We start from the raw sequence: 246,050 nt of genomic DNA, 5'->3' as shown, positions 1-246,050 counted from the left end.
GTGTAAAATCTGCATCAATGATAAACTTCTCTCTTCAGCATAATATATTCAAAGTTGGCGCAGGTGTGTTATTACACATTATGACAAAGTTGCCTTCCCATATAAGCGCAACAAGGGAAATATGATACATGCAGATAGAGAGAGTTCACGATCTTGGCGTCTGAGAGAGAGAGAGGGGGGGAGTTTATCACGTTATATTGTTTTCAATGAAAGAATATCTCTTTAGTAGAAGGCACAATGGGGAGAAGAAACCGCGGGAAATCTTTTCTGTTCCTAGCGACTTCATCTCAGTTTACAGGTATAAAAACCTTCGAGGAGGCAAATACTCACAAACAAAGAAAACTGGTAGCAGGTGGACTCAAGGAATCAAAATCGTAAAAAATGGTTGGTTAGTTGTTGTTTTTTTATTCTTCTGTCTTTATATCTCGCTGTTTTTCTCTTTCTCCTTGACGCCAAGATGGCAAACGGCAATGTATATTTCTCGCAAGCTAAAATGTATACTTGGCATGTTTTTATTGGTGATAAGAGCCGCAAAGGAGCAATTATAACCGGAAGGCATCCTCTTCATGGAGGCTTCGTGATGTTGTAGTCAACACCAAGGACAGTGAACTATCAGCTTATATATACTTCTTTCGTTTGTTGTTCTCTAGTTTGTAAGGACCTGTTCAAACACGACCATCTGTACACAAGTTGTTTTTGTGTATCAGTGACACCATCCTCCTGAGGTTGATAACTGTAGAAGTTAATGGTCATATACATGTGCATGTATGTATGTATGTATATGTATATATATATATATATATATGTATATATATATATATATATATATACATACATATATATATATATATATATGTATATATATATACATATATATATACACACACACACACATATATAAACATATATAAGGTAGTCCAGGTGTTGGCAAGATAAAAAGATAAGTAACAAAGCTGCAACAAAGTTCATGCTGTATTCACCAACGGTTTATTTCTTCACACAAATTTTCGAGCGTCTCGCCGGTATAGGTATAGGTATAAATATATATATATATATATATATATATATATATATATATATATATACCTATATTAGAGAGAGAGATCGAAAGAGAAAGAGAAAAAGGAAAAGATTAACATAAAAAAATGAGCATGATTCTCCCCTGCTTCCTGCCTTGTGTAAAGGAACTCTTTTGAAATGCGGTTCTTTTTGTAAGAGTACGGGGTGTCGATAATGATGAAAATCGATTTCTCGCGAGATGCCGTCAAGATGACGTCATAATCATATTCACATCAAACAAGACAAATGATAGTCTAGCATACATCGTTCTAGTCGGCGTAAGTGTCGATGCATCAACTCTTTAGTGCGTTGTACTACAGCAGGGAAAGGTTTCCGGTGATTGAATCACAGATTTCTTACGATACGAAAGTTGTTTTGTATGATTATGATACTTATACAATAAGTGTAAAATAACAATATACAGAAAGACAAAAGACTTGGTAGGTTTAATGTCAGGAAAACTCGTCTAAAGATGATACAGTTTTCTTTTGTTGAGCTGCCCCCTTGTCAGTGGCTGTGAAATGTGTGTGTGTGTGTGTTTTTTTTTTCTTTTTGATAAGTGACTTCGAAAACTAGTACTTCAATGTTGTAAGTTGTTGTAAGGGCAAATTAGACATCATACGGAATGCCAACACAACAATAGCAATGCCGTATAAACGTATACTTAGAAAGTAAAAAAAACACCTCTTGTCTTAAAATGTGCTCAAATGACCAAAAACATACATATGCATATAGATATAGATACGATGCAAGAGATATGATGTATTATCATCATTTTCATGCAATTTCATTTTCTATATTTTTCAATGAGGAGTAGATAACTGTAGCAAAACGCTATTACATAACTTGGATGTACAATGAACTCAAATAATTATACAACAAGATGATCGACTCATCCGGATCTAAATGATTTAGATGATATTTCCAAAATATCTTCTAAGAAGCTGAACGATGAAGCAGTCAGATTAAGGTATATGGGATGTGATCTCTTTTCTACCTCCCTCTTGTTTTCTCTCTCTCCGTCATTCTCTCACATTCTACACCTCTGCAATCTATCTCTCTCCCTCCTTCTTCTCCCCTTTCACCCTCTGTTTCTGTCTCTCTCTCTATCTCTCTCTATCTCTCTATCTCTCTCTCTCTCCCTCAATCTCTCTGTCTTTCTTTTTCACTCTCTCTCTCTAGCACTTAATCTGCCTTTCCGGTAAGATTGATTGAACATTAGCCTGATGATCATTACACGGGCGGGAATGGAGTTGGTTTGGGTATAGCTTGCCATAGTTGGATAGTCTGCTCACTTGTGGAATGGCGATGAGGTATGGCTAACAAGCTCGTTTGGCTCTCATGAACGGTACACGGTATAGGCAGGTAACCTAGAGAAGGGGGAGAGAGAGGGAGAGAGAGACCTGGGATTCCGGAGAGGACGTAGGAAGCTGTTGTCACCAGCCGCCGTGATCCAGCGTCGGTTTGCAGTTAATATCCGGCTCAGCGGAGTGCGTCCCGCGGGAGGCTTAAAGTTCATGTTTTATTGCCTTCCTGGGCCAATAATTGCACAGAGCACGATGCATTCTCCCGATGGGATGTTTGGCTTCATGCTTCATACGGGCTGCGACGGCGAACAAAAGGAATAGAGCAAAATCATTACTCCCTTTTTCATATTTTAATCTCTTCTGACTTTTTTGGGGGCGGCCCATTCCTCTATGTAGGTAGTTATCGCAGTGCATCATGGGATGTCCCAAGAAGCAATACGCACATTGCACTTTTTATGGGTGACGACCTTCATGGTTGAAAAGATCATGGCGCATTTGATTCACTCTCTTGAGGCAATGTCCACAACAACAGATTCTATTTAGATGTTCTTACATCACTGGTTTTGCCAAATTCGTGAGAGTTAAACTGGGGTGAGAGTTTTTCAAGTCGTCTGGAATAAACACATGAAGAAGAGTGAAATAATATTGGAAAAAGCATTCACTTCTCATTTGACATAACAGCTAATTTGATACTTACATTGAGAGCTACTATTCTGAGACGAGGTTCAGATTAATCAGTTCAAACTGCGTGGGGGTTTCAAAATAAAAGTACTGTCAATGACGTCACGGTGAGCGCACCAACAGTGCAGACGAGGAACATTAAAAATGGAAATCATCATTTTATGGACAATTTATCCTCGAGAACAAGAACTTGTGAAGAGACATGTTTAATGAAGAGATGGGGTCATTTAGCCTTAATGGTCCTGCTGAAAGGCCAAACAAGTTTTCTGTAATGGCTAATAGAATTTAACGACGGCATTTTTGAAATGTCTTTCTCTGGATACAGACAAGCTCACTGTTTTTAAAGGTCGGATGAAGAGATAAAATCATAACAAAAAACAATAGACACGAGACTATTCTGAAAGAATATACACAGTTGGATCATGTTTATATTTCTGGTTACCTAACGACCACCTTCCCTTTGTCTCTATTTCCATGTTTTTTTCTAATGGCTGACGGTGAAATGTGTGATTTCCACGACGGAGGTTTTGTGACTGGGAGGTGTTATTTGCAATCAAATCTTGTTGTTCTTTTAACAGATCCTCTCACAGCAAGGGACTTACGTGTGAAATCTTTAGTCAAGAAGATTTTTGACAAATGTAATTACAGTCGTGGTAGAGCTTAATTTTTCCTTTTTTTACCAAAATTTCCAATTGATCTATGACGTCATTCTAAGTCACAAAAAGCTTGAAACAAGCAATTAAGAATTTAAATGTTGAATAGGTGTCCGAATGCAAAATTGCATGTATCAGCGTCCATGAAAGGGACTATACAGTATTGGTTGAGGTGAGGATTCAGGTTTATAACATTTATTGGTGAGATAATGAGAAATCTCTTATGAAATATGAAAGAGCATGTCATTTCAAGAAGGATTCAATGTTTATTTGACGAAAATTGGTCTTGAAATGGCTGAGATATCCAAAAAAGCGATCCTAATAAAGTTGACAGGATACGACTTTTATTAGGATCTCTTTGTTTTACCTTGTTTTTAGATAGCTCAGTCATTTCAAAACCAATTTTCATCAAATAAACTTTTGATTCCCCTTAGAATTGTATGCTCTTTAACATTTCATAGAGTGGTTTCTATATATCTTGCAAAACGTTATAAGCTGAATTCTCACCTTAACTAGTACTGTACAGTCCCTTTAAAGAAGAAAATTTCTGCTCAAGTTGCTTATTGCAGATCTCTTCCTGCTGGGATATCTGAAAATTGAATTCGAGTCATTGAATTCATGTCCAAAAAGGTACAAATTCTAAGAGACTAACATGGAAAACAATGCATGAAACTGCTTTGTCCGCCAAATATAAAAATATTATCGTGATGAACTGTTTTCAGTGTACACTGTAATCACTGCAGACACAACATCACATATCTGTAAGCGGGTAAGTTATAAAGTTGTTTTGAAGGAACATATCTTCACGGGGATGTCGCATCTGATAATATTCTAAACTTTGCGTTCCTTCATAGGCAGTAAGAATCCTGGCGATGTTTGGTTATATAAATAGCCATACGGGAAAATCAAATCAAATCAAACGAGCAATGATATCGTGGTATAGAAGAATGCCTCGTCCAATGCACAGACTTCATGGGCAAAGCACTTTTTGCTGGCGCCCTCATCGCCCGGACACAGCAAGGTTCCTCTCCACAGTTTTCTGAGCAAACCTAACAGGAGAGAGAGGGAGGGTAAGAGAGAAAGAGAGGAAGAAAGAGTGGATGCACGAGTGATAGAAGAGAAAAAAAAAGCATTATGCCGACGCGCTAACGGCTTTCGGCGGAGACTCCCCGCATCTTGCCCGCCAAGCAACCGAGTGAGAGGCTGCAACTGGCGACAAGAATTAGGTTCTATTGGCAATAGACAGGACGATAGAATCGGATTGTGAATCGTAGCGTAATTGCTCAAATCAAGAAGGATTTCAGCCGCTTTGTAAGCTGATAGAAACTATTAGAGATTAGAGACTTAAACATTGGTTCTTGTGTTGAGTCGTGCGTTATGTGTGTGTATGTGTGACGCGAACAGTTTTCTTTGCCGGCAAAGACGCGTCTTGACGAACTGAATTAGCGCCCTGACGAGGACGGCTCAGCCATGGATTGTGGCGCTGAGGGTCCGGGACATATCGCTGGAAAAGGAAGACACTCCAAGATGAAACTGATAAATTGGACTTTCCTCGTCTTTTCATCCGTCGGCCTTCTGCTGGGAAATTTACCGAGCGGTAAGTGTCTTTACGAAAGGTGACTTTTTTTACTTGCCTCAAAATTCTTGTCACGTGAAAGTTTGTCATAGCTCTTAATGTTCTTAATTCAATGTATTGGCATGGCCGTCTAGTTTTTTTGTTTGTTCGCAACAGTATAATGCAATATAGCATTTTGGCCTCAAGGTGGAATACAATGTGTTTATTCAGTTTTCTAAAAGAAAAAAAAAATAGAGACTGTGAAACAACAAATCACAACAACGCACATATTGCGACGCCAGAATCTGTAGATTTGCGCGGTCCACCGTCTGTCTACTCAAAGTATTATCGTATAACGCCGGGAAAGAAGGAACATGCGTCAGGCAATAAAGCCAAACGGCAGCTCGGCCGATTGTGCGATATTACCGCCAGAGTATGTATACGACGTCGCATAACCAAAGTCTCTAAGCGTTGAGTGAATGTTCATCTTGTGAATAAGAATAATCAAATACCACCTTAATGAATAATGCACATAATTTAAACAAGACTTCACGCTATCCGTGATTGTACGGAGATGTTACCACTCCGGAAAGTAGCCGCGCTGCACAAATCCATTCAATCGCATTTGGAAGCAACCATGTACATCGGCAGTGACGCGGAATGGCGCAGGGTGAATTATTATCAGATCGGTGTTGCAGGTACATTGGCAAAATCTTGCCAGAATCAAACCTAACACTTTGCCAAAGTGAAATCTCTTTAATTTCCTCTAAATTCTTTCTTTCTCTTTCTCCACCCCTTCTCTCTCTCTCTCTCTCTCTCTCTCTCTCTCTCTCTCTCTCATATCTCTCTATTATTTTATGTTAACCTTAACCATTACTGCGTGTATGACGTGTGTTGGTCTTAGTCTTACATAGGCCCTATTATGTGAACATGGATAAGATTGTGTGTGGGTGTGAGTGTGTAAGTGACTTGTTATATTCTGAATAAAACACTCCATAGATATCAAAAAGAATAATAAAAGTTTACAATCTACAGGTATGTAATCATGTTTGATATTCCTATAAATATGCGTGTGTGAATATATGTACATAATATGTAGTCAGTGATAGTACTTTGGAAAAACAACAACAAAGAAATAAAGGCAACATATATTTGAGCTGAATCGGACTAAAAGTCTTTGGTTCAAATGAATGTATAACCAGTAGAAGATCAAACATTTCATCCATCTTGCAAGATCAGCGAAAGTCACGTGTCTTGTGACTTCGTTTTTCATTTGTTAACTTCCTCTTGTCTTTTAATCTCTACAGTTTTTTCCTTCCTTTCTCATTTTTATGTAAAATTCTTTTTCTCCTTCATTCTCTCTACCTCCACTGTTCATTTTTTTTTTGTTTCCTTGTCTTCTCTTCAAGCAATATTGACAGTCGGGTCACAGCCATTTTAGCTCCGAGGGAGACAGATGTTTCTAACAGATCCTAGGGGCGCAGAGTAATTACTTTGTAATTATGGGCCCCTTGCAGACTGCGTGGCGTGTATTAATCTATGTGGGAATTAAACACAAGTTCCTTGAAAAGCACAGACACAGTGGTGTGTGTAGGTGCCCATGTGTGTGCCTGTCTGGAATTATTATTATGATTTAATAAACATATACGTGCCTGAGCTGAAATTAAACACTCAAACACTGATGTGAATTAGTTTGAGTTTCCCCATTATTCCTCCTTTGCACAGACCATCAGTATTAATTTTCTAAAGCGTCTTTTTTCACATCTATTTAAGATTACACCTTTTTTTTTCTCCATGAAAAAGAACCAAATATTTGTGCAGGAAAACCTCTGCCCCGAGGAATAGTCGCCTTTTGACGAATGAGTGATTTCTTTTTTCCCCGGTGATATAACTTCAACAGTTAAGTTCAATGATCATGGCTGACCCTCCACCCCCCCCCCCCCCCCACGTTCCTTAAACTTAAATTCTTCCATTTACACTGGCTTTGAAGATCTGCACATTGGGAATGCCTGTAGTCACTTCCCAGCCATTCTCCAACAGCCGCAGTAGATGAAGCACGGACGGCGTATATATTAATATGACCAAAAAGCAGAACTGCTACACCCTGCAAGGAACCCCATGACACCAAAGCATTCTTAAAACCCCTTCCCGCCAGCTCCCACCCCCCCCCCCATGCTGCTCATCTTACCCCCCCCCCCCCCCCCAATCTCCCTTATCGGTTACGACAACATCACGATAGTCACCTGTCCGCGGTCAAATATCGATCGATTCCCAGTAACCAATATCATGTGTCTCATATCACAGAGTGGGAGGTCGACGAGGAATGCGGGGGAGGGGGGGGGGAGGGGGGAGGGGGGGAGGGGGAGAGAAATTCGAGAAGTTTTTCTTTTTCTCCCTTGCGTGTTGCACGATCCTTGGTTACTGTCCTGTTGTGCAGTGACTTTCTGTCACCGTCCTCCATTTTTATAGAAATCTCTTTCCACAGTCACAATTTCGATAAATTTCACCAGTAGAATATAACGATGCCTTCAACAACCAGAGTTTGTGAGTTTCATAATGCCCACCAAGTCAGAAATATTATTGCACCATTCTTGGTGACGAAAATTGATTTTCTTTCTACTTAATTTCTCAATTTGAGTGCGATACTGACGACATTCGTAGTTCATAAAGTGTGAGGTAAACTAAACTGAATACAAAGCATCACCATTGCACTGTTCTCTATCTCTCTTTATCTCACACACTCAATCCATTTCCCTATTCGTCAGTCCCTTTATTTTAACTCTTTTTTTTTTCTCTCATTCTCTTCTGCTAATAAAAAAAAAAACACCACCAACCTAATTGTGTCTGTGATAATTCATAACGCTGACGCGAGTTCTTTCGTGTAAAAGTTTAACGGAATCTCATAGGTCTACAAGACGATATACATAATGCTAAGAGAAGATTAGATTTGCTTTCAAAGCGCGCCAACACAGAGACCGCCAGACAAGAAAAGAGAACACACACTCCTAAAGAGCGGGATGTACAGGCAGACGACAGCTATTTTGACGAGCTCATGTTCAAGCCGGGCGAAGTTATCACAGCTTTTCCACATTAAACTTTTTTTCCCTGCTTGCATTTTGTCGCCAAACACGACGATGTCTCACGAGCTTTAAGTCCACTTGACGTCACTTTTTATGCCTTTTTTTCATCTTTGTCGTTGCCATAGTCGAGGCTCTTTCAAGCAAAGTCCCCTCTCGACACATAAACACACATAAATACGCACATTCACATTCCCACAATCACACACACACACACACACACACACATACACACACACACACACACATCTACATACACACACACGCACACACACAAGGCAGAATGGCGCTGCGTTCCAAATCCGCAAAGTCTGCCCTAATTGAATGGTTATCCCTTTATTTGCTTTTACACAGCTTTATTGCATCACTGTGCTTCAGTTCAAGTACGTATTTATTTACCTCACATGGACTCGCCGGTCTGCCTCCTCCGATCTAAGTTCTGTGGGGAAACATTCCTCTAAGTTCATGTATGGCAGGTTCACTGCAAAAAGTCCGGTGTTAAATATGAACACCGAACTGGAATTAAATTTCATGTGCTCATTTGTGGTATAGATTAACACCTCCGGGTGTCACTTCAAAATATAAAATTGCTTTTTTTTTTTTTTTTTTTTGCTTAGTGACTGTTCCTCTTGTTGATTTTGAACTTCAACAAGACGATCAAGAATTTTCCGATAAAGTAATTGATTTTTGAAAAAAAAGAAGGTGTGAACACATTACACCATGGCCTCATATTGACACTGGATGGGTGTTATACCATTGATATCAACATCAGCAATATCAAATCAACACCATGCAATGTCATTGTTGAATTAACACCAGCGCAGTGTCAAAAATATCACCAGCTACAGTGTCAACTTAACACCACGAAGTGTCAGGTGAACACTTTTCAACACCATCACAACATGCTTTCTACACCTGTGGATGTGTTCCTCTACTGACACTTGATCGGTGTAAGATTTACCATACATGGTGTTAAATCTAACACCGATGTTTTTGCAGTGTATGAAATTGCCATTCTGTGTTTCATCTATAGAAAACTGGAACTCTCAAATAGGCCTGCCTTGATTTGAAATCACGATGCCATTAAAATACGCATGGCATTAAACATACTTCTTGGACTGGGGCGAGGATAAAGAAGACATTAATACATCGTACATTATCATTTTGTTAACGTCAATCAACCAAAATCAAAGAACCCCTATTAACAATGAAAGATATAACAACACAATAGGAATTACAATATCATTAAAATAATACATTGCCCTGGACAAGACTCATAAGAGAACATGTTGGGCGAATGAGAATTACACGTACTGAAAAGACATACAGGAATTCTTGATAAATTTTGTAATATAAAGTTATATATTCATACACTGACATTATTGCAATAAGCAAAGATAGGGGAACATCATTTTTCATATTACACATGACCTTTATATGTAAGCAGAACCTGCCATATAGTATTAGAGTCCATTATGTTGTACATAGTTGCCTCCCACATACTTATTTCCTATATTCATTTATGTTAAAGTGCTCCATGTTAAACTCTTGATATGTTATTTCTGTGAGAGCTACAGAAGATTATTCACTAACTCTTCCTATACATTTATGCATAACTACATTTATTGTATGTTTTCATTCACATACTAAAGTAAAAATGCAGAAATCAAATCAAGTCGACTCATATCACCTTTTGCAGTGCTAGCGAAGGATATTATCCAGGGATTACATTTTGTGTTACTCATGTAAATTCAGCCAAATAAAGCAAAGTGTAGGCGTACTAAATAAAGCGTGAAATCACTGAATATCATTTGTTAAAACACCATTGTAAAGTGATTGCTGGATATTGTGGTTGTTTTTATTTTTAGATTGAAAACTTGTCAAAACATGTTAGACTGGACAAGCCTACAAATCAAATCTGTTACTATTTGAATTTAGACTGACTGTTTGAAAGAAATTGTATCGATGAGACGACTCATATATTACGTTAAAAAGTTGATCATTTTGTATCATAATTACGTTTTAATCCCCCTCCCTTACCTGTTTTGCTCCCTTAGTATACCCCTTTTGCTTTGATTGTTCGGTGTCCCTAGCCCTCCCCTGACTATTCTTGTTGTGTGTAGTCCTTATATGTGATTGCTTTCCCTGTCTGTTTCTTATTTTGCCTCTAACGAAGATTCTGCTAGGATCGAAAGCTCGGGCCTCTTCTGACTCCATTTTACTTTGGCTCTCCACTATTGGATAAGCAGTTTTCAGCAGTTTGTTTGTTTGTTTGTTTTTTTCGCTACAACGAAGTAAATATTATTATAACAGAATTTGGGAAATATCATGTGTGCTCTGTTACATGATTAAGGGTACGTTTGTCAGAATCTTGTTACTAGAACCAGACATCTTTGGTAATTCTACAAGTTTGCTGGCCTTAAATGGGCTCTGAACACGAAGGCCTTTCTGCTGATTCTTTTGGCTAACCAGTTACACTGCAAACCGAATCCCACGTACCACACAGAAAAAAAAATGCGTTTGTAAAATACTACAGCAAGATAATTTTCAGATAATATTAAGAACTGCCGGGAAAAACAAAAACAAAAACAAATGCGCTTTAAACAAAGCAGCAACTGACAATTATTTTAGCTTAATGTCAAGGCATTAATTGTACAGATACCGGAATACAAAATTGTTTTATACAAGGAACGAATTGAGGTAGGTTTTGGTTTAGGCGCGTGTCTAGGCTGCAACCCGTTAAGAAGAACACAGTATATAAGATAATCGTTGACAAAACTGCACCTGTTAATGCACCGGTGTGTTTCCTAATTGAAGGAAAGAAAAAGAAAAGGGAAAAGAAACATTTAGAAGTCTTAGGCCAACGACAAGAACTGTACATTGCTGACACGCCATTCGAGACGTTACTATCCAATTGCCCACGTCGTGGTAGCGCTTTTCATGATCGGCAAACAAATCGGAGGAGTTGTTGATTCTTTTGCCTAATAAGAAAAAAAGGAGGAGAGAAAGGAGTACGAAGGGCGGGAAACTCTTTCTCTCTCTCCTCCTCCTCCTCCTCCTCCTACTCTCCCTCCCTCTACTTAGTACTGTAGTCTCTCTCCCTCTCTCTCTCTCTCTCTCTCTCTCTCTCTCTCTCTCTCTCTCTCTCTCTGTCTCTGTCTCTGTCTCCGAGAAGCCTTGATAAGAGAACATGGGGATTGTATGAACACAGCTGGATAAACACGATCGATCCAAACTCAGCCGCGTGACATGCTTTGGATCGATTTATGTTCACGATCAGAATCACGAGTGCTCGCTCCTTTTTCTCTATCTTCAGTTTTCTTGTCGTCTCGTTAGAAAACAAAGCAGAATGGCCTTGAGTGAGTAAGCACTTTCTGATCTTGTTTTTTTTTTCTCCAACTCTGTGTTATTCCGCCTTGTCGCTGTGCCGCCCATATTGTTCCTCTCACTTGTACCAGTGTACTTGTCTGTACTTTCAATATTTAGTTTATCTTCTGTTTGGTGCTATGCCGCGATCTCAAGCGGCACTCATCAGAGGAACGAAGAACAGGTGGTGTCGAATGTAAATCCAACAGCAGATCAAATGATGACGTAAACAAATCAGTTTTCAGCTGGCGCTGTGGTAGATAGTGCAAAAGTGACGGTTGTAGTATCAGTTCACTATAGATAAATTTGTCATGTTATACGTTCCTCGACTTGGCCAACAAATCTGTGCGTGACGATTTGAATGCGAAGGAAACAAGAATGTGTATCTACTAACTTGATTAAAGGAATGGTAGAGTTTCGGTTGAGATGGGGCTTCAGGTTTCCAAACTTTGAATTTCTCTTAGAACTGTATGCTTTCTTAACATTTCATAAAGTGGTTTCTAATCATCTCGCAAAAAGTTAAAAACTGAATCCTCACCTAAACCAATACTATACCATCCTTTTAATCATTGCAAATCTTTGGCACCGTTGGGTTTTCGTGGAACCAGCGAAGACAAAGTTAAAAGTACATCGCGTTCATTGTATCAAATAGAAACTGGTACTCTGACGTAATCTTGTCTCTTTGACTTCTCTTAAAAAGGCCTGACGTCACAAAGTTCCCAGTGTAGAAAAATCATAGCTACATAGTCCCACATTAACTAGAGTATCTGATAGTGTTAACATATCAAGTTTTGCAAGGGTTTACAATAAAAACAAACGGTAACTGTCACATAAAAACGAAACAAAAACAAACATTAAAGGAATCTCTTAGCGACCAGATTTATTCAGTACTTGTTGTTCTACAGTCTGACAGTGTTAGATTTAAACATTATTAATCAAAGGTTTAACAGCATGGTTGGCACTTGTTCATAGCTCTCTGGATGGTGAATGTATATCTGTTCCATGTATTTTGTGTTAAGAAAGTATTCACTAATTGAACAAAGTGATATTACTTGTTGATTTGAATAGAAATTGAAAACTCCTGCTGAATATAAAAGTAATGACACCCTTATATATCAAGAACGTTATACCTATTTTTTTGTTATGATTATAATCATAACAACAATTATCATTCTACTCATCTGCATTGCCAAAATAGTGTGTTCCGTCCAGAATTGACACGTTTAGAATCCAACTCGAAGCATTTGGAGCAAAACTCTCTGACATCTAATTAATTACACCTCCATTCCATCGCAGCTCTATACGCCATGACCCTGAGCCAGCACGAGAGAGAGAGAGGAAAATTGAAATGTGTATCGCCTTCCAATCTTGTCAGACCCCGAGAAGATTTATAACCTTCGCGTCACCGGGACCATTACGACAGACAAATAAATGAGCGGACAGTCGAATGCCATCGCTTGCCTCGACGAAGTAAATCTATCGAGGGCTTACAAGCACAGCCAGGACAGTCTAGTCAGACATCTCCAATCCATTAATTAGGATTTCCTTTCAGCATCTGTGCTATTCATATCTCTGCCGGAGCCGAACAACGTTGTGTCTTGTCTAAAACGTACAAAGGCATTTTAGTAAGTAAGGCTTAAGTAAGACCTCTGTCCCAAAGTTAGTTGTTCTTTTCGGTGTTAAGGTATTGTTCCGCCTTGATGTGACATTAACAAGAACAATTTTGAAGAAAAAAAAGTAATCAAATGTCTGCAACCTCACTGAAAGTGACTAACTAATTCACTTAACTTTCTTATCAAAAAACAAATTGAAATACAAAATGATCAAGTTTTGATGTCATTTTCAAGTCTTGGGTTTATTTCTCATTGGGGATACTAACTTTATGACAATATAGAACAGATATTCTTATAGGAGACAATACGTCCTTTCCACAGAATAAACGTGAAAAGACAGTGACTTGTAGTTTTAACAGGCAATGTCTCCGCATCCTTTTGTCATTATCTATTTATTGCCGCACAATGATGAACACTCCATTCCTTGCTGATATTCTCGTATTTTAAAGATGGCATCTACGTAATACGTCACACTCAGATCAAGAGCACCCTCCCAATCCCCCTTGCCAGTAACCATATTGGGCAAGGAGAGTCGGTTCGGGTATTAAGCATTTTTTTTTAATCTACTCCCAACCAAAAGCACTTTCTAATTCAAATGTATAAAAGTCAATTTAAATTAGGATCCTACGCCGAATTTGAATTGACAAAATGTAAGTTACTACTTTAGGGACTGGTAGCACACAAGTATCCCATCCTGTAAGATTTCTCCGGTTTCGTGACGACGGTTTTGTCTGAAAACAGGCTTGGAGCAAAAGCTGATTCATCTCGATAAGAGATTCTTGGAAATGTATTTACAAGGCGTGGGCCTGCATTTCGGCGTTTTAGTCAAGCATTTTGGATTTGCTACATTCTGAAGATTCCTGACTGTTGACTGGGTAGCCTAAAGGAAAGAATTTCTGCAGTCTGTCTGAATCTACCACATCCCAATGTCAATTCTTTAGAGTATTTCCTTCCAAGAAGAGGACGGGTGGTATTCCGATGTAATTATAATGGCTGGAAAAAAAGGGGGAAACACTCTAAATGATGTTCTTCCATCGGCTGGGAGCATTGCGGGAAACCCGTTCTAGTTCGACAACATCTTCTTGCGTGCCTAAACTGGAGCTCTTGGTGCCTAGTCCGTGACCAGTGGTGACGGACCCCGGAGTGCCCCCTGCTACGGGAGAAGATGATACGCCCACGACCTGAGAGGTTTTGTTCCCTTACCCGCTGTGCTGGCACGCGAGAACGGCCGTATGAAAATACTCCAGCGGCGGTGCCCCGCGCGTGTAATCCATCCCAAAAGAATGCGTAAGCTTGACATCAGGGTCCACATTCCCCTCCCCAGCCGACCTCCCATCCCCCCCCCCCATTCCTCCCCCACCATCCCCACCCCCTGGATCCTCTCTTGATTAGCCTGTGGTCAGTCCGCTACCACGAAATTAATTTCAAGGTCGAGTCAAGGGCGCACGACTCCAGTGTTTCCTGGCATGATATTATAATGGATATAATATAACGACACATTGATGATACGTAGTTGAAAAGTCTATGGAAAGTCTTCACCCTCAATACCCATCATACGTTCTCCCTGTCATACCCCACCCTGATCCCAAACACCACTGCTTCCTTAGTCTTTTCTTTTGCGAGCTCCGGTCCAATGTATCCCATGTCATTATGCCATCACAAAATAAATCGGATGTTGACATTCCATGTTGATTATCCTGTTTCATGATCAAATTCTACCCGTTTGGCCGATCTCTATGTTTTCTTGTCCTAAACGATAAAAAAGCAACAAGAACATGATTGTAATGCTGTAATAACGAGCTTATCAAAATTGTGGCTCATTTTGAATTCAAGATAACGATATGCATGGGAGTTTGGAAACGATGTTATCTTGGGACTCTCAAAGAATACAGTATAGACTTACTTGACCCGATCATGCCGATATCACAGAAAAGGCGCGTATGGGTTTTGTTTGTTAGTTTGTTTGTTTGTTCGTTTTCAATACGTAAAAAAAAAACACTATCCGCCTCAGGGCTGTTTATCGATGGGTCCGTATATGAGCTTACAGCATATAAAACAACAAAATTAGATACAAAACGAAAGATAACATTCACAGCAATTACCCTCGAAAGACCATATTGGCAAAGAAAAGAGTTCCGTCCTTACTTCAATACGTGCAAAAATCAAAGCCGAGATTGCTTCGTGATTGTAACGCAGCGTCTCACTGGAACAGCAACAAACCATAAATCAATGCACAGATGAACAATATTCTCAGTTTTAGATAATTCAAATTGTATCCTTCTACACATTGCATGGTACCGGAGTCTCTGATTCTGTGTTGATATGAAGCTATTGAAAGAAACCCGCTATGTGTCTTTCATAATGTAGAAATCTGTGATTTAACAAACTTAATATCTTCCTTAGATGGTAGGGTTAGAGTCACCAATTTAGTAAACTGTTCATTAGTTTGGTCAAATTGGTTTGTAGATCTGTTGATGATGAGAGAATAATTCTTTGAATTTTTGTATGCTGGAATATCATCACATGCATTTGGACATCTTCAAGCAGCTAGTCAACAAAGTTTTGACAACTTCTGAAATTGATCCACCACACTGTTTATCAGTGCCCTTAAAGGACAAGTTCACGAAAACATATGAGTGGATTGTGTTAATGCAGCAATATTATTAGAACACATCGGTGAAGTTTGGGGTAAAGCTGACAATCCCTTCAAAACTAAAGAATTTTAAAAGTTTCGGTGCCACCATCTATACATAACAAGACTACAACAGTCTATGACGTCACGGCAGGACAACGATATAAAAAAGTATAAGGAGAATTCATAAAACTTCATTCTTTAAATGAAAAGTACAAATTCCCTCGACACAAGTCATGTCAATTGCATGTTGTGGGTATTGTTTCCCCCAGCTTTCTGAAAGAGGTAAGTCAAGTGCTCTTTCAGGTAGACTTTGGTTTATATTGCTTTCTATCGTTGTCCTGCTGTGACGTCACGAGCTGTTGTAGTCTTCTTATCCATTGATGGCTGCATCAAAACTAAAAAAAAAAATACTTATAACTTTTCAACGGAAAATCCGATTTTCCTCACACCTAACCAATGCTCTCTATGTAGACTGGTAAGAAACGCTAGCATGGAATGTCCGTCTGCAGTTCTTCAAGAGTCGACCTACTTTACCCTCCTGGAAGACTTATTCTTGATTAAAATCTCTAACCCACCCGGTCCGGTGCATTCCCGGCCGTAATCGTCTTCCCTCAATCCGCTTCTGTTATCCTAATTCGAATATCTTCCTCGCATCTGGAAAGTATGTTGGTTTCTATATCACTTTTTTTTTTGCTTTGCCACATAATCCGGACTGAGCACCGACATGGGAAATCACTGGCACCAGGTTTGCGCATGAATTGAGCTTTCTGAGCGCCAAATGTTTGATTGATGGGTAAAATGGAAGAAATTGGCGGGCCCCGAAACTCTTTAAAAGTACGTTAGGGGATGAAAGAAATCAGTATCCTAATGTTTTATGAGGAAAATGTACTTCTTCTTTTTTTTGTTTATTATATTTCTCTTCAGCTGTCCATTGGAGGAAATATAAAAAAGCAAGAGCTAGTGATGAGATTGCCGTCGACATAACAGATACAGTTCGTGACTATAATCTGTCAATTTATTATCTGAGCATATTAGTATAGCTTCTGAAAAACGGCAATAATGAAGAATATCGTAAACGAACGATCCGTTCATATTCACATAAATATACATGTTTGGGGGCACAAACACACACATACACACACACACACACATATATATACAAACAAACAGACAAACAATTATACATCAAGTTTCTCGTCTCGATTCAACGTGTATTTAAACTACAGGCACTGCGTTAGTTTTTCAACGAAGAAGGAAAAAATCAAAACAGCAATCATGTTAAGGAAGCCCAAGGAACAAAGAGAAAGAAAGTCACCCCCCCCCCCCCCCCTCAGTCACGTGACAGCTCATCATCAGACCAAACCAAACTCTAAGTACAGGGTGACTGGTTGAGAACGTTCACCGTCATATCACCATGCAGACAGGTTTTCGTTTCTCATTTTAGTAAATCCGCCCTAAATCCAGCCGTCTTCAATTACGCACCAAATCCACCCCTCCCCCCCCCCCTTCTCTAACTCCCCATGCACCATCCTCACAGTTTGATGGAGATTGATCGCTTGACTTGTGATATGATTTCTCAGGTTATTTCAGGAATGCAAATATCATCGCTGGGGATATACTGAATGAAGACGGGATGGGATGAAGATATTTTCGGTGACCGACGATATTTTAGACGACAGGTCAAAGGCGGGTCAAGCTTGAGTTTCGATGTAATCATCTTGGCTCTTACTCGTTCTTTTTTCCTCAACTTGTTTATTTCCAGTCGCAGCGAATTGCAGCTCTCGACGCAGACACGATAAAAAGGAGGCGTTTCACAGTGCAAGCCGACGAATAAAATGCAATCACAGCACAGGTCATTGGCTTGAACAGATGTTGAGGCCAAAATTGGGTCAGATATCACTTTTAATCAAGTTACATATTATCGGCAGGCGCTGGCGGCATTGCGCTCCGCTGATTTCTTTTCGCCGGGCCAGTGCCCCGTCAGGCTAGCGGTGATTGCTGATGAATAGCAGTCGAGTGAGTGCTACTATGCAGCGGTCAACTGGCTTGCGGCCCTTTTCTGTGTCATTATTAAACATCATGCTTCTTCTTCATGGTCAGAGAGGTGTGTCGAAATCCTCTGGTCATTTAATAGCAATATTATTGGGTCGCATTGAAATACAGCAACATTCATAGAAGGTCTAGGTCACTATGCTCATGACAGACTATTAAATCAGGGGATTCGATCCTAGAGTGATGTAAACCCATGAAAAAGACTGCAAAGGTCAAAGTAAGATGCGCCACCATGTGCACATTTTACTTTGATGTATTGCAGAATAATATGAAACTAAACGCACAAAGATGTTGAAGTTTCATATTAGAAGTGGATATAAGACCAAACAAACGACAATGATTTTATATAAAGGGTCATTGTTACCTGTGTTTCTGCATTTTATACTGGGGACAGTAAGACAATGAAAATACATACAAACCAAGTAGAGATTAAGGGCTCTCGAAGATTCAACACTTGAAATTGACATAATGTCATTGCAACTGACGTCACTGTGTCAGTAAATATGGCAAACTATTCCCATAACTTTCTTCGTTAATACCCAACTTTTACCATTCAACGTGTTGTATTTGTTTTTCGTCTATTTCGTTCGCAAAGTTAAGTTAGAAAATACATTGCGGCGTTGCACTTCACTCTCCGACTGTAAGATGAACTATAAATCATACGTTTTGGTACTAGACAAACACGTGTCTGACGTCATTGGGCCACACTGGACACAGAATAAACAATAACACCATCACCATCAAAGGTCAATTTTTCAACTTTTCACTCATTTTGACGTCGAGTTTTCAGGGATTGTTACCGCTCTCAAGCCAAACTCATTTAGATCTACAGTTTCTATATTACCTCAATATCTTGCTTTCTTGTTTCCGTATAAAGAGTTAGTAAAAACAGCCAAAGAATTCTTTGAGTGGTTTTTGTTGTCATGTGAAGCTGATTCTACATTTCTTGTGTGTTATTAATTCGAGCAACTTCTATTTTCCTCTTCTTTTTCTAAATCACTTGTCGAGCTGCAAAAGTAACCCTTGAACCTTTTATTTGCAATATCAGTAAAAGTACTGGCGTGCAGCGATTGTTTTCTTCGTTAGGACAAGACTTATATAACAAGACTTATATAAAGACATAGTCTTTTAAGTTATTTGATATTGTCCTTTGAACTATTTGTCACCAATCTCCGTATGAGCCATACATAGACAATGATCTTATAATCAATAAAAGACGAACTACTTTACCAATGACATACTGGGGACGTTAAGCTGTAAAGATTATCTTTTTTTTTCATCCTCAAATTGGCAACTCTAAATTTCATATCATATTTTACAGCTGAGGGAGATCAGATAAAACTGGTTGAATTCATTAAATTATGCGCAAAATCAGTAAGAGTGTTTGAAAATATGCCAATTTGACAAAGATGCACGTTTTTTTTTTTTAAATCTTTGTACCAACTAAAGAATCAGCTACAAATTTAGCGATTTAGAGGCTTTGAAAATTGCACGACAGAAACAATGAATTTACAGTGGTCGCCAAAAGGGTTGAGTAAAAGAGAGTATCTTTACTGTCTTCTATGAATTGCCAACAATTAAATGCATTGTAAGAATCGTGATTTAAAAAAAAGACCCAAACCACTTAATATTATATGTATACATAATGTATAAATTGTGAGCATCTATGCAGTTCAGGAGGAACATCTTGTAACTCTTGTTTGGCAATCTTTGTAGCTCTATTTACATTTCGGTAAAAGACATTAAAAAGTTTCTGGCACATGATGAAATGAAAAAGAAAATAAAAAAATGGTGTCATAGAAACCTTGCACATGTCTTCTCTACTTCCGTTAATTTACTCTGTTGTATTTCAGAATTTTTCAAGTTTGTCTTTTAACCGTAATTACATTCTCAGCTTAGAGAGCTGTTTCTTTCTTAATTGGTTTCTTAATAATAGTAAACTCCTGTCATCTTCAAACCTTTTATATACGGATGTGTTATTTAAATGGAAAACATTATTTACTCGTCAACAAGATTTTAGTACCAGTGAAGTAATAAAAAAAGAATCATTGCATGTTGTTGTTTTTTTATTCCGTGTTTATATCTTTGTTGTTGGAATTTGCAATACGTGAGGCTTCGTTCCTATGTCTCGCTCCCGACAACTCTGTAACAATATTCGTTCACTGATTAGAACGCTACTCCCTGTTTGCAGTCAATCATGTAATGTAGGACTCGGTGGAATTGGAAGGACTATCACGTGACTGTGGTGATCACAAAATTTTAGGTGACACAATTCGGTCAGCGATGGAAAAAAAGTCGATGAGTTGTTTTTACCACGATGAAAGTCACGTTTCGGTGTCCATCATTCAGTCGGTTAGATAGCGATACGTGTAATCGAATTAAGTGGACGAGCGAATTGAATCATTTTCAGCCTATGTGTATGGTGTTCTGCATTGTCATGTATTATTCCTTTCAGGCCTAACAAAGCATGCTTCATTCGATTATTACCATGTGAATGGACCATTGTATTTCTTGGCACGCTTCACATTTCTAAAATGGATTTCTATTCTGGGGTGTGCTGTAAAATACATTGCTCTTTTAAGTGATATCATTGCTTCTATTTACAGAAGATGAAGGAGGATCATTCGTCAGTGCAATTATCGTATAACTTCCTCGTTCCCTCAACCCATGTAGGTAAAACATGACCATTTTATACAAAAGAAGAGACGCGTTTTCTAAAATGACCTAGAACACGTAAAACTAGACATCTATCTGTTGAAACGCAGAATTATTCTACAACGAACAGGACAAAAACTTGTTGCTTTTATCAGTATTCAAAGGAAACAAGATATGAACAAACTATCAGTTTGTTGTGATACTATGAAACATTTTATTTGAGGTAAAATTATGAACAATGGGGATGTTAATCATGAATAAACAGGCAGAGCAATGCATTCATGGGCCAAAAAGAGAGATATTTGTTGGAGCAAAATTATAAAAGGACGCTACGCGCTCTGTATAACGACCTTCTACCATTCTACCATTCTCTTGAAAGAGCTTAAACAAAATAATAAGCAAGTTCTCACAAAGGTTGAATAGAACGTATCCATTATAACACTTTGGGGCAATTCATTACCAGACATTGATAAAAATAGAACAGAAATAAATATACGTCAATTTAAACCAGCCCAGTTCTACAAAACAAATTACTAGATTCAACGTTATTCTTACTATCTTTTAGACTTTTGATTGGTAACATCGTTACTACCGACCATCGAGCAGCAAGTTCAAGCACACCTTACTAGATCTTTACGACTTATCCATTATCAATCAAAGATAAAAATTAATACACCGTCTTCAAGTAATCAGTACAGATCAACTTTTCCTACTCTGACTTCATCGTAAAAGAAAAAAATGTTACGTTGCTACTTCATTGAATATCACGACACATATGGAATGTTCTGGGTGTTTCAAGATAACTGAAACAAGTACACCAGCGGGATGTTGCAATATTTTACCATATACTGCAAGTGAATATAAATTGTGTTTACCTATTGAATTTATTCACAGTGTTTCAGGTTTGTAAACATTATGATTGGCGAGCGAAGAAACAAACATTGTACGTTCCATGACGTACTTTCCCAAAACTTATGAAATAGGGGGGGGGGGGGGTATACTCCAGTCGTAGTATAACTTGATAGCAGCGTAATATGGCTGAATTTGAATTACCGAAGTTGTACTGAATGATTGACTTTGTATGGAAATTACCATACCCACAGCTTTCTTTTTTTCTTTGAATGTGCTCAACGTTCAACCGTTTGGAACTCGCGACGTAGACTCGATAAATTCGTGTCCTTGAAATTTAATTGAGCAGTATTCCGGCCGAGCTCATTTATCTTTCCAGGGGACAACATTTCTCCAAGTTCTCGTCTCTAATATATCAGAAATACGATTAGCCAGGCGCCGATGTTCCATCAACTAATCAACTTTTCTAGGTTGTGCGTGCTCATTGTTACCATAACCCCTTTCGATACATGAATAACTATGCTCGCCTCATTTCGTCCTGTGCAAGTCTCATGTAGAATGCCTCATGATGGCGGATTGATAGTAACGTGCGTGAGACAAGCGCGCTGCACTCCGCATGGGACGATACATCGTTACATTTTAATCGAGAGACGGGTTAGTATTGGTAGAAAGAAATGTAGTATGGAACTCGTTTCGCTTTCGTCTTTTAGTTTCGTTTCGTTTCGTTCATTTATTCAAACAAGGCAGCAAGATTCAGCCAAAGGCTGTTTTCAACATGTCCGTGCACGAACAAAAACATTTTGAAATATCTAGGGTGCGTGTGTTTGCCCAGTACAATAAAAGTATCTCCCTCCACACATAGTACCACACAGCTATCTGATGTATGAAATAGTATTCAATTTACAAGTTCATACAAAATACGTTAACATGGTATCCAGGTCTCCACCCAAACATCATGATAAAACTGAAAGTAGAGAAAGACAGGGTGATCCAGTGTATAAAAATGTCTGAAAAGCATACACACCCACAACAGCAACAAAATCTCCAACTGTCATCCTCTGTATTTTTCTGTTAATCCCTTCCTTGTTTAGATAGTCTGATAGTTCATTTCTTCTTCTAGGCCTATCTTCATCCGCAGTCTCCTTCTTTTGTTACAAGACAATACAAACTGATGTGATGGTTTAACCCATCGAATCTAGAGATAAGCTGCAGAATTTATCATGCTTTCGTTATTAAATTGGCAACTCTGAATTCCACTGCATATGTCATAATGGAGAGAGGATTATCAAACCTAGTTTAAATAGTTAAATTTGCAATGACAATAAATTAAGCAATGCGATAATACGTTACATGAAGCATGCTACTATTTTAAAATTATTTTGTCATAATAAAAACGTACGCATTGTAGCAAAATGAAAATGAATGAATGAATGGCAGGAAGGAAAACTAAAAGGAGGAGGGATTGAGAATCACCTGTTCAAGTACATAGTAACCATGGTAATACTCAAACAACAACAACAACAAGACGAATAGTGTAGTCTAATTTTCGTGAATAAATGTCAGATATTATTTTTGTAAACATTCGGCAACTTGTTTGTAGGCCTATGCGCATAATTCTTAAAACCGTTATCACACGTATGCAAAGAATATAGGGCCTACCATATCAATAGGCAGTTCAAGGCAAACTCCTAAATGCAAAACACAAACGCAGAAGGAACGTGACACAATGAATTTAAGGCTTTAATTGATATAATTGTTTTCCTTCGGTTGTAGCATTAATATAAACGCCGTGCTGTCTAGTGGCAGATGCCGATACATCATAACCAGGTTAGCGGTGTCTGCATTAACGCCTGTATGCACTTCACGTCAAGCGTATGTTATTCAGCTGCGTTATGAAAAGTCATCTACAGTTCACCGAAACCAAGTAGAAAAAAAAACCGTAATAATTATGTAAACGGCGTTAATATTTAGCCTCTGAGAAGTGGAATATAATTTATGCGAAAGTACACACACTACTTGATTACTTGAAAACACACTTGATTGCAATAATTATATAATATAGTATTCCTTGACTTACATTTTGATAAAGCAGAATAGATTGAGGTAAGGTCTATGGAATTATCATGTCATGTCGTCATTACCGTTTCTACAGAAGAGAACGATGAAGCAATAATTGTCGCCTAAACCCTCATAACTAGGTTGGAAGCGATTTGAAGTATACAAATTCATGTATTATCACTTATTTCATCAAATCATGAAGGAGCTTGACCAGGATTACATACATGTACATCAAGACATCTCATTGCAGCCCAAGCCCATGGATTCTTAAGCTGCTGAGGCATGTAAGGGGGTTGATCGCATTAAAAACATTTTAAAATGATGGGTTTACACTAGGATCATATTCAAATCCATCCAATGTCTTTTGTAGTTCACCACGTATTCAAAAATATGACATTATTTTTATGTGCTCCTTTACCACGAACGAAGGACCCTCTGCACGGATGAATTTATAAGTTCTTAAAATCGATTATTCATGGGACTGTTCGACACTACAGTACATCATGCGTGTCCATTACCAACACAGGCTGAAAATATCTTATTGATTCAGGATACTTAAATATGACATCGCTGTGCATAGATACACACACGACTCTTTACAAACAATCCGGAATGTACTACACGACCTCTTCTTAGAATAGTCTGCCTCGGCAAAATAGATTCTTTGGCGGGAAAAAGAAAGTTCAGCCACCGGAGACGCCAGACATGCAAATAATGGCAAAAATCAAGGCACCCTTCGATTTTTAGAAGTATCGATAAGTTGTCAGTGCAAAGAAAAAAAAAATGCTCTTATTATAGAGAAAGAGAGAGAGAGAGACCGTGAACTAGAAACATAAAGAAGAGATAGAGATATAGGAGAGAGACGGAGGGGGGAAAGTGCATTATTTTTGTCGAGAAAGGGATGGCGGCACTGCCGGGATATTTGTTGTTGGATCTATAGCAAAAATAGCTGAATGATGACTGAGAAGAAGTTGGTTTGCTCATGTGCATTCAAAGTGTCTGCTTGTGTTCTGGGTTTCCGTGAGGAAAGGGCAACGTGGCCTCCCTCCCGCTTTAAGCAACATTACGTTCGCTTGAAGGTCATCGTGATTTTTTGCATCATTAGCACGAAATATGAGCCACTTTACGCAGCATTGAAGGAAGTAGGAGTTCATTTACACGGAGATATCCACTCAGAATTAATGTACACTCGCATGATGTGATATTACAGGTAGATATTTAGTCAACATGATGTCCGGACGCTCCTTTACGAACATGTTCATAGAGACCTCTTTTTGTCAACGCAGTTTAGATATCAAATACACTGCACTTTGAAATTCACCAGCCAGTTTCTCTGAACAAAATACAATTAAGAGATCAAGAAGACAAGTTTTTACCTCTAGGTTTTAACTTAAAGAGTATAAATACCTTATATACCCCCATCCAAAAACACATGTTAGAGACGGAGAAAGAAATAGAATAACCAGTGATAACAGAGACATTTTAATTGAAAAATTCATCGTAGTGATATAAGTGGTGCTAGTTCTCTTCGTAATCTGCTTTATGTGTTTGTTGTTGTTGTTGTTGCTCGTTTCGCCTGTACTTTGGTATTGTTGAATGATGGATTCATCTTAAGTCTGTAAGTCTTGTTTGGAAAGAGACTTGCTTATTTGAGATGTTTGACTGACATGCTGTGATACTTCAATATGTTGTTTTTTTTCACAATGACTACTTAACCAATCAAAGCAAAGGATAAAATTCAAATTGTGAAAAGCTACGTTAAAATGGCGATAAATTTAGTTACTGTTAGAAAGAGCTATATATAGCAGCAACATGAGCCGTGGTCCTCCAGAGTGTGGTGTGCCCTCTTCCAATCGAGTCGCTCAGTATTGGAATGAAATAAGTGGAGGCATTTTAACCTTTCAGGCAATCAACCCCCTATATTTCTACCATTAGCGTGGAATTCTCTACAGGTTCGGCTGGGGTAACTCCTGTCAGGTCCACCTTTAGCTTCTTTCGTCACAGAGTGCCTGTTAGCTGAGGTCAATCCGGTATACTGTATAAGGCAAGGTTTGTTGGTAAATCTCATGCAGGAATAACCCTCGCCAAAAAAAAAAAAATCACTTTTCTTGCTTTTTTTTTCTTCCTACATTTGACTTTTACACCCTCCCAAAATTGCCTTAGAATTACAGTTATCGAATGTCAATATTTTATATTTTAGATTTCTTCCAACTTTTCTCGTTTTGTGAAAAAAGTCCCTTTTTATGATGCGGCATGCATGTCTATAGTTTTTATTTTTCAGATTATGTCAATACTATTTTTTTAGTTTGAAAGAACACATTGATAGTGGATCGAGTCACTGCCCACTGTTCATCTCGCAAAGGTGAGGAGACATCGAGCTTGTAAAATTGTTTGTAGCTCAACAAATTAATCCATGAAAAATTTTAAACTATTTATCAACTGGTCCCCGCAAGGGGAAAGACCAAACACAATGAGTAAGAAAATTCACTCGATCGAATCGCTATTTAGTTTATATTTGGACAATCAGAAATCCCTAATAGGATTTTATTCAATTTCTATCGTACGAGAAATACTATGATCGTTCGCTGTCTAAATCTATATTCTGTTGACTTTGATATACACCTTGCATACAGGGAGTGTGTGCTTTTAATTTTCGGAGCGAACAAACAAACAACTCTTTTCAAAATTGAAGACTTGATCATATTCCACGAGTTTACGGCAATTCTACCCCTACCCCCCTCCCATTCAAAGAAAAAAAATATATATATATCAAACAGATAAACAAATATTGTGTTTTAATGGGATCAGGTTGTCTTACGGTCAGTGGATCAAAAACAAAAAAAAAAAGAAATTGTCTCTGGAAATGTGGTGACAAAGCCACAGAAATATTAACAAAAGTGCAAGTGCTTCATTGTGTCGGACGTCCGCCATGTCGTGTCAAGTGCGCGTACAACAACTCGAGCCATTAGTTTTAACGGCAGCCATTATGCTGTGGCATACATTATGTACGCACTAGATGGTGTGTCTTTATTCATTATTCCCTGTCGTTTCTTGAACGTGTCCATTATTCCGTAAACCCTCTCGACGGCCATCTTGTTGGGGGTTTCAATTATGGACGCACTCACGTGCGCGGCATCACTTTCCCTTGCGGTAGAAGCCGATCTCCTAAAATTGTTTTCATCCACACGCTAATTTAGATGTTGCATGCTGATGCTTGGATTTGGCATTAACCCCTCGAATCCTAAGGGAAATTGCTACAGACAATATCATATTCTTGTTATTAAACTGGCGCCACTTACTTTTACTATATAATTATCTTCACTGGAGAAAGATTGGGGGCAACATTTTAATTTCATTCATCAGAAAATCGAAAAGGCTACAAAATAAGTCAGTTTTCAAAAAGGAATAGGAACTTGTTATAAAGTACTGTTTTGAAGAATTTTGAAAATTCTACAACAGACACAACTACAATACGCAACAAAGTATACAAATCAAAATATACATATATGTTGCTCGTTCTTATCTTACGAACGACTGAAAAATGGAAATATGTACGTATGTATGTATGTAGACGAAACTGCAGAAATGTTGTTTGTGAGATCTTAAGGGTTAAAAAAGCAAGAGTGACGCAGGAGGTGAAGAGAGTACACGAGCATGGGAATCCATCTTGCAAAAAAACGAACGAAGCCCCCATCTAAGACCAATGACCGGGTGAAGTCTTCAAGACGCGACCGGCTTGCGTAAACAGAGGTCCTCTGTCAATCTTTACGGTGCAGAGAGAGAAGGGGGAGATAGATAGATAGATAGATAGATAGATAGATAGATAGATAGATAGATAGATAGACGGAGAGAGAGGCGTTACCCTGGTGTCCTTTTCAAAAAAGCAAACACGAAGCGGCTTAACATAACGAGGGGCTTTTGATCACGCAAAGGTCATGACAATAGGTTGCCTCCTTCCTGGGTACAAACTGGCGATCCACGGTTTGTTAGAATGGCAATCTAAGCCAGATGTGAAGATATTCCAGGGCCTATATGGTTTCAAGGTATATGATATACATGGAGGGATACATAGACACACACGCACACACACAGACACACAGACACACAGACACACAGACACAAATACACAGACACATATGATTATATATATATATATATATATATATATATATATATATATATATATATAATCATATGTATATAAGTATATATATATATGTATTTATAAAGTACATGATTCAACAGTTCAACAGTTATGTGGACAGAGAGAGAAAAAAAGAAAAAACGGTGAAGAATGTACAAAGTTTATTAACAAGTGAACCCACTTGATTTCAACATTCCTTTCTATGGTGTGGAAAAGGGCCAAAGATAAGGAAGAAAATTTAATGATTTCACATGATTACAATGACATTACTGCCTTGGCCTCCAACCCTAATTACTGTAACAGCGCTCAATCGATCGGTGTACCTAGCCCCTTCAGGACAAGATTTTTCCCCCTAGGGCCGAGTTTTGGACCATCGCACATTGCTCATTGACTTTGTGTCACTATGTCCTTGAATTTCACGCTCTGCTGAGAGTGTGTGTGGGCTGTAGTGGTTTTTCCGAGGGATTGAACACCCGCCATTTCAGATTCTTGACGCGTTGAGGTTGTGGTTAGGTGGCTTGTCGTCTGCTGGATTTGTCATGGGTGTTCCTCCTGAGGTGATGAGGGGGAGTGAATCTCGTCAAGTATTTCTCAGTCGCAATTAACAAACAGCGAATTAAAGGAATACCTTCAAATCAAGTAACCAACATCTTAGCGTTGTGTGTTTGTAATTGGTTTTGCTTTTTTCATGGCCGTGTAGCACAATGAACCCCATGGTTATACATAGAAACTAGGTTCATTGTCCTTTCCTGGAGGCGGAGCGTGATATACAAGGATTGAAAAGAATTTGTGTACAACGTATCAATCAAAGCATCATTTATCAATCAATACTTGACTAGACAGCGTTTGCTTCCTCTAGGCATCATAGAATTAATACCCACGAATGCATTCCGGCATCCCTTATTATAGCCTTTGCGCACTTATTTTGCAACATTTTTTTTTTTTTCGAAACACTGATCAGTGATTTGTTGAGAAATTACAGATTATGTTATGGCTTTAGCTGGAAACAAAGAGACATTTCAATCAATACGTTGAGGGAAGTCTTGCTGCAATTTGTGTTTCATGATAAACTCCTATTAGAAAGTCAAAGTAGTACATGAAAGGATAGACAGATCGATCAATAAGAGAGCGCACTACCGCACGAGGCCCGATCTTGTGTGTGATGTGAAATCTTGATCAATAATCCAGGGTGAATGTCCTCTTCGGTGCATGTGCAGGACTAAAAATGACGAAGAATTTCAAGAAGAAGAATATTTCATTTCCACCTTAGTTAGCACAATCTTATAGCCAAGAATGAGAGTGTCTTCCATACTTATGTTTATTGTAGTAATAATTCTTTCTTCAGTTAACATGCTTGTGGCAAATTGGGGGAACTGCTCTGCACCGAGTACTTTTCCGGTTTTTATGTAAAAACGATAGGAGTAATGCGAAATAGGGTGTACTTCAAAGTGGAAACGTAAACAGCCGTTAAAGAACAACAACAACAACAGCAACAACAACAACAACAACAACACTTCGTGAAATTCGAGAAAGTTCGAGATTTCACGCCCAAAACAGCGGTGCATCAAAGATGTTCAGTGTATGGCATTGGAACAAAGTGATCTGAAATGATATCACAGAGCAAACAACCTTGAGACCAATCCGAATGTGCAGTTCTTTTGGTGGTAATCGATCGAGTCAAGGAGAACCCTAGGTCGGTCTCTTTCTTGACAAAATCAAAGAGTGACAAGACTCAAGAAAGCACAGCAGCACAAATTAAAGGTATAATTTACCATTTGCAGATGAAACAAAAACCCAACATTAGTGCTTTAAAATAGTTCTAAAATGTGAGTTAGGGATAGAAACAACCACTGTAAAGATTTGAATCCGTGTAATCAATGTTAAGTATTGTTAAATACACAAAATGTGAACAATAGTTATGATAAGAATGCTTCCAGACTAAACCGTATACAGTTATGGTTTATCGAGAAAAATGCTTATATCTCCTCACATTTTAGGCTTTATTGCAAAAATTGTATATGGTAGGATGTTTTGTGATACAACAGACCTACACATATGCATCAAGTGTGATATCTTGAACATTTTTGAAATCACCGCTCCCAAAGGTAAACTGGACCTTTAAACCAAACCAAATGAAAACAAGACAAAACAACTTAAAACAAGGAAAAGGTGAGCGTCCCGATCAAAAGGTCAGTGTATAGATTCCAAGTCACAAGGTATAGTATGAGCTGAGATGGTATGATACGTTTGGCGGCGACCGACTTATACCTCTGAGAGCAAGTCTAATGAAGAAAGCAACAGGCATCTGTCTTGCATTCAACACGGAGAGCCCGCCACGTATACAGTAATCGATCGAGCACTCGTAAAAGTCTCTCTCTATCTCTCTACCTCTCTTTCTATCTCTATCTCTCCGTCTTTCTCCTTTGCTCTCCCAGGAAGCAGCTAGTCGATTGATCAAGGTGCCAAACCAGGAACTTACGGCCGGAGGTGGATCCGGACTCCATGAATAGTAATAACTCGTCTCTCCCCCAGCTTCTGTCCTACCTTATATCCAGGGTGAAATCAGAATCTGCTGCGGTTCCTTTTCAAGATTTTCTTTCCCTTCTTCTTCTTCTTCCTCTTCTTTATCATCATCATCATCTCATCTTGTGAGAGAGGGAGACAGAGAGAAAGGAAGAGGAACAAAATAACATTTTCCTTATGCTGCTAATGGATAGTGCTTTCATTCAAAAAGCTTCGTAAGTTGACGGTGTTGAATAATGTTATTGTCGGAATTATGCTGTTTCTTAAAACAACTCATGCCGTCAATAAAAGGTGGAAATAATCTTCATGCTCCTTTGGCCTACGTTTGTTCCTTGTGGAAATAATGGAGACTAATCCAGGGGGAGAAGTTGAACCGATTTAGAGAACTTTGTTTACAGTGCTCTTTCACTCGTTTCCATCGAGGCATACATTTACGACGAGTGATTTTTAGCGCCTGAAGTTGTAGCGGTACGCGCTCGGTGACCACATGATAGCATCAGCAACGTTTTCTGCAGTGATATAGAACTGGCATAGTGACCTCAGAATGAAACCCCAGCACTTTAGTGGCAAAAAAAAAGTAAGGTCGGTCTCCGTGTCATCGTACTTAGTCAAGGTTTTCATGTTAAGTACGTTCACAGAATATCATATCATCTATAATATAGATAATGAGTTAAGTCCATTCGTGCTTATTTGATGTTTTTGCTATTTAACTTGATAAAAACAAACACAATGACAACAGTGTATTAGCTATATCTTTCCAATCACAACTTCAAGAATATTCTTTAATTGATACACCTCAAGTGAGTTATCATTGGAAATGTATTATTTTTTCTCTGTCTGATCATGGACTTACTTTTAAATGTTTACAAATGGTGGTTGACCTAATTCGCGATTCAACTCGTTATACATGATAATATACGGAGCGGATGAGATGATTGATAACAGCAACATCTGTCGCATTACAGTCTCTTTATTTTTTATACTGACTTATATACAGAGTTTAGATGTGCTATATCTCTCTTCGAAGTGATAATCAGACAGTGATGACAAGAATGTTACTTATGCCCAGGAGCTTCGGATGTCCCATATGGGAGGTGCATGAATAATGAAGTAACACCCTGGAGGCAGACCTACTTTATCGAAGCTCTAGGTGTCTACCACCTCATCCCCCCTCATCTCCCACCCTCCAGCCCTCCCAATCACCCACATCGCCCACCAACCAACATCAACCTCACTGCCCTACCCCCATGCCTCCTCTACTTTTCTACTTCATCTTTGTCTACATCACAAATTGATAACATCGTACTACTATCCCCTCTCGAGAGAGAATCTCGAATGCAAATCCATTGTCTTTTCCGAGGATCTTGCGCCAAACCTCGTGCCCGCGAATCCGCCGGAAAAAAAAATCTCGTGTTTACAGACGCTTCCTCTCCGCTATCGTCATATTACTCCGGCTGATAAATGATTGAACAAGCCGATAAGCAATGTTTAGATCAATCACGTTGCGCCTCCTACATCCAAATCGACCTCAAAAAGGACGCAAATCTCTCCCAGGGAACCACAAGGTTATAAGGTTAACCAGAAAATAACGGAATTAATTCATCGCGTCTGTCAGAAATACGGGCGTCGGTCATTAATACAGTGGTACTAAAAATGACTGCCTCTGCATCGCTTATTCAGTGCTATCATGTTCAGTCTTCGTACACGTGTTCCAGAGCCGTATGAGTTTTCTTTCTAATTCTAAATCCAATGTGCTTTTTTTTCTGATTGACAAATTTTATTTGAATTGCCACAAAAACAACCGAACTTTTTTTTTTGTCTCCGACTTGAATCCATTTTTGGAGATATCACCAAACTTGAAACGCATTAAATCTGACATTTCTTCGTAGACTGGAGCTCGAGTTCCTTTTATTGCTTGACCCTACTTGCACTTTGCATCTTCAGCTTTGGATTGAAGGTTACCAGAGAGGAGTCTCAAGGTGCCCTTTTCTTTTAAATAAAGGATAAAAACAAGCGCCAAAAAACAAACGTTGTGTCTTCTACGAAGTTGAAAACATCTCGGATGACTGTCTGTCAGTATCAATCAGCACCTCTTCCTATGAAAAAAATGTCATCAACATATTTCAGTTTCTATCACTTGAAATCGACTTATTACTTCTTTCATCCTGTCATAATGATATTTTCCACGCTGGTCAGTGATGATTTTCTAAAATAAATGACTGTATTGACTTGGAAATAAAACGATTTCATCTGTTTATGACTGAAATCGAAAAGATGATTTCTGAGAATGTTAATGACGGGTTGATATGGTGCCCATTTCAAGGCAATCATGGAAATATCTGCATCATGCTTATTCGAAATCAATCTACGAAAAAGGACTATGTTTATCCAACAATAATAACGATAATTTTTATTTCTACTACCATTTTTGGTAAGTGGTCTTCTTTTCTTTCATATTTACAAGGGAACATTGCTATATGAGATTCGATGTCGAGAGTTAATGTCAGGTAACGCGCATCTGTCATTTATTTCAGTGTCTAGCCATTTCAAGAGAAGGGATCATAATAAAGAATTACATCAGGCGTTTTGGGGGACGTTATTTTTTTCCACGCAATTCCACTGGCAGAAATAAAGCTCGATCAGTCTACCTCCTGTCCCGTCCCGTCCCACCCCCCCTCCCTTCCCCCGTACTCCCCCACCTCCCTCCGGCCATTCACGAAGATGGTTCTGCAGTAATTGTTGACACAAGTAGAAACCCTATCCGGTATTGACAATGCAAATGAAGTGGAAGTGATACCTTTCAGATGTTTTTACAATCGATACTCGTATGATTCACCTAAGAGGCACACAGATGTAAAAATGTGTCAATTCTAGCAACGTCGAGTGTGTCATTCGAGTACAAAAACTTGATTCATACACACACACGCGCGCGCACACACACACACACATACACACACACATACATACATACATACAAACATATATATATATATATATATATATATATATATATATATATATATGTATATATATATATATATATATATATATATATATATATATATATATATATATATATAAACATGATGAGAATTCACGTTATGGCTCCAATATAACGAAGAATCAAGAAACAAACTTGTAATGCATTTTTTTTGCCAATAAAGAATGAGTTTATTCGACTCGAATTTTCGGTGGCCTCCCCTTTCTTCAGGAAAAGAGGGTGGAGGCCATCGAAAATTCGAAAATTCTTTGTTATATATATATATATATATATATATATATATATTATAGGTGTGTAAAGGGAGACAGAGAAGTAAGTACTGATGGAAAGATTTTTTAATGTACCGACTTTCTTTAAATTGTTCTCTATAATCACTTTCAATGTAGGTATAAGTAACCGATACTGACCTGCTAACCCATGCACGGAAAAAGATCGAAGCTTTCAGTCTTTCCCCCACTTAATTAAAACTGCAATAAAAATTAAAAGGCAAACTGATTTTCTTAGAATTCTTTCTTTCTTTCTAATCAAAGTCTTACACTGATGTACTACTTCAGCACACTATCGGCCACAAGCAGAGTTCAGTATAATCATCTTACAGTGGTCTTACACATGAGCTGTCGTGCACTAAGCAAGACGAAGCAACTTTTGTTTGAGAAATAAAACAGTCACAGTAAATGGCGATTGTACGTAGGCAAAATGGGAAGTAATAGGGGCACTCCACTTTCAGGTTGGAGACTGATTAAACCATAAGTTTGGAGAAGGGGGGAAGTCAATGACATTTTCAGTGCGCCTGCCGACTTTCGATATATTACTTTTCCCGCTCTGCTGTGCAATACCCACGGAACACCCACTTCAGCCGTCTGCTCTGATGAATTTCCAAGACGTATGCAAATTGACAGTTGGGACCAGCAAATGCCATCCCCGCCAAGCTTAGGTTGCCTCGGCGACTTTCGGCTGTCTATTGCCTTGCGCAATTTCTCACTTTATTGATAGAAACTTCTTGATATTCAAAAGACGATGGTGGATGGACTGTACGGTGTAAGCTTGTCGCGGTTTTCTGCTGTCGAGGCCCATTTGTGTTTCCCTTGTTTTGTAGCTGGTCTTGTCATAGCCTTAACACTTATACTACATGCGGGAGAAAAATGTCGTTCTCCGAAAAGGGAGAATTTCCAAAGAGTAAAGTGTAATCAATGTAAGTTAATTGTCTCCGTCGAAACATAAGGTACAAGTAGGACTACATGATTATAGATAATTGATACTCGTATCATGTTATGTGCTTGAAAATCATTAATACATTAACCCAAATATGTCTTTGGAGAAACAGTAGAAATGATTTTGACCAAAAGATATTTGGGTAATAGAACAAGTTAGGCTAAAGTTCATACCCAAAAAATTGATGTATAATGTTTGTATGCATTTGATTCCCATTTTTTTTTTGATGCTGTAAAAATATCAACGAAGAAATGACATCCACTTTAGTAATTTCATCACATTGCAAATTAACTTCATTAAAGAAACTACTATGATTTTTCATGACAGACACCTGAACAGATATGCAGCCAAAATATGTTTGATTTACCAACACTTTTAATTTTGTATAATAGCTTTAATTTCCATATGATATATATATATATATATATATATATATATATATATATATATATATATATATGTATGTATATGTACATTTCCTGTATATTTATGTCTCTCTTTATGTTTGTTTGTTTGTTTGTATGTATGTACGTATATCACTCTTATTTTCTCACTATTTACATATCCATATATTTGTCCATGGCTATAAATCTCTCTCACTATCTATCTGTTCATCTATACATCTTTGGCTCTCTGGTTACACAAGATATCACGAGGGTGTGTGGTAGAAGACGAAGAAAGGAGTAGGAAAAAGTTCAAGTTCAAGTTCAAGTTTGCATAACATTTATTTTCCATCTTTTTTTCATCTTTTTGTGATTGTGATTGCGTTACAGCTTTTGTAATTGACTTTTGTAATTCTGGTTTTATGTATAATAGTATACCAATCATATGCTTTGTATTACTGCGTTGTGGAGGGGGATACATCTTACAAGCAGTGCTTTATTAGCATTCCTTCCCACTTCCAGCCTCTTCATATACCCAACATGATTCTCGAAATCATAGATTGTGTTTATTGGACATTGCATGGTAATTTATTCACTTATTTTCTGTAAGAATTTGTATCAACATGATGCTTCTGTTGGAAGTGAAAACTGAATGAATGAATGAATGAGTGAATGAATGAATGAATGAATGAATGAATGAATGAATGAATGAATGAATGAAGAACTAATATACGAACGAACGAACAAACGAATGAATGCATGCATGAAGAACTGATATACGAACGAAAGAACGAATGAATGAATGAATGAATGAACGAATGATGAATGAATGAAGAAAGGAAGGAAGGAACTAACATACGAACGAACGAATGAATGAATGAAAGAATGAATAAATGAATGAAAAAAAATCTTTGACTCTGTCCTGCATGCGAAGTGAAAACGACTTTGAAGGCACGACAATGGCGATGCAAATTCCGATTTATTCATTAATGATTCATGAAGTCTTTTACTGTTTACACCGTCCCTTTGCTGACGGGAAGGTTTGAGTGCTGGAGTTGATAGGGATCAAGTAGATCTTAGAAGTACTGCGGGAGAATCTAAAAGAGCTTTACGTGATGTCTAAGATAACGCACGACTGCATCAAATCTACAGAAGAGCTTCTCCTAAGTAGATGGATGGTTTGACAATACTCTAGTTGAGCCGTCCATCTTTAATGCGCGTCTTTGAATAGCATCTTGCCTGCGTATCATCATGTTGACGCAATGTGGGGTGTAATTGCGTTATTTCTGTGTTTGAAGGTCCATTTAGCAGGGTGGAAGGCAACCTTGAGATATTCAAAATCAATTAGGCTAACGATAATTGAATTCAAATGCAATTTAGACGCACCGATAATTAGATTTCGCCAGTCTCTATGTAGCCCTGACAGCCGTGTAAGACGCTTGACATGGTGTTGTACCAGCTCGGCGGGGGCTCTGGGATGTATAAAGGAAAGAAGTTTTAAGAATCTTCTCCTCACGTAATATTATGGAGAACCATGCAGCTTCATTGTGTATGCCTCCGATACAATTCCTTGACAACTTTTGCGCTTGTACATTAGAGACGCCTTTTTTCACGGAATTTGGAGAATGTTGAAGTATATACAACATACAACAAAAGAGCAATTCTGAGTGCTTGACGTCATTGAAATTGGTGTCTTAAGCCACACGCTGCTAAGTCATTTACAATGTACGTAAGTACGGGTCTTTTGGATGGTATGTGGGGTAGTAGTATCGTCTGTGAGGAAAAGTGAGCGATATGAGCAGTGCTGAGAGACGATCCGATTCAGTTCAATTCGATTCAATTCAATTCAATTCAATTCAATTCAATTCAATTCAATTCAATTCAATTCAAGTCAATTTAATCCAATTCAATTCAATTCAATTCAATTCAATTCAATTCAATTCAACTCAATTCAAATTTATTCTCATTTTTCGTCAGAAACATACATATCTCTTTCTTTTGTAACAGAAAATAGGGTAAACAAGTCAATGTGAAATGTACAGAATGTAGAACAATAGTGAAAATTTTTAGTAATTATACATTGTAATAAATACTGAACTGATCAAACTGAAGTATATACTTGGTAAACAATATGCAATGTGCGAAAAAAATGGAGGTACCCACTGAAAAGACAACGGTTGTAGAACAACGTGGGCTCCTCTGGGAAAGAAGATTAATAGAAAATAGGTTGAAACAAAGAAATAAAAGACCACTAAAAAGACAGAGTAATAAGCACACACACAAACACACACACACACACACACACACAATGAAACAAGACAGAAACAACATGAACGACTACAGTAATGACTAGAGGAAAGACTGACATGATAAGACAAATGACACAACAGAACAGACAACAACATCTAACAGAGACAATTACAATAACTGATTCCATTGTATCGAATGCTCATAGATACGACATGACCTTTTTTTTCCTGACAGTATACAAAGCGCCAAGTATGACATTGTAATGATATGACCCCCCCATCTCCTGACACCATGTCTTAGTGCCCATTGATCATCATTGAACACAGGGCGCAGGGCCTAACACGAAGTGGAACGTCCGAATAACTCGGTAGCCCCCGTCAGAGTTAATGTGTCTGCTGCCTTAGGCTCCATCGTCGTGCGCAGAATGACAGGGGGGCATGATCTATATGTCTATAGCGAATATTCCCTGTGGAGATCAGTGGAAAGTATAGGGATGACGTTAAATTGGCAACCCATTACGAATGTCACTTGAATGTTGTCTACGTATACATTCTTATGCACGTATGGACTAACACGGGGTATACAATGTAGATTCTCCTTCGAACATCTTTAAAGAAATCACACAATTGAAACTGGCAGAAGTTTAGTGTTCATGATGGCTTCACTAGGCCTCTCGGGAGAACGTTCATCCATGGAGGCTCGACCATGTCAGACAGTATCATATATCTTCTCCTCAACTACTGAGAAGAGTTCATGAAGTAGCTGGCTTTAGTGCGAAATCATGTTGGCTTGGGCAGGTACGTGAAACCCCGAAAGATTTAAAGTTTGCAATCCGCGCAAGGATCAGGTCCTGGCATGGTTGTTCTGCATAACTGTTCTCACCAATAATACTGGTTTGGCTTTGACATTTACTTTTGAATACAGTCAAAACCAAAACCTTTGTGTGAATATAAAGCAAGTTATCGCAAGGGTCATAGGTCAAGCGCAAGGTAGTAATCATGATAACAGGGTTCGCCCTAAAATTCTTCTCTTAATTGGAGAATGTTGTGTTGTATTCTTTTAATAATGGCACCGGAATGATTGGCGGATATTCGGTATATATAGCAAGAGTTTTAATTGGCGACTTGTGTATCTGTTAAAGTTAGAGCCAACCTACAGTGATTAGTCAATCTTGACACTGTAAACAGGGTTTCGAGTTAGATTTCTTAGTTATCTACTCTTTAGCGGAGATGGGATGTCATGGATGGGGGGGGGGGAATATATCAATGCATACGGGCTAGACCTAGTGTTCACGAATCTGCATGTAAGATTTATTCTCTGCTCGCACTATGCAATATATAGAACAAATAGAGTCGTTTTGAGACCAGCCATAACACTTACCGATGTGGCAAAGCTCTTGCGAGACTGCTTCCAAACATTCTTTCAAACGGGATGAAAATCCTCTTCGTCACCATTTTGACTGCTTAGCTCTCTCAAGACGATATCTCTTTCTAAGAACGAGAGAGAGAAAAAAAATTATCGGTATTGCGACATCCGACTTCGCGCCCGACCGAATATGCAGCCAACCCCCGTCCCAAGCCCCAGTGGTGATGCGAACTTGTGGGATGTATATTGCCTGGGGCAGAATTATCAGATTAATTTTGGACCAGTGCAATATCTTATATTCGGGTAATTCGGAAATGCAATTTAATTTACATTTGATTGAACGATATTGGGTTGAGATAGGCGACTGGCCTCAAGAGGACCAGTCGGCTGGCTACAGCTGAAAAGTCATTTTCGAACGAAGAGAGGAGAGAGTAAGATTGTTAAAAGATATAAGCCAAGAATATGTACATAATATTGATAAATGGAAGATCTCGCAATAACATATTCGATATTCGATATTGTACAATGTTCTCTTTGATAGCAACACTTAAAGTTGTAACAAGTGTATGGTTTACGTGCCTACTGATGATTGTTTTTAGAAGATTTAAAAAAAAAAATCTCCTCACTCCCTGGAGAGCGTATAAGCCTTCATTGATATTAAAATTGCAAAGGCGTGATTAGGGCTATTTACGCTTAAAGTACAATAATGCACTGCAGTAATGTGTACATTGGACTAGAGCGAATCTGTTGCCATGGACAGTTAAGCGTTACATCTTTGATATGATTATCAAGTGTTTGGGGATTTTTTTTCCAGACTTTCTAATGCATCTCTTTCTTCTCATTTTACTTACTTTCTCCTTGTTCTTTTCTCCAAGGAAGCGCATTTCGTGAGAAAGACACACTAATAGATGCGGTACTTTCCTTAAAGACAGCTACCAAATTAGATACTTTTATCTAGAATGACTGAGAAGATTCATTGTAATGGCAGCAAGATTGTATTTGTACTCATTATCGGGTTTCTTACAATTTGCTCTTCAGCTCGACATGTTTTGGTGTCACATGCAATGAATACGCAAAGCCTGACGAAGTAAAATCTACAGACATCATGCCTTGAAAGCGCTCTTAGTTTGAAAGACGAGCAATGAAACGATCAGCAGGAGAGAGATGCGTGTATTGTGAGTTCTGGTTCTGCGATGAAGATGACTCATTATACATTACTTGCATTCATTGATGGGATATTGATTAACGTGCATTACTTTCTACTTTCATCAAAAAGCCATTCTGCACTGCGATGACTATAACACAACTTCTGCTGTAATTTCGTCTGAAGACATTGTTACATTTGTCCCTACTTTCTCTCTCTGTTTTTTCAAGACACAATATCATAGCTCACAAGTTTAGAGACAAGGATTAAAGCATCACTCGTCTTAACTTTTCTCGTGTTCATTCCAAACGCAAACAATCCAAGATTGAATTGGTACCCTGGTCTGACAGATGCATTAAACTATCAAATATTTGAATGTCGATCCATTTAAGTCTCATGCATTTTGTCTCTTTAAAAATGAATGAAGTGCCTGACCAACTGAGGAAAAAGAAAATTCATTTATACCCATTAGTAAATCAGGACCTTACTCCGAACTGGCCTATTAAAATGACTGCCTTTGACAGGGAGTTATGCATTATAGGATACTTTGCGCCCTGTAAGTACCCTTATGGGGGTGGGGGGGGGGGGGGGGAGGGGGCGATGCCCCTTCCCACCCAACATGGATTTTTTGCTTCGCGAAGTTACTGCTAGACTCGTCCGGTATCAATTCAATCTTTAAATTTTTAGTAAAGAGTGATTTGATTCTCTTCAAATGTTTCCTAACACAACAAAATTTAATTTCATGTATATGCAGTCATCTGGTGGAGATTGGCGCGTAGGATTCTTGCTACATTTGCCACGGATCGGGGGGGGGGGCGAAAATAAAACTAAAAAGCGATCAGAACTTAATTACGTTCAGGGCTCACTTATCTATATCTTGCCAAGAGCATCCACAAAAGTGAATATTGTATCATGACATCACTGACCTATGACCCTGGCTCTCTCTGATATTGTCCTTTGTTGGAGCCCAGAATTTACTTTCCAAAACACACTGAAATACGCCATACGCTTAACGAACAGACAAGACAGTGTAGACATGGGTCTATGCTGTGGAGACAGAGAGAAAAACTAATGGTAATTTCATGATAATACACTGACTGACAGGCATTCAAAACGATGGTCCTTTTTTTTTTATATCGATCACTTTCTCTAACCACCTGCTTTAATGCTGTGAATTCGCCTGTTCCTTTTCATGGACGAGAACCTTATGAATGTAACGCAACCTGCGCGTAGCACTCGTTGTATTGACAACGCGAAGATCTTTGCAATTTCCACGCCACTGTGGGTTACTCTACACATCAACCAGCTGTTTTGCTTCATTTGTTGTTGTTGTTGTTTTCGCATGACGCATCTTTGCGTTAGCATCGGGCGATATTCGATGTTGGGGGAAAAATCAGTGCCCAACATCCGCCAACGCCTGCAATCGATCAGAATTCACCAGACACAAGGCACAGACGACACTGTACCCATCGATGATCGACTTTCCGGTGTTATGAGCTATTGATTCTGTATGAATGGAGAGATCGACTTACATTACTTATTGTACATACACGGTCAGGCACCTGCGATGTAGTTGATTCGAAGTTGACCCTCATTAATGGCGTTGACTGCTAGATTGAGTTTGCCTATGCTGCTCTACGAAGCAGAGTTTTAGTGCTATATCAATTTTTGTTTCGCTTGTCTGAGATTTTGCAAACTGCTTGACTAGTATATTGAAGTCATTATTTTACTTATATGTAGGCCTAATCATTACATCATTGTCTATTCTTCCTGTGTAGTGATTGATGCCTTAGTGCTGCTATGATGTAAAGATTGGTCTTGATCAATCGTTTGAAACCTGCTTTCATTTTGGATTTCGTAGAGATGTTCGTTCCTCCTTTTTTTTCTCTCATTTTTTTCACTTTCTGCGGCGACTCATCACACATACCTTACCATGATCGAAATAGAGATCAGTCCTAAAAAGATACGTGGTACGTTTGGCGTGTTTTCTGAAAACTTGTCACCTTACCTTACCTCAGATTTCACGTTGAAGTACGATGACGCGCCCTCCCCCCCCCCCCCCCCCCCCCCCATTCCCAAGCATGTTCGACGCGATACGAATCGGTTGGCACGGCATTATACGAACCGTGTAGATTCGGTTATCCGAGCTGCCGATCACACTGATTTATCTCGTCTTCACGGTTCGCCTAAGAGGGCTCACTTTCGCTCCTAATGGGTAAGGTTATCTGCGTAGCCAAGAGGAAGGCGCGCTCGGTTTCTGGTTTGGGAAAAAAGGACTGTTTGTCAGAGTGGTAACGTAAGAAGCACGCGAGAAGAGTTGGTAGATACTCCGGTGAGCGTGTTTCAGCTAGATCGAGGAATGATAGCTGCTCCAAAATACTCGGCAATCATGTTGTTGTAAGACCACGACTGTACCTGGTTTCCGAAAACATGTCTCGAAGTTATCTAAGCAACAATGCATATTTTACCGAGATAATGTTGCGATGTAATTAATGCCGTAATGGGTAATGAAGCCATCATCTTGTGCTCACGGTGATCACCCTTTATACTACAGATCTTTCTTAAAAAAACAAAAGGCAGGTTTTGTAGCTCCCCGTATTATGATTAAATCTGCACGTAAGTGCACCTTCACTCTGAAAAAAAAAAGAAGAAGAAAAAGAAGAAAGTGACTTTCTGGATTCAATACGCAGCTAATTGCCTTTAGAGACGATGACATTCCAGTTATTCTAAAATTTTCACATCAGGGTGAACCCCCTGCGTATTAACAACTCTTTGCAAGGCTTTGAACTTCCAATATAGTTTGCGACCTTCGCTTAAATGACAATAAGTGCGTGAATCATAAAGAGCGGAGTGCCGGGTGCTTTCAAAGACGGTTTTTGTGAGGGGGGTAAACACATCAAAATCTCCACCATCCCTTTTTTGCTTCGGCCCTTCACTTCAGTGCGCGACGTCATTTTCTCAAATAGAACGTGAAGCCCCGAGTTGAGAAGTCAAACATGGAAACGTTAGAGCGCCCGCTACTATCGAATTAGTGTGTCAACATAACTTGGCCAGAAACATTGTCGAATGCAAACTTGAGAGGAAACGCAGAAAAAAAATGTATGGCGCAGAAAGCATGGTCCAGGAACGGGGAAAAAAAATGAAAAGTGCAGAAAACCCCCCGAAGAGTATTCCTTATTCAGAAGGTCATCTTCTTTCTATACATGCCAAGGTTGAAATATAAATGATATTTTTGTATTTCTTTTCCCATGTGTCCAATAGAAACTCAATAGAAATCTATCAGAGATTCCCTGTTTCTTATTTTGCTATATTATCTGTTCTTTTCTACGCAATTGAGGTAAATATTAAGCAATGAATTGCTCCAAACTGAGACTCCTGTTCAGAGGCGTATTGCTAACGATCCAAGATTAAAGATTCGAGGTCTTAATCTCCCGATCCAGAGTAAACAAACCATTAGTTTAAAAAAGAAGAAGAAGAAGAAGAAGAAGAAGAAGAAGAAGAAGAAGAAGAAGAAAATTTTACATTTTACCTGGCACTTGTGGTGTTTTCCTGGTCTTTCTATGGAGGAAGAATCATATAGCAATAAGGAAAATCATTAATAATATTTCATTGGTGGGACGCCATGGTAGTATGTGCGACAACATCGTATCATTTGTTTTCAATGATATGTTTATAATCTCTTTGATGAGTAACCAGTTCACCATGGGCATATTTCACAACATAGTGTGGAGAAAGAATTCATCCCTTGGGTCGTGATAAAGCTGCAACATTGCTTAAATATACTATTTCAAGTGGGTTTCCAATGTGTTCATATCTTCGGTTGCATTATGAAAATAAGAATAAATAGAAATGACACTGTATGTAGCAGGCATTTGTACTCTCTAAATTTGTTTTAATGTTAAAACAGTCATACTCTCAGATTAACTTCACCAAAATAAAAAGTATTACAGTTTTTTTTTTCTTTTTTTTTACTACTCGTTAAACAAAAATGCAACTCCATCTTCAAAAATCAGATCATTCACTCGAGGAATTATACGGCGTATTATAAGACAATGAAAATTGCCTTCTGTTCCAGTGATCTCGAATGAAGCAATTGTGGTTTCGTGGTTTCAATTAGCTGAGCGTTTTCACTTCACTTTGCTACACTGTCACCGAAATCTATCCGAAGCCATAGTACTTTGCCATCGCCGAGGAGAAACGGACATTTTGTTTCTCTCCTTTTTTTCATTGTCATCGTGAAATACACTTTTCAAAGAGTAACTCTACCTCGAAACCTTCACCAGATTACGAACCGGGCATCCAATCGCACCCCTGAAAGGTCCTAGAAAACATCACGGGTAAGAGAATATGTTCTCCCAAATATGCATTATTCTCCAGAGAGAATACAGGCACATTATCTACCGAAGCTAGAGTTTAACTAGAAGTTTTCTTGAGGAGCAGTGTTCGGTCGATCTCAAAGGGGGAAAAACTCTTTTTGGCGGCTCTAAATGCGGTGGTCTTAATGTCACTGGCCAAGCAGAAAAGTCTAAAAAGGTCAGGAAGATGCCTTACATCGTCTCGGGTGTCATAAACACCGATTCTTTTGGGGTGAAACCCAACTCTAGACGACAAATCTCGGCAGAGCAGCGGAAGTTGGAGAAGAGGAGCTCTTCCGATCAAGAATGTTTTTCAATAAGTCAAGAGAGACTGGTGACTGAAGGCAGATAGAGAATTTGATTCCATGCACAGACAAAAAAAAAAAGATGATTCCAGATGATGGTAACATGCGTCATACTAACATCACACATTCATATGTACATCCATAAATACATGCATACATCATACATTCATCAAAAATACATCATACCTAATCATGCTTATATCATTATTGTACATAGCAGAACTTATTATCAAGTGTATTTGGGAAAATACGGGGGAATACTGTAGAAAGTATCCAAGAATTCTGATTCGCATGCAAGCCCGTGTAAAAAGCTACTTTCACCAATTCAAGCCACTACTATTACAAACTGTAATACAGTTGAACCTCTCTTATCCGGCCTCCCTTTATCCGGATCTCTCTATTATACGGACGCAATCTCGCCGTGATTTTCCTTTTTTTTTATAATTACGGGAGGAAAGGGGGATTCCCAACTCAATCTAACAATGGCGACCTACAGTCGACTTTGCCGAGTATGGTTTATTTTCAAGATCTACTTGATACATTTCTTAATAATTATTTACGTAAATCATCCCAAGAATTTATGAAAGAAAATGATTTCATTCTTGCAAACACGAACCTCTATTTTGGGGTCTGTTACTGAGTGTAACAATGAAAAGGTTGCAGTATACACATTACTACATGTAGTACTACAGTGGGCTACATCAGTACATGTGTATGTATATGTACATGTATAAAGCATTGAGTCTCCCGTATCCGGCCAAATCCCTTATCCGGATGAGCCCCGGTCCCGACTTGTCCGGATACGAGAGGTTTAACTGTACTACTACTTTGACTATACTCCTCCTCCTCCTACTACTACTACTACTAATATTACTACTACTGCTACTACATAATAATTTGTACTGCTACTACTGCTGCTGATGCTACTACTACTACTACTACTAATACTTCTACTACTACTACTACTACTACTACTACTACTACTTCTACTACTACTATACACTACTACTACTACTACTACTATTACTACTACTATTACTATTACTACTACTACTCTTACTATTGCTATTACTATTACTGTTACTATTACTATTACTATTACTATTACTATTACTATTACTATTACTATTACTATTACTATTACTATTACTATTACTATTACTATTACTATTACTATTACTATTACTATTACTTCTAGTACTGCTTCTTCTGCTTCTAAATAATCCGGAACCATCCGGATTATTGAAATCAAATAACTGCAGCTGTTGTCGCAGATACACGTAAATGACAAAGATCTTTAAAAGTATGGTTGAAATCACATTTCAACTACAGAAGGTGCGTCAGAAAGATGTTTGTGAATAGTAACGAAACAAAATCTGGTTTTTGAAGATGAACAGAATAGATATGTAAAGATGCTATCCGTCGCTTTTCATTATCTCATTTCTACACCCTGTACCTCGCCATTCAGTCGTGATATCCATTGACCTACATAGCGGTAAATATTCCTGACAAAAAGGCTGTGAATGAGATTTGTCACCTGATGGTCTCCCGGTCCTGTTTACCCTCAATCCATGTCCCTCTCATCCTCTCAGTAAAAGGAAGGAGTAACTGGAGCGTGTAGTGAGGACTTTGTTTCTCTTCGAGGTTAATGATGATGATGATGCTACACATCGAGGACAGTCCTCCATTGCCCATTACTTACCCTCCTCTCTCTCTTTTTTTTTTTTTTGGTCCAATTGACCAATCTCAGTCGCGGCCTCATCTGTCTCTCCCCCGCCCCATCTCTCTTTTTTTCTCTTCTTTACCTATTTATCTATCTAAAACATATGTGTCTTATTTGTACGCCTCTGTATGTAAGAATACATGCATACAAACACACGCACACGCATATACACAAATACTTTCTAGCAACTTTTTGAAAAATATGTGACATACCTTGTGGGAGCCGGCGTCTTTGATTTCTTTTTTTTAACAGATAAATGGCACTAAACAAAGGATGTTCATAATCATCATCATCCTCATCATCCTCATCATAATTATCATCATCATCATCATCAATATCATCACATGATAATATTTGATATATTACATGGATATACGTGTCTCTGTTATTTGAAAATACATCATCATCCTTTTTTATATATTTGCCTTCATTTCTATCTCTTTCTGTCTCCCTATAATTGCCAACCCGCTTCATATTACCTTTAGTAGCTTTTCTTTTCTCCATCTCCCCCATCTCTCTCCCATGTTGTCCTTATCTCTTCTTGTTATTAGTCTCCTCCTTCACTTTCTCTCTCCTTCCATCCTTTTCCTTCTCTCACTAGTTTTCTATCGCTATATTTCTCACATCTCTTTTTTTCATCGCTAAGGAGGGGGACCCTTCAGAAAAGCAAGAGACAACAATTACACTTGGCGATTTGCGGGTCTCCTCTACCCGGGTGGCCCTGGGCTATTCCTCCTCTAAACATTCGGCTCTCGAGAGTGAGATCTCGGCCCCTGTAACCAGCTACTCGTCCCTAGGCAGGGGACGCGTCTCCTTCTCTGAAGGCTCGACGTAGTCTGTGAATTCAGACTGTGATTCATCTCCTCATTGTCCTCTACATGTCCTTGACATCTATCGCCTGTTTGATAACCATGTGTTTATGAAATGGCACGCATACCTTTCTTTGATATAGTCTGTGTTTCTTTGATGTACGCCCTATTTTACGTCAGACCCTGCTTACCCTATATAGTCGATGATCACACTGTGCCACAAGTGTACTGTTGTGTGATAGCACGATAAACAACAGAACCTGAAAGGAAAATCGCATATGAGAAATTCTCATCTTGTCATTGGTAAAATTCCAATCAAAGACTTTGATAAACTGAAGGCTACTATCACAGATGGATACTTCTTCGGGGGAATGTAGGAGTGCGGGAGAGCTTGACTTCCCGCATGCTGTGGTTGAACTTTAAAGTCTAACATGGCGGCTGGATCGCCGTTACGGGGCGACGACACCACACGCACGCAAAGTGTCAGCTTCTGAATGTTCATGCATTCTTGTTTTTTCAGGCACGGCAAGATAAAAAGCACCCAAAAGGTTACATGCTAGTATGTATAGTGGCTACATAATATCTTTGAGAGCACCTTAGTGGTTTGTTGTTCTTTTTATTTCGTGGTGGGGTAGTTGGAAGGAACACCTTCATTATTGGTGAGGTATATGACCTGTCTGAGGGTGTCACAAGTGTCTCATTGGATCGTGCACCAGGTGCGAAGTGATGATTACCGTGGGGGAGGGCTGGGGGAGAGATGGCGAGGAGGCGAGCGGGAGTATGCTGAGGATCAAAGCAGCTGTGACAGCAGACGACACGAACATAGTACATGCGTGGAATATGCATTTCGCCGCCGTGTCCTCACATTAAAGGTAGAAGCACTTTCTGTATCATTATCATTTAGACGGCCATGTTGCAAGTCAATTTGTAAGCTGAGGGTGATACTGGAATTATGCCGAGGGTAGGATCGACTGAGTGCAGGGCGCTGTTAGAGTTTCTTCTCTCGTTATTATTAATGTGTAGTTATATTGATTAAAAAAGAATGTTTTTTGTCAAAGTGACAAATACCATATGTGGTGACAAATATGTTTATATATCTAACATACATACATACATACATACATTCATTCATGCATACATACATCTACATACACACACATACACGCACAAACACACACGCATACACACATACATATACATACATAATAGTATGTCGCTGCTGGGGCTCACCCCTCTGTGAGACGCCATCGTCTTCACATGAGAATATGGCTGCCTCAAAACAAAGTGATTTGACAGACGGGATATTTCTTCATCATTCCGACGAGGGGAAAGGCATCATTCCTCATGCTTAGATAGTATGTTTAATACACAGAAGCTGCAATGTTCGTGCTCGAAGTTCAGCAAGAGAAACACAATAAAGAGAGGAAAAAATCGAGCCTACGTCGAACGATGAGAGCTCAAGATGTGACATTGGCTTGCATCAAAGCTTGCCTTACTGGTGTTGTAAGCGTCGCGAAAGTCAAGCGATATTTCAGATTACTCACTCCATCCCAATGGAGCGGTGGCCCACAGCAGGGACATTTTGAAGCCATCTCCGAAGGATAAAAATAGAGAAACTATCTCCATCTCTACATTGAAAATGACGCCAACGTGACAAGTTTCAAAGTTCATTTTTTTTATATTAAATCATTTTCCTAGAATGCTCTTTATCCCCAATGGGAACTCATTGACTTTCGGGCAAATTTCTGGCAGAGTAGATTATTAACGTTTCCAACCTGTAAATGACTTCCTGTATTTCTACACTTGACAGAGAGAGACGATTAACCCTTATGTGCCGAGACACTTCTTTGTAACTTGCCACGCTTCTTCATCAGCATTCAATTTATTCTTCCAAACTTGAGCTAACATTAAGTTGGCCATCATCCCCACTCAGGCGTAAAAATGTGCCACAATCCAAACGTGAGGCCATGTTCGCGCGCCCCTTTATTTTTTGTTAAAAACAGAAGAAATGGAAAAAAATGACAGGGGGCACGTGCCCCCTTTAATTGTTTATTTTAAAGAAACCATCTTTTCCAGCGCCCCCCACCCCCCTTGCAGAATTCCTAGATCCGGCCCTAAAGAGATTAGGTACTTTGTATTCATCGGCAGGTAGTTTCCAGACCTCTTTGTGCTAGCCAGGGAAGAATGCATTCCAGTGAATGTCTCAAGTAAAGCACAATAAGGGTTGAAAGTGTAATGGACGCTGCCTACAAAACGTGTTATCAGAACTTGTTATCAACAACAAGTTACGATAGTTGTTATAAGCTACTGAAATCCTTGCATCTGATTGGCTGAGAGCAAATTTGTCATAGAAATGTGGCAGTTGTTACTGATAACAAGTATCATGAAATGGGACCTAGCTCTCTTGTTGCAAAGAACGTTTTAAACGCGTGCAGTATAAGTTCTGCATGAAGATTTTGCCTCTGTTTTCAATTCGTATCTCAAGATCTCGCGGGGAGCGGGTTAAGAGCACAGCAGTCTCCCATCGTTGCCATGGATACGAAGGTATTTACAACATATCTCCTCTTCCCCTCCTCACCCAGTCCCCTTTATGTAGAATGACAAAAAGATGACAAAATATACTCCTAGCAAGCAGTTATTCGTTCTATTAGGAAGGGAAAAGTTGATATAATATAGGCTACACATTGTTGACTGAGCTGTATAAAAAAAACTAGAATAGCCACCCTATATCTGAAGAAATTGTATAGAAAATAAGGTAAAGGTGAGACAAGAGACAGGATGGCGAAATTTAAGAAAAACATCGAAGATGGAATGTTCCAAGGAGAATCACCATCATGCCATAATAATCATTCTCAGTTCGCAAATATATTTAGTAAACGGAGAAAACAAGTATCTTCTTTTTTCCATGCGTTACACGGAATTCTCCACTGAAGGCAAAGAATACAAAACTGAGAATTATTAAGTCGGACATGCATGTGTTGCGCATGATTATGTCCGATTAATGATTACATGAAACAGGGTCTGGAAATTGTAGAATAAGGTTCATCTGTGTCAGCTACCACGTATACTCAAGTAGGCGACCGAGAACTTGTCAAAATTGAAATATCTGCGAGGCAAAATCGAAGTGACTCTTTTCACATGACAAGACTTTCACTACGGGCATTCTATCCCCTCCCTTCTCTCACTCTCTCCTCCCCCCACCCCCCCCCCCCCCTCTCTCTCTCTCTCTCCCTCTCTCTATCATTTACTTTCGCATATGCTTACGGTAATGTTGAAGTGAAAACAAGAATAATGCTAATGAGGATCCAAGATTGATGGGGAGTTTTACCTTTAATTGATAATCATGTTACCGCGATCAACCAAAGTTTATAGTTTTATGAGTGTAAGAATGCATATGCCATATATTTTGCGAGTCTGATTTTTTTTCGCGAATTAAGACTTCCCGACAGTTTCGCGAGTGGTTAAATTCGCGACTGTAGAGTACAAGTAATGGGTGAATACATGTATGCTTACAAGTCACAATCATGTCGAGATCAGAGTTAATATTTTTGCGTGTTATTAAGTTCACGAATAGCACCCGACTAGCGAAATCCGCGCAAAAATAAAATCTCGCAAAAGTAGGAAACGACTTTCTGACAGGCAGCATTCACATGCAGCAGAAATGTTGACTTACGAACAAGCGAAAGGGAGGACGTCTTTCTAAGTTTAAGAAGATAACATTAAATTATAACAGAATAAGAGCAGCTTAATAATTATATCTACAGTCTAGAAATGGTAACGCAAGGTATTTTTAGTGGGCCTGGATGAGGATTATAGCGACGTCGTCTCAGATTTCAGGATTTAGAAAGGCTGTCAAATTCTGTATTAGTATTGTTGGTGCTCTGTTAGGGTTGTTGTTTTCTTTTCCTTTGTGTTTTTGAGGTTCTTTTTTTCTCCTGAAAGTACAAGGTGAACCGGGATAGGACAAATTTCGATAATATTATTTGCAGGGATCTTACATTTTACCGAGGAGGTTCTTTTATACCTCCTTGAATTGATTATGTACAGTGAACGATGCACTCTCCTTAAAGTGATCATTTTGGTAAGACAAAAGAGGACACTAAGTGTCTTATATTTTCTCTCTCCTTTCTCCTTTTCCCTCAAAATGAAAAGGCTGATTTTCTCCAGTGTCGGCAGCATGCCTTTTATCATCTACCTCGGACACATCCTCTTATTCCTTACCCTCCTGCCTCCATCCATCAGAGAGAAGAATATTGGGTCAGTGTAAAGGAGTTAATGTGCCCGGTGATTTCGTTGGGAGAGTCATTAAATCCGGCTATCCCAAGGCACGGCCCTGAGGAACAAGTGCCATTAACGATGAAGCAAAACAGCTCAGGACGATAAAGTAGGCCCACTTCACGGCTGTCCTTTCTTTTCCATCAGGACTACGAAGGGCATCCCCCCTCTCAATGCTATTACCGTCTTACTGGGGCTTATCAAATTACCAGATACCACTAAAGCCGTGATATAAGCAAATTCAACCCCCTTCTGGTCCCGAGACCTTTTTCCCACGCGGTAAAAACCTGGTACACAGTTCAGCACAAATCGCATCTACAGCCGCTTATATAGTCTGGAAACATCATGTGCTTGTCATTGACACTGTATTAGTGAAATACTCACGATGAGAGTCAACAGAAAAAAAAAATCACGTGACTATTTTATTCTTGCAACTCTCATATTATCTCTGAATAATACATTGTCCTTTTTAAGACGTTCCCAATGGGATGGTGCCATCATGTCAACGCCCTTTTAGAACCCAAAGCGGCCACTGCCCCTAAAAAATTTTGCTGTCGCATGAAGATGTGAACAGAGAGAAATTGCCCAGATTGCGACGAAAATCGAGGCTTTGAGTGGAATTAATTTCCCTTTAAACTTTCTTGTGTCACCAAACGGAGCATTGAACTCGACGCCTCTGGCGAATGTTACGGTATGAGTCTCAGACGTGAAGCACAATAATATTCATTATTTGCAACGAATTTAAGATTGTGCTGTTGTTTTAATTTCGGTCATTATTTTGATACCTTAATAACATTTGTTTTACTTTTTTCAGACTCTCCTCCTCCCTTCGATATCATCTATCCTTCTCCAAACAATTCAATCGATAGACTTACATGGCTACGACACAGCTTCCATAATAAAGGGAATGCGTGATCAATATGATTACATCTGGACATCCCTCCGCCTAATCTCCAGGGGTATTTGATATTTCAATCACGCCTACCCCTTGAGGGAAAGCAAAAACAAAACTAGGTTCAATAGTCTCTCTCAGACACAGACAGATACGCACTCTCCCCTCTTTCCCTCTCTCCCCCTCTCTCTCTCTCTCTCTCTCTCTCACTCTCTCTCCCTTCGCTCCATCCGCTCTCCCCTCTATCATGTTTGCTTTACATTCTCTCTCTTCTTTTCTCACTCTTTTTCCTCTCCTTATATCTATCTATCTCTATCTTTCTATATTCATCTATCTATATATCCAAAATACATCAATCTCTGTCTATCTCTGTGTATCTCTATCTATCTATCTATCTATCTATCTATCTATCTATCTATGATATGTAATACATAATTGAAAGATATATATATTATACATATCTTTCAATTCATCCATCTATATATCTCATACATCTCTATCTATCTATCTATCCTGTCAATCTATCTATCTATCTATCTATCTATCTATCTATCTGTCTGTCAATCTATCTATCTATCTATCTATCTATCTATCTATCTATCTATGTATCTATCTATCATCTATCTATCGTGTGTACTTTAAAGTTGTCACGCTTGCTTCGTCAGGTATACACAGTATAGCATTACCATAGAGAGAGAGAGAGAGAAAATGGTGGGTTAGTCTACTCTTTTGCAGTACGAGTATTTTCTAGGATATGAATTCTTGCTCTTTACGACGAAAATATTTCCAAGTTGATATGTTCTTCTGGATGGAAGTGGCAAAAGGGGGACATCTAGAGCTGTTGATAAGTCACTTTTGGAAGAGCGAATACTCACAAAGAAGAGACTACCCTGAATACGTACGACAAATTTGGTGTTGTTAGTATGATCTTCATAATTAGTTCATAATCAATTCACGTTTTTCTTGCTTTCAACTCTGTTAAAAGAATTTATTTTTGGCGGTTATTCAATTACGGATCGCTCCTGCAAATTTCATAAAAATCGAAATAGCTTATCACATTGTAATAGTTATCGCGTGAAAAGTTATTTAGATTTTTATGAAATTTGCAGAAGAGATGTACGTATCGGAATAGGCGATTGTTATTCATTTTTGTGGTGTTTAAAATCGTGATCCGAATTTAGGGTTATTTTAAAAGGCGCGTGCGCATTTCTATGACGTCAGCATCTCTATAGATAGCCTTGACGGAAGTCTGCGTCCTCTTAGTGTTTGTAATTGTGATGTTATCGATTATCATTATCATTTTGTTGTTATTGTAACTATTAGAAAATAATCATTATCTTTTCACAAATATACTTACCACCACTGTTTTAGCTGGCATCATACTTTTTGTCATTACTACCATCAATGTCATCAGTATCATTATTATTGTAATCACCATTTTCCATATGAGCGACATTGCTTTCCCAAAATTAAGTCATTTCAATATTTTGAAAGATCTTTACTTTATTAAGAGAAGCACTAAAATGCTCGATTTTAATGCAGTTCACATGATTATATTTCAGAATTGGACTTGTGTCTGTAAAACAGGTTCGCCTGACCTTTCTGGTTGCCTAATCCCTGTTTGCGTGTACACGAAAGACCTCTTTTAAGTTCTCTCGTTATCCATCATTAGGTTAATACTTGTATGTTTCATCGGCGTCTCATGCGCCACGAGAAGTTTGGGCGAAGAGATAAACAGGGTGAAGAGACTCTCTCAACCACAGAGGAGAAGCAGAGAGAGGCCGGGTTAGAAACATACACAGATAGATTTATACAGAGAGAGAGAGGGGGGGGGGGGGGGGAGTGGGGAGAGAGAGAAGGAATATGCTTGTATGTATGTCTGTATTATTACAATTTAGTATAATCAGCCAATATGTTTATGTGAAAGATATGGACATCATGGATAGAGAAACAAAGAAAGGTAGAGGAACAGAGATGAAGAGAGGGAAATAATATTACACACACACACAGACAGACACACACAAACATGTAATCATATATTTAGTTATATACATATATTATGTATATCATATGTCATGCATACATACTAGTAATGTGTATATATATATATATATATATATATATATATATATATATATATATATATATGAAGGGAGAGAGGGAGACGAAGAGATGAAGAATTAGAGAGGTATATAGAGGATGAGAGGGAGAGAAAGGGGGAGAGATGGAGAGAAAGAGAAGAAAGGTAGCTCGCCGGATATGGTGCATGGAAGATGAGTAGGGGACGATAGATAGCTGGGCGAGTATTCCGCTCCATTTCCGCACTTGATCCGGTTGGTTGAAAGACCCGCGACAGATCACTGTGAATGACTTATGCATGCGTTTCCCGTGGCCCGCTCCAAACCCACTCCCTTCCAGTGGAGACGGCGTGGCAGGCGACATGGGCATAGAAGAACTGGTATCGGTGTCCGAATTCAATCTGGTTCCTGGCCGATGTATCGGGATGTAACCCGTGGAAGGTCCCTTAAAGGAGGAGATCTCCCACGGCGAATATGATTTTTGAATAAACCCATCATGATCATAAGATCGGTATCTCAGAAGCGAAGACTCTGAGGAACGATTAAGAATTGAGCCAAAAATCACTATAGACCTCTAAAACACATACATACTCACGGTTTCATCATACCACAACTTTTTGAAGAAGTTTATTGAACCCCTCAAGCACACATACACATCGACAGCCAAACTCGCACATTCTCTTCGTCCCATATGCGTTATTGGCAGTCTTAACTTCATGCATATAATACTTCTGAACTTCATACGCACACACACTCACATTCACAGTGTCTCACCCTTTCATCCTTTATACCATATCGTACATAATGTCTAAACAATGAAAACAAAGCACCACTTCGACACCCCATCAACCCCCCCCCCCCCTCACACACACACACATACACAGACAAGCGTCCATACATACTCTTAGTATTCATCTCTGGTATCATCCCGAAGATTTTGTCCTTTTTTCAGGGGTAGTCATTAATGTCTCGCACTTTGAATACTGAATGCAGATGACAACGAAGTGAAGGAATGTGCGATCAAGAACGCTTTTCACGTTACGCAAACAGATGGTGGCAAAACCAAATTGGCTTCCCTTTTCCGAGAGAAATAAAAGGTCTGCTTTGAAGGCAATAAAGGGACACATCAGGAAAGAGAGAAACGGCATTCTACATTCTTTAATCAAATGAAGAAACTCCGTCCGTGCGGTTCTCTCGCCTGTTGATTACATCAATATGAACTGTTTGTCAGTCGTGTCACGTGACTCTTTAAATATTGGCGAGGGGGACAACTGGCGAAAGCGAAGGCGCGAAAAAATGACATGAAGAAAAGCTAGCCAACATTCTATTTGCATCAGAGACGCCCCAATTTTGTTCAATATTGGATTTCCTCACAGCCGTACTGTCGTGCAGGTTTGTGCCGTTTGTGGAGCAGGAGCAGTGTTACGCCGAGCCCCATTGTCGTTTGTGATTCGAAGAGCTGGGTCAAGTTGTCCGTGAACCGAATAACACTTGGTCGAGATGTTAACCGGCTGCATCTTTACAGGCCGAGCTGTGTGCATGTCTGGAAAGATCATCATCATCATCATCTTCTTCTTCTTCTTCTTCTTCTTCTTCTTCTTCTTCTTCTTCTTCTTCTTTTTCTTTTCTTCTTCTTCTTCTTTTTTTTTTCTTCTTCTTCTTCTTCTTCTTTTTTTTTTTTCTTCTTCTTCTTCTTCTTCTTCTTCTTCTTCTTCTTCTTCTTCTTCTTCTTCTTCTTCTAGTTCCTCTCTCCTACTACTACTACTACTACTACTACTACTACTACTACTACTACTACTACTACTACTACTACTACTACTACCACTACTACTACTACTACCAGTACTTCTGCTTGTGGCATTAATTGATGATATGAGATTTACAGCCCTCACATTTCTGTTTAATGTGAGTCAGATGATATGATGTTGTCTGGCATTGAAGGCTATTATCTTGGGTCTGTGAGAGTCTTTGGTATTCGTCTGCTTTTAATAGCGTTCATTATCTTTATTTCTGAATTCCGTATCGTCAAGTACATACACATCACTCATCAAGCCCGCTGCAGACTGGTGTCCTATCTCATTAATGATCCACTATTAGTTTCGGCTTATTTTTTATTTCATCACAGCACCTGCGTCAGCCTTAGTCTGCTCTCCAGCAAGTCTTTGCCCGGTATAAGGTACAAGCACTCATACTATTCACATACGGAAGCTGCAAAACGCAACTCATATACAAATTCAGAAATCTGACATTAAGATGCAGCTCTTCCCGAATTCACGGAATATTTTTTCATTATATCATTGTAGTCATTGAATGCGAACTCTCAAGACTAACATCACTAAGATATAAAGTCAATGTGTTAGAAACAATAAGAATGCCATGCAAACGTCATGTGTGTGTGTGTGTGTGTGTCTGTCTGTCTGTCTGTCTGTCTGTCTGTGTGGCTGCGTGCATGATATAAAATATTAGCGTATACGGTGTATTCAATAAAACAATTTAGCGCAGTTTATTGTGAGCCATCGAAACCGAAGCGCAGAAATGAAGCATGATGACATTCTTCCTGATCTACTAGTAGGCCTATACGTTATTCCTGCGGTGTCTTTGTCTGGATTTCTAGGCCGTTTCGTCAAATCCAAAATATTTAAGTGTTAAAGATGGGATTATGATGACGCAGTGCCTATACTGCCGATACTATTGCTATTTCGAAAGGATTTTCAGATTTCTGTGCTAGTTTGGTGAAATGGTTGATTCAGAAAACGTTGAGATGATTATCTCCGCAATGAAATTGAGAAGTTTGTGTTTGCATTCATAATTCGTTCCATCTCTGTTATTTCTTGGACTTCAAAAGCCCAGTAGGTTTGAAATCTCTCTTGAAGGTCTTTTTTTTTTTGGGGGGGGGGCGAATGGGGGAGGAAGTAGGATCTACCGATGGCCTCTTTGATAAAATTTTTAAAATCAAATTTACACCACTCAAAAAATCAGGGCACGCATCAGTTTAATTGCAAGTTTTATATAGATATGTCTACATCCTTGTGACAAACTCTTCGTCGCCATTTGGTTGTGTTACTCTCGCGTGTCATTAAGAATTTGTTTTCATAACATTTCGTTGGTGAGAACCGCAGACTAGCAGCGCGCTTTGGATGTGCACTATATTATCATCTATGAAAAATCTTCAAATATTCTACGGATTTGATCCATACGGGAATTATCGATTGCTCATACCTGTAACGTAGGGTAGAAGGCGAGGTGCGTTGTGACGTGAATTACCCGTATTCACAATCACACCTCTGCTGGAGCACGCCAATATTGACGCAGACGACCAGTTAGCCGCGCCATCTTCTGCGAACGCCATTTCTTCCTGTCACCTTTTTAAAAGTTTCTTTTTTTATGTGTGTGTGTGTGTGTGTGTGTGTGTGTGTGTGTGTGTGTGTGTGTGTGTGTGTGTGTGTGTGTGTGTGTGTGTGTGTGTGTGTGTGTGCGCGTGTGTTGCTGGGGACTTTTTTGAGGAGCGGATGTAGCGCTATATTGTCTTTTTCATCTATGTTAGTAGAACATTTCTGAAGCGTTATAATTTGGTTTCAGGACATGCTGTTTCAAAGGAAAGTATCGTTTAAATCACTTTTCATACTCAACTGTGTCCGAATTATATCGGGGTTTTACGCAAAAGGGAGAATATTAACATAATACTACCTCCGAATAAGGCGATTATTGTGGAGACTATGGACGGCATTCACCTTTAGTGCACAACTTCTCATCTTTCATGATACAATCGAAATATCTCCTGGAGTACATTCACCTTCTTTTACGAACATCTTTTCTTATATCAATGTAAATTGAAAGTAGAAGCTAAAAGGAGCGGAATGTTGCCTAAACTCGATGGAAGTGTGTCATCTGTAATATTTTGAAAGGAAATAAAAGAAACATGATCAAAACAAGCCTAGTTGTTTTCCGAGGAGGATAGCCGTGACAAAGTTTCGAGAGTCGAGATGACACGCTTAAAGGTTGTCTCATCCTTTTCGCACTTTTCAATCAATTTCCACCAAACATTTTCATAAGAATCTATGTAGTATTAGAAGACTCTGAACTATATCTTACTCGTTTCTTTGTTTGTTATCTTTTATTGGATATGGCAATTCCCACTCCAAATCGCCATGCATCTATATGCAGAAAATGTCATTTTTCTTCAAAAATCAACCAAATATACAACCGATAATTGCTTAACCTCTCTCTGAAGTCAGAATATCGAGTGTGAAGTTTCACTGAATCTAATTTATATTGGATCCTAATCGTAGGTGTACAGAGAGAGATGATTCGATTAACTTCATTGTGATAGAAATAAGACCAAAGTGATATTTAATCTTACTTTGCATTCATATTGTGATCCTTTATAACACCTGCCTGAAGATATTTACCGCGCTGCATAGTAAGTAAGGGTCATCTATTTTCCGTTCATGCTATACTATCATATCAAAGATTATCATCAAGTCAATTAAAGGAAAAAAAATAACTTCTTAAGAGAGCACGCAAACAAAGACTTCTACCTGTAAATTGTCGTGATAATAAGTGGCATTTAACAGGGAAATCAGTCTATTTACGACGAAAATCGTGTTTAGGCTTCAAGATAATAATTCTTCGCCATTTTGAAAAGAGGGTAGACCTTTAGCAAAGAGGAAGAGAGAGAGAAAGAGAAGGGGAGAGGGAAAGGTGCTAATGGAAACTGGCTTAAACTGGATTATTAAGGCAAGCAGAGCAAGGAAATTTGGTTTCATCTGAAATAATCTTGCCCTCCAGGAAAGAAAAGTGAGCCTCGGCATTTGCGAAGAAAGAGAGAACGAGAGAGATGGTGGTACAGAGAGAGGGAGATATGGAGTGAGAGGGAGAGAGAGAGAGGGAGAGAAAGGAAGAGACAGAGGGGAGAGATACGAGGAGAGAGAGGGAAGATAAGAGTAGAAAATAATATAATCCAATAAAACTCGACTGCCCAAATAATTGACACAACCCGCGCATTAAGGTTGTTGCTCACCTAACAAACACCAGAGGCCCAATGGGGGAAGAATCCGATGGTCATTATTCGTGTTTAGCTTGAAGTCATAATACCTGTACAGGAAGGAATACGTTGGGTGTGTCATGCGTCTTCTTTCCACCTAAAACACTCAGCGAAAACAAATTCAATTGCAGGGGTGCGAATTTTAAACTAACACTCGATTCCACGGAGGCACTTGCATGTTGGCTTGCAGTAGCTTGCTGGCTAGTCTTTTGCAGAGAGAGCATCAAGTGGGAAAGTAGTTTGTTTCAAAAACATTTGTTAATATTGTTTATATACATGTACAATATACTTACATGGAATTCTCAAAAGTGAGAAAATATGAGATTCTAGAATCATTGAGATAACTAAAGTTCGCTGTGCCTTTGCTTCCATAACACAACCTTGTCCCCTTTCGCTATTGTACCGAACTTTAGATGGCGTTATTAAGACAGTTCTAACAAGTGGTTGTAATGAAATGGTTCGTACCATTTCACATTACACTGCATTATTTATAATATGATATACCTGTGTCATGTTGGAAGTTTTTGAGATTATCTGACGAACTTTTGTTTTTCACGTATTTCGTTGATCTTGGTTCAAATTTATGCCTTGCTGTGGCAATAAGAAGATAGGGTAAAGAAAAAAAATTGTTATAGATATATGTAATGGTTTCTTGCATTCGATCAATTATCTCTGTTATTTACAGGAAAATACTTACAATGTTTCTCATTCAAATATTTTGTACATGACTACTGCACTTTGCTATCGCTTATGCTTATCTATTTTGTGTAATGTTATGTCATCATTTTAAATCACTACACATGTTCCTCTTTGTCCTTTTTGCCTTTGAAATTTTTATTCAATTTGTATATGATTAAATGCAGAATTTAAACAAATAAACAAACAAGCATACAATATTGTTTTCCCCAGATTTCCCTTTCTCCCTCTCTCTCTCCCTCCCTCTCCATCTCTGTCTGTCTGTCTGCCTGTCTGTCTCTCTATTAATCTCAAACGCAAAACTTATTTATACAGAACAGCATAATTATGTTTGTTATGTTTGTTGAAAGAATTTATTAATGTAACTTTGTCAGATGTATTGGCAACTCTGACCCCTTATGTACGTATAAGAAAAAGATGTTTAGAGTAAAATATAGTATTTGGTAAATTGCAATTTTGTTGTTATAATTTGTTCTGTGGTATAATTTGTTTGTAAAGCGCATTGAAATTGTTTTCAAGTCTGAAATGCGCCGTATAAGAATTTGCTATTCTTATTCATTATCCATTTCCTGTCTACCCTTTTTACGGGGGGGGGGGGGGCAATATCGAATTCGTCGAAACTTTACAAACCTGAATGAAAGAGAAATGCGAAATAACGGATGACGTCAGTTAGTCAATAAGTAACAAACTTGGGACGGAGCCATCTCCACACGGCAAGGATTGCACGGCACTTACATTTTGAGCGAGCAACATTTCTGAACACTCCGAAAAAAAAAAGATGTGTCGTCTGGATACAAACGTTTGATTTTCATACATTATGCATAGTCTCATTTGACTAATTCCCCTCTTACAGTATTGTAAGAGTCAATCGTCGCGTCGCCATCTGAATCGCCGTCAAATCTTCCGTAGCACATTTGCGGCGACACAAGATTAAGGTTAGCACCTTTTTAGTCGACAAAAGTTCGTTATGTTCTATCCCCCCCCCCCCCCCCCCCCCCCCCCCCGCTAGCAGTAACTGGTGGAGAAACAGAGTGACTTCGGTGTTTGTCGAGTTAGTTGTGACATTTGCATTGGAATTCATGAAACAAAAGTTTATTTTCTGCGATCGGCAACGCAAAGGGCTTAGTTTTATGTATCTATATTTCGACTTTGTAGTTAAATGCTGTGCTTTCACGTAGTCACTGAGTTTATTTTCCCGGAGGTTAGTTAAAATAAGGCTACATTGCCTTCGCATTAACCATTTCGCCTTTTTATCAGCCACCTTGTTCTGCCATATATGTTCATGCTGTTGGCACATTTCTATGCATGCATGCTTTATCAATTGAAAATAAATGAATAAACTTACACCAATACTATGCTCGTGTTCACCTATCCCAGTCCATTTTGACGTGACATTGATCAAAACATTTTCTTGCTTTTGTTTTTATCAACGCGAAATGTCGCTTCTTCTATTTTTTCAAGAAGGAATATTTATGTATATATATCTTTTTTTTTTAATTCAGCTAATGTACATATCACGACCTTCCCCCATACAACAAGGTTATTCCCGAATTAAAAATAAAAAGAAGAGTAGCATACAGTAAGCATCACCTTGATCACGTGACCAATTCATTTTTTCAACATCCGATGATTTACCGACCCTCTGGCTGTTAGTGTGCCTTGTGAATCATCTTCTGATGCTGTCAAGAAACTAGTGACGTCATTTCACTTTTACTTGAAAATAGAACTTTCCTGAATAACAAATTTCTCGCATCTAACACTAAAATTGAAGGTTATATGCTCAAACGTTATAGCCATCAGATAAAGATGACCCTCTCGGTAAACTGGAATGCAATGTTGTCCCCCCCCCCCCTCCATTTCAAGGTCAATGATGATTTCCCATACCACATTCAAAACATTAATAACTATTGTATAACGTGAGCATGGTGAGGAGAAAGAAATCGATGTTCTGTAATACCACTTTTGCAAAGTTTCAAGCAATGTCATTTTATGGAGATGTACTCTGCAAGCTAGCCTCGTTCCTCTGTGTGTGTGTGTGTGTGTGTGTGTGTGTGTGTGTGTGTGTGTGCGTTTGCGTGTGTGTGGCCCTTGTGTGTATCTCTATTTATGCATGTGTGTGTGTGCATGTGTTGCATGTGTGTATGTGTGTCTCAGTGTGTGTCTGTGTGTTAGGACACAGTAGGATGGTCTATCGTAAGACAAGCCGGATGTAGGCTGACAACGCTTTTACTTCATTTAGAATTCCTGTCCCGTAGATGCGGAGAGCCGCCATCTCCGCTAAACGTGGATCAACAAAATGAAGGCTTCGAGTGTTGTTAGTGTTCGTACTTATGGTGGCGGGAGGGGGAGAGAAGAGTTTGAGTGAGAGAAGAAAAAGTTGAGGAAAATAAGAAGAAGTGCCTCTGACAGTTTCCCTGAAATCAGACCGATGAAATTCTCCCTCTTTACAAAGGTGGATCAATTCCTATAAATAGTCAGATCTAAATTCACCTTTTACTGCGACTTCACTATTTTGAATGTATCTTATGTAAGATGAATATGTTTGGACATTTTTTTATTTTTTTTTGGGGGGGGGGGAGCTCGTGTGTGTGTGTGTGTCACACATCTGTGATAACAGCGAGCTTCAGCTCTGCGACGCGAACGCTAAGACGACGCAACCTCCCGGGTTGAACAATTGAAACAGCTGCCTTGCGCATGTGCAGAACACCATTTTTAGCCTATGTAACGTCGTCTTTAGAGTTCGCGTCGCAGATCTAAAACTCGCTAATGGTGAAAATGATACTCGTAGATACAATCTAGTAGAATGCATGAGATGGTGTACATTTAACATTGTTTGTCTCCCTCTACCGTTACAGGCTGCCATGGATCGAAGGAAGAAGAGAAGTTGCTAGAAGATCTTGTGATCGAGGCTTACGAGTCCAACGTTCGCCCGGTTCGTAACGAGTCCGAGGCATTAACCGTCTACATGGGACTGTCCATATCACAGATCATAGACGTGGTACGTATTGAAGAGTACGCAATGTGCAAGAAATCCCTAGCCTATAGCTGGCCCATAGGTATAATATGACATGAAAAGATAGGGGAAAATGCTACGCCGAATGACAGTTATCCGGCCCATGTCTTTCTCTTTCTCATTTCAATCAATATGGTTAATTGTGTTTGTAGCCATTAGTCACTGCTCGCCATGCAGGCCTCCGCTTACCTTGTATGTATCTGCACGTTTTTGATTCTATACTGTAGCACCATTTTTTAAACCTAGTATTTCAAGTTCTTACAATGGCAATATTATGTCATATTATTCTTGTCAGAATAAAATACACCAAACCTAAAGAGATAGTATAGTATGGGAAGAGGTAAAAAATCAGCTTTTAACATTTTGTGAAATCTTGGAAAGCACTTAATGAAATGCTATGAAGCATACAATTCAAAGAGGAGTTCAAAGTTTATTATTTTTGAAGAAAATTGGCTTTGAAATGGCTGAGATATCCAAAAACAAAGTAAAACAAAGCCATTCTAATAAAAGGTCGGCTCACCTGTTACTAGGACCGCTTTGTTTTGGATATCTCAGCCATTTCAAAACCAATTTTCATCAAATAAACTGGGAATTTTTTTCTAGAATTGCACGTTTTTCATATTTCATTAGAGGTTTTTCATTATCAGAAAAGAAATCATCAAAAAATGCTGAAAACTTGAAGCCCCATCTCAACCGAAACTATACCATCCCTTTAAATCAAATAAAATGAATATCATGTTCAACAACATACGCAAATGAGCCGAAAATGTGATAACTCGGGATAACTTATTATCCAGAGAGAATCCATCTATGATCGTGAAATTCTCAGCAAGTTGTTTGCAGACGATCTCTGAAATACCGCAGACCGTTTTGTCAGGAAATAACTGCCTCCGAAGGCACCAAGCCGAGGAGAGCTGCTTCATTAATTCCAACTTCAAACCGGCATCCTCCAATCAGGAAAACCGCTCTCCCCTCCAAAGCATGGCTCTAAAGACACTCAGAAAGATTGATCAGTGGCTCTCGAGCAAATCCGACTTCAAATCAAGACTGAGTGTTTAAAGAGGATCGAGGACCAGGAGAAGAAAGAAGGGGGTGGGAAACACCAAGAGACCTATGAACAGTTTGAAAAAAAAAAGGGGGGAGACGAAATCATGAACAAATACCACTTAGGCACGAACCCTTAATGACTACCAGAGATTTCTGGGAACAAAAACAACGTCAGTGGCGACCTAATGCTTATGAGAAAGGCAGACTTTCCATCCACCATTATGCAGCATTCCTGGCCCAGGGGTGTTTCATTGGACCCCCTCGAGACATCGATCAAAATCTTGTTACAAAAATCACTGTTTCGAAAGATGAAATGACCTGTTTGCCTTCTTCTAGTCATCATGTGTTTCATATAGATAGATTGGTTATGAACAAATACATGGATGGATAGATAAATAGATATAGATAGAGAGCTATTTTATGATTTCTGATTTGAATAACGGTTCCACAAATACACAGCCCCGCTGATCAACGAGTGGGGATTGTTCGTGGAGCACACGTGAGGTAAATATGGATGTACAGTGTAGGCGTACTAGTCATGTCATCTTGAACTCCCCGCGAAGGGAGTCGTATAGTACTTTCCCTTGTATTCCTTGGGGATGTTTGTCGTGTGTGGATTTTTTTATTGCATATATCATTCTTTATTTGAGACCAAAGTGTCCCTCACCGTTCTTTATTACGCTGACATTTCGAATCAATCGCTTGGTGAGAATTTTCGCGCAGTTCAAATGAAACAATATCGTTTGCAGCTGTAATCTACAAAATACTCCTCAACCTATACTTGTGAAAAGGTGACCAACTTCGCGCGCCAAAACTGTGTCCAATAACACTGTAACGATTTCGTTTTCTCTTATTTGTATTGGACTTTGGCCTCTCTCATTCTCTATCCCTCTCTCTCTGTCTCTCTCTCTCTCTCTCTCTCTCTCTCTCTCTCTCTCTCTCTCTCTCTGTCTGTCTCTCTGGATTTCTTCTACTTATTCTCCTCCTATGACCACTGCTTCAGCCAGTCATGGAATGCATGCAGGATAAGAAGAGCATTACTGCGTCATATTGTTGCTATATCTACATTTTGATAATATAATAGTATTGTCTTTAAATCGTTCTTTATGTACTTCTTTGACTCGGATTTGAGGCTTACTCATGTTTCTTTAATCTGTCATCATCGGTGGGGAAAATGTCACGCTGGTGAGGTTACGTGTGTTAAAGGGATCGCATACTTTAAGTTGAGACCTATAACTTCAGGTTTTTAACTTTTTTGGTGAGATAACGAGAAACTTCTGATGGAATATGAAAGAGCATGTAATCCCAAGAGGGATTCAACGTTTATTTGATGAAAATTGGTCTTGAAATGGCTGAGATATCCAAAACAGATCAATCCTAATAAAAGGTAGGACCCACCCTTTCTTAGGATCTCTTTGTTTTACCTTATTTTGGATGTTTCAGCCATTCCAAAATCGATTTTCATTTAATTAACTTTGAATTCTTCTTAGAATGGTATGTTCTATACTATTTCATAAGCGGTTTCTTGGTATCTCGCAAAAAGTTAAAAGTCCAATCCTTATTTCCACCAATACTATACCATTTAATTTCCTTTAAGATAGCTTCGACTCAGTGCAGTTCCATTATGAATGCATCACGTAAGGTACCCGGACACCTAAGGTACACACTCAAGCATGCATGCGGGAAAGCATGATCAGTATCACAAGGGCTTGTGGACACACTTTCTCAACGTCATTGGCATTCGTAACAACCGTCAACTTGAGGCAATGTTAACAGTGGGACAGATTTATGGGTGACCCGATGCTTTAGACATTGTCGTACGTGTATCCTTCCCCGCCCGCAACCCTTTCGCAGACGGAATGCAGAAGTATCTGCGGCAAAAGAGAGTTGGTAGGACGTGTACGTGTCAGCAAGCATGTTTGCCATCCGCTGTGCGTTCCCGCCTTCGCTCGCACTCTCGCGGTTAACTCTCGAAAGAATCCAAGTGATTACGTTTTGACAGTTTCAATTCACGCGATGATAATGATGCTGTTTATTTCTTTTTTTTTCTTTCATCTGTAGTCTAAACAATGTGCCTTCGAATAGTCTTCATAAAAGTAAACATTTCGTTCGACCAGACCATGAAGGCACGAAGAGAGGGAACAGCTAGAACTCTTAGAGCTCGAGAGGTGCCATGTTTCATGGTAACCGCCCGCTATTTATCTGTTAAGTGACTGTTATTGACAGGATTGAGACACGGGGATGCTGAGGCATCCTAACTTGATTCCACTCCACCAATCGGGCTAATTAAGATGCTCTTGGCAGCTGCGCGGTATCGTGTTATAAACAAATGCGCGTCATTTTGACAATATTCGATACAATGAACATATACATTACGCGACGAGGACTATCGCGCGCGTACGACACGCAGGCTGGCCGGTTATCTCGCTGTATCATCCTCTGTATAATGTTTGGCCGCGTGTCTCTGATACCGCATCTGTTTGGAGGGATGTGGTTATCATATCAAATAAACAACTGTCTGCCGGGATATTCTTCCCCTTCGGTTAGGTTAGAGCGGATAACTGTCCAAACTAAAGCCGTCTGATCAAAGTAATGCCATTGACATGTCGCCTTCAGTTTTTAAGGATACAAAAACTGAAACAAGGTAAGACACAAAACTAAAGTCAACATAAAGTCAGTGAGTTTACTATACGGAGCAAAATTGTCATCTTTTATATTATTTTGTTCAAAGGAATCGGTAGTATCGTCGAATGAGATTTCGTTGTGACGAAATAATAATCTCTCCATTTCCTCTTCCCACCTTCCTTCTGAGGTACCCACATAATTACAAGCATAGTAATTTGATTGGTTACCTCCATTTTTCGCAGAACATGTTAATAAGTGTGCCTGTACAATCAATGTCTCGTCTTGTACTGATCATAGACATGATAGATATGGACATACTGTGATTTTTACTTCTGTGTATCATTCGAATGCATTTCCAATTTTACTAATTACTTTGCTTATTTTGTTGAGAAGAAAATGAAATAAAGTTGAATTGAATTAAATTGAATTAAACTGAATTGAATTGAATTGAACTGAATACATTTATATTCTGTTACAACCTCTCTTTTATTTGCGGGTCACTCTTCAACAGTATAGGTAAGGCCGCCCTCTATCCAGACAGTATCACATGGCTCGACGCTCAATCGCGAGCAGCTACTTCTATCGAAATAAAATCGAACAGTTCTTGGAAGCTTCAAGACCATCTGTGATGTCCAAGGAATGAGACCATGACCTAAGTGGGCTCAAATGACCACAAGAAGCCCTATGTGTGGTCTATTTAGCAGAGGGTCAGATTATACGGGGGGTCGATCGTAATAATCTACGATGGATAAGGAAAGTAAGGCGGAACGAAAATTTTGTCAGCTGATCAGAAGTTCCAGCTTTATGATTAGACGGAAAACATCAAGGTATCGATATCAAGACGCGTGTATGCTGGAAAGCCCTATGGATCGTAATCAAATCGCCATAAATCGAATGTTGTATCCACTGTAAGCAGAAGCAGAATCTAAAACTTGTCGATTCATGCCAGAATCGCACAGCTAGCGATATATTTTTTTTTCAATGCCTTCATTCCAGCAAGGGGGAAAATCTGTATTCCATTGAATATGCACCAGCAAGACCGAGTTGCTTTGGTTTTTGGCGCGACCGCATGATTGAACGCAAAAGTTATTTCATCATGATCGAAGAGAAAATGAAAGGACAAAAAAAGAGGGAAGTCTCCGTGGAACCTGTCGCGCTCGAAATGATTTCCGGCGCGATTGCGGCTACAACGATGCGGCTCCTGCCAGACCAACTTTCAGTTCGAGTTTGATAACCTATTGATTCAGCCTGGATCAACAAGGGGCCGGGCGTCATCAGCGGCGGAACGGTCGGAAGGCACTGAGCGCCGACCCCGTGGGGGCGGCCCCAATCGCCACACCTGCTCGGCTCGCGGCACGGAGCGTCGGCGCGAGTTCGCCTCGATTCGGCGACGTGCAGAGATCGATATTACCTTATTACAGGGCCGCGAATCAGGTCATGTAATTACTAGTACGCTAGATGCTAGCAGACATCACACTACCAAGCGACTGTGCATGTGTGTGGGAAGTTTGCTGTTTCCATTACGTTTGGTATTCAGACTCAGGAATCTGGGGTTTTAAAGGTTTTAAAGGGGAAATCCCCTTAAATTATGGTTGTTGTTTTAGCCACTCCACGCAGATTCATCTAATTTCTAAATCCATCTCTAGGACAATAATCACATGATCACATGAGATTTTTAAAAGAAAAGAAGAAAGTCGGTTGACACACATCAACATTTTGGAATAGTTGCTAATTGCCCCTACGACTGTTGTTACCTATACAAACAAAGAACGCGCACTGCCTGGCGGCTAAGCCGAGGTGTTTTACCAGATTTCAGTGTTTACTGTAATCAAGCGAATCTCAGTTCATGATTTTGTGATGATAACATAAGTTAAGCACCACATTTATCAGTGACTTCTTGCAATCAGTCTTTTAAGCTGTCGGAAGGAATCTTAATATCGTAGTTGTATATTTCAGAGTCAATCTGAAGTCCTTTAAATACATCAATTCAAAACGCGATTTTCCTCTGACACTTAAGGTTTCTTTAGCATAGTTTTAGATTGGGAAAAAATGGCGTAGTCCTTCTCGGTTTCAGTATAGCCAGTTAAGGCAATGACTGCAGGGCTAAGAACTAAGCAATGAAAGCTCCTCTGTCTTTTAAGTAAGTTGCATAAGCCCCCCCCCCCCCCCCTCAAAAAAAAAAATAGCACGTTGTCACAATTTCTTGGCAAGGGAAACGACTGACCGAGAGAGAATCAAACCTTCATGATGATAGAAAAGGGGAAAATGAGTTCGTTAATACTCAAACATTATGACTACCAAAGAAGTTTCGAGAAGATCCTGTATCCGTATAGTTTTAGAGACACTGTTTATCACCATGGTGCTTCGATTTCGGAATAACGAAGCTTATTTTATTTTCAAATCAACGAATCTTCCAAATAACAATTTTCCCCATTATTCGGATAAACAAGCGCTCGTAATGATAACGAATCTTATCTACTTTTCGGATTGACGAACATTCAGATTGATACAGTATGAACCAAATTATTGTGTTACAGTATGAACCAAATCAACGAACATTTATCTTATAGGTACATGTATACAGAATTTGTGTGTTCCGGAATAACCAACCTTTCGTAATTACGAACATCACCCTTTTTTCATAATTAAAAGTAATCACAACCATGTGGTGGGCCTACCTCAAATGTTTTGAAGTTTAACTGTTGCTAAACAGTTAAAGGGACTGTACAGTACTGGTTGAGGTAGGGATTCATGTTTTAAGCATTCCTATAAGTGAGATAATGAAAAGCCTCTTACGAAATATGAAAGAGCATGTAATTTTAAGAAGGATTCAACGTTTATCTGATGAAAATTGGTTTTCAAATGGCTGAGATATCCAAAAAAGTGCTAATAATAAAAGGCAACATGCCCCAACTTTATTAGTATCTCTTCGTTTCACTTTGTTTTTGGATATCTCAGCCATTTCAAAACCGATTTTCATCGAATAAACTTTTGATACCCCTTAGATCTGCATGCTCTTTGACATATCATAGAGTGGTTTCTGAATATCTCACAAAACGTTAAAAGCTAAATCTTCACCTCGACCAGAACTGTACACACCCTTTAAAGGGATGGTATAGTTTTGGTTGAGATGGGGATCCAGATTGAACTTTCTGGGAAATAATTACACGCAAACTACATAAAGAAATAATAAAGATGCTAAGAGGATTTGAATATAATCTTATATATATATATATTACATAAAATGATGCGACCCACCTTTTAGAATCAGTTTGGTTGTTTCGCTTTGTCTTTGGATATCAAACAAACAGTACTTTGAATTACTATTGGAATGGTATGCTCTTATGAATATATTCCACATAAGTGGTTTGTAAAACATAAATCCCCATCTCAAGCAAAACTATACCATCCCTTTAAAGTCAGATGACTCGTGTTATGATCAAAGGAAGAAGGCAATCTTCCAAGACACTGCATTGCGGCGGGGCTGTGCTCTACTACTCGCCATTGCTCACTATCCCATTACTGGTCACTTCAAAACGTCTTGATTTCAAGATCCTGAAAGTGCGTAACGCTGGAGATGTTTTCCTTCTATTCATAGCCGCCATTTTTCATTCCACTGTCTCTTCCAAAGCCATCGTACTACCCAAAACGACAGTATAAACTGACCCTCTTGTAAAGAAGGTCATGCGTATTATCTTAAGGGCCTCTTATGGTCATTTGAGTTCACTTCCGTCATGGCCTCATTCCTTGGACTTCACAAACTGGTCTTGAGCATAAAATTAAGTGTGAAGAGGGTATTCTGTTGTGTTGTGATGTCTCGTTGCCAAATCCATCGGACGTGCGTTTGTCAAGGGCACTTCGAGGCAAATCAGTTGCTTGTCGCTTGTCTGTTTAGAACAGGATACGTTATTTATCGGAAGGTTTAGATCACACAGAGTTGGATCTGACAAACTGTGAGACAGAAATTGTTAAATACTCACACTCTTTGCGTTGTATATAGGCTAAAGACAATAGTGTATCCACCAGCCATGTTGGGTTTTTTTTTTTTAAGATTCATGTTCTGTGGAATTGATAGTACATAGGCCCATTTTTTATGCACTGTTTTGACATCAATGTTAGTTTCATAATGACTCTCTAAATGTTGGTTTTAAGCACTTTAAAAACACGCAGCATCCATATACTCCCTAGTTAATAATCTTAATTCAGTTGAATTGATTCGGGTTTTTTTTTTTGTGGCCAATAAGGGAGATTGATGCTTGTACGCAAGCAAAACCGACCGACCGACAGATCGACGGAGGGCGGGGAGTTAAAAGCTCAGTCGGTAGCGCGTCTGCCTCACGATCCTAAGGACCCCGGTTCAATTCGCGGGTCGCACTGGGCAATGTTGTGTGTAATCATAAAATCCCCTCTAGTAAGAGGCAAAAACGCTCTGTCCCTCGGAAAGAACATGAAATGGAGGTTCCGTGAGAGAGAGAGAGTCACAACTCATGCTCGTAAAAGATCCCGCCTCATTTATTCATCGCAAAGAGCAGGGTGTTTAACCCGGTGAAGTGATCCCGCCTCACATCCAACTGGACCCCATGGAAGACCAGCTAAATATTGCAGCTGAATATGGGCTATCCTGCCATCTTCTCAGATGGAAATGAAACAAACCGACAAACAACGAAGATACAATAAAGTGCTTTGCCTAGAGGTACAAGCACTGCAGCCAGGGGACTTGAACCAGGGACCTCATGATTGACAGCCCATATAGTCATATCCACTGAGCCAAACCAGCTACTCGTGATCCTCCTCTGACAGGTTTGTCTGACATTTGCATTTGGCTATTCTGCGAACACGCATCGGGAATAGAGTGTCTAAAGAAACAATGGATCACGTGACCACGTCTCTCTCTCTCTTTCTTATAGGGAGATTGAGGCAATGTTACGTTTACAAAGCCACTTGCTCCGACAGGTCAGATTACACACACACACACACACACACACACACACACACACACACACGCACAGAGAGACACACACACACTGGCAAGCTTTCTCTCTGTGACGTGTCCCGTTCCTTGCGACACCTTCCTGGAGGGAAATATTGGATTGTGCTGTCTGGAAGGAAACACGAGTGCCAGGTATTCGGTTGCTAACAATCTATACTCGCTGACGCACAAAATGCGAGTCCTTCTTCTCAACAAACTTTCTCTTTGTGACTAGTGCATGCAACGAGGAGCCACGGCATCTCGTCCATCTGTTGACTCGCCTGCTAATATTAAGGACAAATTCGGCCGCCGCTATCTCAACGGAAGGTGACGATAATCAAACATTCACTGCTTGGCGAAAGGAATGAGTGAATGTTCTGAACCAGCACGGAGCTGGGAAGCGAATATGCCGAAAGAAATTCGAAATGTTTGCACACCATTTATACTGCAGTGATTACTTTTTTTTATTTTTTTATATGAGGACATGAATCACTTCAATAACAATCACGCAATGGTGAAATGGATATCATTTATAAGACAAGAAAAAAAAATGAGAGGATTCATGCAGACTTATAGAAAGCTTGGATTACGTTGCCGGTATTACTCTCATTCACTGATTCTGGGGATATTGTAAAAGCATTTGGGCTAACGAATTAAGTGCTCATAAGCATTATGGAACTTATATATGAAAAAATGTCGCGCAATAACACCGAATGTGCAGTCATAAACGTTTTCATAACATTTAGCATAACTAGGTCAGGTCTCAGTTTCAGTCTCTCCTGCGTGCTTGGCAAGTAGGCCATAATATAACTAAAAGTTCATTTCGACCGTATTGAATATTGCTGCAAAGGGAAGCTTTTCTTGTTATTATAACCATTTCTTTTGGGGGTCTTAGTTCCAGTACAATGTTTGTCAACCTTTAGCAAAGCTGTCGTTGGTGACGCTATGCCATCAAAGTTGACAACGAATGAGCACTGATCTTCCATATTGCTGCATATAACAGGCCTGCGTTGTACTAAAATTTGCATGCCCTACTTATTTCGTAGAACTGCATAATTGATGATCTCGTTTAAAATACAGTTAGTGTGCTTTTGAATATCGCTTATTTTCTACCTTGTATAAATTGTAATCATCTTATACCTTGTTTTAAGTTCGTTTCATAGTAAAGATACGTTTTAATATTTCAGAATCGTACAAGTAATGTAGTAATACAAGTTTTATAATATTCTCTGCTGCAGCCTCAAATAATATAATTCCAAATTAAGCCACATACAGTAATTGTATTCTTTGTGTTTGTGTGTTTTCACGTATTTTGAGAGGAACTTAAAAAAAAAAAAACCTGATCCTCGAAGATCCTCGAATTTGACTCTCTTATTCAAGATCATTATCTGCTATAGATGGATTCTGTTACTATTACGTTTGCATAGGCGGCAACCTGAGCAACTTCATGCGCAGAAACCCTTCACCGATTCTCGATTCTTTGGGTGTCATACATATACGTTAATGCAGGTAAAGTCTTTTCTACTTTAGAAGTGAACATACTCTGCCTATCAGTATGGAGTTATCACAGACCAAACTTCTTCGCTTCAGCGAAGGTGATCCAAAGACGGAAAGAGAGGTGGAGAATTGGGAAGAACGGGAAAACTCGCTCTCTTTCTCTCTCTCCCAATATACAGCATTTGGAGGATTCGATACAAGACAACCCAATATCGCTTTTCAATAGAGGAGGCGCCTTGGCGGAATTAATCTCCGTTGCGTTCGCTTGGTTAGAGCGCCAAACGTGTACAATTAGAAGAGCGGACTCGTCGGTATTATAATCAGCATAAACAAATTAGAGCCCAGTTCGACACAAAAATAGCCCAGCGCCTGCGTGGCAAGGTTCGATCCGCGCGTGTTGTTTCAGCCGACACTTCCCGGGGGTGAACACAAGATTGCCCCGTAATCACTCTCCCGCGACCCACTGTAACTTGTTTTCTTTGCAAGCCAAGGGACTGTCATTCCTCCTATTTAACACGCCCGCCCTCATTTCATTCTCGTCGAAGGAAAATACCGTTCTTATGGTGGAAAAGGCGAGAATTGCACGCACACATGATCTACGGTACAGGATATATAAGTTTTCACGCACGTAAAATCAATATATATTTTAGGGTCGTATACATGTAGTATTGAACGTGAACGGGTACTGTGAATATTCATGACAAGTTGCTCATTGACATCGTAACTATGAAGTTATATGAGCAAACGTGAGAATAAGGTACCTTTAACATGTTTTAGAATTTTCTGATAACATATAGCTGTTGTAAATAGCTGTGTGTAATAAGAAATACGAATTTACGAATATACGAATGTAAATTTTATACTTTTTAATCCTTTAGGCTTGTCTTCTTGGAGGTTTAAGATAATCTCAATGTTTAACAAAAGGAATCGAGATTGTCGTCATCAAACTTACGTTTGTTTATTAATTAATCAACCAACTAATTTTGGTCTTCCATTCTGTCTGTGCGATTTAATCTATGAGAGCAGTTGCCAGAAAGTGTAGGAAAACATTAAATACAACTGTAAACCTTAGTCTATACAAGAACAAGGCGAGTCATACGAGTCGTCAAGTAATTTAAATTACGACGAGAAATACGGAAACGCGAACACGTAAGCATCTCTCCATCACAGTCCATAGATTTGAGCAGTTAAAGGAGACCTCCGGTTGATTTTCAGACTTTTACATTTCAACAACTATAAATTTGTTATACCGAGAATATACACAGTTTCAGAATTTATATTGATTCGGAGGAGGAATAAGAATGTTTTCAAAATTCATAACAAATTGCAATGAACAAGAATGATGACATGGCAGCCTCACCATAAGAATACATGAGTTGAAGCTCAAGGAAGCATGCAGAACAAAAGAAGAAGGCATGCATAGATTCTACACAGGTGAACTTGTCAAGCAAGCAGTATATTGTAATGGACTACACTGCTACAGTTCTGAAATAATGTGAGGCTCTTATGTCTTCAACACATGTTCAATGTAATTTCTGTAAGATTTTTCAGAGTATTGGTTTCTTTGTTCAAGGACCACAACAAATTCCACAAATCTGTACATGGATCTGTCGATTTATGTACTCCACGATATGAAATATACATATGATACGAAAATCGTCTGGAATGCCCCTCCAACGACTATGAAAACTTGACGATTCCACGACCGGTACCAGGATTAAACTTTGTGAAGATATCCGTGCACCGTACTATAAACATCACTAAGGGTCCAGATATAGAAATGGCAGAAGTTAAACAAGTTAAAATTCAAGTTTCACTCCATTTTCCAGTAGACTGAAAGGTGTATGTGGAACATTTAGGATAAACAAACAGAATGGTAGTATAAAGTTCCCTCAATTGGGCTTCGATTAAGAAAATGTTGACATTTCGATAGAACGCAATAATGTCAATCGCATATTGCAAAGTAGAGTAGGTGATGATGTTATCAATTTATGAAACATGTCTCTCATGAACCTTTACACAATTCTCCATTTTTTTTCAATGGAGTCAAGAAGAACAAATATTATATCTTCATCAGACATTATGCAGAATTGTAATAATTCATTGTTGATGGCTTACTGGACTGGTTGGATGTAAGGCTTGGAATTGTTGAATTGTTGTCAAAGCACGATAGAGTGATTTTAAGCAGGGAAGTTTTGAGATGAGACGTTATCACTTCATCAAATTTAATTTGCTTATTGTTAGCGATGGAATCATTTTCATCGAAATATAATTATGTAAAACTTCCAAGTATTTCCCTTTGTTTCGGTCGGATCTGAATAAACTTGTAATATTGATTGAGTTATTTTACTTCATCAAGGACAACTTGATACAGGATAGTCTTTCCACTTCAATCCTGTCGTATGTAGAAAGATAATGTGGCGTAGTTTTATAATCAAATTGAGGTGCATAATCATCGTGGAGATAAGGCAACGTTATCTAAATTGCACATAACACGGATAAGATATGAGTCCCCGAAGAACATGTAAAAAACCATAAAACTGACTATTCGTGATCGCGCATATATTCCGAGGTTGAATTGGCCCAATCAAAATTCGTTGTTGTTGTTTTGTCTTTTTTATGTGTAGGACGAAAGAAATCAAGTAATGACGACCAGTCTATGGCAGAGACAGGTGAGTGTTCGACTATACAGTATGTCCACAAAAAAAAATGACAATCGGATTTTTAGTCTTATAACTACCAATATGATTAAACTGTCTAAATGGTACTTCTGGGTTATAAAGTATTCTCTTACCTATATTTTGAAGAAAACCCCATTCAATTTGGTTAAGTGGTCACAGAGAAAAGAATTATCGTAATAAACTATGTCATGGGTCTGATTCTTCTAAGTTTAGCACTTGGATGCTCTTACATCTAACCTGCAGTCATGCAGGCTGGCCTGTTAATGTTACCACTTTCATTGAGATATCCCATCCATTCAGTGAGACATGTATTGTTCCTTCACGATAACACTCAAACTTGGAAAAAGGGTAATTTGTCATTGTTGTCTTTAAAGTTCATGTGCTCTGTCATGCATAGAAAGAAGAAGAGTTCCTCTTTCCTCACAACCAACATTGCACTCTCCAAAGCTGACAATTATGAAACGGTAGCCCTCCAAAGTTGGATTACCTTTTTTATACGCTCTGTATATCTTTCTGTGTGATATTCTCTCGTGTCTGTTGTCAATGTGCTGCACAGCGATGGACAGATTACCGTCTCGAGTGGAATCCGGCCGACTACGGCAACATCACTACCTTTCACATTCCCATATACCTACTATGGAGACCGGACATTGTCCTGTATAACAAGTAAGCACGCATGTCATCAATGGCGTCATCATTCTGTGCAAGCTCGATTTCGCGTAGAACTTTAAAGGGAGTATACATAGATTATGTCATTAACGCACAGCTTTCTACCATTGGTTCGTGAAAGAAAACATCATGAAAAACATATTCTGGTCAACAATATAGCTACCACATTACTTTCTCTCTAAAGGTTATCGTATGAAATATGCTAGGTCATCACACACAAAAACAAAATGTGTTACGTGATCGATTTTTTAATTGGAATTTTCAAAGTAATAGAATGGGTATAGTTGTATAGATTATTGGACATCACATCTTGACCTCATTTTATTTGCAGATGGCTAAGTAATTGATATTACCTTTCGGCAAATGTTTTGTAACTTTTTTTCACATCTCTAACTTTGATGGCATTAGTAACACTCTGTTCTTCTGATTCGATCTACTCGATTGATTGAATCAAATTTAATCATGATGCGTTAATCATTGGACAAGGTCTTTTAAACTTGGTGTGTGGCCTCCTGGTCCAGGTGTCGTAATGAATCTTGGAGAAAATGATAACAGAGATATGTCTTCGAGAAGAGGAGTGATTACATACAGTAGATTTGGCTTCTATGAGTAAAACAAAATTGTATCATTGTTGTTATTCTTTTAAAACTATTATTGCAATTAAGATCATAATGAGAATTATGAAAATATAGTAAATGACAATTACAGTAATAATAATGATAATAATGATAATTATTATTGATGTTATCATTATTATTATCATTATCATGAACATTATAATTATCATTATTGTCATGATTATCATAAATATATCTACCCCTATATATGACTATTTGCCTATTATTGCTGTTCCTATTACTAATACTATTGCTCGTACTAATTACTTTTGCTATTACTCTTACTGTTACTATTTTTGCCATATTCAGCGTCGGGGGTGACTACACCACAGATAAGCTGACCATGACACAGGTGTATCCAAACGGCACAGTGGACTGGTTCCCACCGGCCGTCTACCGTAGCTCCTGCCTCATCCACATCAACAACTTTCCCTTTGACGAGCAGAGCTGCCCGCTCAAGTTCGGCTCCTGGACCCACGACTACAGCAAGATCGACCTGCAGCCCATCTCGGCCTACGTCGGCCTCGAGCGTTACTGGGAGAACCAAGAGTGGGACATCGTGGAGACGCCCATTGAGCGGCACAAGCTGCAATACGCGTGCTGCGACAACTACATCTACGTCGACCTTACCTTCCAGTTTGTGCTGCACCGGAAGTCACTCTTCTACATCGTGACCTTTGTACTCCCCTGTATCATGATCACCTTCCTCACCATTTTTGTCTTCTACGTCCCGTCCAATTGCGGAGAAAAGGTGAGAGGTTGGAACTCCCACTGGAACCGGAAAGGCCACTGGCAGAGTGTAGACTGATTCACACTGAACTTGACTTACATTTTCATTTGTTAAATCAGAAAAGCGTTTAGGGTCACACTTCCAACATAAAGTGTAACAAAACATTTCCTGGTGTCGTTCGCATTAACATCATAAAATTTCGGGGGTTTTGCAAATGGTTAGGATCATTGATCGACCCTCAAGAATTGGGATTATATTTTGTCCTATTTTGTTTTGTTTTGTTCGTCTGGCTTTTTGCCCGAGTCATAGAATGCAACCGACTGAGATGTATCGAATGGGAGTGCTGCGAAAAACAGACGTCGGTGTATCACTTTGCTCCTGAACATGACTTTATGACGCCATCAAAATCCATCTACCTATTAATGGCTACTTGATGTAACGGTTATTACACTGATACTAATGTCACACTTATCACTTTATGTTAGAGCTGCATTTTGATTGAACTCATCCACCATGTCCACTGATGTTTGTATCTATTTCGATCGTTTTGAGTTAAGATCCTTACTCATACTCTCTTCGCCGTGGTTGGTCTTTCCAGGTAACTCTCTGCATTTCTATTCTCCTGGCCCTCATCGTGTTCCTACTCCTGATCGCCGAGATGATTCCCACGACGTCCGGCTCGATCCCGCTCATCGGCGTCTACCTCCTCTTCTCCATGGCCATGGTCAGCGTCTCGATCACCGTTACGGTCATCATCATCAACCTGTTCCATCGGTCAGCCATGACGCACACCATGCCAGCCTGGGTGCGGACAATCTTCATCGAGCTGCTGCCGCCGTACCTCAACATGAAGCGGCCGGACAACTACAAGCTTTTCTACCCGACACCGGACCAACAGGAAGTCGAAAACAGCAACAACGTCCAGCTGACTAGAATGGTTAGGGGCTAAAAACAGAACCATATCCTTTGCCCCCCCCCCCCCATTCTATTCTATATTAAAGGGGCTGTACTGGTTGCATGAGGTGATGATTCAGGCTTGTAACATTTTTTGGTGAGATAATGAGAAATCTCTTATGAAATATGAAAGAGCTTGTAATTTCAAAAAGGATTCAACGTTTATTTGATGAAAATTGGCCATGAAATGGATGAGATATCCCCCCCCCCCAAAAAAAAAAAGCGATCCTAATAAAGTTGACAGACCACGACTTTGATTAGGATCTCTTTGGTTTACCCTGTTTTTAGATATCTCAGTAATTTCAAAACCGATTTTCATCAGATAAACTTTTGATTCCTCGTAGAATTGCATGCTCTTTAACATCTCATATAGAGTGGTTTTTAAATATCTCGCAAAACGTTGCAAGCTGACTCCTCACCTCAACCAGTACTGTACAGTCCCTTTAAGTTTTGTTATGAAATAGAACTATCCCAACATATTCTCATCAACTACTTTGCTTCGAATCACATAGCGCAATCATGTTAAACATCATGAGGATCAAGATAAAAGTTGCACCACGGCCTTATCAAGAATCAGGGGCAAATCGTAGGCCCAAATTGAGGACACTTGTCTGTGATTCAATCTGTCGATTGATTTGAATCGCTCACTACTATATCACTGTTGCATTATTCTTTCCTCTCTTTTTTCTCATTGCCCAACGAAGATGTACGGACGAAACTCGGACGCAGACAGGCAATGCTTCAACCGCCACCCATACCTCCGAGGCGTGATACAGCGAGGCGGCTGCATGACGACAGGACCCGACGGCCTCCCGACCATCCACAACCTAAGCGTTGACGGAGAGTGGCCCACGCACGAGACGGAGGAGGAGATGTTGATGGACGCCAACGTCGACCTCAAGCGCATCCGCGACAACGGGAAGACTCCGCCGAGACTGAAGGAGGGGCTGGAATTCATTAATTACATCGTAGAGAGGACCAAAGATGAGGACAAGGACCGAAAAGTACGCAGAACAAAAGATTTCAATCAATCACACATCGAAAGATCATCGATTTGATGTATACATTATAATTTATGAAACAAATGCATATCTCTGTCAGTTACAGGTCTACATGTCATTTTTTTTTTACCAACATAATAATTGAAAATATGGAAATATAGAAAGTTTTTTATGTTTTCGGAAATCAGTGGCAAAGACTTCAACAACGATTGCAAATTAGATAAGGAGATTATGTCGTCACCATATCTCAACATACCCATGTGCTTGTACATTAAAGGGCAAGTCCAAGATAAGGTCCCCTCAGAAGACAAAATTTCATCTTTGCTCAATATTGACATGTTTGGTATCATTTTGAAGCTTATGAGTTGAAGTTTTGATTTCCATGGAGGAAAAAATGATATTATGTAAGTTTATGCAAATTTCAAGGGCTTCATTTGCATAAATGTGAAACACAGCGTTACGTATGGGACATTTATAAAAATTCATATTAATTCAAAGGAAAGCAAATGATATTTGATTAATATGTGGACATAAGAAGTTCATCAAACAGTTTAACTTGGTATAAGAATTTAAGGATTATGCAAATGATTATGCAAATTAGCTCGTGTCCTATCATGAGATGTCCCATACGTAACAAATTGAGGTCATTTTTTTAGGTTTTTTCTGAAATTGCTAAGGATATTTTAATGCCCTTTTGGAAAGTTCTAATTTATTGTTTAGAGAAATTAAATACCATAGAAAAAAGAAAAAACAGTAAAAGAAATATATTCTATTAGGCATTGAAATAATGTTACGTATGGGACAAATGCGTTACGTATGGGACATCCTCATACATATTGCATGTGAATGCATGTAGCTAGCTGGGAAGGTCTCTCAGTACACAAATGGTTCATCATCCTGAAGAAAGCATCCCAACATTGCAGCTACTTTTTGAGTTTTAGACACGTGAAACAATGCATGTACTTGACTGAACAATTTTCAGAAAGGGGGAGGGGAAAATGGCAAAATACACAATGAAAAATCAGCATTAAAGGGATGGTATAGTTTTTGTAGAAATGGGGATTCAGTTTTTAACATTTAATGAGATGATTGGAAACCAATTATATAAATTGCTAAAGAGCATACAATTCTAAGACTAGAGGAATTCAAAGTTTATGTGACAGAGATCCAATTTGAAATGGTTGTGATATATTTATACAAAAAATATATAAAGTAAAATGATTCCTTTTTATTGCAAGTGATACACAAATTGTCCTTATTCAGTTTCAATAGTAGCCACGACAAAATTCATGGGTATACATACTGAGGTGTGACTCGAATCAATGACCTGACTGCTAGACAGACATCATCTACTCGATCACTGGGGTTCCATGCAGCAGGTATTGCTTATTTATTGAAATTAATATTTCTTGTGTCTAGTCATTTTTTATTGAAACTAAATGGCAAACTGCCCTTCATCAATCGAAGTAAACACTTTAAACTATTCAATTTTTCAGTAGTAACTATCCTGATAAAAATAGGGCATACACGTGTACATACTCAGGTTGGTCATAAAAAATATATGATTAGATATGATTATGATGGTGAATATATGGGGAATATTGTTCCCTTGTCAATCTGGAACAGCATTTGAGTAATTTCAACTGATTCTACCTCAATGATTATGCAAAAATTTGTTTATGGGTATTTTGCAAAATTATTTTGCAAAATACCCATACAAACTTGGTTCTCCACACACTAAACGAATGGGGGACAAAGGGCATGCATACAGCACTGTACTCAGGTTGGTCATAAAAATATAAGAATATGATTGAATATGATTATGATGGTGAATATTCGGAGAATAATGTGTCCTTGACAATCTGGATCAGTATTTGAGTAGTTTCAACTGATTTTACTAAAATAATTATGCAAAATACCCATAAACATGGTTCTTCACACACTAAATGAATGGGGGACAAACTGTCCCATACGTAACTGTCCCATACGTAACACGTCATGTCTGTCTTTAATTAGAACCTGTAATTAGAGCTTTTTGCCTAATTACATGAAACTTACCTGTGATAATCTTGAGTGTTGTGGCTTTCATCACAGTGAGTTACAAGTTGTAGAATGAAATACTTTCAGAGAGTTTTGAGGTTGAAAAAAATGTTCAAAAAAACAAAATTTTTCTGGTCCCATACGTAACGGCACATATTTTCTCTTCTAGAATATAATTGGCCGGGTCATTTTTCTCAATTTTTTACATGGTTATACTTCTCCTAGATATCAATCACCATGATGAAGTTCAATATGATCAAAGGCCATTAACACTATTTTTCAGGTCATAAAAGTCTCTGAATGTCCCATACGTAACGCGCGCATTATCTTGGACTTGCCCTAAAACTGTAATAAACGTGCAGTTTTTGGTATATCAATTAAAAGTAAATAATATACCATTGGAGATTACCTCAGGTTTTTAAAACTTTGCGGTGATTTGAACGAAAAGGGCTTTAATAGTCCTGTTGGGATTTCTTGGAGGTGAAAAGATGCTAACCAGAGGCGCATGCTTGTAGGAAATGATATTTGGTCCGGAACTATGAATGAGTGGGGACGATAACAGGGAACTACAAGCACACATGAGTGGATATCAATTGGCATGTTTTGGTTTGTTTGTTCTTTTTTGCTTGTTTGTTTGTTTTTTGGCAATGACCTCTCTGAATAATCATTACGACATAAAGACATATCCTTGCCTTATTTATGAATGACTGGTAAATATTACATGGACATTCAAATGCCGTTGTACTAATATACTGAAAACTGATTCGTGCATCCCTCTACAGATCCAGGCAGAATGGCACTACGTTGCCATGGTGATAGACCGTCTGTTTCTATGGGTGTACATCTTCATCGTCACGATTGGCAGCATGTGCATCTTCCTGTCCTCCCCGTTGCTATGGGAGACTGATGATGCCCACGTCCCTGTGCCGAGAGAGAAAGCCATCCACGTCAATAGGACGGATTATCTTATGTCTATGTGAGTATATACATGTATATATATATATATATATATATATATATATATATATGTGTGTATATATATATATATGTGTGTGTGTGTATATATATATATATGTATATATATGTATATGTATATATATATATATATGCATATATATATATATATGTATATATATATATATATATATATATATATATATATATATATATAAAGCATGTATTTGGAACACACACACACACACATATATAAATATATATATATATATATATTACATATATATGTTTATATAGGTTTACATGTAAGATATTTATAAATATATATGTATATAAGAACATAATATTTCATCTTATGTCATATCGTTTCACATCATAACACATCATATAACCATAAATTATACTATTTCATATTATATCAAACTGAGAAATGATGTTTCTGCTGCTATCATTACTCATCATGTACAAGAGATAAATCTATCATTTCTGCAAATATTTTAAATTCCACAAAGAAGCTAGATCAGATATTATTTTGCTACCTAGAAAAAGCTCAGAAATAATGTAAAAGATATTAGCGAGTACACTAGTAATCCCTTATAATGACATTGTTTCAGAATATTTGACACTAGTCATCATGGTAGCAAACGTTTCTGAGATTTTTTTTTTAACTGTCCTCCTTCTCTCTGCCTCTTACTTTACAGAGGAAAACTGTAAATAACGCTGGAGGCCTTCTAACTCTACCGTTACTCGAGACCCGATGTCTGCCGCAAGCTACCCGTGATCAGTTCATCGGGGATCTACACTGAAGCCTTTTTACAGAGTGGACTGATGTCCTATAACCGCGTTAATAGGACAGAATCCGAACAAAATAAAAATGTACGGTTTGTTTCGTCGCAGATTTTGTCGTCTCTTAATGGCCTTTGCGTATGATGGACCAGGTTTGCTTTAGTCAATATTTGAAATGATAATATTAGTATACATATTTGTTACATTAGAAACCGCAATGGCAGATGTCATGAACAATAAAATGTCATAAAGCCTTGTCAAGTTGTTTTTAGCTTCGTGTCGGTAAGCATATTTGCAGAGACTATATTTATCGCAATAGCGGTAGAAGTGTGACTGTCACTGAGAGGCATAGGTTTGGACGAATTTTGGTGAGTGAGGAGGGCAGAGATGAGCAAAATATTCTACTATTTCTTGTAGTCTCACTTCAATATTTGCTCCAAAAAAAAAATACAGTGAATAAAAAAGAATATGACAGTTAATATATAGTACGGGTTGAATGCGATAAAAGTCATGCCACATGAACGATCTTTTATTACATTTGGCGATATAGTGTGTATGTGTGTGCCAAAAAGCTTTGTTGTGTATGTCATTTTAGGAAAACTCGAGGCGCAGGTAGCCGTAACTTTACGCTCCATCCGTTTTCAAAGTATTATTCATGTTTTCGCCAACATTGGTGCTTTAGAAGGCACAATGAAAAGGTTGTATGTCAGAGTATAGTTTATTTGAGGTTAAAGGTCATTGCATCATGTGTAATTTACATCATTTACATCATTTTCATTGCATACTAGCTCATACTCTATTCTTGGAAATCTTTTGCTTATCTAATGAAGATACTTTGTTCTCAGTAATCGCAAATCTGTAGGTGAGAAGATTTTTAGAACAGAATAACGCATTATAACTTTTGCGGTGAATTTACCATGAGAACAGAGAATGCACACGTAGATACATGATTATATCCATCATTGCGTTTTTCTCTCACATTAACAACAACAAAAAAGTGCCGCTATTTTGTAGTCCTGTACATATTGCCAGTTTACGTGAGCACTGCCACCATATAGGATAACAGTGAGGTGTGGTGCCGAGTGGATAAGAGCGCTCGTTTTGAGCGTGGAATGGGCTCGTGGGTTCGAGCCCAGCAAAGCCCGATACGTTTGCCCTTCACAAAGGTACTTTGTCTACATTGCTGCTCTCCACCCAGGAGTGTAAATGGGTACCCGGTAGAATGAGAATGTTTTTGTTGGTTGATAAGTATGTACGTGCCTGTAAAATGGCGACTGTCTGGAATGCTCCCCAGGGAGTGGAGAGTGAGCACTGTCAGTGCTGACTGGGAATAATGTATCCAGTGACCGGGGTGATGATAATAATCTGTAAAATACGCATTGAAAGTCTTACTATGTCTGAAATGCGATAAAACCTAGCTATTATTATATTGCTATTATTATTATTATTATTGTTATTATTATTATCATTATTATTATTATTATCATTATTATTATTATTATTATTATTATTATTATTATTATTATTATTATTATTATTATTATTATTATTATTATTATTATCATCATTAAAAAGTGAAAAAAAAACATTTCTAACCGAGCTGCCCCAGCACAAAGACTTCATTAGAAGACTTTTTTAAATGGTCGTTGAAAAGAATTTTAGTGGAGGTATCCAAAGTCACTTGACGAGGTTAAAAGCGTTGATATCGCATTACTTTTAGCATCTGAAAGAATGAATATTTCAAGCTGACTTTTATTATTTGAAGTTATACTGGTTTAACCCTTTTTTCGGCGTACAAGTCATTCTTGTATTAAATGCCGGGATGCACTTTAAGATGCCAAATGTCGTAGTGGAAATTTACAACAGAGGGCTTGCAGAATAGAACTGGAAAGGGTTTTTTTTTTTTGTGGGAGTCTATAGTGTCGGTATCATTGGATGTTGTTGTCTTTTGTAAAGAATCAATAAAGCGCTGGTTGTTTCATAACAGCAATAATTCCTAATATCTGATTTATTCGAGCAGAAAGAAGCAGAGACTTCCCGCTTCTTCTTCTTTTAATCATTGTGACGTCATTTACTGTTCTCTCGTGTCATATATTTGGTTTGAATATTTCAAAGACAATTATTCAAAACTTTTAGGCACCATTATGACAACACAAGATTGACAGAACTCTATAAAAAATAATTTCTCTTTATGACAGGTGTCAACAATGGAATCACATCATATTATCGCAATATTTCAAATTATCAGTTATTATTATCAATTCTGTCAGTGAAGATTATTCAATTAAACATGTTAAAAAATAGAGAGCATTCGCCAATATTTTCAAATGAGGCAGATTCTTCAAAGAGGTGACGTAATCATCATTGTTAAAGTACAAAATAGGTCCTAGTTGAGGGCACTTGCACAGCAGAGTACCCGCAGTTACGAAACTGATTAGAACAAGTTCCGGCCAAATGGATCTTGTGCATTTTACACATTTTGAAGCACTTAATGATTGGTCAACAGTACGTGCCTCGTCTAATTCATCTGTATATGCTTAACATTTTTCTCTCGTTTAGTATTTCATATTTCATTAATCACGATGGTTTTTGTTGCCTGTCAACGCTTTCCTTTCATTTATTGTCCATCTTTTCCATTGTTCCAGACTCCGGCACCAAAACAGTATTTGGTTGGTTACCGTAGTTTTCAAAAATATAGAGCCTTTACTTCCTAAACATGTTGCATAAAAATTAATATTTCTGTGAGGAAATCATATTTCTCGAAGAGTCTCAAGAGGGCATATTTGTGTTTTTACTTTCCCTTTTCACCCGAAGAGGATCTTTTAAAGGTTTCAGTCTCAGTCAAAAGGAGAAAATCAATAGCACTTGTATAATTGGGAGGGGAGAGAGAGAATATATGCTAACATATGAATAATATGACGGAGGTCCAAACATCACATCTCTTTAAAGGGGATGGCTAGTAACTGATCAGTGGGAATCAGTGGGAATGCCGGAGGATGATTGCTCCAATCCCTGTGGGATTCATTTAAGAGTACATTATATATCTGTTGTTGTGTGAAAATTATTTGCTCCAGAATGGTCTCATATTCAAGTAATGTGCAGTTTAATGTTTCCAGGTTAGCGTCCCTGGTCAGTGACGGGGCAGTATTCTGCACATTACTTGAATATGAGACCATTCTGAAGCAAATAATTTTCACACAACAGTAGATATATAATGTACTCTTAAATGAATCCCACAAGGATTGGAACAATCATCCCTCAGCATTCCCACTGATTCCCACTGATCGGTTACTAACCATCCCCTTTAATATCATGTTGGTCCAACAACCTAATTTATGCTTGCTAGAATATCCAGAGCCAGGGTGGACATGTGGCCTGCGGACCAAAATCTTACGGGACTTAGTCTACTTCACAACATGTCTACCTGATAGCACTATTACAATCTGCTCAATTTTGGCTGATTATTTTGGCATGTGGTTGGTGGGTTGGAAGTAAGCAATATTATATGTAGCCAAACAGATCTATTGATTTTGCATAATGACTGTCGACACTTCAACAAAGTATAATACCCACTCATGTTGTTCTTATGTGTTATTGATCCTAGATTTGTACCTTTATAGGTATAGTAATAGCAACTTTGGGAGGTGTCTATTTTCAACGTTTTGAATGACTAATTTTCTGCAGTCCTGCCCGTATTTATAGTAGTCAGATAAACATTGATATTAATGTTTCACAAGAGATTTCGTTATTTAATGAAAACGATTCAAAAATAAGCCGTTCACACTAAAACGTGCTTCCGTGGAAGACTAATTTAATACCTTGTAAAGATATCATTTAAGAGTATAGTCTTTCCACAGAACTAGAAGAGAGAAAAGGAGAATACGAAAATGTCATTTATTTCATTTGTATCATACAATAAATCCACTGGTCATCGGTGGGGAGATCATATTTTCTCATTGTTTATTGTGCAATTATTGAATGGGACTTTCATTTAAACTATTGTGATTATGCCTACTTAGCTTAAATTTGGATTGTTTCTTTCGCAGTCCATTGTGGGAGTAAGTCACTACACATTCCAGGCACGGAGTATAGCTACCACACGAGGATTTGATGCTTTGTTCCCTTGGAATTGTTTTGGCATTATATTCAACGACATTATCGAATCATCTTCATCTTATATTGTTGTAGATGATGTCACAGATATCTAAAAAAAAAAAAATCCACAATCTACACGTTCAAAAAGGAAATCAGTCTGGCAGTGTCGGTTTTACCATTCGAGATGAACTTACAAATTGAGCACATTCAAAATTATGTAGGCCTACTCACTCAGTAAATGAACATTATGAACGACTAATTATAAGGTATAGCAAAGCAACACTCAAAACCAAAAAACAACAATCAGACAAAAAAGGGAAACTAGCATGTCAGCTACAAACAGACATGGCATCGAAAAAAAATGCCTATTGGAAGCACCCTGCTGTTAAGGATGTTTCTGCTCTTGATGACGACGGATATGATGACGGTAACGATGAGGATAATGATGACGATAATTAATTTTTGATGATATAGCGATAATGATTATTCGTGAGGGGGCTACTATTGCTGGTGCTGAGGGTGGTAATTGAAATGATACTTAAAGGGGAAATCCAGTCCAAATATAAGTTAGTCTGCTGAGAAGGAGTAAAATATCAAGAGTTCGACGGTATAAATTTGATCGAAATCGGATGAAAAATAAAGAAGTTATGACATTTTGAAGTTTCACCTTTTTTTTTTTTTTTTTTGGGGGGGGGGAGTTCTTGAACAGTCAATATGAATATGCAAATGGCAAAGTGAGCATGTTATTCCCTCACAACTTACCCTATAGTTTTTACATAAAATTTTGAAATTTCCAGTTTTTCATTCAAACGCAATCATGCCCGAGGCTCAAATCCTCATACATCCAGCTGATCACTATTCTGAAGTTATTCAACTAGGAATAACGTCATGTTTCAAACTTCAATGACAGAAACATTGAATTTTCGTCTTTTTTTTTTTGTACACAGTCAATGGAAAATTGTGATGGTATGACATGGTTAGCTCACTCATTTGCATATTCATACCCACTGTACAAGAACGGTTTTGGAGAAATTATCAAAACTTCAAAATGTCATAACTTCCTTATTTTTCATCCGATTTCAGTCAGATTTTTACCGCTGAACTTGTAAAATTTTACTCCTTTTTATCAGACTAATTCATATTTGAACTCGATTTCCTCTTTAAAGGACAAGTTCACCTTCATAAACATAAGGATTGAGAGAATGTAGCAATATTAGTAGAACACATCATTGAAAGTTTGAGGAAAATCAGACAATCCGTTCAAAAGTTATGAATTTTTGAAGTTTTTGTGCAGTACCCGCTGGATGAGAAGACTACTGCAGTGTATGAATAACTTAGATGTCACATGCGTACAACAATATAAGGAAAAGATAAAGAGAATTTCACAAAATTCCATCTTTTGAAAAAAGTACACATTCCCCTGACTCGTTACCGATAAATGTTATGGGTAATATCATTCCCCCTGCCTTTAGAAAGAGGCAAGTCAATTGCTCTTTTATTATGCGAAAAAAGTGAAAATATATTGAATTTTCTTTTATATTTTCTTTATACTGTTGTACGCATATGACTCACAAGCTGTAGTAGTCTCCTCATCCAGCGGTTCCAACACAAAAATTTAAAAAATTCATAACTGTTGCATCGATTGTCCAATTTTCCTCAAACTTTCACTGATGTGTTCTACTAATATTGTTGCATTCTCTCAATCCTTATGTTTATGAAGGTGAACTTGTCCTTTAAGGACAGGTGTTATGAATTATAATGACGATGGGACTGATGATGATAATAAAAGATGGTGACAATGATGCTGATGATAATGATAATGATAATGTCATGATGGTGATAATAATGATGACATTGATGACAATGATGTGATGGTGATGATGATAACGATTGTGATGAGAACGATAATGATGTTGATAGTAATGAGATCTGATTTATTTTTCCAAGATACATGAAATCATAGATAAGAAACATAAATGAAATAATATTACAAAAAATACCAAACATAATATATAAACAATACATATCAAGAAAGGTATTATGGAGGGAAACTTCAAAAAAGCACAGCTTATAAAGTATATGTTTTCCAGAGATGACGTAATGACTGGAAGTACGGAAAGTTGTCATAATGTATAGTCACTGGAACATACGTGACTGAATAATTCTGCACACACTGAAACAAATTGCTCGCATTGTTTGGTTTGAGATAGGCCTACATATTGTTTACCACATCAAGATGTAGATAACTATGGTATATTGAGAGCAATGCATTTCAACGTCGGGAGAATAGTGACATATAATGCATATAATACCTATGCTCATACTATTTTAATGGTCCTTCAGTTTGCTTTACGAAAAAAAAAAATAGAATGGCCCGATTTCCATCAGATAGATACCAAATAAGGGGCCTGCAGTGAAAACTAGTGTTCTTTGCAGGAACTATTTTTCTCAACAGTATAGTAATGATGAAAGCAGTAATTTCTACCCCTCCCCCTCCCCCCCAAAAAAAAAAAACCATAATAATAATAATGGTAATAAATAAATACAAAAGATATTGCTGCTGGAAGTTATTGTTTTTGTATTTTAGACATCGGGGTTCCTATGTGAGAATGATATAAAGCACTTAAATATCTCACAATGATACATTTGATGGAGATAATTCATTGACATCAACATGCCTCTGTTGGTACGAATTACGAGTACAATGTACCATTGTATTTTTTCTGCTTATGCGCAAAGTGGAACTGCGAACGATAATTTCATCAGAAGAAGAAAACTCCGATTTCCCTTGAAGAAAGACTATACCTCAAAGTTTGATAGACCTCCCTCGGTTCGGCCCTATTCACTCGGCTGATTGGCATGCATTGTAAGCGATATAGCCACTATCGACCTCTACGAAAGATCAATGGCGATGGCATATCACGTGTTGACAATGCAAGTGGAGGTGTCTGTTCTTGAAAGGAAGGTTACGTTGCATTATTAGCAGGAGTTCAATCATCCTACGACCGTGGTGGAGTATGGCATCGGCTTTTAGCAAGGACTCCAGCTTATCAATCTCAATTATTTTCTTCCTAGCACTTTCACCGCAACTCTGCCAAATTAATAGACGCAGATATGTATCGTGTGATAATAGATATATATACTATATGCGTATTATGTAGATTCAGATATAGATATAGATACTATAGATGCTAGTACATAGATAACTAGATAGATAGATAGATAGATAGATAGATAGATAGATAGATAGATAGATAGATAGACAGGTTGATAGATAGATAGATAGATAGATAGATAGATAGATAGAATGATAGATAGATAGATAGAATGATAGATAGATAGATAGATAGATAGATACATGTAGAGACACTGTAGATAGATGGATAGATACTAGTAGATAGATATTGATATATACATGTACAGCTGCAGTACATGATATACAATAAAAAGTAGCATTTTGTAGTTCTAGCCAAGTAGATAATGTATGGGTATCCATCTGCTACAAAGCCTACACACAACCCCTTGTTACACACATCCTGCTACACACACAGTGAACTGAAATACCCATCCTCTATTCCCTCTACACACACACACACACACAAACACACATACACACACACACACACACTCACAAACACACACACACACACACACACACACACACACACACACACACCATATACACATTCCAAAAATACTTGTACATGTGAGCTCACACAAACACATGACGGATGAAAAAACAAAAACAAGTTAACTTTCGTTCAAAGGAGATGAAACATGCATAAGTGTAAATGCACTATAAGTATATGGAGATACAAGGCACCCGTGCTCCTTACCCCCTCAGAAAATCTATGTGCGTATACACAATATGAAAAACACAGAAAATGACCATTGCTGTACTGAGTTTTGTTTTGATTCAAGAGTATGATACACTCCTTTATTCCTGTCAATATGTTTCCAGTCCTTATGCTGAGCTTGAATTCACTCTCATACATCACTTTTCACCTCCTCCCCACAAAACCAACAAACCAAATTTCCTGGAGGTGGAGGTCCATACAATGCTTGTGATCAAATATATCGTCATAATGATATAATACAGAATACCAGTGTGTTTAAAGTGCAATCACTGTACACTGTAAAGTTAAAATACATGTACTTCAAGGCCTCTGTTTTATCATGATTAACACGTTTACATTTTTACAACACACTGACAAAGAGAGACAATAAAATGCTCATTCACGGTGACAATTAATCATTCTAAATGAGCCATGGACTGCTGTAAAAGCGGAAATTTTGGTAGAAGTAATTTTTGTTGCTCCATTGGGTAAAATGAATTTCACGTATTTTGAATACCACAGGATGAAAGAGATAAAATACTGTAAAACATAATATATTCACGGCACAAAATTTTCGCGAATTGGAGCCGATGGTCTTTTACATGGCATGAAATTTTCGCGAATTGTCACTGGCGTTCAATGCATATAGTGTCGACAAGAAATTTCGCATGCATTCTAAATTCGCGAATCTTGGCGCTCAAGAAATTCACGTACTTAAAATGCATGCAAGCATTCCTCATTTTACAGTATTACATGTTTGTACATACAATTGTATTACATGCAAACATATTTTCATGCTTTTATTTTCCTGCTAGCCTACTTTCATGTTATGCGAGATGCGTGAAAATTTCTCACTGCACAAATTTCCACTTTTCAGTTTGTTATTCTTTTGAGACACTGGCAAGAAAACATTAATCATAATTCATTTATGAAAAACCACATCAATCCATGTACTTGTACACAATGTGCACTGTTTTCATTGAGCTGGGGTATATAGTGTACATCGAGGCGTATACAGTGCACTCCCGTTATAACGAAATGCTCGGGACCGGCAGTTTTCTTTCGTTATAACAAAATTTCGTTATAACCGAACAAATACAATATATAACGAAAACAAGGAAACCACATATATACACTGTATATATCATATTCTGTTTGCTGAATACTCATCATACACTGGAAAGCTATGTGAAATGTGATGGGATAACTGTATCACAATAACAAACGCAAGTTCACCTCAGAAACTGTGGAACGAACACACAGTGGTGTGAAGCGTTCACCCATGTAGAGACGCTATAAATGCTTGTTCCGCTACGTATTTTCGAAAGCAATTCGCATTTCGTTATAACGGAGCACATTTCTTTTGTTTTTCTTTGTCTGTGGCACTCAGAAAAGACTTCGTTATAACAGAAATTTCGCTATAACCGTGTTCGTTATAAGCGAATTTTTTACCATAGACTTTAATGGTGATAATTTTGGGACCAGAAGATTTACTTCGTTATAACGAAATTTCGTTATAACCGTGTTCGTTATAACGGGAGTGCACTGTACCACAAATGGCACACAAGCAAATGTTGGTAAAGGCGTACAGCTGTACATAGGTTACTGGAATGGCAATGCCATGCATATCAAAGTAACACGATAGGAGGACAAGACTAAGAATAATTCATGTTGTATAACAACAATGTTGCATACACTTGTACATCGTTGTACATTTTCAATTTGCTAATCATGGGGTAGAGTGGGGTAAAAAAGGAAAAAAATGCTTAAAATTCACAGGGAAATTTCTGGAGTTGAGCAAATATTTCTTGGACTAAAATTTCATACTATATCCCACCATGGACCCTAGGGTCCATGATCCCACTATCCCTATCAGACTTGACTACGATGATAAAAATGATTCATGAATTCACATGCGAAGCAAAGGGATCTGTAGGGTACTGCATGTTATTATGACTGCACACTAGACCCAATACATGTAGCTTGCAGTGTCCACAGGGCTACAATTGCAGGCCAGATGCACACAAACAAACCAGGGTAGTTCAACCATTCCTATGAACATTTCACAGAAGCATGTTGCTTTACTGTCACATTACAAGCAAGCATAGAATAACATCTTTTGTTTTAAAGTGCAAAACTTACATGGCAGCACATAGACATACATTACTTGCCCTCAATACACATACATGTATAGATGCATTGAACATCTTGTACCGGTACAAAAGGTGTGTAATGTCATATCTAAAAATTGAATGTGTCAGAAAATCAACCTCCACGGTCGCCCTTAAATGTATTTATAATAAATTGTTTAAATACATGTTCCTGTACATACCAACACAGCAATTCCACTCTAGACAACAAGCAGAATATATTCCTTAATGTTAAATACTTGTACACTGTATCATACCATCACACTGAGGTCAAACACGGTGATTTCATGTGACAAATAATTTACATGAAAGAGAAAATGCTTGGCCTTTTCTCTAGTGACTAATAATGATCTTGCATCAACTTGCACTGCAAAGCTTATTACTGTCTGTATGTAGCAATTAGGATTGATGAGTCCATTGCCAACGAAAACAGGCATGCAGACTTACTGAACATGTTTTCTCTCCCGACACTTTTATGGCATTGTGGCTAATGAAAGACAAACTGGAAAATAATCAATTTTAGGAGAAACACGAAGTACTTTGCACATGTACAGTGTTGACACGACGTAAAACTTGGCAATGCACTAACAACAAACTTTCACAACACACTTGTACTTGCACTATTCAATCACAAAAATCACATGATGCACTAAAAAGAAAGAACAACAACCTTCTGAGAACAAGAAACTGAAGCCAGGTAAGTTGCGATGACACGAACCCCTTGCAACACAATGCATTTATATGGACTTTATCGAGTATTCCTACCGTTTCATGACTACAAGTCCAAACTGGGCTTCTACAATGCTTGTTTCAAAAGGAAGAACACAAAAGGGGGCTCAAATTGCAATTCTGCCATGACACTCATTTATGATTTTTTTTCTTTTTTTTTTTTGCTCATTTGTTATTTCTTTTCATGTTTTGGGTTTGTTTTTGTTTTTCTGCTACATTTTTAGTTACAAATGACTCGTACACATTGAATTGAACACATGATCAGGTCCGTGTACGATCATCATCTGATACATGTAGGTGTCAAACTTTAAGTCTTATTTGATAACAATTAATGGCCTTTATTCAACCTCTGCTTGAAAATTTGCCTGACAAGAATCATAAAAACTGATATAAGAACATGAAAATCATGCACATGACAAATTAAATTCTGTTAACTGCTTCAGACTCACTTGACATGAACTCAACTGTCCTGTAAATACTTGGCAGTACTTGGCAGTACATGTATCTGCACCATGAATACAATTAATAGAATTGTAAGTATGGAATCAAGGTGTTTTTGCACACAAGGTGAATAATGATTATAAGCATTAAAGTCATCTACAAAATCACTCATAAGGTTTTGTAGGGAAAAAAAAATGAGAGGACTCTATTTAGTCCGTGTGAACCGGTGAATGGTTTGGTGATCTCAAGGTACTGTCCACTTTAAAGGGCTTCTCTATAGCCAGTGTAGCAATCTCAGCAGACATGGCATACTCTCTCGAGACAGATTCATGGGGTGCGATGGGTGGCAAGATGGCAGGTGCAGGTTTAACTTCCACTTCCTTCCCCGTCGGATCGACATGGGCAATGAATGCTGCAACGTCCCTGACGACCTCATCCCGCTGGCGGTATCCAGGACTTGCCGGGCTCACCTGACCAATCCGGCTGAACATGTGAGATTGCACTTGGTTTGGCGGGGGCGCACTCTCCCGCCGGACGTGCCTATTGGTGCGCACATGCGCTCCGGGCACGGGACCATTCCCTGTGCGCAGGTTGAAGCGCCTCACGCGGGGTGGGGCAGGCTCCTTGGGCGGGGCTGGGCTGGAGATTCTCTCTGGAGGTTCAGCGCGAGCAGTTTGATCCTCTGGATGGCCTTGCTGCTTGAGTTTCAGCTGGTGAAGCTGTGTTGTCAGGTATGCTATTGTTCCCGAACGCTGATCTAGTTCAGCTGTTAGGACTATAATTCTCTGACCCTTTTCAGAAATCTCCCCCTGGTAGGCCTTCTCACGCTCTTTCATTTGGAGTTCAATATCACTGCATTTTTGACTGTATGAATCTCTTTCTTTGCTTAACTGATTGCACTGCTTCTCTTTAGACTCCAACCTCTCCTTCAATGATGAGATTTCACTTGTGTATTGCTCTGAAAAATGGGAAAACAGATCAGACATTAATATATTTCATTCCCACTTGGAAATGCAGAATGCATACATGTACATCATACATAACACTGCTTTGTCAAGATAGGGAGGCAGGCTAAATGATTTTGCAGACATGTTTGCAATGAACTGATAAAATAATGAAAATGAACTACAAATAAAGTTTCCACTAGCTGTGATACACCAGCATACAACTGTATCTTTTAAAACATTTTGCTACTTCGGCGGAAATGATGAAGGTTATTGTTATGCAAGGTCACAGTACATGCACATTCCATCTTTGAAAAGAAAAAATTTTGGATTCCACGCAAATAGCAAGATGTTTGTGTGTCCCGTGCTTCAAACTGTAGCAAAAAACTTGAAAGTTGATCTGACTATCTCACTGGATACAGACTGGAAGAAGTTTCAAGCGTGTCACATCCAACATCTAAGAAGGACACTGTCTCTTGCTAGACAACAGGGTGTCTTACCTTCATCCACATCATCACTCTTCATGGCAAGTTCAAAGGTCAGTTCGGCACATTTCTTCTGCAGCTTGTACAGCTCCTGGTGGAGCGCCTGGAGCGTCTTGGCATGCTCCTGCTGCATGAAGAGGATGGAGCTCTCGGCATTCCTCAGCTTCACTTCGATTGGAGCGGCCATTGCAATTTGACTGAAATGAGACATTAATGGATGTTTTCATGCAGATCTGTAAACCCATTTTTAAACATTCTACAATGAGTATAAGTCACACGCCTCAAACAAAAATCATGTTTGAAATAAAATGCTATTTCTGCTTACTGATTTATTCTAATTTACATCTACCGTGTAAGCATGTTGAGTGCACAAACATACCTACATGTAGACAACATAGGTACATGTATGTAAAGTTTACATAGATCTACCTACAGTGTATGTGAGAATATGTGGTCTACATGTATATGTTTGTGCTCTCAAACATGCTTACACTGTAGATGTAGAGTAAATCAGTAAGCAGAAATAGCATTTATTTCAAACAACATGCACTGGTTTCTACTGGTTAATCTGAAGGGATGTGATGTGATCTGTGTGAAATGGCATAGGATCTAGGCGCCTAGAAAGATCTACTGTATACGCTGGTTTTTCACGTACAGATATTTTCGCGAATGAGGTCATAAAATAGACATTTTTGCAAGATGTTGTTTTTGCGAACTGATGCCGACGCTAACGTAATGCGCTATTCCCCTAGCGCCTATGGAGACATTTCGCATGTTGTTAAATTCGCAATCCAACTTCTGAGATTTGCGAAAATTAATCCCTCGCAAAAATAACAGCTTATACAGTGCATGGTTAAATGATGATCCATTAACACGACTACGGTGTTTTGTTGATATGTCTTCATGGTAGACACCTACAAAAAATAGAGTATAGACCTCTACATACAGTACAGAGCTAGCATTTGATAGCAAAACATTCAGTTTATCAAAATCTATTTAATACAAAACGTATCTTTATTAAGCTTAGGACCCTACATGTATTTCAAGTAACTGGATCTTGGTGGACATAGGGGGCATGGCAGGGCAGGGGTTGCCCAGTGGTGTGAGACGACTTTGAATGAAACGGTGACTCGTACGTAGATTTAGAATTCTACTTCGTACTCGGTAATCGTGCCAATACATAGCCCAAACTGTGACACTGAAAGGTTAAAATTATGATCTTTTGAAGCCATACTAACACAGACAGTTACAGCCACAGGTGCCACAGGCCAACTTCTAATGTTAACACTCACAGTTAGCAGTTCTAGATTGCCTGGTGTATACTTGGGTGACCCGCACCTCGTCATAATTAATGTTTGAGCATATTTGAATCACATTTCGCCACTGAAATTCTTTGAAATCCAACTCACATACAGGAAAAATGCTGAAAATTCCAATGGAATCACAAGTTCACTGATCGATATCGAAAATTTGCAGCTATCGTCGTCAAACGCGAACGATGCGAAAAAGTTGCGCGCTAAGGAAGGGGCCCGCAACTCGTCACCCGCGCTCCCATAGACAAAGCACGTAAAAGACGTGTGCGAGTGACCGTGATGCTCCCATTGATAGACATACACGTAAAAAATGCGTGCGGGGACAGTGGTGATGTGAATTATAATACGTATTCCGATTAAATTTCAGATTTTCGTGAAAAACTGTTCGGTTTTCACCACAATTTGCTTGGTTGTGGTAGCCCTGACAAGTTTCAAGCGTACTGAACACAGTCCCGGGCATAAATTTTTGTTTAGAGTAAAAGCCCCAATTTTCGGACACTTAAGCTTTTTTGCAATATTTATTCAACTCAAATAATTTTCCACAAAATGAAATCTATAATTATGTTTGTTACATATATCAAACTAATTTTTCTTAATAATGGATTTTCTCAAACTGATCATAAAATTTCACAAAATCCCCAAATATTATCACCTTGTCAATTCCCCAAAATTCGGACAGCGTCTCCAAAATCCGGACACGCGTGCAATGTCAGTACGCATACAAGGCCGCTGAAAAATCCGCGCGCGCCATACCTTCTTGATGCAAGGTTGCATTGGGGATGTTGCGGCGCCCGTTCGTGTCCGAATTTTGGGGACTCTGCACTTGCATTCAGCCCCTGTACATTTATTCACTGCATCGGCATGTACGGAGATTTTGTTTTTTTGTGTGTGTTTTTGAGGATACCATCACACTCTGAGCTTGCGATAAGCGAAAAATCTCGTAACAGAACGGCGAAATTTTTCAATTTTTAGCGCTTTTTCGGCGACCCCGATTCTTTACACGGGCCCTAATTTGCGCGCGCTTTGGAAAAGTCGCGGCGATTCCGCGATTTTGACGGCAAAATTTGGGATTTTAGACGGACTTTTGGAGGTGACTCGGGCATTTTCGCGCGGTGAACGAGTGTGCTAGTGTGTGAAACGATGTGATATGCTTGTGCTGTGACAGTAGACTTTGCTGCCTTGTGATAAGTGGCAAGTGTCCGGATATTGGAGGCCGGCCGAAAATTGGGGTTCTTACTCTAGTGCGCTTAAAACAATTTTAAGCAGGGTGACGGTATTCGGGCCCCTGACGAAGTGCGGGCACCTCACTATACCAGTTCGGGAAACCCACTCACAAGGGGGGCCCCTCCTTACAAGTAACCCGTCCCCCTTATAAGTAACCCCGTCCCCCTTATAAGTAACCCCCGGGGCACCCCTTAATATAAGGAGTCTCCACGCTTTTTTGCAATGCAACGCGAAAATGAAAGGACTGCGGCAATTCGCTTGACTACAAGATGTATGTCCATAAAGCTTCACAAGTTTCCTAGTTACTCACGAAATTTGAGCAAAATTGGTTTGAGGCATCACATCTAAAATCATGGATTTAAATGCGATGTCAAACGACCCATGCGAATGCTGAAATGCGAGCGATTACTGGCGTGAGTGTCGCCAGGCGCGGCGGCGCGGCAATGCTTGAGTGCAGACGGAGTTCGTACTCAGTCGCCACGTCTGCACTCAAGCATTGCCGCGCCGCCGCGCCTGGCGACACTCACGCCAGTAATCGCTCGCATTTCAGCATTCGCGTGGGTCGTTTGACATCGCATTTAAATCCATGATTTTAGATGTGATGCCTCAAACCAATTTTGCTCAAATTTCGTGAGTAACTAGGAAACTTGTGAAGCTTTATGGACATAATCAAGCGAATTGCCGCAGTCCTTTCATTTTCGCGTTGCATTGCAAAAAAGCGTGGAGACTCCTTATAAGGGGTGCCCCGGGGGTTACTTATAAGGGGGACGGGGTTACTTATAAGGGGGACGGGTTACTTGTAAGGAGGGGCCCCCCTTGTGAGTGGGTTTCCCGAACTGATACATACAATACAATAGACCGTTACTCGTTAGAAGGTCTAGTCATTAGTAACAACATACAACATGCAGATGTAAAAAATGTAAATATTTGTAGTCCCAAGATACAGCATTGCAGCAGGACCTACTACACTCTGCTAGCCTACGCCGGCCCCGGCCAACCCGGCATGCAACGGACATGGGCATATACGTAGTTCAGTATTCTACACGGGATAACTAACGTCACATTATTTACATACGGTTCCACACACAAACAATTCTGTCGTCGACGACTGCGTGCAAAGACCATTTCAATTTCAACCATACCTTTTCTCCGGTAAATCTACATCTATTCCTGTGCTGTAGAGAGAAGCTGCTTGGAGGTCTGCAACTAATGATCACTCTGTGTCCTGCATTCTCCCATATTTTATCTGCTCGCAAGCAGCAGATACTAAAATCTTTGGTTTGCCTTTCGGCTATGTATGGATCAATATGGACGTGTATGGTTTACACACGAATAATTTGTGCGTAGTATGCTAGCATGCATTATGTATTATGCGCAGGCCCTTTTTCGCTTCACATAGGATACAGCGTATCCAACACAAACGGGTCATAAATAAAAGGGCAAGTTTTATTAGGCTCGTTCACCCAGAACCTGATAAGTTTCTATTTAAAAATCTCATTGAAGCACGATTTGTTTTACATCTACCCAAATATGTAATAATAAATTATCTTATTGTTTAATATATTGAACAAAGTAATTATGGAGAATCAAATTTACATATGAAACTAATCAATTGTATCAATTTACTGATTATAAGATAAAGAATCAATATACACTGTACAGGGAGCCATCAATAGATGGCGCAAGAGTACTCACAGCCAGAACGTTAGTAAGTGGAGGAGAGGAGAAAATTCTCTTTGACTTACAGTAATAATTGAGTTGCTTTGGAGAGAAAATCGAGTACCGAGTATACAAAAAAGATTTTGTTTTCATGAACAATATCTTATATATTTGTCACATTGACCAAAGAAAATGCGCAACACCCGAAAGTTCAAGTCATGTCCAGGTAATACAAAACATGTTTAGTAACCAATAAGAGGCTTCACACTTTCGACCCAACTCCATCGGAGAAACTCTCTGACTCCGATTCAAGTCCAACAGGTTGTTGGCGTGTAGAGTGCATAGTTATCCACTGCGGCTAGTTGTCGACTCATATAGGGACTGGCGCTCCGTTGGATAACGTGAGACCATGGAGCCTATACTCAATGGTGAAACCAGAGATACACTTGATATACTGAGGCAGCATGTTCCATTATGCTACGATCGTACATGAGCCCTCAAAAGCTGGCTTTTTAAATTGATATTAATCTAAAAAATATAGTCGAATACGGCTGCTGCAGCTGTATAAGGGGGGGGGGGGTGGACAGTTGTCCCCAAATATTTTCATCCCCCTCTTTTTTCTTTTGATTGTTTGGATGTATTATTTCTAAATAGTTCAGTAACTTAGTAAATCACGCAATGAATCCATAATGTATTATAGTTTTGTATTTCGCTTGTTTGTTTACAATAAGTAATTTCTCGCATTTCGTTATCTTAGTGTGCAGTTGCAAATGAAATCATAGTGGTATTGACATTTTTCCATTCACTACAACTTTTATTTCATCATTGCCGGAGAGCGCTGTGCACCTCTATAGACTTGGCACAAAGTGATAAGGCACACATGTAGAACAAGACGTGATACTCGATGCTTCGATTTAACCATTCAAATTGTCCCTAAACAATACTATTTTATTATAATTCTCCCTCGAATATTTAACAAAAACTTACCCGCACTGACTATATTCCTGCTTAGCGCCTTGGACTCTGTATACAGGTAAAACTGGACACTACTTGTGAGATGATGATTAATCAGCGGCAACATATCATATAGGTGCAACGCGCCTGCAGGTTGAACATTAATTGGGGTCTTGACTATCTCTGTATTTTAATCGTAGAAAATGTTTGATTGAGAATTCCACATAACTTTAAAAGTTCGTTCGTTCGTTCGTATTTATTTTGCTTCTCATATCAAATCAAATCAAAATAAATTACATGGGTGTGACAAATTTAAACAAAACATAACCAATCAATGAATGACAAAGGAGCAATTACAAAAGCGCAGATTAAACTACATGCATATAGCAAAATCATTGTAAAACATCTATAGTTGCACAAATAGCCTAATACGGTATAAAGCATTACATCTGATTCAACATGGAAGTAGGAGACCGTCAGCCTAACCATGGCTTGAATGGGCTGATGGCCTCATTGGGGATATAGCTCAGGTTTGCCTCTCACGAGAAGTAGTTTTTATTGTTTTTGTTATACAAGTATTTATCAGATCTAAAGGGGAAAAGAAGATGTGAGTGAATGCTGTGCGTGTGCAGTATAGGTGCGTTAAATGTTTGTGTTGGGGGCATATTATTATGATTATACTTTAATGTATCAATATAATAATATTAACAAAATCAGACCAAAAATAAACAAATCATATTATAGTTGTTATAGGCCCTATTTTACTGAATATATGAAATTAAGATATATTTCTTAAACCAGCTTTGAAGGAAAACAATGATGTTCGTGTTTTCAGGGAGTCGGGTAAAGCATTCCATGTATATGGTATGTAAGCGGTTTCATTCTTATTCGACTATCATCGAGATGCGACAAAAAAATTCGTAGTAAAAATAAATTCGATTTCTAGGACAGAAGTTATGTCATTGCAGAATAGGCCTATGATCAGGGCTCGGTATTGCAGCCACTAAAGTCTCGTTCGAATCTGCAATTTTGGTTGGGAAAAAGAAGGTTTCAGTTTGAAGCTTAGTTGCCTGATGGGGCCACTAAATGGTAAGCTTTTTTGAAATTTGGTACCCAGACATCAATTTTATAGTGGCCATCGCAGCTCATGTCAAGCCCTATATTCATGTATATAATTATGCATATTAGATTCAATTCAATTCAATTTCTGTTTTATTACAAACACCGAATAAAAGTCCGAAGAGTAAACGTATTTGGTTTACATCAAATTTGACAACAAAATACTAAGTAGATAATTCAACTTTACAGCAGGGGGACATAGAGAAGGAAATACACCAAACTGGCACTTTACACATCAAAACAATATCATATTACCCCCCCCCCCCCAAAAAAAAAAGAGAAAAAGATAAAAATATACTGCACTATAAAAATGCTTTAAAAATCAGTTTACCCATTGATCTAATTAACATAAACATTGGTAGAAAATTAGATTATGATGATACACAAGTCGATATCGCCAATATGTTTTGTTATCGTTTTTTTTTAACGGGATCAACATTCAACAACATTCAACATTCAACAAGATAATGATGCTGAATCGTAAAACGCGACACACACACACACACACACACACACACACACACACACACACACACACACACACACACACACACACACACACACACACACACACACACACACACACAATACACATAACGCTCACGCGCACGTTACACATTCACGAGTTGCGTACTGCAAGCTCCTTGGTTGTACAAAGTGAATGTAACTGCACAGTTACGAACCTGCGTATATGCGTTGTGGTTCCTAGACAACTCGACCCCAGGATAATCCGACCCCAAACAGCACGACCCGGAAAAAAAAAGGGGGGGGTTCATTCAGCGTTTTGTCGGCTAAGTTTTTCTGACAAATTGGTTTGAAGTTACTGAAATCCTTGCATCTAATTGGCTAAGAGCAAAGTCGCCAGAGAAAAAATATCTGTCAAAACGCTTGATGAAATGCCCCCTGAATAGCTCAACCTGGTCGAGCTGGTAGTTATCATCTCTACAATGTTGTAAGATTCAACTTAATGATTAAGTTTTAGCTTGACAATGTTACAAGAAAATAATATAATGTGACGGGATAAATGACAAGTTCGAACAAGTAATTTTCTTTTCGTTTGACATTTTAGGAAAATTAGTTATAGATTGATATTCATGATGACGTTAGTCAAATTTAGTTTCATTTTGATTGTTATAAAGGGTTAGTATTATAGCAGAAAGGCAAAGACTGTGAATTTCTGCTGATGGTAACAGAGTGCCGGGCTGCTTTTCAGCTTCAACTGGAAAATAACACAGTGGCGGATCCAGAGGGGGGCGCACCGGGTGCGCCCCCTCTTTATTTTCGTTAAAACAAAAGAAATAAAAAGACAAAAATGGGGGTGCGTGCTATGGGCCCCCTTTAATTTTGCAAAGGCGCCTCCCCTTTACGGAATTCCTGGATCCGCCCTTGATACAGATCCTTATAGGTATGAAAAAATATCTTAAATCTCCCCTAGTCCTTTCATCAATGGTTCCATTGTACTGCGCATTTGAACATTTCTCGGGGAGGAACTTGCCTGGAGCCTCGGTGATTACGTTTGCCTTTTCCTCCCCTGGCAACCAGCGGTATTCACCTATAAAATCACTGCATTTTATTTTTCATGTCTGGATAGTATGATTTTGAGTTTGTATCTTATGTAGAAATGCAAATATATAAATAAATAAATGATTTCATTAATAAAACAAACAAATAAATAGATAGATAGATAAATAAATAATGATGATAATAATGTTGATAAACTACTACTACTATACTACTACTACTACTACTACTACTACTAATAATAATAATGGCTATGAAATGCGCTGTGTAAATATATTAATTTAATTACCACTACTACTATGATCATTATCATTGTTATCAATAATTGTTATTATCATTATTATTGTTATTATACCTGACTATTATCATCAACGCAAGACAAAAAATACTTGCCAAATGCACATCTTCTGTTTCTAAGGCAAAGATGAGTACGTGATGCGGGTAAGAGCAATATACGCAAGAGAGCGAAAACGCCAAATAATGCACTCAAATGGTTTGATTCTTATTTATGTAATCGGCGTCAATACACTGTGGTTGAAGGTAAACATTCCTATTCTATATAGATCGATCTCAGCCGGGGTGCCGCAAGGCTCGGTCTTAGGCCCCCTCCTGTTCACAGTATATATCAATGATTTGCCATCAAGTGTTAAAACCGGTAACATCTATAAAAAAAAAAATATGTTTGCAGATGATGCTACTCTGTTTGTTAGTGGGTCAACTGTTGAATCAACAGAGAACCAATTAAATCAATCAATGGAGGAGGTGAATCAATGGACGACAAAAAACAAGTTAGTATTTAATACGCAAAAACAAAGGTAATGTTAGTAGGTTCCCGGCAAAGATTAAATACGTTACAAAGGAAGAAATTGAAAGTTAGAATAGATAATATAGAATTGGATTGTGTAGAACAAAGCAAATGTCTTGGTGTTGTTATTGACGAAACGTTGAGCTTTAAACACCACGTTAATGCTACAGTGAAAGTTATGCAACAAAAGTTCGGCATGATTAGACGAATAAAGCATTTATTTACCCCGAACCAATTAAGCAGATTATACTGGGGGTTTGTTCTAACCTATGCAATGTACTGCTCAACTCTTTGGTCTTCAAGATCCGAATTTAATCATTCTACAATAAACAAATTGCATAAACGTGCTGGTTACATGGTTAGTGGATATACTTGGGATACCCCATACTGATCAAGTCTTACAAAACCTCGGGTGGTGTACTCTCAAAACACTATTTAAGAAAAATATCGCCATCATGTGAATAGCATTGCTCCATCAATATTGTGTGAAAGGTTCTGCTTTAACGACAGGTTTTTGCGGATAACCCGCAATTCAAACAGAAAGTTACCTTCATTGATATCGGAGGAGAACTATGGAACTCTCTTCCTGATGAATGTCGAAATGCAAATTCGCTTTCCATATTTAAGAGTGAGTTGGGTCGTGTTACATCTCTACTGTTATGTAATGTCAAACTAAAAAAAAATGTACGTACCCCAGCTCAGTGTAACAATCTCGTCACAGTCATGTCCTTTACCTTGCATTTATTTTGTACTTGTATAATGTTGCCTTTTTTAAAGCTCTTGCCGCGCAATGCACCTATACATACTCAAACACTCATCGTATTTACAAACCTATACACGCATACATACACAAACACAAACACACACACACACACACACACACACACATACACAAACAACAACTACATAATCATAACTCTTCAGTACATTAATAGGATTGGCAGATTTGTAATTTCACTTGTTTTTTAATGGAATTGAAATTGTGTTATTTCATTGCAGTTAAAAGTATGTATATTGATGATTTTACAGTTCATCGATGTCTAATAATGTCCATTGAATTGTTGTATTCAGTTTTAATTGTTGTTTAATGATTTATATATTCTGTAACATTTTACAGCTAAATGTGTATATTATTCATGCAATTTTGCGTATTTTAATGTTCTGTATCGTACATTTTATGTGTTGTTTTTAAAAAGGGCCTTGCTGAAAACCAGACCTTGCTGAGCAAGCAACCCTTTCAAAATATGTGAAATAAATCAATAGATAAATAAATAAAAACGCCAATTTTGAGACATGTTGAATAACATCAAGACTCGAAAACACAAACAGATATAAAGCCTTCGTCCAAATTTTATTCATAATTGGTCAATTACAAGATAGATCTGTGCTCCTGACTATACCATCGTCTCGGTGTATAATTTATTATCTGCGTGCTGTAGACAAGGTGTTCCAAAGTTGAAAAGAAGAGGAGTGAAAGAAAGTGCATTCATGGACAATGATTGGTCCTTCGGCTAAATGTCATTGTCAGATTGGCTTCCTTTGAAGATCACTCGGTCATCCATCAAGTTTAGACTATCGCAAAACTGCTAAACGTCATTACGTAACAGGGTCAATGGCAGTGGCTTATTCAGACGCCACAGGTCTTCTGGTCTAAGAAGTCCAGACTTAAATTTTCTCTTACACATGCACGGAGTGATGATAAAAATTAATAAACGTCCCATCAGCTATCGCGCGCAACTGTTTTGGCAGTGGTATGTGGAATAGCCAGATCGAGCTACCCAGAGCTTGGGTCGTAATGTCAGAGGGTCAAGCATTTTACAGTCGAGTTGTCCAGCTCCCATGTGTTATAAGCACAGCGGCTAGCGTGCTGTATGCTCGTGGCTGTATATGTAGGAGAATAGCATGTGTATGTACGTATGTGCTGCGTGCGATGAGTGCGTCTAGTGTGCTGGCGCAGAGCATGAGCAGAGCAGAAGACGAATAACTTCCAGCTAGCATGAATCTCCCATAGTTATCACTCGAGTTTGGCACATCAACGACACTGAAGGGTAACTGCATTCCAAAATCGTTATTTTTTTTGCAGTCTTGTGTACGTATGAAGATTTCTTAGTCCGAAAAGTTAGCTGACAATTTGTGTAATTCTGCATGTTGCAGATAGCGCGTGCGTACGCACGGCAGGAACGTTTTTCGTAGATGTAAGAAGTGTACATTGTTGTGCATGTGAGGCATTAACAAACTGGTTCGTTCACGTATTGTGTACGCCAACGATTGTGAAACGTTCGCCCGTTGGCTGAATAAATGAATGAAGTGTATATTTATGGGCCTATAATATCGACCCATGCCAGCTAGGGCCACGGTATTAAAGGTATGGTTAGGTATTTCTACTTTCAGCCTGTATGACAATATACATGTAGGCCTACTGCTATACTGTTTATTACACAACAGGTCAAACTAAATTAAGCCAAGATCACAAAGATGGGAATCAGGGCCATACTAACTTTAGCGTTTATCATTCACTGTGATTCGGTATGAAAATCAGATATAATTCATTATTTATACCAAGCCATGAAATGAGATCAATTTTCCGTAGATTGATACGTAATATAGACATGAACAGTGTTTAAATCAGTCGATTTTTTCGTTTTCTTGAAAAAATCTTGCATTTTAATAACTTTTTGCGTTCATGATTTTTCCATTGCAGTAGTGGCGCTTCACCTTCGATTCGCCCATCATCGTGAGTAGAGAGCTCGCTACTGACGCTAGCGCTGAGCCAGCGCGCGGCGTCCGCGGGCAGTCGTAAATCACATAAAACCCATCCACAGCGACTCCTGCGGCAGCAACCGCGAAGCTCTTTTCAGGCTCTGATCGGGCAGCCAATTTCACTGAAACAAGCCTTGCAAGGTCTATTTTGAGGCGCTAACATGGGGTCGATAAAATTTTCCTTTCAAAAAATCAGAAAACATTTCAATTTTGAAAAAAGTGAAGTTTCGATACTGCCATATTTTGCGTAATGTGGATTAAGTACAAAATACACCAAAGGTCACGACAAATACACTGTAAGTGCGAAATTTCGACTTAGCATGCTGAACAGATCGTCCTCCTCGGGCTACTAGCAGTAGGTACAGTAGCAGATGCAAACCCATGTACAGGAAGGCAAAAGTAGTTCAGGTTTGTTATTCGAACATGTTGTTTGACATACGGCCATATCACTTTTGAAAAGAATGATATCAATGCACCCCTGTCATAACTGCTACAGCTATCGATCGTCGCGAATGGGCTCAGAAGTTGAGCACTGCGTGTGTAGAAAACGATGTACATGCACGAGAGCGCCATCTGGTGCTGAATGACAAACACTAGCCATACACAGTAATACAGATGTACGTTGTACAAAAAAAAAAAAAGGAAAGCAAGCAAGGATCTTAATTAAATATTGCTCACAACAGTAATTTCCAATTTTGTTGACCAGTCTAGTGACAGTAGTAGACCAGTAGAAGAAGAATGTCTCAACACTCCACAGTTACAGTCTACAGTAGGGCCCACTGTACACGCCACATATTTACTACATAATATATATACTACATTTTTTTGCGAATTGGGGTTTCCCGATGATTTAGCAAGTGGTTGAACAAGTGGTTGACAAATGAACATGGATTCCTGTAGAGGTACATGTACAAGTATCTACTGAACAGAGAAATGTATACAACATACCTGTACATGTACTAGCTAGCTGTACGTCACATTCATATTGGGATTAGAGTCAGTATTTTCGCGTATCTTTAATTTCATGAATTGCACGGTACCTGACTCGTGGAATTTGCAAACACAAAAACCTCGTGAAATATTCAGCGTATACACTACAGTATGTTGAGCCCAGATCTGCATTGCTACAGGAGTATAAATCAAAGTTCTTCTTTTTCTTCTTCTTCTTCTTCTTTTTCTCCTTGTAAGTTCTTCTTTTTTTTTTCTTCTTTCAATAAAGTACGGGTCCACCTTGTGGTGTATCAGCGTATATGTAGCTAGCACACAGAGTATGCTGTGGTCATGTTTTAACTTGTACTTTAAATGTTCATTTTTTGTTCATTAAAAAAAAAGTAATTTAAGGTATAATTAAGTTTGCTTTCCAGAGAATATCATTTGCAGTAGTCTAAGATATGTACACACACACATTCTGTAGAATCTTAACATAGAATGACGTATGTGTTTAGTCCCTTAGACTCGCATTCGTGTAAGCAGCAGTCATGGCCGGAGCTCCACCAGGCTACATCCTGGGGATGCACCCCATGGCCTTTGCCCAGGCCCAGCCTGTCATCCCCATGAAGCCCATGCCACCACCACCCCAGGTTCCAGACTACATGTCGGAAGAAAAATTGCAAGAGAAAGGTACGAGTGCTGAGAAGTTCTGTACACTGGCCAGTCTGTACAGGGTTAATTATGATGTAATACAATGGCAGGGAAGTATCAGCCATGTGAAATATGAACATCAGCTTCAAAGTCTCCACATGCCTTCGTAGAATATCTCAATGCCTTCGTAGAATATCTCAAAGTCATGATTTTAGGTACCTTGGTATAAACAGAATGACTTATGAATGCTCAAATCTAAATTATCTTTTTTTTTACCTTTTCTTCTCCACTTCTTTTTTTTTGTCTGTTAGCAAGACTTGCAACCATTTTACAGGCATGATGTTCTGTAGATTTAAATCTGATTTCAGATTTTTTTTCCCATCAAGTCTATGTATACGCATTTTGCTTTTGCCATGTATCAAAATCACCTGAAAATTCTAATTTTAATTCTTTTTTGACAAACCTCAATATCATTCCTGCATTTTAGCCTTGTAACAAAAATGTGTATTTTTTATAGAGCACATAAGTTTGTCTTAGATGCAGAGATGTCAACTGTTATTTTTTTTTGCAGTATTTTCTGCTGTTTTTTTTTTTTTCAAATAAAGGTTTCGTGGAAACTACAGTACAGCATTTGCCAAATTGTATAGTGTATTGCAGGAAAGGTAAAAATACTGTTCTTCCAAAAATATGCCTTTTCTTCACTCAGAATACTACAATGGTGTTTTTATCCCTGTATTGAATTGTAGGTGTTTGTATCTTGCACAATGTGCGTGTAAGTCATGTTTGAATTCCTCCGTGTAACATCTCCTTCCAGCTCGAAAGTGGCAACAGCTTCAGTCCAAGCGGTATGCGGAGAAGCGCAAGTTTGGCTTCGTGGATGCTCAGAAGGAGGACATGCCTCCGGAGCACGTCAGAAAGATCATCCGTGACCATGGCGACATGACAAACAGAAAATTCCGCCACGACAAGAGAGTCTACCTCGGGTATGTACATTTGATCTCTTTGTAGGGTGTGACATATTTGTATACGTAAAATATCAAACAAGCTTTTAGCCTTCTTTGAGGTAAGTGTACTGTGAGTGAATATGTAAATATTGTACTTGAAAAATTATCAACATCAGTGATCATTATACTAATGATGCACAGGATAGAGTGTGTTACATTGTAGTGAAGGTGCGGCGCGCTCGAGAGTATTGACAATGGTGCATGTTTGCAACCGTTGTCAATACTCGAGAGTGAGCCGCACCTTCACTAACGCCACGAAATAATCCTGTGCATCATTAGTTTTATAAAATGGGTCGAAAACTAACAGCATTATTCACGTACCTTTGTGGGTCAATACCAGTCAGCTACATGTAGCACTCGCTCAAAAGTCAAGATGTCCGAAGATGTTCGTCCCAAACATTTACGCACGTCGCACTCGGAAATCCCGCACATAAGTACTGTACGTACGTATAAGAGTATACGTACGCCACGTACTGTTAAGCACAAGAAAGGCCGGCGGCTGTTGTGGCAGCCCGGCCGCGGCCCGAACTAGAAGTTGTTTACAGGATTGACAGCGTGTATAGTAGCGCGTGACGCACTTGTAACAACTGATTGAGTGCGCACTGCTAGTGTAAAACATTGTGACGTACGTCAGGCCAGGGAGGTGGAAGAGAGACTCTTCTTAGTGCTTACCTGAAGAAAATAACGCACGCACACGTGACTCATTTCAGCGCTTCCAATTGGCTACATTCTTGAACCCATTTTATAAATACAAATAACACGCAGGTGAGAGTGCATTAGTGGATGTAGCGCACTCAGGGATGTATACAATGGTGCATGTTGCAGGACATTGTGAGTACCTGAAAGAAAATGTTTTGTCTCTTTGAAAGTAAGGATAAGTAAAGAATCCTCATTAAAAAAATAAAACACACACACAAAAAAAAGCAGAGACAAATTTTTTTCTGAGTAAGAGTTTTGTCATACATTGGTACATGGCTGTAGAGGCATGAATGGTATTTCTTCCTGATTTAGGTGCACTTTTAGCAATTTCCCTTCTAAACATGTCTTCCGTTACTTGTCAATGTTCAATTTCTCTGTCTCATGCAGGGCACTAAAGTACATGCCTCACGCTGTGCTCAAACTGATGGAGAACATGCCGATGCCGTGGGAACAGATCCGCGATGTATCCGTCCTCTACCACATCACAGGCGCTATCTCCTTTGTCAATGAGATCCCACGTGTCATCGAGCCCTGCTATATAGCACAATGGGGGTGAGTAGCTAAGAAAGAGGATTACCTTCCAAAAGGATATGAGTTTCCTCATGATCTGCATGGTATCTTCTGTAAAACCGGAAAAATTTGAGGCTTGAAACTTTTGTGACTTTTTGGCAACACCAAACTTTCGTAAATCACATTTGGCATTCAATGTGTAGTGTACATGAGCACTTTTGTGTGCATTTTACTAGCGGGAACCTTGGTTTGTGAAATTCACAAAAGTTTCGTTCATGCAAAAATGTTGGGTTTTGCAGTATTCAGAACATGTTTCACAATCCTTTGTGCTGTATGGGTCATATTTGTGTACATGGCCAGCAAGTTGTGTTAAGTTATGGTAAAGTGTGACTACTTGAAATCCCAACACACTAAAATAGTAGATATTGATAGCCATTGCATCAAATCCATTTTGAGATAAAAGTAGAGACAAACAGTTGTCAAAAACCTTTTTGCATTCGTCACACCACCCTCCCAGGTCCATGTGGATCATGATGAGGAGAGAGAAGCGAGATCGTCGGCACTTCAAGCGTATGCGCTTCCCGCCGTTTGACGACGAGGAGCCGCCGCTAGACTACGCAGACAACGTGTTGGATGTGGAACCCCTGGAGCCGATCCAGATGGAGCTGGATCCAGAAGAGGACTCTCCCGTCTACGAGTGGTTCTATGATCACAAGCCTCTCATTGACTCAAAGTAAGATACAACTTTGTATGAGAAGAAACAATACCAGGGGGGTGTTTCATAAAGCTGTTCTTAAAGTTATGAATGACTTGAGAATGACTGGTGATCAGTTCTTGTGCTGAATTATCGAAATTCTGATAAGTGTAGCACATCAGAACTGATCACCAGTCATTCTTAAATCCTTTGTAACTTTAAGAACAGCTTCATGAAACACCCCCCTGATCAGAAATTTGAGTCCTCCGTAGATGCTTTCTTTTGAAAGATTCTGGTGTGAACTTGATATATTCTTCAAACACTTTAAATCTTTGAAATGAGGACACAGAGAAGACCTTATTGTTTTATTATTATTTTTTTTTTTGTCTTCACGAAGTACAACCAAAGTACAACAAAGTTTGAAGTTTCGCTTTGTCTGAAGGAAATTAAAACCTAATTGGAAGAAATTAGAGATGTGGAGGAATTGCAATTAGCTCAGGTAATATACATTGATTTTTTAGAATGTGAGTACATGGAAAAAAGCTACTGTAGCTCAGTGGAGTTGGCACCATTTATGTTGGATATAGGTTGTGTCACCGTTTCTTTGGTTCTTAATGCCCCCTGGCTTTGGTAGAATCATTGCCACTAAGTCAAGAAAATATCTGTATCATTCCCTTGTCCGACTGTATAAGTCTTCATTGTGATATTTGTTTGCAAAGGTTATTAGCTTCAATTTTGTTTTAATGACTCAAGCACATTGATCGAGTAAGGGGCCTGTATGAAAAACCTCTCTGAATTCCCCCATACACACACTCACACACACACACACAAACACACACACACACACACACACACACACACACACAAAGACGCACATGATTTCATGCTTGAATGCAGTAGTGCACAAGTTAACTTCTTTAAATTTTGAAGTGTGAACCCGTTCCTTACGGGAACCTGATGGCCTGTGTATTATGTCTATGGGGATTTCAGAATTCAGTATGGAACAGGTTAAGAAGGAAACAATAAGTGTTCACCCTTCATCCCTGCACAGGATGGTCAATGGTACCAGCTACAAGTCTTGGAACCTGACCCTGCCAGTGATGTCCACTCTGTACCGTTTGGCCAACCAACTGCTGACTGACCTTGTGGACGAGAACTACTTCTACCTGTTTGACCTCAAGTCCTTCTTCACTTCCAAGGCACTCAACATGGCCATCCCAGGTGGTCCTAAGTTTGAGCCACTGGTCAGAGATGCAAACCTACAGTGAGTAGCAGTCACTCTTCAGTTATTGTCCATTTAACAGTCTTCTATTAATTCTCATTCATCATACTTGTCCAGTTGCAAATTTTTCTCAAGTAAGACTTTTTTCCACATGTAAACTTCATCAACAGTTGCCTTTTCATCACAATTCCTTAATTCTATTTGTACTGCTACAGTTTTGAAAGGCTTCAGGTAGCATCAAGGGGTTGTATCTCATTTCACATTGTTAGACACTAGTTTCACCATTTAGATTGTCCAACCATTCAATGATTGTCACCGTGAAAGTTTTATAAATGTTATTATTTCATGGAAATTGAATGGCTTTGCTTTTGAATGATAAAGTACAGGACACAAATGCCATGCTCTTGGATTAATGATTTTCATTTTCATTTGTATTGTTCCTCTCAGGGATGAAGACTGGAATGAGTTCAATGATGTCAACAAGATCATCATCCGGCAGCAGATCCGTACCGAGTACAAGATTGCCTTCCCGTACCTCTACAACAACCTGCCGTACTATGTCCACCTCACATGGTAAGGTTTGGGTCTCTTACTGTGAGACAGTCTTCACTCATTTACAGTCCATTACAGTACAGTTACATGTCCATGTTTGGTCTATTCTTCTCATAGAATGCTGCACCTAGCTGTGGTACATCAGACTGCCACTCCATACTGGCACTTCAAAACTAAGTACTACGAGACACTACGCCAAACCACTCGATGATATATTACACTACATGAGGCTGCTTACCTCTTCTGTACATTGCGAAGTTTTTACAATACTGTTTAGCACTGAATAATTGCAAGATTTTATTAATTACCACAGCAGCGCACTCACATAATCCGGACTGGACTACTGTAAAACGAGGAATGTTCGCGTGTGTTTTGATTTCGCGAATTTTGCGAGCGCCAAGATTCGCGAAATTGAAATGCACATGAAAGTTCTTGTCTACACTATATGCATTGAATGCCACTGGCAATTCGGGAAAATTTCATGCCGCAAAAAAGGCCGTCGGCTCGTTCACGAAAATTTCATGCCACGAATATATCATGTTTTACTGTATGTAGGTGCTGTTTCATCTCTTTTTTGCGTTTCTATTATGATGTCACTGTTATGGACTCCATGCATGCAATATTCCATTCGAGATGGCAAGAGATGAGATTGGCTCCCTCTGTTCTCTTTGCAGGTACCATACTCCACCTGTAGTCTTCATCAAGACTGAGGACCCTGACCTTCCAGCATTCTACTTTGATCCTCTGATCAACCCAATATCACACAGGCATGCTGTCAAGGTAATAGGTGTTCACCTTTTGAACTACAAAGTAGTTGGAGTGTGAGTTAGGGTGTGTGGGATTGTTACTCTATCTTGCTCTTTAATCTTCAAGTCTTTCTCAAATTTATATACCAGGTACATGTTTACTTGGAATGTTGGCATACTATTCACCAGATATGCCTGGTTGTATTTTCATCAAAAATTAGTCCAGTCCTATTGAGCTGCTAATTCCTGTTCATCTCAAAAGATTCAGTTTTTTCTATCAATGTGCTGTAAGTAGAGATTGTTTGCTCACAAATGCAAACTTCAGGGTCCCATTTCATAAAAAAGTTGAATTGATAGCAACTCTTGCTGAAATGGCAATTGTCGTAGTAATGAAAAGAATCCAGCTTCCTGATTTGCTGTTGCTATTGGAAGTTGCCATTCTAGCAAGAGTTGCCACCCCAACATCTTTTATGAAATGGGGTCCTGAACTATGTATATGAGCAAGAGACTAGTCTGATGTAAGTATGACTGATTACTCTACAAAGATACTTTCTTTTGTGTGAACTCATAAATAAAAAATCATAAAACAGAAAGCAGGGGTGGTATTCTGAGGTCGTAATTAAGTCTGTAATTAACTTCGTGATTAAGTCGTGAAGTTAATAGGCCCTTAATCATGGGCAAAATTGGTATTCTGAGGACGTAATTAAGGTATGATTAAGTCCCCTGTAATTATCTTAGGTCCTTCCCATCTAATTGTTATTCCATCCAATCAGATGCGTTGTTAGAAGCCAAAATGATCATCACGCGCAAATATGCCCTCAATGCGCGCTCCTGCACGTCCCTTGTAATTACAACCCAAGAGCTCCGTGCGCACACTCCGGTATTTGATTACAACCCCTCACCTACGCACGCGAAGATCTCAACCTCTTTGCTCACATAAAATGACAAAATTCCTCGAAGATCGGCTATATTTCTTTTTTTCACTGAATTCTACGGATACCATGATAACAAGATTCAACCGCTCCTCGGTTACCGAAGACGGTAAGCATCGTTGTGGCAGAGAAAACACGATGTAATGCGTGATATCGGAGTAGTTAATGACACTCTTTGGTATCATTAAGTTTTCCATTAACTTTCATACTTAATTACACCCTCAGAATACCGATTCGTAATTAACTCTGTGATTAAGTCCTCTCAGAGGTGCACGCGCATTGATACGCGCAAACGCGTAGGTCCTTCCCGCCAAAACGCTTGTTGCTATGGAAGTTAATATACCCCCTACTTAATCATGCTCTCAGAATACCAATTCGGTAATTAAGTGCTAATCAGACACTTAATCAGCTCTCAGAATACGGCCCCAGGATTTCAAATTAAAATGCTAGTGCAGCAATTACTATTTAAAAATGTGGTTCACTACTTTTGGAAAGGTTTGATGGGAGTTTAAGATAGTGATGAGGTTTTTTTTTTCCAATCAGGTAAGCTCCTTTCAAAATGGTTATAGTTCTTATTGGGGTGGGAGGGTTTGTTTGTTTGATGTTGTTCTGTTGTGACATTTAGCCTCAGTTAGCTGAAAGCTCTCTAATCATAAGTAAAAATGACATTCTTAGCACATAACAGTATGTATGGCACCTGTAAGGGCTGAAGTGTATGCTGGGAGATGAAATAGCGAATATATTACTTCTGAAACTAATGCTTCAGAAGTTTTCATCATTGTCATTCATGCGTTTACGTACACCAGCACTTGGAGCCACTTCCTGATGATGATGAGGAGTTTGAACTACCAGACTACGTCCAGCCGTTCCTGCAGGAGCGCCCTCTCTACACAGACAACACGGCCAACGGCATCGCACTGCTGTGGGCCCCAAGGCCGTTCAACCTGCGGTCTGGACGACACAGGCGAGCCATGGACATCCCTCTGGTCAAGACTTGGTAAGATGATGATTGTGAAGCTGATGATGAAAAAAAAGTGATTTTGTTGAAGATGACAATTAAAGTGATGATGATGATGATGATGATGATGATGTTAATGATGATGCCGATGTCGATAATGTTACCCCAGCAGTGCTATGAAACCATTAAATGGAATTTCAATTCAATTTCATTTCAGTTGGTGCAGTTTTAAGCAAAGGTGAATATCATTATATGCAGATGTGACATATGCATACCTGTTTTGATATGAAATAAAGAAATATATGAAATACCTCTTTAGACTGAGATGTGTTCATGTTACCAGCTTAGAGTATATCATTATATATGCTATGGCATATGTAGCCTCAATTTGCCATTATATTTGTCACTAGGTACCGTGAGCACTGTCCGAGTGGTCAACCAGTCAAGGTTCGTGTGTCCTACCAGAAGCTCCTCAAGATCTATGTGCTCAACGCTCTCAAACACAAGCCACCCAAGTCACAGAAGAAGAGGTGCGTGCTGTCAGAGATGTAGTGCCTGAGAAAGTTTTTATACTGTTGCCTAGAAGGTTGCTGGGGAATTTGTGTTTTAGGGTTGTCCATCTGCCCTTCATCTGTCCACTCCCCCTGCCCAAATCTTATTTATAATCATATGCTTGAGGTTGCATTGACCCTATGCCTTAGGTTACATACAAATGTAGGAAGTGTTTTCATTGAAAACCTTAAACGTAGTTCATAGTGAATTTTTAAAGGCGTAAAGCTTTTCTGCTTCTCACCTAATCATAATCATGCTTTCTAAGTCTGTCAATGTGTACAGTATTTTAAAAGTTTACACATTTTTCCCACTTTCGAAAGTATGTTGGTTGTCAGAAATGTTTGCTCAAAAGTGGGTGTGACTTCTTTTTGTTTTTAAATGCAGAATGTGAATTTATCCCTACCCAAGTTTCTACACGTCTTCCTTCTTCATTTGTGTGTGGCTGTGTATATGACACTTTGTTTTTCTATCTGTTGAATAGCTTTGTCTTCTTGAATTCCATTTTTCTCCCAAGAATTCATTCTCTCAGTCAGTCTGTATTTTTATCAACAAATATCTTCTCCCTCGTATCATTAAGTATTTTTACATCTCTTCTTGACTTCAATTTTTATCTTTCTCCGTTGGTTAGGTATCTGTTCCGCTCCTTCAAGGCCACCAAGTTCTTCCAGTCTACCAGTTTGGACTGGGTGGAGGTGGGGCTACAGGTGTGTCGCCAAGGTTACAACATGCTCAACCTGCTCATCCATCGCAAGAACCTCAACTACCTCCATCTGGACTACAACTTCAACCTGAAGCCCGTCAAGACCCTCACCACCAAGGTAAGTTTGCCGGTGACCAAAGCTAATGGAGGGTGTGAATGATGGGTTTTGAGATCCCAGTTTGAGGTTTCACACTTGAAATGGTTCAGCAACCTTACCGTGAGTCATCAAATAGGGAGATTACCATCGATTTGAGATATTTGGCCCATGGAGCTACTCTACAAAATCTTCTGAAAACGTGAAAAGCCCTGTTGGGTTTTGTTTGTATGTGTTACAGTGTTTTAAGAAACAAATGGGTTCAGATTAGATGTACTACTGGTATTGCACACATGGAGGCAAACAGCATCAAACTTTGATCGTGATCACCCATGCTTATTGGAGGTCACATGTGCCTTTGTGCCTTGCTTTCCATTTTTTGCCACTATATGTAGTCACCCTCCATACACACCCTCTCAGTTTGTTCCTTTCATCTCAAGCTAGCACTTTGTATCAGATTGGCAGAGTTCAAATCATTAGAAGGATAAAGTTTGAGAAGTGAAAAACACCCAGTGAATTTGCCTTTCATATCTTCTTGGATGAAGGCAAATTTTAGGTGCCTTTCATATCTTCTTGGATGAAGGCAAATTTTAGGTGCCTTTCATTATTGTATGAAGACTCTTTTCACAGGTTGGCCCTGTGAATTTCAATCCTAGCCTAATTTGATCCATGTCACTTCAACCCTTCTCCTCCCCCCCCCCCCCATACACACATATGTAGCAATGAAGACTTCTACACTCAGTGTTGTAAGCACTCCTTGCATAAAAGCCCAAATGGTGACCACCCTGCTGTTGTGGTGTATTGGGGAATATTCATTTTTTCCTTTGACAAACTCCATCTGGCTCCCATGTACAGGAAAGAAAGAAGTCCCGGTTCGGTAACGCCTTCCATCTGTGTCGTGAGATCCTTAGACTGACCAAACTAGTGGTCGACAGTCACGTCCAGTACAGACTTGGCAACGTGGATGCCTTCCAGGTAGGTTCCATGCTAGCCCTAAGGCCACATGTGAGGATTTACAAGTGTAGAATGTGAATGGACAGACACATAGGGATGACCTCAACTGAGAAAGAGGCAGGCCACCACAGATAAATCCATGAATATTGTGTTGATCTCTACTGTAAACTGTTTTAAAGACAATTCCAGTTAGTGGGGTGGCTTAGTGAAATTATCGTGACACGGCGGACAAAAGCATGATTTTTTCACCAAAGGTACTTCATGATGTACCTTCTCAAAAAATAGGGTGCTCCAAGAAAATTGATGCTGGGAAGGAGGTCAGAGGTCAAAGGTCAATGACCTTTATTTGTGAAATAGGTTTTTTGGCTATTTCTCAGGTCAGGAATATCCAATCTGGATAAAACTTGGCAGGAAGAATATTGAGAACAAGTAAAATATTTTGATTGAATTTGGGGTGAATTTTCCAAAGGTCAAAGGTCAAAGGTCAATGAACTTTTTCTAAAAATCATGTTTTTGTTTATTTCTCCAGGTAGGAAGATTCAATTTTCACAAAATTTGATATGAACGTTATATAGAAGGTACCAAGAGTATAAACCAGGGGTCAAATATAATTGTTGATTTGTGCGTTGCCATGGCAACCCAAAACGAGGGTTTTTGATTGAAGTTAGTTACAGGAGGCTATTTTCCAGTTTGGAAGAGATTCCATTTGAATAGGTACAACTGATCAACGGGATGTATAGAGGTTTGAAATACTTTTCATTAGTGTTAAGTGGTATGTTGCCATGGCAACTACATATATAGATTTTGGTTAAACTTAAAGGAGACTTCAGAACTTATGAATTTGAAGAGATTTCCATCAGGGTTGGTATAATTGATCAACAAAAAAGTCGCCAGACAAAGATTTGTCACCTTTATAGCATGTGGGTTGAGTGAATGCAGCAACAATAGTAGAACACATCAGTGAGAGTTTGAGGAAAATTGGACAATCCGTTCTAAAGTTATGAATTTTTGAAGTTTCTGCTCATGCAGTCGAGGCTGGATGAGAAGACTACTATACCTTGTAATGTCACATGTGTACAACGATATAAAGAATGAATAAAGAAAATTCAACATAAATTATTTTCGCTTACAAAAGGATACTCGACTTCTCTTTCAGAAGGCAGGGGGAATAATTTTACCCTTGACATACGTAAGTAGCAAGTCAAAGAAACTATGTGAACTTTATTCAAAAAGTATGGTTTTGTGAAATTCTCATTTCATTTTCCTTAGAATGTGTGCATGTGACATCATACACTGTGGTAGTCTTTTCATCCAGCCGCGACTGTGCAGATACCTTAAAAAATCATAACTTTTGAACGGATTGTACGATTTTTTCCAAGCTTTCTGTGATGTGTCCTACTAATATTGTTGTATTCACTGAATCCACGTGCGCATGAAAGTGGACTTGTCCTTTAAGGACAGATTCTGAAAGAGCAGACTGTAAGCTTTAAAATGATGTATCACACAATTCAAAGGGATTCCCCTAACCTATCTAAATAATAATACCGGTACTGGAAAGAAAGCACACACTCTGGATAAGTATGAACTGAGAAAAGAGGCTGCATTGTCTATTTTAGCGTTTAATCTTTACCAAGCTGTCTCATGTCATTATGTTCATCTTTTCTTCCCCCCTCCAATTTTCATTTGAGTTTGCCATTATTAATTTTTGATGATAAGAACGATGCCACAAGGCATTGTTTCTTAAAAATGCTTCAACTGCTCCTTCAGGTCCAAAATCTACATCAATATATATTATTTTCCTGATCTCCTCAACATTTTCCAAAAATAAAGCATACACCTTTTATGCACTGAGTCCTCCTTTTTGTGGATAATTAAAGGCAAAAACCCAAAATTAGTGCTTGAAAATTATTCTTAAGTGTAAGTTACGGATACAAAGAACCTCTGTAAAAAATGAATCTGTATAATCAATGTTAAGTATTGTTAATAACACAAAATGTGAACAATATTTCTATGATAACATGTTTCCAGACTAAACCGTCCGCATTTATGCTTTAATGAGAAAAATACTGATATCTCTTTATATGTTTGCTTTGATTGCAAAAACTGTATATGGTAGGATGTCTTGTGATACAACTGGGGGGCATTTCATGAAGCGTTTTGTCAGATATTTCGTCTGACAAAATGTTAAAAGCTACTGAAATCCTTGCATCTGATTGGCTGAGAGCATTTTTGTCCGACAAGTTGTCGGACAAAAATGCTTCATGAAATGCCCCCCAGGGGGGCATTTCATGAAGCAGTTTGGTCAGATATTTTTCTGACAAACTGTTACAAACTACAGAAATCCTTGCATCTGATTGGCAGAGAGCAAATTTGTCCGACAACTTGTCGGACAAAATGCTTCATGAAATGCCCCCAGACCTACACATATTATGCATAAAATGTGATATCCTGAACATTTTTTTTTTCAAGTCACTCTCCCAAAAGTGTATAATATAGGACCTTTAAGTTTTTCTTGTGTTTGTTCCTGGCAGATTACTAGTACACAAATGCTCCAATCCATGATGACCTAACGGAAATTAAGGAAATTAGAATGAATATACTGAAAACCAAAACTACAAATACTAATAACTTACTTCATTCTTCTCTCCCCACCCCACCCCACCCCTTCTTTTTGGTTTCTTGATATACTCGTAGATCTAGCTGACTTTGATAATTGTCATTATGTAACATCATCTTCAATTGACAAGGCGATAAAACTTAACAATCATTTCATTATGCTGCTCGACTAATGGGGTTAGTTGAACTATATTGTTTTTAATGTACTATACTTTTTCCTCCTATCAATCACATGTATTTTGGGTGGAATGTATTTTGACATAAAGCATCATAGAATCAACCGCCTTTGGGGTCGGGAATTTTGTCATATCATATTGTGATTTAGATTCTGCTCTATGCCGATTTTGTTTTATTTCTATCAACTTTTTAAACTTCCCCATAGACTTTGTTCACCAGCCAACTACATCCCACCCTCTTTGGATAATGTGAACCAATCAAACATTGCTTTTACTTTTTAATAACATGTCTATACATAGCTATCAGACCAAAAATATTCAAACCGCTTTAAGTCTTTATGAGTGAAATTACAAATATCAATATATTTTTAAAAATATTCAAATTGTCTAAATTCAACTTCATCTATGAAAATAGACTTTTAACCTTTTTAAACATTTGAATAACCCCCACAAGAAATAAGAAACATATAAAGAGGGGAGGTGCGGACTATAAAAATTGCTTACGGGAACCAGGTAATCCCTGCGCTAAACCTATGGAATTCACACAATCTTGGAGGAAACGGGTTAAATTTGTTAGGAAATATGTAGGTCAATACCCAAAACCTTAAGTTCTCAATGGAATATGCAGCTCTTCTACTGGTAAACTAGTAGTTCTGGGAGAAAAAATGAACTGTGACATAGTCCTACACCTGGCTCAGTCATTGCCCAAGATTTAAAGTATCTGAGCCAGAGTCACATGTCACTCTTTGCCATTTCTCTACAGGAGGTAGACAGTACTAAAAAAATCCTTTACCAGAAATTATAGGAAATTATTTAATGAAAAGGTGCTTAAGAAAACTGGACTATTCCAACACACCTCCCTCAGGTCTGCAACACAGACTAACCACCTGTTACCATAGGAAAACCAGTAAAAATGGTGTATTACTGTAAACATGCACACAATATGTCGTATTATGGGTCTGAATTTTAAGACTAGCAACCATGTACATTGCATTGCATTGTACAGAAACCTGGCGAATGCCCTGTGTATAGTCTTTGAATTCAGACACTATTGTTATGTACAAATTAAGGGCATTTTCTCATCTTTTCTGTTAGCGGATTTCTTGGAGCACCCCCTAATTTTGATCCTCATATATATACAAATGTCTGAGGAAAAAATGACACTTTTGTCCGGCGTGTCACGATTATCAGTATATTTGTCACTAAGCCACCCCACTAAGTCTCATGTACAATCAGGCAGCTTGATAATGTTATGGCTTTCAGCACAAATGCTACATATATAAATTGTACATAGTATACATGCTGTCATTACCATATTCAGCAGAAACATAACATCCTCTCACCAGACTGCAATGCTCTCTGCCATGCCATTGATAGTACCATATAAAAGACAGACTCGGAGAAGAGCTCATTGAAACAGCATTAAAGCGATCGTATAGTTTGGGTTGAGAACTAATTTCAGGTTTCTAACGTTTTTGGTAAGATAATGAGAAACCTCTTAAGAAATATGAAAGAGCATGTAATTCTATGAGGAATTCAACATTTATTCAATGAAAACTGGTTTTGAAATGGCTGAGATATCCAAAAAAGAGCGATTTACGATCACTTTGTTTTACTTTGTTTTTGGAGATTTCAGTCATTCCAAACCCGATTTTCATCAAATAAACTTTGAATTTCTCTTAGAATTGTATGCTCTGTACTATATCATAAGTGTTTTCTTCGTATCTTGCAAAAAGTTAAAAGTCCAATTCTCATCTCCACCAATACTGTACCATCCCATTAATCTATCTAACATGTTATGCATTAATGTCTCTGTAACCAACTGTAATAGTTTATATTTCTGTCCGACGTGCAGCAGGCAGATAACATACAGTACATCTCTACCTATGTGTCACTGTAACCAAGTGTAATGGTGTTTTATGTTTATATCTGACATACAGCTGGCATATGACATACAGTACATCTTTAATAATAATAATAGTAATAGTAGACATTTTGCCCATGTTTCATTGTTACAAGTATGATGGTGTGTTATGTTCTTGTCCGACACTCAGCTGGCGGATGGCATACAGTACATCTTTGCCCATGTTGGCCAGCTGACTGGAATGTACCGCTACAAGTACAAGCTGATGAGACAGATCAGGATGTGCAAGGACCTCAAGCATGTTATCTACTACAGGTTCAACACGGTGAGTAGACAGTCAGAGGATGCATTGGCATTTGTTGCAAGAAACCTGGGCCCTGTGGTATAAAACTATCTGATGGTAATTTTACAATTAACGCTGACACTGCAGTCAGGGGCATTCATCAGTGCTACCTTAGCTTTGATTGGCCATGGAATGATGATGCTGTGATAAGTAACCGATGATTACAGAATTGCCATTAATTGTAAAGGTTTTATGCAACAGGGCCCTGCTGTGGTATGACCTTAACTCTGTAGTAGCTGGCAAAACTAGTTGGCAGTACAGCGTGTAAATCTTGCAGGCTTGTAAGAAGCTGACGTATGTAAAATGGACAATGTTGGTAAAGGAGGGTGAAGATTTTTCATACATGCTATTGGTGAAATACATTGTCTCATCTTGGTGGGACATAGACTACAGATTATGACTGTAACATCAGCATTACTGTTACAAAAGTTATGGGCTTTTTCCATTTGGTTTATTATGTCAGGAAAGGAAGAATGATGTGTGTAGGAATTGGTCACCACATCAGTTTACAAGTGTCTTCAAAATACATACAGGTACATGTTGGACAAGATATTCTTGGTATTGCACCTCAGAAAACAAGGCTAAATTGCTCATTGTTTATTACATCACAAGGTCTCTATGTAAAATTGCCATATTTTTATATTTCAGTAGATAATTCATTTCACATTGCAGTCAAATATATGAAGGAATAGGACTAACACAAGGTTTTATGGGCACCTAGAGGATTCATGGTTAATGATCCCCTTCTGTGTGACATTGTCCCAGGGTCCCGTGGGCAAGGGACCAGGATGTGGGTGCTGGGCCCCCGGCTGGAGGGTCTGGGTCTTCTTCATGAGGGGAGTGACACCGCTGCTGGAGCGTTGGCTTGGCAACCTTCTCTCCAGGCAGTTTGAAGGACGACACTCTAAGGGCGTGACCAAGACAGTGACCAAGCAGAGAGTCGAGAGTCACTACGACCTGGAGCTGCGTGCATCGGTGAGACGGAACAACATTGTGTCTTCTTTAGCTTGCATGATTTGTAACATGTAACTTGTTAGTATTAACACACCTTGTTACTTTTAGTTCGGTCAAATTCAATAATTTTTTTTCAGACTTGCCATGTAAAGCATGTACAATGCTCTCTGTGTTCAGTCAATGTTAGTGAACTTTTGGGACAGGAACGTATGATTGAAGCCCATGGACAAAAGAAAATGAAATATATGTACAACATTAATGCTACACAATTGATATTTGAACGTAGGGTTGCAGCTGGTTCAGAATGTTTAACAATAGTCTCAATCTCATCACATTATAACTTGTCTTTGATTTGCATGTACACCGTGGAATCCTATGGTACATGTATTATTTGACACGTTCATGATTAAAGATTTAGCTTTTGTTTTTGTTTCTAGAAACTTTATGGCTTATTTTCAGTTTTGTTTCGTTTTGTGTTTTTTTTACAGAGGTTTACTGACTTAATGAATTTCTGCAGACAGGAGAAAAGAGTGAATTTTCCCCCTCTTAGTCCCACTTGTTACTCCTGACTCCTTTCTTAACCCGACTTGACACCCATTCATTCATGTAAACAGGTGATGCACGACATCATTGACATGATGCCGGAGGGAATCAAGCAGAACAAGGCTAGGACCATCCTACAGCATCTCAGTGAGGCCTGGAGGTGCTGGAAGGCCAACATCCCATGGAAGGTAGGGTGTCACTAGGCAACACTTGACACATAACACTCAGACACTTTACACCTGACATCTAGTGCTGAACACCTGGCATATAGTTTGGCCTTCTCTAAGCTCATGTCTCTTTATTCTTTTTGCAACACCAGACACTTAAACACCTGACACCAGATGCTTGGCACCTGACACTAAACACCTAATGCTTGACAACTGACACCTAAACCTAGGCTGCTCTCTTTAAGCCCATGTCTCTTCCAAATCTTTTTCAAAAGACATCACCAGTCAATCCCTCTTTGTTAATGAAAGCTGCTTGAAAAGAAGCACACTCAGATAGTGTCAATGAGACTACAGTCATGGTCCCTTACCATTCAGAAAGTCTGTCATATTCATTCAGATCAGACAGACATAGAGAGCTCAAAACAACATATTACCTCATGCAGATGTGTCTTGGCATTTCTCACTAGATCAACCTGATGTGTACAGTACAGTTACCAAGCACGTACAGCTTATTTGAAAAGTACTTAATGATATTCAGTGATAAGCTTCAGTGTGACTTTTGATTGAAAAAATTAGTGTCGCAGCTTCTTACAATAATTGATTTAGACTGCCTGAAGAATACATATACTAGTATTTTGATCTTGAGTTGATAAGCCAGCTTTCCTTTTGTGATTGACAGGTACCAGGGCTGCCCACTCCCATAGAGAACATGATCCTGAGGTTTGTGAAGTCCAAGGCAGACTGGTGGACCAACACGGCCCACTACAACCGGGAGAGGATTAGGCGTGGGGCCACGGTGGACAAGACCGTCTGTAAGAAGAACCTTGGTCGACTCACCAGGCTGTACCTCAAGGCAGAGCAGGAGAGGCAGCACAACTACCTGAAGGTGAGGCATGGAGTTGAGGCTTCCTTGAATGCCGATCCTATCTTTCTATTTCTATTTGCTATTTTAATAATGTTATGGATTAATGTTAAAAATGTGTTGGGATGTATCTCTGCTAATAAATGTCTTCTAAAAGTTTGCAAGGCCACATTTCCTCTTTGTATCTTCTGTACTCCCAAAGTGGTGCTAAACACAATTATTTACATCTCATCCTTGTGTACATGAGACTTTCATTGTAATCTACAGTCATTTCTTATGAAATCAATAGAAATGTGTGCTTCAGAGAAAGATGCAAGCACAGTGTTTCATCAGTTGGAAAGTCCTCAAATGGAGTGAGCACATCATCATGCTAATTTGGTTACATTTTCATCTCCAGGGTATAACACCGTGCCAAATATCACAACTTTGTATGGTTCCTGTCATTATAGGACTTAAAATGAATACCAATGAATACTATAATGTATATGAATCAAGTATTATCGATATTTTTTTTCCATCATAATTCTGAACATTCTCCCCCGTCATCTCTGAACACTGTTGTACGTATTCCCTACCTATCATCCTGTTTCCGTGGTAACCACAGGACGGGCCGTACATCACAGCTGAGGAGGCGGTTGCCATCTACACCACCACAGTTCACTGGCTGGAGAGTCGTCGTTTCTCCCCCATCCCCTTCCCTCCCCTCTCGTACAAGCATGACACCAAGCTCCTCATTCTGGCCCTGGAAAGACTGAAGGAAGCCTACAGGTAAGGGCTGCCATCAGTCAACCCATCGGAAGTCGTAGTCCTGAGTAAACTCTCATGGGTGTCAATGGGAAATATGTGCAAAATTGGCTCATCGTAGGTGGGTTAAACATGTGTTTACTAGTCATGTGTGTGATTTTTTTCCTCTGGAGTGTACCAAAAGTTGTAACATTTTCTACATTCTTGTGTCAGAGTAAAAACAAGTATGTCAGAAATTTAGGTAATTTGTACCTCTTTTTGCATCTGGAAGGGATTTTGAAAGTTTTTTGAAACTGCATTTCTTCAATTTGTTTGAAAGGTGTACATTTAATTTGCTGTATGTCAGAGGTTTTTTTTCTCATGTTATCTCACCTTGTCTCTTCTTCTATCCCTTAAATCTGTGTTACCTTTCTTGCTATTTTCCTCCTTTGTGTTCATGGAGATTTGAATGTATTTTTGTGATATGCACTATGTAAGAATGTGTTGTTGTTTTTTTGTAAGTAATATTATCAATAGGGTTATATGATGGTGTTTGTGTGTTGATTTTCTGTGGTGTGAAGATACAATGTGCTTTATTATGAGTGTGAATAACATCAATAGTGTCTCATCTCATATGTTTGTGTTTGAGTCCGGACATGGGTAAAGTGTAACATGTGTTAGTGTTAGTGTCCTGTAGGTGTTAAGATATAACATGTTATGTTCATCTGTGTTATGACAGTGTCAAGAGTCGTCTGAACCAGTCTCAGAGGGAGGAGCTGGGTCTGATAGAACAGGCCTACGACAATCCCCACGAGGCTCTCAGTAGGATCAAACGTCATCTCCTCACACAGCGTGCCTTCAAAGAGGTCAGTATTGGCATCACCAAATACACTCACATGTGACCCTTCGTTACCCCACAAAGTTTTACAACTTTTATAGAGCCCCCGAAACACTAACAACATCAACAAGAACCTGCATGCTTACACAGTCATGCAAGGTGTAATTTAGAAAATGGATGACTGCAGACAAAAAAGTTTAAAAACTCTGTTCTTGACGAGCTTGAAGGATGAAAAATAAGTGCTTCATGCAATTTTGTAGAGAGCAATCTTTTTTTATACCAAGGATAGCCTTATGCCATATTTGTTAATATTTCTCTCAACTAAACTGCAGATTAGTTGCGCATAATATGCTAGGGTCAAAGTGACAAAAATCTCTGTGGCTAATATATCAACTGACAGATGTAGCTCTTGTACAATAATCACATATTTTCTGATAAGCCATGTGACATCACAATGTAACCTCTATAATGACAGTTGTCCAACTCTCCCCCTTCCCGCCCCTCCTCAGGTTGGAATAGAGTTCATGGACCTCTACAGCCATCTCATCCCGGTCTATGACGTCGAGCCCCTGGAGAAGATCACTGACGCTTACCTTGATCAGTACCTGTGGTACGAGGCTGACAAGAGGCGTCTCTTCCCGCCGTGGATCAAGCCGGCCGACACGGAGCCGCCACCACTGCTGGTCTACAAATGGTGCCAGGGTGAGTTATGAGGGCATTGAGATTTACTCTTGGGAGATTGAAGTGGAGTGTGAAGGAGATGACAGTGTAGAAACATGGGCAGCTATCACATGATGCTCTCATTTTGATATCCCCCAATTATATTAAAGATGATCAAGTTAGATGGTGTACTTGTGTTTGTGCTACTCCTTCAGACAAGCATGATATCCATCACTTACTCTCATTTAAAAACTAGACATGCATAGCAACAAATCATATGCAACCAAAAAAAAAAAAAATCATGTTATGCATGGTATTGCTTCGTAGTAACTTTTTGTACACCAGAATGAGAACATTTATAGTCAGAGTGGTCACATACTTATGTGAGGTTGTGAGCAATATGCATTGGCAGGTATCTACAGTCCCAGCCTACTTGATGCTGTGTACTGTTCGATGCAATGCTAAAACGATATTCAGTCCATGCATCGTTGGATGGTAAGGAATCACCCCGTACCCATACCATCCTGGTTTAAAAACTGAGACATTGTCATATTATCACATAAATGTGTGATGTCATCTGTATTGAGAGGAGATGGCACTGGAAGAAATTTTATGATAATGTTAATTTGTATCTCTGATATGGAAATTAGAGATGTTCTTCAATGTAAGTGAGATCTGTGTATAGTTAATGTGGTTCAGATACACACTTGAATATATGTCACAGATCTTTTGATGTAACTACTTTGAACTGCAGACAGCAGAAAATGAGGCTCACTGTGTTGTCCTGAAAGCAAGAAGTCTATGTGAAAGTACACTATGGATCAAGTCTGGAGAAATGTTTGTCAATGTTCCATGTTTCTGCTTAGGTATCAACAACTTGCAGGACGTGTGGGACACGTCGGAGGGTGAGTGCAACGTGATGATGGAGTCCCGCTTTGAGAAGCTCTATGAGAAGATTGATTTGACGCTGCTCAATCGTCTGCTGCGTCTCATCGTCGACCACAACATTGCTGACTACATGACGGCCAAAAACAATGTAGTCATCAACTACAAAGTGAGTTGTTCTCCTCTTGTTATTGCCATAAGCAATATCGCTCTCTTTCATCTTAGGTTTTTCTCGTCTAACTGACTGAAGGTAGGAGATAGTAATCACAATGTTTCATCTTATCTGTCAGAAATTGTTAAACAGTCGAGTGTGTGCCCTGTGATTGTAATGCTTGATACAAACCATGCAAATCTGTGGTTGTCAGTTCTGTGTTTGAGAGCTACACTTACACCCAAAAATAAGATATACCACTCCCTCACTGTAGATTTGTTGAACAGTCCATGGTCCCTCAAATCCATGCCAGTGATATCCCATGATAAAAGTTAGTACCCAAGTAATTGAAATTGTCTCAAATTGATGGTTGTTTTTGTAATGATTTTATCAGTGATGATTGCCTGTCAGTGTAGCTTGATCTCAAAACTGAATAATATAAAGTCAAACATATGACCAATGTCAATTTCTCTCTTTTCCATCATCCTCATACCCACAGGACATGAACCACACCAACTCCTATGGAATCATCCGTGGCCTGCAGTTTGCCTCCTTCATCGTCCAGTACTATGGCCTGGTCCTAGACCTGTTGGTTCTGGGCCTACACAGGGCCAGCGAGATGGCCGGACCTCCACAGATGCCTAATGACTTCCTACAGTTCCAGGTACAAAGTCCAAGACCCGATGATCAGCTGACATTGGGTCTTGTGGTTGCATTTGAAATGCCATACCCTTCTTGCATGAAGTCTCTTCTACTTCATATGTTTGTATTTGTTGCCAAGACTATCAATTAATGATTCTTCTTTTGTATAAAGGAGCATTTCCCGCTTTATTGTGATAAAACTGTCCTCTTATAGATACTCTTTTGCATCATGAAGACAGGGTTCCCAGCAGTACTGCCTGCATTTACGAAGTTTTGCATGAGTGTGCCTGTGTCAACTAAAATTCGCTAAGTAGATGATATCCTTAAGTGTATGTAAACTCACTTGACCCAAGGACGTGAAGTCTATCATTACTGAAACAATACACATTCAAATGAGCCAAGATCATTCAGCTTGCAAGGTGATTAAGTATCTGCTCATAGTGTGCACCCTAAGCAGCCAGGCAGGAGAATGTATCATAAAGTTGTTTCATTCTTGCTTTTCTCCGACAGGATGTTGTGACAGAGACCAGCCATCCCATCAGACTTTACTCACGCTACATTGACAGGGTCCACATCTTCTTCAGGTAAGCCTCAGTCTCCTATCTTCCCTCTCTCTCTCCTAGAAAATAGATAATGGCATGTTCATGATAAATTGCTTGCAAGGTACACTCAGCTTTAAATGGTATCGTGCATCCACCTGTCAAACTTCCACCTGCATTAATTTCCGTATGGTTTTAATGTCTCTACAAAGGTGGAACATAGGTAAAGCCCTACTTTGCTGTAGTAGACTGTGTTATCATGAACTGTTTATTACTTTGATGTTCTTTCCTTTGTATTAATAGATCCACCTCAAGAGAAATTTACCTTCTATATCTCTTGGTGAATTTGAATCTTGTCACTTCTAATCAAGCTGAAATTCTCTAGTGAATTGTAGCTGGAGTATGGATAAAGCCCATGCTGCATTTCTGCATATATGTTTGGAGAATATATGTATTAACATGCAGCATACTCTTGATTCTTTGATGATCAGTTCCAGCTGATCACCTAGTGGATTGAAATCATCAATTCCCAGTGCAGAGATGATCAAGATGAAATTTCATACTTCTAAAGCTGACAATGAATGCCATCTTCAGACATTCCGAGAGGATATTGTGGAAAACTTGATGGTGTGTTATGAAAAGGGTACTACCTTATTCACACCAGATTTGTTATCTGACTCATCGCTATTTGACTGATACAGGTTCACCGCTGAGGAGGCCCGTGATCTGATCCAGCGTTACCTGACAGAGCATCCAGACCCCAACAATGAGAACATTGTGGGCTACAACAACAAGAAGTGTTGGCCGAGGGACGCCAGGATGAGACTCATGAAGCATGACGTCAACCTGTAAGTGGGAACTCTTATCACAAAATAGCCTTCACTTTGGTTCCTTTGCTCTGAATGATACCTAAGGGGGCAGAATGTTGTTAAGAGTGAGAGTACAGATTGCTCTTTCAACATCTATTATTACAGCCAGTGATTATTGTTATATTCATCCTTTGCAATCAATATTTCAGACAAGAAATGTCAAAACATAAGTGCTTACTCATGTATTTTTAAAGGACAAGTTCACCTTCATAAACATAAGGATTGAGAGAATGTAGCAATATTAGTAGAACACATCATTGAAAGTTTGAGGAAAATCGGACAATCCGTTCAAAAGTTATGAATTTTTGAAGTTTTTATGCAGTAACCGCTGGATGAGAAGACTACTGCAGTGTGTGAATAACTTAGATGTCACATGCGTACAACAATATAAGGAAAATATAAAGAGAATTTCACAAAATTTCATCTTTTGAAAAAAGTACACATTCCCCCGACTCGTTACCGACAAATGTTATGGGTAATATTATTCCCCCTGCCTTTAGAAAGAGGCAAGTCAAGTGCTCTTTTATTATGCGCAAAAAGTGAAAATATGTTGAATTTTCTTTACATTTTCTTTATACTGTTGTACGCATATGGCTCACAAGCTGTAGTAGTCTCCTCATCCAGCGGTTCCAAAACAAAAATTTTAAAAATTCATAACTTTTGCATCGATTGTCCAATTTTCCTCAAACTTTCACTGATGTGTTCTACTAATATTGTTGCATTCTCTCAATCCTTATGTTTATGAAGGTGAACTTGTCCTTTAAAGTGAGATTAAATGTCTTACTATCATGATTTCCAGATTTTCATATGTTTAGTTGAGAATAATGCTGGTTCTTAACTGTAAGGGTAATTAAAAGAAAACAGCATTGGTATCTGTAGGCATAGCTATTCCTCCGTGCTATGACCTGTTCGTAACAATGCAAGATCAAGCCCAAGTCTGTGAATAGCATCGTTGGATAGAGGAGGACTTTGCAACCTTCTCGCTCCTGGATTCCTAGCAGATACAATTATATTAAACACCACATCAGCATTAAAAGCTCTGTACAGTTTGTGGTTCTTGTTACAGTTATTGTCGTTGTTGGGCTATTGAGTGCCTGGTTTTGATGCTGTTTGCTTCTTTTCATTGTCTGTGTTTGGTGTTGTATTGTTCCTGTGTTCGGTTCTGTTCAGTGTCTATGTGTGGTGTTGTTTAGTGTCTGTCTGGTGCCGTTCAGTGTCTGTGTCTGGGCTATTTGGTGTCGTGTCTGGTTTTTCATTGTCTTTGTCTCATGTTATTTGGCATTTGCATGGTGCTGGAGGTCAGACTTTTTCATTGTCAGAATGATTATTGTGAGGTGCAGTGGTTTTGTTGTTGACAACCATATGTCATTAACAATATTGCCACTCTATGGACTGTGCATTCATGGCTTTTGTGAGTGTCATAATGATAATAGAGGATTATATTTGCAGAATGTTAGTAGAAGTATATTGTTCCTAGAGGAATATTCAGCTATGAGACATGCAACAATATTGCACTTAACCTTGCAAGCGTATTCTATTTTCTAAAATTTTTGAAGTTGAGCACATATTCTTCATTTAAACATTTTTGGATGTTTAATTATAATGTTTGTATCTCCGTGTGTGTGTTTGCACTGTAAAGTGGGCGTGCAGTGTTCTGGGACATGAAGAACCGTCTGCCTCGCTCCATCACCACCTTCATGTGGGAACAGAGCTTTGTGTCAGCCTACAGCAAGGACAACCCCAACCTGCTCTTCAACATGAGCGGCTTTGAGTGCCGGATCCTACCCAAGTGTCGTACCACCAGTGATGAGTTCACTCACAAGGACGGCATCTGGAACCTGCAGAATGAGGTTGGCTCTGACTCTTTTTCTAGCTTCTGCTGTTTCTTCTTATATATATATATTTTTTTTTTGGGGGGGGTGGTACTTTCTTCTCATGTATCACTAAACTCCTATAATCCCATTCCCTTCCCTCAGTACTTATGAAAACTTTTTCATGCCTGTTGTATAGCCAGGTGCCCGCACCTCGTCAGGGGCCCGAATACCGTCACCCCGCTTAAAATCGTTTTGAGCGCACTGAACAAAAATGTATGCCCGGGACTGTGTTCTGTACGCTTGAAACTTGGCAGGACTACCACAACCAAGCAAATTGTGGTGAAAACCGAACAGTTTTTCGCGAAAATCTGAAATTTTAATAGGGCTATAGGAATACGTGTTATATGTCACCCGCACGCATCTTTTACGTGTATGTCTATGGGAACATCACGGTCACCCGCACACGTCTTTTACGTGCTAAATCTATGGGAGAGCGGGTGACGAGTTGCGGGCCCCTTCCTTAGCGCGCAACTTTTTCGCATCGTTCGCCTTTGACGACGATAGTTGCAAATTTTCAATATCGATCAGTGAACTTGTGATTCCATTGGAATTTTCAGCATTTTTCCTGTATGTGAGTTGGATTTCAAAGAATTTCAGTGGCGAAATGTGATTCAATTATGGGCAAACATTAACTATGACGAGGTGCGGGTCACCCAAGTATACCAGTGTTTGTAGTTTGGAGCATTATTCCAAATAGAGACATAATCTGACTCCATGCAAGTTTTTGAATAAGTGTTTGTAGTTGAACATTTTTTTCCAAATAGAGACATATTATTTGACTCCAAACAACTGTGTAAACCTCCTAAGATTTCTTACAAACTGCACTTTGAATATCCGATGTCTTCTTGTCAACATGTATTACATACCTCTGCCTCACACACACACACACACATAAGTGATTCTCTTATTGAACAGAGCACAGTTGAATATAACATGCATACTGATTTACAGGTGGATTTATATCTACAAAGATGTAAAGGACACACACACACACACACGCACATACACACAGGTATCCATGAAAGGCTGGAAGCTAGTGTTGGCCAACACTTCACTTTTGTTATCACTGTAAAAAAGCTTGGGCATCAGAAAATGTGTGGATTTGTTACTGTTTTTAGCTCCCATCCCATAGGGTGATGGAGACATTAATGCTTTGTTACCTAAGAATGACTCTCATTAAAAAATTGAAGTGGAACATCCCTCTACATAAGAGTATGATTAGAGACTCAGAATATCTGTAAATATCCATAACCCAGGGATACTTCCCATTCTAATTGTTATCTTCTCTCAGTCATAATACAGTGATTATTCAAAATATTCACATTGGGAGTTTGAATGAATGAAGAATCAATGTAAGTCTGTACATTCCTTCTCACATGAGCACTTACTTTACAGAGATTCCATGTTCTCAATTGAGAGAATGCATGACAGCAAAGTAGCAATATGGAGATAAAGATATTTAGTAGCATGCAGTCATTCATACTACTTCTGAGGATCCACTCCCATTGTACAAGATTCCAGCAGATTGACATGTGATGCTAGTAATGGAATATAATGTGGAAATACATCTTTGCAAAGAATTTTACACTTTCGACTGATCAAGTCAGGTGATCCTTTCCTCTATCAGGTGACCAAGGAGAGGACAGCTCAGTGCTTCCTGCGAGTGGATGATGAATCTCTGCAGAGATTCCACAACAGAGTGAGGCAGATCCTCATGGCTTCTGGCTCCACCACTTTCACCAAGGTAAGGACGTGGTAACCGTTAGAATTTACTCCAGGAACCATTTCTTATTCAGTCTCTCAATTTCTGTTGAAAACACATAACACAGAAGACAAGAAGTTAGTATGGTTTTCAGAGGTGCTTGACTTCTTATAGTTGCATGAATGAACAGAATAGATAGATAGATAGATAGATAGATAGATAGATAGATAGATAGATAGATAGATAGATAGATAGATAGTGATAAAAAAATAGAAGTGCATTGACAGGTATCTACAGTCGCAGCCTACTCGATGCTGTGTACTGTTCGATGCAATGGTAATGGTATGGTAATTTATTTCCGTAAATATAAAAATCAACATTACAAATCATGTGATACAAAAACTCATAAATAATACGGCTGGATAGCCTCGCTCAGCGAAGAGGACCATTATGGTCCCGCTGTTTTACAGGAGGGTCCAGTATAGATTAAAGTAATACAGTTTCTTCAATTAAACAGCAAATCAAATTATATACAATGAGAAGAAAGAAAAAAAAACACAAGAAAAAAAAAGAAAAGGAAAAAGAAAGAAATTGAAAAATATACATTTCCCATTAATTTATGTATTAGTAATCTGTCATGTACTGATTTATATCAAACATAAGAAGAGATGTGCTCTTGCAGTGATCGCTTGAAAATATCTATACTGGTTGCCTTTTTTATTGACAAAGGGAGTGAATTGAACTCCCTACTACCTCTGTATGAAACCATTCTCTTACAATAATTTGTTCTTGGAATATTAAGGTGTAAATTGAAATTAGACCGCAATGAATACGAATTTTCTTTGGGTTCAAATTTATCGGTCAAATAAGACGGTGTCATATTATGTAATGCCTTGTAAACTAATTGCAGTAGATGCTGTTTACGTCGAGAGACAAGATAATCCCATTGGAGAGTTTGGTGCACTTGACGGGTAGACGTGTGAGAATATGGATTTATGTTCAAAATAATTCTTCCAGCTCTATTCTGAAGTTTTTGAATCATATTTACATGATTACGCTTTCCAGAATCCCAAACAATGTCGGCATAATCAAACTGTGGCAAAATGAAAGACTTGTATATTAAATTCATACTTTGTTCATTGATTATATGCCTAAGTCTGCCCATGAAGCTCACCATTTTACTCACTTTTTTACAAACCCTTTCAACTTGCGTATTCCAATTTAATTCCGAATCTACTGATACCCCTAAATATTTCACATGGTTTACCTGTTCCAATTTTTCCCCATTTACATTCAAATTTAATTTATTACATTTGTTCAGTGCCTTTCTATTTCCAATAAACATACATACTGTTTTATCACAGTTTAAACTTAATCTGTTTTTACACATCCAGTCAGAGATCGTATTTAATTCCTGTTGCAATTTCTGTTGAACAGTATAAGGATTTTTACTTGAAAAATACAAAACAGTGTCATCAGCGTATAGGTGGATTTTACAATTTTCAACAGCTTTAACCATGTCATTTATATAGAGGGCAAACAATAAAGGTCCCAGTATTGATCCTTGCGGTACGCCATATGAAATGCATTGTTCGCGTGATAATGTGTTTCCTACTTGAGTTACAATTCGTCGATTTTGTAAATATTCCCTAAACCATATTATACTGGAGTCACTCATTCCTATGCGCTTTAATTTATCTAGTAACACTGCATGGTCAACAGTGTCGAACGCTTTTCTCAGGTCGACAAATACTACTCCCGTGTAACATTGCTTATCCATGGCATAAAGCCATTCATCTGTAACGTTTACGAGGGCTGTAAGCGTGGAGTGTAATAGTCTGAATCCAGACTGTTCCATTGCTAATAAACTATTAACTCGAATATGATTAAACAATTGCTTGTGCACAACACGTTCTAACACTTTAGATACTACTGGCAATAAAGATATTGGCCTGTAATTATCTGGGCTACTTTTATCCCCTTTCTTAAACAAAGGAATAATTTTGGCTAATTTCCATCGGGATGGAACATTTTTTTCAACAATTGACTTATTTATTAAATATGTTAAAGTAGGTGCGATTACTCCAGCTGACATTTTTAGAATGGCAGATGAGATTCCGTCAATACCAGTGGATTTCTTATTTTTGAGTTTCCAAAGTTCTGTTAATACTTCATTTTCAGAAACGGGGGCCAACTCAAACTTATTTTCATTTGACAAATCCCCTGCTGAGACTAGATTTGAGCTATCAATGTCACACCTAGGTATTAATTCAGACAAATTCTGACCTACATTGGAGAAGAATGAATTAAACAAATTTGCTATCTGTTCATTATCCTTATCTAAATTTAAATCAAAAAATTTCTTTTTTGGTAATAAATTGTTTAATGTTTTCCACACCTGGTCTGGTTTATTATCATTACTGGTTAATTTATTAACAAAATAATTTTTCTTTAATTTTCTTACTTCTGCTGTAACCTTATTCCTCAGTTGCTTATATTGACCCATCAAATTAGGGTCTTTCTTTTTCCAAGCCCTTTTCTTTAATTTATCCCGCTCTTTCATGAGTTTATGTATGTTTGAGTTCATCCAGGGGCATACTTGATTCCTAACTCGTTTTTTCTTTATAGGTATATGTTTATTTACTACTTGCATTAACAGTTCTTCCCACTTACAAACAGCATCATCTAAGTTTGAACAGTCCTTAACACTTTGCCATGGTTGATCCCTTAAATCTTGTTTAAAATCATCCATATCAATCTTATTCATATTTCTATATTGAATAAAACGAGGTTCAGATTTAGAGGATTTCCCTTTCCACACCACGTAACTCATTGAGTGATCACTCATACCTATATGTATTACACCAAATGAATTTACATGCAAAGGGTTATTGGTCACCATATGATCAATCAAAGTTGCTGACTTATGGGTAGTTCTTGTGGGCTCACACGTATTAATTTGCTCCATTGTATACATATCATTTATATTTTCATATCTAACACGTACAGAGTTATGTTTTCTACTCATAAGATCACAGTTGACGTCACCAACGATTATAATATCAGCATGAAAACTATCAACAAACTGAAGCAAGTTTTCATATAAACTCATTACTTCTAATTTGGAATTTGGTGGTCTGTACCAGTTAATAAAATATATTGGCTTTACTTTCTTGGGACACATCTTAATACATACAGCTTCTAAACGAGATAATGTATCATGTTCAATGATGTCAAAATCAATACAATCTTTAACATAGATAGCTACACCTCCTCCCTTTCGGTCTCTGTCTTTGCGCACAATATTATACATGGGAACAGATACTTCATTTTCGGCAACAGTATCATCCAATCGGGTTTCATTTAAGGCAAATACATCTACATCATTCTCACTTAAGAATAACCGGACTTCATCAATGTTTTTCAATAAACTTGTAATATTCAAATGGGTGAATTTAAAACCTTTTTTAGACAATTGATCAAATTTATGCAGGTGGGTGTTATTGATGGCATTACTTTTTCTTGAAACTTGCACATGTTTGTCATCTGAGCCGTTGTATTCAAGTTCATTATTCTCAACACTGTTAAAAGGAAGCAAGGTAAAAATATTGGACAGCGCCATTCTACAAAATGTTGCGAAGGATCGTTATACAGCGTGTCAGAGACACCGGCACATGCGATATGAATCCAGTTTTTACAAACTGTACAGAGAAGAGCCTTTTGGTTTGATTTGACAGATTTTTCACAACAGTTACATGGGTAAGTTAACATATAGGGATTGAGACAGTTCTGAGAATCAACAGTCAATAAAAACAACAACAACAAAGTAAATCAGACGAGAAAAAAAATGCTATACAAACACACAGTTTGGAAAATTTCTACGAAGAGTGAAAAGTCAAATTTGAATATCAAAAGTTTATAGAGATGGCAGACCTCCCAGGGGTTATAATTAGATTTCATTTATAATACTGTTACATTATCACCTCAGTTTACGTGCTTCGTCCACAGTACTGATGAGTTTTCTGATGGACTTCCCGTTTGTTGCTGGTAGTGCTACGAAGATGCGTCCATCTTGCGACCACGCTGCTGATACTTTCGATGACAATCTCGCTTCCTTGAGTATCTCGTAGTTTGATGATGTTAGGTCTTCCGCAATGGATATACCGGAGTTTTTTAGTCGGCGCCTCACTGCCATGACGGATTGTCGAGCTCGGTACGTCGAAAATTTCACAATGATAGGACGGTGACGCGCGTTTTTCCGCTTAGCTTCCGTAGCGACAGCGGCCCACGATGTCGGTGTTGACGAAGTCGACTGTGAGGATGCTTGTCTTGGTCTTCCCTCCACCGAGACTGAAGTAGACTGAGACACTCCACTCGCTGGTTCTGTCCTCTGGATCGCTCCGACGCGGTGGCTGCGGTCGATATCGTCGATACGAAGGTCGATGCCGAGCTTGTCTTTGGCGACTTGGATCACGATCGAATCCGTATTTTCACCTTTGATTTCTGGTATCCCAAAAACTCTCACACAGTTTCTCCTTGAGTATTGCTCAGCCTCCTTGGTTTTATTTTGAAGTCTATTCATTGCTTCCTCTTGACTTTCGAGACGTTTCAAAAGATTTGTGATTTGTTTATCTTTGTTTCCATTCTCGACCTCGAGTGCAACAATCTTTGATTCGTTTACCTCTGCTTGTCTAGACACCCTGTTGACCTCTTGTTTAAGTTCTTGAAGTTCTTCTCTGATTGCCTTTTTCACTGTTTTCTTTATTGCTTCTAAAAACTCTTTGTTGCCGATGAGATCCGTTGTGCTCAGGCATGGACAGGATATTTCACATGCCGCTTGTGATTGCCGCGTTTGTCTTGTGCCCACATTTCGCGCCACTTTCTTTTCAGAGGTGCCCCGATCTTGCCCTTCCATTTAGTAAATTCGGCCAGAGGGGTGCAGCAAACAATAGACGGGGGTAAGGGCTTTTGGGATGATCACCGTATAGCGCTTTCAAGGTTGCAGGTGCCAAATTGGGTTAGATCTTTCTTAGTCAAAAGTCATTCAAAATTATACGAGAAACTCACAATTCTGTCCTGGGAGGTCCACATTACATAGCCGATCCGGAAACGCTCACATTCTAATGATGATTTTGAGAGTCTCGTGCACAAATTTCACAATTCTAATCAAGTTTATGCAGCACGCACGCGGCACACTGCTCACCTCCTGAATCGACTAGAAGTGTTTGACAAAACAAGATTCAGTCCATGCATCGTTGGATGGTGAGGGGCCGCCCTCTACCCATGCCATCCTGGTAAAACAGCTGAATCATTCAAATGTGCCTCATTGGTGAGTAACAGAGAAGCACGTCAGACAGGTCTACACCTTTGATATGAAGTAGAAATTCAAGGAAGTCAATACATAGATCAATGAAAGTTATCATTAGCCTGCTGACTTCAGGCATGCATAAAAAAGACGTACTGTTCAAATTCTGATAGTCTTATTAAGGTGACTGCATGGTAGTCCATCATGGCTGGTTATGAAATCATTATACCCCCGCCAAACGAAGTTTGAAGGGGGTATATAGGAATCAGCGGACGGTCGGGCGGTCGGGCGGTCGGTCGGGCGGTCGGTCGGGCGGTCGGTCGGTCGGGCGGTCGGTCCGTTGCAAATCTTGCGTCGCGAACTACTTCCTCAGTTTTCAACCGATTCCCATAAAACTTGGCACAGATGTGTGCCTTGGGTTGTAGATGTGCAAGATGTATTTTTTGACAGTACCCAAAAGTACGTTGCCATGGTAACGGCATATTATGGGCAAAAATGGGTACAAATCTTGCGTCGCGAACTCCTCCCACAGTTTTTGATCAATTTTTATGAAATTAGGTACAGATGTTCATCTGAATATGTTAATGTGCAAGACACATATTTCCGCAGTGGCAAAAAGTGCGTTGCCATGGTAATGGCATGTTATTGGTAAAATATAGGGCAAAATGCTTCCTGGCAAAACTGCTTCATCAGTGTTCTTCCAATTCTCATGGAATTCATATTGAATGTTTGTCTTAGGATATAGGTCAGCATGACACATTTCTTGACAGTGACAAACAGTATGTTGCCATGGTAACAGCTCACATATTATGAGCCAAAATGATGGAAAATTTTGTGTTGCAAACTACTTCCTCAGTTTTTGCCCAATTTCCATGAAACTTGGTACAGATGTGTGCCTTTGGTTGTAGATGTGCAAGACGCATTTTTTGACAGTACCCGAAAGTACGTTGCCATGGTAACGGCATATTAATGGCAGAAGATCAAGGAAAGATCTTGCGGATTTAACTACTTCCTCAGTTTTTTGACCAAAGCTTATGAAATGTGGCACACACCTTGATCTTGGTGGGAAGATGTGGAAGACATATTTTTCGGACGTGTCGGAAGCTGCGTTGCCATGGTAACGGCATATAAATGGCAGAAGATCAAGGAAAGATCTTGCGGATTGAACTACTTCCTCTGTATTCGACTGAAGCTCATAAAATGTGGCACATACATTGGTCTTGGTGGGAAGATGTGCAAGACATATTTTTTGGATGTGTCGGAAGCTGCGTTGCCATGGTAACGGCATATTAATGGCGGAAGATCAAGGAAAGATCTTGTGGATTGAACTGCTTCCTCAGTTTTTGACAAAAGCTTATGAAATGTGGCACACACAATAGTCTTGGTAGGAAGATGTGCAAGACATATTTTTCGGACGTGTCGGAAGCTGCGTTGCCATGGTAACGGCATTTAAGTGGCAGAAGATCAAGGAAAGATCATTCCTTGGGTAAGACTGTCGTCACGGGGCGGGGGTATTAATCACCTTAAGTGATATTTCTAGTTATTTTACGAGTGACCCCCTGTAGTGACATTGTATGATTAATGACCGGTGAGGTGGAATGGGAAGCATTTTTAAAAAGATCAGTCTGAAGCGTTTGAAATGGTATTGAAAGCTTCCAAGCGCAGTGTATGGATACCCTAACCTAATTACATGCTGCTTGCCTCCTTTACCTTATGTTATAATAAAATATCCTCCCATGGTGGAGCATTCCCTACACTCATGCACCCTCAGAAAAATGTTACGAATGAGCTGCTATCACATATTCATGTGTTCAGCCTGTCACTGACTGGTATTTGATGAATCTATGCAGTATGTACTGTTACTGTTCATTATCACTGTGTGAGTTTTCGTAACAGTGCAACTGCCAGAGAGAGGGTCATATGATTTCTTGAGGTTTCTCAGTTTTGATTGCTTAGGTGTGATACTGGTGTTGATTGTTGCAAACACTGTAACCATTTGTCTCATCTCGCTTTGCTCTCTGTGCAGATCGTGAACAAGTGGAACACGGCCCTGATCGGTCTGATGACCTACTTCCGAGAGGCGGTGGTCAACACCCAGGAGCTCCTAGACCTACTGGTCAAGTGTGAGAACAAGATCCAGACTCGTATCAAGATCGGCCTCAACTCCAAGATGCCCAGCCGCTTCCCACCCGTGGTCTTCTACACCCCCAAGGAGCTGGGTGGACTGGGCATGCTGTCCATGGGGCACGTCCTCATCCCACAGTCTGATCTCAGGTACCTTACCTTGTACTCCACCACACCATTCCCCGTCCCTGCCCCTAATTAAAAAACAATCGCAATGAAAGATCTTCAAATATATAAAATCAAAAGAAGCATTTCTCCCACTTTTGCTTATAGGAAACGCTTTTTCTGAGTGCAGTCTCTGGAAGGAAAATATGCTAGTCGTTATTTTTTTTTCTTCTATATTATGCGTAAATGTGCACACGAGTATCATTGTTACTCTGCAAGACCTGATGTGAAGAGTGTCTTGCTCCTTAGACAACACTCCATAATTCTTAAGCTATTTCATCTGTTCAGTTCATTTTGATCATATTCAGATTTCCTCTCTCCAGTTATTGTATCTTTGCTGTGTATTTTCCTTGAAACTTCAGAAAAAAAAATGAGACCAAGCTTCATGCATTTAGCTTTGGTCTTCAGGCATGTACTTTCTCTGTGGTCATGAACGTTCACACATGGTAATGCATGTACACCATTTACTAGTGTCATAAGCTGTATTCATTGTGCATTGGCAGGTATCTACAGTCCCAGCCTACTTGATGCTGTGTACTGTTCGATGCAATGCTAAAATGATATTCAGTCCATGCATCGTTGGATGGTAAGGAATCACCCCCTACCCATACCATCCTGGTTTAAAAACTGAGACAGTTGTGATGACCACATATTTATTCATGTGTAAAGTTATATTAGAGAAGCATAATACGAGCTCTTCCAGCTAAGTGTGTGTGTGTTCTGTGCCAGACTTCAGCTTGGAGGGGGAATGCTCTTCTGCAAGATTGTTTGTCATATATAGTGACCAGTAGAAAAGATTTTGGGATAGAAATGCTCAAACATTGCTTAAACGTTGAAATATCTGGTATAATATATGCACAGGTTTATAAGCATGTTCACACAGCATTGGCAGTGAGTTTTGAGTCTTTAATATCCATGTTTTTCTGTAGGTTCCCTTGCACATCATCTTGATATTCAAATGTGAATGTCACACACTCCAGACAGACTTAAGTGCATTCTGTAAATTTCATCATAGGTATAGTTCAATTTGCAGACACGAGATATTTAGATTTTTGTTTGTATTGTATAATGTGTAGATGTACATCACGAATGTAATTTGTGGAAACATTCAAAAATGACTGAAAATGAAAGAAAATTTCAAGTACCCAATTTCTAACCTGTCCAGATGGTCGAAACAGACCGACGTCGGCATCACCCACTTCCGTTCTGGAATGAGCCACGACGAGGACCAGCTGATCCCAAACTTGTACCGCTACATCCAGCCGTGGGAGAGTGAGTTTATCGACTCGCAGAGAGTCTGGGCAGAGTACGCCCTCAAGAGGCAGGAGGCCAATGCACAAAACAGGTGAGAGAGAAGCCTACATGTCATTTACGTTTTTTTCGTCAGACAAGAGATTGCATGTTTTCATGGACATGGTTAGAAATTTGATGTGAGCTGTGAGATTTCAAGCTTACAATTGTGCTAAGAATTATTTGTGAAGGATTTTCCTATCACCATGAATGATGAAACATATTATTTTTTTTTCCAAAAATCAATGAGTTCATGCTTTGAATTGTTTCTTTTGCAAGTGATTGACAGATTGCTCTTCATTGACATAAATATATGTATTCGATGAAGGGTATGATTTTTATTGCGTATTGGTATAAATTTACATAATAATTAGTGCAGGTAAGCCCTAACAGTGAACCCCCTTTCAACTTGAATGTTACGTGGTATGGAGGAATTCTTGAATACTTGTTTAAAGGGATAGATGTATATGACCAGTTATGAAGTCAGGGTACAATAAACCTAAATAACTGTATCCTCTTTGATGTGTTCATCTGTAGACGTCTGACACTTGAAGACCTTGAGGATTCGTGGGACAGGGGAATCCCCCGCATCAACACTCTCTTCCAGAAGGACAGACACACCCTAGCCTACGACAAGGGCTGGCGAGTCAGGACTGACTTTAAGCAGTACCAGGTAGGTAGAGTTGACTCCTCCACCACTCCTATGACCCACTGAGTGAACCTTGCATACCACATCCAAGGGAAAATATCATGCATAGAAGGGCAGCATCATGTATAGGGTGTGATAAGTCTAAGTATTGCCACTGTGCATTTATATATTTGCTGCACCCGTAAAGGACCCTAGCTATGATATACAATCAAGTACTGACCCCCTCACTGTTGATAATTGAAAGCCATTTGTAAGCATTGTGTGCTCATAGATTTGTGAGATATAATAAGATAAATTTGTCATGTTGTGAGGTGTCAAATCTTTATTACATCAACTCTATGGATGTAATGAATAAAGTGATGACATGAGTATTGGCTCGTATTGGAGTAGCCAATATTACCTGTGCCGTATCGGAACAAATTTAACCATCTGTATCCCCCATTCCAATCCAATGCTCATCATTGCTGAAGGTGCTGAAGCAGAACCCCTTCTGGTGGACCCACCAGCGCCATGACGGCAAGCTGTGGAACCTCAACAACTATCGGACAGACATGATCCAGGCTCTGGGAGGGGTGGAAGGAATCTTGGAGCATACTCTCTTCAAGGGAACTTACTTCCCCACATGGGAAGGTTTGTTCTGGTGAGTTCTGGCTGTCACATTCCACATGCGAATGATATGTTTCAGAGCTATTCGTTCTTTCATTTTGTTGCAGCAAAAAGTCAACTTTTTACACCTTCCTCTTTTTTCAACAACTGTTTGTCCTGTATGTTTGCTTGTTTTGTTTATTTGCTTCTTTGCTGATGAACAGAATTTTGTAAATTTAAACCTCTACGTTCATCCATTGCCTTGTGTGGCAATTGATGTCATAATGGCAGCATTCCTCTGGCCAGAGTGAGTGTGCGTGTAAGAAAAAAAAAATATTCCGAGACGGACATTTTTCAAGTACATCTGTAGATCATTTGGTGCAAGTTACTAAACACAAACTTTGAATGACTTTTTACCGTTTTCTTTGATCTCCATCCATTCAGGGAGAAGGCCAGTGGATTTGAAGAGTCCATGAAATACAAGAAGCTGACCAACGCCCAGCGGTCTGGTCTCAACCAGATCCCTAACAGACGCTTCACCCTCTGGTGGTCTCCTACTATCAACAGAGCCAATGTAAGTCATCCGTCTCAAGTGTCTGCCTCTTTCTATCTTCATATTTATCTACCTATGTATGTATGTATGTATTTGTGTGTATGTGTGTATGTATGTATGTATCTATGTATCTATCTATCTATCTATCTATCTATCTATCTATCTTTCTTTCTTTCTTTCTTTCTTTCTTTCTTTCTTTCTTTCTTTCTTTCTTTCTTTCTTTCTTTCTTTCTTTCTTTCTTTCTTTCTTTCTTTCTTTCTTTCTTTCTTTCTTTCTTTCTTTCTAATCTCCTCTACTTACCTAATTGCTTCATTACATACATATCTTTGTCTTTTCTTCCTGTTCTTCATGTCCATGTAGATGAGAGTACATCTGAGGAGGGAAATGCACCATTTTTTCTACGTTCATGATAAAGAGGACAAGACCCCTCTGAAGCAAAGAATAAAGATGGACATTTGATTTAATTTATGTGAATCAAGAGAGAGTATACAAAGAGAATATTAGTAAAATATCTTCAAGCATGCATGTGTAGTATACATGAGAAAGAAAACCCCAAAGATATATGATTATGATTAATTTTTTGTTTTTTGTAGTAATTATTGCTTTGGTTTATAAACATATCCATGAAATATTGGATGAATACACTGATGTCTGTGATATGAGAGGCAAGCACAAGAAATAATACATTTTTTTACAATATTTACCCCACAAACTATGATCCAAAGGAAACTAAGAAAGATAATTTCCTAGCACATAGTATCAAATAGAAATCCTGAAACATTATGAAACAATTGTAGTAGGTAAGATGATATTCATGGAGTAAATGAAATGAGTGTATAGAGTAAAGAAATTAATGATTCATTGCAACTTGTCTACTCTCTTGCATCCAGGTGTATGTGGGTTTCCAGGTTCAGCTTGATCTGACAGGAATCTTCATGCATGGCAAGATCCCCACCCTCAAGATCTCTCTCATCCAGATCTTCCGTGCTCACTTGTGGCAGAAGATCCACGAGAGTGTGGTCATGGACCTGTGTCAGGTGACCTGTTAATTTGCTTCGTTTTTCTTTATACCTCTGCAGTGATAGGTGGCATACTTTTTATGATGAGGACACGTAGTGTAGCGGTACAGTTGTCCCATTCTACAGACTATTTGCCATCTCTGTGTATGTCTGTGTGTGTGAATGTTATGTTGATTACTTTTAAAAAAAGACATACATTATAACCCTTTCGCTACAGTAAACATTAATGTTGTGAACCCTCATTGGGTAAGAACTGAAAAATGTAGGCTACTTATTGTGCAGATTTGTTTTCTAGATTTCTCCTTCACCGTGTACCAAAAAACCCAAAACAAAACGAATAGAAGTGGATTAGAGAAGTTCTCTCTGAGGGATTGTTTGAGATGTTGCATTGCATGCCATCCTCTTCACAGGATATACAGCTTGTAGCCTGTTGTTACTTCTCCGGTATTCATCTTACTGCTGGCATTGAGATTATTCTTTACAATCTTGTCACTACTCCTGGTAATTATAAGGACCCCCCCCCCCAAAAAAAAAAAAAAAAAAAAAAATGTAAGAAAAAGATGAAAGTATACAATTTAATTGTGAGATAATGTTATATTATTGAATGTTTGTTATAGTAATGATAACAAGATGTGATTGCATGGATTAAAATCAGCAAAGTATCGCAAAGGAGAGTCCAACAAACTACATCACCATGGTTATAGGCTGTACAGCTTCATGACATTGTCTTCCTCATGAAGACCCAATAATGAAGTACTCTTCTGCGCAATATATGCAGTAACTATGGCAACAACCAATCACGAGCAGGCATTGTAGTTGTTGCCATGGCCACAGCAGTCATCAGAGATGGCAGTAATTGTAGCGAACCTTTCTCTCTGTGTGTTGTGATTGGATGACAGGTGTTTGATCAAGAGCTGGATGCCCTTGAGATTGAGACAGTCCAAAAGGAAACCATCCACCCCAGGAAGTCGTACAAGATGAACAGCTCTTGTGCCGACATCCTCCTCTTCGCTGCCTACAAGTGGAACGTCTCCAGACCCTCCCTCCTCGCTGACTCCAAGTAAGTCCATTCTTCCACCGGAAATTCTTTATTAGGGATTGAGTGGAATGTTTGAATGTTGAGAGTAAAGATACAAAGGGAAGAGTTAGTGAAGCCACAAAAAAAAAAGGAGTGTTGGGATATATTTTAGCTTGCAAAAGTAGTTTTTAAAAAAAAGATTGATTCAGAGATTGGGTTTGACTGATGGTACAAACCTTCAAAACAGCATTGTATATTTTCAAAACAAAACAAACCTAAAATTGGATTGGACAGATGGAACAAACTTTTGACATGAAGTTGCCGCAAAACATAGCCACTGAACACCTATTGATGAAATAACCATTTAACATTCTACAGTACAGAGCTGTCAAGTTTTCCTGATTGTAAAGGAGACTCCATGATAAGTTCAATTATCTTTTCTGGTCATGATGAGAGAAAATAACAGCAGCCCTGATTTTGGAATCACAGTGCCCTAATTAAAGCATGCCATACTGTTAGTGTATCTCCCTGACTCTGATGTGTGTGAGTTAGCAGCCCTTGTAGTGTAACATTGAACACAAAGAATTAAGTACTGGATTCGTCGTAGCCCCAAACTAGAAAATTGAAGGTACCACTGACAAAACAGGAGGCAGAAGAATCCCCTTGTGTCTCTTAGCTGATTAATCAATGATTGATTTAATTGTTAATTTTACACGAAAGATCTTTCCATGTGTACTATACTATAACGAAAATGTAGAATTGCATTGCCAGTGATTCATGTGAATGACCCATACCTTTTTCTCTGGTTTTCCCATTTTGTTTGATTTAATCACTTGCCAGGGACACGATGGACAGTACGACCACCCAGAAGTACTGGATCGACGTCCAGCTGAGATGGGGTGACTATGACTCCCATGACGTGGAACGCTATGCCAGGGCAAAGTACTTGGACTACACCACAGACAACATGAGTATCTACCCATCACCCACAGGGGTGCTGATTGCCATAGATCTGGCCTACAACCTTCACAGGTGACCCTTTCTCATGCAACTTCCTGTAGACCTTTACCATACACACAGTGCTTTTTCCATGTTTTGAGTTCCAGTTCTGATGTTCTTATCTGGTCCTCATGTTTTTGTTGTTTGTTCTGTTACAATTTATATCAGTTTGAAATGGGACTATACACTAGATTACTTTGCACTTTGAATCAGGTGTCATTCAGCCCTAGTTCATGTTAATGTTGAGATAGAAACTTGCAGTTTTGGAATAAAATCATTAGACTTTACTGCACTTATTACACTTTGCATGTAGAAAAATGTCAAATACTTACAAGGTTACCATCAGTTTAGCACAGTGTAATATCACATCAAATATTAGTTGATTTCAATGACATTCTTGGAGAGTTAACCTCATGTATGAATGAATTTCTGCCATATGAAGAGTTTGTTTGCAAAAACCGATATTCTCTTTCATTCCTTTTCAGTACTATAACTACCTGATTTTCACCTGAAATTAACCAGGGAACAACTAGAGTTTGTTTGCAAAAACCGATAAGTCCATATTTGCCAAATGGAGATATTTGCGATTAAAGGTCAAGAAAAATAAAGAGAATAATAAGAAATTTTTTGCTTCTTTTGACCATAACTTCAAAAATGTACCTTTATATGTAGTGACCAATATATCATTTAAAAGGTATTATTTTGTACTTTATGACAGAGACCGTACTTCAAAATCTTCAAAAATGGACATCGGTTTTTGCGAACAAACTCTTCATATACAGCAATGCTATCAGAGAAAGCAATGTATCTATGATTGTATTCTTCTTCTTCTCCTCTACCCTTAGTGCCTTTGGGAACTGGTTCCCAGGATGTAAGCCCCTCATCCATCAAGCCATGGCTAAGGTCATGAAGGCGAATCCTGCCCTCTATGTGCTTAGAGAGAGAATCCGTAAAGGTCTCCAGCTATACTCCTCAGAGCCCACAGAGCCTTACCTCTCCTCCCAGAACTACGGGGAGCTCTTCTCCAACCAGATCATCTGGTTCGTGGATGACACCAATGTCTACCGAGTCACCATCCACAAGGTGAGTGTAGAAGAGAATGGAGGTGAAGTAGGTCAATGAAGCAATAGATAATGCTTCTCTATCAGTTGGTTGTATGATACAAACATGAAGCAAATGTGCAAGGAACCAGAAGGTGTGTTTTCATGATGTGCATGTCAGGTTATAAAGCAGTGAGTTCACTTATGGCATTGTTATATTTATATCACACTAAACATTTTGGTAAGACGCTACTAGTTATCTACTGATGTTGAATTATTCTGTACTTTTAGAAGGGCAATTGAGATCAGTGACTGTTGTTTTGAAGTGCATGAGAAGGTACCTCATGTACACTGTTTGATGGCCTGTCTAGGTTTTGCAGATCCAGAAATCTATGGATTACTGGTTCCAGCTGTCCCCTTGGCCCAACCAGCATGCATTGCTAACTATGCCATAATTGTCATAACCTTTTCATGTCTTCTGAATCTGACAGACCTTTGAGGGTAACCTGACAACGAAGCCCATCAATGGAGCCATCTTCATCTTCAACCCCCGCACTGGTCAGCTCTTCCTCAAGATCATCCACACCTCAGTCTGGGCCGGTCAGAAGCGTCTTGGTCAGGTAATGCCCAGCCTGTCCATTGCCCATCGGTCAGCTGTCGTGTGGACACTTTGATTCAGGCAGAGTCCTATACTGACAAGAGAGAGAGCTTTAAATCTGAGTATGCTTTCCATAGTTAGACAGAAGGATATTAATCATCTCCATTTGCCAAGTTTTGTGATCATGGAATTTTGCAATCTCTTTTGATACTTTTTATATGCTGATGACTTTGTGACCAACAAGAGGTGAAATTATATCTGCGGAAATAGTTTACTCTCTCGATCTCATTTGTGCAGTGGTTGATAAATACTGGTATGATATCTAGATGATTCAGATCTCTTAGAGAGAACCATTGTGTGAAAGTCGACCATAAGTTAGTTTAGAGAGGATACCATAAGTTAGTTTAGAGAGGATACCAATGGTATCACTGTGTTGTTTCCCCTCCTACCATTCACAGCTGGCCAAGTGGAAGACAGCTGAGGAGGTTGCTGCCCTCATCCGATCCCTACCGGTGGAGGAGCAACCTAAGCAGATCATTGTCACCAGGAAGGGCATGTTGGACCCCCTGGAGGTGGGTTACAGACCTCCTTCTTCTTCCCTCAAGTCTTCCCTGAAACTCTTCCCCGAAACTCTCTCTTTTGGGCTGTAGATGTAGGGAAAGTTTGAGTGAAATTTTTCCCCTAGGTTGTTTGTGTCATAATTTACATGGTACCTGTTAGTAGAACATTCCCAAGCATTCAATTGCCAAAAGCCTATGTGATAACATATCTTCTATAATTGGTAGTTCTTGAAGTAGAGAAGGGAAAAAAGTACCTTCTAAAACCTACAGAAGTTTGTGCTGTGTAGTATATGTATGGATACTGAATCCTACTTGGTATTGCACATTGAAAGTGTACAGCCAGTTTTCATAATTCCTACAGTTACAGAAATAAGAGGGGAGAGCTCATAAACATGAATTCAGATAATTCCAATGATTGTGGTACAGAACAATTGTAAGAACATGCGAAGAAAGATCAGATATGGTATGGATTTATTTGATGTAGGTCTTCAGTGATTGGATGATCTAAGCTGAGGTATATAGATCACCACAAGTGTTCAATGATACATGTGTGCTGCAGGTTGTATCATTGAGCATTTGCTGTTATCTCTTTCTGTTTGCTTCACATCTTATTGTCAATGTGTAACATGACTGATACATCCCCACACCTCCCCCAGGTTCACTTGCTGGACTTCCCCAACATCGTCATCAAGGGCAGCGAGCTTCAGCTCCCCTTCCAGGCTTGCCTCAAGGTGGAGAAGTTTGGTGACCTCATCCTCAAGGCCACCGAGCCCCAGATGGTGCTCTTCAACCTCTACGACGACTGGCTCAAGACCATCTCCTCCTACACGGTAGGTTACCATGGATACGCATGATTGACAGACTCCTACACTACTTGCTGTGCTTTCAGCACTGACTAGCGAGTGTTTTGTTTGCCAACTTTCACATTTGTCCAGAAACTAATTTTCAAAGAATACTGGTTACCTAACCCCCTTCATTAATCCCTGTTGTGTCAACATGGCCTTCCTCTAAGACTGAAACACATTGCCTAACCTCTGGTGGGATGATATCTTTACTAGAAGGTTAAGTTTGGAGAAATGATTGAATGTGGATGAAAGACTTCGACAAGTTAGCTGAAGTGTATAGGCATGTTAAGGGATAATCTAAGAATGCAAGTTTTTCTAGTCTCTGTCTTCATGAATCAATTCCTCAGATGAGTCAGAAATGGGCAAATGCATGGAATAGATAAAGTATTTGAAGGGGAAATCATCAGCTGTTTTTCCTTCTTATTTTGTGATATTTTATTTTTCGTAGGCCTTCTCCCGTCTGATCCTGATCCTGAGGGCATTGCACGTGAACAACGACCGCACGAAGGTCATCCTCAAGCCGGACAAGACGACTATCACAGAGCCCCACCACATCTGGCCCAGCTTGTCGGACGAGGAGTGGATCAAGGTTGAGGTGGCCCTCAAGGATCTCATCCTGGCTGACTACGGCAAGAAGAACAAGTGAGTCCTCAATCTTGGTTCTTCATCTGCTGTCTTTTTCTCTCGTTATGGAGCATTTGTCCACACATTGGTGTGCAAATGCATGCAGTTTTAGCTCTTTCTTTGTTAGTCATTTAGATTGTATCATTAATGGTCTTTTTACAGTAATTTGCAATGATTAACATGGTCTACATGTAATCTTGTAACTATGCCTGGTAGATGTGTTGGGTGTAATTTTCATAATCATGCCTTTCCCCCACCTCTGTTCTATCTTGATGTGTATGTAAGCCAGTTTGGGAGTTAAATTGTGATTAAAAACGAAATACACACACATAGAAGTTAATACTAAGTCATATAATCTTCTTTTCATGGTGAGAATGTTGCTTCCGCACCAAGTCTGAGATTTCACACTTTTGAGTATGAATAAAATATAACACAGTGACTTTGTAATTGTGTTTCATTGCTTCCATTATCGTACAGTGTGAACGTGGCCTCCCTCACTCAGTCTGAGATTCGAGACATCATCCTGGGTATGGAGATCTCAGCCCCATCCCAGCAGCGACAGCAGATTGCTGAGATTGAGAAGCAGACCAAGGAGCAGTCACAGCTGACCGCTACCACCACCAGGACGGTCAACAAACATGGTCAGTTGGTCTGAAGCAGATGGACCTATATGGTTGATGAAAACTTGGTTTATGTATGTTCTCTTTAAAGGACAAGTCCACCTTCATATCCATGTGGATTGAATGAATGCAACAATACTAGTAGAACACATCAGTGAAAGTTTGGGGAAAATCGGACAATCCCTTCAAAAGTTATGAATTTTTAAAGTATCTGCACAGTCACTGCTGGATAAGAAGACTACTACAGTGTATGATGTCACATGCGTACAACGACATGAAGAAAATAAGAAGAGAATTTCACAAAACTTCACTTTTTGAATAAAGTGCACATTTTCTTCGACTTGTTACTGACATATGTTATGGGTAATATTATTCCCCCTGCCTTCTGATAGAGAGAAGTCAAGTGTTCTTTTGTTATGTGAGAAAAGTGAAAATATGTTGAATTTTCTTTAATCTTTCTTTATATCGTTGTACATATGTGACATCACAAGCTATAGTAGTCTTCTCATCCAGCCTTGAGTGAGCAGAAACTTTAAAAATTCGTAACTTTTGAACGGAATGTCCGATTTTCCTCAAACTCTCACTGATGTGTTCTACTAGTATTGCTGTATTCACTCAACCCACATGCCCATGAAGTTGAACTTGTCCTTTAACCCATTGAGGATGGGCTATTTTGCTACAACACACATTTCCCATAGACACTTATCCGAGTATACTCTGGATTTGTCCTGAACGGGTTAAAGGAAAAATCACTTTTTGTCACTAAAATTCTTCTCTTCCTTGTCCAATTTTTGTTTGTTTTGCTTTGCTTTCCTTTTGTTTTCCCTGAAAGGAATTTTGCCTTTAAGAGTTGGTGCTTCTGTTCCTTCTTGACAAAGCCTCTTTAAGAGTGTGATTGATCATGGATGTTGTTCCTCATATGAATGAGACTTTGGAATGGGATGGATGAAATGGGTAATATTTACTGCAGTGTCGATCATTAATTACTGGGGTATATGCAGAGATTAAATGTCACCCACTTACTTTTTGCTGTCATCTACAGTGCACTCCCGTTATAATGCTCGGGACAGGCAGTTTTCTTTCGTTATAACGAAATTTCGTTATAACCGAACAAATACAATATATAACGAAAACAAGGAAACCACGTATATATATATCATATTCTGTTTGCTGAATACTCATCATACACTGGAAAGCTATGTAAAATGTGATGGGATAACTGTATCACAATAATAAACGCAAGTTCCCCTCAGAAACTGTGCGTGACACAAAGAGCGAACACACAGTGGTGTGAAGCGTTCACCCATGCAGAGACGCTATAAATGCTTGTTCCGCTACATATTTTCGAAAGCAATTCGCATTTCGTTATAACGGAGCACATTTCTTTTGTTTTTCTTTGTCTGTGGCGCTCGGAAAAGACTTCGTTATAACGGAAATTTCGCTATAACCGTGTTCGTTATAAGCGATTTTTTTTACCATAGACTTAAATGGTGATAATTTTGGGACCAGAAGATTTACTTCGTTATAACGAAATTTCGTTATAACCGTGTTCGTTATAACGGGAGTGCACTGTACTTCAAATCAAGGTTGCAGATATTGTTGATGCCTCCCATGCTACTCTCAGGCAGATGCAAAAAAAAATGTATTCATCATCATTCACTATTCATCATTAAAATTTTTCTGAGAACCTGACTGATACCTCTGACAATTTTACCTGTCATTTATCTACCAAGAGTCATTCATATGTGTACACACACTTGAATATTTTATGATTTTATAATATATAATTTTTGTCTGAATATATGACGAGAGATTCATGTTTCCACATTCACTGTGGAGAAAGGTTCCAACTCCTGACCGTATCTCCCCCTCCTTGGTGTGTATTCTTGTGACAGGTGATGAGATCATCACCTCCACCACCAGTAACTACGAGACAGCCACGTTCTCCTCCAAGACGGAGTGGCGGGTGAGAGCCATCTCGGCCACCAACCTCCACCTGCGGACCAACCACATCTATGTGTCCTCCGATGACATCAAAGAGACGGGCTACACCTACATCCTGCCCAAGAATGTGCTCAAGAAGTTTATCATCATCTCTGATCTGCGTGCCCAGGTGAGGACTGATGGTAGCCTGTTTGTAGCTTTGTGATGCCACCCTGTCAATTGAGTCTTTCTTCTAGTGAAGCTGTGTCTTGCCGATGTAAATTTTATGATGTGGCTTGTCTTACACAATGTCAGTGATTGTGTGCAAATGTAGAGTATTTTCGTATTTGTTTCGATGGTATTACTTGCTTAATCTGCTATCTTGTACTTCTACCAAGTTCCGACATATGTGACTTGCACTACAATAACGTTTGTTGTAACCAACGGAGGAATTAATGTGATGAATCTCTACTACACTTTCCCCATAAGATATGTGTATGTCCTATCTTTACCTCTGGGTACTCAAAGGGAACTGCCAGCACATGTTGTTAAACAATGTCAGAAATCATTGCCGGCAGATTTCTGTCTTTAGATTGCAACATCATGTCATTGGCACCCACTATCCATCTTTGCACCCAGATTGCTGGCTACCTGTATGGCGTGAGCCCTCAGGACAACCCTCAGGTGAAGGAGATCCGCTGCATTGTCATGGTGCCTCAGTGGGGTACCCACCAGACAGTCCACCTTCCTAACCAGCTGCCAGACCATGAGTTCCTCAAGGTATGCATCCATTTTCACGGGTCCCTATGGGTCATCTGTCATTAGTTATTAAAACCAGAAGAGTGTCAGCCCCATTCTACATTATTTAGTGGCAGTGTAGGATTGCTGATGTATCCAGAGATAATGGATACAGTAGCATCATTTGTGTTTGACCTCAGAGAACCACTTCATCAGATCACCATTTGTATTGTATTCAAACAGGTTACCAGTGGTAGAGGTAGAGGTGTTTACAAGATGTGGAATAAGACAAAAGCCATTTTCAAAATTTATTCATACTAAAGACCTACTAAGACCTACTAGAATGGTGCTTAACTGAAATGCCTTTTGCATGGTATGATTTTTCACTTAGAAGAATGTTCAATGTCTGCTGAAACTGTATATCCTGTAGAAAATCAAGAACTATGCAAATATTGCAAGGCACTAGATGCAGATTTTGCAAGCAGTCACATCATGTGACTTACGTAACAAAAGTGATTGATGATGCAGAATCACAGAATCAAGATGAGGCTCAGTGTCTGCTTGCAGTTATGTTGACAAAGTGTTACCAGGACCTCTGTAATTCGGTGAACTGCATGGTCTCATAGAGAACACTCAAAGTTACAGGTTTTTAAATGATGGATGGATTGCCATAGCTAAATGTAGGCCTGAAATTTTCCAAAATGCACATACACAATTAAGAACTTAATGCGAGAGAGAGAAACATTATGTGACCATTGCCCTTCATCAAACATGGAGCGTTACCCCAGACTAGTTGCTTCTGACAAGCTCTTTGTTGACGAAGAGTGTGTGTGATTGTCTGTTTGTCTGTGATCAGGAGATGGAGCCGCTGGGATGGATCCACACCCAGCCCAACGAGCTGCCCCAGCTCTCCCCACAGGATGTGACCACCCATGCCAAGATCATGGCTGACAACCCCATGTGGGATGGAGAGAAGACTGTCATCATCACCTCTAGGTAGGCAAGGGGTCAGGGAGGGGCCAGCCAGGGAGAGAGGGTCAGTCAGGGAAGGAGGGGGACAATCAGGGAGGGAAAGAGGTCTACTTCATGTTAGAGGAAGATGTTTATAAGCATCTCCATTCACATTTCTCCAGCAAGATGGAGTGTTACTTTTCAATCCATAGTCCCATATATTAGCTATATGTCTGCAAGCTCTTTGTAATGTCATCGTATTGCAGAAGTTACTTTGACGATTGATGCAATCCAGTTATTTTTGTTGAAATGAAACATAATGAACAGGAATGTGCAAAAGAAAAAGCCATGAGTCACATGATACATTATATGTGACCCTGCTCCTCAAAACAAACAAAAAGTCGCCAGACATGAATTTTTAGTTAAGACCATATTCTGAGAGAGCAGACTTTAAGCTTTAAAATGATGTATAACTCAAATCAAATGGACTCTCCTAACCTATCTAGATATTGGAAAGAAAGCACAACTCAGGAAAAGTATGAACTGAGAAAAGAGGCTCTGAAGTACAGTGTCTATTCAAGCGCTTAATCTTTACCAAACCGTGCTGGTTGTGTGATGAATGGGACAAAAACAGGAAGTAAACCACCAAAGTAACAACAATGAAGGGATTATCAGATTAAACTGAAATTAAACATGCCTCATTAACACATTCTGTCCATAATTAATGCCAACTTTCAGAGCAGTAGCACTATCCTGTCAAAAGTTATTAGAGTTGAAAGTGAAGAATGTGGATAAGGTTTTTCAAAAATGAAAAAGGGATTCTAAAGACACACCTAATCACACTATTCTACCAAAAATGTTCGAAATAAACTGCTAAAAAACACACTTTCCTGCCCGTTTTATGATACCAAATTTTAGCATAATGTAAAAGAAGACCCGCTCTTTCAGAAAATATGAAAAAGTCATGTTCGGCTAGGTTGACCCATTTCACTTAGTTTCGGTCCTCACGCAAAATCAGTGTGTGCGACTTTATGTTCGTTTTGAGGTGCACGGTCACATATATGTCTTGGCATGTGGCCTTAAGGTGAGGACATTGTCACTTTTATCACTTTCTTTATGAGACAGAACTTGTGTGATTGATGCATGAGGTTTTTGATCTTGACACTTTCAAAACTTCCCCAGCAGATGTATGTGATCATTGCTTGAAAAAATTTCAACAAGTAGTGCCAAGTTGTCATGCTTTGAACCAACACACTGGGTCCAGTTAGAATCAAGGTTCAGTCATTTCTATCTCTGCTCACAATCTTTCGTTCATGCAGTGAACGTACAACAAAAAATTTGTGAAAGCATGTAAATGAGTGAGAGTCTTCTGTCTCTGTCTTTATCTTATCAGCTTCACACCAGGATCCTGTTCGCTGACTGCCTACAAGCTGACCCCCAGTGGCTACGAGTGGGGCAGGCAGAACACAGACAAGGGCAACAATCCCAAGGGCTACATGCCCTCGCACTACGAGCGTGTCCAGATGCTGTTGTCTGACCGATTCCTTGGCTTCTTCATGGTCCCCGCGCAGGGCTCCTGGAACTACAACTTCATGGGTGAGATTTCATTCAAAAGCACTTCTTCCCATCTTTCTTTCCTTGCTTCCTTCATAACACCCCTTTGCTGTTTATGTCCATTAGCCTCTCATCACTTACCAAGCTAAAATCTAATTGACATTCTACGTAAATGTGTTGCCCATAAGACTGAAAGAGTTATTTTTTACACATATTTTCTACACGAAGAAATGGTTTCAGCTAAAGCTTGCATGGAGTAGATAATTAAGAACTAGAAAAGCACTTGGAGAGTGCAAACCTCCACCAACCGCTTCATTTCCACATATATACCAATATGCTAAATATGGCCTGTTTCTCAGTAATAAAGAATCCTTCAAAAAATTCAAAATATTCCTGGAACTAGACAGTGATTCTGATCAGTACCTACATTGAAATTTTTGTTCCTTGTGCCATTATAAACCATTCCTGAAAATTTAATTTGTATGTTACATTTTTTTTTCTTGGAACTTCTCCCCCCCCCCCCCCCCCCAACCAGGTGTTCGCCATGACCCCAACATGCGCTACGACCTGCAGCTTTCCAACCCCAAGGAGTTCTACCACGAGGTTCACCGACCCTCCCACTTCCTCAACTTCAGCTCGCTGGAGGACATGAGTGCCATGAACAGTGACAGGGAGGACTTCTTCAAATAGGGCATGGTCCTTGGGCGTGGTCATTTAGTGTGGTCATTGGGTGTGGCCCAGAAGCCCTAACTGCTGACCACTTCAACTGACAAACCTTGGTTCTTGATTATAGTTTGATCTTTTGTGGCCAAGACAAACTTCTAGTATGGAGATGGCAAAGTAGCTTTATCTAGAGAGATAAGAAATTATTTCTCACAGCCAGACACAGATTAGTGACATCACAGAGACCCAACACTGATAAATATGGATGGTATCGGGCACAGTGGTTGCTGAAGTTTATCTCTTCGACACTTTTTTAGTCATTGTCCTGAGCATGGTACCAATATGAATTTATATTTAACAGTATCTCCTATTAGCACTCTGCATGCAGAATTTCTTGTATTTCAAAGGTTGTCTTTGTAAACCTGTGTACTGGTCAAGCTTTTAAATACCTACAGTCAAATCATTTATGGCTGCCTGGGTTCAAAACGGATTGCACCAAGAAATTTCTCTCCATCCAACTTTCAGAAGTTGTTCTTTACCATGGCACAATTCATTGATATTTAGTTTAAGTTTGCACACACTTGATGCACTTGCTGGAAGATAGAGTTAGCTTTATTAAAGCTTTAATCCAGACACTTTGTACTTCCTCTGTACCTAAGTGGATTCCAGTCATTCTTGAGGTTAATGAAGAGAAACTTTTCCTTAACCGAATTTGTGTATTTATCTGTGAAAATGTAGAGAGAAGTTTTGACTATGGCTTATGAAAGGTGGTCTTGTCTAATAGTGAAGGAGGAGAAAAAAAAAAGGAAAGGGATAGCAACTTGACTTCTCTTTCACACAAGGCACTAAGGTGAAGAATTTGTCAGAAAATAAAACTTGTTATGAGTGCTGTGGCAAAAGAAAATATTGAATGGGTACTCAGTCCCTGTTGGTAATATTTTCAAAAAACTTTTTTTTTTTTAGCCATGTTCATTACAATGGCTACTGTATAATAAGGTAGATTTTGCGTGTGTGTCAGATACAAATGAAACTTGTATTGTGAATGCTGTATAAAGTAAATTTGATTTTTTTTTTCCCCTTCAATTTCTTTCTTCTTTGTTTAATATGGGAGTAGCTGTGATGATGAGAGAAGTTAAACATTTTGACTGTGAATAAGGCTTGCAACATGAAAGAAAACCATTGTAACCACAGTGAACATATTTTGAGTGGTTATTACATCTATAGTGTACATTTACTAACTAGACTCATCATCACAAGTTGTTATGTTTTTGTTGTGCTGTCCATGCTGGGGCTCTCTAGTATCTTTTCTGACCACAATGCAACAGTAATGACATGTTTATGTCGTATGACACTGGTACTCCCAGTATGCATTCATGTGTAATACAATCATCCATGAACTCATTATTCTCCACGTTTTAGTCTGCATTCACACATTTTCAGAGACTACAACCCCAAGCACCTTCTGATCTCGAGATTCTCCCGCCTGAAAACCCTAGCAAACGGGCGACCCAAGTTTATGTGTGCGAAGCGCGAAGTTCCTAGGGTTATAGATGCTCTCTGGTGCTATCTAAGGCTTATTTTTGCAACATACGATAGCAATAAGTAAGAAATCCTTTCCAAGGTGAGACAAAGAGCCAGGGAGGGAGAAATTAAATCTCAAACGGGAGAACGGGAGATTATGAAAAAATGGGCTTTCGGCGGGAGATCTCCCGTCGAAAACGGGAGAGTTGGAGTCTCTGCATTTTCCTTGTAACATGAAATACACCTGTGCCAGACTGCATTCTCAAGTTGCAGTTTTGGGGTGGGTGAGTGATAAAGCGTGTGCACTTTTTCATTCAATTTTGTCATTTGGTCTGTTGTCCGTGATGGCAATGGAACCGTAACACATTTATTAATTACTGTTGTACATAGAGTGATTAGGTTATGCACTGAACAAACAAAAACTAAAACAAAAAAGTTTTCATTTTTCTTCTAATCTGTTAATTATTCTGATGAGCTAGCTGTGAACATGTGAATCAGACAGTGGGACTAGTTGCTCTTTGCTCCTTGTCTTTGTAACAAAAACCAGATGTGTTAAACCACCATGCTAATGGAATGGCATGTCTCTTCTAATACTGTACTCTTTTTATTTCTACTTCTTGGTTACAGTCAATAGTCTGAATATTTGGTGCATTCAGTTATGGAAATTTGATCTTTTAATTTGACAAGTCTTGGGTCCAGGCTGGCAGTGATTTTCCTAGCCCCTTGTGTTTCATTGCTGTGAAGAGTAAGGGCTCACATTTCCTACAAATTCATGATCTTTGAATTCTTTCAACCTTTTGGATTGTACACAGAACACTTGTTACATCAACCATGAATGACACTCTATATCCAGACTCACTTTATCAAACACTGAACTTGTGCATTTTTTTTTTTTTTTAAGATATAGTAACTTTATTCTTAAGAAAGTACAGTGTACAGGTGTGGAATGATAAAAACACAAATTTGGCAGCAAGGATTGTGGAAATTATGATCTTTATGATTAGATTGAGTTTTGTCATCCTGCTTTCTGTTTATGCATTCCTTCTGTAATTAATTAAGGTGTGAAATGAATAAATGAATACATGTACCTTGTATGTGTAAGAAGCAAGAGGAATTATCAGTTTATGTCCTAGTGGTCTGTGGTTTGTGTTTGAAATTGAGGATGGAATATCTGCATGTGATCTCATGTAGGTAACATTCACTGAAGTAGATTGTGTTTATTGCACAAGCATTACAGAGCTTAATCATGACAATCATCAGACTTTCACATAAGACAATATTAGAAAATGAGGTTTATATCAGTCCTGTTTTCGTGAATAATACAGTTGCAGCAGATTTGAAGCTATGCACAGATTACAGTGGAAACCTAGTGTATTACAAGATTCTTGAGATATTGTTATATCAGATCTCTTTATATTGACTTTCCACTGTATCATAGAAAAACAAAATCTCGAGTGAGTTCTGCAGCTTAGAAGTCCTTGGGAAGTATGATTACACTGTAAGCCTCTACCCCTTCTTTCTCACCCCACTCCTAAATAAAATGATATGATTGTATCTCATGTATGGGTTTAATCCTTATTTTGTGCTAAAATCTTTCAGAGCCTTGCATCTGTAGACAGGTTTTCATATCAAAACTTGCCGACTCGACACAAATGTGACCAAAGCACACAAGGCTTAATTAAACTTTTGCTTGAGAAGGAGGAGATGATCGAAGTAGCAGCTGTAAATTTGGTCATAGTTGCTGCTCTTTGCTGTTTTAGGGTCTGTGTCTAGATCTGTGTGTGTAAATGTGATCAAGCAGCCACCAATACAATGTACTAGGACTTCATGCTTCAGAGGCAGGGGGGGGGGCACTTGAGTTTCCAGCCCCCCCCCCCCCCCCCCCCACACACACACACGCACTCGCACTGCTTGAAAAAATGGAAAAATAAAATATCACAACAGGCATGAATTTCAATGATCTTAAAATTGACACCCCCTTCTTCTCCTTCGCTGTTCTGACTGTTGGTTCATAGGGATCCAGGAATTCGGTAATGGGATGGGGCATAAACTATTTCCGGTGCCACTTCCAGGTTTCATCAGCTGACAAGCGAGGGAAAAAAAAAAGACTGGGAACGCATTTTTTCCCCACTTCCTGGTTTCATCGGATGACGAAAAAAAAAATTAAAGGGGAGTGCTCGCACCCTTGTCAATTTTAACTTCTTATTTTTTTATTTATCCAGATAAATTAAAACAACATGTCTAGGGGTGCCAAAAACAGGTACGAATGCCCATAATGTCTGCACCCATGAAGTGCATTACACACCAATTTAAAACAAAATTATAATCAAAACATTTAAATACAAAAATCTAGATACACTGAAGCGTAGTTATGATACAGTAAAATGAAAATGAGATTTAGCTCTGGCCTTCGGAAAAGCAATATTTCACAAAGAACGGATAATCAATATAAATATGTTAATTAGTGATATTGCTAAAGAGGAATAGTCATCTTAACAACAAACAATATTGCAGGATATACAAGCGAGATACAATGTATTAAAAAAGTGGATGAATATATCAGAAAAGTCTATATCATAATGCATACACATTAATTTCACATCAGTCAGAATAAGGTTAGAACGTTTACCAAATAAAGCATGTACGGTATGCTATAAATTCACATACATAAAAACTGTCTTAATAAATATCTAAAACGAGAAAGAGATGTAGGGGCCTACTGGTTACAATGTTAATTGTCAATGAATTCCATTCTTGTGCAGTCTTGAGATAAAAATAACATTTGAAATGATCAGTTCTTGCAAACGGAATATATACTTTCTTATCATGATCATTTCTACCAAATCTGTTCTCTCGTGTAATTCTGTGTTGTCCCCTACCGATGTTCACCATATCAATTATCATTTTGTAAAACATTAGGTCTATAAGTCTGAAATATTTTCGTCTTGTGATTAATTTCGAAAATGTATGTTTTGCAACAACGTGTTATAACTTGTTTCCCAGTCACGGAGCAATAGTCTCACAAACCTGTTCTGAACACGCTCAAGTACGTAACCCGTATGGATCACATGCAGCAACACAATATTCTAAACATGGACGTACACAGTATATTAAAGTTTATACAACACCTCAGAATGATGTCGAATTGTGATTGGCCAAGAACATGTCACATGACATTCAATAGAAAATACCTATCAAACTCATTGAGAGTGACAGCCATACAATAGGCCCCTGGCATGGGCCTATAGCACGGCTCGAAGGTACTATAGCACGGCTTCGCGGGGGGCTACTAATGCATGGCCCGACAGAGTTCTGTGGCTCACACCCGTTCACCAATCATTTCTACCAAATCTGTTCTCTCGTGTAATTCTGTGTTGTCCCCTACCGATGTTCACCATATCAATTATCATTTTGTAAAACATTAGGTCTATAAGTCTGAAATATTTTCGTCTTGTGATACTAATGCATGGCCGCTCACAGAGTTCTGTGGCTCACACCCGTTCACCAATCATTTCTACCAAATCTGTTCTCTCGTGTAATTCTGTGTTGTCCCCTACCGATGTTCACCATATCAATTATCATTTTGTAAAACATTAGGTCTATAAGTCTGAAATATTTTCGTCTTGTGATTAATTTCGAAAATGTATGTTTTGCAACAACGTGTTATAACTTGTTTCCCAGTCACGGAGCAATAGTCTTACAAACCTGTTCTGAACACGCTCAAGTACGTAACCCGTATGGATCACATGCAGCAACACAATATTCTAAACATGGACGTACACAGTATATTAAAGTTTATACAACACCTCAGAATGATGTCGAATTGTGATTGGCCAAGAACATGTCACATGACATTCAATAGAAAATACCTATCAAACTCATTGAGAGTGACAGCCATACAATAGGCCCCTGGCATGGGCCTATAGCACGGCTCGAAGGTACTATAGCACGGCTTCGCGGGGGGCTACTAATGCATGGCCGCTCACAGAGTTCTGTGGCTCACACCCGTAGCAAAGCGCCAGCAAACTACATTGTACAGTGTACGTGCTGGCCGGCTGCGCTGCGCTGCCGGTAAGTCTCACAGACCAGGCGCGGCGCCGGCGGAGTACTGCAACGTTAACGTGTACGCGCAGTTACTTTACCTAGCTAGTTGCATGTATCGCGGCCTTTACACCTACTGCTGTGTTTTAACTTTTGACTCTGATCTGCTACGTGGACCACAGTGATCCCAACATCAAGATTTCATTTCAAGTTGAGAAACCGTAATTTGATTATTTTTCTGTGTTTTTATACAAAATCATTTTCGGAAATAGACAAAGTCTAGACCCACTACTAGATCTACCGACATCTCAGATCGACCTAACAGTCAGGCCTAACTCGATCTAACGTTAGCGTAGAATGGGTATAGACCCTGCGGAGTTCGTGATTCCTGTGACTGTGTGGTCGAATCATGACGAGTGTTTGAAAGCAGTACACGCAAGGTGGTTTACAATTCATTGCCTAATTGTTACATTTATTTTTGGGCCTTCCTGAGTTGGCGGTCACTAATTTTGTATTGTGATTGTGGACAAGGTGTTGTATAAAACGAATAATTTATGATTTTGTTCGTGCATTGGGGCACGTAATACTGCACTCGGCGCGAGATTCGCCACTGGTCTATTCAACGCGGCGCTACGCGCCTTGTTGAATAGACCAGTGGCTCATCTCGCGCCTCGTGCGATATTCGTGCCCTATGCACTCACAACTCATAAATTATTCGTATAAAATTGTACAAACTGATTGAAACATGTGAGGGATAATGTACAAAATTCCTTTTTACAAAACCAATAATTTTACTACATTTGACAGAATCATTCCACTTAGGGTCTAAGTGTTCATTAATGATTATTCCTAAATATTTTTCAGACTGAGTTATATCTAATTTCTTTCCGTATAGAATATAATCATAGGCCCCCTAATCATTATTTCATTTTGATAAAAAATAGTGCTGGAAGGTGTCAATCAGTACGTCTGCAACTCTAGTTCGGTGGTCGGGCGTCACTGCGCGCGATGTCTAGAAGTAAAGTGGTAGGCCTACATTTGTCGATGCGCGCGGTACGTACACGTGTATCGAGTACGTACGTATGATGGTTTATGTGCAATATCGCACACTGAACTCTATAGAGTTCTCAATACATAGGACCATACTAGTACCGTATGTCATGTACACAATGTATGTACGGTCCGGCCCACGGGACACGTGAGTAGTATGGCGTGGCGGCGGCCTCGGAACTTGTGGAACAAGGCAGGCGCACGGGGAAGGGCAAGGCCAGTAACCAAGGAAGGGTAAGAAATAAACAGAAGAAAAATACGTAACGTTAATGTTAGACCTTACTGGAAGTGTTGGAAATCAAAAAATTAAAGGCCCAACATCATTCATGGTCTACTTAACCGCTGTTACGTACAGATCTAACGTTTTAATGCTTCAAAAAGGATATAGGGGAACGTGGGGCAGGATAGGCCACATTTCACTAAATGTGCTTTATTTCAAAAACTACGTCACAAACTTCCACATGAAACAGGATTTTCAAAGATTGTGTAAGGCAACACTATCACACGTAATATCATCTTAATTGCCTACTTTTATTTTATGTACAGTCAACCTCGCCTAAGTCGACCTCGCATAAGTCGAAAACTCGGCCAAGTCGAAGCTCCAGAAAAGTCCCGATTTTCTCTTTACTTATTTCTTTAAAATAATCTTGCACAAGTCGAAGTTTTACAAGTCGAATTTCGCCTATGTCGAAGATAATTTCGTGTCCAGATTTGTGTAAATACATGTAATTTTCATCGCACAAGTCGAAGTTTTTTTTTTCCCCGCACGTCATTCAAACATTGAGTGAAGCATTCTTTCATTCTTCGATAAATTAGCGAAGGAAAAAAATCACTACTTTTGTAATAAAATACTCCCAAGGGTCGAATACAAGTTAACCCTAATATCCCTTGTATCCTTGATGTCCAGCTGAGAAGAACATAAAAACCAAAATTTCAGAAATGAAGATTTTGGTGGCCCGCGAAAAAAGTCGGATGTTTGCCATTACTTTTGGAAATGAACAGCGGTAACAATCGGCTCCGTAAGAAGCTAAAATAAATGTCAGATGTTTGCTTTTAATTTTGGAAATGAATAACGGTAATATTCGACTCCGTATGATACTAAAATGAATGTCGGATCTTTGCTCATACTTTTGGAAATGAATAACGGTAAGATTAAGCTCCGTACGGTGCTGAAATTAATGTCAGATATTTGATTTTGCGTTTGGAAATGAATAAGGATAACAATCGGCTCCGGAAGATGCTGAAATGAATGTCGAATGTTTGCTTTGACGATCGGAAATGAATAATAATAATATTGAAGTCCGTACGATGATAAAATTACTGCCGGATGTTTGCTTTTACGTTCGAAAGAAAATAACAATAACATTCAGCTCAGGAAGATGCTATTCCATAAAAGTAAATGTCGAATGGTCACTTTGACGTTCGGAGATGAATAACAATAATATCAAACTCCGTATTTGTACCATGATTTATATAAATGTCGGATGCTTGTTTTTGATTTCGAAAATAAATATAGCAATAACATTCGGCTCCGGAAGACGCTGAAATAAATGTCAGATGATTGCTTTTACGTTCGGAAATGAATAGCAGTAATATTCTGCTTCATACGATGCTAAAATAACTGTCGGATGTTTGCTTTCAAATTTTGAAATGAATAACAGTAACATTTAGATGTGTTCGATTGTGAAATTAACGTTTGATGTTTGCTTTGACGTTCGGAAATGAATAACAATAGTATTCAACTCCGTACGATGATAAAATAAATGCCGGATGTTTGCTTTTACGTTCGAAAATATATAGCAATAACATTCAGCTCCGGAAGATGCTAAAATGAATGTCGAATGGTCACTTATACGTCCGGAGATGAATAACAATAATATTCAACACCTATTTGTACCATGATTAAATAGAATAGATGTCGGATGCTTGTTTTTACTTTCGAAAGTAAATAGCAATCACATTCGGCTCCGGAAGATGCTGAAATAAATGTCAGATGATTGATTTTACGTCCGGAAGTGAATAACAGTAATATTCTGCTCCATACGATGCTAAAATAATTGTCGGAAGTTTGCTTTTAAATTTCGAAATGATGCGTTCGATGGTGCAGCGGAAATTAACGTTTGATGTTTGCTTTTACGTTCGAAAATAAATAGCAATAACATTCAGCTATACGGAAGATGCTAAAATAAATGTCGAATGATCCCTTTGACGTACATGAAACGCATTTCGATTATTACAGTCCAATAACTTAAGTTTCTCGATTTTTTAAAACTCAAAACAAAACAAAAAACACTAAATACTATACGTATTGCTATACCGTCTTCTGTATTTCAACTGCCTATAAAGACATAAAAAGACACTGCATTATAAAAATTTATCGGAGCATATCGGGAAACATGCACGAGACATTCTCCGAAGAAGCTTCGGGGTCTGTTCGATGTTTCACGAAGATTTTGCGAACATCGCGCACGTCTGGCGAAGGTCAAGCGCTATGTCGAGACAGTAAAGACATTTTCAAAAGCAAATCACGACCAGATCATGACGCATTGTGCGGAAAAGTTCATTGAAATATATATATATATATATATATATATATATATATGGTTAACACATTATCCAGACATTTGAATTTTATCTAATTCAAATTCTTACCGAAGTAAAAACATCCCCGAACAAATAACGGCGCCCCGAACTCCCGCGTTCGTTTCGCGATCTTTTGCAGAAATTACGTGCAACGCATTTCAATTATCACAGTCCAAAAATTGAGCTCCGGGATTCTTTTTTAAAACGTAAACAAAACAAAAATACTAATTACAACATAATACTACCGTCTACTGTAATTTCACGGCCACTAAAAATATGATAAGACACTGCATTATGAAAATTCGTCTGGAAATACAAGTCGAAGAAAAATTCGACTTCCGCGGAAGTCGAATTTCGCGTAAGTCGAAGTGTTTTCGCCGGTCCCAATAGATTCGACTTAGGCGAGGTTGACTGTAATTACTAATAGCCATCTCAAAATAGCCAAATCTAGGATAGGACAAACAATGAAGACGCATATTTCCGTGTTCCACTTGAAACGGTCGCTCTTTCTTTTGTAATTCCGGACCATTCTGAAACTGGAAAAAAAAATAAAACATATATACATTAACCTTACCAAATATGATGGGGCAAGATGGGACACCCGCCCAATCTGTCCCGAGGTGGATGTCCCATCCTGCCCCATGCACATACACACACTACACTGACTTCTTATTCTGGTTCTATTAGCTCTACACAATACATGCAATGACATGTAGTCTGCCTACATTTTGTGAAATAAACTTGATGTACCTGGTATACTATAAACACCACACGATATCAACGTTCTACCTTTCTTCATATTATGCCAGGGATACTAATTTACTATACATTTCTTAACTGCAGAAATTCTGCCGTCATCGATATCAATTATTGTGTTTGTTGTCTTCCAAAGCTCAAGAGAATCTCGGCTTCACAGAGCGTAAAGATGGCTTCCTGACAGCGTGCTTTTTATCAGTGCAGATTATAGTGCCCTCTGATGCTTACTTAGATAGTTATCGCATTTTCCCATCCTGCCCCGTGTCCCATCTTGCCCCACCTTCCCCTACTTCGGTGTGAATGGCATGGGTCAGGTGACTCAGAATTGTAAGGAACGATATGATTGAAGTTAATGTAAGACAGGTTTCTACTGGATGTAATGTCCTCTTACAATCATGAAATCACAGGTTACATCAAGTTAATTGAACTGCTATGAGTGCACTGTAAGACTATATCCACATCTAAGTTAGATCGAATGTTTTCATAATTTTGGGACCTTTGGCAGGAGCAGGCATGGGTAAATGGTGTATTTGGTACAAAGACTCAGACTGGTTCACGCTTCATACCCGGTAATTATTTTGCTAACATGCTAAGACTTCAGTAAAAATGTGAATTTAAAATTATAGTGCTTCACTCATCACGTTGTCTGGGTTCCTAGAGAGGTCATTGCAATCTACTGAATGGATAAAAATAAAGGAGACATTTTTCGTCAAGATCAGAGCTATCTTGAAAGCTCAGGGGAGAGTCGCCTGCATTTTGTTACTATTACTCTGTGCTGTACTAATAGCATGCGAAGTTTGAGTTTGCATATAGCTTTGTTGTATGCTTGAGATTTGCTTTGAGACAAACTTCTCAATATTTTTCATTTAGATTCGTCTTGGTATTCTCTCCTATACAGGTAAAGGTCGACGGAGGGTAAATGGACGAAAATGAAAAAGCATATCGCTGTTGCGTTCGTAGTCTTGCTGGCTTTTACTGCTGTAACCATCTTATTGACAGCGGCGTACATAAGAGTTAGACAAGGAGATTTTGCCGTTGCTTTACCTGCTCCTTTCTTCTCCAATCCGTCCCTTCTACGCAACTTCTCAAAGGTATACAAAAGTTTTCCTTACATTAGAGGCTGTCGGTAGGGGAAAACAAGGACATGAAAATCATTCAAACATCAGTCGTCTTTGTCAAAACAAAAGATTTGAAAATTGAAATTAGCGACCTGCAAAGTATTTTAAGTTGCATTTACATAAATGTATAGACTGAGTCATACGGAAAGGAACCGTTGGACACGATGATTGATCATCTCAGGGATTAATTTTTTTTTCCTTTCTGTATTTTCTTCTTGTTGACTCTTTCTTTTGTTGTTTGTAGGGGGATAGGAATATCTGATGAGGACTAACACCATCTAGCAATCAAGTGTTTGCTGGAGTAGAACTTTCATTGCTTATTCTAGCTGTATCAAGCAAGAAATTATTTTGCAAGCTTTGTGTTAATGTATGGAAATTTTTTCTGAGCAAAACATGCATATTTTTTCAATTCATTACCGGAACGGTCTATTGATAATAATTGTATTCTAAAGATTTAACGAATGCAATAGTTTCCATCTACTTTTTCTCATATACAAGAATGAAGTACAATTCATTGTGGTGATTTCTAAATTAAACTTACCCAAAATACTTTTGTGGTTAAATGATGATTATCTCTTTCGCGTTTATCTTTCTCTGGACTGCTTAACCAGTTTTCATTGGATAGCTGTGCAGAGCAGAAATCGGAAGAAGGCGAAGTCGGAAGCATTCGGACGGTACGCCATCCGTTCTGCCCTGGTCGAAACGTTAGAACCAAGGGCATGCGCTCCAACGAGTATGGCCTCCCCTCGAAACTTTCGTGGCAAAACGCCACTACCTTCACTAGTGGCAGGTTCTCGTCCTTCACAGTAAGGGGAAAGCACGGTCAGTTCCGGGTTTGCGATCAGTTGGAACTCGTCATCCAAGCAAGGAACGGTCTTTACCAAGCAAAAGCGTACGGTGGGGACTACTTTCGTGCGAGAATATTCACCAAAAATCGGACCTTCGCAGCCAGCTCGTCAACAGATGGAGAGGTATTCGACCACGGGAACGGATCATACACCGCTCTTTTTACTCTTAAATGGGCTGGCATCGTCAGCATCGAGGTCACGCTCGTTCATCCTAGCGAATCCATTTATCTGCTCCAACAAATACAGAGTGAGGGCCTCGTTGAAGCACATTTTCTTGGAGGCTTTCGAGCTGAGAAATCCTCAGAAGTAGAAGCTACTCTGTGCGATATTTCTCTGCAGAAACAGTATGTAAGTATCAGACAGTGTAGTGCCTGAGGGGCATTTCACGAAACATTTTGTCGGCTGTTTTTCTTTTTCAGACAAATTTGCTCTCAACCAATCAGATGAAAGGATTTCTGTAGCTTACAACAGTTTGTAAGAAGAAATGTCTGACAAAACACTTTGTGAAATGCCCCCTGATTGTCGATACTTTTGACCATCGTCATAGTAATGATTTGTAACCATATACAATGGCCCTACTTTGTGAATGAATTATATTACTTGACTTTGTCCTAATAACACATTATGGGTACAAGTAGCTCGCTTAGTACCTCTTTGTCAATACCGTGTTCCCCGCGCTGTGCGATAAATTAAAGACGAACTGAAGAACCACCAGTGTCTCTGGCAAAGTATTATTGACAAAATTTGTGTGCAGCGTGTAAGGAGGCTAGACAGTCAAGTGTCATACAACTACAAGAGGATGAATCTATTTGTGTTCCAGAAACTTGCACTTTTCTTGTAATTTATCATTTCTCCATCGTCTGTTTGATAGGGTCCACTGTGTAATTTCACCGATGAGAGATCGGGCTTCCCATGGTTCTGCCGGAAGCCACGAAACTTGTCCTGCAAACATTGGTTCGGGCATCGCCTCCGCCCACCTTCTGATGTGTGGAATGAAACGCGCTTTAATGACAGACACAGTCAACTCCCTTTCTGGAAGTAAGAAATAATGTATACTCAATTAATAGTGCAAAAGATCCATAAAATTTCAATAACAGCAACAACAAATCTAGATAGATGCATCATAGAATAGTGTAACCTTTACTTCTCAAGTTTTTATTTATTTATTTTTTTGTTGGAAAATACAGATGGAAAACAAGTACTTCAATATGTCATGTTCTAAAATATAAATACCTGACTTAAAGTTTTTAGTCTTATGTGACAACAGGGAAATCTAAATAGGGGAAAAATCCTCTCTGATTTTGTTTGACAATTTTGCTGCTTTTGCGAAACAGACACGAGACATTTTCTCAACTTCGATTTCAAGAAGATTTTGTGAACATCGTCACGTCATGCGTAGGTAATGCGTGTAATATTACGAGGCTTTCAAAACACTTCAAGAACAAATTACGATCAAAAACCGACCAAGAATGCAGAAAAGGTTCGCAAGAATATATATATATATATATATATATATATATATATATATACACTGTAGTTGTTCCGCGTATTGGCAGTACTAGAAATAGCAATAATAAAGTCACAACAGAGGAATGCAGGGAATGCATTGATAGCCAATCTTGATTTAATGAATAATCCGAATTTTCGAGGAACCTTCCTCTTCTTCAGGGATGACAGTACTGTCATCCCTGAAGAAGAGGAAGGTTCCTCGAAAATTCGGATTATTCATTAAATCAAGATTGGCTATCAATGCATTCCCTGCATTCCTCTGTTGTGACTTTATTATTGCTATATACACTGTATATATATATATATATATATATATATATATATACATGTATATATATATATACCTACAGAAGTACCGACGAACCCACGAAGACTTGACTACGCTTTCAAACCCCCGCGCCGGTTTGGCGATTCTTTGCAGGTTAAAGGGATTGTACAGTATTGGTAGAGGTAAGAATTGGGCTTTTAACTTTTTGCTAGATACCAAGAAAACACTTATGATAAAATACAGAGCATACCATTCTAAGAGGAATTCAAAGTTGTTGTTTGTTTTTTCGATGAAAATCGGGTTTGGAATGACTGAAACATCCAAAAACACAGGAAAACAAAGCCATCGTAATAAAATGTGGGTCCCACACTTTATTAGAATCGCTCTTTTTTGGATATTTCAGCCATTTCAAAACCAATTTTCATCAAATAAACATTTAATTTCGGGTAGAATTACATGCTCTTTCATATTTCATAAAAGGTTTCTCATTATCTCACCAAATAATGTTAGAAACCTGAAATTAGGTCTCAACCAAGACTGCGATCCTTTTAATCAGCAAATGTTGGTATCTTTTCCAGGTTCACATCCTTCGCAAATGGTGTGCATGTTCCATGAGCCGTCACACTGTCCGGAAATTGAGCGAAGATGGGCACATAATGAAATAAGTGTGCCATTTCGGCTCTGATCATTTGTGAGGCTCTCAAGATGCTTACAAAACGCCATACCTGCTTTGGCTATTTATTAGCTCATTCCTACAAGGTTTGGGACACACTTTGAACGAAAATTGAAAAATCCCATAATCGCGTGGTCATCTGCCAATTTCTTGACAGTTTGAGGCCAGCCTTATAGTAAGTGTGTGAAAGATGACGGTACTCCAGTCCACTGTGTGTCAATCATATTGTTGATATTGCGTTATCATTTTCATCGTTCGGAACATAAGATTGACTGTTCACGTTTGCTTTTCTGTGATCATGCTATTAATAATTTGTACCTGTATCTGTTTTCACAGGGCAAATATGAGGATTTCTGGAGCCACCGCTTCAATAGTAGTTCAGTCTCAACGAGGTAAAAAAATTCTTACAGTTTGGGTTTTAAAACTCTCAATGCTTTTCCTTTTTTGCTTCCCCGTTCTCTCTCTCTTTTTTTTTTTTTTTTTTTTGTCGTTATTTATCTGTCTTGCCTTTAACGTGTGTGTGTGAGTGTGTGTGTGGTGGTGGTGGTGGTGGGGGGGGGGGTATTTCGTTGCTTCCAGCCTACGAAATTGGGACCAATGGGGGACCAATTTTCACATTTCGTCTTTTTCATTTATGTCATATCCAGTTTTGCCCCTGTTGGGACCCCAAGGGAAAGGGGGGGGGGGGGGGGAGCGTGAAAAGAAGGGCAATTTCACATAATGCGTTCAGCATCTACTGGAAAACATTTGGTCAAATTTGTGGCCAAATTTGGCAGCTATTATAACTTTGGTGAGCTCGGAGAGGAAAGAGAAAGAGCAAAGAAAAGTATAGAAATCGAAACTCTCAACACTAAGAATGGCCCTAACGATTGCAAAATCATTGCTAGATGATGTCTAGGTCAAAAGTTTGACACTTTTGGCGCCATTGTATGCAGATTATTGATGTAAATGCGAGGTTTTCAGTTTAGTCGCTACACTCTTGGCGGGACGAGAACAGCAAAGGGGTTAAAAAATACCGCAAGTGTAAAATTTGAAATTGGAGGAAAGCCGGATAGACATTTATGAATACTGATGTGCCACAACTGGCATGACTGGTAGAGATGATTTTTTTTTTCTGTTATTATACCCCCACCCACACATAGTGTGTAGGGGGGGTATATAGGAATCACTCTGAGGTCGGGTGGCCGGTCGGTCGGTCGGTCGGTCGGTCGGTCGGTCGGTCGGTCGGGCGGGCGGTCGGGCGGTCGGGCGGGCGGTCCGTTGCAAAATCTTGTGGATCGAACTCCTCTCTCATTTTTTGAGCAATTGACCCCAAATTTGGCATGTGTGACCACTATCAAAGGTAGATGTGCAAGACACCTTTTTCGTTAGTATCGTGTAATGCGTTGCCATGGCAACGGCATATTTTCATAAAAACTTGTGGATCGAACTACTCTCTCATTTTTTAACCAATTTACCCCAAATTTAGCATGTGTGACCGCTATCTAAGGAAGATGTGCAAGACACCTTTTTCGTTAGTATTGCACAATGGGTTGCCATGGCAACGGCAAATTTTAAAGAAATCTTGCAAAATTTTGTGGATCGAACTCCTCTCTCATTTTTTGAGCAATTGACCTCAAATTTAGCATGTGTGACCGCTATCAAAGGTAGATGTGCAAGACACCTTTTTCGTTAATATCGCATAATGCGTTGCCATGGCAACGGCAAATTTTCCTAAAATCTTGTGGATCGAACAACTTTCTCATTTTTTGAGCAATTAATTTCAAATTTGGCATGTGTGACTGCTACCACAGGCCGATGTGCAAGACACCTTTTTCATTAGTATTTCATACTGCGTTGCCATGGCAACGGCAGATTTTCATAAAAATCTTACAAAATGTTGTGGATCGAACTACTCTCTCAGTTTTGTGACAATTCAGTTTGAATTTGGGATATGTGATCAATGTACTATATAGTTGTGCCAAAACATCTTTGGTGTGTGCGTTAAAAAATCTGTTACCATGGCAACGGCAGTTTTTTTTTAACCAATCATACAAAAATGTGTAGATAAATCTCACTCCTTCAGTTTTTAAGTATATGGCTCGAAAATTGGCACATGTGACCACTGTGGTACGTAGATGTGCGTACTTACTCTTTCGTCATTGGTGATCAATGTGTTGCCATGGTAACGGCATAGTTTGAATGAAAATCAAATGAAAATATTGTGGATTCAGATAACTCCCTCAATCTTTGAGCATTTGGCTTGAAATTTGGCACATGTGACCACTATAGTATATGGATGTGTAAACTTAATCATTCGTCAGTGATGAACAATGCGTTGCCATGGTAACGAGTTTTTTTTACCGAAAAGCTTACAGAAATATTGTGGATTCGGCTAACTCCCGTAGTCTGTGAGCATTTAGCTTGAAATTTGGCACACATAACCACTGTGGTACGTAGATGTGTAAACTTAATCTTTCGTCAGTGGTGATCAGTGTGTTGCCATGGTAACGGCATATTTTGAATGAAAATCATACAAAAATATTGTGGATTCAGTTAACTCCCTCAGTCTTTGAGCATTTGGCTTGAAATTTGGCACATGTGACCACTATAGCATATAGATGTGCAAACTTAATCTTTCGTCAGTGGTGAACAATGCGTTGCCATGGTAACAGCATCTTTTCACTAAAATGCGTACAAAAATATTGTGGATTCAGGTAATTACCTCAGTCTTTGAGCATTTAGCTTGAAATTTGACACATGTGACCACTATAGTACGTAGATGTTCAAACTTAACCATTTGTTAATGTTGATCAATGCGTTTCCATTGTAACAGCATATTTTGAATGAAAATCATACAAAAATATTGTGGATTCAGGTAACTCCCTCAGTCTTTGAGCATTTGGCTTGAAATTTGGCACATGCAACCACTATAGTACAGAGATATGCAAACTTCGTATTTCATCATTGTGGAACAATGTGTTGCCATGGTAACAGTGCATTTTGAATGAAAATCATGCAAACATTTTGATTCTCCTAACTCTCTGTGTTATAGCATTTTGGCTTCAAATTTGGCATATGTTACCTCTACATTACGTAGATGTGCAAAAAATCTTTTGTCAGTGTTGAAAATGTGTTGCCATGGTAACAATATATTTTGAATGAAAATGATACACTGGTATTGTGAATTCAACTAAGCCCCTCAGCCTTTTATCATTTGGCTTGAAATTGCACATGTAACGGCTATTGTGCAAACTTCATTTTTTCTTAATGTCCAACATTGTGTTGCCATGATAACACACAATTTTTAATGAAAACCATACAAATTGTCAGTTTATTTATCTTGCTCACTCAGTTTTTGAGCACTTGACTTGAGATGTGGGACATATGACTAACAGTGAGCAATACATTTATTCACTTTTGAACAGTGCATTGCCATGGTAACATTTTTTGCTATTAAAAAATTAAAAAGAAATTAGTCCTGGTTGAGCTAATTCCCTCAGTTGTGGGTGGGGGTATATTAATCACAATGAGTGATAGTTCTAGTTTGATTCGTCCCTCTAAAAGGTGCTTCTTCAGTGGTTCACAGCAACGCACTAGCTCAGCTGCCTTCTTGCCATCCCGCTGCTCTTGGCAGTCAAGCCGATGTCTCCGGCTTCTACTTGGGAGAGCACTGGTACTCCAGTACCTGTAATATTCGTCATTTCTCAACGGAAGAAGCTATAGAATGCCTGCAAAGCAAAACAGTTTTTCTGCTTGGCGATTCGACCATCCGGCAACTCTTTAAATATTACGCCGAGACATTCAAACTAAAGACTAGCATTAAAGAGAAGTCGTCGAATTGGTACATTGGACCAATGAAGATGTTGGAAAATGACTATGATATAAACATAATTTATCGGTTTCATGGCTATCCTATCGCTCGTGCCAGAAACTGGGAGATAACAGCAAACATTAATTATGTAGTAAACGTCTTGAACAGTATCCGTGATTACGAAAATGTCAGCATAATAGTTTTATCGTTAGGGGTGCACTTCATCAAACATCCACCGCCAGTCTTCGAGGCTCGCATTCAATCTATCGTTGGCGCCATCCATCGCTTGCGTGAGAGAAGTCCTCAGACTTTAATACTCTTCAAAAGTGCAAATACCAGAGAGCACAAACTTGTGCAGCACTACGTGATGAATAGCGACTGGCTTACTCGGGACCTGGACTGGCGACTGAGAAGTATCATCTCCGAGGAAAATAATGTGGGTTTCCTAGATGCATGGGATATGACTAATGCTCAATTTGATAACCATGCCATACATCCACGCGGGCCACACGTACTGAATCTCAGCAATCAAATGCTGTCTTATATTTGTCCAGAGGTGAAATAGGGGCAAACAAAAGGCAAGTAACGCCTATCAATGCTAATCGTAAAAAAAGTTTATATCAAAATTGTGGTATATCTCAATTAATATTCACATCTTTCGTATGGTATTGATACGTTGTACGTCGTGCGTGGTCTCCCATCGCACTATGATGTATTAAAGCAATTCGTGTCAGGTCATACCAATTTGACCATTACTCAAATAAAATCTTGTCTCGAATGCATTTCTTACTTTAATTAGTGTACATGAACATTTAATCACATTCAAGTATTATACGACTAGTGAATGCTCTATCATACACTGTATTAGATTATAGAACGATATTGTTAATATGCTACTAACTAGAACTGCACGAGGGATTATTAGTACATGTATTTGGAGTTCTATTGTCCAGTACTGATGGTTGGTACGTGCATCAATAGAACATCCACGAACTGTTATTCATTGCACTCCCGTTATAACGAAATCCTCGAAAATTCGTTATAATCGAACAGTAAAGTACATAAAGATATATAGATGATAATTTTTAGACCTGAGTTTTACCCCGCTGTAACGAGAATTTCAGAACTGAGACGAGGATTGTGTACACATACAACATACACTGCTAAGTAGAGGATCAGTAGGGAAAGCGAAGAGCAAGCTAGCTAGCTAGTGAGCTCAGTCAAATATCTATTGCATATTTTGTCCTAGCTCATACACGGCTACAAGAAATGAATCATTATTCACATCTTTACTGCAATGTGACTCTTGTTTTGATACATCATTTTAACACTGAAACAAAAGCACGCATAATTGGGGTCCATTGAGTCTCAAATATCGGATTGTTCAGCTGCCTCTACACGTGTTAGGTGCACACAATATTCTAATACTCGCACATTTTCAGAAATTCTACATGAGGGTTCCGTATGACATTTGCTCCTGCGACAATTGCTCGCATGAAATACCTGCACGCTAAGCCAAACATAAAGCTTACCCACAAACATAACCTTAATCCTAATCTTAACATCAAAATAAACCTTAAACCCTCATCACAACCCTAACCCTAAGTCCTTGGAGAAAATAAGACCGGAGCAATTACCGCAGGAGCAAATGTGTCATCCTACAAGAGATCTATTCACTGTGAAGGTGCTGTCTCCTACAAAAGAAGCAATCTAAGACCTTCGGAACAGATGGAAATTTCAGTAATTTTTAAGCCTTTGTTGTTGAAAGGTCAAGTCAATGAAGCTAGAACCTTTCATGAATAATAAGCCCTAAATTCAAGGCGTCAGGCCTGGAGGATAGCTATATCTTCGAGGATAAGATCGTATCTAAGCTAAATGTACCTTAAAGTTAGTTCGAAAATAGCTATCCACGAGATATCTCAGGGTTAGCGCTCCATGAGGAGCCGCAAGGAATCCTCATTCGTAGTTAAGCATTGTGTGGACATAACTTGTTGATAGGAACTTGTACATTTATAAGTGTAGTTACGGGGGGCGGTAAGCCTATCCTCAAGGATGGCTACTTTCGAGGAGAAACTTCGTCGTGTGAACGGGCGTCGTAGGCATTGGGCCAGAGTTTATCCTCGAAGTTAGCTGTATCCTCGAGGTTACGGATCACCGTCTGTACGTACATAGAGAAACATAAAATAGGAAGATCAGAGACATATTTTTCTTGTGCAACACCTACCGAATACTGTACAGACGGCAATGACTCGAAAATACTGACTTTGAAAAACACTCAACAAAGAAAGTGTGCACCAGATAATTTCTGGTGCACAATACTATTCTAAAAAAAAAAAATAATTAGAAAATAAAAAAAATAAAATGCAAAAGCTCCCTCGTAATGAAGGGGGAGGGATATACCCGCTCTACCAAGTGTTCAGCAACCGCCTATACAGTGGCAGAGACGTCATGCATAATTTCATTATAAACTATTTGCTTATCTAGTAATATGATATTAATTTTGACACTGTGATTCAGACATTTATGTATAGGCCTACTATACTTTTTTTTCTGATGACGTACATTGTGTATTGACATTTTCTGTCATATATTACTAAAGAAAAATTCGATTCACGTGTGTTATCACATTGGAAAAAAAAATAAAATGGACTGCATGGCATATAGGTTTACACCGAGTTAGACAGGAAGCTTCCTGTTCAACTATATGGACTAACAGGGACTTAGAATTCCTCAAATTATGAAATATAATTGGTGAACATTTCCATTGTTGTTTTCCTTTATATATAACACGATGACTTCTGCTCTGAGTATCTCTCCCTTTTGGATTATTTACAAGGTACAAGAACTTGTGCTATTACTTTTGATGTCATATTGATATACAGGTGTACATGTATACGAGAAGTATGACATAAAATTGAATTGAATTGAATTGAACTGAATTGAATTCTTTCCTTAGTTTACCTTGGCAAGAGCTTGCTAGCTATTTGGTGGGAGGTATCACATTCTTCGCTGTGAATACGTTACATATTAGTATCAAAATCAGGGCGAGTCCTCGCTCTGTCATGTGGGAAACCCGCTTTAATGAATAAAAACGGTCGTGGTGAAAGATGATGATAATAAAAAAAAAATACCAACCACTGCTTCAACCACCCGGTCATTTATGCGTCATTTCCTTATACAGCTCTCCTATTGTTGATTAATCACGTGTTAAAGGTAAAAGCACATCTGATGCAAGTGCGCTCATACATCCTCTATATCCTATACAAATCAGCAACAATGGGCATGGAACTTAACCTCTTTTTGTTGTTGTTGGGGTTTTTTTTTTGGCAAACAGCAGCAAGAAGATATTCACGCACCTTTTTAATGTAAACTGTGGGTGTCTTTTCCCTTGGTTTCCAATGCGTGGAATTTGCAAACATGCCAACGCGTATACTCGCTGTCACTCTTTCTCTCTCTTTCTGTTTTATAAGTGCACATAAATAATATTGTGAATGTTTTATATTGTCATTGTTTCTCTTTTCTTCATTGGTTTGTATGTATTACAGTGATTAGATACGCCTGTAAACAATTCATGTATAAGACATCCAACAAGCACACACATTTCGTGCTATTAACAATGATCATAATTAACATTGTCATTGGTGTTATTACAGCAGTCACCATTATTATTACCATTCACGTTATCAATGATATCATTACTACAAGCATTTGTAACTCTTAAAGTGGTTGAAAGCATCATACTTTAATCATCATCACTTTATACTGATATGTGATAGTAAGAGTTTCCTTTCTTCACCTCCAAAACTTTCACCGTGTTGGTCGTTAGTAAAAAACAAACAAACAAACAAAACAAAAAACAATTAATAGTCATAACAGATGGGAATGCATGTTTCAAAGGTAAATGTATTTTTGACTGTAACTGGTAAGCAAAATGAACGGTATGATCATGGTCATTACATCTTTCCTGCAGAACAGATACGTATTTCTGTAGACAATGATTGACTTTATCACCAAGAAATGAGATTGAGTCCATATTGACTGAAGAAGACACAGGCACCGACGAAGATATACGTGTACTAACCTTCAGACACATTGGATGGGGTGTAAGTTACCTAAATTGGCCTCCAGCTATTACCGTGATAACAAGAAATTCTTTGGGATTTATCACTTCATATCTATTCTTAGTAGATAGAAAACTTGCTAGGACTGGTATTATGAACATTCTTCCATGGTGCTTCCTCTTTGTTTAAATAGTCATAAAGTACAAATTGTTTTTCTTATCAGAAAATCTTCTCTCTCTCTCTCTCTCTCTCTGACTCATGGTCATGACATATTAAGTAGATTAAATTTGCTCAGGTCTTACCCGAACTGAAAGAAAAAGTTGTTCCCTGGTTAATTTCAAGTGAAATAATTGTATTGTATGCATTCGGAACGGTGTATGCAAGCCGCGATGTTATAAATGACATGACATCAGTTAAACGTATGATTATTTTCCTAAAGAAATTAAAAGCGTTTTCTTACTTTTCCAAGGTGCTCGTAAATGTGCTCCTTTTACTTTAGTTCTTATCGTTCCCTTTCCTGTAAATTCACACATTTGTCGACATAAAGCCTTGTTATACGAGGCGACATTAGGTTATGGGCTATTATTACCCATACGAGGTAGTTTTGCGAGGCAAATGCAGTTTGTATTTTGTAGGGTCGAGAGGTCAGCAGTCAATATTTGTTGGTATTTTGCTTCTTCCGGGTTTCGCCATTCACTTTACATGTAAACATTTCGATCAACTACAAAGCGAAGGTATTCAAGGACGTCGCTGTGTGTCGGTTACCCACACCGTGCACAAAACAAATGAAGGGCGAATTCACTTACGTTAGCACGATTTGATTTTCAGATATTCACATAGGACTCAATATGTGGGGAAAACCCGCCCCTCTATAACTCTAAAGGGACACATGAAATTATGGGTGCAAACACAGATACTCATCTGATAGCATAATCACCCAAACAGTTTGTGAGTGCTTCGATATACATCGCGATACTCTGTTTGGGTCTCCAAACTATAAGACCAATTTCGATCTCGTTTGTGTTTGCACCTGCCTACAGGCTGAACAGACTACAAGTTGTGATCCCGTGTCTAAATGTACCTTTAGAATAGAAACTGCAAACATAGGCCTACTTGTGAATCAGCAAAATTGGACCCAGAAGTACAGCATTCTTGGTAAGTGTAAGAAACGTACCCATAGGTCTACACGAATTTATAGGTGCCTGACACGTAGTTTTATTTCTAAAGCATGGTCAGTATTATGATATAGATGGATTGATTGCAGATACAAGAGACCTTGACCTCGTTTACCCTGATTTATTTAGTTTTAGAGTGACCTCAGGGATCACTCCAAAACCTTTAAGTGATCCCTGAGGTCACTCCAAAATGAGTGAAAATGAACATTTTCATTCAAAGTTCACTCCTATTTCACTCTAAATTCACTCTTTTTTTTGTATTCGCTCCTTCAAGAGTGAATGTTTTACTCGATTTTTTTTAGAGTACGTTAATGAATTGTGATTAACCAGTTTATAAGTTTTAGCTTGAAAGGATTTTATAATATTTACAGTTTAACTTATTATGTTTCCGTAATGAAATCATTGCCACATAATTTCATTCCATTATCTAAGTATTTCGGTTGTTTATTTTTAGAGGATAATAAAGATTCTTCGATATTAGTATAAAACCACCAATTTGTAAATGTAGGAAAAACTTGAGATGATTTATCTTTGGAAACTGTACAACTATACAACTCATGATATTGCCAGGATACAAGCCTGTATATAGCATAATAAGGGTGTGTGTGAAATAAGGTACAGGCATCGCAGACAATACAAACTTTGTTTGCACGAAACCCTCGCCATTCACGCTGTTTTGATCATTTTGAATTCTATGCTATTATGTCTTTTCGTCATTGTTATGTTGAGCGATCCTCTGATTTCTGTTTCAACAAAGGCTTCTGCTCATTGGACTGTGTTGAGGAATGATTTTTTTTTTTTGAACGTTTAAGTGCAGGAAGGTGTACAAACATCTGATTGGATTTGCTGGAGACAAATCTTTCCGTTATAATAATAGAACGATATATCAGAGTTGAGAAGGACTATACTGTAGGCGCTGACAATAAGCAGGCGATTATCAAAATGTTCGAATGGTGGGGCATATATTATAATGCCATGTCTTTTGTTAGACACACTAATATTACAGAAACATGCAAGTTATGCTGAGTCGAGAGGAAGGTGCATTCAAAGGTCTTTTGTTAAACATTTCACTACTTTAGCAATGATTGACAGATAAGGTCATCTCAAGAACATTGGTTTGAAAGGATTTTTTTGTGAGCGTTCCCAAGTGATCTTAAGAAAAATAGAAGAAAAAATTGTTTAAAATATGCTGTTTCGGATATTCGTATCTCCGCAAAAGTGATGTTGAGGGTATCATAAATCAACACAAATCAACATGCATTTGGATTTCAGGACCCCTTTAATACGTAAATCGTCCAACCATTAGATAATAAGCGAGCTTTAGATGTGTGTCGGGAACCCTAAGACGACGTTATTACGGTAAAAATGTTGATCTCCACATGAGCCAATGTTTCCATTGTCGAACTCTAGAGAAGGCGTCGTCTAGAGCGCTCGCGTCGCCGATCAGGAGCCCTGTTTCATAAACGATGTTAGCAGAGACTCCAACTCTCCCGTTTTCGACGGGAGATCTCCCGCCGAAAACCCATATTTGCAAAATCTCCCGTTCTCCCGTTTGAGATTTAATTTCTCCCGCCCTGGCTCTTTGTCTCCCGTTGGAAAGGATTTCTTACTTATTTCTATCGTATGTTGAAAAAGTAAGCCTTAGATAGCACCAGAGAGCATCTAGAACCTTGGGAATTTCGCGCTTCGCACACATCAAGTTGGAGTCTCCCGTTTGCTAATGGTTTCAGGCGGGAGAATCTCCAGATCAGAAGGTGCTTGGGGTTGGAGTCTCTGTGTTAGGATGGTAACTGTTGGCTGGAATGGCAACTTCCAATAGCAACAGCCAATCCGGAAGCCGGATTCTTGTCGTCACCATGACAATAATTGTAGGTCCAGCAAGAGTTGTCATCGTACCAACCTTTTATGAAATGGGGCCCTGGAGTGGTTGCTTCGTGACTCCACTCTTTCATTGTTCTTTTATTCTCGATACTCATCAACAGGATGCTAAAAACAACAAAATGCCAGTTTGCGGTGTCCTTCGAGTAAGGTAATCCGCATAAATCAGCAAATCAGAACACGGATGTAAACCATTCTGGATATCAGAGAACGACGGTAAGCTGTGTCTTGCGAATACACTTGGTTTTGAAAATACTAAAAAATGTCTGTCCATTATTGTGTTTATGTATGTTTGTGTGTGACACTTAAAAATGTTAAGAATTTCTTTTTGCAAAGACGAAATACAAAAATATTAATATATATATATACATATATGTATATATATATATATATATATATATATATATTATATATATATATATATATATATAGAGAGAGAGAGAGAGAGAGTATAATAAACAAAGAAAGAAATTAACATTAATCAGTAAATCATAACCCGAATGTAAACCATTCTTATTATTATAGAACGACAGTAAGCTGTGCCTTGCTCATACACTTAGTTTAGAAAATGCTTAAACTTGCCTGTGCATTATGACGTATGTATTAGTGTGTGCTTTCGCATAGGAATTTATGCAATGCGTGTCTGGGTATGTGTCTGTGTATGTGTATGCGTACTGACATGAAGTTCATGTGAGATCAAGGAATTTTTTTTTGTCTACATTCAGAGATATATTATGTTTGATTGGATTTTAACCAATGCGTTCAAATAATCTGCGAGGTTTCTTGTATGGCGATGTGAGTAACAAATTCATGTTTCATCAGCAAATGAAAATTAAGGTGCAAAGGAGATCCCTGTGCTACTTTCACAGTATGTCAGATTTCTGAAATGCAAAATTATGTTGCTGAAAATAATTTGTGAACGAGAACAGAGCTTGGAAGTCGTACCCCACCAACTGACTTTATACAATAATATTTCATCGAATCGAATAATGTTTTAGAAGAGTTCATGTAAATGTTCTACTTTTCAGCAATATATGTATATATATATATATATATATATATGTACAGTGTATAATATATATATGATATATATATACATATATATAATATATATGTTATATATATATGATATATATATACATATATATAATATATATGTTATATATATATATATATATATATATATATATACATTATAAGACATGTGATCATCGGTTGTTTTCCGTTTCTGAATCCGACTTGCTTAAGGACTCATTGTTGGTTTGTAAAAACTGGTGTAGCTTGTGGTTGTATACGATTTGCAGTAGAATTTACGATAAACTTGGTGACTACATTGGCTGGTGTGATAATGTTTAGGAATGTACCGGCTAAAATCGATGCACTAAATGTATGAGGTATCTTAGGGATCTGCAATTAACACTGCTTTGATAAATTATTGAGTCAATATACTTGAACGCCTAGACCATTGTGTCTACTCAATTTAGTTTTCGTGATTATTAGTAGGAGTAAGAAATAACAGACTTTATTTGAATGTTGAAAGCTAAAATTAATATATACTCGACTCTTTCCAGTAGGGTAATCATTAAAAGGGTTACATAACCTGGGCCCTGTTTCATAAAGCTGTTCGTAAAGTTACGAACAACTTACGAGCGACTGGTGATCAGTTCTCGTGCTGAATTATGGAAATTCTGATAAGTATAGCACATCAGAACTGATCACCAGTCGCTCATAAGTTGTTCGTAACTTTACGAACAGCTTTATGAAACGCCCCCTGGTAGGATCGGTAATTTTGACGAGTCTAGGTGGTTTGTATTCTTTCCCAAGAGATCATTAACGGTTTTCCAAAACCCAATCTCTTTCTTATTTTGTATATCGGTTGAAGAAGATATTTTAGAAACAGTCTTATTCAATACCTAGCCTAATTGGTTAATGTAGTATTACATTTGGTATCATTACTTTGGCTTTGATTGCTCGCTTGTATAATTTGTTATGGGTTGATATCGACAACATAGCATCCCATTGCTGTTTATTCGTCTGCGAACGGTTCCGTTCCACAAGGGATTAGTTATCATGATAGTACAATACGAGGCGAATAATTTTTTTTTATACCGTAATGGTAATACTCAAATAATGTTTCTACCTACTTTCTTTCAAATTTCAACCTCATTTTTTTTTGCAACATGTAGTTCATCAAACATGATGTTCATTATTTTTTCCATTTTTCCTAATCAATATCTTGCTGTGACATGTCTGGGTGAGATTTCAGTAAAGATAATATAATTGTAGAACTATATACGAATGTCATAATCATTATTATCGTTTGGGAATCCTGCTGCTCTTTCATATCCTCCCTCCTAGAAAGAATGAACAAATAGAACAATATATCTAACATGCATCCCTTCGCGTTGCCCGCCGGGACCCCCTGATGGCAATGACAGCAGAAAAATCAAACCGTGACCCATCTCATATTGGAAATATCGTTTCTATAAGCAATCAATGAAGTTAGATTTCATGAGTAATCCCTCCATTAGCCGCTTCAATCACCTCATCTTATATGAATTTTTTTTTTTTTGAGAGAGAGAGAGAGCGTGTATCGTAATGCATCGCTTTGTTGTTTGAGTAGTACACTCAGTCCTTGACTAAACACGTCTCCACCACCTGTCACACTGCTCCGAGGTGGTTGACCTCTCCTGACAACAATAAACTTCTTTGAAGCTAGAATACTGTATGATGCTGTAGTATTTTAGAGTTTTACAAAGCAATATCATCCATTGATAGGTTCATCAGATAACATGTTGTGATCTCCTTCTTTTTGATAACAGACATAGATCAGCAATATTTATTCCAAACATTGCCAAACAATACCTATTTAGTACTGATATTAAACGTGATGAACAATATTCACACAATTTTATGTTTACAGTATGCTTTGCACGTATCAACATTCTCTCTCCTGTTTATAAGGGACAATTTGTTTTAATTATATTCACGTTGGTGCCTTGTTTACATGGTTTCCTCTGTTTTCTCTTGTTATAGACAGACAAACATCATGGCAGCGTTTCATCAAATCAGCGACCAGGATCTGGAATGTCCTAGCTGCCATTCAGTTTTCAATCAACCAAAATTACTGAAATGTTCTCACACCGTCTGTAAAAACTGTGTGGGATATATCTTACAAACTCAGCCTGGCCAACAAACTATAACATGCCCTCGATGCAGGAAAGTCACACAAGTACCCAGTGGAGATGTGGATGAGTTGCAAACAAATGTACAGCTGAATTCTTTTCTTGAAGAAGCGAAAAAAACAATGTGCACAGAGTGTAAGACGGACGAAAAACAACGAGCTGAGTTGTACTGTCGAGACTGTGAGAAATATCTATGCAAATATTGTAATATAAACCACCTCAGGAAACCGTTCAACCACGAAATTGTTGATGTAATCAAGGGACTCAGAGAAAAAGTTCCGCTGGAGAGGGAACGGGGGAGTAAGCCACGCCCTTTAAATGCAGATAAACAGTGGTTCTGTACTACTCATTATATCTTATTTATGTTCTTCAGTTTGATTTCTATGTTTATTATTCTATACATTTGCAGTAAGTTAGGGATGGAAAAGCCGGTCATCCACAATGCCGAATTAATGGAAAAAGTTAATGAGGTGGGAGAAAGAGTAAGATCAAAGGAAACGACAGAAAAAAACCATATCAAGTTTATTGAGTTACAACGTAATGAAATAATAAGCATTCGGAGAAAGCTCGATGTTGACATCAACAAGACGTACGAAGAATATGTGAAACTATTATCATACAGAAGAGAGGCACTAAACTATCAAGTGAAGCAACTGTATATAAAATTCGCAAATGAATTACAAGTCATGGAGGAGGAGAGTCACCAAACAATCAGTAAGATGACTGCTTTGGCAGATCAGGTAAGTAAAAACGTGAACCAAGAGAGTTCGACTGCGCTTAAAATGTGCATAGAAGACTTAAACAGCTTCCTGGAACAAGTGGGTCATCGTGACATCAGGTTACCGAGAGATGTGACAGATCGAGCTCAGAAGATTTCATTTAGTAAACACGAGAAGGTCGATGAATTTTTTCTTGGAGAGCTGGAAGGTTTCACGAGGATTGTCAAAGCAGACGTAGAACTCCCTAGCAAAAACATCACGAACTGTATGACTCGTGCACCAGACGGTAAGATGGCGGTGGGATCGGATGAAGGAGGAATTCATCTCTATTCCCCTGATGGCGAGTTACAGCAGACCGTGCTGAAGGATGTCAAAATCCGTCAACTTGGACTCCTGTCTGATGGTCGAATTGTTGTACGTGATACAAATAACAAGATGTCACTCTACACTCCACAATGGAATAAGCTGGACGTCATGTTCGAGACGATGAGTTATGATAAAGGAGGGTTTGGTGGTCTCACTGTGGATAGAGATGATGATATCTATGTGAGTTATGTGAAGGCCACGAAGATCCAGGTGTTTACCCCACAGGGTGGTGAGGCAGTCAGGGAAATAATGTGTTCTTATTGTACTGGATATCCAGCTGAGCAATTATTCATCATTCACTCCACAGGGAAACTAATAGTAACAAGTTCCTTATTTGTCGTGCGCCTTGATGATAAGGGGGAGAAAGAGCATGCCTTTTGGGAGGATGGTAAGAAGCCCTACGCAGCTGTTTGCCGAGATGATTCGGTCATCATAGCCTGGGTGACGCACGCGGCAGGTCTCGTCACTATCCGTCGATACACGAGAGATTTGGAGCACGTACACAATATCGTCACTGATTTTAAGATTAAAAAACCAGAAAGAAATTGGTACTATCTACAAGTGTTTGAGAGTGGTGAGATAGCTTTATGCACTTCAGATAGACTCTACATAATTATTTGATGCGATATGAAATGTGAAATATCACCATCGATGTTGTTTTATTCAAATTCATTAAATTCTTCCGTCGAGATGTTTTCATTGCAACTGATTGACAACTTGCCCTCATTTACGTCGATTTAGGGCAATTTGTCAATCAGTTGCGATGTTGTTTTGTTTACAATTTTTTTAGTGAAGATTAGTTTCTAGGGAGATACGTCGGTGAAATTTACATGGGGGATTGTGGTCATGAATTTTACGTGTGCCACGTCCTTGTTTTATTTGATCTTGATAGAATTTTGATAGGATTTTTTGTAGAATTTTGATAGGATTTTGATAGAATTTGTATCGGGGAACCTGGTCAAAAGGTAGAAATAAAATGATTCCAACTTTTCCAAATATTCCACCAAAAGTGGGCACTAGGTCGTTGAATTTCACTTCTGAAAATGCAAAAGCTCCCTCGTGTGCGAGAGAGAGACACTGTCATCCCCCCGAACCCCGTCCGTCTCCATACACAGTAAAGACGCACACGTGGAACAAGAGCTGGCAGATACCACAATTTAGTAATTCAAATTGTCCTTGAATATTCCTTTTCCTTTGTTTTGGATTGAAAAACGTGCAATGTATACTCTACCAAAGTGCGCACACCAGATCGTTCATATTTCAATTCTAAAAAAACATAAGCTCTCTCGGTTGGGAGGGGGACACCCACTCCCACACCCTCCTCCCCCCCCCCCCTTTGGTCCACCCTCATCCGTAGTACTTTACACTTTTTGTAATTTTAGTGCACAATGAAGACGCACTCACGGATCAAGAGGCGACAGATACCACGATTTAGCCGTTTACATTACCCCTTAGTATTCATTTTCTCACTTTTTGATCTAAAATATTTTAGTGCACAATGAAGACGCACTCACGGATCAAGAGGCGACAGATACCACGATTTAGCCGTTTACATTGCCCCTGAGTATTCATTTTCTCACTTTTTGATCTAAAATTTCGCAAATATTCCACCAAAAAGTCTGTACCATCAGATCGTTGATTCTTATAATTCTCATAATACAAAAGCTCCCTCGTGTGACAGGTGGATACCCATATCCCCTAGCTCGGTATAGCGCTGCGCTCAACTGCGCTTGCAGTCCCCCCTCCCCCTCCATATTTAACAATTCTCCTCCCATTCTGCCTACGGTCATGAATGTATTCATGTATCTTCGGGGCTGTTTTCCCACGCGGTATTTCAGTATTCAAAGGTTTTATTTTCACTTCTTTCAACAGAATGTACAAAAAATAGATTCGACATACGTTTGAAGGAATGATACATAGATAGCAAAGGATAACATTTGTCAATAATCATTACAAATTTAGGCATTTTTCATACAGACATATTTATACATTCTGCCAAAAAAAGTGGAGGTACCCACTCAAAAGACTATGCTTGTACATAGTGGGCACCTCACAGGAAGAAAAAAAAAAGGGGAAAACTTAACTACAAGACAGTGTGCGGGATGAAAAAAGAAGTGGAAAGGGGGAAAGGGAAGAAGCATAAATACAAGTAAAGAGACGAGACAACTAAGAACAAAAAGCCTAGATCAATCGGTACATTCAAGATCAAACCAACAGAGACTATTAGTCATATTAGAAGTGTAGAGCATTGAAAGCGACGAGAAAGTGATATATACAATTGTATGGAATTGCTGATAGCAGAACACATTATCTGTTCTGTGAAGGCACGTAAGTTTGCAATAGGAAAAACAGGGAAAACATATTTCCGTCCCCCCTCTCCCACATGATTCGTGACATGAAATTACTGCCACTGCACACTGTTAATAGGTATGTTGAAAGGTACAATTATTTTTAAGATGATCGAAAATTTCAATATTTACGATTCATTGACACTATTCGTGTTTTTCAATGTCATCGTGTCAATCCGCATTCCCCTTCGGGTATTTATACTCTCCATATTATACAAGATAACGTGAAATCGAAAATCACGCCGCATTTGGTTTCAGATGAAATCAGTATATTGCTATACCATCCACTGCATGTAAAAGAAGCAATCAATGTATGTAATTCATTATTGTGGGAGAAGCTTGACGTCACGTTCGAGACGATGACTTATGATGACGGATGGTTTGGTGGTCTCACTGTGGATACAGATGGTAATACACGTGTATCTACTTTGGTTATCGGGACTCCGAAAAGATCACAGGGGCCTATCTTATAAAGACTGTGATAGAAATCAATCACAAGTTTCTTGTGAGCTGCAATGCAAGTTGCGATTGATTTGGGGACTTGTGATTGATTTGAAGGCTTTATAAGACGGGGCCCAGTATACCTCACAGGGTGGTAAAGCTGTCAGGGAAATAGCGTGTGATGGATATTCACCATTCACCTCAGCTATTCTCCTTTCACACCACCGGGAAACTGATACTGACGGATTTTTCAGTTGTAATTGCCTCGATGGTATTAAGGGGGAAAAGGAGAATATCTTGATGAAGAAGGTGGGTATGCGTGCCTTCCCGACTGTTTGTCGAGATGACTCGGTCATTGCAGCCTGGGTGAAACGCGAGGAGGGTCTAGTCAGTATCGATCGATACACGAGATATTTGGAGCACGTGCACAATATCGTCACTTGTATAGAAAACCAGGAAAAAAAAAAGATTGGTACTATCTGCAAGAATTTGAAAATGCTTAGTTAGCTTTCTGCACTTTAGATTCTTTGTTTATTGGTGCCAATTAATGTGAGATGGAGATGTCGCGATCAACGATTTTGTGCTGCAGTAAAAAGTTAGGGGAAACGGGATTCTTAGTTAGTGACTATAAAGATGTATTGGATACAATATTAATGACGTTTAGATAATATTGTTATGAGCTCCATATTTGACACGCCTACAAACATGAATATTCATAATGGTCTGCGGTGCGCGGTACCATTTACTTGTAAGTGAAAACGTAACTTGTCTTCTCGCGAAGCGAAGACCCCGCGATATCACCAAACAATAAAACTCACGGAACAAGAATTTTCATGGTAGAAATATGTTTGCTGCTTTCAATGCTCTCGATCAATCAAAGGACAAGAAATAATTTGCGAGGGATATAATAATGTTTATATCCCTCACAAATTAGGACTATTTCTTGTCATCTGATTGGTCGAGGGCGTTGAAAGTGACAAAACATATTTCCACCATGAAAATCTTGTTTAAAAAAAAACCCTACATGTATATCACGCTGCCACTGCGATATCTGCTAAGCGCACGCGCACCACTTGTCAAAAGCGCGTACATTTATAGTGCATGAGACATCATTCCTTTATATTTTTACTTTGTTAACAGGTTGCTCAATATGATTTGTTGTGTTCCAATAGGTACAGAATAGAAATCTTGTACATACTATGATCAATTTTTATCGTTTGGTTATTCTTGTAAAACAGAAATGTTACTGACCAACAGGCGATCTACCACATCACTATGCGCCTATCACTCTCTTGTTCTACTGGCGCCTATATCGTGTTTGTATTTTTCATTGTCTCTCTCTCTCTCACACACACACACTCTCTCTCTCTCTCTCTCTGTTGCTCTCTCTCTCTCTCTTCCTCCGTTATGTTTTATTTCTACGTCATTTTTCCCTTTCCCTTCACAGTTGTCTTTACTACCTTTTTATAGTTTAACAGTTTATCAAATATTGGATTAATTGCATTCGATGTTGATACAGGAGTCTATAGACATACTCTAAATATATTTTGTAAATATCGTAAATAATAATCATTGTTAATTACTTTCTCATGTTAACAGAATTGATATCCCCAATACCATTAATGGTGACATGGGATTAACAAATTGTCATTGTCACTGTCATTGTCCTGGTCATTGCCATTGTCGTCACAGTACCATTTTCCACCAAACGCGCGGCGTCTACGCTTCACGAGATAAAGGGCATCGCGCATCGATGCATACATTTTCACATGACGGTGAATGCGTGAAAAAAAACACAATATCTTTAGATCCAGATCCGGATTCAGCACTCCCGAAATAGGGTAAAACCATCAAAAAACAGTGGACGGACGGTAAAACAAGGTTAGGACCAAAAAGTGACTTTGGCACCCAGACTAATAGGGCGCCATCCTCGTCAAGCTCTGCTTATGATGACGGTCTCCATAGTGTTTTCTCCCTTGTTTACGTATGATGATACTACAGTAGTATGCAATGCAATGTCGCTATTTTACCTTATTATGACTTATATCAAATTTTTGTTCGTACTTTGTATTAATTTGTCAATGTCTCGGAGAAAACTACTATTAGACATACACCTTCGTGTTGTAGGCCTAGATACGTTCAATTCTTTGCGCGGCTCACAAGCAGTTTGATGATTGATTAGTAATATATCACAAGATGTTCTGTTTTTTTTTAGTAGCACGATCAGGAATACGTAATTCCATTGTGATTTATTTCATATGATTTATAGCAAACCAACTTGACTTCCATGGCTTAACTCCAGGGCAAATATGTTATGTAACATGCATGGCAATTTAGGGCTATAGGTATCATAAGAACAATGCTACATTATGCTTGCATTATTTGGAATATCGATGACTGAATGAAATGTTAAATTGTTTTGTAACGGTTGGTAATATGTGATCTAAAACTTTGTCATATTAAGATTCCATCACATTGTAACCTTGAGACAAGAATGTGATCATGTACACATGACATTTTGTGTACTTTACAGATACACTACCTTCGTCTCCTTCATTTCTTCTCTCCCTCTCTCTCTCTCTCTCTCTCTTTCTGTCTGTCTCCCTCCTTCTCTCTCTCTCCTGAACTCTCCTTTGTTTTCGTCTCTTTCATTTTAAACTACGGCGATGTACTTGTATGATAATTGTACATGATTATCTCTGATTGATCATATTTGTTTCTGTCGAAATGTGTGCCGCAGTTTTTCATCACCATGTTTTTGTGTTTTCTACATGTTTTTGTTTTTTTTATGTATGAGTTTTGTTTTTTGTATGTTTGGTTTCTTTTTTTTTTTCATTTCTGTATATCTATATTGTATTTTATCCGCACGGACCTGCGGAAGAACAGTCTTCGGACTGAAGTATGTACCGTGCATAAATAAATGAATGAAATGAAATGAAATGAAAAGCTCTGCTAATGATATTGTATAGGCATGCCTATAAACACGAAGACGATCTCTTGAAGTGTTTTCTCCATTGTTTACTTAGTATGCAATGCCGTGTAGCTGTTTTATCATGATTATATTATTTGGGACAGTCTCGCTGTGAAATCAATCATTTGTATATTGATTTATATCTTCTTCTTTTTTACATACTTTTTATCTATTTGTCTATATCTTAACTGGAGAACAAGTATGGAAGTAAAACCAAACAAAACCAAACGTACGACACGGCATAAAGTGCAGTATACACAAGTTTGAATTTCTGTATCATGTCTAAGCTGAAGGGCGCCATCTATCGGACGAGTAGTGTTTGTACAATGGGGGAATTGGTACAAATGTATACAGTGTTTTAATCAGTTCGAGTTGTGTTTCATTTTACTGCATGATCATTTCCAATCATGGAGACGCTTCCATTCCACGCAGAAACTCAAAGTCGTTAGGATTTCACTTGAATTGATAAACAGTGTACATCACTCTGCAGTAACATGTATTTTCAAGGTGTCGTAACCCGGTGTGAAAATATGTGTATGTTACAATGGTAATCTTTGAATTATCACAGATACACCATTCGTGTTGTGTATAGTTTCTTTCTTTACGTGGTTAACACACAGTTGGTTTATGAATTACAATAAAATTCATATCGAGAGAGATTAAGGTTTCTGTTTCTTTTATTAGGACTATAATGAATACATAATTCCACCATGATTGGGGCGGTGAGTTGGCTCAGTCGGTAGCGCGTCTGCCTCACGATCACGCGGCCCGGGTTCGAACCCGAGTCTGGACTGAGCAATGTTGTGTGTAAACATACCGTCCCCTCTAGCAAGAGGCAAAACACTCTGCCCCTCGGATAGGACATAAAATGGAGGTCCCGTATATGAGAGAGTCACAGCTCATGCACGTAAAAGATCCCGCTTCATTCATTCATCACAAAGAGTGTCTAACCCGGTGAAGTGGTCCCACCCTACATCCAACTGGACCCCATGGAAGACCAGCTTAGTGTAGCTGAATATGGGCTATCCAGCCATCTTTACGGATGGAAAATGAATAACAAATGAATAACATTTATTACATGATTTATAGTAAACCAAACTGTCAACTCCAGCGTTAGGACTCACTTGTAATGTACTCACGCATGACAATTAAGTGTATGAATTCAACTATCAAAGTTTTATGCTGAGAATAGCTGGTGTCAAAATTTTGCTGTAGATGATGTTAAAGCACTATAGGCCCTATATCACAATAAGGTATTAAGAGAACAATGCTACATTTTTCTCACATTAGTTGGAACATCGATGATTAAATGAAAAGTTCAACTGGTTTGTAACTATTGTTACATTCATTGTATGTGATCTGAAACTTTACCATGTGATTCCATCACATTATAACCATAAGACGAGAATGTGATCATGTACCCATGACATTTTGTGCACTCTAAAGGTGTAACACTACCAATTTCTATTTTATTTCCTCTCTCTCTTTCTCTAACTTTCTCTGTAATCCATGTACCTGTTTATATATCATTCTATTACATGTAAAGGAAACGATAGGGCCTATAAAGTGGTTGGTTTAACGTTGTATATTAAATATACGGGCCAGTTGAGCTAATGTGCTGACGGTTTTATATACCACATACAAGGGCGTCAATCGGTTTTCACGACTTTTTTTTCTTGGGGGGGGGGGGGGGGGGAGGAAGGATATATACGAGGGAGTACAGCGGCCGAACGGGGGAGGGTTGATTATGGAGGTGGGTATCCCCCTCCCACACGGGAAAATTTTGCATTTTCAGAGCTGAAATTCAGAGATCTGATGCTCACCGAGTAATGCGTGCGTGCGTCTTCACAGTGCACTAAATCTATTACGTAGTCCATGGGCCAAGACCCGAAAAATGGGTTATTGGTACCACCTGAGGTGGCAAAACCTTTTTGGTGTCATTTTGTTTGTCGGACATAGATATGCTTATCAAGCTATGATAGCATTTCCAAATGAGTAGCTTAGTCATAATAAATGAATTTTTAACCAATTTGGTCTCGTTTTTATATCCCTATACTTCTGAATCGAAACAACCGCTATACAAAGAAGAGCACTGTCTTCTGTATGTCCACAGGTGTTCTGTTGTAAACGCGGTGCGCTTAGTCTTTATTCAAGGCAGCGAAGGGAAAATCCAAAGGGTTGTGATGTCCACAGCTGTTGTTGTTGTTGTTGTTGTTTTTGTATTTGAGGCGCGTCATTCAAATATGAATATTTACGCCTTTATCTTTATAATATAATTATTTTACATATAATAAATCAATAAAAATTATAACTTTTTACTATCATTTTTATGCGCGCTATGTGTCTGCTGTTATACGGTTGGGACAAATAAGTTCTGGTGCATGCTGGTGGCAAACTCTGATCAGCCCGGCTCGTTACATTGAGCAGGCTTCTCGGTCGCGCACACAGACCTAGATCCCTCATTTGCCGCACTCAGGACCCTCTGCCCAACGCATATATGGTGCACAAGCAGACTCCCGAATGTCACGCGGTGCGCTTAGTCTTTATCCAGAACAATGTACCGTTATCATATCTAGAGTTCCTAATAAAAGGCATTATCTATACTGTTTTTATACTACCCTCTCAACAAATACATCAGTTTTAAACAAAAATCCCTCTGTCCATTTACAACATTGTTTATCATAATGCATTGTAGTGCACCGGTGCATTGTTTTTGCATTATCTTTCATTGTTGGATGGAAATGAAGCGACATTGGCGTAGTATTAGCGTTTCCACCGTCGCGTTTGCACCGGAAAATGACAAATAATTGAAAAATACGGTAAAATTCACTAGGAATTGTTTTTTGTTGTTGTTGTTGTTGTTTTTAGAGAAAGGGATATACACTGTATTATAAGCTTTGGCTATTCCCTTCGCCGTCTTGAATATTAGACTAAGCGCTGTGGACATCATAACCTTTGGATATTCCCTTCGCTGCCTTGAATAAAGACTAAATGCACCGCGTTTACAACAGAACACCTGTGAACATAGAAGACAGTGCTCTTCTTTGTATAGCGGTTAGTTTCGATTCAGAAGTATAGGGATATAACAACGAGACCAAATTGGTTCAAAATTCATTTATTATGACTAAGCTACTCATTTGGAAATGCTATCATAGCTTGATAAGCATATCTATGTCCGACAAACAAAATGACACCAAAAAGGTTTTGCCACCTCAGGCGGTAACAACATCTGGCCTGGCCCATGGACTAACGGTGGAAGGGGAGAAAGCCACGACGAAGCCTTTTCATTTTTAGAATAACAATGAAATAATGCAATGTCATGCACATTTTGTCAAGACTATATTACGCGGTCATTGTCAATCCTCAAAGTTTTTAAGTCTATATGGAGGAGGAACGAGCAGGAGAACGGTGTCGGAGGGTATCCCCTCCCACATGAGGAAAATGTTGCATTTTAAGAAATAAAATTCAACGATCTGGTTCACATTTTTGGGGGAAATATGATGATTTTGTTCTGCACGTGCGTTATCACTGCGTGATATTCACAAGTCTATGAAGTGGACAGTGTTTGGCCTAGGGAGTGGGATACCCTCTCCCACACTTATGTATTTTATGGAATTGAAAGAAAATCTGATGTAAAGTTTTTGTGGAATATTCGAAAAATTGACAATCCTCAAAGTGGACACTACTATATAGGGAGGCAGAGCAAGGGGAGGGTATAGAGGGGTATCCTTCTCCAATTCGAGAGATTTTGTACTTTCAGAATTAAAATTCAACAATCGGGTGCACACGTTGGTGAAATATTTCGACATTTTCTATATAAAAAAAAGGAAAATTTCTACATATCGGGAATTATTGAGGGACAAATACCTATACCCCCCCCCCCCATTTGTATGGGGAGGGGACTACACCCTTTCTTCCATCTCGGTCGAAGCCCCTGCAGACTAGATTATTTTAGAGTGCTTGAGGTTCTTCCATTTGAGCCCTTAATATGAAATGAGAGTAAAACGGCATCATGAAATATATCTTTGAATAAAAATGGAAACATGGAAAAAGGAGTCATAAAACTGGAATCTATAGTAGTAATTTGTATTTTGGTACAAGAAATATATGATATATCATGTTTATGATTATAACATAATAGAATATGATAGCACTACTCTGTATACTAGTAACAACTTGTAGGTATATTCAATCGCTGGCCATTAAAACAATTTTGCTTACTTCTGCACACTTATGTGTGTATGTGTGTTTGTGTTCATGAGAGGTTTATGTCCACATGTATATTTTGATAAAGGCTTGAATATCTGTATGCATACATAGTCATAAACCTCCATGCATGATGCATGTAGGACAAAAGCTGGAAACAGAAGTGCTAAAATAATTATGTGAAATTAATGAAATCAGTGCATGAATCCTTTAGTTTGATTATTATAGTAAATATCTCTGGGGGGAGGAACTTTTTATTAATATGTTTGAATGCTGAAAAAAAAGGTGTATAGTCCTCCAGCTTTTTTGCGAGTTTAAAAACTGAGCATTAGAGTGGAATGATTTTAAATATTTACCTTTCAAGGCTTGCTCTTTGTAGTAATAGCAATTAAAGACTACAGAATCTCGAGGAAAATATTTTGATGAGTATCCATAAACATTGATGATGTAATTTTTATTTTCATAAGCACAACAAATCTTAAATGGGAAATCCATTCCAAAATATGAGGTTATGACATGATCAGCTCGCTCATTTGCATATTCATATCCACTGTACAAGAAGTGTTAAGTAAAAATTAGCAAAATTTCAAAATTTCATAACTTCCTTATTTTTTTATCCGATTCAGTAAATTTATCTACAGTTGAACTCGTAAGATTTTACTCTCTTTTATCAGGCTAGGAATTTTTTGGGCTGGATTTCCTCTTTAACTGGGTGCCCGACGTGAGAATTTTAGCAATGAGGCATATTAGCATCCAATCTAGGTCAACACAAACAGGTCAATCTATACTTCATCGAACAACATTGCTAAAATATTGTTAAAAATATAGATATATTACATATATATACGCTACACACTCATTGCTGAACTACAAAAAAAAAATAATCGTAATTCTATATTGATGAAAAACAAGGTATATTCTACCTCCTTCATAATATGCCCCCTCCCCGGCCTTGATCATCAGGATGAACCATAAATGACGTACAAAATGGTTATTGTTAGACACAACTCAAAGGGGGTGAAAAAAATAGAAACAAAACGTAATGTGTACTGACCCCCTCCCCCCCCCCCCCCCCTTGAAAGAATCCTGCGTACACCCCTGACCATGATACGGTAGTCGGATAGATAAGTCCCCGTCAACCATCACAACTATACTCGACAGAAAGAGTGTACGTGTATCCCTCCCGTCCCTCCACCTTCGCGACAGATTACTTCATTTTCATATCAACAAACCTTTTATTTTTCCCTCTTTTCGGACTAACGAACCATATTTCAGTTTCGACAAAGAAAACTTTGTTATTTTTGGACCAACGAATCCTGTGTCATTTTCAGATTTAAGAACCTTTGGAATAACCAACATTCGGACTGACAAAATAATTTTTATCTCCGATTGCGAACCCTCGGAATAACGCAATCTATTTCATTTTCGGATCAACAAACTTTTTTTTTCCTGGCTAACGAACAATCGTAATAGGGCACCTTATTCAATTTTCGGATTAACCGACAATTGGAATAATGAACATCACCCATTAGATATCGCAAATACATTATCGCACTTAGTGAAGCACAAGACATTTTGACAACTTTTCATTATTTCATGACAACAACAACAACAAAATCTTGTAACATCCATGCTTTTGTTTCTCCATTTTATTATGTTCAATAAAAGTGCCATTACACTTCTTATTTTTGCACATCAACATACAAGAAACAATAATATTACTTCAATAATTTGTGTTAATATATTAATTTTGGTTTATTTCCCTTAGCTAGTGACTGCCTTGTATGCTTTTACATATGAGTGTCCTACATCGATTCGGACGTCAATGAAAACACAAATCAAATAATGCAATATCACAGTCATACTTGCAGCTACACATGTGAAATGAAAACAAAAACACTTGACATGGAAAAACAAGTTCTGGTGTCAGAAGAGAAATTTCCCTCTCAGAAAACATTGGTTTCTCCTCATATTTAATGATGTTGGAGCAACAGACAAGGGAAATTTTGAGCAAAATCAGACTTGCATTGAGAAAGTTTTGTCTAACAGTTGGAATAGCTAAAAATCATCAAATACTGCTAACAAGAAAAGGAGCCAACATGGTTTACCTAGACATGTTAGAGCATACCTCTAGTACATATTTAGTAAAGTTAGAAGAAGAAAGATCTTATAAAAACAGCAAAATCACTAGCACTTCATATACAACACAAATGAGAGTTGTTCTGCAAGGGAATCCCTAGTCATTTTAGTCATAAGATAGCTGGTATTTCCAACAAGGCCATCGCAGCACAGACTAGACGATTTGGCAAATTTTGAAAAAGTACAGATTCTTCTCTGTTTATCTGAATTTGCACTGAATTTTCCCGACTTTTGATTTCTGTCCAATTAAAACAGACTAAGATTTCTCTCCTCAAGTGAAAAGGGAGGAAAACTTCACTGTGAACAAATCAATAATTTTTTTCCCACACAGTAATAATCTGGCTAGATGCATAATAATACTGTCACACTGAAATTTCTGTTTTTGTTTTGTCTTTGGCAACAAATAATCAGATTCTTAATACATGTATAGTCCAAAAAATTTCTGTGTGTCAAATATTGATGGCATTCCAAGCTCAATCTCCCTGTCATTAACCCATTGTTTGAAAAAAAAAAGTGCACATTTTCACTAATTTTCCGCTTATTCGTGGATAGGATTGATTCTGGATATGCACCCAGCTAAAGGAATCACCTGACAATCCCCCCCCCCCCTTATTTTCCCCCTGGGGGAGGGGAAGAAGGAGGTGGGCTTGTATAGATATTCAAATTACCTTTGCAGAAATTCGGAGTTCCTCATAACACCAGAACATGTCTTACCATCAAAACAAATCTGATGTTACCATCAAAACAAATCTGAGTGCATCCAAACGCCCAGAACATATGCACATCTCAACTTAGGTGAACACACACACACACAATAAAAATAAAAACCAAAGTAAACTTTCTTTGCAACAGCAGAGCAACAAAATATTCCTCTTAAAAAATATAATCAAAGTACAAGAATGCACTCTCCTGTATAATCATAATTTCGTAGTATTTGTTCACAGAGCGCAAGCACAGCTTGAGCGTCATATATGAATGCAGAATTTTAAACAAGAAAAGCATGACCTCCACATGAAATCACAACTTTCAATAAATGATATGTCAAATGGTGTAAGTCCAAGCCTTAGCGATGATCTAAAGTGCATTGACCCACACAAAGTTGACAGTCATTTTCAAGGGAAGGAACCCAAAGAGATAGACAAGGTCTTGGTTCACAGCAATGATCGCAGTGGACCAACAAACAAAGCGAAGTCAGGGGAGCAAAAACATGAGGCAACACATCTCTTACTGAAGAAATAAATATCTAGCCGAAGATCAGCTCTCCTGGCATCATGGATACATCATTATTACATTATACTGGCAGCTTGGAATCTGACATAATCACAAGACATGCATGGGGACCAAAATACACATTAGAGTTTGGGGGAGTTTAGTCTCACTGACATTTCTACATTTGTGGAATTTACACCATCCTCTGGAACGCAATTGGGTTAGGGGCATAAAAACACCACCAATTTTGTAATTAGTAATCTGTGACAGGTGCATAGGCCACATTCTTTTCTGACTGATTGATATAGTGCAGTACAATTCCAATGATTTCTCAACGCACTCACAAAAACTCGAATTGTTCAGTTCAGTTCAATTCAGTTCAGTTTTTATTTCTGCATTTCAAAATCAATACAAATCAACAAATCAACAAAATACTTACATAGTCATTTACACAACTAATATTCGTAACGTTTGGATCTTACATACATTTTCCTTTTTTCAAAAACGAATATCATATATGAAAGGAAGCAATAGGAAATGATAAAAATGAAATGCAGGGGACCATCATCATAAGCTAAGCTTGACGAGGAAGATGGCCCCAGGTAAAGAGATACATAAAGAAAATCTTGCCACTCACTGAGTGGGGGGTAATTGTGCGAAGGGCGCAATAAAGAGATACATAAAGAAAATCTTGCCACTCACTGAGTGGGAAGTACTTGTGCGAAGGACGTGCGGTGCAGTGCGGTGTGCATTGTGTTGGGATGAATCTTGGTTTGTACGTTGAGTGTTATTTTGTGTATCAGTGTGATGAGGTGAATGTTACTTCAGTTATGGCCGTGAACTCATTGTTTAGGGTGTTTGTTGACCAGGTGGTATGAATATTTATGAGTCAGAAGTATACTGGATTATAAGGGTGTTTTTTAGTTCTCGTTTGAAAATGTTCAACGACGTACAATGTTTTAAATTAGGGGGTAAAGAATTCCAAATATCTGGTCCATTATGTTTTAATGATTTTTGAGCTAAAATGATTCTGGAGTTTTCGAGATGGTAATCGGACGACTGACGTGTTGGATATGAATGAACGGTGGAATTTGGAGTGAAGAAACCATCAAAAAATTTTGGAAGACAATTAAATGTATATTTATACATAAAAACAGCAGTTTGAAAGGTGTGAAGATCCTCAATTTTCAATGTTTTTAGTTGACGAAATAGGGGATTGGATGGGGATAAGTAATGGGAATTGGTTATCAAACGTACAGCACGTTTTTGGAGGGTAAAAATTGGATTGATTTTAGTTGAGCCACAGTTTCCCCAAACGATATTGCAGTATGTGATATGTGGTAAGATCAATGCATTATATAGAATAGTCAGGGAATTTTGAGAAATTAAGTTTTTCAGTCGATATAAAATTCCTACAGTTCTTGAGACAGACGTGTGGATATTATGAATGTGATCGTTCCAAGTTAAACTCGAGTATGTTGTGATTTCTAAAAATTTAGTAGATCTTACTTCAGTTAAGGATAATCCATCAATATCAATATTATAACTGCTGTTAATGTTCTGTGAAGCAGTAGGTTTGAAACGTATAAAATTTGTTTTAGAGACATTAAGGGATAATTTATTACATATAAACCATTGGGAGACTTTGTCTATTTCCGTGTTCAGAGTATTAAACAGTGTTTCGAGGTTCTCATGGGAGTAAAAAATATTAGTATCATCCGCAAAAAGTATAAATTTAAGAGTTTTTGATGTATTTATTATGTCATTGATATATACAAGGAACAGTAGGGGGCCAAGAATTGATCCCTGGGGAACACCACATGCAATATTAGAATTCAGAGATTTAGATGACTTAAATAGTACATATTGCTTTCTGTTGGATAAATAATCAATAATCCAAGAAAGTGCTAAACCACGAATACCATATCTTTTTAATTTGTAAATTAATATATCATGATCAATGGTATCAAAAGCCTTTGATAAATCCATGAAAATTCCTATAAAGTGTTTTTTATTTGCAAAAGATTCAGTAATCTTATCTAACAACTGAATTATAGCTAAATTGGTAGAATGGCCCTTTCTAAATCCAAACTGATTAGGTATAAGTAGGTAATTAACATGAAGAAAAATGTACAGGCGTTTATGAATAATTTTTCCAGAATTTTAGAAATACTAGGTAATAACGACATTGGGCTATAATTTGTTAAAAGAGAAGGGTCGTCTTTTCTTTTGAAAATTGGAACTACTTTCGCAATTTTTAATGAGTTTGGGCATATTCCAGAAGACAGTGAAAGATTGAAAATGTAAGATAAAGGTGTGGTTATTTGTTTGATGATTTTCTTCAGTATATAAACACTTATTTCATCATGGCCACTAGATCTACTTGGCTTTAATCTGTTAACAATCTCCAGTATTTCTTCCTCATCTGTTGGGGTAAAGAAAAGGGATTTGTCGCAGTTTGGTGGAAGAAATTCAGTAAAGTTTGAATGAACATGTTTGTTTTTTTATTTTTGGCGCTAATGGGGGGCCAATATTTACGAAGTATCAGTTAAAAGCATCAGATATTTCATCAGGGTTTGTGAGTTCTTTGTTGTCATTATAAAAAAACGTACGATGTTTCCTTATTATTTTTACCTGTTATTTCATACATAGTTTCCCATAAGCCATTTACGTTATCCTTTTGATTATCAAACTTATCGGAATAATACATTTTACGAGAAATACGAATCAAGTTACTGAGTATATTTCTATACTTTTTGTAATCTGTAAAATGTTTTGTATTGCGGGTAGTAATCGCCAGTTTATACAATTTATTACGGGTTTTTATTGAATTGATGATTCCCTTTGTAATCCAGGGATGTTTGTTCTTTCTACATGTTTTTTTTCTTAACTAAAGGAATGTTTTTTTCGATAATAATATTGGAAGGGGGGGGGGAGAAACCACAGCAAGAAGCAACGATATTAACGCTACCCAGAGTCGATATCTGGTGATCAGAACAGTATTCGCTGTATTCGCGGATTTTGTTTGTTTTGTTTTGCTTTGTTTTTTTTTTGTTTTTTTCGCAAAATACGCCGCGGAACGCTATTTGCCACTACAGGTATAGCGGTACAGTCGCGGAGCTGTGATATCATCGTCCGCAAGCTGATTCGTCGGCAACCCCGCTTCATTTAATTTAATTTCATTCCATTCCATTCCTTTATTAAAAGAAATACTTTGGTCCGGAAGTCCGTGCGGATGAAATACAACAAAGGGGCCTAAATGTATCAAAATGAAAAAACAATACTCATACATTATCAAAATAAATACATAAAATAAAACAAATAAAACAAAACAAAACAAACCAAAACATAGAAAACAGACAAACATGGTGATGAGATTGCAGCACACATCTAGGCAAAAACAAATAACAGATGTCCTTATACAACTACTAGACAGATACATCTCCGTAGTTTAGAATGAGAGAGACGAAAACAAAGAAGAGAAAGAGTGAGATCGGAACATGCACATTGGGAAAGAACGAGGGGGAGAGGGAGAGAGAGGGAAAGACAGAGAGGGAGACAGAGGCAGAAAGAGAGAGAGAGAGGAGAAAAAAAGGAGAAAAAGTGCATGCAAAGAAATAAGAAAGTTATCCATTATCAGTTTCGGTCAGGTGCACTTTTAAAGCTAACGTTAGTTTTTGTTTCAGTTCAAACGGTAACTTAATTCAATGTGTTGATCCAGAAAATGCCAAACTCTTATGTTTAAAACAAGAAGTAACACAGAATTTAACAATAAATTTGTTACATTTTACCTGAAAATTTTGAATTGAAACATTTCAATCAAATATTTGGGACGAAGGTTGTTTGCAATTTTAGACATGATAATAATGTAAAGTATGTTTATTTCGTCTCTTTATCTAGTATCTGTTTATCAATGGGCAGTACTGTGTGTAAAAGTTCAGTGGGGAACCTAGCTTGTACGTTCAGTACAACACGCAGTGATCTGTTTTGAGGAATTTGAATATGATATTTCTCTATGTTCTCCGTACAACATCACATTAATCTAGTCTACTTTGAACGATTGCTTTATAATATAAAAGGGCAATATCATCGGAAATAAAAAACCGAATTATTTTCAACATTTCTTTTTTTTTTACCGTACTTCGAAGTGTTCTCCACGTGAAAGCGTCTAACATCACCTCCACGCAGTCACTGATGAGTTGGGCCCCGACGATAGTTCTCTTCGGGTAAAACCCTGGCCAGGTATTATATTATTTATATCTAAATTACATTTCGTTGAAACGATCCCATCTAACCTTGAATTGGTATGGCTAACTGCATTGTAATGTTCTTAGTAAGTGATAATTCCGGTTGGAAACTGATTGTCAAGCAAACTTCAATAAATCTTTGAAATATTTATCCATTTCAATTCACTTGAACGTCTTGCATTCATTTGTGTGTATGGACATGACCGTAGCACCTTCTACATGGCATGAAAATGAACCAAACGGTACTGAAATCTTTCCTTTCAGGACTGCACCATTATAACAAATGAACTTACCAATGGTTCATATCGGAGCCATTCACTGCGTGATGGTCCCCTTAGGACTTGATCAAAAGAATACCCATAGTACATTTTCTAGGACTATTCACTTGGCCATTCCACCTTCGCATCATACCGATTAACAACACAAGGTTTATTGCAACTTGGTCTGATATGAGATGGTCTACTTCCCAGTTCGTCTAACGCCACTACGGCTAAATTCATTTGGTCTACTATCAATTTCGTCTAATGCCCGTCTGGTCTAATCCTCACTTGGTCTTATGCCTAATCATCGTTTCGTCTAATGACCAGATGGTCTAACTGAAATTTTGTGTCCTTGGATTTTTTCCCATTTTGTCTAATAAACTATGAGTAAACTATGGGCATAGCCCATCTGGCGATCTGGGAGTAGACCAACTGGTTATGAGGCTAAGTGGCAATTGGATTAAAAATAATGGTCAATATATAGACGAATTGGTTGTAGACTAAAATGGATTAGACCATGTGGGTTGAGACTAATTGGCTATTAGACGAAGTGGATGTAGACCAATCACCCACAAGAAGACTCGTTATTACACCTTTTTTTTCGCATTCCCAATCTCTTTTCTCTACGATCCTTTCAGAACTCCCAGTGTTACTGGTGCACAGCAAATCTTTCCTTATGTTAATCTCACCACCATACACGTTTACCATCAAAGAACATATTATTTCATTCTGCCCTAAAACTCTATTGGCAGTTATTAAGTAGGATGCAGTTGAGTGAATTTAGATTACAGATGAATATGTCTCGGATTGAATATGCTTATGGTTCGACAGTGTTAATTGCGAATTTAGATTTTAATTCAAATGATTTATGGGATAGACGTTACATGTTGTACGCGGTAGAACAGTTGCAGGTACTCCCGTATCACCAAAAAAAGGTTAAGGGGGAAAAAATCATTTGACGGCACGTTCATGAGTCTACGTGCAATTTTTCGAACGTATATTTGGCTAACCTTTCTCCTTAAAAACCTTTGGTCTTACAGCACGATCCGTGTAAGAGGTAACAAGATCACTTTGTACTTTGTGCTCTGTATGCGTCATGTGCATGGTAATGATGATAATGATTAATAGAACTAAGAACTAAATAGAACTGAAATAGACTAATAGAACTCATCATATTTATAATCACTTTGTGACCATTCTGTACTTCATAAGATAAGATTGGCAGTATAAATTGTAAACGAATACAAATACGCCTACTGATAATTTCACATTTAAAGATATTCTCGGGGAACGACTTTAGTCCTACAGATAACCCAATCACGTGTTTGGTCCTCTCTACTGCATAGGCAAGATAAGACTGGAAGTTGTAAATCTAAAGCAATACATTTTGTATATAAATTCTTCAATAGATACTTCTAATTCCTAAAAGAAATACAATGGCAAGGAAAGAAAACTAAATATCCAAAACAAACTCAGTAATCAAAGACGCGTTAAGGTACATGTCTGTTTTGGTTGTTTTAAGGAAGGAATGATTAATTTAGAATTCAGTCTTCATTGATTAAAGAGAGTGAAACTGCGTGTGCTGCTTGTTATCACTTTCAATTTCCCAACACAGATCCCCCCCCAAAAAATAAACAAAACAAAAACAAAAAAAACCAAAATGCTCCTCCTGTAAAGTTGAGACGTGGTGGTTACCGTAAGCATTGGTGGTAAGGATCTTGGTCTCTTAGAGAAATTAAAGAGCGTATGGCTCACTCTAAAACTGTCCTCTGGCAGTTTCGATCAGATGTCATAATCCAACCTCACATACATGATGGGCGAAACTAAAGTTAGTAGCAGATCGGACATAATCATTGTATATTATACTTATTTTACTCTGTCATGATAACTCTACTTAATTTCATTAGGTTGGATGCTATGGAATAAGTTTATATTGGAAAGAAATATTTCTAGTCCTACACTTATTTGGTTGTATAGTGTTCTGTGGCCATCTCTTCTTTGCGAATTTATTTTGTATTCAATAGATCATGGGATGAATGAAATGCTATATGCGGCATAGCAGGTACAAGTACTCCTATACAGAAAGAAAAAAAAAGATGATAAGAAAAAAAAAACCGAGTGAGTAACAGCACGTTCATGTGTAGACTTCCATTTTTTGTTTCATACATATTTGATTAACCTTTGACTTAAAAATCTTTGGTTTAGCGGAACGCCCCAAGTCTGCCACTCGTCACTAATAGGTTGCTGTAAATGCTCTGTTTACTGCGTACTTCCCCTCAGTCATTGCAATGCGTGCAGTTGACAAACATGCCGAAACGTACACTGTACTCTCTTTCAATGTCTCTCTCTCCTTATGCTTTTTATATAACAGTACATACATGTGTATGTTGCAATTGCTTGGATTACCCTTGTTTTTCTTTTCTTCAGACATCAATCAAGTACACACATTTGCACGGTTCATATTCTTTGTGAACGTTAACTCTCATGCTATTACAGCAATCGTCATTGTTGATCCGACCCTTATCACTCACGTTATTGTCATTATTTCATTATAACAAGCAGTTGATTATTCAAAGTACTTGAAAACCTCATACTTTATTTCCTTCAGCACTGTGATGTGATAGAATTCCCTTTCTTCACCCAGAAAAGTTATACATAATCATGTTACTAGAGTCATATAGACGTAGATGAATGTTGCAAAGATGAATGGGGTATTTTTCGACAGTACCTTGTAAGCAAACTGAACGATATGCCCAGGGTCAGTACATTTTTCCTTCAGTACAGATACATTTCTGTATATAGACGATGACTGACTGCATTACCAAGAATTGAGATCGAGTCAACATTGACTAAAGAAGACGCAGGGAGTGACAGAGGTAATAATTATAATCTAAGACACAGGTGTTTAAAGAACTTCCTGTTACAAGCAATAAAGATATTGTATGTAAATAATTTTATACAATTATTCTTAATAGATGGATATCCATGAATGATTGCAGACTTGAGAGGTATTCTACACATGCTTTCATGGCGTTTACTCTGTATCTGGTCCATGGAGTGTTATCCCCTCCCCCGAATCATTTTCTCTCTGACTTATGCTCAAATAGAACATACAGACCCCCCCCCCCCCAACCTTACTGAATCTGGAGGAAAGAATTTGATTTATGCCATTCCCAGCTCTTGTCACAACAGGAGTTTCCTATTTTTCTGGATAATTTTACTTATACACACTCCCATGGAAACTACTCTTTCTCTCCTACTTTTGAGCCAAATCATCCCTTTATTTTAGTCAGAAAGGTTGGGAGGTCTGGACATATCAGGAAGATAAAACATTCCTAGGTCTACCAAGAAAGATCTTTAATGTGATTTTTTTTTTTACTTTTCTTCATAAAGATATATTATCGTTCCCTTTCCAGTGAATTCATCAAATTAAAAGTCGAAAGAACACCTTGCTATTCGAGACGATATTACGTTATGGGATTTGATTTTCTGATATTCGCATATAGGACTCAAAATGTGGGAAAACCCCGCCCCTATATAACTCTAAAGGGACACAATGAAATAGTGACGTCACACATAGACACTCCACTGATAGCTGCTTGAATCGCCCGACCAGTTTGTGAGTGCTTCGTCATACATCTCGATGTCCTTAACCGAAGTCGCGATATTCTGTTTGGGTCTACAAAGTAACACCACACTCAATCTCATTTGTGTTTGCACCTTCCTACAGGCTGAACAGACTAAAAGTTGTGATTTCATGTCTAAATTTATCTTTAGGATAGAGACATACGGGTGAATCAGCAAGATTGGACCTGGAAGTGGAGCATTCTTGGTAAGTGTAAGAACCGTACCCATAGGCCTACATGAATTTATTTACACCTGACACGTAGTTTTATTTACAAGGCATGGTCACTTTATGCTTTTATTGATTGATTGCAGACAAAATAGACATTGACCTCGTTTACCTTGATTTATCTAATTTGTAAAGGAGAATGTAATGTGTGTAAGGTAAGCCCTTTCTTAAATCCATATAATGAATATTGAAACACTAACTTGCTTTTTTTGTCAGTGTTGTTTTGTAACTTTATTAACTGTACCATGGCAAGATCAGTCAAAATTTTCGGAATAAACCAAAGTAAGATTGGTATTAAAAAGGGGCTTGTACTGTCATGTTTTGTTTTGTTTTGTTTTATAAATGTAATCTTTTCATAAAAGACATTTGAAATGTCTTTCAAATAATGGGATATGGCAAAGACAGCTGTTTAGATCCATATTGGTATCGCTTTTGCCCTCCATATTGAGCACAATCCCTGCAATAAAGATCTACTGTATATATTCTAACAGACCGTCTAAAGGATGTGATATTGATAAAGTATCTGCTTGAATAACTTCATACTAAACTAATTATAATTATCCCGTTCATAAGTTTTAGTTTGAGAGGATTTTACAGTATTTACGGTTTGACTAAAATTCAGAAAAAACTAAAATTATCACAATGCACCTTTGAAACAAAATCAGGTTCGTTGGGTTAAAAAGAGTTAAGCGCATCTGCAATTGAAGAGAGATGTGTTCATTCTATCTTTATTCATATTTTTTCATTCATTTTTGTTTTGCTTGATTAGTTGACTTATAACTTCCCATGCTGAATTCATTTCATCCTTCGTTATTTGCACTTCTCATGAATATACATTATCTTATTATGATAAGATTATTTCGATATTGTTAAGATTTATTTTTATCAATATACGGGTCTCGACTGAATTTAAAGTCGTAGCGTTACTCGCGAGCAGTCCCTTTTACACTTTCACGGATCGCATCACGGATTACCACAGATCGTCGATCTGGGATCATCCGTACTGTTTCCGGCATGACCGTGTTGACTCCGTGAAGTCATCCGGCATTATCCTTGATCATCCGGCACGTCCGTGGAAAAAATTAAGCTTGCTTAATTTTTCATCCCGGACATCACGTAAGAAAATCAATACGAAATCTTCCTTGTTGGCACCGTCTACTCCGTGTTGCATCCGTATTCCTTCCTTGTAGGCACTGGCTACTCCGTGTTGCCTCCGTGAAGACATCGGGACGTCCGTATTAGCATCGGCTCCATCCGGGATGAGAAATTCGTGTATTTTGCCAATACAAGCTCAGAAAGTCCATGAAATTTGCTCACATCTTCCCTCATCAGTAGACAGCCATCAACTCCTCTTACTGTTAATAGACCTATACATTGTAGACTTGTAGACACCCAGTTGTGATCGTATTCACACCGGCATTGAGAGGACAATCGACAATTTGCATGCCGGAACACCACGGATGACGATCCGTAGTCATCCGTGAAGCAATCCTTGAAAGTGTAAAAGGGGCTATAAAGGGCTTAATGTAGATTTTGATTTTTTTTTTTTAACACGGCATATAGTTTTCACCAAAGATAGATCCTTATCGTGGTAGTGTATAGCAATACATTTCCTATATGCTCTGTTATTTTTTTCTTTATAAACGACACTCCATTTTTCATTTACTAAATCATCATTAAAGCTCTTGCATTTTTTTTATTTGTAACATTTCAGTGTCATGAATGGATACGGGAACTGGCATGAAGCAATTTTTTAATATTAGAATAGAAAAGGAGGAGTATACTCGGGACTGATTCAACATGAGAGTTTAAATTTAATATTTTTTTTTACATACTGTTGTTGTTATTTTAAAGATCGAAAGAAGAGAGAGAGAGAGAAATGGGGCCCTATACAAATAATTTGCCTCAGACAGCACTTATAACATAAAACAAACATTATAGATCTTAAAGAGATATAAACAAGAATATTAAATGCATACCAAGTCTCCTCGAGGGAGCTCATAAAGTCTCCACGAGGGAGCTCATATTGTCTCCATAAAGGAGCTCATTACGTCTCCACGAGGGAGCTCATATGATATTGATGAATACCTCATATTCTTCAGACAAACTCAAATAACTACACAATACACGCGCGCGTGTACCGCACACTAACTCATCCACGTGCACACACTCAACCACATACACACACCTCCAACCACGCACAGACACACCCATATCATCGTTCAACCCAAAATAATGTACAGTATTTAAATAGAGCACACACACAATGATATGTTTTTTTACAAAATAGATAAAATTACTATAAATGTATCATTGTTTCGAAAGAAAGAAGAAGAAGAAGAAAAAAAATATATATACAGTGTTTATATCAAGGAGCTCTAAGGCGTTGATACAGAAAAATATTTGCATATACAGAAAAATATTTGCAGTGTTTATATCAAGGAGCTCTTAGGCGTTGATACAGAAAAATATTTGCAGCAAACAACGGAGAAATATGATACAGATATAATCCTGGAATCAAAGACGTATGAGTATACCTGCGGGCTTCAAGCCCCCAAAAATAAAAAAAAAGTACAATTTAGTGCCAGAAAGTGGGAGTCATAATAATACACGTGTATTGTGTTTGGATATTGTGTTGTAAATTCTGTACATATCGTTGAACTATGAGACTATTGTACCATCACATGTTTTCATTCCATCATCACTTCTTTGGTCACTCTATCCTGTCCTTCTCACGGTCATCCTGACATTCCTTTCTCCAGCCACCACCATGATTCATTACTCTCGACATAAAAATCCTCCATATGGTCATTCCATCCCCATTCCACATTCCCTCCTCATGCCACCCAAGGTTTGACTATGTAACCAATCGTTGTACAGTGTATATGTGTTGTAGCTAGTGGAGAATAAAGTACTTGCACCTTAGACTCCAAACAGGGCAGTCATGATTGTTTTATCCAGTCTCACTCTCAATAGCCGGGTTCACACGTACACCAATTAGCGGGATACAAATCTCGAGATTTGCATCGCGATCGTCATCCCGAGTTTTTTGCACGTGTGGACAGAAAAAACCCGAAAATTAGCGGGATAAGCATCGCGATGCTAATCCCAAGAAATCTTGCGCTGGTTCGTCAATTAGCGGGATAATTTGCCCCGCGCTGGTACGTGTGAACGGTCGGGATTAGAATCTCGAGTTTTTATATCCCATCATGCAATGCGCACATCACAACAGCGAGGCCTCTGCGAAGAGGTCCTTCACCTCTTTGGAGAACAATAACAACAGCGCGCGAACCACACAACTGACGCGTAAAAGACAATGGACAAAGGTAAGTGCGCGCAGGCAGTGATAGAGAAGGGCGCTGTGTGACCCAGTTTGCAGACTTTGCTGTTATCTCTATCGGCAATTAGCGGGATAATTCGGTACGTGTGGACGCTCGCCAAATTAGCGGGATACCGATCGCGATCGCTATCCCGCTAATTTGGTACGTGTGGACGCTCGCAAAAAAACTCTGGATGAGCATCGCGATCGTCATCCCGCTATTTTGTACGTGTGAACCCGGCTAATGTAGATAGTACATAAAAATGGCGACGAGGATTTTCACCCAGCCTGCACCATTTGACATGCACTCAGCCAATGCCTCGAATTCATGGGCTGTATGGAAGACATCTTTTGACTATTTTCTCGTTGCATCAGGCATCACGGATGATGCAGCAAAACGAGCAACTCTACTTCATTGTGTTGGCCCCGATGTACAGCAACTCTTTTCGACGTTGGAAGGGGGAACGACGTACGACTCAGCTCTTACTGCACTCAATTCTTATTTCGAGCCCCAACGGAATTTGGCATTTGGCATTCTATCTTTATTCATATTTTTTTCATTCATTTTTGTTTTGCTTGATTAGTTGACTTATAACTTCCCATGCTGAATTCATTTCATCCTTCGTTATTTGCACTTCTCATGAATATACATTATCTTATTATGATAAGAGCGCGAACAGGGTGAGCGACACTGCTGGGCGTCATCGCCGAACTTCCAGTGGTAGTAACACTCACTACCGGCGTGGCGCTGTTTGGAGTCGGCTCGCTTCCGTGAAGAACCACGCGACCCGCTTCCACGGCCGCGGTTGCCGCCTCGGGACCGCTGGCGCCCACGCTCGTCGAGACGGGAGGCTATCGCGTACACCTGTGTCGTCAGCATGGCGACCTGTGCTGTGAGGTGCGCTACGGGATCTGCCGCCGGGGGACTGGGAGTCGTCGGTGGGAGAGTAGCCGACGGAACGGGGAAAGACTGGGGCATGGACGGCGGAGCTGTCACTGTAGCGACCGATAGTGGCGTGGCGACCTCTATGATTTTGTCCGCCAGTTCAGCGACCTGTTCGATAGAGACTTCCGTGGATGTGGAGGCCAAGATCTGTTGGACGTTGCGTGGTAAGCGCTGCAGGAACAGCTGTTTCAAGATGCTGTCTTCTAGGGTCGCGTCGCCGAGCAGCTGCTTCATACGACGAAGGAGTTGTGAAGGTTTGCGGTCGCCCAACTCCTCCGCTGTGAGTAACTGGTGGAGCCGCCGCTGCTCCGATACGGTCGTCCGCTTTATGAGCTCGGCCTTCACCTTGTCATATGCGTCGGTGGTGGGAGGGGAGATTATGAATTCTCTCACTTCCTGGGCTATCTCCGGCTGCAGGGAGGAGATTACATACGCGAAGCGCGTCTGCTGGGTAGTAATACTCCTGGTGATGAATTGCGCTTACACCTGTGCAAACCAGAGGGCCGGATCGTTCGGCCAGAAGGGAGGGAGCTTGAGGCTAACCGCCGTGACCGCTGGCGTGGATGTCGCGGCAGCCGGGGTGGCGTTACCCTCGTCGCCGTCGGCCATTGTAGAAGTGAAGGGAGGAGGATGAGAAGACGTGAAGTCGGCCCTAAACAATCGCGTCGGGGTCACCAATGTAGGTATTATGGTACGGGCCTATATTGTAATACCTAACAACTCACCGAATGGCAAACAGGACAACGGGGCTGAAGGCACCACCAGCAGGAATGGTGGCCGACCGTATGACAGTAGTGTATGGACTGTAGAAAGCACCAGGGCACCAGTAGAGGTGAACAGTGTCCTTGTAATGGGTATTGCACTTCCCGAACTGATATTAAATAATATGGACTAACTCCGAATGCACTTTGGGTGTCCGGAGACGACAGTGTCCCATATAAATATCATGATATGTACAAAGGATCCAGCGACAGCATGGAGTAGCCTCCGGGTGCCGCGGCTAGCACAAGCGAGGGTAGAATCCACCGCTGGAGCGCTGGATAGAAGAACTGCGAGGTCCCTGATAGAGTCTGCACACAACTGACAGCACGCTAGCAGGACCGATGCAGCGATGTAACGACGCGAATCGCGTTGAATGCAGCTATGTAGAAAATCCCCAGGTTGGAGTGTAGAGCCTGAAGAAAGGGCGAGTTGCGATACAAAAAGGAGCGAATATCGCGAGGTATAAAATCCGAGGAAGTGTAATATTCCGTATTGAGTATATAAATCCGTAAGAAGTGACAGTCCACGGCGCGAGGTATCGTCCGCGAGGAAAGACGTGGAAAGTAATGTAATGTACGGACGTGATATACGGACGTGAGTGAATCCAACGATTAGAACGTGCTCTCAGGATGAAAGCTAATCGTGAAATGAGGAAGCGTGGAAAATGAAACAGCGTGGTCGGAGAAAGGGTGTCACGGACGGGAGCTTTGGAAGTGGTAATTGGTTGATGAAGATGTGCAGCTCGCCACTAATTGGTAGCTTGTTTCCGTGACAGCGAAACAAGGGGTGTGTTTATGAAAATCCGACTACTGTTGGAATGTGAAATACGCGTACCTCGGCACGATGACAAAGGCGGAGAATGATGTAGTGCGCACCTGTCGTGTGCCGGCGCACAAGGAAAGTTCGCGTGGATGTTGACAAAATACTGGGGTCGCCTGACAGCGTAATTTACAACAGCCAGAATGCCAGACATTATGATACACAGATATAGGAAACCGCTACACATCCATCATGGCGGTTGGAACGATTTGCCGATCGATGCATTGAATAGTGTTATGTATGGTGTGGTTTTGTTTTCAGCCTAGTTTGGCACTTTCTGATGATGAAGCACAATCATGTCATATTTATACTTCTTTGTCATACAACTTGTACCTCGCATCCGGTGTATCGGATTATTATTAACCATGCATTGTTCCATTGCGCTGACGGGGGAACTAATCCATGAAGAACAACCTCGGGAGATTGTTACGATAATCAAAACTGTTTTGGGCTATCGGCATCTGAAAAACATTATTCTAGCTCTTGACTTGACTCCGCCACTAATTAATATAACGTAGCCCTCACTAAAAGAACGCATTGTGCCACACATAAAAGGCGAATTACACCTCTGAAAGCCATCATCCGCGACCACGCTTCTAGAAATGTCTTTTGTATCGATACAGTACTGAGGTCATACTCCAGCCAAATGTTGTGATAAAATCATTAGTCTACCTGAAATGAGAATCAAGGAACGAACTGACCCCCCCCCCCTTTTTTTTTTTTTTGTTTTGTTGAGTGAACGCTCCCTACATCCCCTTACCCACAAGAAGGCTACGACCACATAGGAGCAAGTGCGCTGTTAGCTGTCGTGCGTGAAACAAAACACGGGCATTATACATATGTATGTATGTATATATATATATATACATAGATTAATAAATATAAATATACATTTATATATATATATATATATATATATATATATATATAATATATATACATACATAAAAAAATACATAAATATATATACAACTGTAGATATTGATTGAATCGTTTCTTTACTCAAGAAAATGTTTTACATTACACCACCGGTCTAGTTATCCCAAGGTTTCTTTGAAAATGCTGCAAGCATCAAAATATCAAACATCGTAATTTCTATATACAATTTCCCGTGAATGCTAAGCGTATGAGAGAAAGAGATAGAAAAGAACAAAAAACTTCTGCCATATGTCTTGTTTCTCGCTTTATTGCAGCGTATGTCATTGTCGAAGTATAAATGCTATGGTAAATGTTGGTAACAACCACATGAGAACTTGCACATTCGATTCCCAACAACCATTAAATCATTGGGGTCCGTAAAAAGGTTACATAATACATACGAAGCACCTCATTATAATGTATTCGATGGACCGGTGCAGAAAAAACTGGCTGTCTGTAATCGGCCTTTGAACATCTCTATTATGCTCATAATCCCCGACTTTTCAGATGGCGGCTACGAGCGCGTCCAGGGATGTTTTCGTATCAACATTCTGATTATTCATGGAGGTACAATGTAACCTGATACTCTGGCCACCTGGTCTATTCAAAGTATTCTTGCGTAATACACGCGCGTAATTAGGCTGTGTTTCACCATGATGAATATTTATAGGACCCCATAGTAGCAATATCGGCTCTTGCGTTGTATGAATGCTATACAGGGATCCTCCATTTGGTTCGTTGGCCAAGTAGATTCTTTTAACGATCTTATAAGCAGGCTGTCATTCATAAGTATGACAGAAAAAAAAAAAAAAAACTTCAAGCAACATCGAAGTTGAGTTTCGCGAACTAATCTTCCATTTGATACCCCTTTCAGGTAATCGCGGTTCAATTATCCGCATCCAAATAATGCGGATGAAGTAATCAAAATTGCGTTCATATATCCCATGAAGTGCGCACTACTTTTACGAGCGCCCGTTCATATAACGGTGCGAAAGACGGGAGTATTTGTCATGGTTACTGCGCACGCCTCTATAATGACGTAATGTTTCCGGTGATATATACTCTCGTGTACGCACAGCTCTCGCTCAAGCTCAGCAATCAGCGGTTGTGCGGGAAATCGAGTGACCTTTGACCGAACTGTGGAATGTTAGTGCGCATAAGTCGTAAAACGCGTTCATGTATTCTCGATCAACTCCTCACGCTGCAATAATGCGCATAATAGCAGCATCAAAATAATGCCCACTTTTTTACTCCTCTCCCGTTCATGTAATCAAAATTTTACGACTTATTGCTCCTATTATCCGCATCCACGATTACCTGAAAGGGGTATGAGTTGGTTTCTCGGTTTTGTTTCAACAATTGTTATAATGTTGCCAAAAGCCTGATGAGATATTCAATATTCAAATAAATCATTGCACCTTTCTCGCAATCTTTGAAACTAATGATGACTAAAACTGTGAAATCCACGATTTATTTATTTATTTATCTATTTTTTTTAATTTTTTTTGTATAGATCTAGAGACGTTTTCTTTTTGAATTTATCCATTTATCCATGGGATCAATAAAGGAGATCAACGAGCGCATTTTTGTAGGTTTCCTGTCGGGCTTAATGTTGCAAAGTTTATGTGCAATCACGATTTACTTACAACCCTATATATACCGTAATGTCGGGATGAGATATTGTTCACTACACATCAAGTGAGATTAAATCTTACACAGTGATATGATATATATGATAAAAGTCATCAGCAAACGGGATAGATTATTGTTTTGTCTATGTGTGTGTGAGAGAGAGAGAGAGAGAGAGAGAGACATGGGAAAGGGAGGAGAATATATATATATATATATATATATATATATATATTCACTTACAACTATATAATTTTATAAAACACATGTTCAAGTCAGTTGACAGAACATTTATAAGCTCTTCCGGTCTGCGTATGAAACATCAGAGTCTATGCGATAAGAAGAAAGATTGAGAGATAGAGAGAGAAAAATAAAATAGACTGGTCTTCTAAATTTTGTTCGATGAATGGTAATCTGAACACACTTTTGCAAACGAAATGAAATATCATACACGGCTATAAGGTTTGCCTATAATCTGTGTTATGGTGATATCTTATTAGATTATACATAATAATACGGGCAAAGTATCTTGGATAAGACTAGTGATCGCCACCATCGATGAGGATATTCAATCTAGACGACTAATTGAAGATGATGAGAATGAAGAAGACATAGTGGATAGCTGGAAAGGAAAGTAATGTGATGCAATAAGATAAAAATGAAGGAGCACGAATCGAGGCAAATGTATTACAAAGGAAGAGAAAATGGCATATTCCAGTGTTCAAAATGGTTTAACATTATGCGAAGATTTCATAGTCATTTTTTTCTGTGTGTGTGTGTGTGTGTACGTTTGTTTTCTAATTTTACAGTTATGTAATTCAAACTCGTCGACAAAATAAAAGAAAAAAAAGATAGCACCATGAATATGTTCATAATTCAATCTCAGTTTCCTCTCACTATATCCTATCACTTCAAAAAACGTATTCAAATTAGAATGTCCATAGACAATTCAAATTCGTCTCCATGTGAGAGAGCGTCTTTTCAAACAGGGTCGCACGTGACCATTCCCGAATTCGACGCAGAAGTTCATTCAATTTAGCAACAACAACAACAACAACAACAAAAAAAAAAAAAAAAAAAAAGGCTGGCCATCGCGTATACTCCAGCAGCTGTAGAAGAAGCCGACATGATCATAGAAGTATGACAAGCACAAGCCACACAGGCTTGAAGGCCTAAAATTATTACATCTCTTGAGAAAATAAGGAAAAGACAATATTTTTGTTGAAATAAACAACATTTCTCCTGGCATTCTTCAATCTCTCATAACAGACGGCTAATTTTGCTGAATTGTTCTTCTCTTATGTCATGAGTGTAAATCAATATTTGTTTTATTGTTTATACAGTACCAGTCATCCCCCGATAAAAGACAAGAAAGAAATGAAGAACTAATCTCATTCAATAAGCATAATGTATAAAGGAAATGAGCATTTGCTGCAATCGTTTATGAATATGAAAATGCTGCAATGTGCATGAGTTCGCGAAGTCTAATGGAATGAAAAAATGTAGTCTTACCTAAATGCAGATATATGCTTATATATATATATATATATATATATATATATGTTACATATATATATATATATATGTATATATGTATATGTTACACTGGCACGATAAGTGAATAAACCACTTCAATAGCAGCATGACAACATTTGATTACATCGATACACATGAGATAAGACAAGAACATTTCATGCTTTTATTGCCCGAAATACCTTGCTCCTAAACAAAGTGTTCAATTGAAGCGATGGGTTATCACAGGTCCATCTCTCGCAAAATTGAATCACCCTTCGCAAATTTGGAGCGCTTTCTACGAAGGCTAATGCATTCTATGGACCGGTGCAGAAAAAAAGAGACCGTCTGTAATCGGCCTTTGAACTTCTCTATTATGCTCATAATCCCCGACTTTTCTACGAGCGCGTCCAGGAATGTCTTTGTATCAACATCCTGTCTATTCAATGAGGTACAATGTAACCTAATACTCTGGCCACCTGGTCTATTCAAAGTATTCTTACGCAAAACATTCGCATATGTTAGGCTGTGTTTCACCATGATGAATATATAGGACCCCATAGTAGCAATATCGGCTCTTGCGTTGTATGAATGCTATACAGGGTTCCTCCATTTGGTTTGTTGGCCAAGTAGATTATTTGAACGATCTTTAAATGACATAATCAGACTGTCATTCATAAGTATGAGAGAAAGGAAAAAAAAAACTTCAAGCAGCATCGAAGTTGAGTTTCGCAGACCAATCTTTCATTTGAGTTTATTTCTCGGTTTTGTTTCAGCAATTATCCCTTTCATAATGTTGACAAGAGCCTGATGGGATTTTCAATATTCAAATAAATCATTGCATCTTTCTTGCTTTCTTTGACAACTTATGATAACTAAATCTGAAAAATCCATGCTATTGCGGTACCTGCCATCCACACAGAAGTTTCTTTTTTTTTTGTATAAGAAGTTTGCTTTCTGGAATTATCCATTATGTCTGCCTACAGATATGACTTAAGGTTTCCATGGGATAAATAAAAGAGATCAACGAGCAAATTTGTGATTCAACAGTAGGGGGTTAAATGCTGCCAATTTTATGTACAATGTTATAATTGACTTAAACTCTACTGCCAAGAAGTATTGCTCATTACGAATCACATGAAATAAGATTTCACATAGTGATAAGACAGAAGTTATTTGTTATAATATGATTATGATGAAAACTCATCACTAACCGGAAAGACTATTGTTTTGTGGAATTTGTATATTTGATAGAACATTTATGAGGTCTTCCGGTCTTCAGGCGAAATACTGGAATCTATGCGATGAGAAGAAAGATTGAAAGGGAGAGGGAGGAAAATAGGCTGGTCTTCTAAATGTTGTTTGATGAATGTATTATATATATATATATATATATATATATATATATATATATATATATAATACAGGCAAAGCATCATCGAGAAGTGATCTTCACTAATGATACTATTCAATCAAAGAATTGGATAACTGGAAAGAGAGGGCGAGAGATCAAAGAGGGGGGGGGGAGAAATATGATGGTCTTCTAGATTCTTTTTGATGGATGGTAATCCGATCACACTTTAGCAATCGAAATGTAATGTTACATCCGGTCAGGTTTGCCTATCTATGTTATGGCAATATCTGTTTAGATTGTATATACGGGCAAAATATCTGTATACGTTTGTAGGCGGGAATGAAGTGGATAGCTAGAAAGGAAAGTGATGAAATGTAATGGGAAAGAATAAAGGAGCACTAATCGAAGGAAATGTATCATAAAAGAAAAGTAATGGAAACTTGATTATAAATAATGGCACATTATGCAAAGATTTTGCAGTCGTTTTTCTGTATGTTTTTCTTTCAATTTCATAGTTAAGTAATTCATAATCGCCAACAAAAAATAGCTTCCTAAAGATGGCCATTCAGGTTTGTTTTCCCTTCGCTATATGCTATCTCTTCAAATGTAGCATGAACACACTTCAATTTATAGTCCATGGGCCAAGACCCGAAAATGGGTTGTTGGTACCACCTGAGGTGGCAAAACCTTTTTGGTGTCAGTTTGTTTGTCGGGCAGAGATATGCTTATCAAGCTATGATAGCATTTCCAAATGAGTAGCTTAGTCATTAAAAAAAATGATTTTTTAAAACCAATTTGGTCTCGTTTTTATATCCCTATACTTCTGAATCGAAACTAACCGCTATACAAAGAAGAGCACTGTCTTCCGTATGTCCACAGGTGTTCTGTTGTAAACGCGATGCGCTTAGTCTTCATTCAAGGCAGCGAAGGGAATATCCAAAGGGTTATGATGTCCACAGGTGTCACGCGGTGCGCTTAGTCTTTATCTGGACCAATGTACCGTTATCATATCTAAAGTTCCTCATAAAAGGGATCATCTATACTATTTTTATACTACCCTCTAAACAAATAAATCAATTTTAAACAAAAATCACTCTGTTTATTTACAATATTATTCATTATAATGTATTGTAGTGTACCGGTACATTGTTTTTGCATTATCCTTTTTTGTTGGATGAAAATAAAGCGACATCGGCGTGGTGTTAGCGTTTTCACACTAGCGTTTTTGCCGGAAAATGATAAATAATTGCAAAATACGGTAAAATTCAAGAGGAATCTTTTTTTTTTTGGTTGTTGTTGTTTTCAGATAAAAGGATATACACTGTATCATAAGCTTTGGATATTCCCTTCGCCGTCTAGAATAAAGACTAAGCGCACCGCGTTTACAACAGAATACCTGTGAAGATACCATAGAGCTGCGGAACATACAGAAAACAGCGCTCCTCTTTCTATAGAGGTTAGTTTCGATTCAGAAGTATAGGGATATAACAACGAGACCAAATTGGTTAAAAATTCATTTATTATGACTAAGCTACTCATTTGGAAATGCTATCATAGCTTGACAAGCATATCTATGCCCGACAAACAAAATGACACCAAAAAGGTTTTTCCACTTCAGGTGGTACCAATATCTGGCCTGGCCCATGGACTATTAGAATGCCAATCGAGAACTTACTTTCGTCTCTATATGAGAGAGTGGTTTTTTGGTTGTTGTTTTTTTTTCAAACAGAGTCGCAGGTGAGCATTTCCGAGTTCGTCAGAGGAGTTCACTCAATTTAGCAACAAAAGGATTGCCACCTGGAAGATGAAGAAGTCGGCATGACCATTGAAGAATGGTGAACACGTGCCACACAGGCTTAAAGGCTTAACATCGATACAACACTTCAGAAAATAACGAAAAGACAACATGTTTGTTGAAATTAAAACATTTCTCCCGACATTCTGCGATCTCTCATAGCAAACGGCTACTTCCCATGAAATTATCTTCTCTTCTGTCAAGAGTGTAAATCAATATTTATTTCATTGTGTGTATCAATCATCCCCCGATAAAAGACAGAAAATAAAGTACTTTTCTCATTCACTATGCATAATGTATAAAGCAAACAAGCATTTGCTGCAATCGTTTATGAATATGAAAATGCGGCAACGCGATTTCATGAACTCTATATAATTCGAATGAAAACATGTACCTAAATTCAGAGATAGAGAGAAGACACATGCACAATAAGTGCTTAAACCACTTTAGTAATAGCAATAAAACATTATTTACATCAGTTAAAAAGAAGTTAATTTCGTACTTTTACTGCTCGAAATACCTTACTCCCAAGAAGTCGAGTGTTACACAAGGGCTCCATAATCACATCTCGGTCTTTCGCAGAATTGAATAAGCGCTTTGCAAATTTTGACCGCTTTCTACAAATTTGAATAAAAAATAGATACTTTCTTCTTCTTTTTTGGCATAAGTTGTCACATCCGATTGTCTGAAAATGGATTGAACTACAACCACTCGCGTATGGCTAATATCCTTGCAACTCAATGATTGCAAAATCATTTAGACTTATGAACTCACGAAACAAATGAACTAAAAGACCCAGATTTCTAAACATTTTGAATAATTTATCGAGCGACTGCGGCTGAAAAGAAGCATATTATTATAAAGAATTCATAAAAAAATATAGAAACAGACTACACAGACGAAATCACTATTGTCACTTTCAACGTAATATGGGATATAATTTTATCTAATATGCTTTTTTAACTGTTGAAGATATCAAATACCGATCGTTATTTTCATAGACAACTTCTCCAAATGCTATAAGCGTATGAGAGAAAATTTGTGCGATGTGTCTTGTTTATTCGCTTTATTGCAGCGTATTACGTTGTATTTTAATTTCTATAATAGATAAATGTTTGGAACATGCACATGAGAATTTGCGCATTCGATTCCCAACAACCATAAAGTTATGGTTACGTAATACATCCGAAGCACATCGCTAACATCCATTCTATATGGACCGGTACAGAAAAAAAAAAAGAGACTGCCAGTAATCGACCTATGACCTTCTCTATTATGCTCTTAATCCCCTGCCCTTTTAGATTGCGTCAAAGAGAGGGTCTATCTAGGAATGTTTTTGTATCTGCATCCAGTCTATTCATAAAGATACAATGTAACCTGATACTCAAATTGCCAGCAGGTCTATTCAAAATATTTTCGCCCAAAACAAGTGCACATGTGACGCTGTGTTACGCCATGATGAATATACGACTTCGATGAAGTAGCACAATCGACTGCGTTGTTTGTATGCCATACATCCTGTACTAGGTTTGTTCCGGGCCAAGTTGTCTTTTTTTAACGATTTTATAACATAATCAGAATATTATTCATGACGGTAAAACCCTTCAAACAACTATAAGTAACATTGCTGTCATGATAACACACAAAAACAAAAACATCAACACAACATGCAGGGACACGCTAAAGATTTTACTTTTGACTTTATTCAATTTGCCGAGTTTTGGTAAATCCCAGGACTCGGCAGCAGAAGAAGGCCAACATTTCATGCCAGTATGGTAAGCAGGTTGCCGTGCTGAGATGGCTTTCATAGAAAATCCGTAACATTACTGATATATACGACGTAGTATGCCACAATTCTTTATCATTTAAATGTGTGCTAGTAAGGTAGGTGCGTGCACACAATGCTCTTGACCGCCGCACGCCCGCTTTTCACTCGAGTGTGGCAATTTGCATAACGATGCAAATGAGATCGCGAGAGCGTGCGGATGGTTGCTCGTCATTGGTCAGTTTCCTAACCGTTGCAAAGGTCTGAATGTCGTGAAAATTTCACTCATGTTTGCCGATGTTTTGCTTGTTTATAGACATGATGTATGACCAATCATCACAAAATGTACACAGATGGCAACTTTGATGTATGTAGTCCCACAAAATATAATTCATTTTTAACATAGGCATAATTGTTGGTGAAATTCTAAGTTTAAAAATGCGTTTTCATTTCACTCGCTCAGCCCGAGTATACTCGGGTCTAGTCCACAGCCTGGAAAACGTTAGCCCGAGTATACTCGGGACACCAACGGGTTAAGAAAGAATGATGGGTTGTTGTTGTTGTTGTTGTTTTAGATTTAATGGCAATTAGTCATAATTTTGACTATTTTTGCCAGACTATATAATATCTATATTTCCCTATGATTCAATTATTAATATTCATTTAAAAAAAATTAAATTCTATCATTATATCCACATTTCTTTTATTTCCAACCATATACATTACTTATATATATATATATACATTTTTTTTTAATTACTCACATTTATTGTCATCCTCGCTCAGTCAAAATGATTTGACTTACGCTGTTGAGGTATATACAGGTAGGGTGCCAGTTTTCGTAACTGCGACCGGCAGCCCCACACGCATAGCATAGATGCGTATGGGGCAGCGTAGATGCGTATGAGGCTGCTGGTCGTAGTTACAGTTTTCGGCACTTTAGCACATTTCCTTGTTTACGCGTTACCATCAATACTGCACCGTTTTAGCTCGGAGTTTCGATATGAAATTGAGCTATTTAAAAGGCCAATAATAATAATAATAAGTTCGGGCTATGTTCAAGCTAACAACCTGTTTCTTTCACGGGACGAAACAATACAACAGTCCTGCTTAGCGACGGCGTTTACGCTCAATCGCACGCACTACCGTATACGGCGATAGCTTGGATGTGTAAGATAATGACCCAATCGCAGGACAGGTCTATCATTAACTATTCTAACCAATACGGCAGCCCGAATGTAAACTGAAGTGCGTTTGTGTCCTTGCCGCTGCCGCCGCATGAATGAGCCGGTAAGCGTTGTGTGTCGGCTGCGGTGACTTAGTTGCCGCAAGTTTTTAACTCACAAACAATAGGAAACAGTAGAAAGAAAGGCACGCAATGCGTATTACAACAAGCGTCTTTTAGCGAGGGCCTTTATCGCTTCCATTCTCCTCCCATGTTGTTGTCAATGGAAACTAAAGGAGATGCGTTTAGCAAGTACCAATACCTATAGTCTATGGGCCAAGAGCCGAAAAATGGGTTGTTGGTAGGGCCTACCACTAGAGGTGGCAAAACCTTTTTGGTGTCATTTTGTTTGTCGGACATAGATACGCTTATCAAGCTATGATAATATTTCCAAATGAGTAGCTTAGTCATAATAAATGATTTTTTAACCAATTTGGTCTCGTTTTTATATCCCTATACTTCTGAATCGAAACTAACGCTATACAAAGAAGAGCACTACCTTCTGCATGTTCTGTATGTCCACAGGTGTTCTGTTGTTGTTGTTGTTGTTGTTTTGTGTTTAGTGGCGTTTTCCATTCTCTTTAGAATATTTACGCCAAACACTTATCTATAAATTTCTTTTCCTTTTATCATTTTTTTTCCAAAAAGAATATTGTAATGAGTATCCTTGGTCAGCTGTCGGTACGTCTATTTGCCTGCTTAAAATATATCTTCTGGCCAATCCGGCTCATTGTCTCGAGCAGACTTCTCAGCCGTTAAAACGGCCTAGGCCCCTCCGATATGCAGGCAGTAGAGTCCGATGCTTACCAGCACAGGAACCTCAGTTGGTCCGATACAGAGCCAAACAAAACAAACAAGCAATATTAATAAATTACAAATATATATAATAATCACATATACATTCTTTAATAAAGTAAGCAATCTCTGGGCTGTGGTGCGCATGAAAAGCCTCTTCAGGGTACCTCGAGGCAGAGTTAGTGCAAACTATGTACACTCCTAACATGTATGAAAGTTTATCTATCAGAAAAATCGTTGTGATCTTTTAACATATAACACAAGAGCTTTTTGGTATACTGGGTTAGTTGAAATTAGTAAGCTTTGAATGCTGTTCTCATGAATTTTTGTTTCAACTAACATCATAGCTCTGGGTATAATATATCTGGGGCAGAACATAAGAAAATGATCAACTGTTTCTGGGACGTTACAATATTCACACATACCCGACACATGTTGGTTTATATGAAACAAATTGTCATTTAAACCTAAGTTCCCCATCCTAAGGCGATGTAGGATTGTCTCAGCTCTTCTGTCATTCAAGGTGCATAAATAGGTCTGAGAAACATTTCGTTGAACATATTTCAGGGGGGAGTTTGTCTCCTCCCATTTAATTTGCCATTTTGTCATATAACACCTTTTCAGTTTTTTATCAAATTCATATTTATTCAACTTGTTATTCACTTGTATGGAAACATTTTGTAAAGCCTTTTTTGCTGCTTTATCTGCCACTTCATTTCCTGTTATTCCACAGTGTCCAGGAATCCATTCCAAACTCACTAATATTCCCTTAAAGTATAGATTAGTACAGAAACTTAGAATTTCTGTAACAAAACTTTCTTCTCTTTGAGATCGAATGGCTTCAAGGGCACTGAGTGAGTCACTAAAAATAACTACTCCTGTTTGAAGTGGTGGTAGTTGATCAATCCAATACAAAGCTAACGTGATAGCCGCCAATTCGGCTCTATAAACAGATGTTTGGTTCTGCATTCTTTTACTCTGAACACATTTATACACTGGCACATAAAATGAAGAGGCTACCTTGCCTTCAAGTGATTTGGAGCCATCTGTATATACATGTAAATAGTTTTGCCATTTGTTATACATCACTTCTAAGGAGGCCTGTTTTTGGAAGGCTGTGTTGTCAGTCTTTGACACACACTCTTTTAATTGTGTCGATACACACGGAGGCTTCCACATCCAGAAAGGCACGTTGGGAGGTTTTACACACAATTCAACATGAAATGGATCTAAAAATTCAAATGAGTTTAGAGTCCTTTGTCCGAAAGGTTCTTTTGAAGCAGTGTTTTTACAAAATTCAAATTGCCAACAATTCTTAAGCCCTTCTTTCATAGGATGATTGGGAGTACTCTCAATACGTGCTTTCAGTCTAGCCGAAAGCATCTCTCGACGTAACTCTAGGGGCATTTCTCCGAATTCCACTTGGAGGGTTCTTAGGGCTGTCCCTTTTTTTGCGTTTGCACAAATAGTTAAAGCCTGATATTGTATGGAGTTTAAAACATTCTTGACACTCATAGTAGCAGAATCATAAGCCTCACAAGCATAATCTATTATGGAGCGTATTAAAGATCTGTATACGCCTAACAATTCTTGTATGCTTTGACAAAAATTTATATGAGCTAAAACTTTCAGTATATTCAACCTTTTCTTACATCGCAGAACTACGTCTTGTAAGTGTGGTCTCCAAGTCATCCTCCTATCAAATATCACTCCTAAATATCTATACTGAGGAGCAAATTTCAGCTCATTTTTCTCCAACAATAGATGAACGCGCTCATCTTTGTTTCCACGACAGAAAAGAACAGAAGTGGTCTTCAAAGGTGATATTTTCAGTCCCCGTGAAGTGAACCATTCATTCAAAACGTCTAAGTATGTTTGAATTTGAACAGTCATTTCTCTAATATCATTTCCTGATGTCCAGATAACGCAATCATCTGCATATAACAAATTATAAACATTATTCGTTCTGCTTACAGGTACATCACAAATCATTAGATTAAACAATATAGGGCTCAAAATACTGCCCTGCGGGAGACCGTTTTCCATATGAAAAATATCAGATTTCTCGTTTCCTATTTTGACCTGGCAAGTGCGATATAATAGAAAGTTCTTTATAAACTGTAAAATATTTCCTCCTAAACCCAAATGACTGAGTTTTACTATGAGTCCTTTTGTCCAGAGCGTATCATACGCCTTCTCCAGGTCAATGAACACTGCTAGAGACTTCACACCAGTTTCTAAATTCTTCATTATTTCATTTTCCAAATGTACGATATTATCAAGAGTGCAACGGCCTTTTCTAAAGCCATGTTGAAAATTTGCGAGCAGATCGTGTTTTTCTATAAAATATTGCAATCTGTTTTTCACCAGCGTTTCCATTATTTTCATGAAACATGATGTCAACGCTATCGGGCGGTAAGAGCACAAATGGTGTGGGTCCTTACCCTGCTTGAAGAGAGGAATCAAAATCGAGTGTTTGCATGCTTCTGGAATATCTCCAGTATCCCATATTTGGTTGCACAATTTCAGTAATATCTCCTTTTTTGACTCTGGTAAATGTTTATACACTTCATATCCTATCTTATCTTCTCCCGGTGCTGAAACCTTTTTATCTTGCAGAACTCTTTCCAATTCACTCATCACAAAAGGCTCGTTTAAGGCCAGTTGCAAGCCTTCCTTCTCCTGAACCTGGATCACATCAAATTCTTCCTCTATCTCTTTATAAATTTTACTTTCTGTATTCCCTTTCCCTGTATGCTTCAAATATCTTACAAATTCATTTGCTTTGTCTTTATCATCAACAATAATACGTTCACCTACATATAACACAGACATGCTATGGGTTTTATTCCGAGGAATACCGTTCATACTCTTAATGAATTTCCACAACGCCGAAACAGACGTGGATCGATTCAGACTTGCACAAAAGGCTTGCCAAAATCTGGTTCTTGCCTGCCGTATCGTTCGCTGCGTTTCTGCTTTCTTCTTTTTGTACCTGTACAAATTTTCCTCAGACCAACACCTAGAGAGTCTATTTTTCAATCTATTCCTTTCTTTAATTTTCAAAGAACATTCTTTTGTCCACCAAGGCTGTGACTTTTGGTGTCTATTTTTTCTTCTTTTAACTCCAACTGTATCTTCAAGTACCTCTGTAATGTGTGACATGAACATCTCATAAAACATTTTAGTATCCACGTTAATATTATCTATATTCATAACATTCTCACACAATTGAGAAAATTCTTGCCAATCCATATTTTTTAGATTCCAACCATTGCTTTCATTACTCATTTCTCGGAGGAGAGACTTTCCTCTCACACACAACTCAATACAAACAGGAAAATGATCGCTGCCTAGTTTGTCTGGCTTAACATTCCAAGTGCACTTACTTGCTAACTGAGATGAAATCAGAGACAGATCCAAACAAGATATTTTTCCTGAATGGGGGTCAAGTCTCGTGCCAGATCCGTCATTTAATATGACTAGATCATTTTGTAAAACAAATTCCTCAATCAATTTACCATTTCTATCCAGTTTATCACTACCCCAAAGGGGGTTATGAGAATTAAAATCACCTACAATCAATAATTTTGCAGGATCTTTAGCTTTACTTATAAATGAATCTACAGCCTCACAGCGTATCTCTCTGCAAGGGTTATAATAATTAACTACAGTGAGGAAAAACTTACCCCAAAAAATATCAATCACTTGCAATTCAACTTCAGACTCGCCGCCTTTATAATCGTAATATACAGAGTCATGTACATAGAAACAACACCCTCCTCTACTTTGTGTTGTTCTATTTTTAAACAAACAAGTATAATTTGGAATCTGCAAAACATTATCACTGTTAAACCATGTCTCCTGTACACATATCAAATGTACAATATCAGATTTATTTGTACTTAAAAATTGTATCAATTCTTGTCCGTGTCCACTCATTCCCTGAGCATTCCATTGGAGAACGAGGAAGACCGACATAAAACTAACAAGTTTCCCCAACATCAGCTGTCTTGTCCAAGAAGTTTACCGGCTGCTGCATTTATCAGGAGGCGAATTTCATCCTCTGATTTGTCTTTCATGAGATTCATGATCAAAATAACAATGAAGTTGATGAGCTCATTGTCTGTAGCCTGAGCTACAAAGTTTACACCTAACCTGTTTTTGGCAGGTCCCTCTCTTTCTTGGGGTAGCTTTTGCATGTTTTGCTGGGGCTGAGCTTGGTTTTTGCTTTGGTTGGGAATCAACGAAAAGGACCGTGTAACTTTTGATGGGGGGTTGTTCACTTCAGCTGAATGTGGGGTATGACTCACGGGTTGGCTTGCCCGAGGGGTACCATGCTTCATTTCTTCAGGGCTCTCTTTAGTTTCTTTCACTGCAGGCTGAGGTATGGGTCGTGTCTCTACTGCAACATTCGGCCTTTGCTCATGTTCTTGCCATTTGCGAGTGGCCTGTGCGTAGGTTAAATTGTTCATTACTTTCAATTTTTGTATCTCTTTAGCCTTTTTCACCTCTCGGCATCCGCTGTATGCAGCCGAGTGGTTTTCTCCGCAATTAATGCATTTTGGAGTGTCTTTCTGAGGACATTCCTCAAAGGTATGCGGGTCGCCGCATCTCACACATCTTTGTTTTGCCTTACAATTTGCAACTGCGTGCCCAAACCTTTGACAATGGAAGCACCTGAGTACAGGGGGTATGTATTGTTTGACCAGAAATTTCTGGAAGTACAAATCAATGTCTTGGGGTAATGTGGTTGCTTCAAAAAATAGTATGACACTGCGTGTCGGGGTGAGCTTCATTTGCTCGTTTCCTGAGTTGTTTTGATTTTTCTTTTGTTCCTTTCTCATTATTCTTTTCACATGAGACACCTTTTGCTTTTTCAATTCCATCTGAATTTCTGTCTCAGACATTTCCGTGGGGATCCCAGATATTACTCCTTTAATGGTGTACATCTGATCTTGCACCTTTACTGGTATTGTACCAATAGATTGAAGTTCCATCAGTTTTCTGTACTGTTTCTCGTTTCTACATTTCACCATAATGCCATTTCGCGTAGACTTAACAAACTCTGGTGGGGATCCACAGCAAGTATGGATGGCTTTGGCTACCGTAGCCAAGCTTATGTTTTTTAGGGACCTTTTCTTGTCTATTGGACATATGTACAATCTCAGATCAGGTGGTTTAGATCGGGGGGTACCAAACTTTTCATTACCATTCATAGATTTATCATGATGGTCATCCTCCGAAGAGGAGTCTACTCTTGTCGCAAGGTCCTCAACATCAACACTTCCTTCGCGTATTTTCCTCTTTTTCCGACGGACTTGTCTATCAGACACAACAGTTTGAAATTCGTCATCAGGTGTCGCAGTACCCACTTCCGAATCCATAAATGGATCCGGGGGGTTTGCGGCGGCCATATTGGCGCTACTCAATAGAAAGGGCGGGAGATTCAAAATCTATGTGTAAATCTATACTAGCTCTATATAGGTCTATACTAGAATCGTTAGTTGTGCAAAATGGGGTGCAAATGAAGCCCGGAATGATTGCTTACCTCTGAGTGATTCTATCCACAGTCATGAATCCATATAGCCACAAAAATGGAAAAACAACGAGAGACCAACAACCAGCAACCACCATTGTCATGTCATAAAGCCAATAATGTTGTTGTTGTTGTTGTTGTTTTGTGTTTAGTGGCGTTTTCCTTTCTCTTTAGAATATTTACGCCAAACACTTATCTATAAATTTCTTTTCCTTTTATCATTTTTTTTTTCAAAAGAATATTATAATGAGTATCCTTGGTCAGCTGTCGGTACGTCTATTTGCCTGCTTAAAATATCATATCTTCTGGCCAATCCGGCTCATTGTCTCGAGCAGAATTCTCAGCCGTTAAAACGGCCTAGGCCCCTCCGATATGCAGGCAGTAGAGTCCGATGCTTACCAGCACTGGAACCTCAATTGGTCCGATACAGAGCCAAACAAAACAAACAAACAATATTAATAAATTACAAATTTGGGCTGTGGTGCGCATGAAAAGCCTCTTCAGGGTACCTCGAGGCAGAGTTAGTGCAAACTATGTACACTCATAACATGTATGAAAGTTTATCTATCAGAAAAATCGTTGTGATCTTTTAACATATAACACAAGAGCTTTTTGGTATACTGGGTTAGTTGAAATTAGTAAGCTTTGAATGCTGTTCTCATGAATTTTTGTTTCAACTAACATCATAGCTCTGGGTATAATATATCTGGGGCAGAACATAAGAAAATGATCAACTGTTTCTGGGACGTTACAATATTCACACATACCCGACACATGTTGGTTTATATGAAACAAATTGTCATTTAAACCTAAGTTCCCCATCCTAAGGCAATGTAGGATTGTCTCAGCTCTTCTGTCATTCAAGGTGCATAAATAGGTCTGAGAAACATTTCGTTGAACATATTTCAGGGGGGAGTTTGTCTCCTCCCATTTAATTTGCCATTTTGTCATATAACACCTTTTCAGTTTTTTATTAAATTCATATTTATTCAACTTGTTATTCACTTGTATGGAAACATTTTGTAAAGCCTTTTTTGCTGCTTTATCTGCCACTTCATTTCCTGTTATTCCACAGTGTCCAGGAATCCATTCCAAACTCACTAATATTCCCTTAAAGTATAGATTAGTACAGAAACTTAGAATTTCTGTAACAAAACTTTCTTCTCTTTGAGATCGAATGGCTTCAAGGGCACTGAGTGAGTCACTCAAAATAACTACTCCTGTTTGAAGTGGTGGTAGTTGATCAATCCAATACAAAGCTAACGTGATAGCCGCCAATTCGGCTCTATAAACAGATGTTTGGTTCTGCATTCTTTTACTCTGAACACATTTATACACTGGCACATAAAACGCGGTGCGCTTAGTCTTTATTCAAGGCAGCGAAGGGAATATCCAAAGGGTTATGATGTCCACAGCTGTCACGCGCTGCGCTTAGTCTTTATCTAGAACAATGTACCGTTATCATATCTAAAGTTCCTAATAAAAGGGATTATCTATACTGTTTTTATACCACCCTCTCAACAAATACATCAGTTATAAACAAAAATCACTCTGTTCATTTACAATATTATTAATTATAATGTATTGTAGTGTACCGGTACATTGTTTTTGCATAATCTTTCATTGTTGAATGGAAATAGAGCGACATTGGCATGGTATTAGCGTTTTCACCGTAGCGTTTTCAGCGGAAAATGATAAATAATTGAAAAATACGCTAAAATTCACGAGAAATTGCTTTGTTGTTGTTGTTGTTTTTAGATAAAGGGATATACACTGTATTATAAGCTTTGGATATTCCCTTCGCCGTCTTGAATATTAGACTTAGCGCCGTGGACATCATAACCCTTGGATATTCCCTTCGCTGCCTTGAATAAAGACTAAGCGCACCGCGTTTACAACAGAACACCTGTGAACATACAGAAGACAGTGCTCTTCTTTGTATTGCGGTTGGTCTCGATTCAGAAGTACAGGGATATAACAACGAGACCAAATTGGTTTAAAATTCATTTACTATGACTAAGCTACTCATTTGGAAATCCTATCATAGCTTGATAGGCATATCTATGCCCGACAAACAAAATGACACCAAAAAGGTATTGCCACCTCAGATGGTACCAATATCTGGTCTGGCCCGTGGACTACTAGAGTGAATAGAACCTGAGAACCCATTGTAGGCGGGGATTCAAAAGACAGCATCAGTAGAGAAAGTTAATGAAGTTAATTAACGATAGTCGTCTTTTCAGATCGTGTTCTTTGCGTGTACTAAAAGCCCTCTAATAATGCACATGGTCGTAATGTTGCAGAGCATCAACGACTGCTTTCGTGCCTGCTCTGCTGCAGCTGTATACAGCCGTAACATTCTGAATTCCCGCCATATTAGGCACATTTCCCTTACAGGCGTTGCGTCCACATTATTTATCGCTTTTATCGCGCTTGCCAAAGCTGCACATAATTTACACTATACGTATCAGAAGCAAATGTTGATGTATAGGCCTGACAGCTTCATGTTGTTTTTTATAATTATGATTGTATCATATTAATTTAAAATTATAGTACTTCTTATTCTCGGTCACTTTTGTGATACCATAGTATATAAAGAACCATTAACTTGTAGCTTAAACCTATTTTTATTTATTTATTTCTTTTTTACAGAACACCACATTTACAGTTGCAATCTTTCTGCATTTGAGAAGTTGAGTATAGACCGATAAATATTTACAATTATATTCGGAATTAATACTTGAAAGGCCGTCCTCGTTTCGTTTTGTATTCACAAATCTTATACTGAAATAAGTGATTGCTTGATTACTTTCGGGTAAAGGAACCACCGGAAAAGGAACGCACTTATCTGTTGTTGTTTTTTTCTTAACGAACCTAAGCTAATAGCGAACCATATAAATTTTGAGATCTATGAACCTTCAGAATAATCAATAACCCCCCCCCCCCCAACAAAAGGAAGCATTTCATTTTCATACGTTGTCAATAGTGATAAAAGGCCAGTATTTATTTCGTAGTGCGTCTCAGTGCTCCTGTGTTTATTTTTAAGGATGTGGCTTCTCTTTATGATTGCGATTGATGTTCAACTATTTCTTTCCCGCAAGCTTGAAAAAGAAGAAGCTAAAATTCAGACAAGGAGACGAGTTTTCTTCCATAAGATACAATCATTGAGACATACATTTATTCCCAAAAGTTGTGTGATTGCTTATGCGCTAAAGAATTTTGTCCATTACATGTATCAGGCACTAAACAAAACGGTTGAAATCTGCTGAAAATTGAACTTCGTTTTCTTTCTTTTTTTTTGTGTAATTTCATTTCCATTTCAAGCGGGGATAGACGACTAGAAATTAGTTTGTCTATACTGGTGGGAGACATTAGTGTTCCAGTACATACTCCGCATTTAAACAGTTGTCATATTTTCGTAGTCATAATCAGATAATGGACACGTGATATATTATAAAAATGAGAATACAAAACAACGAACACGTCATATGTACAAACATTATTAGCTTCAATGAATTATACTTACCTGAAATATTCTGCATAAAAAAAAAACACGCGTGCCAATTAAACAATATCAAATTAAACAATATCATAGAATTAATAGAACACACAGCGATATCATGCACGGCAGATCAAATCAAGTTCAGTTGGTGAGAAAGCTAATTGAAGTTATAAAGTTGACTTATTTACGTTTTCCTTTCTATTTATGAAAACAGAATTACATTGTATATCTATTGAAGCGGATTGTCTCTGTTGCAAACTATTGCCAAAGATAGCATTGTTAATCTTCTGAGCAAATCCGAATTCTTAAAGTACTGTAATTCTTGCTTGATAATGTAATAACCCATATAACTTTATAAAGGACTCGCAAATTTAAAGTTTCAAACCGAATACTAAAACATTACATTGTACACGGTCTATTTCAAAAAAATCATTTGAATGCGTTGTGTTAGCATTTAATAGCATCAATCTGCCTTTTATTTTCCGTACGTAAAGCGCACAAAAACGTAACCGACATTACCAAATACAGTGGAATGCCTTGTACGGCGTGATATTATCATCAGAAGTATATCCCATTCCTTTTCCTTTTCTTTGCTGGAAGCAGTAGTCAAACCATGTGTCATTTTCGAAGCGACATCACTTGGGAGTTAGAATGTATGAAGATGATCGTTACTCGTGTATTTCGCGGTATTATTATAGCATTTGCATTTTCCAACTATTATTGACAGTATTTTGTTACTGTATGCTTACGATTACGAATGTCGGTTATGAATTCAAAAGACTAGTTCATCAATCGAACTATAAAGGTAATAGTTGTGTTGAAAGTAGTTCGGTACAAGTTCAAAACGCAATCGAAGTCATCGTCACAGGGTGAACTAATAGCTCTACAAACTTGTTTAGGCCGTAAAGATTGCCGTATGCAATCTTTGTAGAAAGTTTTGACTGAGGCCATCTTTTGAGTATTTTGAGAAATTATATGAAGTTTTTTTTTTAATTATGTAAAGAATTAGTTTGATTTTGACTATGAGAATAAAAAGGCGCGGTTACCTCAATCATGTCGTAGTTCGATTAGGCATGATGGGTAAAGTGAATTCATGACTTGTTGAGAGAGAGAGAGAGAAGAGAGAGAGAGAGAGAGAGAGAGAGAGGCCAAGCAAGAGGCAATAGGCTACTTGTACATAATGCCCACCGATAGACACAAGCACAGTATATCACAGCTAGTAGACGCTTATAATTGACCATGTCAGTTACGCTGGGGTCGCTCATAACACACAAAGGGCATCCATGGAACACGTCAATTTCTATATGTGAGACAGTACAATATTTTCGCGATTTCGTGCCGAGTACAGGAATGATATCCTTATGATTTCAGCTGGCGCGCGCTGCTGACCCATCTAATCATCACGTTATCATCTTATAGCTGGATAATAATTTTCCTTTTACATGGTATGCGTTCGTTAGTGCCCTACAATGAAAAAGAAGACTCTTAGGGGAAATTTAGACGAGTATGTGAACCCATTATTTCCGGGACATCGGTAATGAATTAGCCATGCACGAAGTCGATGACCTTTCATGTCGCTCTTGGAAAATTTAAACAATATTGCATTCAGGTTTTAACCTTAACCTGTCCACAAAAAAAAAGAAAAAAAAATCATGTGAAAATGTAATTCAGTGATCATGATCTGCGGGGTCAACTCGATGTCACCCGTGCGAGAACTTGGATATTCTAGACGGGGTTTTTCGGCTTGCCGACTGACTGGCAATGCGCAAGCAAGGGTTTGAAGCTCCTTGGCGCAAGTAACAAGCCTTGTATTGTCGGGAATCGTCTCATTTCACGCTTGCGCTGAACCTGTCGGCCGGGGAATGGCGCATTGACTCGCACGCGGTATACACGTGATACACACGTACTGTGTAAGCACTGCGGGAACCAGGGAGGTGAGATGGGATCATGCGGGAACCAAGCACTGGCGGCACGGGGCCGTGCGAAATCGCACCCCAAAGCCGCACGGGTCCGTGCGCCCGACCCGCACGGGCCCGTGCGCCAGACCCGCACGGGACCGTGCGACAGCGTGCGAGGGAGTATGGATCCGCACGCAGGCGTGCGGATCTGCACGGGTGCGTGCAGATCCGCACGGAGATGCACGACTACGCACGGGCGCGTACAGGGGCGCACGGAGCCATACGCTCCCGTGCGAGATCGCACGAACCTGCACGCAGCCGCACGAAGCAGCCCCGTGCGCAGTGCGTGCGGGAGTAACATAACATAATGGTCTGACGTGTGGTGTAGGCACAAAGAGGTTCTGAAAATTTGTTTCGTTTACATGTTTACATGCGTTTGGACATGCATTCTAAAGGCAGGAAGCTTCCTGTACAGCTTTATAATCAAGGGGCTTAGAATTCATGAGATTATGGTGCATAATTTATTTTCCTTCGACATAATGAATTTTTCACGGGATCTTTCTCTTTTGATTAATTCTCCCATAAGTTGACTGTACATCTATTAAGAGGGCGGCATCACATTCTTCGCTGTGATTGCATTAGATGTATAGTTAGCAAATCCGCTTTTACTGTTTTTTGTAGATAAAAACGGTCGTGTTGCAATAATGGCGGTATTTAAAAAGAATATAAATAAACCCCCTATACCACTGCTTTAACTACCTAACTATTATGAGTGTTTCCTTATGCAATTATGTTATTATTGATTAACTAAATGTTAGGTTAATGATTCTTGGCAAACAGCAGTATTAACTATGAACAACAGAACCTGGATTGTATTTTCCTGATAAAACCATAGAAAAACAAAATACACTGTATCCACAATCATCGCCGTAAATTTAAACATTTCACATATGACATTCTCCTGCTGGCTTTTCCTGCCTTCCTACCAAACTAAAACAAAATCCTATTTCATCGTTATACAACATTATTATCCAATCTGACATACAGCATAATCTATACTATCATCCAATCTGACATACAGCATAATCTATACTCTAACATAATTAATCCACATATTATAGTGAACCAGCGAACATAACATAAATCTCTATATACAAAAAAAATAACAATAATGACAAATCTAGACTATTACAAAAACAAATTAATACAGCTTCATAACTACTTACGTCTGATTTGGTGTTCAGATCCAACTGATTTTTCCCTCCAAATTCACTTTGCCTGTCGCCTCTGATATAACTCCACCCTTTACAGTGCTTAAACTGGTTCCAACTAGCTTTCCCCTATTTATGTCCCTTTTCTTTCCACTAATTCTCCCTATCCCAACTATCTCCCCCTAACTAAATACCTATTCTTTCCTCCCAACTGCTAAGTTAGCTATTCTACCCTGGCTCCACTGAGCCTCCCTCTTTCTTCCGACACTTTCCTTTCTCACTAACCACTTCTCTCCACCTGGCTTGCCCGATTCTGAATTTCTATGCTGTATCGCCTGCTGTCCCCATTTCCCACCTGATGGCTTGCCTGAACAAAGGAGTCTCACACATTCAATCACACTAGTACTCTCAGTCACATCGTGACAATATTCATATAAGTAATTTGAATGAAGATAGTTTTTATGCATATTTATGCAGATTTTCAGTGAATTACTCCTGAATGCAGGTACGGGTACTGCAGGAATTATTCGAGGCAGTGAAGATAAGAGACACATAGGGGCCCACTTATAGATGAATAATCGGAGTTATGGTATGCACAAGCCATATGGCGGCCATTTTGCAAATAATTGCAAAATGCACATATGAAAATTATGTACATAGGAATGCTTTTAAGTTACAACTGACATCATAATTGTGTTCTTTGACCTGGAAAAAAAGAAATAGGTATAAACAACAGAATTTAATTCCTAAAGGTTAAAAGCATATTAAAAACATAGGTTAAGACACAAGAACTGACTTTGTATTGGTTTGGGGTTTTTTGTCCCAAGATATAAGCTTGAATAGGTTATATGGCGGCCATTTTCAATATATGCAAATTAGGCATTGATCCACCACTCCAATTTTAGGGAACTTTTAACATGCTATTTTGATACCTCTTCCAGATTAAATGCAAGTGGGATAGTTTTTGTCGCATTTCTTTTTTCTTTTTTGGTTGACCCCCTTTTTTTTCTTATTTTGACTGGACTATTGTTATTGCATTGACCAGCCAGGCTCTTTCTTATATTTAGTGAATTAAATTTACAAATACTGCAAACATAAACGATGTTTCTGTGGTATACTATTTTATTTTACCATCGTCAACCTCATCAGCGCCACCATCACTATCATGTTTATGATCATCATTTTGTTTTTAATTTCGTCATCATCTTGTCATATCATAATCGTAATCTAAAATATCTTTGCCAGTACGTATACACTTAGAATATAGAAATATGCATTCAGTACTTTCCCTCCATTCTGCTGAACAAAATGAAATACAAAATGTCTAAATACAACTGTTTTGCTCATTATTTGCCTGTATAAGAGATCTGCTGAACTTTTTCCAGCATATTCACTTGTCAAAATTATATGTTGTTTTTTTTTTCAAATTTGTGGGGGGACGATTGTACAGGCCATTTCGGGGGGGGGGGGCGTGGGTGGATGCATACCCCCACCCTTCCCCCCTCCCCCCACCCCACCCCCGGGATTTACGCCCATGGCGCTATTTAGGTATTGTCAGGTGAGGACCAGCTGCGGAGAGCTCCGGGTAGCAAATTTGTCAAACGAGTCAACATAAAACTTCCCCAGATTGATATATGACAAAGGCCTTGAGCATGCTCAAACTTGTTCCAAATGAGTCGCGGGGGTTCGCCAGCAGAGGTACACGCAGAACACCAGTACGAAACTCTTTACGGCAGCACCTCGCAGGCATGGGCGTAAATCCCGGGGGGGGGGGGGGGATGGGGGGATATATCCCCCCCCCCCCCTGAAATGGAGGAGGGGGGATGGCCTGTACAATCATACCCCCCCCCCCCCCCGAAATATGAGGGGAAAAATGGAGGAAGCAGAAATGTGATTGTATCAATTTTGGCATATTACATGACGTTCGTACGCCCTCCTTCAGACAGGTAACAGAGCTGAACAGTATTCTATCTTGTAGGATAATGTATGCATAATTTTCTCAAGTGCTCGCTCGCTTCGCTCGCTCGCAAAGAAAGTAATATCGACACAAGGCATGGTCCAGGCGTTGACAACGTCAAATAGCATAGGCTTCCATGTAAACATGCTATGACGCGAGCAACTCGGGACCATCTGCAAATTATGTGCGAAAACAAACAAACAAAGAATAACAAAAACTATACCGCCATCGGACCCCCCCCCCCCTCGATTTCCTGAATCATTCCTGAAACGATGGTGACTGTGATACATCTATGGGCGTACCCAGGGATGATCAGAGGTGTCAAATCTATCTCGGGGGGGGGGGGGGGCGAGGGCAAAGGGGCATTTGCCCCGCCCATACGGAAATGTTGGGGGGGGGGGGGGCAGACAAATAATTTGTCCCCCAAGCAATTCCCGAGATGAGGACAAATCTCGAAATGTCTTTATGGAAAATTGTCCAAATACCGCCAGAACTATGCACCGGATCGTTGAATTGCTATCATATATATGCAAAAGCTCCGCTACTGGATCCCTTTCGATTGACTTTGTACACTTTTGAGATTGACGTATTTCCTTATTCTATCTTGGAGTGTGCAGCAGATCTTTCACTTACAAAAGCTCCCTCATATGCAGAGGCGTCGATTGAGGGGGAGGGGGATGGTTCCCCCATAAAAGTATTGGGGACAAACATATCATTGTGCTCCTCCTCGTAACTCCCGAGATGTGGAAATCTTTTACTTTTTTGATAGAAAACTGTCTAAATATTTCCCCCAAAGATGGCTGAATTTCAATTCTGAAAATACAAAATCTCCCTCGCGTAAGAGGGGGATAGGCCTAACCCCTTCCATACCCTCCCCGTTCAGTCCTTTCTACTTAATAGACTTTAGATTGACAGATTTTAAAATGTTTCATCTAAAGTGTGCACCAGGTCTGATACCTCAGTTTTAAAAATTCAAATGTTCCGTGGGGGGGGGGGGGGAAGAGATATCTAGATATACTTTCAATTAACGGAGGGTTCTCCCCTAAAAAAAAAAATAGTATACACTTCTGGGATTAAAATTTTCCCAGATTACATCATAAATGTGTTTACGAGATATTTTCATCTGAATTCTAAAAGTGCAAAAGCACCCTCGTATGCAGGGGCGTCGATCCTGGAGGACGGAGAGCGCGGACGGGGGAAGAGGGGAGGGGCGAACATAATTCACTATGATCCCCAATGATTCCCGAAATGAGGAAAACTTTCTTGCGTTTTTTGATAGAAAACTGGAAGGGTGGTGTTAGCACTCGCCCACGCCTTCTCCTTGCTCGCCCGTCCCCTCACCCCCCCCCCCCCCTCCTCCGCCCTTATGCATACAGACTGTGGTTATTACACTTTGAACATAGACAGTTTTCCAAATATGCCACAAAATGTGTCAACTAAAACGTTTAAATGCAATCAGAAAATACAGAATTTCCCTCGAGTAGGAAGGGGGAATAGGGAATAGGGCTTATCCCCTCCCACCTTCTCTGATTGACAAATTTCCACATATTCCAACAATAGTGTGCACCAGATTGTTGAATTTCAGTTCTAAAACTGAAAAAAAAAGCTCCCTCGAATATGGGAGACGTATCCATGGGCGTCACCAGGGGGGGGGGGGGGTGCGTTGGGTGCGAACGCACCCCCCTTCAGATCCTTTGAAAAAAAAAATAGTCTGCGAGTGATCTCAACGCCGGACGCTAAATAATTATTCTTTTCTATCTTTTTTTTTAAATATTTTGCACCAGGGAACCACACACACACACACACACACACACACGAAAAAAAAATCGTCGGCAAAAACAATATTCGCACCCCTGGTTCTGGCAGCACTGATTTTATACATATCTATTAGTATTCTACAGTGTTTACTATTTATCGACCGTACTCAAGTCTGTACATCCGTACGATACGGAGCACTTATACACGTTTGCTTGTACGTGTGCTACTTAAAAGTATGTAGGGTATATGTACGTTACTTCTGACCAATCCATATTGCCCGCCCAAGAGCGAGCCTCAGCCTCATTAAAAACAAAAAAAAAAATGTAGGGGCAAGCATAAATTATTTTAGTTTTGCCCCCCCCCCATAATTAAAAATTCCCGAAATGAGAAGATTTTCTTGCTTTTGAAAGAAAACAAAAATGTTGCCCCCATAGAAGTATTGGAAGGCAAGCGCACCATTTGCCCCACCCTACATAATCATAATTCCCGCGATGAAATGATTTTCTTGCTTTTTTGTTAGAATTCAAGAAATCTGTCCAATTATTTCACCCAAAAGCAGTGGCGTAACTACGGGGGAGGGGGGGGGGGGGTGCGCCCCCTCCCAATCCGCTGATAAAAAAAAAGATTTACCGAAATAATAGTTCAAGTGTTAGTAAACTGTTTTTGAATGAAAGGCTGATCCAGAAGTAAGATATTTTTCTAAGATTTCTTTTACCCATAATTAAATAGGTATATAGTGTGAAACATTGTTCAAAAAGCCCGGACCCGACAAAAGATTGTGATTCCTGGTTGGCCTTCTGCATATAAGCAGGATGTGCGAAGTGTACTCAGTACATCCGAACGAAGAGTCGCTACAATGTTGCGCAATGTGATGTAGAATGTACACCTTTATACCTTACGCTTCGTTATTATCAAAGCTAGATCATTGATTTTGCAGTGTTGCTTTACATACTAGTCTATATAAAAATGTCTTGCATTACCAATAAAAAGACTTGACCTGGGTTAATTCCTAACTTTTCCATGTATATAATACACACACACAAACAAACACGCACAATTAGCTTAGGCAGTTAGGGGACGCTCTAAAGTGCAGATTTTGGACATCCTTTCCACGCTTGGCCACTTCGACGCCACCTCGCTGTCATACCTCCCCCAGTCATGAACATAAACCCACACCCTTGACTACCAGTGGCGGATCCAGGGGGAGGGGCGCACCGGGCGTCCCCCCCCCCCTCCCCCTTTAATTTCCAAAGTGGAAAAAAAAATAGCTGCAAACGGCAGTTTTGGGACAGTAAAATGTCAAATTTTTCAAGCTCGCTCGCTCCTCTCGCTCGCATTTAGTCGTAATGCCATTCTCCTGAAGTTGCTGCCAGTAATTACCGGCAGTTGCGACTGGTGCGCCCCCCCCCCTTAATTTCCAAAGCGAAAAAAATATAGCTACAAACGGCAGTTTTGGGACTGTAGAATGTCAAAATTTTCAAGCTCGCTCGCTCCGTTCGCTCGCATTTAATCTTTATGCCATTCTTCTGATGTTGCTGCCAGTAATTGCCTGCAGTTGCGCCCGGTGCGGCCCCCCTTAATTTCCCAAGCGAAAAAAATATGGCTAAGAACGGCAGTTTTTGGACTGCGAAATGTAAAATTTTCAAGCTCGCTCTCTTCGCTAGCTCGCATTAATTGTTATGCAATTCACCTGATGTTGCTGCCAGTAATTGCCAGCAGTTCCGCCCGGTGCCCCTCCCCCTTAATTTCCAAAGCGAAAAAATATGGCTAAGAACGGCAGTTTTTGGACTGTAAAATGTCAAAATTTTCAAGCTCGCTCGTTCCGCTCGCTCGCATTTGATTGTTATGCAATTCTCCTGATGTTGCTGCCAGTAATTACCGGCAGTTGCGCCCGTTGCACCCCCTTAAATTCTAAAGCGAAGAAATATAAAAGCTACAAACGGCAGTTTGTTTGTTTTTTACTGTGAAATGTCAAAATTTTCAAGCTCGCTCGCTCCTCTCGCTCGCATTTAGTCGTAATGCCATTCTCCTGAAGTTGCTGCCAGTAATTACCGGCAGTTGCGACTGGTGCGCCCCCCCTTAATTTCCAAAGCGAAAAAAATATAGCTACAAACGGCAGTTTTGGGACTGTAGAATGTCAAAATTTTCAAGCTCGCTCGCTCCGTTCGCTCGCATTTAATCTTTATGCCATTCTTCTAATGTTGCTGCCAGTAATTGCCTGCAGTTGCGCCCGGTGCGGCCCCCCTTAATTTCCCAAGCGAAAAAAAATATGGCTAAGAACGGCAGTTTTTGGACTGCGAAATGTAAAATTTTCAAGCTCGCTCTCTTCGCTAGCTCGCATTAATTGTTATGCAATTCACCTGATGTTGCCGCCAGTAATTGCCAGCAGTTCCGCCCGGTGCCCCTCCCCCTTAATTTCCAAAGCGAAAAAATATGGCTAAGAACGGCAGTTTTTGGACTGTAAAATGTCAAAATTTTCAAGCTCGCTCGTTCCGCTCGCTCGCATTTAATTGTTATGCAATTCTCCTGATGTTGCTGCCAGTAATTACCGGCAGTTGCGCCCGTTGCACCCCCTTAAATTCTAAAGCGAAGAAATATAAAAGCTACAAACGGCAGTTTGTTTGTTTTTTACTGTGAAATGTCAAAATTTTCAAGCTCGCTCGCTCCTCTCGCTCGCATTTAATTGTTACGCAATTCTCCTGATGTTGCTGCCAGTAATTGCCGGCAGTTGCGCCCGGTGCGCCCCCCTCCTTTATTTCCAAAGCGAAAAAATATGGCTCCAAATGGCAGTTTTTGGACTGTAAAATGTCAAAATTTTCAAGCTCGCTCTCTTCGCTCGCTCGCATTTAATTGTTATGCCATTAACCTGATGTTGCTGCCAGTAATTGCCAGCAGTTGCGCCCGGTGCGCCCCTCTTAATTTCCAAAGCAAAAAAAAAATATGGCTACAAACGGCAGTTTTTGGACTGTAAAATGTCAACATTTTCAAGCTCGCTCGCTCGTTCGCTCGCATTTAATTGTTATGCAATTCTCCTGATGTTGCTGCCCGTAATTACCGGCAGTTGCGCCCGTTGCGCCCCCAAAGAGAAGAAATATAGCTACAAACGGCATGTTTGTTTGTTTTTTACTGTAAAATGTCAAAATTTTCAAGCTCGCTCGCTCGTTCGCTCGCATTTAATTGTTACGAAATTCTCCTGATGTTGCTGCCAGTAATTGCCGGCAGTTGCGCCCGGTGCGCCCCCCTCCTTTATTTCCAAAGCGAAAAAATATGGCTCCAAATGGCAGTTTTGGGACTGTAAAATGTCAAAATTTTCAAGCTCGC

General features: G+C 38.8%; 3 protein-coding genes and 1 pseudogene across 3 annotated transcripts; 2 read left to right on the top strand and 2 right to left on the bottom strand.

Annotated features, from left to right (window-relative positions):
• The first annotated feature begins 4,871 nt into the window (after window positions 1–4,871).
• LOC139737293 (neuronal acetylcholine receptor subunit alpha-3-like) lies at window positions 4,872–83,465 on the top strand. The gene is made up of 9 exons (XM_071647967.1): window positions 4,872–5,297; window positions 62,615–62,757; window positions 75,538–75,582; window positions 76,148–76,257; window positions 77,187–77,628; window positions 78,206–78,544; window positions 79,266–79,565; window positions 82,385–82,578; window positions 83,258–83,465. The coding sequence occupies exons 1-9, from the start codon at window positions 5,171–5,173 to the stop codon at window positions 83,268–83,270; spliced, it is 1,713 nt and encodes a 570-aa protein (XP_071504068.1). The 5' UTR covers window positions 4,872–5,170; the 3' UTR covers window positions 83,271–83,465.
• Window positions 83,466–94,494: 11,029 nt separating this feature from the next.
• On the bottom strand, window positions 94,495–96,209 carry LOC139737292 (coiled-coil domain-containing protein 92-like). The gene is made up of 2 exons (XM_071647966.1): window positions 96,038–96,209; window positions 94,495–95,551 (listed from the first exon to the last, which is right to left on the bottom strand). The coding sequence occupies exons 1-2, from the start codon at window positions 96,207–96,209 to the stop codon at window positions 94,803–94,805; spliced, it is 921 nt and encodes a 306-aa protein (XP_071504067.1). The 3' UTR covers window positions 94,495–94,802.
• Window positions 96,210–106,546: 10,337 nt separating this feature from the next.
• LOC139737257 (pre-mRNA-processing-splicing factor 8-like) lies at window positions 106,547–158,834 on the top strand. The gene is made up of 44 exons (XM_071647934.1): window positions 106,547–106,665; window positions 108,823–108,997; window positions 109,773–109,941; window positions 111,049–111,213; window positions 111,689–111,904; window positions 112,917–113,129; window positions 113,535–113,660; window positions 114,314–114,419; window positions 116,124–116,314; window positions 116,686–116,805; window positions 117,456–117,645; window positions 118,477–118,596; window positions 123,422–123,556; window positions 124,340–124,549; window positions 125,143–125,259; window positions 125,918–126,124; window positions 126,705–126,868; window positions 127,563–127,689; window positions 128,171–128,363; window positions 129,188–129,375; window positions 129,857–130,021; window positions 130,510–130,583; window positions 131,240–131,386; window positions 133,047–133,257; window positions 134,909–135,025; window positions 142,315–142,562; window positions 143,743–143,922; window positions 144,405–144,540; window positions 144,987–145,156; window positions 145,546–145,675; window positions 146,546–146,692; window positions 147,574–147,734; window positions 148,533–148,724; window positions 149,537–149,774; window positions 150,223–150,351; window positions 150,788–150,901; window positions 151,546–151,719; window positions 152,183–152,376; window positions 152,836–152,999; window positions 154,874–155,091; window positions 155,541–155,681; window positions 156,496–156,635; window positions 157,984–158,186; window positions 158,680–158,834. The coding sequence occupies exons 2-44, from the start codon at window positions 108,856–108,858 to the stop codon at window positions 158,832–158,834; spliced, it is 7,047 nt and encodes a 2,348-aa protein (XP_071504035.1). The 5' UTR covers window positions 106,547–106,665; window positions 108,823–108,855.
• Window positions 158,835–213,969: 55,135 nt separating this feature from the next.
• LOC139737266 (uncharacterized) lies at window positions 213,970–214,899 on the bottom strand (annotated as a pseudogene).
• Window positions 214,900–246,050: the final 31,151 nt, after the last annotated feature.

Source organism: Diadema antillarum, unplaced genomic scaffold (genome assembly GCF_040938485.1).
Source record: "Diadema antillarum isolate AM-2024a unplaced genomic scaffold, OU_Dant_1.0 seq00000688_RagTag, whole genome shotgun sequence".
Classification (NCBI taxonomy): domain Eukaryota; kingdom Metazoa; phylum Echinodermata; class Echinoidea; order Diadematoida; family Diadematidae; genus Diadema; species Diadema antillarum.
This window is presented reverse-complemented; position numbering and strand designations above follow the sequence as displayed.

What these genes read in the sequence shown, in the direction of transcription:
- LOC139737293 (XM_071647967.1), top strand. Translation starts at nt 5,171, where the DNA reads ATGGATTGTGGCGCTGAGGGTCCGGGACATATCGCTGGAAAAGGAAGA. An exon ending in GCTGGGAAATTTACCGAGCG is followed by an intron (nt 5,298 to 62,614) that starts GTAAGTGTCTTT and finishes CTACCGTTACAG; the next exon opens with GCTGCCATGGATCGAAGGAA. An exon ending in ACGTCCAGCTGACTAGAATG is followed by an intron (nt 78,545 to 79,265) that starts GTTAGGGGCTAA and finishes TGCCCAACGAAG; the next exon opens with ATGTACGGACGAAACTCGGA.
- LOC139737292 (XM_071647966.1), bottom strand. Translation starts at nt 96,209, where the DNA reads ATGGCCGCTCCAATCGAAGTGAAGCTGAGGAATGCCGAGAGCTCCATC. An exon ending in GAGTGATGATGTGGATGAAG is followed by an intron (nt 95,552 to 96,037) that starts GTAAGACACCCT and finishes CCCATTTTTCAG; the next exon opens with AGCAATACACAAGTGAAATC.
- LOC139737257 (XM_071647934.1), top strand. Translation starts at nt 108,856, where the DNA reads ATGGCCGGAGCTCCACCAGGCTACATCCTGGGGATGCACCCCATGGCC. An exon ending in CTACTATCAACAGAGCCAAT is followed by an intron (nt 145,676 to 146,545) that starts GTAAGTCATCCG and finishes TCTTGCATCCAG; the next exon opens with GTGTATGTGGGTTTCCAGGT. An exon ending in CAGGACGGTCAACAAACATG is followed by an intron (nt 153,000 to 154,873) that starts GTCAGTTGGTCT and finishes TTCTTGTGACAG; the next exon opens with GTGATGAGATCATCACCTCC.